At 33.3% G+C, this 210,365-nt stretch overlaps 9 protein-coding genes and 1 pseudogene across 18 annotated transcripts; 7 read left to right on the top strand and 3 right to left on the bottom strand.

Annotated features, from left to right (window-relative positions):
* Positions 1-656: 656 nt before the first annotated feature.
* On the top strand, positions 657-14,504 carry LOC125055402 (integrator complex subunit 13). The gene is made up of 13 exons (XM_047657859.1): positions 657-1,150; positions 1,224-1,298; positions 1,459-1,604; positions 2,243-2,389; positions 2,996-3,086; positions 3,487-3,615; positions 4,832-4,942; positions 6,315-6,475; positions 9,632-9,775; positions 10,543-10,693; positions 11,485-11,627; positions 12,944-13,092; positions 13,955-14,504. The coding sequence occupies exons 1-13, from the start codon at positions 935-937 to the stop codon at positions 14,182-14,184; spliced, it is 1,893 nt and encodes a 630-aa protein (XP_047513815.1). The 5' UTR covers positions 657-934; the 3' UTR covers positions 14,185-14,504.
* Positions 14,505-15,045: 541 nt separating this feature from the next.
* Positions 15,046-24,237, bottom strand: LOC125055231. The gene is made up of 6 exons (XM_047657601.1): positions 23,805-24,237; positions 22,301-22,397; positions 19,968-20,279; positions 18,820-19,003; positions 17,858-18,005; positions 15,046-15,760 (listed from the first exon to the last, which is right to left on the bottom strand). The coding sequence occupies exons 1-6, from the start codon at positions 23,951-23,953 to the stop codon at positions 15,667-15,669; spliced, it is 984 nt and encodes a 327-aa protein (XP_047513557.1). The 5' UTR covers positions 23,954-24,237; the 3' UTR covers positions 15,046-15,666.
* A 5,201-nt stretch (positions 24,238-29,438) lies between these two features.
* On the top strand, positions 29,439-60,242 carry LOC125055227 (mitochondrial uncoupling protein 4). 8 transcript variants are annotated; one of them, XM_047657590.1, is made up of 8 exons: positions 29,439-29,530; positions 38,221-38,354; positions 39,061-39,137; positions 53,738-53,933; positions 55,161-55,337; positions 56,055-56,277; positions 59,346-59,582; positions 59,814-60,242. In XM_047657590.1, the coding sequence occupies exons 2-7, from the start codon at positions 38,252-38,254 to the stop codon at positions 59,518-59,520; spliced, it is 951 nt and encodes a 316-aa protein (XP_047513546.1). In that variant the 5' UTR covers positions 29,439-29,530; positions 38,221-38,251; the 3' UTR covers positions 59,521-59,582; positions 59,814-60,242. The 8 variants fall into 8 exon arrangements, with proteins under 8 accessions (XP_047513546.1, XP_047513545.1, XP_047513551.1 ...); XM_047657589.1 differs by having other exon boundaries at positions 29,455-29,624; XM_047657595.1 differs by having other exon boundaries at positions 29,458-29,530; positions 38,225-38,354.
* LOC125055226 lies at positions 39,843-48,199 on the top strand. 3 transcript variants are annotated; one of them, XM_047657587.1, is made up of 3 exons: positions 39,843-41,910; positions 42,000-42,743; positions 42,831-48,199. In XM_047657587.1, exon 3 carries the CDS (start codon positions 45,268-45,270, stop codon positions 46,528-46,530), a length of 1,263 nt encoding a protein of 420 aa, XP_047513543.1. In that variant the 5' UTR covers positions 39,843-41,910; positions 42,000-42,743; positions 42,831-45,267; the 3' UTR covers positions 46,531-48,199. The 3 variants fall into 3 exon arrangements, with proteins under 3 accessions (XP_047513543.1, XP_047513541.1, XP_047513540.1); XM_047657585.1 differs by having other exon boundaries at positions 42,835-46,638; XM_047657584.1 differs by having other exon boundaries at positions 42,831-46,638.
* A 3,276-nt stretch (positions 60,243-63,518) lies between the features above and the next one.
* Positions 63,519-77,119, bottom strand: LOC125055064 (growth factor receptor-bound protein 2). Its single transcript, XM_047657276.1, has 6 exons — positions 76,808-77,119; positions 76,625-76,722; positions 76,367-76,486; positions 69,930-70,095; positions 65,355-65,465; positions 63,519-64,640 (listed from the first exon to the last, which is right to left on the bottom strand). Exons 1-6 carry the CDS (start codon positions 76,883-76,885, stop codon positions 64,578-64,580), a joined length of 636 nt encoding a protein of 211 aa, XP_047513232.1. The 5' UTR covers positions 76,886-77,119; the 3' UTR covers positions 63,519-64,577.
* A 1,288-nt stretch (positions 77,120-78,407) lies between these two features.
* LOC125055211 (40S ribosomal protein SA) lies at positions 78,408-82,118 on the top strand. Its single transcript, XM_047657553.1, has 7 exons — positions 78,408-78,519; positions 78,708-78,835; positions 79,017-79,250; positions 80,507-80,671; positions 80,969-81,130; positions 81,540-81,689; positions 81,989-82,118. The coding sequence occupies exons 2-7, from the start codon at positions 78,737-78,739 to the stop codon at positions 82,079-82,081; spliced, it is 903 nt and encodes a 300-aa protein (XP_047513509.1). The 5' UTR covers positions 78,408-78,519; positions 78,708-78,736; the 3' UTR covers positions 82,082-82,118.
* Positions 82,119-82,821: 703 nt separating this feature from the next.
* Positions 82,822-91,635, bottom strand: LOC125055046 (sperm-associated antigen 4 protein-like). The gene is made up of 7 exons (XM_047657251.1): positions 91,617-91,635; positions 89,783-89,857; positions 89,470-89,557; positions 88,042-88,091; positions 84,522-84,696; positions 83,448-83,565; positions 82,822-83,072 (listed from the first exon to the last, which is right to left on the bottom strand). The coding sequence occupies exons 3-7, from the start codon at positions 89,514-89,516 to the stop codon at positions 82,878-82,880; spliced, it is 585 nt and encodes a 194-aa protein (XP_047513207.1). The 5' UTR covers positions 89,517-89,557; positions 89,783-89,857; positions 91,617-91,635; the 3' UTR covers positions 82,822-82,877.
* A 2,215-nt stretch (positions 91,636-93,850) lies between these two features.
* On the top strand, positions 93,851-94,531 carry LOC125055045. The gene has a single exon (XM_047657250.1). The coding sequence runs from the start codon at positions 93,851-93,853 to the stop codon at positions 94,478-94,480; it is 630 nt and encodes a 209-aa protein (XP_047513206.1). The 3' UTR covers positions 94,481-94,531.
* Positions 94,532-99,036: 4,505 nt separating this feature from the next.
* Positions 99,037-203,916, top strand: LOC125055030 (inactive rhomboid protein 2). Its single transcript, XM_047657230.1, has 12 exons — positions 99,037-100,076; positions 176,205-176,579; positions 180,073-180,244; positions 184,154-184,326; positions 188,843-189,007; positions 194,580-194,793; positions 198,767-198,973; positions 200,347-200,367; positions 200,856-200,944; positions 201,757-202,012; positions 202,840-203,094; positions 203,460-203,916. Exons 1-12 carry the CDS (start codon positions 99,580-99,582, stop codon positions 203,889-203,891), a joined length of 2,856 nt encoding a protein of 951 aa, XP_047513186.1. The 5' UTR covers positions 99,037-99,579; the 3' UTR covers positions 203,892-203,916.
* On the top strand, positions 121,250-121,367 carry LOC125055651 (annotated as a pseudogene).
* Positions 203,917-210,365: the final 6,449 nt, after the last annotated feature.

Here is a 210,365-nt window from a genome sequence, read left to right as displayed (position 1 = left end):
AGTTAGTATACATGTTCCTCACATATTTACAAATATCGAAACCGTTGCGATTGGGGTTTCTAAGAGGAGTATTGAAAGAATAGTTAGTGAAGTAAAAGTGAAGTGTGTTGTGCTAGCTGGAGCTTATGTCGAAAAATGAAAAATAATTTATACAAACTACTCTTTTACGTTCTTAGTCGGGCTTAGAACTTTTGGATCCACCCTCGTATGCACATAATATTTATATGTATTTGACACATTTTTATTTATTTACAACCCACCCAACATTACTAAAACCAGAGTAGACTAAAATATATAGCTTGGCAAAACAGTCATATTTTTAAACATACTGTATAGTGAAATTGCATTAGTGTGCGTACTGTGAACGCGCCAGCTTTCTATAACCGACCTATACGTGTGAGTTTTGACGATATTGAACAGAAAACACTGAATATTACAACACTACAATCAAATCAAATCAATCAAAGACATAATCATTTTTGAACGGGCGTGATTCACTAACGCCAAATCAATTTTCGTATGAAAATGGTCATGTCATGTGACAAAGCATATTGAGCTAATATCATTCTCATACAATTTTGGCATTAGAGGGTCACGTCTGTCAAAAAGTGACTTTGTCTCAAGCCTGCCGTGGGCTTCATCTTTTGGGTCTCTTCTTTCAAAATAATACATGGGTCATGGATTTTTAATAAAGTGGCTAAACTATAGAGACGTGTTTATGGCTGATACACAAACCGTGCAGGCCAAGAAATGGAAAAAAAAAACCTGACAATTAAAGATACGTCAACTAAATTACTAAATGTTCTTGCCGCTTTGTTTACAAAATTATAAAATTTTCTATAACACTGCACAAAATTAATTTTATAAAACATCATATTGTATTTAAACCTAGCAGACTTGTACTATGTAGAGCATTTCACAAGTAAAATTTAAAATGTTACCTACAAATCATAAAACAATATTTGTGCTAGATCATACTCCATATTTTGGGATTTCATCTGATTTCCCTATAGACTTCGATGTTTCTAAAAGCCGGGGCGCTGGATATGTACCCTTACCGCCAATTTGCAAATCTTTGTGGACTTGCAGCGTTGAAGCTTCCGTGGAATACTGTCGAATCGTGTGGGATTTATTTCCCGAAGGAAAATTGGTTTGTCGCCTGTATATTAGTTTTATATACATTAATCTTTAGGCCTTTTAATAATAATATTTATTACTTCCAGGTGAGATTCATTGTAAGCGATGCAGCCGCTCACATCCTTAATACTTGGGCACTAGCTCAGCAAAATTTAACTCATGTAAGTAGTATATTTCAACTATATTGTTAAACAAATAATGTGAGAAAGTATTACTCTCTTTTGCATAGAGATTTATGCGATTATTTCAATAAATTGAGTTTATTTGGTTCTATAGTAAAATTCCAATAATTGTGACTTCCATTATTAACTTTTTTTGTAGATTTTAAATGGTCTATGCTTAGTGGGACCAGTGAGAAGAGGTGCTGGTGGCGATGTGGTGGGATTATGTGCAGCTATTGAGTCACTGGCCGAGGCCTCACCTATACAATCCTCACGACCATCCACTGAAAGACTCTTTCAGAATCGGTAACTATATTTTAAAAGATAAAAAATGTGTTAAAGGAACATTTGTCACACCAAACTAAGTCGCTTGATTGTGAATTTATCTGCAAAGTACTCTAAAGTAATATCATTTATATGATTTTGTGGGATTTTCACTTATTCATAAAAATTACTAAGTCGCTTGATTGTGGATTTATCTGCAAAGTACTCTAAAGTAATATCATTTATATCATTTTGTGGGATTTTCACTTATTCATAAAAATTACTAAGTCGCTTGATTGTGGATTTATCTGCAAAGTACTCTAAAGTAATATCATTTATATGATTTTGTGGGATTTTCACTTATTCATAAAAATTACTCAGTCTTTATATGATAAGTTTAAAATATAACACTTAATGTTTATTTTTGTTAAATTGTGTTTATATTGAGCTCCATATAAAATTTGAAGAGACAGAACTGTGCTTGGAAAATGGATACTTGCTTGTCTTATTTAGATAGACTTTCTCTACAATTAATCCCACAACCTAGTGGAAAACTTTGGGGTAAAAATGATTGCTACTGCTTGCTACTTATAAGTAATAAGGTTTATAATAACTCTTATATTTCTTAGCCTATATGACTTGTGATTTTAATCTATTAATTAATTGTATAATAATTATAGTGGTCGCATAATATGCATAACAAGTGCAAGGGATGATGATTCTATAAGAAGTTTAGCAGAAATTGCCATGAATACCCTTGTACAACAAAATAAGAAGGCATCGGCTGCTCAACCACCTACCACTACTGATGCATCTACAAGCACACAGTAAGTTAACAAATAAATTGGTAAATTATCTAACTTTAAATACGTTATCCTTTATAAAATAGTATGTAATGTTTTTTTATAAGGTAGCATTTAAATATGACAGTTATTATTATTTTTTATCTAAAATTATTAAAATGTCCTGACATACATCATACAATAAAACAATCAAGATCATTGCTTTTCTAAAATTAAATTGAAATAAAAAACCGTCCCGACAGTCGCTAAGCAGCTGGTAGATACCTCAGGAGCTGGCCGTTTATAATGGTTTCCATTATTTTGTAGAACAAGGAGTTTATAGGTCTATTGGATTATAGATGAACGGATCATAGTGATTGGGAATCGGATGTCTGATCAAAATCCAGCTTTGGAGGCAGAGTCAGAGTCAGAATTGAACCGAATAAGAAAGTAGAACCGCGCAGAGCGGGTGTCATAAGGATAAAAGTTATTTGCCATAGACTACAGAAAAAAATAATAGAAACTCCTTGGCGATCTAAACTTCGTCGACGTTTAATCTATACCGTGAAGAACATTATAACATTGTTTCCTTTAAGTAAATATGTGTTTTTTATTCTCCATAAATATATATAATAATGTTTCTATTTACAGGTCTTTGGTAGTACATTATTGCCACTTAGTTATAATTAATGTTACGCCTGAAAAAGCTGAGACAAGAGTCAATAATCAGCCGCTTACAGAGGTACCTCAATTTTTTTTTAAATCTTGGTTGTATCGAGAATTTACTTTTTTTAATTTATCTTCTTAATATATATAAATTACGTGTCACGTTGTTTGTCCGCTATGGACTCCTAAACTAACGAACCGTTATCAATCAAATTTGCACACCGTGTGTAGTTTGATCCAACTTAAAAGATAGGATAGCTTTCATCTTAATTTATACCCGCAATATTATTTTATTGCAAATATTTGTTTATTATTTGATATAATTCTAACAGATGGCGCTGTGTTAAAGTACCGACGTTGCACATAAGTTCTACCGTTTCCCTTGAATAGTTTACTACTATGTCATATAACAAAAACCTTAGCCACAGCAACGCTTGGCCGGTCTGCTAGTATAAGATATGTTTTAATAATTCCAGATGGGTGGCGGTATAATGGGCGTTGAAGTAATTGTGTGTAGAGCGAGCACGTTGGCCAATTTATTAGGAAAACTGGTACTTCCACACTATAGACTCGCAATAACCACGGTCACTGGTATTCCTATGAAAGTGAGTTTGATTTTCACACTAAAACGATTTGATATTATACAAATATAATCAAATCAAATTAATTAATTAATACTAATTATAAAATGAAAAAGCCTGAGGTCGTAGATTCGATCCCCGGCTGTGCACCAATGGACTTTCTATTTATGTGCGCATTTAACATTTGCTCGAACGGTGAAGGAAAACATCGTGAGGAAACCGACATGTCTTAGACCCAAAAAGTCGAAGGCGTGTGTCAGGCACAGGAGACTGATCACTTACTCGCCTATTAGATTAATAAATGATCATGAAACATACAGAAATCTAAGGCCTAAAAGAGGTTGTAACGCCACTGATTTATTTTTATTGATTATAAAATGAAAAAGTGAGTAACGATTATTATGAGCTATATTTAAAAAAACATTGGTACTACCACCATTCAGGTCTGGGTCTTATGTTTTTCGTTATAATTTATGTAATAGGCAAGTATGTGATCAGCCTTCTGTGCCTGACACACCATCACCTCTTTGGGTCTATACAAATACGCACTTAGGAAGTCTAATGGTGCCGGTCAACAGCCGGGAATTGAACCTATGACCTCAGAGATAAAGATGAGAGAGAAGTGTGCGAAAGCCACCACTGCTGAGTTATATGTAGAGAAGAATAAATTGAATTATGGTCCTGTTTCCTTAATATTTTATTTTATATTGTCTAATATATGAAATTTTCGTATCACAATGTTCGTTCCTATACTCCTCCGAAACGGCTCGACCGATTCTTATGAATTTTTTTTATGCTTATTCAGTAAGTCTGAGAATCGGCTACTATCTATCTTTCAAACCCCTAAGTGATAAGGGGTGTCCACCCTAATCATTCTTTTTTATTATTTTTATTATGTGGCATTAAAAAATACACACAACGCTAAATGTTCACCCCTCTACCAACCCCTATTTTTTAGTATAGTAGATAGTTATTTTTATTGAACTAAAGAAATGTTTCCTAGAAATAATATACATGGCAAAACAACATAATATGTGTAATATATGAATAAAATTAATATCTATTTACAAATAACCACTAGTTAAATTTAGTACAAGGCACCGCCCCTCTGATTGCCTTCCAGTATAACCTTCACAAGTTTCTCTTGCTTTCCTTCAATTCAAGATCTACCTCTAGTATTTTTAAATAAGAGTTTGTTCATGCTTCTGATGAAATTGATAGTCTAAATGCTAAATTACAGGAAGAGCAAAATGCTAGTTCTAGTGCAAATTACGATGTGGAGATAGTACATTCAGCGGAGGCCCATGCAGGGCTTCGGGCTTCACAAACAGCTGCCGAAGCGACTGAGTCGGTAAGACATTAAACGTGTATGGTTTAAAAAAACTAATGTTACTGTTATAAGCTAGTCACAACAACACAAAGCTTGGAGGGGGGGGGGGAGGTCCTTTTGTAAAACGCGGTTTTGTTAATATTATTTTCGACTTTTCAGTATATTGCACCACATTACACACATTACACAGTATATTTTAGGTATAAAGAGTCACTAGATGGTCACGAAACGTTTTACTATACTTGGTTACAGTACTGTACTTGGGTACAGAAAAACGTTACGGCGCGTTACACGGGGGTGAGGGGGTCAATAGTCTCCAAAAGTTTTTTTCCAGTTGCGTGACGTAATACTTGAACGCTCCCTGATCAGCCTTATGTTTGACACGTGACGTCGACTTTTGAAGTTTCCTTCATACGAACGAGTGTTAGATGCGCACATAGAGAGAAAATTCCTTGGTGCTTAGCTTGGAATCGAACCTCGACCTCAGGGATGTGGAGCCCCTAGGCCAACACTGATCTCTGCTTTTTAAACGATCATAAATTTCTTTTTTTATCATGATTTTAAAAAACTAACAATTCCATTTTTTTAACATGTTATTTTAATTTTAGATAATTTCAATTTTATGAAAGAAAATTTTAGATCTCTTTATTGACATAGACATAACATTTACTACGAACGAAACACACAAAATAATAATAATCAAAAAAAGAAAGAAAAATAGGTCAATTTTAAGTATGTAATGTCAAATGTGTGTGTGTTGTGGTTGTAACTGACCCTTACTCAGCATTATATCACGCGTAATATCTTCCGGTATATTTGAATATCACTGAATTTTTGTAAACTTAATTCGATTAGAATTTAAAAGGAAAATATTTCCTTTAAATTAGAATTAGCTTATGAAATAGAACGCGCTTCATATCTATACATTTTCAGATTAAAGGGTGCGTGTACTTATATTCGCGCGTAAGAAGTTATACTTTATTAGTAAAATAGGTTTTTGATTGCATGCAAATAATTAATTACAATCAAATAATCAAAGACTGGAAAGGAGTCATTATAGTCAATAAAGTTCAGTTTACATTTGAAAAATTAAATAAATAAATATTTCTTATTATTCTCTTACATAAATTCTATTATTATTCGAATGTTGTTTTTAAATTATGTCCAATGCCGTAGCATCTTCCGTGGGCAAATTAATTCGGTGCGCGCGCATCGTAAAATTTTACTCTCATAAATTTTTCATAACGCGCCTAAAGAAGTATAACTTCAAAAAACCATGTGAGACGGAAGCAAACTGAGGCCAAGAACCATTTAGGGTTGTAGCGCCACTGGAATATTCTTGAAATTAAAAAAAAAAACAGCAAAATTAATATTTTGGAATATTGCAATATAGGTGGTGCTACGTTGGTGGACGCCTCGGGGTGCGGAAGGGGGGGCCGGGGGCTGCAATGGGCCTTTATGGAGGGTGACTCCAGCAGACGTCGCCTCGCGTCCTTCCGCCTGTCTCGTTAACTTCTTGCTTAATGGCCGATCGGTCACTTTGGAGGTGCCCACGTAAGATATACAAGTATTTTTTTGCAGCACACAACCATTGGTACATATCGTGTAGAGTTTGGCTAATGAAAGAAGATAAAATGAGAAAAAAAAATTAATTAAATAATTATTTGAAAACTTTCGGATGGCAACACAGAATGTCATTGAATTTCTTAGATTAGTATGATTTATTGTCTTGATACTTCTCATTTCTATTTCTATTATATATTTTTTCCGAATAGTTAACAAGTATAATAGGCTAAACTTTTTTTTATTTGATAGAATATTTCGTTTCTTTCGCATTTTCCAAGCAATTTTAGTCATTTTAAGTATCAATGGTAAAAACTAATAAAATAAAATCAAGTATCAAGTAAATTTAATCCACAAAATATATCAAACTTTTAGTGTACCATACTATAATTTTTTGAACTTGCCCCACTTTTTCGTTATCTTCTTTCATTAGCCAGACTCTATGTGATTTGAAGACTGTGCGTACTCTGTAACTCTTAATAATTAAACTACTAATGAAGTTAATTGTATTTTGTATTGTTTATATGTAGCGATATAGAGTAGACGCAATTTGCTTAAGAAATTAATTATTTTGTCATAAAATAACGTTTATCATACTCATCATTTCGTAGCATTTGTAAAAGTTATTTGTTTTTTATTACATAGTACGCCTACTGGCAGTAAAATTAAATTAATAATAATTTCCACATTTACATTAGTAAAATTAAATTAATAAAAATGAAAAACGGCTTAATGTAGAAAGTTGCCAATACTTTTAAGCTATTTCATAGATTTTATCGCGGGCTTTGAGCGCGGCGACCGAATCAAGAAATTCCGTAACGAAAAAACCTAACACACGATGACGTAATATAGGTGCGGCCAATACGCTTTAGAGCCGGACAGAACGCATACTGCGTATTCACATCTCTCTGACGAGATCGGTGCAGCCGGTGCGCGTTAAGGCCGATTTACATTATCTTAGTGTTTAGCAGAGTGCTTTAGGATAGTACTTTAGTTGAAACATGTAATAATTTGGATACACATTGTAGTGCAGGCCTGGACGGTATTAGCACAAAATCTATAAAATGTATAAAAGATCATATTGCTAAAAACCTATCTAAATGTTTTAACAAATTATTAGAAATTGGAGAATTCCCAGACTCTCTAAAAATAGCTAAAGTTACTCCCATTTTTAAATCTGGATCTAAAACTAACACTGGAAACTATAGACCAATCTCGGTGCTACCCATAATAAGTAAAATACTTGAAAAGATACTATATAACCGTCTTACAAAGTATCTAACGTCTATAAATTTTTTATTTGAACGACAGTATGGTTTTAGACCAAAAAGTAATACATTAACTGCAACTATTGACTTAATTACTAAAATTAGGACCAACATAGATAATAAAAACATTACGTTAGGTGTATTTAATGATTTAAAAAAAGCATTTGATACTGTAAGCCATAAACTATTACTACAAAAGCTTGAATGCATTGGGATCAAAGGCACAGCTCTCAAAATTTTTCAATCATATTTAAAAAATCGATTTCAGGTAGTTAAAATAGATAATACTCAGAGTAAACCGTTGCCTATCGAATACGGCGTTCCACAGGGTTCTATTTTGGGTCCATTACTCTTTCTTATTTATATAAATAACTTGCATGAAATTGGATTAAACGGTCACCTTACTTTATATGCAGATGATACGTGTTTATTTTACTTTGGCAGTTCAATCAAAGATATCTTCAGCAGAGCCCAAGAAGACCTTAATCTACTCTTCACTTGGTTTCAATATAATTTACTCACTGTCAACGCGTCGAAATCATGCTACATTATATTTAAATCTAAAAATAAAAAAGTTTTACCTCATGATCCATTACAAATAAATAACACGGTCATAGAAGAAAAAAGTACAGAAAAATATCTCGGTCTTAGAATGGATAGCGGTTTGACGTGGAATACACAAATTGAGCACATCAGATCTAAGCTCTGTTCACTTATGGGATCACTTCGACACATTGCTCGGTGTATCCCACGTCAGGTACGTTACACCATCTACAACTCGTTGGTCAAGCCACATCTACTTTATTTAATTGAAGTATGGGGCAGCGCCGCTAAAACTAAATTAATAAATATTCAAGTATTACAAAATAAAATTATAAAAATACTGTTCCACTATAATTATCTTGCACCTACCATAAATATATATCGAGACACAAACATAATGAATCTAAAACAACTTTATATTTATCACACATGTATTCTTGTAAAAAAATTTATAACAAGTTCTCTCCATACTAGTTTAGCTTTCTCCAAACCACCACGTGTACGAAGTATGCGTCGAACGAGTTATCTTGCATTACCTAAAGTACGTACGAACTACGGCAAAAAAATGTTTACCTACGAAGGCGCACAGCTGTATAATAAACTACCCACATATATAAAAAATATTACTTCTATCAATTCATTCAAATCGAAGCTAAGTGAATATGTTAAACAAAATTACTTTTAAATTCATTTCTTATTACTTACTTTTAATTCATATTTCTTTGTTTACTTTTATTTTTTAAATTTATTGCATGTACGGCTATATTTTATTGTGATTATTTTAAGAACGACTACAATGTTATGTTATCTAGAGTATTATTCTCATGTAAGTGACATTTGTTGTCTTTTTTGAGAAATAAAGTCTTTAAACCTAAACGCTACTTGCTTTAGTAAACGCTACGCTAAAGAACTTACCTTTCAAGTTGTACTAAAGCACTCTACTAAACACTAAGATAATGTAAATCGGCCTTTAGAGTCACTATATAGGCGAGTTAGTCCGAGTCTGGTAGAGTGGTAGATTGAATTAATTTATCAAAGAAAAAAACTTGAATTAATATCAAAGAAAAAAAAATACTGCATAAATAAATAATTATAATTGCATAAGTTAAAAAAAAATATACAATAACTTTTCCGCGGCTGTCCCCAAGTGCCACACGTTTTTTTATTGTTTTTCGAAGTAATCTCCGTTCCTCTCTACACATCGTCGCATTCGATGGAACTACTGAGAAAAGAAGTGGGCCCATTCTTTCTTAGGGGTCTCTTGATGAATCAAAAATCAAGGCGCTACGCCACTGATTTTATTATTTAAAACTGAATATCAAAATATGTTTTTCAGAAGAAAAGCAGGCTGCAGATCAGCATCCCATGTATTAGCAGCGCAGGGTGGGGAACTATGGATTGGGGCATTGGGTGGAAGGACTCCATATGAAGATCCACCCGCTTTGTCAGAGGGGGCTGGTGGGAGAGTCACGGATTATAGGTATATTGATTAATTTATAAATTAAATGATTACGAACGGCCTTACTAACAAGCGATATCATCCAGGCGACATTAGTAAAGAAAAATCTATTCAAGAGTGCACACAATAGTATAAAATAAGATATAAAGGGACTAAAAAGTAGTGTCTTCTTAGTACTTCCACAACTGAGAGTTATGGTTATGGTTTGAGCACTTAGACGCTCAATAGGTCCGTTGTACGTAAAGTCCTGGCGAACTAAGCCAGCCTAACACCTTCCAAAAGCACATTGTATGGGAAACAATTAATATGAAATATAATTGATAATAAAATATGTATAGTAAAGAGGTGTTGATATTAAAAAAACGAGGGCCGTTAGACAAACATTAATATATAAACATTTAAATTAATAAATCTTTCGCGTCGTGTCATGCTATAAAACCATTAAATTATTGGATTATGTACTTATAAAAAAAAATTCGGAGCTCTAAGGGAGCGTTCAAGTATTACGTAACGAATTTTGGGGGCTGTCCTTTTGAAAACGTTACGATACGGGCCGGTGATTGAATTACGCGTTATTGTTAATATTATTTTCGACTTTCCAGTACTTTACACCACATAATGGTAACTTTTAGGTGTAAAGAGTCACTTACTGACTCTTGTTTTACTATACTTAGGTACAGAAATACGTTACGGCGCGTTACATGTGGGGGGGGGGTCCAATATTCTCCAAATATTGCGTGACGTAATACTTGAACGCTCCCTAAAACAAATTTTGACATATTTTTCAGAATAAAGGAATTCGGAGCCCTAATGCAACAGAACAAAATTCACCCGTTAAGAGGGAACGGTTCGAATACGCGTGCACGTACGAAGCTCCAACGGCACACGACGTATTGGCCGCTCACTATTTCTTCCACGCTTATATTTAACTTGGGATCTGTGAGTATTTTGTTTAAAATAATCATTATTTTACATTAATCTTTGCATAGTATTTTTTTTTATTAATTCAAACAAAAATCTAGGCATGTCTCTGCGTTTCCTACAAAATGTACTATGGTGAGTGTTCTGAAGAGTTGTTTGGGTTGATCCCGCATTTCATCAACATCACTTTGATGGCTGGATGTCTTCCACAGTTTCACAGGGCACTTTCTTTTGCGAACTGTGGAATCGACTCCCGGTGGGGGTTTTCACAGAGAGATACGACCTTCAACTATTCAAAGTTAGAGTGTACTCCTCCCTCAAAGGCCGGCAACGTACCCACTAAAATGGGAGTTAATGGGCTGCGATGACTGCCCTTAATAGGCTTCCCGTAGGCTCTTTGATAGTTATATAAACTTGAATCAATGATGATTAAATATATTTTTTAACCCTTTAAACTCAAAATATCTTTATTCATGTAGGTCAACAAGTACACTTATGAATTGTCAAGTTAAATTAATTGTAAATTTACATTTTCTACCATTTCGCAAGTCAAGTGCGTAGAGCGGGTAAGAAGAACTTGCAAGAAACTTTCCGCCACTCTTTTTAATCGCCAAGTATTGTCTTACAAATTGTTTGAACTGGAGTAATAGTAACTGTTGGCACAATGTTTATAGTACAATATCTTATTCGCCAAATTTTCTATTAATTTGTTAAAGAAATATTTGCTGGAAACAGATTTATTAATTGCAATTATTTTATTGAAATGTAAAATATTAGGCTTTATAGTGATTTTAAATGATTTTTTTCAGGTAATGGAACCCCTAACACGACTAGTCGTTCAAGAATCGTTAACGGATGACGAAGTGGAATCGTGTCGTGGGGTCCTTCTCTCATTATTGGGAATGGAGACTAGGCATGAGTTCCCGTCCGCGCAATTACCAACTAATTTAAGGTCAGATACAGTAACATATAATTAGATTTATAATAGATACACTTAAATACGTTGGCATATGGAAGTCGCCACTTAGAGCTAAGTATGTGTTGTTAAAAACGTTAAGTCACATAGATCATAAGTGCTAGGTTTAGAAGACAGTTTTGTTGAAAACACTTTAAATTATTATTTTATAAATAACTGTTTATTACTCGAAACAGATTAGATTATAGTATACTTAATAAAACGTATTCAATTTGACATACGAGAGTAGTTAGCACCTAACCATAATTATTCAAAGGTTTATAAATATTTATTTTGTTAATAATCTAGCAATGTACTTCATACATCTTTTTTTTTTAATTCTCCAGTATTTCATTTTTCACTATATCTGTATTAAAATGTAGATCTTGAATTAAGGAGTCTATTATTTTCAATGCAAATTGGTAGACGGAGCAATTTTATCTGATAATACTTTTATAAAGTGTAGTGTTTTGTATCTACAACAAGAAATAAAGTCTTCTGATCATCGTAGTATGTTCCCATTTAATATTATTTAGGAGACTGTCTACAATTTTATTTAAAGATGTAAAATTCTGTTTAGTGGTGTTGATAATTTATAACTATTTGCTGCTATTCTTATACAAGTTTTGCATATAGACCATATGGCGATAGTTTATGAAAAAACTGAAAAAGATAGCATTTAGAAAGTTTTTGAGTTCAAGGTTTTGAGTTACAGTTTTACATATAAATAAAAGAAGAATATATATTTCTGCTTTATTAACCTTGTATTATTCTCACAAATCGTAACTTCTTCATGTAATTCTGACTTTTATGATAATTTTGAAACATAGAGCGCAATACTCATTTCCATTTAATAATGTCGCAAGTATGTTTGCCAATGCCATATTGTAGGTGCAATTTTATTGATTTAACAATAAAATTGCGATTACACTACTCCTAATAAATAATTATTTATAGGTAATTATTAAAAAAGGTTTTATATTTTGTTAATATTGTAGGTGATGCGCATTTTGAGCGTGAGGCAAGAGATTTAGCCTAGACTCCTCCTATGTCTAAAATAATAATCAAATTATCGTGATTCATGTGCACTTTTTATAAATCCTTTTTTTGTTCCCGTTTAATTTTGTCTTATCAACTATATGTATTATTTATTTTTGCACTTCTTGCTTACCTATCTAATTTAATAAATTTCTTTCACATTGGTTGTCTGGAAGACATCGCTCGATCTTCTATTTTTATTATGTTAATGTAACGAAGTGTTAATAAATAATAATTTGATTTGAAAGTCAACCTTAAAATTATTCAAATTTTAGAGGTAAATCAAGCGGGCGTCGCGAGGAACAATGGCGACAAGTATGGGGCGAACTAGAGGCACTAGTACGGGCACATTCCAACTCTAGCCCACATCGAGCTCTTTTGCGGACCTTACTTGAGTGTAAATCGCACAACCATAGTAATGAAGGTAAAAATGTTTTTGTTCATTATGGGTTATTTTTGAAACCATTTCAGATTTGTTGGTGATTATAGAACCTACTTATACAAATATATTTATGGGGTAAATAACTTAACCACCATTATAAAGTGAATTAATTTAATTTCATGTTTGGTTACAATATTCACTTAATATAATATAAAGAAATAAACATATGTGCGTCAAATACCAAGCCACCAAGCGCACTGGCCACGTACCACCGGTTACCTGCGTACACGCACACATTCGCGCGAATCCCGCAAGACCAGTTTTATGTAGTTCTGTGCGAGTGACGATATTAAGATATCGATGTACCTAAAATGTCGATAAAAATATGATACATGTGTATGCTACATATTTTATTATTTCGATTAAAAGGTTTAAACTATAATAAATTCAAGCACCCGTCAAAACGCTTGTCGAGGCAAGATGGCATCTCTATACTATGCTTGCAATCACGTTAACAAACGTTTTTTTAATTACACAAATACACATATTTCAATCATAAATAGTCTCCGACGAAATTAAACTCGTAAGACATGATTTGCAAGCATGCTACGTCATTTCGACTAATCTGTGACTGTTTTGTGTCACGTGACTGACGTGTAAAAATATTTATTTTTAATAATGAAATTCTATAGAAATTATTTTATTCCATAATCCATGTTTTATACAGATGAGTGTCATTAAAAGTTTATTTTTCATACTGTCAAATAGCCTATTGTTAGATTTGGGGACCCTTTTAAGGAATTAAAAATACCTGTCAGGGTTCCTTCTATTACAAACTCTTTTTTAAGGCTAAATATATATTAGTTATTAAGTTTTTGGACTTCTAACACCATAAATATTACAGGTGATTCGTCGAGAGCGACGGTAATACGCGCTACCACAGATTCGCCATTATCTCCCGTCGGGGCTGGTAATGGTAATGGCGACGTCTGGGCACCAAGAAATGCTCTGGACGCTCTTCTGGGTGCACCCAGACCGCCACGGAGACCAGACTTCGCTGGTCGTCTTACCGCTGGAAACAGAATAGCGACACTCTACCCACAAATGCAGCAGGATGTTGAAACTCAGAATTAGAAAGCATATTATAACTATTTTTGCACAGATCCCTTCATATACCTCTTTTTGACTAGGGTTGCCTGGAAGGGATCACTGGTTAGCGTTGGGGCCGCAGATTATCTTCTTATGCATATAAATTACCGGATTTTTGAATTTTTAAAACAACAAATGGTTAATAAATAAAAAAGTAACCTGTCATAATGTTCACGAAGTGGGTAGTCCTAAAAATGCACAAAAGGAGCAACACGGAGTCGTGTTATCGCTATAGTGCGCAACGCATGGGGAGTGCCTTATAGTATATTTAAGATGTATTTTATTAAATATAAGATAAAATTTGATTAGTATTGTTTGATTTTGTCCTTTTCAAAATATTTTATTTGAGACATACCAAAAAATTCGAAATAGTGTTCATTATTTAGTGCTTCTGGAATTATTTAGCAACTGGCTGATAATGGAAATAACAGGAAAATACATTGAACCAAGACCAAAACATATAAAAATTACATTGCATAAGTTTTTAATAAATTCCAGATCAATCACATAATAGATGCAGAAAAATTTAATCACTTTGAAGCAAAACTGCATCTCTATGCGTCAAACAATCCTTTTAAATGATTATGATGCTAATAGCATGCAGCAAATGTTCATATAATATGTAAAAATAAATAATTTATGTAAATCTATTGTATAGATGCTGAAAAGTTTTCAAATGCTGACGTAAATTCTGTGTCAAATATTTGTATGAAAGTATTCGCTTTTACGTAATTGTTTAATATTTTATGAATTCATGACTGCATGGAAAGCTTTCAACTTCGTGATTTAGAGATATATTGTTCTTTGATTTTCTGAGTAGGGTTTAGGAGAAATAAAAATGCGACATTATAAAATTAATATCTTATATTTGTTCAATAAAACTACATCATGGGCCCGTGTGCCCGGTGCCCGGGTAACACGTCCTTTGTATTATCTTGTTGCATATAAACTCTGCGGGCAGACTGTATTATAAGGCAATGTAGTGAGTGTCGTCAAGGCATCTGGTCCTGTTGCGGCTAACCCCTCCCCCCACTAACCCTCGCCGCCTATCGTTACACTTATTGGAATGTCAGCGATGCGAACGTAAAATTATAAACGAAACCTTAAACTAGGCCCCACGAGTCGCTCGTACACTCACAATATTGTACCCATAGTATGAGATGACACGGTACCACTGCTGTCACGATGTTGGTTAGCTTCAAACATCGTTGCTATAAAAGATCTAAAAATTTAGGTTCCAATAAACAACAGTGATATTGTCACCTCATACCAGGGCTGAAGAGCGCCCGTCCATAACGCATCCGTAAACGATTAATCCGATTGGTACCCTATAAAACTTACAAAAATTCATCGGTAATCTTAAACTTAATCTAAGTTAAAATTAAACGGAATTTCAAAATAAATTACCTAGGTACAATATTAAGTCTAAGCTATTTATATAGGCGCGCGGGTTCGGTGGGGGCGCTGTCAGTGCGTGGCTTCTCGGAGCTTCTTGACGGGCGGCGCGACGTCACACGCGTCACCCAGCGAGTTCTCTTCTGAACTCGCTTCTTCTATTTGCCTGTAAAATAATAGGTCCATTAGTGGTTTAAATACCTCATGGAGACAAGATCTAGATTGAACGACTTAATGTTTAATTATACAAATTAGTTATAAATATATTTATATTATACGACCGTTGACATATATAAATAATAAATATATTTCAAGATTCAGCACATCTAAAATACATATTATTTACGTAAGTACGTTTTAAAATCATTAAATTATTTGAGCCATAATACCGTGCCTTACTTTCTAGTATACATGTAAGATACAAAAAAGTCCAATATTTTAATTTACACAGACTTATTGGTAATACCCATAAAAAGTTAAGTAGGGTTGAGTTATTGTTTAATTGTTCCCCAACTTCGGGTATTCCAAGAAAACCTTTTCGCGGCAAACATTGTCTCAAATTAAAAAAAAATTAAGACCACGTGTTTCCCAGATATTTTTGTCCCGATTGAAACAACTTACGTTCGTTTCTATAACAAATTTATTTGAGCCCAGTAACTTTACGCTTGATTTAAACTGTATTATAAATTATAGGATAAAAGTGACACAGCATAATTAGTAAATTATTTAGTGAATTTGTCATGGGTTCTCTTTATAACAAATCCAGACAACAAACTATACGCGACTATGAAAAGAGTATGTTATAGATTATTCAAGTGCACAATTACAAGGAACCCGAGGGTTTCATTTAGCACGGTTTAAAACCATTGAACTTATGATTTTTTTTGTGTTATATAGTGATAATAGTATTTGATGGTTTGGGGCGTTTTTTAAAGAGTTAATAATCCTAAATAAAAGAAGGTTGAAGGCTTCAGTGAACGGCTCCGGCTGTGCACCAATGAACTTTCAATGCATATTTTATAACACTCGCTTCGTACGGTGAAGGAAAATATCGCGAGGAAACCGGGCATGCCTTTGACTCAAAAAGTCGACGACGTGTGTCAGTTTCAACACAGAAGACTTGCCTATTAGAAAAAACAAATGATCACGAAACAAATATCTGGAGACCAGACCTAATAGATTATTGCGCCACCGGTTTTTCTAGCGTTCTAAATTGGTTACACACCTGTGTACAAATGCTACTAAATATTCATTGGCTACACTCTTCAACTTTCACCTAGCGAAACAATGGTGAACATTTAAAGTATGGCCTTGTTTCGATAATAACTAAGAGAAGTAGTTATATGAATAGAATTTCTATCAGTAACTTCTAGGTATCATCTTCTGAAATACTATGGTGCTTAGGGAGCGTTCACGTATTACGTCACGCAATTTTTGGAGATTATTGAGTTACCAGTTAAAAGTTACCATTATGTGCTGTAAAGTACTGGAAAATCGAAAATAATATTAACAATAACGCGTAATTTAATCCCCGCCCCGCATCGTTTTACAAGAGGATCTCCCCCCCCCCCTCCCAAAATTCGTTACGTAATACTTGAACGCTCCCTTATTAACTTTCTTGCTATGGTGTCCGTGTATGGTGACCGTATAGTATAAATTTTTTTGTTAACATGTCAACGTATGTACAAGAATATAAAATTCTAATACAGATTTTAAATATAAATTAATATGGCAATCACTCGCTTATCACAAAGCACTCATCCACTTATGTAATGAATTCGTGTACATAAAAAAGTTTTAATCAAAATAATATTTAATTAAATTAATCGGTTCCTGTTAGAGCATAGATAGAGCAGTGTTGGCCTAGTGGCTTCAGCGTGCGACTCTCATACCTGAGGTCGTAGGTTCGATCCCCGGCAGTGCACCAATGGACTTTCTTTCTATGTTCTACGTTCTATTTAACAATTGCTCGAACAGTGAAGGAAAACATAGTGAGGAAACCGACATGTCTTAGACCCAAACCTACTTGCCTATTAGATTTAAAAATGATCATGAAACTGATTCAAAAAACTGAGGCCAAGACCTAAAGAGGTAGTGCCACTGATTTATTTAATCGGTTCCTGTTATGACGACAGCGAAGTCTTCAGAATACAATAAAAATTTAGGTGTTAATTATGTAACCAATTCCACCACATCAAAATTTAAAGGGTTTCCTACAATCAAGTTTATACAAAACCCATTTAACCCAAATAAGGTTACATACCGTTTAGCTCGGGGCGTGCTCAACGCTGAGTCAGAGTTGTCGGAGGGGGATGCTGGCGTCGCTGGATTCGATGGTGACGCGCCTTTTGCGTCCATGGAGTCTTCTGTGCAAGATGTTGTGTCTTCTGCGCACTCTGATGATAATTTACCTGGATAATGGGAAAAAAAATTGAAAACGTGTCCAAGTATGAGTTATAAGGGGCAGTTCTGGTAGTAATAATGTTTCTGCAATATATCGATTATATATGGAAACGGGTCGAATCGCGCTGCACTTTTCTCTTAGGTATAGTTTGCAACATTTTCATAGTGTGATTATTATTACCGTGGAATAATTAATTTACGAACCGCAAGTATAAAGCATGCTGCGATTATTGAATTGTATAAAACCTCTTTTTACTACTTCTTTTCTAAAAACTACAGAATAATGACGATATTAGTGGCAACTAGGTGAGGGGTACCGGGTTCGATTCCCGGTTCGAGGGCAAGTTTAAATTTAATTTAAATTTGTTCTCGGCCTTTGGGAGGGTTGTGCGGTACCGGGCGAGTGCTTAAACCGTACATGGAGGACACGGTCGAATTTCTAAAGACAAGCACGAATTAAAAAAAAATCCTATACTTGACGCTGGCTAATGCACAAATCGTGCCAGAGCCATTAAAAAAAATAAAAAAATGACGACATTTTTTATTTATTTATAAGTTCTTAAACAACGTGTATGCATAAAATTATACAAGAAAATATGTCATCACAAAGTTTAAACACATACACATCAATGATATTAGAACATAAGCAAGCTAGCAAGCAACCACAAAATAAAATAATCATCCTCATTAAAAATTGTAAACATGTGTATAAATTATCGAAACCTATTAAAACAAATATGCGAGTTCTGTGCATCTATTGTATCTCCCATAATTTTTGTATGTACCTTAATTATTTGTATATATTTGGGAATGAATACTAACCGTTACCATTTGTCGGCGGTTCTAGATTGCTCTCGTCGCTGGGCAAAGGTGAACCCCCATTCGTGGGTGCGATCTTTGGGGGCTTGCCGAGTAGTTCTGGTTGTAAGTCTGATACTATGTGGTGTATCCATAACGTGAGTTCTACCATGTGCGGTGACCATTTCTTGCCACAACCGTTTTGATCCTGTATAAAATATTTTTTTAGGATTGTATTACATGTTATATGTCTATTTGGAATAACGGATATTGGAAAGCTTTATCTCTGCTTTTTCAACCTAATTAGCTAAGAAACCTATTGATCGAATTCCCTTTACTTTCTTTATTAGCAATTATATTTTTATATCAATAACGCCCTACTTCCACGGCTGGAATAATTTTCTGGAAGGGGTAAGATTCTCAGTCGAGAATAAAGAAGTATATCCCGTATAACAAAAGCGTAATGGTTTTGACGGACAGGAGTGCTTAGTCTCGACTAATCTCAATCTAATCTAATTCTCAAACGCCCGAACCCAATAATCAATCCACAATCTCAGATTGAAACAATCTGAGACCAGACCGTGACAGTCGATCGATCTCCTATCTGCATCCCAATAACCAGACCCTACGAAGACAATCCATTTTCGGCGACGGATAAAATGCTCTTTGTCGTCCATTTTACCGAGTTTACACTTATATTTGATGATCAATGTAAACCAAATAAAGTAAATAAAACCGTACAAATAACATTAAAATATACATGTGTATGTTTAAAACATAACAAACAGTTTTTTAATTATTTAAAAAACTAGTGTAAGTAAAAATCTGTTAAAATAATTAACTGTTGAAATCGAGCTTTCGTCAACTGTCATTTTCATACAAAGGTCTATCCACAGACACCGATACGACCTCTCATGGATAGCTTGTATCGACAGATGGCTATTACAATCCGTCGATTGGTTATTGGCACATTTTTGCAACATTTGGATTAAGATTATTATCTCAGATGCTGGATCATGGATTGAGATAGGTTATTTATTGAGTTTGGGCGTAAGTGCACACGACTAAAGACGATCAAACATATCTTCTTTCCTTGACCCGACATCAGTACTGAAGTACATTAAAAGAACAATAAGCTGAAGACAGTAAGTAATATGTAAAAATATACTGACCTTATTTAACCTATCACAGACGTTTCTAATATGTTTAACAAAATTGAGGTATTCCTTGGCAGTGTAATCACTTCCTTCCATTTCAGGAATGGCTTGTACGCATTCGTCGGCCATGAATGGCGCTATCTCGGGGCTGGCAGCAGCCAAGAGTGCGGAGGCTGTGGCCGTACCGACCCCTTTAAGATTACTTAAAGCCGTCATCGCAGATTCTATGTTCGGCAACTTCTTGAAGGCTTTCTTCGTCTCCGCCATCACGGCTCGTGGCGTGTTCACTTTTATGAGGTATGATAGTTGTGGGTAGAACCTTCCCCGCTGTAAAGAGATGTATAACACTTAATAACGTTAAATTACATAAATATATAAAACTCTCGGGTCACAATGTTCGTTCCATTACTCCTCCGAAACGGCTCGACCGATTCTTATGAAATTTTTAAGCATATACAGTAAGTCTGAGAATCGGCTACTATTTATCTTACAAACCCAATTTTTTATTTTTTTTTATTTTGGATAAAAAATTTATTTTTTACGATACAACATCTAAAAATACATACAACCCCTAATTTTCAACCCTCTCTGATCAAAGCCTATTTTTATTTGTTAATTTAAAACTTATGACTTGAACTCAGAGGTTTATATAGAGAAAAATTCACAGAAAACCCTAAAAAGTTGGCATTCCGGAAAATCTAATAGTCTCCGGGGTAGCATGGCAAAATGTTCCATGTTGGTTCCATACCTATATAATGCTTTAGATGTAAGTTTTCCTTCACCTAGATAATTCTTGATAGTCAGTTAGTTTCCTATAATTTAGAATTGCCCCCGTAAAATTACACTATCATTAAAATTGTAATCGCTCGATTGTACGCAAAGATTGAAGACTTGATTTAAGTGGTATCAATAGCCTGCCCACTATGGCATACGTTATATATATATCCTACTTGCTACGAGTCGTTAATTTTATATTAAAAAAACGGCTGCTAATGACGATCTTAAAGAAATCTTATAGAAACATTTATGAACGTTTAGAAACAGAGCGGCAGTGAAACATAATACGCAATTTGATTTCGGTAGAACAAATAGTTTTGGGTTAGGCAAAAGGCTAGGTATGAACATTGAACAGCTTGTTTCAGAACTAACTAAATATACGCAGAATTGTTTCTGTCCCATTAAACAAATATATAATAAATTAGCGGAACTGACTGCCGTTGTCTTGTACAAGACATAAAAACAAAAAAAAATGATCTAACTGTAAATCTAAACTATTCTCGAGAAGAACACACAAAAAATTTCATCAAAATCAGTCCAGCCGTTTGAGCCTTCAAACATCTAATTAATAAAAACACACTGACAACTATAGCTGAACTAATGGGATAAGTTTTGTCATAGTAATTGACAAAATATACAAGATTTCAATTTTAATTGTAGGAATATCTCGTAAATAACGTTTTTAAATAGGTACTTTATAGATTTTTTTCAACTGCATCTAATTTATTTTAAACGTTAGTTGAAAGTGGGTCCTCTACTCATAAACATAAAATCCAAATTTGTCTAAACATTTCTGAACAATGAATTTTTATGGGGATTTTTATCGGAAAACGTTTTGCATAATGTTTATGACCAAACATTACATTCAAATTATTAGATAACACGTTTTGTCTCATCCAATGTTTTAATATACTTCATTCAAGCCGGAATGGCTCAATTATGCTGAAATACACTTTAATGTGTTAACAAACTGTATTTTGTAGTAAAATATTGTTTTATTTTAATTAAGAGACTAATGGAAAGTGACCAGACATTTTTCAGTTTTTTTATTTTTAACAGATTTTGTACAATATTATGATTTGGTTCAAAATGTCAAATGAAGCATGCAAGCATGGTTGCAGTTTACAGTTTCCTTTTAAATGTAAAACTACGCGATAAAAGTAGACTCTTGCCAGATCTTATGGAATCTTAATTTTTAACAACCGACTTTCATAAATGTACGTGTATAGTTTCTACCTTTAATATTAAGAATTACCTATTGTAAGCTGAAGGCATACTTTGACAACCAAAAGGACAGAGTCCGACGGAGAACGCTGATGATCGATTTGCATAAAGAGAAATTATCAATGAAGAAATTGCATTGTAACTTACTGAAGCCACGACCTGCCTTAATGAATTAAATACAGTGAGTTCGTCACTAAGCTTCGAATGCGGTAAAATATTATTAACACGCGTATGCACCAAAGATTAACGTCGAGCCTGGATGTGCTTGGTTTGATAAAAAATAGTCTTAGGGCCGTGTCGACCGTGTTATAAATCTATGCATTTCAAAAACAGCAAACGATACTCACGGCTTGTTTCCATTTCATCAGCTGTACCAATTCCTCATGTACCATGTGCGCGTCTTTGCCCCTGGATTTGATCTTCTTGGGCAATTCATTTTGGTACCTGAAAACAAAATAACATTCACACACATTAAACACAACTCCAATTCAAGTTTTGTCAGCGAATCTTTCGAAATTTTAATTCAAATGAATGTAAATAGTATTTTAAATGAGCAGATATCAAAATATCTTTATTTAAATCATTACATAATAAAGTTTGGCAATACGAAACTCCTATCGTAAAGACTTGATAATGAGTCTCTATGATTATTTAAGACAATTATTGTCTTTGTAATAACGACATGAATATTAAATAAAGTATGCATTATCCGATGATGTCAATATTAAACGGGTTTATTTTGTTGTAACTATTGCATTTTCATTTTACTCTATATTTTTTTGAATTTACTTTAGCCTGGCCGTAAAGCGATATTTAAAAAAAATAAACCGCATTTAATAAAATAAAAATATTTGACAAAAGAAATTTTAATCAAGAATTATTTAATGTATTTTAAAAAAGTTACTATAAAGTTTTTCTTTATTAAGGAAAAACCTGTTCTTCAGTTTGAATAAAAAAAATTGTTACTAAAAAATAAGTTTCTGTTTTATTATTGGCAATTAAATACCTAAATTAAACTAAGAGAAAATAAATATTATTTCTACACAACTATTATTGTTTCCCTGTATATTCTTGATTTTAATACATTATTATATGTTCTTGTTAATTAAATCATAAAACAGATTCATAAAGGTAATAAAACCACTATGCCAAATTATATTAATATTCAAAATTATAATTTATACAAATAAAGGAACCTAATTCTTCATTTTAATTAAATGAATTTATTTATTGTGTTTCATTGTAAGGATAATGTATTCCTATATTAATACTAATGTAATTATGAATTACCGTATTAAAATAGGCAATTGTTTAAAAGGTGAGTTTTATATTTGTTCTTAGATCAATAGATGACTAATCTAATAATTAAGTTATAAAGAAAATATATTGAACAAAATTCAAGCTAAATGGCAAGTCACCATTTTGAACGGATGTACGCGCTCTTCAACAAAGCATCTGCTTTAAAACTTGATCCATGTGTATAAAATAATGTTATACAAATACTAGAGTTACAGTATGTTATTTAATCAAGGATCAAGCGAGTTATCGGTTGAACGCTACAGTATGAACAAAATAACTGCAATTAACGAGCGACGATACATAAAGGACAGCCACCATTTTATAACGCCTAAGCGCCGTGATATTTTCCCACACACTGGCTTCAGGAAAAACGATAGTGTCAATTTGACATCGATCCCACGTGACGCAGTGATTTTAATGAGCCGTCCGCGGACTAGAGATGCAGTCCGCGAGGGAGGTAGCTATCAAATCAGTTTGCACGGATACACACACAATACAAGTTCATTGACACGCCACGGCCGCATTTTCTCCTTAGAAAGACGTCGTACTTACCAGTTGTCCAATTTTATCAGCTCCTCGGGCCTCTTTGTTTTCTGGTCGGCCTTTAGTTTAATCGCTTGTGGATATAACTTTAAAACACTATCAAAATCTTTAGCATCTGCTTCACGCAAGAAAGCAGACGTGTCTTTCGCGGTAGCCATTGTGAACGTTCTAAAATGTACAACACTCTGCGTACCTATTTAGTTAGCTATAGCGCCGAACTCGACGCGGCGGCAGCACCTGGCATACTGGGCGCCCTCTCCCCACTCGCCGCCATCTTGTTGAGTCTCGCTATGACGTTCGATAATATTACCTAAAATTATTTCACTAAATCCTGCCCTATTTCTACAAACTTCTGCAGAAAACCGTCAATCTTAAGTTTATGTCCTTCTATTAGAGTAAATAAAATATGCGTAACACCAAAAATACTCTTGAATGTTTAAGCGATTGAAACAAAAAACATACTTACTCAACATAACAAGGTTATATCGGACACGCTTCGAGTCGTGGCACCGCGCAATCGCGTGGCCTCCATAGGGAATATCGGATAAATCTGGGATTAGGTACATTACAATCACAAAATATCACTGTTTTACAAAACACTATTGTTATTTGATATATAAAAATGCTCGTAAAATTGCAATTATGTTAGTCACGTCGACCTCGCCGCACTATCAATTTCCTTAAACGTGACGCAACGATACCGTTCTACCGAAACGACTTTGGTAAACACGCATATTTTCCGTTGCATTGCAGTACACACTGAGCTCGGAGTAGTCATGAAGTAGTTACTAGCGGTGTACATAAGGCATTTAGGTAATACGGCGTACATATCACCGGGGTGGAACGTAACACCAATCGGCTTTGTTGTTTTGATAGATCGCCATGTGCTATATACTCCCTCTTTTTAATTTGAGATTTTAGTTTTATTGAAACCAAAGCCACAAAGCCGGACGTATTAACTCCGATATTTCTATTTTGATTTGCGGTTTTGTCCCAATAGCTTTGTTCATATTGAAACAATACGAATATACAATAATTATAAGTGGATTAATTATTTATAAACAATGACACTCATATGATAAATTGATGACTGTTATAGTACGACTGTTAAATCGGAACAACATTGGAAATATTGTCCCGATTTATAAATCTATTAATCCAATATTGCAATCAAGGAATCGAAATGCATGTCACTTACCAATAAGCATAATTGTAAGATATTAAATATATACATATAGATTATTAATTAATTGGTAGGTATCTCTAATTTACAAGAAACCATTAGATCATAGATGATTAAACTAAACATTACAATGTTTATTTCTACTAGATACGATTTATAATATTATGGTTTATTAAATGAATAAATCTACGAACGAAAAAAATTCACAACAAAGAACAAAGAACTTTATTTATTTAATAATATAGGAATAACGGAAAATGGTGACACAAAAATTTCTCAGTAAAAAAATAGCTATGCATTCCATGTCCGTTTCAAATTTGATGCAAATTCGTTTAGCTTTTGCGTCGTCATGGTAACAAACATCATATATTCTAATTTAAAACTAAACCATACGATTCATGCAGCGTTGGAATTATCAATAATTAAATTAATTTATTCTTTATACCACAGTGGGTTAACAACATCCGTGGGTGGTATTTATTAAATTATTCATTTATTTAACAGAATATTTCTAAATTGTATTTCTTATTCTTAATGGGTGTCCAAAGATCGCTTCTGGGCATAGACTAACTAGCATATGTACAATATACATAATTAGGTAAGTATAGACTATAGATTATACCGTGTGACCAGTAGGTACTGAATTGTAATGGTTTTATAATTAATTGAGGTATATTTAAAGGTATATGTTTTAACACCCTTAGTTCTCGTTAGATGGATAAACATAATTCTACGTCAATTTTATTGATGCCAACCCACGAAGCCTGGCATTATTATGACCATTTTTTTTATTTATCGGTTCCATTTTTGAGCAAGTATTTCCAACTTTATAGACTAAGGGAAGATCCCGAGGCAAGGGATGGTCCCTTTTTTATAACGTTAGGGGCGCGGAACAAAAACTGAAATGCACAATACGATAGGGATGTTAGCAAAAAATAATTACAGTTTTTGTAAATTTACGCTTGTATTGTATTGTTTTATGATGCACAGATAAATTGTTACTAAAAATATTGTTTATAAATATTATCGCGCATATGTATAATTATTATGCGGATTTTCGTATCAAAATTAATAAATATTGCTTATGTCGTGAAATGTTTATGTTGAACTAACTAAAAATGTTATTAATGCATTCACAAAATTCATAGAAATGGAATAAGCCATTGAATTTGTAAACCTTCATTAGTATTTCAAAACATTTGATTCAAATAAGTAGTGTACTTATTTTCTATAATATATTATTGTATCAAAATTCATTCATGTTCAGCGGTTAAACTGTGATTTTTATATTAAGAAAGTAAAAAAACATTGAATTACTATGATATTATAACCATACAAATACAAGAAAAAACCTTGCAGTGGGATTGTTTCTCCTTTTTGCCTCAAGGTTAGTGAGTTGACTCTTGATAATCATAACGTGTTCACAGATATCGTCATTATAGTATACTGAACTAACAGTAATAATCCTTTTTGTTATGCTTAAGGCATGTGAAGTGAATTACTTTCTTTATCAGAGTCGTATATCAACAAACCGTTAAGTTATTTGGGTAAAGTATGTAAAAGGTCATTCAGATGAATTAGGGATGTAAAGAATTATAACACTTTTTAAGCTTTAGCTTGGATCTAAGGTAGGCTAAGGTAGGCTGTACTAAAGGGCTTAATAGCTTTACTAGTTAAGTTTTAATGTAAATATCTAATTACGGAGGTCTTATAATATTTTTTTTAAAATAAATAGGTATCAATTTATTTAAAAAATAATATTAAAAAATCGCAATATTGCCGTATTTAATAAGTTTAAAAGAGCCTCAAAGATATACATTCTGAGTCCAGAACACTAAAGTTATAAAATTGGAACTTTCGTATACTAATAAGTTCTCGTACTAGTAAGTAACATTGAATTATGGAAATTTTGGCTTTTATTTGAACATATTTCTTATTTCAACATAATTTTTATGTTGTTTTTAGGACGTATTTATCAGTCCACCTCAAACAACATACAAATACTTGCAAATGGCTTATTAGAATTTTTGTTCGTACATGATAGGTTGTTTAAACACAAATAGGAAATTACAAAAAGTAACTAGATGTTAGTAGACTATGGCTCACATTCTAAGAAGTGACGCGCCATCGTTCGTGGCAATCGGCAGATATTTTTATCGTTCTAGCGCTGTATGTAAAGCAGCGCCATCTTGTTGCCCCTTGTGTAAACTTCTAATATTCTTGATAGTGCAAAATAAACGATTTTTTATACGTCTTATTTTTATTACGTATGTATTTAATTCTTAGAACATTCCACTCAAGCATATTTTTATCTGTAATGCTTGTTGGCAGACCATTTCTAAATAAATAAATGAATAATAGTTCCACTAAGTACTATTTACTTACAAACTATAATATATTCTAAGGATAACTACATCGATTTACTTCTTTTTCGTAAATACTTGTTACTACCCAAATACAATAATTTATATGGGAAAAGAACATTGAACTCATTCCAAATTCATTAGTATAACTCTTCTTCTGTGTTGTTAAATTAGTTATCAATATACGCCTATTTCGCGATAAGAGTTGTTTTATTGTGTTTCTACAAATAATAATTATTCATTTACAGCTATAATATAAACACCGATTATGTATTTTATTACATAACATGTTAACTATGTACGAAATAAAAATCGACAATTTTATTTAATACATGTGTTGATAATTGCACTCGCGCTGTTTCTCACGCTATACATCTTCTCACTCTGTCTAGCCCTTTATGAGTAAGGAAGACAATGAATTGTCAGAATTTAATTGTTGAATGAGTGAAACATTGTACCAGCGTCGTTTAGAATCACCTAAATAAGAATTATACATTGACAACCCGTTTGATTATAAGATGAAATAAAAAAATGTTTATTTTTTTATATTATGGCAATAGTTTTGACTTTATGTAAAAAAATGTTTCGATTAATTACGACTTTTACATTTGCGAGTGTTTTATTCGGGGATTCACATATTCTAGTGTCTTTCAAAATAAAATATCGTAGTTTATAATTAAAATATAAAATATTTTATTATTGAATTTACTCAGGTTCATCAGGATTGTTTCTGAGAGCTGTTGAGACTGACCGTAACGTTAAACCTTTTGTTAATTTAATATAATATTTAAATCTGTAAGACAGTTTAAAAACGAAGTTTTCGAAGACCATCTGTACGAGTAATTATTTTTGGCACCCAAAGTCAAACGCTATTTATAAGTTTGAATAAATAATTCTTTATGAATGATGCATTCCACGCCCCCAAACGTTGACCTTGAAGAATATGGTAGTGTTTTTATAAATACAGCTTCGTACAATAAATCTTTTATAGCGTAGTTGGATATGGTGTTTGTTGGGTAGTAGCTTATTTCTAGGCGGTATAAATATTCTTATTGTATAATCCAATTGCAATTAGTATATTGTACTATTTATAATCATTTATTAGCTGATATAAAAAAAGGAATATTAATCTATTTGTACACACATACGGTTGCAGCTTGGACTAGGTACCTATATTTTTAAAGAAATGTAATGGAATTTACATTTCCTATAACTAAAATTTAACATACATGAATGAGTATATTTTTATATATTTCCTTCTCTTAGTTATACATATTTATTACATTGAAGTTTTTTTATTTTGACTATAAGTTTTTATGTATGAGTAGGTATTTAAAATGTGATTATTACACTCTCACTCCGCTGGCACTGAGACCCCAAAAATGTCTCCGACCACTAGGTCGGACCAGGTACCAGGTGCCGTTTGCTCGACAGAGTGGGGGAGGACCTGCTGCAACTAAAGGCCTGCAATTGGCGTCAACTGGCACAGGACAAGGAGTGCTGGAAGTCTCGGAGACCAAGAAACTTTTACAATTTGCTTATAGCTTCATACGTAATCCCTTCTGTCTTACAATATACATATATGTTTACAGAATTTATATGAACAGTGTAGTTATGAGATATTAAATTATTCGAATTTAATCTAATTTAATAATTCTATTTTAGAAGTTATAGGTACTTCTTTTGGCGCGTTAGGGAAAAATGATGAGAGTAAATTTTTTACGATGCGCGCGCCCACCGTCACAAAAAACCGACACCCTGAAGTTAGCATAGTGAACATTTTAAAATAAAAAATCCATTTCTTTAATTATGTAGAAATATTTTTTTTGTGATATTTAAATAAATTTAGTTAACTGCGTTGTAATAAAACATTCAATGTATTAAATACCTTTTATCTATTGTTATTTTATTTTTCCAATGTCATACAAAATAGTGACTCCCACGCTTCTCGACGCAACATTAATCCATTGATCGATCAATGGTACTCTGGTGAGGATGAATGAATGACGTCACCGCATAGTATACGCCCGTGTACTATACTATATACTACGTTATAGATAATTGGGCTTTCTTTCGTCAGATATTTGCTTGAATAGAATAGTCACAAGTTGGTAGCGATGTGAAACGGACGCCGCCTTTCGCTCGCGCGGTAACCGCGAATTTGGGTCATTCCCTCCCTTTCTTACGAGGCAGGTTTAACAGTGACATAATATGCATGTTATTGATGTAATCAGCTGTGTTTACAGTCACGTGAGTTGAAGATCGCGTTAGACAGTTGTTTTGGTAAATACTAAATATGTATTGTACTATTTTGCTACGAGTCGCGGAAGCACTGAAATAGTACTAGTACTAGTCGTACCGTTAATTATTTGGCATTTCATTTACCCTACAAGATAACACATGTACTACCGTAATTTGCATTGTATTTTGTTAACTTAAATGTTGTTAATAATAAAAATAAGATTTACTTCACGTAACGGCCGATTTACATTATCTTAGTGTTTAGGAGAGTGCTTTAGTACAACTTGAAAGGCAAGTTCTTTAGCGTAGCATTTACTAAAGCAAGTAGCGTTTACATGTTTCAACTAAAGTACTATCCTAAAGCACTCTCCTAAACACTAAGATAATGTAAATCGGCTCTAAACCGGGCTACTGGGTTTCTTAGCCACCTGTTTTAGTAATGAATTATACATAATGCAATGTGACCAGGCTCCACCTTTGGCCTACTTTATACGCAGACAGAAGGGTCACCCTCATAAATAACAGGCAAATGAACCCATTCATAAAACCTCTGAGGGTTGGTCACGCTAGATTTATTAAAACCAAGACCTGTTTCGTAATCATCGCAATGTATTGAGCTCTTCTAAGTAAACGTATCTTTTTCATTCAAATTATTTTCAAGAACACGTTCTTCAACCGTACTTGAGGTCTTTATTTTTATCTGATCTGATCTTACTGTATTACGAAATTGTACGTTGGAACACAAACACGTGTAAAAGGCTTCTTAATTTTATGTATGTATGTATGTAACCGACTCCTTCGGACTCGATTTCGACCCACTTTAAACGGACAGATTTTATTCAAATTTTGCGCACCTGTCAAAGATCGATGACAATGCAATAATCCGAAAAAAAATAAAAAATTTAACTAAAAAATAAATAAAAAACACGCTTTTCACTTTTTAGTTTGATGTGCTTTAAAAGCGTGTTTTTTAGTTTTTTTAAACTATTATTTTAACTTTTAACCTAAATACTGAATTCCCGAATTCTGGATTCTTCTTTGCCATACCCTTGCGTTCAACCACCCCCGGTCTAACACATGATAAAGGTTACAGTTATGGCCTATTCGTCTTTATAAATAGCTAAGAGACCCAAGCGAGGGCCACGTAATGAGTTGTTGCGCCGTTACAACCAAGAAGAGAAGTCGAACCCGACTAATTGAAGGCATATTAGGGCGATAAAATGCCTTTTAGCTTCCGAATCAATCTGTGCTTAGAGGAGTTGTTCGGTCTAACACCTGCAGCTGAGTTTTATTACCGGGCGTCAAGGCAGAATACAAAATACCATCCGTATCACCTCGACGTCTGTCGATCCACAAAGGAGCGTTTTCTAAGGCAGTTTTTGCCGCGCACTACCGCTATGTGGAACCAGCTGCCCACTGAAGTATTTCCGAACCAATTTGACTTAGGGTCCTTCAAGAAAAGAGCTTGCGAGACTTCTGGCAATGTGTCCATGGGTGGCAGTATCACTTAACATCAGATGAGCCTCCTGCCCGTTGGTCTCCTATAACATATATTTATTATATACATAAAAAAAACATTTTTTGTATACAGTAAGAAACTTATTAATACAAAATTTAAACTAAGAACATGATATTACATACATATAAAGAAAACATGAAAACATAAAACCTAAACCTTTTTATAACGAATTATAAATAATGCAATCCTTGTGAATTCAGCCAGCAACTAAATATATCAGTCTTGCAATTGCGACCGCTTACCACGCCGAGTGTGATTATTTGGCACTCGCAAACCCAGTCTCTCCAACATTTCCGCATTACATACCCCAACCTCTAAGGACCTTAAAAAAATATATTTTTGGTGGTGCTGTCCTTACCTCTAACCTATTGTATCCATATCCAAGACAAAGTAGGATACATAACCGGGGGAGCTGGGTACACTCCATACAACCATGTACATACATATTTCAATCTAAGCTTAAATAATCATTAATAGGTTTGTTGTTCATATATGCGATAAAACCGTCTCCAAAACAGCCTAATAGACATCAAATTCATTATAAATCTTTCGTATAACCAAGTATTTTTAAAATTACTTTAGCCTTGTCGTTTAATTACGTTGAATGAATGTGTCTATTGATTTTATTGTTATTCGTTCGATTCATGCTTCGTAGTCTTTTATATCAAATATCATTCGCATATAACCAAGAGTTATGAATAGCGTTATCAGTCGTTTGCAAGGCATCACCTGTGATGCTTGAAAATTTAGGTAAGTTTTATAATTCATTTGTGGTGTGTAATCTAAGATCTTTATCCTTATAATGTGTTTAATTTAGTTTTATTAAAAAATATTTTAAACTATTTTTAGCAGTTGCTTCTACATTTTCTACACTAACAACTAAACTTAATGAGTATCGTTATTTACTATAGCCAATAGAACGCTAACGTCTATTTTTGGCACATTAATTTTTAAAGGCAATTTAAAGTACGATTCGTAATAAAAAGAGAGAATTTGGTTCCAGTTTAATATAGAATTACATAATACTTAATTAATATTTAATAAGCTATGTTACAATATTATCGATACAAAATTTACATTATTATAAATTGTGGACTAATTTGACTAAAGATAGTCCTAATTTACTATGGTTACCATGGTAACCATTGCCCGTTCTATAAAAAAATATATGGTAAATCAAAATTAATCATGGAAACAACAAATAAGGCGCTTCTTGTCTTTCCCCAAAGTTAGTGTAAACAAACCTTAAAAAAATTAAAACGTTGCAAAAACACGGGGGTATATGTTTTAATAACTGCAATTTGTTACTAATTCAATAGGTACATTGTACAACTAATGTCAAAATACCTTGATGTCGCCCCAGACCATTAAAAAAAAATCACGGAAGCAAATCTGACGTCTTTTTAATCTCAGCATACGACTATCACACAATAATTTTTTCAGTCGCCGGACTTCGTACCAATGTATTTCATAACAATTTCTTGCAATTAATGAGTAATTTATACATGAGTAAAGTCCACGCTTATAAAATTCCGTAGATTTAGATGTACATATAATAGAAAATATAATAATATTATATATATGGGCCTAGAGACTGATATTTATATTTCAGTGGGTAACACATTTAGAACATTAATCATTATGTAAGTTGTTAGCTACCTAAAAATAATATTTAATAACATCATATTTTAAAAATAATTTTTCTTATCGTCGATAAATTAGAACAAAAATGTGTTTCCTTATCTAACTAGGTCACAAATCCTTATTAGCACACGTTTTACTCTGTCTTTAATGCAAGAAATCTAGTTCTAACTTCACAACAGACTTTTCATTGCTTTTTTTACTGCCAGTAGTAATGATAATAAAAAAAATAATGCAGAACGTATAATTTTAATCAATGAATTGAAATGCCGTGTGATGCTGTCCATAACTACAAAAATGGAATTTACATTTGAAAAAGGAACTTATTATACTTTACTGTGATTGGTTAATTGTTGTTCAAAGTATTTTGTATTATTGCTGTGTATACTTATCCCTTAAATAATATGAATATTTCTATCGAAAATATCTCTCATCACGTATATGTATTTGTGCCTTCCAACGAAACTAAGCGTACACATAGGCAAATCCCCTGGGGGTGAGCAGGGTATTATGATATCATAATTTTATTTTTACAAAATAACTTTTTTAAAGATGCAGATGTCGTTTTAGTGGGACATAAGCACCAACTTGTGTAGATCCGCCCATGCCCTTGGTTCAACACGTGATAAACCAAGTGTGATAATTGAAAAATTAAAAGCCGTAGTCGATGTGATAAGATAAAAGATTTAAAAACCTCAAGTCCTGTGAACTAGTTCTGTCCATGACACAAACGACTGGCCGGCATCCAAAATTTCACATCATCTAGTACCCGAGCCAAGTGTGGAAATAAAGTGATTGTCAATTCTTATTCTTATTCATGTATATTTTATTGTATTTAAATGATTTATTATTCAAGAGATTCTTTTAATATTTGGTAGCTGATTTATTAAGAGCAGTGTTGGCCTACTCATCAGAAAAATACAAATATGTATTACGTGTATGTGTTTTAGTCACACACACAGTTTGACAGATTTAGCACTAAGGCTTTGTTAATAAATAAATTTCGTCCAAGCTAAATAAATAGGCTTTTAAATTCTACAATTTTTTTTCGCTTGATTGTGTAGACTATTTTTTTTTAATTATTGAACCGCAAGTATCTATCGAGAAATGTCAAAGATTACGTCAATTACAAGGTATTCACTAACAATAAGCCATAACTAACCAAAACACTTTTGTCTTTTTTAAATAGCCTTACCATTTAACTCGCGTTGTTAGTTTCGTCATAAGAAAGTTATTAGTTTCTTAATCCTACAGAAAACAAAAATAATATATAATAAACAATTACACTAAAAATATTTAAGAACAGTAATTTATATTATTTTTGCTATTTTTTTTTAGCAAAGATGGAATACATAATACCTACAGAAAGGTTCAAACATTTACAAAAAGGAAAAAAAAAACAATAAAAATTATTCAATACATTACCAAGTAATAACTAATTTGGTTGTATTGTGTGATGGTGAAAAGTATGGGTACGTGAAGGTGTGTATGTGGGGAGTGCTCATGATGCAGGTGATTTTGCAAATATGAATATGTATATTAAATAATAGATAAAGTCTCATTTACCATCCAATTGAGTGATTGAATATGTATATTGAATAACTACTATCTGCAATTTTACGTATGAGTATAAAATATTTAAGGTCCATTTACATGATGCCATTTTCTTGTACATACCAGAGCAATAATTGAATGCAATAAATGAAGCGCAATAATTGCCGTTCAAGAATTGTATGCAACTGTTTACACTTGAAAACTTGAATGCAATTATTGTATTCAAGTTTTGACAAGGAAATAATTGCACATGCCTTTTGTTTACACCAATGCAACTATTTTAAGGAGATTATTGCTTTCAAGTTTTGACTTGTCTAAACACAGGCTTGTACGTGCGTATACCATTTAATGGCGCTTTCGTGCAAGTATTGCACGTATTTGCGTTGACAAATTTTTCATTCAAGTCTTAAATATTTTAGAAGAGTGTTGGAGTTTGATTATACATTAATATGTAATTAATAAATAAATATATTACATTAATATGTAAATATTAATGTAATAAAGGCAGGCAACACTTGTCACATGTAAAGAAAAAGTTTTAGTTTAGAATATAAAGAATACCTGTTTGAATTTTATATAAAAAGATAGTTTCTGTTTTTTGTTTTCAGTACTTCTATTCTAGACGCAGATAGTGTAACATCTTTGGCTCTTTATAAACATAAATTATTGTTTTTTTTTAAATAGACCCTCACCACCAGAGCTCAGTCTTCTTAAAAGATTAGAACCATCCAACAGAGAGGTATGAATATGAGTAAAAATGTGTTTAAATTCAGTTCTGCTGATATAATAAAGTTCATTGAGATTTATCGCAGTCATGAGTGTTTATGGGATACCGAAAATGTAAATTAAAAGAACCGATGCACGTAATGCTGCGCGCATCGGACCGAAGGAAATAACAAAAAAAATAAAAAAAATATATAAATTAATTTTTAATTTAATTTCAATTTATTTAACTTTAATTTAATTTAATTCAACACACCCTCACTCACTGCACTCATGTTTGCAAATGAAGAGATAATTGCGTACAAGAATTGCGTAATAAATTATTGTACGTGCTGTTTACATCAATAATAGTTTTGAAAGGAAACTTTTCCCATTGATCAAGAATGTTACGTTTTGTTTAGACCATGCAAATCATTTATTGCGTCGATATAATTGTATGCTACAGGCAAGAAAATGGCATCGTGTAAATGGGCCTTTACTTAGTGTTATAGTTACATCACAAACTTACAGAGTTTGCTAATATTAAAGCAATTAATGAAGGAATCATTTTCTCACTATTTAAATATAACAGCAGTGTGGGCCTTTATCGTGCGAAGCTCATTCCCTGATGTGGGAAAACATTGTGAGGAAAACGATGTCTCAAATCCAAAAATCGACATGTGTCAGACAGAAGGCTGATCACCTACTTGTATTATGAAATACAAATGTTCAAAGGAACGGATGAATGAAAAGAACGAATCTGACTCCAAGACCCATTTAGGGTTGTAGCGTCACTAGAATATTGTTATTTATATCTACAAATTATTATTATCTACCAATATATTTAATGTTGGCATGCACTATATTTTAATTATTTTATTTTGACAATTATTACTTCCAAAATCTATTAATTATTTAAAATGGTACTTACTAATTAACGCCACCGCGGCAAAATTTTCTGGTAACTATTTAGTAATCCGTCGCCCAAATTTGATGATACTGATTTAGGTGTATTCGGGGACCTTGATTGTTTGGTTAGGTTAGGTTAGTATATTAATATTCTATTTAAATAACTGTTTCCGGTGCGTTAACGTTACTAGAATTTTTGCCGTCGTGGCGTTAATACGTAAGTACCTTTAAAATATTAAAATATTACAGTATAATTCTGTTATTAATAATTTTGTTATATGTAGTTACATTACATATGATAACCAATACATCAGTCAATCTCTCATACTGTGTTTACGATGAGATGAGTATTTTAAGACATGAATATAGCTTAGATCTAAATGACCATTCTGTTGGCACGTAGATAGTAAAATAAACTAAATAAATGTGGAGGCATTGAATTTGTGTGAAGGTTGTATAAATTATCATCTTCCAAGCTGAAAACGTTTCATGAAAATTTACATAACATATTTTAAAACTATATAAGTCTAGGTACAAACGAATTATTTTACTCTGTTACGCGAAAATCCTTTTGGGTCCAACTTGCTTTACACACAACTGCGACGTGCTTTTGTTTTATTGGACTTAAGTTTTACTTTAAATTTGATTTTGAATTCTTCCTAATTTAAAAATGTAGGAACAGATAAGCTGAAATGTGTAAAATAACATTGTTTGATAAAAGGTGTATAATAATGTTAAGCATTTATCCGCTATATGATAAAGTGTAGCTCCAATGACCTACACTTATCGCTTGACGTCATATCAATGCTCTTTTCAACGGATAATTTTTTCAACCGTATATGTGATATTAAAAATAGTACGGGCTATCATTTTACTATCAATTTTAATACACGGATGAGTCCTAATCAAATGTCCATAAAAAATGTGTTTTTCTAAATATAAATTATTAGTAGTACGATCCGTTTCACAATTTGACGATTTCACTTCGATAGATGACAATCTACCGAATACATAATAATATGTTAAATTGTAAGCAGTTCGTTGAGGTTCACAATCTTTCGACAGTTTACAATCTCGCGAGATAGATTACAATCTAACGGTTTTTACAATTTTAAGCTGACATATACATCAGGTACACCTTTCTAAATCATACAACTGAATAAAAGAGAATCTGATTTTTTTTAGGGTTCTCATTTTTTTTTTTTTTTTTTTTATAATACAGGGGGCAAACGGGCAGGAGGCTCACCTGATGTTAAGTGATACCGCCGCCCATGGACACTCTCATATTGATATTAGTTTTTATTACAATTCGTACTTTGTATATTCGAAGGATGTTCTATTTAATACTTTATATGACAATGATATATGATATCGACGGATGAACTTAATTGACACGAACATGTTTTAGCCTTTAAATACTCTGAATATTCATTCCAGCTTTTCAGTCGAATAGATCATTCTTGCTTTAGCGTTCCCGAGGAATTTTAGCGGTAGTGTATAAACAAAACTGTGTAATGGTGTAATATTGTGCTAATTGCCTTAGTGCTATACTCAGCTTATAACAGAAGTTAAAACCTTTTACCGTGGGGTTCTAATGACTTTTGTTTCGGCCATCAATGCCCACGATTGAAGAATTTTTTTCATTATTTTTTGTTTTATGTAAAGATGTACAATAGTACACTAGTTTACTTTTAGTTATACTTTATGTTTAGTGTACAATAGTTTTCATAATAATGCATAACAGTTTTTAAGTGTCACACATCTTTTCCCATTCTATATTGACCTAGGCCTTTCTCCACCAATCTCGTACTGTGATATGTTATTAAGACATCTTTCATTATTATAAAGTCCCTCTTAAGACCTCTGTCTTCTGCTAAAGTGTTGTATAGAATAATAATCGTCAAGTTTAAGAACTAGTAATTGACACTGTTGGCTAAGGGAGCGTTCAAGTATTACGTAACGTATTTTGGAGGGGGGGGGGGGGCCTTTTGTAAAACTATTGTTAATATTTTTTTCGACTTACACCACATAATAGTAACTAAAGAGTCACTAGTTGGTCACGAAACGTTTTACTATACTTGGGTATAGTACTGTACTTGAGTACTGAAAACCGTTACGGCGAGTTACATGGGGGGGGGGGGTCAATAAGCTCCAAAAATTGCGTTACGTAATACTTGAACGCTCCCTTATGGTTTCTATAACTCATAATTAGTCTACCTGACACTTAAAGATCGTATAAATCGCCCTTTGTACCTTTCCAAACGAATCTTACACGCTCGCGATGTTTGACATTAAAACCTTGATTGTTTTTAGATAGTATGGCCATAGAGTGTAAAAGATAATAATGCCGGTCCTTCGTAATGCTGATCACCCCGCCTCAAAGACCACGGATTCCATTGCTGCTCGCTACTTTGTTGCGGTTTTAGGAGCATGGGCGGCTGAAGCAGGTGAGCGATAACATCTGCAATAAAATGCTTATAGCCACTTAATTTTTTTTGGGAAAAGGGATACTTTTCTTTAATAAAATCCGAGAGGCTCTTTAATCTCCGTTATTCATTAATTTAAGAAATGTATTAAAGAAAAGCTGTGTAAAAAGGCTTACTATAAAGTTAACGATTATTATCTAGTTGATAAAAGGGCCTGGGACTATTGCTAACAGGCTACTTCTAATTAATTTGTGATAGTTGTTTTAAAATAAGGGTTGTTTGCCATAGTCATTTTGTATGATGATTTGCTATTTTAAAAGAGTACCGAGAGATTTTTACGCCGGCTTTTTCTCTCGGCCTACACCCTCTGTCTTCTTTGCCGATTAGTAAGGGTGGCAACCGATTCAAATTTAATGACGTGGAATAAGTGATACCTGTATCTTATATTCCATAATAAACATATTTTATTTATTTTACTAAGCAGCGTTAACATTGTCTTGCTCTTTTGATTTTACCGTTTAAATTGTGAGTCAGTAAGGGGTTGCCTATTTTGTTCTAACGTCTCGTATCACGTGACCTGTTTATCTTCAGTATGGTAATGAACTTTTACCCCGTATAGTGTATTTTGATTGTGTATTTTAATGTTTGATAGTCGCGTTGGTATTCATAAATAATGTCGTTTTAATATTTTTTTAAATAATAATATAATATTTTTTCTTTTCTTCAGCAACTTATCCATTTGATTTAACCAAAACAAGGCTGCAAATACAATCTGAAGTGGCCGCAACGAAACACGGTTATCAGGTAATTTACCATTACTAAACGTTTTTTTAACTTTAAAAATAAGTATCGATATACAAGTAATGAGAAAAAAGTTTTTTTAATAAAACAGAGTTTGTAACTCTGTTTTATTAAAAAAACATTATCATATAAAAATATGTATAAAAATAGAAGTAGAAGCAAAACTAACTATAGAAAATAGTATTGGTGTATTATAAAAGTGGGATAATATGTGGCTCAAAGTCAAATAGGTAACATAATGTACACTTATAAACGTCAAAAAAAATATATGAAATGCTTCTAATTTTACATTTACTGCCAATTCTCAAATCAAGGGCGTAGAACGGAAGAGAAGAACTGGCAATAAACTCTACGCCACTCTTTACTACACCTAGAAGCTCATTTATCTGGCTTATCTGTTTGCGCTTAGTCGGTGTCAGTCAAAGAAGGATTTTTACTTTGACACACCATCGTATCCAAGGATACGTAGTTAGATTTTTTAATCGCTGACGCGTGCGCACGGATATCGAACCGCACACCGAACTACCGCTTTTTTTACCATTATTAAGGATCCAGTGCTAGTAGGACACACCGCCGTTGATGGTGATTCCTTTTTTATTATACTGACACGCGACAGCTTGTCGACACTGGAAAAAAGCATCCGCATAACCCACACAGTATCTTTAATGTTGCATCTGTTAACTACATATTTATAAACAAGTAGCGACAGTAGTAGTAGGGATTTCCGGGGACTGGCTCACCCACTGCTTCGGTAAAAAAGCTGTTTCGGAGGCAGCGCCCGCCTAAAAAAAAAAAAAAAAAAAGTTTGTACTCTAACCCCACTAAACAGGCCGTGTGGAGTCGAATGCACTCACTCCTGAAGTGATAGCTCTAACCGTTCCAGAGATAGCTTTCCCAAAACCCTTGCTAATTACTTACTAATCACCACCTTATCAGCTACTATTTCCTGCACGAAATTCCCACTCATTATCTAATTACTTAATGACTCAGTACGAATGCATCGTTATCTACTTTCCTACATTCACTAACCCGATCTATGGCTCTAAAAGAAAAATAGAATAAACTATATCTAACCTAACCTAACCTACGGGTCTAAGCAAACAACAATAAATATACCTAACCTACATTAACACCATTATCTATAATAAAATTAGATGTAAGGGTTACATATTTAAATAAAACATTTTTATATCAGGTATTATTCTTTTATTTATATGTCCATTATGTTTCTATACAAATTTACTAGCACCGTATCATTGTTCTCTGAGTCACACGTAAAATTTCTAAGGAAGTCTTTTAATCTCATCCCCCTGAACTTGTAATATATGTATACCAAACAGTACTCTCCGCACACCGCCGATAGGTAATCCTGAACCGTAAGGCTATTGTACCTCCACATGCAACAATTCCTCCTTAAAAATCCTTCTATTGCTTCAATAGGTTTACGTCCAAACGAATCAAAGTATTCGCCAACTCTTTCGATGTTTATATGAATAGCCACCCAATGAGACCCCGGCTGTGAATCAGGGTCAAGATTGCATATGATAAGTGCTGGCACCTGAGCATACATCGGCAATCGATTTGAAGGATATACGTTGCTCTGGAGGCTGGGATGTATTCTGCAAAGACTCATTTGCACTTCTAGTGTGTTCATACTTTAATACGCGTTTACTCCCCTACTCTTTCACTCTTTTACTGACTACATTTATTACTATCAATTCATATTTGTACCAATGTATTTAAACACACACATAATATGATCTCAACATAAGTAATGAGTCTCTTTGTAAAAAAAGTAATGAAGGTAAATAAAAACCATGTCATATTCGATTACATTATATTTTATTATTCTTAATATCATAATAATTACATAAGCGATTGCTTAACTACTATAATCCACACATACATTTCTGTTCTTATCTATTTCTATAATATTTGAAAACTCTGCGTAAACTACACAGTTAATTGTTTCAGTCAATGCGCTCTCGAATCTTACTTCCATTCTTACACTACCATGACGTACAAGATTCCAATGCACATTAGAGTTAGCCGACAAGTCAGGTGTTAAATCAAAAGCTAGTAAACAGTATCCATTTGAATATTGCTCCCTCGATATTCCATTACCTTCGTTAAGAAAATGTATACCGGTGCCTGAGTACAGGGTGTGGTATGCGCTAGTAAATACATCGTTTGGAAATGATGGTTGTAACGATTTTGAAGGTATCTGTTGACCATCTATATACTGGCTAAATGAGCAAATACCAAAATTTTCAAAGTTGAAAGGATTTTTAACATAACTACCGTTGAATGCTGTATTATTCACAAAACCTATAATACATCTCTTAGGAACCTGTCCTAAAATATACTTCAAAAGTAATGAAGGTTAATAAAAACCTGATAAGGTTATTCGTTTATATTTTCATATTCGTAAATATATTTTATTGTTCTTAATATTATAATAATTATACGTATATGTGGTTGCTAAACTACTAGATACACACATTTCTGTTATTATCTATTTCAAAAATATTTTAAAAATGCAATGACTATTAAGATTGCAAAGGGTATTTAGAGTGCCCTTTGTATTTCTTATCCACATTTTACTGATAGGTATGGATACTTGTTCAAACATGCAGTCGAGTTGAATATCGTAACTAGATAATGATATCCATTACCAGTCTATATAACCCGATACTTGTAGAAAGATTTAGTATTGTGCTCTAAGTTCGACAAAAGTGAAGTGGTTGAAAGTTTGAAATAATAAACAACAATGGAGGTAAGTTATTATATTTAAACTATTTAAGGTTAAAATTCTTAAGCGTGTGTTTAAATTTGTTTGAATATTTATTGAATAGTATGTTTCAGGGAACATACAATCTGAAAGATGTTGAGAATTGCTTTAAACCCTATAACTACTATACTTCATTATCTGAAGAAGACGAGACGTCTCCATCTATTATAAAGCACAAAAGAACTTTAGATGATTTGTTTATACAAGAACCAAAACAGAAAAAGAAAAAACTGATATTATCTTCAACTGCTGGTCGATCTATAAATGAAGGCACTATTAATTATATATCAACTAATAAAAATGACGGTGAAGAGTCTGATCTCATGATAAAAATTGAAGTATATGACCTTAACAAATTAAGAGAAATTCCGACATCGCAACATTGGAAAAATGCTGATATTCGAATTAAATACTATACAAAATGTAATTCAAATATGAATAATCAAATAGAAAGTATAGTTTATAACATCACTAAAGAAATATCAGAAGTTGATACTGTAAAGCATTACAGTTTTAAAAACTAAATAATAAAATATTACTTAAATAATAATATACTATATAAAATAAATACTTAAGTTTTTGTATTGTAATAATTTGGTCGTAATGACGCTCTTGATCTATTAATAGCATTACATTCCTTGGACTTTAAATCATTGATGAGTTAACCTGAATTCATTGAACATTATGGAGGGAGTAATGTGCGAATGTGAACTGCAAAATGAAGAATCTGTAAATGAAGAACTGAAGAAAAATAATCTTCAAAATGCTTTTTATGACAGTGCAATGGTTGAGTTATGTGGTGAAGTGGAAAAGCAATTGTAAGTTTCAATTGTAATATTTTGTAATTACGTGCTTTATCTTTATAAAATTTTATTTTATTTAATAATAAAAATGTTTTTTCTTAGGCAGGAACAAACTGGACGAGGTAATAAACGAAAACCACAATATGATTCTCATATGGGTAATAAGAAACGATTTAAATCTGAAACACCATTAACTTCTACACCGGAGGCATCTACTTCAAATAATAGAGGTAAACCATTAAACTCAGTCATATGTAGTGTATGTAATATGTGTGTATCCAAGAAGTATTTTGCCAACCACCTAAGGAGTAACATGCATAAAAATAATTTAGTTAAAATACAACATTCTCTTAAACCAAATGTAACGATATATGAGAATGCTTTTGGAAACAGGATATTAACATATAGAGTTACTTCAGAACATGAGGATAATTCCGATTTTGAAACACCCGATTTATTTCTCACTTCTGTAAAAGAAACAATATTTACTCTAATTAAAAATTTTACCGAGATTCATACAATTTTAAAAATAAATTTTATTTTGTATGCTGACTTCGTGCAGGAGACTAAAAATATGACTAATACCTTTGATTTCCAATCTATGAATTTTATTGTTTGTGTTGAGGATGATTTAAATATATTTTATACATCGTTGTCTAAATCTCTCGTGAATTATGTTAATTCATTTGAAAAGAAAGATAGTGGTTGGAGTTTAAAAAATATTCTGTACTTAGATATAAATGTAAACAAATTTAACCCATTACGGGGTGGGTCTTATATCGATTTACCTCATGATATTAAAATTAAAAAAGCTGTTGTGAATGTAAAAAATACTGATGATGCATGTTTTAAATGGGCTTTATTGTCTGCATTATTCCCAGTACTTAAGAATTCAGATCGTGTATCTTCTTATTTTAAACATAGTAATAAATTAAAGTTCGATAATATTAAATTCCCTGTTAAATTTCGTGATATACCTAAAATTGAAAATCTGAATAAAATTAGTATAAATGTTTTTGGTTTAGAATATAATGAGCAAACAAGAAAACATATTGTTGTAGGCCCCCTATATTTTACAAAAAATAGAATGTCGACTCATATAAATTTGCTATCTTTAACACAAGGTAAAATAGGGCATTATTGTTTCATAAAAAATATATCAAGATTAATAAGTAGTCAAATTTCAAAGTCAAAAGAAGCTATTTACTTATGTGATTTTTGTTTGTTATACTTTCGATCGCTTGAACGTTTAAAAAACCACCAGAAAAATGATTGTCGACACATTTATACACAATTACCCAGTACCGCTAATAATAAAAGAAATTGGTGTGGTGAAATTGTTTCAGACTGCAAATTAAACTTTGATAAATTCCAACGAAAAAATAAATTACCCTTTGTTATATATGCAGACTTTGAGGCATTATTAAGTCCCATAGCATCGTGTTCAAATAATCCAACAAAGCCATCCACAATTAATATACAAAGACATGATGTTTATAGTTTTGGATATTACATTAAATGTTCTTATGATGATAAACTTTCAAAATATTTAACATATACTGGGGAAAATTGTGCATTAAAATTTATGCAATTCTTACAAGAAGATTTAAAAAATATAACAAAAAACATTTTATTTCAAAAGCCACCTTGCCCTCTTTCATTTGAAGAACAACATTTAATTAAAACATATCAAACTTGCTACGTGTGTAACAAAAATTTAAATGGTGAATCAATGGTATACCACGATTGGTATACTGGTAAATTCAAGGGTGTTGTCCATAATATATGTTTCGAAAAATTTAGAGCCCCATTAATGATTCCAGTTTTCTTACATAACTTAAGTCACTACGATGCTCACTTTATCGTTCATGCTTTGAACTTTGAGGAAGGCCAAGTTGATGTTCTTCCTCAAAATAAGGAGAAATACATTTCTTTTTCAAAAATATTAAACATTAATAATAATACTTTAACTTTGCGATTTGTTGATTCAATTAAATTTTTACCCAGTAGCCTTGATAAGTTAGCTAAAAATTTAAAAACTAGTGATTTTATAGAACTATCAAAAAATTACCCGAACTCAGAAGATTTTAAACGTTTAACAAAAAAAGGTATATTTCCATATGAATTCATCAAAGATTTCGATGCATTAAATCACCAACATCTCCCAAATAAATCAGATTTTTATAGTACTCTCACAGCGTCAAATATTTCTGACGATGACTACAATCATGCTATCGATGTTTGGAATCATTTTAAATGTAATAATATGTTAGATTATTCAAATCTTTATTTAAAAACCGATGTTTTATTATTAGTTGACATTTTTGAAAATTTTAGACGTGTTTGCATAAACACTTATGATTTAGATCCCGCACATTATTTTACTACTCCAGGATTAAGCTGGGACGCTATGCTTAAATATACTTAAATAGAATTGGAATTGTTTACAGATATAGACAAAATTGTTTTCATTAAGTCAGGAATAAGAGGTGGAGTTTCACAATGTAGTACACGTCATGCAAAGGCGAATAATGTGTACATGTCTGATTACAATGAAAAAGAGCTAGATTCTTTTCTTATATATCTTGATGCAAATAATTTATATGGTTGGGCCATGTCTCAATATCTGCCTACAGGGCAATTCGAATGGACTAATCCGGATACTGATTTTAATGTTTCTGATGAATCAGAAGTAGGGTTTATCCTAGAGGTAGATCTTGAATATCCAGTTCACTTACACGATAAACACTCAGATTTACCTCTTTGTCCTGAAAATATATCAGTAGGTGATATTAATGATATAAGGCTGATTCTTAATTTACGAAAGAAAACTAATTATGTTATACATTACCGAAATTTAGTTCAATGTTTAAAAATGGGGTTAACATTAATTAAAGTTCATAGGATATTAAAATTCAAACAATCTCCATGGTTAAAGACTTATATAGATTTAAATACTCAATTAAGAACTAAAGCCAATTCGGAGTTTGAAAAAGATTTCTATAAACTCATGAATAATGCTGTTTTTGGAAAAACCATGGAGAACATAGAAAAACGCGTGAATGTCAAACTATTAACACATTGGGAAAATAATGGCAAAGTTTTAGGAGCTCGAGATTTGGTTGCCCAACCACATTTTCACAGTTTATCAGTATTTTCTGAAAACCTTGTTGCGGTCCAATTAAATAAAACTAAACTGGTTTATAATAAACCTATATATTTAGGGTTTTGTGTTCTAGATATTTCCAAAACATTGATGTATAATTTTCATTACAACTATATGCAAACTAAATTTGATTCCAACCTAAAATTACTTTACACAGACACCGATAGTCTTATTTATCAAATATTCACAAATAACTTTTATGATGATATAAAACCCGATATTAACACATATTTTGATACATCTGATTATGATGAAAATAACATTTTTAATTTCCCAAAATTAAACAAAAAAAAATTAGGGTATTTTAAAGATGAGAATATCGGCAGAATTTTTACAGAGTTCGTAGGGTTAAGATCTAAAATGTATGCAATACAAGTTGATGACAAGGTGGTGACAAAAGCCAAGGGTGTAAATAAATGTATTACAAAAAAATTAACATTAAATAATTATAAGTCCTGTTTGTTTAATAAAGACGTACAGTATTGTAAAATGTTTCGGTTTAGATCATTAAAACATACCATTTTTACACAGGAAATAAATAAGATATGTTTATCTTTTAATGACGCTAAGCGGTACATTTTACCCAACAAAATTGATACGTTACCTATAGGTCATTACAAAATCATTAGTATGTAATTAAGTTAATCATTAATGTATATAACGCACTGTATATTTTTATGTAAAATAGATTTGTTTTTTTCATATATAAATTAATATTGTAATATTATACTAAAATTTTTCTGTATATTTCATATAAATAAATTGTTTTTAAAATACCAACTTAGTTTTATTCCTTTCCTTGATGAAGACAGAAGTAAAAAATAATGATTCATTTTATTCATCCCTTTGCTGCCATTGTAGCAGGACCTAGTGGGTGTGGAAAATCTAACTTTGTTACAAATTTCATTAAGCATAAAAATAGTATATGTAATGAGATTTTTTTAGAAATTACATGGTGTTATGATGAAATGCAGCCGCTTTATAATATACCCGGAGTAAATTACCACCAAGGACTACCGGAATTGCATATGTTTGATGGTAAAAATCCACATTTGATTATAATAGATGACTTAATGAGGGAATCTGATGGTCGAGTTGTTGATATATTTACAAAAGGCAGTCACCATAGAAATTTGAGTGTTTTTTACATAACTCAAAACTTATTTCATCAAGGAAGAGGACAGCGCGACATTTCACTTAATTCAAGTTATATTATTTATTTTAAAAATCCCCGTGACAAAACACAAATACGATTTCTAGCGAGACAAGTTTCACCGGAAGACACGAAGTTTATTGAAGATTCATATACCGATGCTACTAAAGAAGCTCATGGTTATTTAATGATTGATTTGAAACAAAACACTGATGATGCTCGCCGCATAAAATCTAAAATATTTGAATCTAGTAATTTTTGTACAATATATGTTCCTATGAAAAGGTATAAGTATCTTTGTAATCAGCCACTCTAAGTCAGTAATGAACCATGTATCAACGAATAACAACGCATAAGGAATTGTTATCAGCTTTACATAAATTAAAACCCAAACATCGTAGGATATTATTGAAGTCTTGTAATAATCAAGAAATTAACTGTCTATGTGAATGTATTCACAATGTTTTACAAGGAAAAGTACCTTTAAAAGAGAATACAAAAACAAAATTAAAAAAAATTAAAAATCTCTTACGTAATCTGATCAGTAAAGGAAAAAGTTTTGAATACAGGAAAAATATATTAATACAAAAAGGAGGGTCCTTTCTTCCAATAATTTTGGGTACAATTCTAAGCACCCTTGTAAGTTGTTTTAATAAATCACAATGAACACAAAAAAAATGCTTCTTGTTGAGCAAGACTTTATTGATAAACTGAAACATCAGAATGAAAATAAAGCAACACCGCAAAGTAGATTGGATTTAGAAATGGAAAAAATTATATCAAGTAAATTGGATGATCGCGAAAAATGGGCGCTTTATCTACAAATTTTACAAAGATACTTACATTACTCCATGGAAGAACGGCAACCTCAAGAAATAACAATAACTGAAAAGGTAATAAATGATAATACTAACGAAAACCGTAACATCAATAATATAACTACTAGTGAAAATGAAAAAATGCTAAATGTTAAACAACCCCCAACGGGTGAAGACATCACATATGGGTTATCACCAAAAGAAATATTAAAATTAATTCCTAAAACTTATATGAGGAGGGGTGAATTATTGATGGATACAATATTAAATAAAACAGATCAATTGCAATGGAATAAAAATGGAACAGTTGTCATTAGTGGACAAGAGATACCAGGGAGTAATATTATAGATTTAGTGAATGACATCTTAAGACCCTCGAAGAGATCCGATCCAATCGGTTGGGAAATATTCGCCAAGTTTTTAAATGATATAAATACACCGCTAACATATATTGGTAATCTGAAAAGAATCAAATATATATCTGAGCTTAATAGTAAAGATAAAACATTGATTCAAGAATCACAAACTGAGGTTTCTTCAACCCCAACACAATCTAAACACATCAATAAATTGAGAAACAAAAGTGATTGGGAGAAATGGACCCCGTATTAGAGTTACATCGCATCTATTATGATATTTCACATCCAGCTGGTTACAGCAGTGTCAATAAGTTAACAAAGGCAATGAATGGAAAAGTCTCAAAAAGTGACGTTTCGAAATGGTTGCAGTCTCAAGAAACATATACATTACATAAACCGGTTATAAAAAAATTCCCGCGTAATAAATATATTTTATCAAATATTAATGAATTGTGGCAAGCTGATTTAAGTGATTTAAGAACTTACATGCAATATAATGATGGATATAAATATATTTTGTGTGTTATTGACGCCTTTAGTAAGTATGCTTATGTTAGGGCAATGAAAAAGAAGGATTCATGCACAATAAAAACGTGTTTTACTAGCATCTTTGATGAAGCTAAAACTGTTCCTAGACATATTCAATCAGATAAGGGTACGGAATTTGTATCTAAGGATGTCCAAACATATTTAAAACGTAAAAATATAAATTATTACACTACAAATAATCCAGATATAAAGGCAAGTATAGTAGAACGATTTCAGAGAACATTGAAAATGAAAATGTGGCGTTATTTTACACATAAGAATACTTATCGCTATACAGATATTTTACAAGATTTGGTTAGTTCTTATAATCACAGTGTGCACTCTAGTATCAAGATGAGACCATGTGATGTTAAAATGGAAAACATTATGGAAGTTTGGAGGAATTTATATTATGATGAAAAGACTTATATTTCAAGTTTAAACAAAGTACCTAAATTTAACGTTGGTGACTATGTAAGAATTACAAAATACAAACATGTTTTTCAAAAAGGTTATGAAAGTAATTGGAGTAACGAAATTTTTATCATTACTTCGATTATAGATCGTTCCCCGTGGGTTGTATACACTTTAAACGATTTAGAAAATGAATCAATAACAGGAACTTTTTATGAGAAAGAACTACAAAAAATAACTTTTTCCCCCACTTCCGAATATAAAATTGATAAAATCATCAGATCACGTAAAAGCGGTATTAGAAAGGAAGTATTAGTTAAATGGAAAGGATATCCTAACAAATTTAATTCTTGGGTCTTACTATTGAATATTAAAAATCTACAATGAAGGAAAGTTTCTATTTAACTTTACTCAGCAATAGTTCCACACTTTTTACTACAAAACTACCTAAAGCCATTACATTAGAAGGAGAATGGATGGTAGGTATAGTTGAGTTTCAATATCCCTCTACTATGTTCTCCGTGCAAGAACATGAAAATATTATATACATAAGTAAAAAAACTACCATCAATAACGAAGAGACCACACTAATGTATAAGAACCATATACCAGCCACGAACTATGATAATATACAAAATATTCTTATAGCTTTAAATTCGAAAGAGAAAGTTAGCTTTCGCCAGGACACCGTGTCAAAGTTTGTCTCTGTTGCAGTAAAGGATCCATCAATAATTTCATTATCACTATCACCTAATTTGAGCTTTCAACTTGGATTTGAGCCAGATACCAATTTAGTAAATCATAATATCGGTAAACGCCCTGCTAATCTACATTTGGGGTTACCATCACAATTATTTGTGTATTGTGATATTATAGAACCACAAATTGTTGGTGATGTCATGACACCTCTATTGAGAATTATACCCTTAGATCCTGCTAAATACATATATGGTTCAAATAAAATGCATATATTTTCACCACCACATTATTTACCAGTAATGAGAAGAGAATTTGATGTTATTGAGATAGATATAAGAACAACCACGGGAAATGCGGTACCATTTCAATACGGTACATCGTGTGTGAAACTTCATTTTAAAAAAATATAATCTATATTTCCTTTTTAAAATGTATACACCTCAAGAAACTTTTATATGTCCTTATGAACATTATTATTCGCAACAAGCTGGGTCTGGTATAAATGTAATCTACAAAGGAGCCTTACATCAACGAGGTCATGGTATCGGCAGTTTTCTTGGGGGGTTATTTCGAAGTGTGCTACCTTTACTCACTAGTGGTGCTAAGGTGATTGGAAAAGAAGCACTTAACAGCGGTATTGGGCTTTTGTCAGATGTTGTAGCTAGTCGTCCTATTAAAGAATCCATTAAAAATCGATTGAAAGAGGCTAGTTCTAACCTTAAACGCAAAGTTGATACCAAAATTGATAAACTTATGACTGGATCAGGTGTTAATAAGAGACGAAAATATTGTAATGAGCTCATTCGAGTTTCACCCCTCAAAGTGAAAGGCGCTTCAAAGAAAACAAGGAACAAAAATATTAATATTTCCAAGGATATATTTTCAAACTAATCATAATGTCATTTATTCATAATCATTCATGTGAGTGCGTTAAATCTGAATTGGATCTGTTTGCTCTTCCTTCCACACAAACAAGTATCGAATATGGACACTGGATACATTACAAACCAATTTCTTCATTAAGTGATGATGGACCTATCGAATTCCAAGTACCTGGTACAGGAGATGACTACATAGACCTTTCGCATACACTACTCCATCTCAAGGCTCAAATTAAAAATCAAGACGGTTCTGCAGTTAATGCAGCTAATGTAGTGGCACCAGTCAATAATTGGTTACATTCTTTATTTAACCAATTGGATGTTTACCTAAACCAAAAACTTGTGTCACCCCCAAATAATACTTATGCATATCGCGCTTTCATAGAAACTCTATTAAATTATTCATCATCCGCCAAACAATCACATTTGACATGTGGTTTGTGGTACGAGGATACAGCTGGTAAAATGAATGAAACTAATGAGGCAAACAAGGGCTTTTACAAAAGACAACAACTTTCAAAGGATGGAAAGGATGTTGAAATGATTGGGCATTTACATGGGGATATATTCAATCAAGATAAATTCCTCATTAACGGGGTCGAATTATCTATAAAATTAGTTAGATCGAGAGAAACATTTAACCTCATGTCACAGAATGCAGATAATAAGTACAAAGTCTGTATAACAGATGCAACTTTAATAATACGCAGAGCAAAAATTAATCCATCAATACTAATAGCTCATCAAAAGGTTCTTGCCACTACTACGGCTAAATATCCTATTACAAGAGGTGAAGTGAAAGTCCTGACCATACCAGCTGGTGTGCAGGGTAAAACACTGGACAATATATTTTTAGGACAGGTTCCTAAGAGATGTATTATAGGTTTTGTGAATAATACAGCATTCAACGGTAGTTATGTTAAAAATCCTTTCAACTTTGAAAATTTTGGTATTTGCTCATTTAGCCTGTATATAGATGGTCAACAGATACCTTCAAAATCGTTACAACCATCATTTCCAAACGATGTATTTACTAGCGCATACCACACCCTGTACTCAGGCACCGGTATACATTTTCTTAACGAAGGTAATGGAATATCGAGGGAGCAATATTCAAATGGATACTGTTTACTAGCTTTTGATTTAACACCTGACTTGTCGGCTAACTCTAATGTGCATTGGAATCTTGTACGTCATGGTAGTGTAAGAATGGAAGTAAGATTCGAGAGCGCATTGACTGAAACAATTAACTGTGTAGTTTACGCAGAGTTTTCAAATATTATAGAAATAGATAAGAACAGAAATGTATGTGTGGATTATAGTAGTTAAGCAATCGCTTATGTAATTATTATGATATTAAGAATAATAAAATATAATGTAATCGAATATGACATGGTTTTTATTTACCTTCATTACTTTTTTTACAAAGAGACTCATTACTTATGTTGAGATCATATTATGTGTGTGTTTAAATACATTGGTACAAATATGAATTGATAGTAATAAATGTAGTCAGTAAAAGAGTGAAAGAGTAGGGGAGTAAACGCGTATTAAAGTATGAAAACACTAGAAGTGCAAATGAGTCTTTGCAGAATACATCCCAGCCTCCAGAGCAACGTATATCCTTCAAATCGATTGCCGATGTATGCTCAGGTGCCAGCACTTATCATATGCAATCTTGACCCTGATTCACAGCCGGGGTCTCATTGGGTGGCTATTCATATAAACATCGAAAGAGTTGGCGAATACTTTGATTCGTTTGGACGTAAACCTATTGAAGCAATAGAAGGATTTTTAAGGAGGAATTGTTGCATGTGGAGGTACAATAGCCTTACGGTTCAGGATTACCTATCGGCGGTGTGCGGAGAGTACTGTTTGGTATACATATATTACAAGTTCAGGGGGATGAGATTAAAAGACTTCCTTAGAAATTTTACGTGTGACTCAGAGAACAATGATACGGTGCTAGTAAATTTGTATAGAAACATAATGGACATATAAATAAAAGAATAATACCTGATATAAAAATGTTTTATTTAAATATGTAACCCTTACATCTAATTTTATTATAGATAATGGTGTTAATGTAGGTTAGGTATATTTATTGTTGTTTGCTTAGACCCGTAGGTTAGGTTAGGTTAGATATAGTTTATTCTATTTTTCTTTTAGAGCCATAGATCGGGTTAGTGAATGTAGGAAAGTAGATAACGATGCATTCGTACTGAGTCATTAAGTAATTAGATAATGAGTGGGAATTTCGTGCAGGAAATAGTAGCTGATAAGGTGGTGATTAGTAAGTAATTAGCAAGGGTTTTGGGAAAGCTATCTCTGGAACGGTTAGAGCTATCACTTCAGGAGTGAGTGCATTCGACTCCACACGGCCTGTTTAGTGGGGTTAGAGTACAAACTTTTTTTTTTTTTTTTTTTTTTTTTTTGGGGGGCGCTGCCTCCGAAACAGCTTTTTTACCGAAGCAGTGGGTGAGCCAGTCCCCGGAAATCCCTACTACTGACAGTGCATATCCGTTGGGTGACGCTATTACCCAGTATAATTCTGGTCTTTAATTGTTCTTCTGTGCGTAATACACGCCGATTTTGTTTAGTTTAAGAATAAACTTATAGAAGGAAGAAGTGGCGCATAGTCAGAGATCGGATGCACTACCTACTTCACGGCTGGTATAAATTTAATATTTAAATGAAAATATATATATTAGTTTGGTAATTTTCTAAGCTTTCTTAGTAACAGAATTCGCATATTATGTTAGTATTCGCTTGTCATAGGATTTTGTATCTCTTTATTGTCTGTAAAATGTGTCAGTGAGGATTAATCGGTGCATTTTACTGCCTAAATTTTAATTCTACGAAATTCGTGTTTTTTCAGAAATTATTTTTGGCTTGTTTATTACAAAATTTTTTGCGTTCTTGAAAGAGTCTGTAAAATATGTAAGTGACGAGTTAACGTGGGACAAATGCATTTGAAATAATTTTTTGCAGTTAGAAAATCATGGCATGATAAAAACAGCAGTTGGGATAGCAAAGCAAGAGGGAGTGCTGAAGTTATGGACCGGTCTGATGCCGATGTTTCAGCGACACGCGATATATTCCGGGAGTAGACTGATATTCTATGAATACTTCAGAAGCTATTTCAAGGATGAAAAGGGAAAAGTATCGCTTGGGGCAGCGTCTGTGGGTGAGACTTTTTTTAGTGAAAAAATTGATAGTAAAAAAGCTATTCAAAAACAACGAATCTCCTCTTAATCGGCTTTAAAAAAGGGAAATAAGGATTTCAGTTTCAAATCGTAAAATAAACTTAAATAAAAATAATAATAATATTAAGTGTAGTTAAGGAATGAGGTTAAAGTATATAAAGGTTGTTGTTGTCGGTAAAAATGTGTACACAAGCTGTTTTACGAGATTTGAATTTTTTCCTGATTTTGACCATTATCTTGTTGAAATTAACACATAGGTCATAGAAAAACGATACAAAAAAGTAATATAAGCAGTTTCAAAGGGATATCGTCAGTATATTTTATCAATATCAGATAACATGTAGTCGTCGAGGTCGTTGGCCCCACTTGCGAAGGTTGAAGTGATTGCTGTGTGAGAGCGATTCCCCTCTTGATTGCTTCTTTTCTATGGCTTCAAATGCAAATTGTAGTTTAATGACATTTCGTCCAAGTAATAAACTAAGGTAATTGGATCTTAGATAAATTTCGACAGTAAAATTTAAATTTCAGAATTTATTTCGGGCTATTTAATAATGATATTTAAATTACGTTATCCATGCCCAGACCTTTTCCTTATCGCTTTATCATTTGTAGCTTTCTATTTGTGTATTGATTTCGTAAATGTATTCAGTGATTCCATAGATAACACACAATCTTTATTAATGCAGTCAAAACCGTTTACGACATCGTTTAGAACAACATACCGGTTATATTGACCAAAATCAAAGGTTCCGGCTGAATTCTGTATTAGGTTCTTAATCACAACGTCATCGGCTGGTACGACTATTGGTTTTTATGACCAAGTAGTACCTGCGATGTCGTTATAACAGATTTTGAATGTATTAATAAAAAAAAAATTCATTATGAAATATATAATTTCAAAGTTGAATCAATAAATCTAATACAGCAAAAAGGTTACGTTACTTTACCAAAGGACCAAACTTATGAATTTTTTAACGTGTTTTTTCTACTACCAATAATAAAATAATTTTATGAGTTAATGTTATTAACACTGCCGACCATTAATATCTGGTTGGAATTAGCCTTATCTGTCGTATCACTAAAAATTCAATAAACAGTAAAAAGCTGAACTTTCCTTTGATACCTCAATCATTAAAGAACTTGAATCCACAGAAAAATAAGATTTATAGGTCCAATGTAACTAAAATATTTATTGGCTCGAAGTTCAGGCGGGCTGGCGGCTGGGTCCCTGGCGCAACTCATCGCATCTCCAACCGATTTGGTGAAAGTTCAGATGCAGGCGGAAGGTAGAAGACTGCTGCAAGGGAAGCCGGCACGGTTCTCCAACTGTCGCCAGGTTTACGTGATGCTGTATGCTCAAGGGGGTCTTAAGGGGTTTTGGAGAGGTATGTTAGTTGTGGTTGCGATTCCTTTATTATAGCACAATTTGCTTGTTCAGACAGTACTATGTATATTGGTACTTTAAAAAAAAAATCCAGCATGGAAATATTATTTCCGAACCAATACTTAAAAGGCCGGCAACACACTTGTGAGCCCTCTGGCAATATGTGTATCTATGGTCGGCGGTATCACTTAACGTAGGAACGCAGGAAAAATAAATAAACCATTGGTTTTTGTTAAATAAATAATACCTATTATATACCTCCCCTGCCATTGTGTCCAGGGACTTTTTCTATCACTAAACTTCACGTCACACGTCTCGCGAAATACGCCCCCGGCTAAATGTGTAATATTATTATTTACAATATTCATGGGCGAGCCGGGGCGCAATTCCTCGCGAGACCCGCTCTTTCAGTTTTGTTAGCTGTCTTTATATATTTAACTATTTTTTCGCAGAACCGTTCCAGGCACGGTCTGTGCTTTATTAACATGTCCTGTAGGCCGTTACGGTCTTCAGTCATCTGCATTTGTTGCTCCAGGTCGTGCCTGAATAATTTCAATTATCAAACCCACGACTTAGCGTTTATACGATACCCAATTCTGAAGCTAAACTTCAATAAAAATGCTTCTTCATATTTTATGCATTTAATCAAAGATAAATTATACGTCATTATTCAATGAAACATTACGAGAGCTTACGAAAATGTGTATAATGTTTTCAGGTGCTGTACCAAACGTCCAGAGAGCAGCTTTAGTAAACATGGGTGATTTGGCTGCTTATGACTTCACAAAACAGTACCTCATTCGGGAGTTCGGACTAGCTGATACACCGTTGGTTCATGGCGCAGCTGCATTCACCGCTGGCTTTGTTGCTGCAGTCATGGGTACACCGGCTGATGTGATGAAAACACGACTTATGAACCAGCCAGTGGGTCCAGATGGAAGGTATATAATCGTTTACGGGACTCAAAAATTATACTAGATAATTATATTTTGGTCTAAAACAGCTAAAACTCCTCTTATTATTAAAAACTAACAGCCATACTCAGAGTCGTCCGTTAAATTGCGTTGAGTTGCAGCGCTCTCTAGGTAGATACTGTATAGGAAATATAACTTTTGTCGCAACGCAGCTAGGTGAATTTGTTTAAATATATATATACATATATATATATTTCCTTATCACTAAGCGCTTAAACAGTGTACGTTTAACATACAATAACGTACATATCGATCGACCTTTACCTAGAAAGTAAATAATTCAAGAGGGCAAAGTTGCTATGCGATTGAAAGCGATGGACTTTGTAGGTATGACAAATAAATAAACCTAGATCATTAAAGTAACGTTAATCATTATTTATCATTTCATTTCATTCCATACCAAAATTCTAATTTATCTGTTTACCAACACAAAGTACAGTAAAAACCAAGGACTTTTCAAGTAAAAAGATTTAAATATGACAGGAACAGTGGTATTATTCCATTCCCGATACTTTTAGTGCAGCCTATGTATAAAGTTGACTACATATAAATGGTTAAACTGTATAATTAAAATGAAAAAGTGACCAAAAACATTAATTAATCTATTTTATTGATATACTTGCTATTCCATGTTGATATAATTATAATATGTATTAAGGAATATAATTACAATTTTTACAAATATTCCACAACAACTGTAAACTATACCTAAATATAAAAACAGAAAGTTAAGTAAAATAATTGATTGAAAAAAACTAATTAAATATTCAATATGATGTTACTGTAATGAGGGCTGTCGGCAAACCTATTGTTATCAGGAATATTGGTACTAAAGAGTTTGGTGTGACGTAAGTAATCGAAATTATACGTCAATATTCAATGAAACTTTCTATAATTCGTGGGATATATTAATATCTTATATAAAATAAGGACAACCGAGAAATGCTCACGGAAATGCGTCATTAATCGACGTTATTAAAAAATATCGTTTTTTTATCTCAAAGTCGCACTGTATTTATATGTATAGAACAGTTTATCTACCTTACTCTCCATCCGTCTTACGAATTTTCGACCAGGTCACGTGTCCTGACGCGAGTTTAACATTTTTTTCCCATTCCAAAAAAACAATTATTATGGTAAGTTTCAGAAACGAGTCTTAGCGAGACTTAGATTGAATTGTCTAAATCTAATAACTTTAGAATTAGGACAACTGCGCTAGTATTAGCTTAAAAAAAATAACGTCTTCGACGAATTAAGAACGCTCATTTACGTATTTATCTAAGAATTTATTTATTTATGTACAGTAATATTTTATGAAATATTGTAGGTTTTAAAATATGCAGTGTTCTTTTTAAATATAAATTTGTACACAAACGTTATAGTTCGGATAATAATGGCACTAACATCAAGGAATGCGTCAGACACGGAATCAATGCAAGTCTAAGTAGGTAAGTAGCAAACGAGGTCAAATATCGGGGTCAAAGTCGACACGCGCATTCAATGTAACACCTTTCCCTTTCGTTTCAAATACTCCAGAGCTTATGAAATAATTAGGCGAATAGTGAAATCTACATTCATTTAAAAATTCGTCGCTATTTTTTTGGAAATATTGTAAAAAAAGCATCTTATTTTACGCCTTAAATTTTTTGCAAATAAAAACTAGACTTTGAAACTCGATTTCGCGTTCCCTCTGTAATTATACCGTTCCTAAAATTTTATGTACTGATACTGTGTTTTAGACGCATTCCAACTGGTTCGTTTAGAGTTTAGACTTTAGACCTAACGGTTACTTAAGTGCGTGGCGCGGGCTATAACAAAAATTACTCATCGTAGATTTGATTTGATCGAAGTATGTTATGTTTGAATTGAAGACAATAAATATGTATTGATCCTATAATTTAATTGGTTGACTCTAATTGAAAAACACAATTCATAGATACAAACAATCATAAAGTCACCTCCAACATTTGTCTAATTTCGTTTTTATTCAATCATGGCGAGTGTTATGGAGTCAAAAATTAATTGAATTGCAGCACATTAGTTTGGCCGAGAGCTGTTACTAGCGATTTTATGAAATATTGTATATTCTACGAATTATTTAAATAAAAAGGCATTTGGATCTTTATAAATTTCTTTTTCAGTGTTCCACAAACACTCGTAACTTCTATAAAGTTCAATTAACTTAATATAAAACTCCCAAAATTAAAATGATTTTTGTGAAATTTTTAGAACACAACCCTACTAAACTCGAATGAAACATCTCGCACTCAAAACGGTTCAAACCGATTTGTACGATACTCGCATGAACATAAAAAAATGTTATACGAGATCGTGTTTATACTAGTCGAGTTTCTAGTATTGTAAGAATTTTCTTACTAAAATGTCGATGTGTAAATAGACGCAGGAAATTATCGCCTAGCGATAAATCACTGGCGATTCTCGTATGACATAATCGTAGATGAGAATATAGTTCTTGCCTGTATGTAAACATTTTGATACGAAAATGCTATGGCGGTTATTGCTGATGATAGTCGCCTACGATTTCTCGCATCAAAACGTGCGAGAAACTCTCCTCATCTAAATGGGCCTTAAAACGGGCGGAGGGAGACGCGCGGGTGAAATCATTTAACTAGCGTTAGGCCTGCTCTTAAGCCATAAGTTATAATAAGTCACCAGGAAAGTTTAGATAAGAGTTTGACTAGATGAATTTAAAGTTTTTATCTACCAATAGAAAAAAAATTATGGATGTGTCTGAGTATGTCTGTTTACATCGAATGTAATGTATCCTATTATTTAATTGAATTTTATATATATCCCGTAATTTAGTCTAAGGTTCAATTATATTATGCATTGGAAAAATTAAACAAAACAAATTGTTTTTCTATTCATTGTCAAATCCAAATAATTATGGAAATATTTTACTTTCCTGTTTTGATTTGCAATGTCTACGGGTAGATATATCTTTGTATAAACGATTCGTAGCAAATGCAATTGGGATTTCAAATATGGAACGTAAGTAAACGTTTTTGTTCCAGGGGGACCCTTTACCGCGGCATGATCGATTGTTTGCAGCAGTCGGTCCGGAACGAGGGCATATTGTCGCTATACAAAGGGTTCTTGCCTCTATGGATGCGACTGGGCCCTTGGGCGCTTATCAACTGGATCGCTTTTGAAAACATCATGCTTGCTATAGGGGGACATACTTTTTAACACTTTTAAATCGATTTTATTCTTGTGTTCAGTTTCTTGTGTGAATACTGGTTTTATTTATACAGCCCTGCGATTCTGTAACTCACTTTTCGAACTCACACAGCGGTTTTCGCATCGGCGGTCGCTCTCAAATCAGTCGTGAAGCAGTCATTTTATGATTTGGCATTCTGATAAACAATAAACTACAAGCTACCACCTTTTCAGAATGCCAAATCATAAAATGACTGCTTCACGACTGATTTGAGAGCGACCGCCGATGCGAAAACCGCTGTGTGAGTTACAGAATCGCAGGGCTGGTCTTTGCTATATTTTATCGGGGTTTAAGTGGGAGCTTTTTAAGTATTAAATTACGGTGATGCTTCTGAGCAAGAGTTTTGGTATGATATAAACGAATTTTGGCATGAATTTAGATATTTAAGAACTATTAGAGACTTAGAAAATGTATGAATTGACGTCATAGATTTTTCTCGTTGATCTTTGTTTTATTTTACTTGTAATCAAAATATAGAATCGGGGATATCTTCTTTATAGTCTCAATTTTTAAACTCTAGTATTTCCTATTTGTAAGTTAAATGTTCAAAGAATTAAGTGCAATATTACGCAGAAAATCGCTTTAAATAAATATGTATACAAAGGTTATTTATATTAGGTATAGGTTTTTAGCCGAATTGTTTGTAGATTTTATGGAATGTGATATATTAATAAAATATTTATTGTTAAAAGACTATTATTACTTAGAGCAGTTGGCCTAGTAGCTTTAACGTGCGACTCTCATCCCTGAGGTCGTAGGTTCGATCCTCGGCTTTGCTAATGAACTTTCTGTCTATTTGCGCATTTAAAATTAGCTTGAACTCAACAACGGTCGACGGAGTGTGTCAGGCACTGAAGGCTGATCACAATATGCTTATTAGTTTGACAAATGATCATGAAACAGATCCAGAAATCTGAGACCTAAAAAGGTTGTAGTGTCAATGGTATTGTAACTTACAGGACAGGCTAATAAAATGTTTAATCTGCGGTTCAAGTGAAATTAAAAAATATTACTACTTCAACGAGATATGAAACGCGTTCATGGTTATTGTTCTTACTGTTAAGCGGCAATATTAAAAAGTTAAAAGGCATACAAAACGCGCACATTATAAAGATAATTTAAATAAATCTTGATCAGCGAAAGGTCTGTACTCTGTAACTAGCCAATAGTCATCCAATCTTAATTTTTTGTACTACCAGATCATCGGGCGACATATTCAGCTCTACGGATTTGAAGAGAACTACATAGAATATTCACACAAAAACAGAGTTTAAAAACTCGGTCATCAACCCTCTGTAGGTGTTTCTTTTTTATTGTTCTATATTAGGTTGCCTGGAAGAAATCGCTTGTTAGCGGTAAGGCCGCCCGTTGCCTTTTTTATATGTATGTTTTTGTATAAGTGTAAATAAATAAATGCTAATGGAATGTACGGGCGTCGATGTTGTAAATGAAACTCAAAGTACAATATTAAATTTATTAGTAAAAAATATTATACATCTTCCACAATATTGGAGAATTATAACTTAATTATTTAAATATTTGATTATCATAGATTAGAGCACTTCCGATTTATTAAAACATGTCATCTTACGTCTACAGCGAGAAGCACAATATTATATAATATTGTTTAGCGTTTTACGATGTTTCACACCCCTTTCATAGAGTATGTTACAAATAGTTAAATGCCTTAGAACATTTAGGATTACATCAATTTATTTAGAAGAAATTCTAACATTTACGCCGTGGTTATCCGTTACTATAATTCTATCAATCTCGATAAATATTAATTTCGGGTACATTACGATAACAAAAATAAAATATCTACATTGAATTAACGAGCTCTCAAAGTTATTAATTTTCAAAGTCTTGACTACATACGCTAACTAAGTACAGTAGCACGAGTGCCACGTCACACACGCCGTATTCAGGCGGAAACATACTACTAAAACGCGACGCGACGTGTCGTGTCGACACCCGATGTCCATCGTGCACATTACCAACACGCGACACCACGACACGCTTGCAAATTCAAAAGTCATTTAGCTGATTTATTCCCCGCGCAATGTGCCAGCAAGTTTTTACCAATTTGAGGTTCAGATTCGAGGAATGTTTGCAGCGCAATGGTGCACACCTGGATGATGTTATTTTTAAGAAATAAATTTCCCAGATGTCTATTTTAATTGAAATAAAAAATTTTGTGTATTGTATTTAGTTTTTTTATTATATTTTTTTCAAATTCGCAAATCTTTCTGGCCCACCCTATATTTTTCTAATAAACTGAATTGATTAGCAGGTTATTTGTATTAAACTAACAACATCCTAACTCCCTGTTTTTGTCCTTGTATTGAGGTAATCTCATGTCATATAAAACAGAATATTGTTTCACCAACTCAATTAATTGTTCGTCGTTCATTTCGCCAAATAAATCCAAAAATATCTAAGTATATAAATTGACATTCGTGTCAAAAACTCGAAAGCATTGACGCATGACGTCATCATCACAACATCCACAACACGCCAATCCAAATCGATTGGATGTTACCGCGTGTAATCACATGGCGTGTTGTCTATGTGCATCTGACCATATTAAATATATGGGATTGATAAGTACTGACATGCGTCGGATGGCGTGGTGTGGCGTCGCGTTTTGGTAGTATGTTTCCGCCTTAAATTGCTGTAGTCTCTACGACTACGTCTTAGTTAAAATTTATATTTAGGTTAAAATTTGAAATATTAATTGATATTACTTATAGATAACACTTACGGGTAACGAAATCGTCATACATCGAAAGCTATAAGCGCGATGCAATATAAAAACTTGTCTAAAACGCTCGCTGTACATCAAAAAGTTCACTCGTATAAAACCGGGCACACGAATAATATGGACAAATTTGTGCGAAACAAACCCGCCGCGGCCTAAACTAAGGGAAGCTTCAGACAGAAAACCGTTTCCTAATACTAAACTGGATTATTATTTGTATATCTTTATCAAAGTAAAAACCGCGAACATACCTAACTAATGTAGAGTGGTAAATATTCCATGAGCATTACGCTATAAGGGGATAATGGTCATACTCAACATTTAGAAACATACTCTTATAGAGTACTGTCCCTCTCCCACATACTGAGGAACCACATGTGCGACAGAGACAGCGCTCTACAAATATACCGATACCTTCTTTCCAAAGGCCCATATCGCCAAGGGGATAATCACAATGAATTCAGCGGAACAATTCAAAACTTTGATCCCACGCACTATTACTAAGCATATATATTTCAAAAACTAAAATAATATTCTGGCACGTAAGCGGACGCATTATTACTAATGACTGTCGAATCTAACCGATAGTTCGGTCGGTCCTAGATGTGACGAGATAAATTCGTAAAAAAATTTTGTACTACCAGAAAATTTTGATATTAACGCCGATAAATTGCGAAACTATGAGATGAAGCACCATAAAACATCAAATAGGACAACTTGATAATATAAACCGCAGCTATTTACAAGCTCTGATAATAAAATCCAATTATCTCGCTCCTACCATATGACAGAACTTATAATTGAAAATTTTCTTATATTTCCTTCCATAGCCAAAAACTCAATATTCATCAAAATAGAAATCAATTTAACCTTTACCATGTCTTTCATCATCCTCGCTAATTATTCTTATTTATTAATTTCTACTAACCGTCTCTTTCTCTCAAATTGAGTTAACGCTCTGTTGAAAAGAGCCAAAGTCAAAAGTTCGTGTAAATATTTTAATTAATATTGAAGAATTTGGCTCAACGTCCAATTAAAACGCTTCAATCTTTATAGGAGCGAGTTACTTTCCCATAACATTAATCTTACACACATGCCATAGCACTAGAAATACACACAAATTATGAGGCCTTATTGTATCTTGTTTAATATACATTTTTAATACAAATAAGCTAATAGCAATTTAGCAATATTAAAATTTACGTGCGTGTGTATTTCTAGTGTCCACGTTGTCATTCGCCAATCACACAGCCCCAGAATTGGGTTTCAACGCCATTTTTATATATTTCAACAACGTCCTCCGCCTCGAAGACTCGCTTGGTGATTTAGATGATAAGAATGTTGATGATAATGTATTGACACAAGCATGGGTAATCAATCTTTTTATTTTCACTTGGCTTATCGATTTTTCTCATATTGTGCAATCCGGCTCGAAGGACCATTGTGTAAATATAAAGATTGATTTAATGGGGTTTATATTAGCAAGATGTGATGAGTACAAGCAACTGATCGAACGTATCTGCCTGTGTTTGATAGTAAAAACTTGTTAAAATGTAAATCAAAAATATACACTTAACCAAATAGATTTTGAGCTTTTAATTTAAATGCAATATACTGTGGTAAGTGCTTTAAATAAAACTAAACAAAATATACTTTAGGTAACATTAAGTATTATTTAACCTTGCTAGTTCTTCATTTGTATATTTATACAAATCGTTTAATTTTAGAGTGAAACTATGCACGCCAGAACTATCAATTTCCGGTTAATAAATTACAATCAGTTGCTTGTCTATGGATAAAGAATTATGAAAGGACATACAAGCTAACTTGTACTATCGAAGCGTCACAATTGGAACTACCAAAATTATTTCCTTCGATAATTGTTTAAAATATCAATAATAAACTTCGTAATTACATATAGAAATTACATTTAAAATCCGTTAAAATATAAAAGCTGCTGTGACGCTTCGTTGGTGGATATTTCCGTAATAGGATAATAGTATAGACGTCTCTTTCTAGCAGGTAATGCTAGAAAAAGACAGCATGCACTTTTAGTGTGAACGATGATGCAATTTTCCCGCAAGCGATAAAATTTAAAACCGCACAGTCACATAGCCAATCAACTGCGATTGTATTAGTTTGTATGGACCATGTATGTCGTGCGATTTTACTATCGTTTGCGGGATATGCAATTTCAAATGTTTAGAGCGAAGGTGGCGCGAGCATAATGGGTATTGGGAGGCGGAGCGTGTGTTGCTCCGTAAGCTATGAGTGATATGCCGTCACGTACGACGCTGGGAAAAGGCCGCGCCGGTGAGCTATCTCGCCCTGAAATTAAAAAAAATCAAATAACATGCTTTTGCTGAGACAAATGTATTATGTGCCAGGTTGGTACAATTTTCAATATTTTATTTGTTATCAAATAGTGTTATTGCACGCCTCGCAGTGCTCTACTCTCGACATGTCAAAAAACTCAGTCTTTCGAAACTTGAATGACTTTTTTCTCACTAATATAACACTTACAGGATAATATGAGTACACTAAAATCGAGTTAAATAATCTATCAAGCACATATGGTATTTTTTATGAACAATTATTTTGTTTAACATAGTAAATAATAACATTAAAATCAATCATTCTTGGACGTCCCTCAGTCTGTGTTTATGGATCCATGTATGTGGCAGAGAACTTGGTCGAAAAATTTATCGTACCAGAATACTTTTTTTTCTTATTATATAAAGTTATACCCTGGGCTGATTCCTAGTTAATATTAGCGTGCTAAGTACTGTCGTTTAGTTGTAAAAAACTAAAATACGAATTTTAGTATATTTTTTCCTCACCTTAAGAGTTGTAAGAAGTAAAAATAAAAAAATTTAATAAATGTAAACGAATGATGTTTTTTTTTTAAATGTGAATGACCGCTATGAGGCGTGCACTTTTGGATTTTCCAAACTATAATTTACTATATCGGGTTTATTTGGGAAAACTTTAAATACCCTTGCATAGTTTATTATTAAAGGGTTAAGGGGCATAAGTTCTTACCTGCCACCAGTGCTGGTCTGAGCGGTCAAGTACAGTAATGACATCGCCCCGTCTGAACTCCAGCTCGCCAGCCTCTTGCGGTGTGAAGTCGTACAGCGCCTGTACCAGCATCTGAAACATTTATTATTGTTTGAAGAATCTGCATTTTTATGTTAATTTTTTTTAGATCTTTAGTTTAAAGTAACTGATTGAGTGGCTCTTCAGGAGTTAGGAGTTTCTGTATCTAATTCGTGATCACTAGTTTTTTTTGTATTAGACAAGTATGTAAACGCCTTCTGTGCCTGACACGCCGTCGACGTTTTTGGGTAGCGATTTCCTCACAATGTTTTCCTTCACCGTACAAGCCAGTGCTAGTTACACACGTAGACCCTTGGTCTATGCATCATTGTGCACAGCCGGGGTTCGAACTTACGACCTCACTGCTTAAACAATAAATTCAAAAGACATAATTATGTTACATATTTTAGTATTAATAAGTTTTTTATACGTCAAAATTAACGGAGAAGCCGCGGCTTTTTAAAGCATTTTATACCTAAAAAAATGATTAATATGTATTGTTATGTTGAATAACGCATTTCGGCAATTTAAATTAATCTTACTTTACAAAATTCGTACGATAAAAAACAAAATTAGTGAGAGCACTAAGAAATTTTGTATAACGTAATAAATGTACTTCTCGATAGATCACAGATTTCGAACGTTGCTAACAATAGCTTACAGGCAGGTGTTATCATACTAGAACCAAAACAAATTAAATAGTTACATTAAATTTCAATGTAACACGAGATTTTAAATTTATTCTATATTAACAATTGATTTAACTTAAACGAATATAAACACTTTACTTAGCGATTTAATTATACTCGTTTGGAGGTATTTCAAAGACTTCCTTAATGAAAACAAAAATGGAGACAATACTATGTTTTGTTTGTAATAATTATAGCATCCGACGGCAATTCAAAGCCCCCTGTGGGGTGGGGTGCCCTTGGTTCGACGACATAAGTAGGTGAGCGTTATCGTGTTCGCCCACTCGTCCGCTAGTAAATACATATTTATGTTTGTATACATACTTTCTTTTCTCGTTATTCCAAATATGTATTATTATTATACAACATTAGAAGTCCTTTGTCCTTTTGAATAACCTTTCCCTCGCAATTTATTTACGAAAATATTATGTATGTATACAAAATAGTGATAAGTTTACTAGAATAGAACATACGCACAATGTTAATACTCGGAACTAACGCAGGCTGCAATTTCCCCGTACTAGACTATCTAAAGTTAGTAATTCTTTTTTGGGAAAAGGGATACTCTTCTTTAATAAAATCCCAGAGGCTCTTTTAGCTCTATAAAAAGGCTTACTATAAAGTTAACGATTATCTAGTTGATAAAAGGGCCTGGGACTAGTGCTAGACAGGCTACTTCTAATTAATTTGCGTTATTTGTTTTAAAATAAGTGTTGTTTGATGATTTGCTATTTTAAAAGAGTACCGAGAGTTTTTTTACGTCGGCTTTTTCTCTCGGCCTACACCCTCTGTCTTCTTTGCCGATGAATAGGGATGCCTACAAATTTAAATTTAATGACGTGGAATAAGTGATACGTTCCATAATATGTTCCATAATAAACATTTTTTATTGTTTTTAACTCAAAATGTTTCTTCTATAATGCAGTCGCCCTACAACCCTAAACGGGTCTTGCGCTCAGATTGCATATGTTTCTTCGGTAATATAGGTTTAAAGACATTTATTCTCATAACAGACAATAGTCACTACATGAGAACTTATATACTAAAGATACAATTTATCACGTCGTGGGTCATTGAAGAGCTTCAAGGATGAATTAGCGAAGTAGAACTTGGATGGAATTTCATTTACGAAGAGAACTGGGATCACTCAAGACATGGTCTTTTAGTCTTAATTTAAACATTGCCAGGCTGTCTACACTTTTTATATTTTGTGGTAGTTTATTTTTATTTTATGTTATTGATTTTTGGGTTTGAGTCATGCAGATTTCCTTACAATGTTTGCCTTTACCGTAGGAACAAATGCTTATTGCGCACATAGAAAGCAAAATTCCATTAGTACAGCATGTGATACGATCCTTCCCAAGAATGAAGGTGCCACGCTGAAGAAACAGAAGGTACAACTACTTGCCTATTAAAAATAAATTACGAAACAGATACAGAAATATGAGGACCAGACCTAAACGGTTGTAGCGCCATTGGATTTTGTTACTTGACGAAATAAGATAGCAATTATTTTAATATATAATCAACTGTGTTACATAATAATAAATGCTGGGGCCTCTGGTGGTAATTCGATATATGCATACAATACGATCTATTTCTGTGACGTTATCAGGGTCACGCACGCCGCACTATTTACACACCCGTTGCTACGGATAAACAGTTTCAAATAGTCGTCCATATGTCATGTAGGGCTGTCACATGGACCAAAATATTCATATTTCGTACCTATCCACAATTTAATGTTAACTATTGATAGTTACGTAACCTATGCACAGTTAACATTAACACGAAATGATAAATAAGGTAGGTCTTTGTACTCTGTACTTGGAACTAGTCTTTGATGAATGATTTATTACGCGATACGCTTTGTACGTGCAAATAACACGAATTATCTAATATATGGACATTCAAATTTATAAATAAATTAAAATGATGAATTTGCTTAACAGTTGAATTGAAAAACTATCTGTTGGGAAGTCAAGGTATCGAGAAAGGCCATATGCTTTAAAATTACGACCTAGTTTACGTAAGTAAAACCGCAGAACACTGCTTATTAAATAAATTTAAACTTTAATTGGAAAAACTTCTCTCGCAATATCTCTTGTCTTCACTTTAAAGCAATTTGAAACAGTTTAAATATGCCATTATCCTCAAATCGAGAGTTAAGTAATTTGTAATATTTAATGTTGGCAACCCTATTACTAATGAAAACAGTACGCTTGATGGGACTTTCCCCTGTTTGTTGAAATTAATTGAGAGTTTACTTTGTCGATAGCCTTCGGGACTAATTTGATTTATTTATAACGATTCCTTTTAATTATCGAGTCGAATAAGGTTCTAGGTCATTCCTTCGAACTTGTAGTATACATTGGCATTTTTCTTTTTATTTTAAAAAACATGTTGGAAATTAAAAAAAATCTGTTTGAATTTTACATCTGTCTTAATGATGTCTTTAATCGTAATCTGTGATGGCTATAAAGAAATTCTGACATTTGATTTCGCGGGAAAACAATGTTTTTTAAATATTCATTAGACTAAAAACTAAAAATATATTTTTTTAGATCTATATTATTAGAGCTAATGATACTTGTAATTTTTAAAAATAAAACTTAAGTAGCTATTTAATAACGTTAAAATATATCAAAAGCCATAACTGAAAAAAATATTTTATTATATGGCTTTTATCATATTATTTACAATATTTCGCTGCGTGTAAAATGGTTTAGTAGAACGTGTATACAATTTAAAAGGTCATTCACCTGCAAAGGTTATGAACTTGTCACATCTCATCTTTGTTCCTTGGCGATATATTGTAATTGGTTAATTACAAAACATGAAAAAGCTTACTTTAACACGTATATTTTAGTTAATAATTCATTAAATTTCAACAATTTTCTAATGACTTTAGTAAAGCGATATATTCGCGTCATATTACGTTAATTAGTATTTTTAATACTTTATTATTATTTAGGTAGCATTAAAACAATGTAACACTGCGTTGCTAGTACTATAATATAATATTTATTCTATAGATAAACAGCGACAGTTTTTATAAAAATGTCAATTTGTGTTTGAAGATAATCATTACGGAGAAACAATCATAAACTATGCTGAACATTAGTTATTATGACGACCTTTGTTAAGAGTTATTCACCTTATATTTTTATGTATTTTTTTATATGTATTTTTTATATTTAATTCTTTAATTAATATTGTTGCTCAAAATAATAAAGGCCTTTTTTACTTATCTTTACCGTAAACTATCTCTCTTTTCATTATGTCACTTATACTATATTACAGTATATGTAGATACAATTTTATACAGACGTCTAGTATAGATATATCTATACTAATATTATAAATAGGTAAATTTAATGAGGGGTAATTTCTGGATCTACTGAGCCGAGTTATATGTAAATAGTGAATATACATCCTGGACGGGTTATTACAAAGTCTACAATTCAAACACGAAAATTTGTCTAGTCTAAACAATACCAGTTATGAGAGTTTAACCATACAACTTTTAACACAACGAAAGATTACGTTTTTGGCTTCGTGTTGAACAATGAGTATTAAGCTGGGTCATAGTTCAACTTTTGTTCTCGGTAGGCCCGAGATAAAATTATCTCCATTATTTCAATTAGCTCGTTGATAGTACGACTTTAAATAGATTTAATTACTTTATATAAACTATTAAGAGAGATTTATCCCTTTTATGTGTAATAAAAAAATTACGAGATAAAATAATGTAAATACAATTATAGAAACTTTGGACGTTCGCTTGTTCTTAGTACCAAATATTTAATATAAATTATTTTAAAAATACCTCTTCAGGCACAACATCTCTAAGTTTAACGTCTTGCAGGCGGCTGACAGAGGCGGTGCGATGGTAGTCGACTAATTCATTGAGCGAGTTGAACTTCACAACCCATAGGAAGAATTTGCTTGACGCGTCCCTTAGTACTTTGAAATGTTGGACACCATCCGGACATCTGTAAAAAAATATTACCGGTCATAGATTGCAGTTATTTAATCAGGATTTTCATACGTTTCGCCTCTAGCGTTCGTGGCACGTATTGTTTATTGTACGTTAAAATATACAGTAAAAAATTATAAAGTATGTCCAGCAGTAATACAATCCAATTTACTTATACTAAATTACATTCTTATTGTTTTAGTGAAACGAAATAAAAAAAGACACATATACATTATACATGGCCTATTCCTCACTGTGAATTCACACAAATAAAAATATGTCATACAGAAATGTCTCTGTATTGATTTATTATGGAATTACAACACTTTTGAAGAAGTCAGGTTATTTATTATATTTTACTTTTATGGTAATATAAATACAGCATTTCGCACTTATAAATGTCTAAATATCGTAATAATATGTAATACGTTCTAAAGCTTTCCTCCTTCTTTCCTTTGCAGTCCATTGTCATTTCCTATAAAGTATGTGATTACGTACTGTACATGACGTCACGTTGTCAATATTTGGGTCAACACGCCAGATAAGCAACTAATTGCACAAATAAATAAAAACCGTATACTACATTTTCAATACTATTTGCACGCAATACTTTCATACCAAACTAAATAATTCCGTGAAGAGTTAAGGAATATCATCTATCTAGCAAATATTTTAAGGCGAGAGTGGCGCGACGTACCAGGAATGCAGAAAACAATGGTAGTTGAATGAAATGCTAATGTTACTGATTCCATGTACTATTTCATACTTTATTATTCAAAAACGTACATCGCTTAGATCCAAGTACTGATCTCATGAAAATTAATGATAAATTCCTTCTTGAACTGATTGATAAACACAGAATAAATTTTTAATTTACGAGAAATTTAGCCCCCGACTTCCTTCAATCTATCATTTTCATAGAAACCGAATAAGTTTTTTTACGTCGTAATTCCGTATGTAAATTCGTAGAACTACTAGGATTATTACGTCAACTTGCCTGTTTACTGGCTACTAGAAAGTTCTAATACGAAACAAAATAAAATGCAAAATATTACATTACAATTTTCATATGGAGAAATCGATTTAGTTTTATTACCACGTAATTCCTCATGTATATTCGTAAAACTACTAGACAGCACACTAACTACCAAATACTTATAATACGAAGCAAAATGAAATGCAAAACATTACATTACAATTTTCATATGGAATATTTGTCCTAATTTGGGTTTTGAATACGAACATAATTTCTAGAGGTTTTAATGCGTCTTAATAGCTTTAGTACGATTGATAATAAAAACATAGAACTTCCGTTAACTATATTAGATTAAGATCAATAAATAGCCCGCTGCGTTGCCTTGTACAACGTAATTAATGGACGGGATAACGTTTTATTAATATAACTATAAATTAAGTCTAAACCTAACAAGAGAAGTGTTAGTCAAGTGGCAAATCGTGAGGTCAAACCCCAGTTCTTCATCAATGCATTTCTGAGCCTGAAGACCAACGATCGAGGAACAGTCAAAATGAACTGAGGCCAAAACCAAAGGTTCTTCACTTCTTTTAAAATTACAATGGATTTCATCTAAGAAAGACTTTTCAGATACAATAGTATACTTAGTATGTCAATGGTTCATATAAAAAAAATCTCAGCCAGGTATCTTTTTCGGGCCCCGGTAGAATATAAGAACTACCTCTAATGAGGCCTAGGAACTACCAGAGGTCTGGCTAAGACTCTTGTCTGGTCTCACATACCCTGCTACTTGCGGGCACAGGCATTTCCATCTCGGATATCCAAAATAAAAGTACCTGCCATAAATATTAGAATAAAATACGAGTACTACACTATTTTATACAATACGATATAATCTTCTTAAGGGGATAAAAGCGCGATTAAATTGGATTATTTATGAAAAAATACGATTTTTCGAGAGACTCTCGCGGACGACTACTGAAAAGCACTCAAAATGTTGAGTGTTATAAAAAATGCGTTAATTAGCTAATGAAGTTTTAATTAAATAATAAACTACTATTGTACTGCTGTAGACGATTATATAATAAGTAATATTTTTGCTAGTTTATTTATTAACATTATTTTCGTGACACAAGAGTATAGACAAATATTTAATAACAATTTGATGTTTATGGAGACTAGAATACAGGCAAACAATGATAAGCAAATTAAGGTATGGCAGTCTCCTACGCAATTCGTAAGTACCTAATTTTTCAGACGTTCTAGATATAGCTCCGGGAAACTAACAATATTTTATTTTTTATAGAAATTACACCACAGTGCGAGAAGGCAAGTGTTTCCCGTCTTTATGATTTATTATGATCTTGATGGACTCAAGTAAAGTTGGTTCAGTTCTTCGATGGACAGTTGGTACCACATTGATTATGTTAATAATAAACACTTGTACATCACCAAGTAGGAAAATAAAAGTAGTAAATGAACGTAAAAGGACGGTCTTACTTGAGTAGGTTCTTTAAGACAATCAAGATGTTTGTTCAGCGGTCATACAAGCTAAGCTAATCGGTTACTCTGCGCCAACATAAAAAACCAGCTTGTTTAGTATTTTTTAATTACTGGTATTAAAATAATCTAGTAAATATTTTTTATCTCACTACTCTATAAAATTTAATATCAACGATCAGGCTATTTGTTGCGGTTAGTTCCTCATTATTTACATTATTACACTATATTTATATACCGTTGATACAGGCCGTCATAGTACCATAACTAATACATAGATTTTCGTGCATTGCAATAATCGCATTTTAGTTTTACATAGTTCGTTTATTGAACTTGGAAAACCCGTGCAGTTTATTATTTAACATAATTGAGAGACAATATGGACGAACACTTTTACCCTAAAAGGGACCATACAAATACTAGAACCTTATTTTAACATCTTATACTAACATAACTACTAAAATACTAATATTAAGAAATGTAACCTAAACGATTATTGTAAGGATTCATCAATAAAGCTTTAACAGTAATGAAACCAAAAAAAAATGTTTAAACGTACAGTCACAACAGACGTACAGTCAAAATCAAAAAATATTAACTGTTTCTATATTTCCTTCATATACAATACATATATTAATCTCAATTAAAAACAAAGAATAAATACGCTACATATCGTCTTTATTAAAAATTACAGTGTCACGCATGAATAGTAGTATCTGGTTTAAACTATAATTAATGAATTCTCAGTGCATATATACATATATAAAAAATTAAAACTATAAACCATATTATATAGGGTGATATGGGTTTACCAAAGAATCGTTACTAATTTAAAAATCTCAATTCAAACCTTGCTCCTTTATAGTTTGTGACAGTTGAGCAAATTTTAATTAAATACATTAATCACGAAGGCCCCAAAATATAAGAAATATGAATCACCGATAGATGAGAACTGGTTTCAGGTTGAGCTGATTCATACTTTACGATACCGAACAAGTTTCAAAGCTAGGAAATCGTACGAAAAACCTATCTAACTATATAAGTACGAGAAAATGTTGTAAACTCTTGTAAATTGCGACGATAACCGAGTGTTTCTATCAAATTGATTAATTTACTATAGCAGCCTATTCAGATTTCGTACGCCAGGACTATTTTTTAAATTTAGAAATAAATATTTATATATAATAGTACTTAGGGAAAATGTAGCATTACAATAGTCAAATAAATTTAAAAATCTGTCCAGTAGTTTATAAATTTATGCGTTCGAAACATACAAAAATACAAATCTTCCCTCTTTATAATATTAGTACAGATTTAATTTTTTTATACAGAATTAATAATGATTAAAACAAAAATTTTCGTGCTATGCTGCAGATAGAGAGATAAAGGTAATATTTTTAGACTGAGAGGTTAACGCCAAACAATGGGTATTTATCATAGAAGTCTCGCTTATTCAGATTTAAACGGAAAATAAAACATAGAATCATTTTCAACATAATTTCTTGAAGAGCAACAAAAAGTGATACAACATGAGAACTTTCTCCAATTTAAGGTTTTCTTAATATTAATGAGAGTCATGTGTGGTTAAAGTATGATTACGACTACAGCTTATGTTATAATCACATTTCCGAGTTGAATGTGTTCGAAATTTAAATTTATTGCTATTAATATACATTTGTCCTGATTACACGAAACGAAAATATATTTTAATTGATAATAATTTATTTGAACTTTGTTATATTATCTTTGATTCACGCACTAACATAGTTACATACGTAAATCTTTTTAAACGGATATATACGCTAATTCTTTACATTATTTATTCTACTCGACAGTCGTGGTCAGCGAGGCTGCCATATCATTGACGATTGCTTCAAACCAATTTTTAACCTAACGCTTTCTTCCAAAGACACCAAGAAAAATAATATATAATAACAGATTTACGTATACATTCGAATTCCCAGAAATATGCCTAAATATATAGTATTCATTATCTACTGGAATGTGGTTCAAATAGTTTGTTTATGCGACGTTTTGAAGTCGAGAGTATGACTCACGTCGAGGCGCTAGTCATTTTTTTATTTACCAATTTAACTCCGAACGGAATTGATTGCAGACTTGACGCACGTATGGGTAAAAAGAAGGTTGATTACACAGCACACGTCATATACACTAGGTATGAAATCAATTTTATACACATTAACGATCGTCACACGTACGTTCCGTCTACAATGACCTACGACGGTACATTTAACTAAATTACAGTAATATTAACTCTTAAATAGTTAGTTAGTAGAGATAGATAGTTAGATAGGGATAGTTTAATAGTATACATTAATTATATTTACTTCATATAATAGTTTGGTGCATTCTTTCCGAATTCTCATGACTGGAACATCAATAGACATTGCAATCTAACCTATTTTAAACCTAATAAGTATTTGAAGTCTGACCTAAATTACTCAGTACCATATCTAAGAAATAAAATAAACATAAGAAAGAGTCCAACAACACTACTTACAGTCACTATTAAGGGTGTTGGTGTTTCTATAAATTTATGTACTTACGAAGTATATTTTATCTCATAGAACATGTTATGCATTTATCAATTATTGTCAATTGTCAAGTGCTTGATTTATTTGCATTTAACATTAAGAACTGGATACAATAATAGTTTCCCTTTAGAAGGCCTAAAAGTCTATTCTTATGTGGATACATTGAACAAGTCCTTTGGAAACTTTCTGACAAGGAAAGAAATAGTAAAACAGGTCCCCATGCTCCAGTCATAGTTATATAATGGTAAGATAAAGATATCCATAAACTAGGTTATTGCCATATTAGACACTTTGAAGGTATGACAAAATAACTAACTATTTAACTGCTTGAAAAATATTAATTATTTTAAGAAGCTCTCTATATAACATTAGAACAAAAATTTAGATTTGATGTGTTTAATCTCTTTGATACTGAAAATTTATCACAAATACTATATTCTGAGCTAATTAATATCTTGAGCTTAAATATCTAAGTTTAAAACACCGGCCTACGATGAACCAGTCATTGTTTGAACAGGAATAACTTGAATATTGGGTACTAATTTCTTAACATCTATGAATAAATCAAAATAATATAAATGACTAGAACATTATAGATATTAAGAGATCATTTTTTTTTTAATAAGAAGACAAAAATTGTATTACCTTTAGAACTAAAATTAATTTTATTATATTCATATGACAAGTGAAAACATCAGTTTTGGGTATCAACCCAAATACTCAATGTTAGTAACAGTGTTAGAATCTATTGATGAAGCTTACTTTACCACTAAACAGTATAAATTTATAAATAAGTACACTATTTATAAAGCAACAGAAAAGAAGTCAATATCTATCATATGTATTATTCACAAAGCATGTTTTGTCTCCTAAATATTCATAATAAATGTAAGTTTATCCTCCAGTTGTTAATTGTTTAACAACTCAAATATGAACGGTGGTATTTTTTTCTCTAGACAAGCTGAAGTATCTTAATACAATAAAGTCTATAATCTATCTTTGTTTATAGATATAAAAAGCTTAAAATTGTTTATAAAAAGTTTAAAACATTCTAAACGAAAAGGTTACTATTTATTATGCACTTTTTTTGAGCAAACTACTCATATTTAAATTTTATTTAGACTTTTATTATGGTTCTTTAAAGGCTTTATTTTGACTAGTTTTAAATATTTTTTGGTTAAGAGTTTTACTTGGGATATAATAGTAATACATCCCTATATAAATTATACATAACATTAATATAGAATAATACCACTTACTTCACTGATAATGAAAAATCTCCAGGACTTGATTGGCTAATCCTTATAAGGAATCCTCCTTCTGGTTTATTTGCTAAAAGCTTTTCAGCGTCTGCTCTTGTTATCCTACCATAGTACCAACTAAAAACAAATTGTGTCATGTTAAATGTTATTCAAGAAACAATTGTTATATCTAACAAAATCTTTACAGAACAATTTTCGAGAACTATAAAAGCAAATTTATTATTTGCAATGTGTAATAGGTAACCTTGTGCTTACCTGTGATTTTTCATTTGAATGTAATTACTAGGAATGAGACCCTCCTTTCCATCTAATTCTGCTCTATACCAATTCATATCATCCTCCATATTAAGTATCTGCAAAAGCAATATTTATGAAAGAGTATCGTTACTCTACACATTCGAACTGCAATTACCAGAATTTGTTCATTAGGAAACTTACTTTAAGAACCTGGTTTTTCCTGAAACTGAGTTCATCATCCGCAGTAGCAGTGAAATCGTGTTTTGCTATAGCCTCCATGTTCAAATTAGGCACTTCACTCTAATGTCACTGAATACTAAAATAACTCACAAAGTACACAAATTTACGACTGTATCTGGAGCAAAAACGAAAGAATAATAGTTATGCATATATTGATTACTTAAAACAATCAGTCATTATCCACAAAAAGTTCCAATTTTGCAAATATTAATTTATTCTGATCTTACAGAACAGAATACAGACATTAGTTTTCTAACACTGATGTTGCCACATGCTAAAATATTTAATTGTAATTTTCTATCTTTACTCTTTTTCTTACCATTTGCCAAAAGAATAACAGTTCTAAAGAGCCACAGTTACAAAATATAATTTCAGAAGTATTACTTTTAACTAATTATTTTATTAAATCCAATTAATATATTGGCTTTCTTCTTCTTCAATCCAATTCAAAAATCTATACGGAAAGTATTAAATTATATTTAATCCAAAATAAAAATAAATATAATAAAGTCAAACTCATAGTTTTAGAGTAAATAAAAGTATAGGTCTACCAGAATCTGATGGCAATTTTTTTTTTTTTAAATTACCGATTTTCATATGGCAATAAAAGAAAAATTTCATCTGTCAACTGAAATTTCGAGGAATTATTTTTGATTTGGCTTCATATTTCCCTTAAAAAGTGATGAAAATGTCGAAGAAACCTCTTCGATCGCAAGCAAGACATATTGTTTTCAATGTTTATCAAAGAATACTTGATCAACAAGATGCAGAACATACACAATCATCGATATTGAGCCATGTGCAAGCGTTGACTGGTTAGTAGGAGTGACACGTCTTGATACTTTGGTTTATGGGATTCTTCGTGTGTAATATATTATGTACTTATACTAAACTTTGGTTTATTTCAGAGGTTTCTTATACTACAAATAAACTTGGATAGTTTTGATTTAAAATTGATCAGAAACAAGATAAATGAGTTTTACACTGTTTCTTTCTCTCAAATAGGGATCGATGAATAGCGAAAATCTTGTGAACATGTAATAAAAATTGAAAATCAGTTCATAGAACAAGATCGGTTAATTGAGATGCAGGAGGAAAGGTATAAATACTGCGTTGAAGACTTTTTTATGGATGTGCAGTATTTGGAACTATTTTAAAGTTCTTAATTAATTAATAAACTCATGAACAGAGTAATTGGAGTTTTCATCTAAATTTCAAACCCCACATTCGCCACATTTTCAAAAAATATCATTGGATAAATTTTTATACATTTTGCATATATCACACACAGAATCAGCCGCTATAAGGAAAAAAAAAGTATCAAAACGTTTTACTCCTATTTCCCCAGTATTGCTAGCGTCAATTTCTTTTTTCCCTTTTTGCCATCAGATCCTGGTAGACCTATAACTGGCCTTAGAAAGTGTCGTCAATATATGAATATATTATTATTTGTTAACAATTGTTTCTTAAGTTTTGCTAACTAAAATTGATCGTAAATAATAAAAACGCATCTTTTTACAGTCTTCGGTTAGATAAATCTTTCTGATATCCTGTAGATAGTATCATTATTTTATGTCTTTGTCATTGTCATATTTGAACAGTCAACAGGTGATCTTTCAACTGAACTTTGACAACTCTTTTAAATCCAATCGTCTCCCAGTGGCATTATACGCGTGAGTATTTTTCGAAATCTATAGTTATTTTGTAAATCTTTAACGATTTTGTGCTTAAAATGCCAAATACAATAAAGGACGAGTTGTTAGTATTTAATTCATGCCGTAGTTTTTTAGATTTTCGACATTTGTATCTGTGTGTGGCCGGTTAATAACAGTCAGTCTAACACTTGTTTTTATTTTTACAGGTTTAGTCGTTACTCAAATAAACGCAACGATGTCGGGAGGATTAGATAACTTAGCCCTCAACGAGGAAGATGTAACCAAAATGCTTGCAGCGACAACCCACCTTGGGTCTGAAAATGTTCACTTCCAGGTACTTAACCTCAACTTTATATCGAAACTTATTAACTAAAAGTTCCATATGATGATAAGTGAATCCGTTCCATTTTAAATCTGAATATCTATGTAGATCGATTCTCCCAACTGACGACCAAATTACAGCCTAATAACTGAACTTTAGCCTCGCAATCTGTTGATGTAAATTTTTATTGTAGATGGAAACATACGTGTACAAGCGTCGTGCGGATGGCACTCACGTAATTAACTTACGTCGCACGTGGGAGAAGTTGGTTTTGGCGGCCAGAGCAGTTGTTGCGATTGAAAACCCAGCTGATGTATTCGTCATCTCATCACGTCCATTTGGACAGAGAGCAGTACTGAAGTTTGCTGCACACACTGGAGCTACACCTATTGCTGGACGTTTCACACCTGGTGCTTTTACTAACCAGGTAAGAAAATAGCCATTTTAAGTATCTTTATTGTGCCATTAAGTTGGGCTCTATATAATTTATCAATACAATAAACTAACTTCATAATTTCTTGTATTTTTTAGCATGCAAATTGTTTTAGAACATTTTAAATATAAGATAAATTTAATGAAAGCTATTTAGTAAGTCCTTATTATGCCAAAACCACTGTAACAAATATTTCTTATATAGGTGTCACAATAATTGAGGTTGGTAATATGACTACAGTCAAAACCGGTTATAACGACATTGAAGGGACCATATAGTTGCCGACGTTATATCCGATAGTCGTTATAAGCAATGTCATATACACAAGTACAGTACATATGTATGTACATAGTTATCTATCTAGAATAGGTAGGTAATTGGGTTATAATATGGTATGTTAATATTATAATATGTAAACGAGTCATAAAAGAAACAAAAATATTTATTACAAAATAATTAGGTATAAAAGTAATCAGTCATTTTGGTACGTTTTTTTTTAGCCCAGTCTCAAATATTTTTTGCATTTTATCCATATGACATGAGATTTTCCTTCAATAGAAAACGCTTTTCTCTTTTTTTGCGACATAATAACACATAAATGCACAATTGCACAGTGTAAACAACACCAACACTTTTAAATCAAACTGTTACTCACGCAGTCAATTAGCGAACTAAACATGTGTAAAGTATGCAAGGTCAAATGGCCGGGAAGAGGTTCGGATGAGGCAGGAGAAAGTGCTTAGGTAATAATATTCCTAAATATTCATTCAATGCTTATAAAAAGGTTTAAAATCGTTTGTATTTTTTTGTTTTGTTGAGACAAGAAGCGGTTGGTCGTTATAGCCGATGAATATCGTTAAAATTTCGTCGTTGTAAGCGATATGTCGCTGTATCCGATGTTGTTATAAGCAGTTTGTTTACTGAATAGTTAACTAGGGATTTGGACGGGACCATACAATCTGGTTGTAATAACCGATAGGTCGTTGTAAACGATGTCGTTATAAACGGTTTTGACTGTAATTTTTAAATATTATTGTTTAAAATTTAGAGTAGGTAGTGTTAACATAGATAGGAGATTTATTTAAAATTTGAAGGAATTAGTTTAAGCCACTTTTTCCATGATGATAATTTTAACTAAGGAACCACTGACTGCACTTGCAGGAATGATTATACTGTTATCTGATTTTTATAAAATAAACTAAATCCAGGCTAAATAAAGTGTGTTATTAATAGCTTATTTATTATTATAGATTCAAGCTGCCTTCAGGGAGCCCCGCCTTCTTATTGTGCTTGATCCAGCACAGGACCACCAACCCATTACTGAGGCTTCATATGTCAACATTCCTGTTATTGCTCTGTGCAACACAGACTCACCTCTGAGATTTGTCGATATTGCTATCCCATGCAACACCAAGGTATTTTTATTAACTTTACTTAATTATGCCATAATGAAGGATAACTAATAAAATAATTAAAAAATTGTGATTACACTATGATGCTAATTTTATTGACTAACTGAATTAATTTAGCACTTGTATAATACTTGTTATATCTTAATTGCCTTTACATGTATTCTTATTTATATATTAAACAAATTATAAGTTTAATTCTTATTACAGAATTTTTATTTTTATGGGAATAAATATTTTAGTAAAATAGATCCGAATTTGACCAATTTAATCTACCTTCTAAGATGTATTTATATATTTCAGTCATCCCACTCTATTGGTCTGATGTGGTGGCTGCTCGCCCGAGAGGTCCTGCGCCTTCGTGGAGTTCTCGCCCGTGACCAACGCTGGGATGTAGTGGTAGACCTCTTCTTCTACCGTGACCCAGAAGAGAGCGAGAAGGAAGAACAACAGGCAAAGGAACAGGTATCTGAATCTTTTGTAACTTATAGTCAATTTTAACTGCGTAGTGGTCTGGAATGTTAAAAGCCAGCGGAGTGAGTGTGAACCTTCCAAGAAAAATTTGGATGGATGTCCTAAGTTTATAAATTGGTTTCATACCTGTGCTAACATTCATCCCACTTGAGAATTCTGAAGCATAAAGCGTGTGTGTCTTTGTGTCACTGCTCCAGACTTATGCACTACACAAAATGAACATACATTGCCAGTGGTCTCGGTGACTAAATTGGCATAGGGACCTCTATTATAGTCAATTTTCTAAATGTGAAACAACATGAAAAGTTAAATACATTCTTTGCACGTAAAACTTAATATTAACATTTTCTTTATTTTATAATTTTTTGAGTTTGTTCCTAATAAAACATTTCCATTTCAGGCTGTCGTTGCTGTCAAGCCAGAGGTCCCGCCCCCGGTGCATGAAGACTGGATCGAGCCTGAACCAGTCACTTCATGGGCTGAGGAGTCTGCTCCAGTTGCTGCACCAGCTTTTGGCACACCGGCTGCTCAAGACGATTGGGCTGCTCAGGTATTTATTGCATAGCTATACTATAAGACATGCCTTATCGCTAGGCACGTTCACATTTAATCTGATTAAAATTTGGTATTTATTTCAACTTAGGGAAGAGTAAAAGTTTCATCAAAAGTGGTTCAGTAGTTTTTGTGATGCACGCATTTATGTAAATATTTGTATCTGGGTAAATAATGTTGATAGTTTTATTTAAAGTTGGTTTATATTTTTATAAAGAAAACTTGTAGGAAGATGTTATCACTTACACATTTTATTCATTTAGCAACAACTATATTTAAAATAAAATTATTTTACAGGTACAAGAAGAGTTGGGTACCACCGCCGCGCCTGTGGTCGCTGCGCCTGCTCCATCATGGGGAGGCTCTGCCCAAGGATGGGCCGCGTCGTAAACATTGTGTTTACAAAATTAAAATTTGAAAAACTAAATCTTTGTTATTTGCTTCATACCTATTAAACTTTTTTAGAATGTAAGTTTTAAACTGTAAGGATAATACTGAAGAATGTTGGTCACATTCTAGTTTTATTACGATGAAGATCCAGTACTTGTGTACATTTCGTGCTACTTCCTTAATTTCCACCCCAGGTTATTTACACGTTTTTTTTAAACTTATTTCCAATGACCAGTACTACGCGGATGACTGCTTCTATTGAGCCCTCTATACCTACGTTGGTAACCCATTTTGCTGAACTATGAACAAAACTTATGCATGATTACACATTTGTTATTAAATATAAGCACTACAGACGATAGACTCGTATAAATTTGTATAGTACAAATCCGTAACAAAAAAAAAAGGGTGCGTGTACTTACATGTACGCGCGTAAGTAGTTATACTTTGGCATAATTAAAAATAGTTTTTGATTGCATGCAAATAATAAATTACAATTAAATAATCTGGAAGACTAGAAAAAGAGTCATTATAGGCAATAATGCCGTAGCATCTTCCGTAGGCAACTTCATTCTGTTAATTTTGTGTCACGGTGCGCGCGCATCGTAAAATTTCACTCTCATCAATTTTTCATAACGTAGGCGCGTTAGTAGAAGTAAGACTAAGTAAGAAGTATAACTTCATAAAATACGTATTAAATTAATAGGTGTGGGACATAATATAAAATTTCATATATATATATTAATAATAGAAATGACAATTTTTATTAATGTAGAACACTTTATTTTATTAAAAATCAAGTGTTTGAATCGCTATAGAGATGAACTCTGTAAACACAAGTATATTGTTGATTGCCATGGTTGGACAAAACTCTGAAAACAATGCGTTTTAAGGGAGCGCTATTGTCTAATGAATAGTATTGTTTCGCGGGCTTATTGTACCGGTATGTTCCGTCTGTCGCTTTTGTCCAGGTACCGTTTTCTAGGATTCCCTGAAAAGAATCATCAGTGAAGGAAAAACTACTTTTTATTCATGGCATTGTTAATTACCTACTTACCTCTTATTCATAAAAGGCATTTAATGTATCCTTATCATTAAAGCTACTGATTAAAAAAACGAGACAACATTCTATATTGGAAGACTGAAGTATAACTTTAAAAAAGTAGGGTACATTTTCTGACACAGATCTAAATGTTATATGAAACAGCTTATTCTTGAAGTATTATGTAGATTCTTACGCAATTCTTGATCGTTGCGATCAAGAATCATATACTTATATAAAAAATATTTTTAATCGTACTGAGTACATAACAGAAAGTTATAATTTTTACATTAACTCTGAGAATGTTCAGCAAATAAAACTTACGTAAACTATAAAGTCCTTCGGTGCACTTTGCGCTGTGTCTGGTCTTATGTGTTCGACACTTATACTGTGCACTTGAGCGTATTGAGGAACCTCTATTATAACTTCGCCAGTCGATCCACTGTAATAATAAATAATAAGATACTTTATTTCTACTTTGCTTTAGCGTATTATTATATTATTATGCTGATGGTAATAAATTATAAAGTTTATGCTTTTTTACGAGAAAAAAAGTGTTTTTATAGGCTTTTTAAAATTATCTTTACATAATCGTAAATTAACTCTATGTTACATACATCTAAAGATTCTGTGTGTAACAATAATTGAGTGTCTAAATTATATTGCGCTTCTATCATCTAAAGCGGCTCATAATTGCAAAAAAATCGCCGACTTGCATTTCATCACTGATATAGAAAACCGGCGTAAAACAAACCCTGTTCTAATATAACGTTTTGCGGAATTGTTAATAGGAACAAACGCTCAGACGAAATGTTAATTCGATGACATCAATTTCACGTCTCATTTACGGTCTTAATGGAGACACTTTTGTAAGATCTCATTTTCCACTCAACTAAATACAGATCCGTCAAGTGCACGAGGAAATTGCAAGATTTGGATTTGGTATGTCAAGGATCTAAATTGTGTAATTGTGCCGTGAAGAAAAATTGTCTAGTCGATCAGATGGTGGAATTTTCTTTTTATATTTTACGTATATACTAACAAATTCATTATTTTTTTATTAGCCTGATGTTAGCGCTATGTTTGAGTATACATTAGTAAGATTACCTATGCTATTATTAAAATAATCAAGCAATTAAATTGCGTGGATATAAGTTTTTACAGTTTATCGTTATTTCATATATATTTTACCAAAACATTTTGAATTTTACGAGACTTCAGCAGATAAATCGAGCACATTATTGGAATCGTAGATAATAATTATAAACAGCAACAAGCAGAATTCTATGTTAAAACTGAGGTATAAGAAAGGGATTCTTGTCTTGAATGGGTAGAAATAATGTTTTAGAATTATTTCAATTACTGAATATAATCTAAAAGCATTCGTATAAAGCGTACCTAAAAGGCCAACAATCAGATGGCGTTGGTTTCCTCAAAGCCAGTATAGTGTCGGGCGGCGGTGCGGCGCGCCACAGCGGTATGACACCCCAGAGAGCAACTCTCCCACCCCACTCTATAGTGCTGCTGCCCTTTACAGCCTGTGCACCGACTATGTATTCCAATGCGTTGTTTTCTGTTCAACGATATAAGTGAAATAAATAAAAAATAAACAAATCAGTGGCGCTACAACCCTTTTAGGTCTGGGCCTCATATTTCTGTTTCATGATCATTTGTCAATGTAATAGGCAAGTAGGTGATTAGACTCCTGTGCCTGACACAAGCCTTCCACTTTTTGAGTCGAAGACAAGCCGGTTTCCTCACGATGTTTTCCTTCACCGCTCGAGCGAATGTTAAATGCGCACATAAAAGGAAAGTCCATTGGTGCACAGCCGGGAATCGAACCTACGACCTCAAGGAAGAGACTCTTGTCACTCTTGAGACTCCAAGTCACTAGGCCAACACTGGTCAAAATAAATAAAACAGACTCGTATATTACGAAAGCATTTTGTATAGAAAACTAGCGGTCCGTGGGCGTATGGAAGGAAACGGAAGCGCAAACATACATGTTTCGAAATAAATTCGTGTAGTAAACTCGACCAGAGTGCTTATGCTTTCCGAACAAAAATTTATTTACGCTGTGTTGAATATATCCACTTTTATAATATCCACGCTAATGACACGTAAAATGTTAGATTTATGGCCGCGGGGTGGCAATATGTACTCATAAGCAAGTACACGAAACGAACATTAAATTTATTTTTTATTATTTATACTACACAAGCAAGCAGAATACATAGAATAAATATTAATTTTAATCACATACCCCTAGTTTTTTAGTTATTTTTATAACTAAGGCATCTTTTTTGTTATAAAGGTATTTGAATATGACTTAAAGACTTTACATCACCCATTATTTTGGGTATTTTAATTATTACTACATTCTAGGATCATGGAGCGCATAAGCGTTATATAACCTAAGGGGCGAAAGTTCCAGAGATAGTAGAGATGGTACATATCTAGGATAAATTAAGTATTCTCAGTTTTATTAATATTAGATGAAATGCAATTTTTACAAGGTTGACGACTTAAAACACTACAACCTATTAGGTCTGGGTCTCAGTAGCTGTTTCGTGATCAGTTTTTTTTCTAATAGACAAGTAGGCAATCAGCCTTGTGTGCCTAACGCACGCCATAATAATAATAATTAAAAATGTATAAATAGAAACCTTTTTTTACAATAAGGTTCTCAAAAGAGAGTGCTTTAAGTACATGAATTACAACCAAGCCTATACAATAATTATTTCTAGTCTAGTAATATTATGTTTACTTAATTTTATAGCTTACACTAAGGTAATGTTCATTAACAGTCTTAGTGTTCTATAATAGACACTAATTTCGTGTGTCCGAGACACCGCACTTGCACTTATTAACTACACTAGTTAAGTAACTCAAAAGGTTTGGTTCACTTTTTTCCTGTAGTATCAAAAAGTTAGATTGCCACACCATACGATAATTTTTTGTTGCTGTGTTAGTGCACCGTGTGTTTAATACCTGCAGTATTATAATTATATTTAATGTTGAAATAGATATATATGTGTGTACTTTGAAAATGACCCGGCATTAATGTATTTTAGCTCAACAAGCCGCGGTTCCAACTTTCGTCGACAGTTATTTTTAGCTTTCACCATTTTTTCGGTGAAATGTCGCTGTGATTTATGGTGGTTAAAATAAGCTGAGTTAAAAGTTTTTAGGTGTTTGTACTACTTTGATGCGAATACTTTTTTATACGTTAAAAAGTTGGCAAGATAAGAGCAAACAATTCTTCGAAGACTTACTTAGATTTTTTAATATGGCTTAGGAATTTCGTAACATAATTTAAAGGTAAATACTGCATATAAAATTACACAAAACAAAAAGAATAAATAATAGTTTAAAAAAACACGCTTTTAAAGCACATCAAACTAAAAAGTGAAAAATAATTCCTAATTTAGGCTGAAAATGGTAATGAACAAAAAATACTGGTATTATTGTGAAAAAGCGTGGGGCGCTCTGTGCCATATTTTTCGTCTATCGAGCAACCCACGCTTTTTCACAATTATACCAGTATTTTTTGTTCATTACCATTTTTTTTCGGATTATTGCATTGTCATCGTACTTTGACAGGTGCGCAAAGTTTGAATTAAATCTGTCCGTTAAAAGTGGGTCAAAATCGAGTCCGAAGGAGTCGGTTACATACATACATACATACATACAGGTGAACCTAATATAAAGCGTGTAAAAATGACGTAGTGCTTCGGACAGCCTATGTACTACGTAAAAACATGACATATTTTTTATGGGTTAGAACACCTCGTATAAAAGCTAATTATAATATTTAAGTACATATAACTCGAGAGGAAGCATTTATAAAATTAAACGAAAATGCCTAACACTGAAGTGTTCATTAAATTCGTAGTCTTAAAGGACTAATAGAAATAAACAAAGCGGTCTTGGATTTGAGCCAGCTCGGAATGCGGCCAGATATCAAACATTCAAACTCAGTTCACCCCTAACTAGTGAGCGACCCTTCAAGTGAGCTAGGCACAGGAATCTTTGCATAATTAATCAGTATGTGTGCCTAGATGCTCGCCTACAATCTTCTCACACGACTAAATATGTAACCATATGTTTCTTTGGGTTTTGTATAGGTTCGTCGCTGGGGAAATTTTCTTTGGTAACTGTAAAGTATGTATGTGTAGGTATTTATAAATAATTTGTTTGTCGTAAGTTAGTAATACTATTTTTCCTTTTGGTACAGAATATGATGCGGAGTAGCATATAATCATTTATCATATTTGTGGTCACCTTCATTGGTTACATTTTTGTTTTTTTTTGTTTTTTAAATGTAATAGGAGGCAAACTGGCAGGAGGCTCACCTGATGTTAAGTGATACCGCCGCCCATGGACACTCACACTGCCAGAAGGCTCGCAAGTGCGTTGCCGGCCTTTCAAGAATTTGTACGGAAATACTTCAGTGGGCAGCTGGTTCCACATAGTGGTGCGCGGCAAAAACTGCCATAGAAAACGCTCATTTGTGGAACGACGGACGTCGAGGTGATACCGATGGTATTTTGTATTTTTCCTTGAAATCCGATGATGACACTCAGCTGCAGCTATATAAATATATAACATAAATACTTTGACTTTCAGTAATACTTTACGCATAAAAAAATAATTTAGTGGAATAACATGCAAGAAGGATTTATATTTCAATCATTACTTCTTTTAACCTGTAGACTTTACTTCTTTTAAACTTTAGACTCATCAAAGGGCCTAATATCACTGATTTTGCCGAAAATAGAATCCAGGAACATGAACGCAAAGAACATATAAAATAAAAACTTACGGTCTTAAAACACCTCACTTGTTAAAAATGTCATAATAACAAAATGATAAACGAAAGTTAAACTACAGTTAGTTAATATTAAAGTAGTTGTACCTGTTCCGTAGTTTTGTGATATCATTGTCCTTCGCATTCGTTGTGTGGTCCTGTTAATGTTGATAAATATTATATCAGCGAGTACTCTTTTTTTTTAACTTTTAGCCCATGGCGCAGGCTATAGTCTTTCGACAATACGTACTCGTTTGCTATGCATACTCTATTATGAATACTAGGGTAGATTCTAGCAATAGACAACTACAGACCGACAAATAATAATATGAATTAAGAGTCTATCTGTTGTCTATGAATGTTTGAAGTCTCCTAAAGGTGGGAACTGACCAATGTTACGAAGTGTAATGTAACATGTAATGTAATGTTGTACAGCGAGCATTCGTGCAGTCAGTACGTCGTGTTACGTTGTTTTTCCCCGTAACACGACGTACTGACTGCACGGAATACTCGCTGTGTAACATTACATTACATGTTACATTACACCTCGTAACGTTGGTCAGTTCCCACCTTAACAGTTGTCCATTCACATTTTAGCGTCCTTTTATTGATAATTTGGAAGCAAGTAGGCGATCAGCCTGGTCTACGATTCGTCGAGTTTTACTTATATTTATTCCATTTTTGACATTGATTATGGGCTAAACGTTCAATGAAATTAATCTGTCCGATTGGGTTATACATATGAAAGTCATTCCTTGCCTTGCGTTAACAATAGAGAAACAAATCCAATATTCTAGTTATTCTTATCTCAACCAAATTATTTGAACAAAAATTTACTTTATTAACATCAAGACTCGGCAATGATTAGTAACAGTGGCCCTTTTTGGGAATTCTGTAATTTTAACCATGATAATTGAAATGTGAAAGCGGTACAAATCTTTGACTTAAAATAAAATAAACAGTCATCGTTTTACAATTCGATGTTCAATAAGATTTCTATTATCATTAGATCGATAACTTTTGGGGAATAACTGTAGATATATATTTTAAAACACCGGTCTTCGTTTTAGAGTAGTTTATAAACGCTTTCGTTAATCACTCTTAAACAAATTAGATTTTCAAATCGATTGTTTATACAGTACTTCGTTATTTCGGAACTAATTTTTTCTGACGTTTAAAACAAGAATATTACTAGTAATATTTATCGTGTATATCAAAGCTTTTTGTACTATTTAGGTTCAGATATGTTTTTATTACTCTCTCTATTATAATAGATATATCAGTAGTCTAGTTGCTTCAGCGTACGACTCCGGCTGAGCACTAATAGACTTTCTGTCTATTTAACACTCCCTCCCTCCCTCGTACGGTGAAGTTAAACATCGCGAGGAAACCGGCATTGCTTTTAGACCCATAAAAATTCAACGGCATGTGTCAGTCAGGGAAGGCTGATCACCTGCATGCCTAATAGAAAAAGTATCACGAAGCAGATACATCAATCACAGGCCTGAAAGGTTAAATTCCAAGTTAATAATATACCTTAGTAAATTTTCCATATGTATTAATTTCATCGTCAAACGTTGCATTCTGTAACAGCATTCTTCATTTACTGACACGTGTTGGGAAACTGAAAAATTGAGGGTAATGACTTGTCATGCTCAAGATCCATAACATATAATATAATTAATATCAAGCAAAAACAGCCCTTCGCCGGTAGACTAGCAAAACCTTATTGCATTATCCTAATGGAGATTTGCCCTTTGTGTAGCCGAAGATTTAGGTACATATAATATTCATTTGCCTTTATCCGAGAGACGTCAGCGTTTTAACGAAATAACCTAATGTTACTTACATGATAGTAGCTGGGCTTGTGTCAGTATATTTTCTACCTTTTCTATAGTAAAACTGCCTCGGTAGTAATATAACACTAAAACACACAAATATATGTTTTTTGTTCATTCTATGGCTGCAGTCGCTTTATTAAACTAACTTTTACTTTGTAATAATGATTGATGAATGTAGAATAAAATAAAAGAATGTTTGTTACAATTATATTTCAGATTAATATAGTATCTGACATAGGGAGCGTTCAAGTATTACGTCACGAAATGTTTGGAGATTACTGACCCCCCCGCATGTATAGCGTCGTAACGTTTTTCTGTACCCAAGAGTAGTCAAAATATGTTTCGTGACCACTTAGTGACCCTTTATAACTAAAAGTTACCATTATGTGGTGTAAAGTACTGGAAAGTCGAAATAATATTAACAATAACGCGTAATTCAATCCCCGCCCCGCATCGTAACGTTTTACAAAAAGACCCCCCCCCCCAAAATTCGTTACGTAATACTTGAACGGTCCCATACATAACGCTGTCTTGATTCTGAATCTAACTAAGATTCAATAATAACTTTTCAAACACATGGTAGAGGTTAGATTTATTAAGCCAGCAGACTGTTCCCTACTTTTTGGATTTTTTGGCCTCATGCGTTATTCATATCATTAAAAACGTCCCCGCAGTCATTATATTCGAGAGCAATAGACATTTTGTATTCTCAATATGAAAATGACTTCGTAATCAATTTTAATAAAAGTGATAAGCGTTAATTCATCGTTAATGAGGCAAATTCAGTTACGCAATTGGTCGAATGTGAAACTAAATTATAGGCATTCGTGGATTTACGTGAAATTCGTAATGGCTCGATTATTTAGTTATTACAATAAACTTAATTTGGGATTAGGACAAAGAACTGAATTTCGGGTGTCCGTGTAAATACAAAATTGTTGTTAGAGTCAATCAATGAGATCAGTCCACAAACAAAAGAACATTGAGATTATCTGTGCTTTCTATAAAAAATGGGTACGTGTGTGTTAGCTGTAAAAGGTAAATATATAGCCAATGAAATTGTGTATATACATAATAAAGATAATATTTGGCTTAGCACAGAAACACTAAAGTAACAAGATTCAAGAATACATATTCTGGCTTCGGCATACATCTTAATCAAATTAGGACGTGCTCCATAAAACAGTGAATATATCTTTGTTAGTTCCAGCGCTAGTTACTGAAGTTTGCTTTTAGTCAAACGGCTGGTTTGAGAGATCTAAAAGAAAGTCTATTTCAATACTAAAACTAGTCGTTTAATTCAGTGGTTTATTTAGCGATTATATACTGGCTTTTGTAGGTTAGTTATATTTCTCAGTTGCTTTCCTGTAGGAAAATGGAAGTCTCAAACACACAAACACACAAAGTCAATCTGTTTTTGTGTCTGCAGAGATACAGATGGAATACGAGTCTAACTATTTACTAAGTAATTAAAGGATTATTTAAATAAGTCGCTTCTTCAGTAATGTGAGATAGGTATAGAATTTGATTTTTGTTATTTCTTTAAGTAACAGTTATTGGCTCAAATATTTGATATGCCAATAAACACAGTTTATGTTGAAAATAAAATAACATTTTGCTCTAATTTGATTAAAATTTATGTATGTAAAACTTACAGCTTAATCCAATAACGAAAGCCACAAATATTGGTATCACTTTTCCCCGCTTAGGATATTTCGTCTTCGTTATTTCCTTATAATGATAGTCGCAATTATTCTCGCGCGACGGATAAAATGATTCTCTATAGGAAAGTTTTCGTGGTTTCCTTCCGTGAACTGAAATATGGAGCAAATGGACGCTTACCTGAGCTTTGTAATTTACTTAGCGCGTGTGAGGTTGCGCTTAATTAATGCCCGAAAGTTTTAGCCTCTGAGTATTCACTACATTTTCTCGGCTGCCTACTGTTTAAAAGGCTTTGATTTCAAAGAGTTCGGGCTTATAAATGACCAGAGTGTTGCGCGGTAATTGGAAGGTGTATGGTATATTACTAGTAGAAACTTCCGAAGTTTAATGTAGCCCCAAGTTTAATTTTAGAATATAAGTGTTTTAAACGTCAGCATATAAAAAAGTACATTGCAATATCGTTTATTTATGAAAGTATTACATTCAAAATCGTACAAGTTTTGGAATTAAATCACGTTTAAATGTAAGCGACAATTGACGACTTTAGACCTACTAAAAATATTAATTATTCATATAGACTATTCGCTATTTACCCCGGCCGATCAAATATAGCCAATACGAAAATCTGGGGTCGAATACAAATTAAATTAACATTATTTTATGCAGGGCAGTTTCACGATTGCCGACGTAATGAAGCTCATTTAATATTTTGTGCAAACGCTCGTCATTCATTTCATAGCAGGTGGCAGAATGTTGCAATTGCATTATGCTTTTCGGCATCGGTTTTTGGGTCGCAAGAATTAGGGACGGACATGATTTCGTGTCCGTAATAATTTTAGTTTACCGCCTCCATCTTACACCCAATTCTAATCGTAGATTGTTGTAACCCTCCGATTGGGCATGGGACATTTCTGCGTTTGTTCCAATGATTATTTTTCAAGTCTCAGCCTTCGAGGACGTACCTATGTGATTTGGGTATAAGGGTGAAACTCAGAGTCGAGACTTCGCGGCAACTATGTCTCATGTCATTTAATGGGCTCATACTAGGGCTAAGTGAAGAATCTGAATCTTAGATGCAAGTAAGTTGAAATATACAATTGTATAAATCAATATGGGATATATTGATCGTCTCGACTTCTCAGTGAAAGTTTATTTGAACTTCCTTATTAAAATAGTATGAGAAAATACACGAAAATCTTATGTTAAATAAAAACTAATTCTAATTCACTTAGATGATATTAAACTTTTGCTACAAAGATATATAAATAAATACTCACTCATTGAAAGACCGCTTTTGTTCTTATAATAAAACTATGGTACGACATTTTATTTAACATTCTAGTTATTAAGTTCTATATAATTAGTAACAATGCAGCCAAAAAGTAAAGATTTATCAATTATCCCTAAAATACCCGTTGCCACACCGAGAACTAATTAAACGGCGAAAAAATGTAAAATGGCGCCTCATTTTATATTATATTATGTGTACAATGGAGCATGTAAATTGAGAGCCACTTATGTAATAAACGCTTGAAGGTGAAAATGTAAATCCTTCTTATGGTGAACCTGAGAAAGAATTTTAAAGAATCCAGAGGCCTTACGTACTGCTTAAAGATTTGAGAGCTCTTATTGCGTCCTACTTGCCATTCTGTCCTATTTTACCTTTGAAGATTAATCATAGCACTGTTACATATAGAAGTGGTATCAACTACCGTTAAAGAGATTTATTTAAGGTCTCTTTCTATTCTCTATTATGAAAATAAATAGTTTATTAATATAATACAAAATATTCAATAACTATGTCTATAAGAGGACCGTCAGTATTTACCTGATGAACACCATGGCAAACTGTAATTTTGTGACATTCTTTAATTTCGGAATAGTTTAATCTCAATAAAAGTAATTTTAGACCCGTAGACTTCGAATACAAGCATTTGTGTACAAATTTGACATATGCTATATTTCCCGCCATTTCGTTACTAAAGATTTTTTTGTTCTAATTTTAAGTCTTGTTTCTTGTCAATGGTTAAACTTTTTTTTTTGGAGTTTATGGCCTGGTATGGTCTAGATACCATACCAGGCCAAATGGTCAAACGTATAATTATACTGACATACATTCTACAATGTTCCTTTTTTGAATTCGAATATTGTAAATAGTCTGTTGTTAATAATAATATTATAATCGATGGAATTATGAATTATATTTCCACGGTTTTTGACGAAATAAACTTCTCAACTAAAAATTGTGTCACGAGTAAACAAATAACCGTGCACTAAAAATCTATTAACCTTGTTTTCCAAAGATTTCTTACCCCAGTAATTATTTTGTTTCGCATTTTAAAATAGAAATATTGATTTCACGGCGAAGGTTTTAAATGAAATACACCGATAGAAGTGGAACAGTTTTTTTAGTCATGTTCGTAGCTGCAGTTGTTTTTTACGTTTTATCGCGGGCTGTAGCTCAGGAGCAGGCCCTTAGCACTGACAGCCCCCATACTGCCTCGATGCCATTCCTCGACTTATTTACGGGCGCTTCCAACTATTATCCCGATATAAGAAAAACATATTCTGATTCCGGTTATAACCATGGCTCGTGCCAAAAGACAGATACCCTATCGTCGTTTGCCAGTCTTTTAGGAAGTGCTGCCAAAATAATGCTCTCGGCGACAGTCATTGTGTTATTAAAGCTTCTTGGTGGGAAACTTTTGCTTTTACCGCTAAGTGTTATGGTGTTCGCGAAGTTGGGGCTGAAAGCGGTGTTGTTGTGGCCAGTAATTTCGAAAATGATGAAATATTTTAAGAAGAAAAGGAAGAAAAGCAAGTCAAGGTTAATCATGGATTGCACGGAGAGGGTGGCGTGTGTAATACAGCGGTCTTATAAGAGTGGTTTCGGTAGTAATTTCGGGACGGCGGTAACATTTTCAATTATAGACGACGTTGATGAAGATAGTCCGATTGCGAAAATATTGCTCAGCATTCTCGCTGGGGACAAGGTCGCGGAATGTATGTCAATGGACTGCAACTCAGGAATCGATATAAGCTGACACGTAAATAAACATTGACTGCGCTTGTATTTCGACTCGGTTCGTGTTTCCATGAAAATTATGTATTATAATGAGTGATATTATTGAATTTAAAATTAATATCAGTCAAAACTATTATCTGGGTTAATTAAATGTGGCCGGGTTATATAGTTATTGGAAATGCTTGATATGTAATTTTAATTATTATATCAGTTATAGGAATAAATAATAATTTTTAATTTACTTTTATACTTATGAATATAATCAAATGCAATATTTATTTGAGAGTAGTATTTATTTAAACAAACATACAGCTAGAAAATCTTATTAGTGTGTTAAAATTGTCTACATTACAGAATTATTTTCTCATTTAAGCGAGTGTTAGAAACTAAATGTTTTATTTTAAGCGATTGTAAGGGTGTTGTAACACAAAATGGGTCTCGTGAGTAATTTGAAAGTATTTTTTATATTGGCTAATATCTTAACAATCTGTGCTAATGGAGATACGGGGAACATACCATTGGATATGGAGACATTATCACGAGATAATGAAAGGCAAGCATCTATGTATCCAAACACCATTTACTACCCAAATATGTACACAAATTATCCGCAAGAATGGACTCAAGCAAGGGCGGCACCAGAAACAGAAAGTAAGTGGAACTTTCAAGAATCTTTAAGTGATGAGGAAAAATCACGGAGCGCATCTAAGTTCGCACCACTTACATACTCAAAACCTTTATATAAACCGAACTTGCCGTGGTCTGCCAACATTTACCACGGGCCTAACTTAGAGGCGGATTTAATAAAACCAAAGTTCGGATTGCTGGAGCCAAGTTTAAAACTGAATAAGTTGGGTAGCTTGTTGAATTTTGGCCTCGCGTTGCTTGGCGGCTCCGGTTTTAAAGATACCCTGATTAACAATATCCTCAGACCGCTGCTGGCATCGAAGGGGGCCTTGAAGACTTTTATTGGGAAGCTCTCGATTCCGGTTGTGGCCTTGATTCTTGTTAATGTAGAGGTTCTGTTCGTCGTTTGGTGGTTATGGGAGGATTGTACTGAACAAACACTCGACACTCTGACTCCATTTTCCTCTCAAGCAACAGTCAGTAATTTCAGTACATCCAAGCAAGTTCAATAACCCAGTTTAGAAGTACGAAAGAATCAGTTATTTGTTTTCAAGTAGCGATGATTCAATGTTGTTAGGGCAAAATGTTTGTACAAAAGTTTTGAATTGGTTGTGTAAATATATTTAGGCATAGAATATAATGTTTGTAGATTATAAAATATATTTCCAATATTGTTGTTTTATTATACATAATCTAATATATAAAATTCTCGTGTCGCTGTGTTTATGGTTAAACTTCTCCGAAACGGCTCGACCGATTCTCATGAAATTTTGTGTGCATATTGGGTATGTGTGGGAATCGGACAACATCTATTTTTCATCCCCCTAAATGTTAAGGGTAGTCCACCCCAATTTTTTTTAAAATTTTAGATAAAAAAAATATTCTTTATTTTCTTATGATACAGCATTAAAAAATACATACAATCCCCAATTTTCACCCCTCTACGATCAACCCCTATTTTTTTATTATAAATGATATACATGGCAAAACGACGTTTGCCCGGTCAGCTAGTACCTATACTTATAAATGTGCCAATTTTTCATCTAAATAAGCTCTAGCTAAGTTAAACATTTCCTTTTACATTTAACACTATGTAATTATCGGTTATTCTTTCAATGTAAAAAAAAAAATATGTATGCGCTGGCATACTAATTAAGACACCCTGATAATGCTAAAATACTAAGTACACTACAACTTACTTCTTAACTGAAATTGAAGTTTTACAATTTTAAAGGCACTACTAAACTTATTCACATATTACATTTCAAATAAATAATAATAATAACGATTCTGAATATACAGTTTAGATTCGTTAGATAATTTTTTTCCTTGTTATCCTAATATCCTAACTTCTTTCAGTACCACTAATCGATACCCCTTTATGGCTTTATTTCTCCATTCACTTCCTGATAACGCTTCTATATTTCCACTTTTTTTAGGGCGCATATATTGTATGGTAATTTAACTTTGTAATATAGTATCTATTCTAATTTAGAGAACGTAATTAGGTATCTAACTAACTAAAGATACACCCTTGTATAACTAATAGAGCATAACAGTTTTCCTCGACCTTACATGAAGCAATATAGAGAGCAAATAATGGAATTAGGCGACAGGTGTCTGCATTCGTTATCCACGATGCCCTATTACCCCTAATGGACTTGAATATTACCTTATTCAATAAATTGACGACCTAACTCCTACTGGGGCGGGAAATTCGATAATGCGTGGGCTAAACTGCTTGTTGGGAAAAATAAAATTAAGTTTCAGTCCTCAATTAGTAATTACCAACTCATAACGTTCTATTGCGCTTGATAAATTTGACGTAGTAATCAGATATTCCAGACAATGTATGTAACATATTATGTATTATGTACATAACATGTACGTATGTCAGTAAAATAATTTCTAGCAAACTAGCAAACTATGGAATCGTCTGCCTGTGGTCTTTGGGTGAAAAAAATAAATCAGTGGCGCTACAACCTCTTTAGGTCTGGGCCTCAGATTTCTGAATCTTTTTCATGAACATTTTTCAATCTACTAGGCAAGTAGGTGATCAGTCTCCTGTGCCTGTCACACGCTGTCGATTTTTGGGTCTAAGACATGTCGGTTTCCTCACGATGTTTTCCCTCACCGTTTGAGCGAATGTTAAATGCGCACATATAAATAGAGTCCGTTGGTACACAGCCGGGGATCGAACCTACGACTTCAGGGATGAGAGTCGCACTGAAGCCACTAAAAAACAAAAAGGCCAACTGCTCATTGGTCTTTGGGAGATATACCCTCCAATTTAAAAAAGGGTATAATCCTACGCCCACCTAAACGGGACCATGGGCGTAGGCACGTGAAATGTGCTGATACAATTATTAAACAGTGACTTTACTCAGTAGCACAGGGATGTGAGGTATTACATTGAAAGGCGAGGTGTTAGCTTCCTCTAGTCTGCGTGCCTTTAAACCTAAATGTGAAAAAAAATTGTCCGTTCCATAGTTGCAAAAATACGTGCAATTGCGAGTATTTTGTTAGAGGAAAGGATTTGTGGAGTTAACTTTTTAAAAAGACGTGCAATAGAAATGCGAGTATATTTTTTTGAAGAATTTCTGAAAGTTAATTATTATTTATTTATATTCATGGTACATTTCTATATCTATTTCAATAGTGTTTCAATTGAAAACCTAGATTAAAAAGCAAAGAGTAATTTCTGTATTCAAGAATAGCAATGCTTCGTCTATTCGTGGACTAATTGAGTTGTTGGAGGCCGATTTATAATTTCAAAAATGGAATAGCGTTCGTTAAGTCGTGTAAACCTCATTATTTCCAGGCTGTTAAACGAAGCGACCTCCCAGGGAGGTAGCGTTAGGTTTTGTACCGAATTTGTGTATTAGGTAGATGACTTCGGTTGAATGAATTTAAGAGAAAAGTATTAAAACACACCATATTCGTATAAATAGACGACTCATTGGTCTAGTGGTTAGTACCCCTGACTGCGAATCCATAGGTAACGGGTTCGATCCCCGGCTGAGGCGAACATCGATGTGATGAGCATTTGGTGTTGTTCTTAGGTCTTGGGTGTTTAAATATGTACTTATATGTATATCTATCTATAATATGTATGTATATCCGTTGCCTAGTACCCATAACACAAGCTTCACCAGCTTAGCATGGGACTAGGTCAATTGGTGTAAATTGTCTTTAAAAAAAAAAACAAAAATATCTATACATAATATATAATGCAGGAATTTCAGCGACTTATGCATAGCGCAATATACAATTTACAATATAAAAATGATGGCTAAACAATAAAAAAATTGTTACGCCATCAAACAACTCAGGTTGAAACTATATAAACTAAGCTACGCTAATACATACGTGGATTTAGTTGAAATATTATTAATTCGATGTTCGTGTCACTTTACAATACAATGTGTAAATTGCTGACACATTGAACACAACACTAAACGTACATAAGTGTGTTAGGGATTATGAAGCTAACATAACATAATATTATATAATGGATTGACTGTTTCGAAGTAAACAGTCTAAGACTGCTTAAGCTATTACTTCAAAACAATTAAAAATATATACTTGCCTAACCTAACCTAATAATTATCTAAAAATTCCAGTGTATTATGAAAAGCTGTTGACCCGGAGTGTGTCAATATTAAAACTTAATGTTGCAAACATTTTATATGGAAAGATAGCGAGCATTCGTGTATTTGATGTTTGACCTGGTTACAGCTGTTGTCAAGCATGATTATTAAGCCTTGTTAGACGCAGGTAGTTGGGACAACTGTAATGATGTGGACGTTTGCGGGATCTAATGGGCAATAATGTTTTGAAGAGGCACTCCGTGAACATAGCGCCGGAGAGCGCCGCAGAGAACTGCGCGCGGCTGCGACGTCGATACGCGCACTGACGTGACGTCGCCGCGGATGTCCCGCAGGCGCACTGCACCCGTCTCCCTTGTCCTCCACCGCGGACGGCTGGGACGCACGTCACCTCGTCCTCTCGCTGTGTATCGAGGCCCATTACGCGATACTATATTTCATACGATGCGATTCCGTTTCTACATATAATAAGTGGATTCTAACTCGACTTAATTACTTTGTGTTTATCGTTGTAAATATTAGTTTTTGGTGAAAACAAACATCGCAAAGTGAAATTAGCGCAGGCGCGAAGACATGAATAAAGCGGCCATCTTGCTCGAGGACGCACTTTCGCCTCGCCCTAGAAGATTTTAAACAGCCAAAACATAACAGCGAAGGGATGGCATGCGGCCCAGAGTGGAGAATGTGGACCCTCTGAGAGCGCAGCGCGTCGCGCTATCGATCGGACGGAGCGCGATGGCGCTCGCGAAGTGAATGCGGATTTCGGGATCGCGTTCATCTCGCGTAGGAACAGAGTATCGGTCTCGTGAGAGTGTCCAAGAGTGCGGGCGGTATGTGAGGCGGCCCGGGGCGATAGGGCGGCGGGCCCGGGCGGCCGCGCGCCATGGGCGACGAGTACGCGCGTTCCCCGTGCGAACGGTTCCCGGCGGGCGGCGCGTTCAGCGTGGCTCCACCGGAGAGGCTCAGCCCGCCGCCGCCCGCGCCGTTGCCGGACCGGTTTTCGGCGTCGCCGCGGCGGGTGCGCCGGAGTGCGGAAGCGGAGCGGGCACGGAGGCCCCGGTATGTGCCTCCGGCGGCCCACGTGCCCGTCGAGCGCTACGTGCCCCGGCCGCCAGCCCCAGTGCGGGCACCGCCGCCGGTGTATTGTGGGTTAGCGTGTCGGGCACCGCCGCCTGCCAGCCGCAAGTGCTGTGGGCCGGCGTGTCGCGAAGATTTGGGAAACTCGCCGCCGCCGCGATATGTGGAGTACGTAGGAGCAGCGGCGGCGCGGCGGTTGGCCTGTACGCCGCCGCCGCCACCACCGCCCGCGCTACAGCTCTGTGATACACAGGAGCCTCCTTGTTGTGCACAAGCGAGGAGAAGAAATCAAGCACACGACTGGTGAGTAGTCTATTTACCATTGGATAAAATATTATACCAAAACAGGGTAAAATCGAGCATATAAAAGAATACCCCTTCGTAGAGATCGAGTGTATTACCTATTGCCTGTCTATTATTTTAAACCAAGAAATCTAAAAAAAACAAAAGAAGAATGACTGTAAACAATTAATCGAACCTTGTTACTTAAATTATTCCGAAACAAATATTGTATGACAAAACCCAATCACAGTGAACATGATTTCGATTTTTGCAAGCCCCGATCGCTATAAAACAAATTAAACGTAGAGATGAAAGGGTCATAACGACACATGCCGACGGCGAATTGTTCTAATTGGCCAATATTTTATGGTTGGAAATGATAACGTATGATTGATGAGTTGGCTTTTCCTAACGAGCTCCGGAATTTGGTTAATTCATTCGATGATGCTTGCAAATATGATATTGTTACATATTTTTATATTGCATGTAGAACTTGTACAGGTTTACAGTTAACTGTAAAGAACACAAAACAAACGAATGTCAACAACATAAATTTAGAATCTATTGACAATTGTCAACTTTCGAATGTTGTCGATTCTCAGTGATCGCTTGTAGAAGTATTATTTTGACGATGTTTTTAATAACCATGTTTTCGTGTACGTAATAACTTCTTTAAAAAATTCAATCGTTGCGTATTCTATTTCGTATTTTAGTTTCAAAGCTTCTGTATTTTGAAAGAAAAAAGTAAAGAAAGGCTTACTGGATTGGAGACTTATGCTTTAGTCTTTAAAAGTTGGATGTTTACCAAATCGCTGAAAACCATCAATATAATAACAATAGATTTCTTTTCCAGTAACGTAAAACTTAAAGAACGAATATGTATAGTTTTAGTAAGATTTGCGTGATTGTATGTTTGTGATGAGTAAACTCAAAAACTACTGAACCAATTACAAAAATTCTACTACCATTATAATGCTACATTAACCCATTATGGTATACCTATATTAAAATAAATGATATTCAAAGTATTTTAAAATAAATCTACATGTGAGGCAGTTAATAAACAACATATTGATTCGTAAGTTTTTTTACCGACTTCAAATGAAAGAAATATCTGTTTACTGTATCTATGTAATATTCTTTGAATTTGCTAATATTTGCGTAGGATAAGCTATTTCGGCTAAAATTCCTTTTTGTCAATAAATTTCTCCGATCCTAAAACTCTATATAAAGACAAAGAGATGTTCTTGTTTGACTAAAATCAGGTCAAATTTAAGAAACAGTTTATAAAAATCGGATAGCTTTCAAGACGAAAATACATTTTTAGAAATATATAATAAAATACCTTTAATAATGTTTATAGGTATTTGAACTACTTTTATTTTTCTATATTACTTCTATGAACTAAACTTTCTGTTTTAAGAACTTTTGCTTTTAAATCTCTTTTATAAACCATTCGATACAAAAGTTGTTTTTCCATTTAAAATTATTTCAGAACTAATACCGCTTTTTAAAATGGCGATTGGTGGTTGAAGAGGGAAAGCTAAGGTTTCTATAGTTTAAAACCAAATTATAAAAAATTATATAAAAAAATTGCCCAAAAACTACCTCCTTGGGGTGGACCACTCCTATCCCTTAGGGCTTAGGGGTACTTACATACGCAAGAACTCATCAGTACCAATCTAGTGGATATTATGAAAAAGATACAGGATGTACATTTTTCGAATTTTAATAAGAATTAGTAAAAAAAGTCAAATTTCTTATAAAACGCAAAATATAAATATAGTATAATAAAAAAACTCTTCAGGGGTTGAGCTTAGAGACCTCCCGTAGAACAATTTTTTGCAGCTGATGACCTCACCTATTCCCTATTTGCGTTTGATCCACGACTTTTTGACCTCCCTGTATATAAGATTTGTAGCAATTGCAAATGATACTTTGAAAACCCATACGTAAATCTCCTGAATTAATTTTACAAATGTATTAAACATACGTCTGTATTCCAAAGGGCTTACCCAAATACAACAGACCCTTTGCTTTCACCCTGTCATACCTAGACCTTACGTTGTTAAATCCCATATAATTTATCAAACACGCTATTAAATTCAACACTTTTGGTCGAATTATAAGTAGGAATGTATATTCAAATTCGTATCTTTCTATGGTTTTTTTTGGACTACAAAATTAGGATAACCTCATGATAGAAATAGATGTACATAATATAATAATAAAAAAGCGGTGCCGTCCCTATACGAGCAATTAAGTAATAGTATAAAATAAGGTTTAACAACAAAAATGAAGAAATTGAAACCTACTTTGAAAAACAAATTATAAAATAATTGTATTATTTGAATTAAGAATGAAATTTGTCAGTACAGTTTTTTGCCTAAATAATTGTAGCAGAGATACTTCTATATATCCTAACTCCCTCTCTCTCTCTCTCCCCTTTTAATCTCGTCTTAAGATATGAAAAAGCCTGTAAAATGTTCTACTGTACGCGTATAGACTTTTTACAAGAACTTGACGCTTTTGGGTTTCGTTAGCTGAGTAAAATTATCAAACAGTTCAGTAAATGTTAATCTACTATCCTTATCTGATATGTCATAGTGATAAGGCTACATTGCAACTAAATTTCAGTTTATTTCTTAAAGAACGATATTCAGCTTGTGTAATTTGTTAGTGTTGTGAATTAAGTTTATTATGGATACGAACAAATCAAGGTAAGCAATTTAAATAAACTTAGAACAAACACCTGTTTGAAAAGGAAATTTATCTTCATGTCCAAACATGCGTGGGATTTCCCAACTGACAAATACTAAAACGATTTTGAAACCTGATATATATCTGGTTTATATAAAGAGATCATTGCGATACGACTTTTAGTTTTCGAGAAATTTGCGTACAAACATACACGCTAAATAGATTATCACCTCCTTTTTTAGTGTCAGATTAAAAGGAGTGTCTCTTCCTTAAAGTCTATATTCAGACAAATATTATTTTATGTAGTTTTTACATTGAAATTAATGTCTCAAACAGATCAATCTTTTTCCGAAAAACCCCAGCGTTTTTGTTATGTTTCCGTGTATTTTGACTTAACTTGCTCCCGGCTGCTTCCTTGATAATTAAATCTTTTGTATATCACATTCTTTTTATCCATGTGAGATAGCCCATAACATTTTTACAATACTTTTAAAAATCGTGTGAACTATTCGTTTTGCGTTGCGATATCGTAATAATTCCTTCTATCATCGGATAAGATGCATTCAATCTCCTTTGAGATAGGACTCAGTGGATTTTTATGTTTTAGAACTGGAAATGCGGTTTTACAGCTATTTCCGGTTTAATACCATTTGGATATTAAGAATAGTAGTTGATAATAATAATTGGCTAATTATAATAAATATGATATTGAAATTGAATAACTTGATATTTTAATAAATATTCAAATAATTGGGAATTTTTGAGAGAACCAAAAATGTTTTTTAACTATATACAATATACATGTTTTAATACTTTTTTGTCTTGTTACCAAAATCATAATATAAAACATTGTATCGCAGAGAGGTAACATATTCTTCTTACTGAACTCTATAAAGAAGGTTGTTACTTTGGAGTAGGTATTCAACCTGATAATTATCATAACAACTCATAAATATTTTTTTTTTAATAAAATACATACAGTCTGTAGTCTATTGACCCCGCTTAAGCATTACCTGTGCCAGGACATTCCACTATATCAAAACGAGTAATTTATACTTGTTCCCTAAAAATGGTTCAAGTTTAGACATAAGGTTTCAAGAATATCTCTCACGTTCGTATGTCTTTCAGTATCTCGGTCATTCTGGGCCTCAGTAATATATACTTATAATATATACATTTTTGAATTATGAACTAGCTCCGAGTAGTCACAGAATATAAATTATTATTATGTCACGTAAACAAAGCGAAACCGTAATTAAAATCTAACATTTATTCGTAGGATTATGTGAATCGATCATTGTTCGGATCATTAATCATGGATGTTTGTGTTCAAACCAAAACAAAATAAGTTATAGGCCTGTATTTTATAAATATTTGAACCGCGAGAATGTTGATTAATTATAAAATTGGTTATTCGAAATAAAACGAATTGTTTTATAAATAGTAGCGAGTTATTTTTACAACTATTACAATAAAAATAGCTACTGTATAATGCAATTTTTGTTTAATAAAGTCACAAGTTAAAATCATTTAATCATATAGGTACAATCAATGTACACTTATGAACGTCAAAAAAAAGAAATGTACATGAAATGCTTCTAACTTTACATTTAGTGCCAGTTCTCAAATCAAGAGTGTAGAACGGAAGAGAAGAACTGGCAATAAACTCTCCGCCACTCTTTTTTAATCGCCATGTTTTTTTTACACTACGTTTGTATGGAGCTGCAACTATTACACGTTGTTCCATATGACATCTTAAGTAAAATTAAAAAATAATTATATTTCTTAGATTACATACTTTAGATTGTTAATTATATATTATGTGTTACCTGGAGTTTTATTAAAATTTTTGTTAGTTTGTGGAAAAGACATTAGTTTTGGTTTGACATCTAAATTTTATTAGAAGATTTTTTTTGTTGGAACATTTTGATCTTAAATGAATTAGAGTAAAGTAATTGTTGTCAAGTAAAATAACAAACTCTAAATCTTTAATTAATTCAGCAACACAGTTGAGTTTAATTCATCATATAGATTTATGTATAATACCTGTCAAGTCATATAGAAGGTATTTATAAGTAGCCTTTCTGTGATTTTTTTTGTATCACTGAAGATGGTTTTCTTATATTTATATACATTACGATTTACGGTAGAAAATTAAATTACTTAAAGTATATACACGTTATTAAACTTACTTGATCTCTATGTTATATATTTTGATATAGTTAAACAAGAATTACAGCGCACGTAAATTATATACTATTCTTAAATTCAGAGACTAATTATTATTTATACTATAAATACTTAATACCATATAAACAATTTATTAACCGTAGTAATATATACCAATAGACAAATAACACTAATGATGAAAAACGTATATTTTACATACATTTTTACTTAATTTAGATAAGCAAGATGTAATGGCTCTAAGCACAAGGAAGCTTGGTGGGTGATTTATTGATGGTGTTAGTGAAAACGTAATGTGAACCAAAACAAGCGAATAAAGAAGATAAATGAATTACATTCAGAACGCCGCCATTTGTAGCAAACTCTCTTAAGTACCTGAAGCGCCTTTTAGTCTCGGTCAATAAAATTAGGCTTTTACTGTACAGAAGGTGACTTTTATGTGGGATCAACGTCCAGAGTTACTTATAGGTCAAAAGGTCAATGCACAATATATGAAAAAAGTGTTGGTTAAAAAAACATTTGCGTAATGTAAAATTCAAGATTTGTTTGAATTATTTAATAAGCGTTCCCCACTGTTAATATTTTTATGGTAATGTAAGGGTTGCTGACCTATTTTACCTCAATGAAATGAAAATAAAACGAGAATAAAAACTAAAGCATATTAAATGTATATAAATCAGAAGTAGATAGTAGTTTTTTTTATATAATAGTGGGGCAAACGATCCTACGGCACACTCAAAAAGGGCAGTCATCGCAGCCCATGGACATCTATTTTTAGTGGGCCCGTTGCCGGCCTTTTAGAGAGGAGTACACTCTTACTTTGAATAGTTAGAGGTCGTATCTCTCAGGGAAGAACCCCACCGGGAGTCGATTCCACAGCTCGGTAGTTCGCAAAAATGCCTTGTAAAACGGACTGTGCAAGACTTGACCAGACCAGCCATCAAGTTTGAGTTAAAAGGGCTTAAGTTAGGCGTTAAGGTAGCCTATAAGGTTTTTAATGCCAGAGGATGTGCGTAAATAAAAACAACCGACAACGAAATTTAAAGTCATATCAATCACAGTATGACCGAATAGACAACACAACAAGACAAGACAATTAATTATGATCCACACGATTTCGCAGATATATTGTTATTTTAATTAATTTATAATCCAATACTAATTATTTTAAAGTTTCAGAAAATATTGTTCAGTAACACTATAAATTTAATACTTGCAAAATTACTTATAGTAACTTGATTTTTATATAGATGCCGAACGAAGTATTTTGTTGAGAACTTTTGGTTTTATAGAGACGAATTTCTTTTTTTACGATGTCCATTGAACAGTAATACATTATAATATTTATATAATTCGTAGTAATTGAAAGTTGAGACAAGATAACATGACTTGAATGATGTCTACGAAATGTGATTGAAATGAATAAATTTTATTAGAAATATCATATTCACGATATATGAAAATGTTTTCTATCAATAATCAATTTGGCGCAGGATTTATATTAATGGTTCTTGCTTTATTATTAAAATATTAACTTATAATGAAAAAAAACGTAGTTAAAATTTAATAAATATCGTTTTCGTGGAATGCCCTGTTTATAATCTGTGCTTAAGTCCGTTTTAATTCGAAAAGGGCATTCCCCTCTACAGAGATATTTATTTTTTACTTTTAGAGTGAAAACAAGAATCTCATTAATTCTAAACTTTTTATAAGCTCGGATTAAAAAGGTATTCGTTCGTAGAAGCTTTGAAACTGTTTAAAATGAAGCATTTGTTGTTGGTTAATAATTATGCATAAACAGCTAAACTTTATTTGGAGTTTTTGTTTGTGAAGTTTGGATAAATATAATTTAAATGAAATGTGCATTAGTTTAAAACAAAATTAGTTAATGGTATATTTGCTAATTAGAATATTAATGTTATGATAAAGCCTTATATGTGGCACAATAATCTAAATCTGTGCCATAGATTTTTATTAGCTTTAGGTGTCTGACAAGTAAGAAGTATGATCCCTCCATTTAGCTGGAGTTGTTAAGGGTAACACTGTTGTTTGACGGAAGAATGGACAACCTAGATTTAATAACTATACGATAACCTACTCTGTGTTTTTTTATATAAGGCAATTCAATTAGAGAAATTGAAAACTGTTTAATAGAAAATTCCAATTAATTAAACGCCATCGTCAGACGTCTTGTCACGTGTCAACTTTTAACATACAGACAATAAGAAATACAATTACTTTGAATTTTAATCGTTTCGTTAATCTATGAATAGCTAATGATTAATTTTATTTATCAAACCCATTAATCATTTTGATATTTACTGTGTTTGATAGGCTTTACAAGATTTTTCGTGATGAGAAAAGTACGCTGCGCGCGTTGGAAAAAGCATAAAATGACTTCTGTGCATGAAACGACTTTTATTTATTTGTCTGGCTTTCATGATTTATATTTAGATGATTAAAGTGAAATGTTTTTACGAAAGACATAAATTAACTTAATACATAATTAGAGAAAAACATCTACGAAAGACTAGGCGGTATGGTCGAAAGACTGTCTGCGCCTGCGATATGGGTGACTAGAAAAACAATGAAATGCATTTTAAAGATGGATCATATAAATGCAATGAAATATCTTTATCGAATAATGGCACAATTCTAAAACTACTCGTAAGTCACGTTGTCAATTAAACTTGAACATCACTTAAATCGTCAGGTCATACCTATTCTCAATTAGTATGACCTAATATGATATGTCGTTTACTAGATTTTAATCTGCATTATGAACTGTTCCAACACAGTTTATTTAACGCATTTAATCAATTTATTCTTGATTCATAGAGATATACACTCGTTTGTGTGTTTATATAATATATATAGTGGTTGCGCCGGATTCTTATTTTATAATAATTTTTGTTTTTTAAATAATGGTTGCTCAATATACCCATCCTAATAGTTCTTAGACGCATATCTCATCACAGGTACTATAGTGAAGTGGATGAATTTGGATTATTTTTATACATGATCAGCAAATATCTTCTAATAAAATACGAATTAATATTTGTAATAAAGCCAGACTTGGTCCAGGCCCGAAATAGATAACCTCCTTGCTACGTTCGTTATCTTTCAAAGGTGCTGCTGAGATGACACAAAATTGTTATACTTAAGAAATTTAACGCTAAGCGAACAAATATACATTATCACTGTATTATATTTGAATAAGGCAGTTAATATATTAACAAATCCTAATTTTTATTTCAACATAACGTTTATGTAACTGTTCGCAAACCAACAGAGCATGGACAGTTCATTTTTGTTGTATTTTTTCTTATGTATTCACGCCTATAAACCAAAAGTATCGACGCATTGAACCCAGAGATCCAATCTTAAATGGAACGATAACCAATTGAACTATGTATGCGGTAAATAACAGTAAATCCCGAATAGTTCCAGCATACGTAACAGTGACTGTACAACGGAGAAACACAAAGAAAAAGTAGGTTAAGCATTGCCTCCTACAGTGGGTCTGAAGGCTTTGGCTTGAGCAATGCTCTTCCGTTGGTTTCAACACTGAAGCACTAGATAACAATAAAACTAAAGATCTATTCAACGTGTATAATTGTAGACTATACACTTTTATTGTGTCCTGATTATACATTAATAATGTGTGTAAAACCGATTTTTTTTTCTTAGTTAAACCGATTAGTTTACTCTCTTTTACACTAGTATTCTCCATATCCTTCCATTCAAACATTATCATAGTGATTCACTTCTGGTGTATACAAACGTTTCAACCTTGTAAACCTGTATCTTTATTTTATTATACGTCTCAGTTGTGTATTATTATTTATAGAATGTTTTAGTAACGTTTGTAAAGTTACAATTTCATTCAACCGTTGGATGAGCAGAGTACCCTGACGTACAGGTCCCCCTAGACTTAGTTCAGGGGCTCCAATACCTAATAAATGTAACTTGTTATTGAATAAACAGCAGTGTTGGCCTAGTGGCTTCAGCGTGCGACTCTCACACCTGAGGTCGTAGGTTCGATCCCCGGCTGTGCACCAATGGACTTTATTTCTATGCGCGCATTTAACTCTTTCAAAAATTTACTCGAACGGTAAAGGAAAACATCGTAAGGAAACCGACATGTCTTAGACCCAAAAAGTCGACGGCGTGTGTCAGGCTCTGGAGGCTGATCACCTACTTGCCTATTAGATTTAAAAATGATTATGAAACAGATTCAGAAATCTGAGGGTTAAGGTTGTAGCGCCACTGATTTATTTATTTGTTTTTGAATAAATAAATTTAATGAAACACTTAAACAGCGGAACTAAATCGCGAACATTGTATGAATTCGTGAATATATATAGTTCAAATACAAATTGTATAGTAAATGCGTTAAAAAATTAAAATCAGTATCGTATTGATTGAAATATTTGTCACAAGTGGTCCATAGTAGTAGTCCATAATATAGTGGTGAATACTTGACGAAACTATCGTTTATTCATAAAAGAAATAGCTTTTCCTTTAACCCGCGAAACAAGTGTAGAAACATCTCCCCTATACTCGTATACTGGGCTATGAGCCCCACTAACAAAATAATCGGTACTATGCACAACACGCCGTGCAGGTTTTCAGTAGATTGCTAAATGCATTTTTCACGATTCATTCGGGCAGTTGTCGCGAGAATATAAATCAAACTCGCAATATTTTTTGATACGATATCAATCTTTGAACAGATGTATATGAATTTTATGTTTTTCATACCTCATTTCGTTATGTAAATATTATGCATTTGATCCACGCTTTTATTACGCTTCAAAAGAATAAATCAACATTATTTCTATTTGAAGATAGAAACAGTTCTATATAATACATAGAGGTTATATTGCTACGATACAAGCTATTGAATATTTACGGCTCGCGGGCAGAACAATTAGGGTAATTAGTAATTGTTATAGTTAAAAAAGTCGACTAAAACGAAATTTTGCTTGAACCAATTTTCAATTCAATTTTCCTTCATTGTCAGTACCCGCTGAAGCGTTTACAATTATGTTAGAACATTGAAATATTTTTCTTTTTTCTTGAATGACATAAGCCAACGATAAACATAGACCACAGATGTACCTACAGAATAATAATCTGTAAATGGACTTTACTCTCGTGGAACAGTTAAATTCATGCAAGCACTGTACTTATGTTTTGTACTCTCCTACAATCGAGTTGAGGCTCTACGATATTATTCAAATGACTCTGTGTATATTGTTCTACAAATGCTAAAGGTGCGTGGTGATATAAATTTATAGCAATGCCCAGCTAACACTGTTTTTGCTTTTATTGCATCACAACGAAGAATTTGTGCCGACCCTATCAACGACAAGCGAACAAATGAAAGCTGAATTTGTTCTAGAAATAAAATAACGAAAAAAGAATTAATATAAAACAATTACATTCAAAGGGAACACATCTTAACTAAATTGCTATATGGTGTGGTGTACATGTACATAGATTTTTTATTTGTGTGTTAATTAAGGAATAGTCTTAATTAAACCACATTTTAATGTTCGCCGTTTACAATGTAATACAATTATTTTCTTTTCGTGAGGTTAAAAAGTAAAGTTGTTCCTAGCAAATTCTTAAACATCCTTAAGCGGCGTGAAAAATACCTCGCTGTCGGGAAGTTTGTGCATAATTTTCCGCCGTTGTAGTGTTGAATATTGAAATGAATTGCGGAACTTTGAAACGTGTATTGTAAGAATCTCCAGTTGGGAAACTAGAGTCATTGTATGAAGCAAATACCACGAAATATTCGAACATGGGATGCCCTCAGCTTAATTTTATTGTTAAACTTCTTTATTACTGTTCTTGCTTTTGATGGTTATGTACTGTATTGTAATGTGGCTGTTACGTGGTGGTATACGTATTATATTTTTTAAGTTAATTAATTTCTGAGCTAAAATATCAATAATATGAATTTTAAGACAATGTGATAATAAATTGTTTATCGAGAAATAATATTGGTCTCTGTTATAATGAAACTTCTGACGCATTACCACGCACATTCTAAATTCAATTAAATTTAAAAAAAAACACTTTATATTCGGTTTACTTTTACTGACAATGATTTTTGAAGTTATACTTCTTGAGGCGCGTTATGAAAAATTTATGAGAGTGAAATTTTACGATGCGCGCGCACCGTGACACAAAATTATCAGAATGAAGTTGCCCACGGAAGATGCTACGGCATTGGACATAATTTAAAAACAACATTCGAATAATAATATAATTTATGTTACACTTAATGTAAGAGAATAATAATAAATATTTATTTATTTAATTTTTCAAATGTAAACTGAACTTTATTGACTATAATGACTCCTTTTCCAGTCTTTGATTATTTAATTGTAATTAATTATTTGCATGCAATCAAAAACTATTCTTAATAATGCCAAAGAAGTATAACTTCTTACGCGCGTACATAAGTACACGCACCTTTTTTTTAAATATGTGTTTACCTCTGTTGGAACTGATAGTTTATTGATTTTTAACAATATACTATAGACGTCAAAGACGTTCATTTACATAATTCGTATGGAAATTATAGGTTAAAGAAAAAGTAAATTGTTAGATAAAATATATATTAGAACTACAAAATTATTAATATAGTAAAATCTAAGTACAGGCAAGTGACATATTTGCATTTATGGTGTTAAAACTGGAGGATGTATTGAAAACAGTGAAATTCCTTTGACACTCTTCGTCTTTTCGCCAAGAACCTTTGCTTCGAACGATGTCGGGGGCAGGTCGAGTGCGAGTGACCTAAATGTTGTGTTAGACCAATTTCCTGGAATGGAATTTTTACGACATTTGGTGTTCATTATTACACGTTTGTTGTACAGTTAATAGTCAATTATTTATACAATTATGGGCAGTGTTTGCTTAGCGGTTAGGCGTGACTGTCGACTCTAAGGTCCGTTTGAGGATATAGATCACATACTTGTCTATGAAGGAAAAATTATCAAATAAACCATATCATCAAAAAAAATAAGCGGTTTCGATTGCGGTGGGGTACGTATGTGGTGTTAGGCTGAATTTAGTCTCACGCTCACCGTCAGCGCTCATAGATCAGCGCGTAGTTCGTCAGCGCTGACGCTCAGCGTGGTTCGTTTTAGTATCGTACTGACCGCCTTACTCGACCTGTATCCACTTCGCGATTTGCCATGACTGTACACGCTGACGTCCGTTCGACACTACAACGCTCACTGAAAGCAGAGGCGCTCTAGCGATCGTCAGCGCTGACAGCTACGCGGCGCCGATGCGCGACGCGTACGGCCGCGCAGCCATCGGCGCTGACCACCGTGCGCGCTGATAGCTACGCGTCATTCAAAAACGCTTCCTAGAAGTTCATATATCTCGACCATCAGCGCCGACGGTGCGCGTGCGGTCGGCGTGACACTAAATTCAGCCTTACATTTTAAATAGTATAAATAATATTTACCGAAGATATTTATCTTAAAACTATTTATAATAATACTAATAAATAAACTTCGCACAAAGTCCATAATAATAGATAGATTATATTTCTTATTTAAAATTAGTTTTTTACCGTTATTTACTTTTAACAACCTTTTGGAAGTTTTTTTTAAATTTAACTAGTAAATTTGACTTTCAAAAGTGCCCTTTTAATAGGGCTAATTGAAATAAATGATTTGACTTTTTGGCTTTTTTAACTTAATATTTTGTTTTCTTATGTAAGTGACATGTGTGTTTTTAATAAGAATTAACTACTTTAAACCTAATTAAGCCTTATACAGTGCTGAAAAAGCTGAGAATTTGGTCTACCAACAATTCCCTTTACAATGCTGCTGTCGCTATTTAATTTTCGTTTAGTAGTACGGACACAGCCTGTTCGTGTCTAAATTATGCCTTACCGCATGAACAAATATTCCTGCTGCTGCTGGGACTCGCATGGTTCTGTCAGCATTGTTATACGTGATAAAAACGAGAGGAAAGACGATATAAAACAGAAAAAGAAATATCTTATAATTATTTTGTGTACAAGGATATTAAAATAGTATCCATTGTTATTGCTTATTGCTAAACTGACGTTATTGCTAGCGACATCTGTTGCCTCGAAATTATATTCACTGTTCTTGATGAACGCAAGGAACGGCCGCCGTTTCCTACTTAAGCAATAAGCACATTTATGCACCGCGTAACCAAATTTATTATAGGTTTCTAGTTGTGGTTAGCAAACGACTGCTTCGAAACGTTGATAGACAATTTGTAATTATGCTTTTATGCCCATTTATTTTAGTAAACCTATCGCTATACTATTGTTGCAAAGTTATGGCGGAATATTGCAAATACTAGAGTTAGTTTGAAGTGGGAGAAATCTGTAAATGGTTTGAACTGAAATAAAAATGATTATACAGAAATATTTATTATTATTTTACTTTTTTTTTATTAAACTATTTTAATAGTTACCTAATCCGCTCACAGATTGGTAAACGCATATTCAAGTAATACAACCTTTCAAAAACATATATACTTTAAACGATAATAATGCTTGTTTTATGTATTGTTTAGTCTATAAATAAAACAGCAAATAAAATCAATAAAAATAATAAACGCGAATTATTATTTAGTATAACTCGCAAAAGGAGCAGTGTTGGCCTAGTGGTTTCGTACCCGGCTGTGCACCAATGTTTGACCTTTCTGTCTATGTGGGTATTTTAACACTAGCGTGTACGGTAAAGGAAAACATCGTTAGGAAACTGTCTTAGACCGGAAAAGTCGACGGCGTATGTCAGGTCATCATCATCCGGTGATCATCTACTTGCATATTAATAAAAATCAAATACTCACGAAACGGATACAGAAATCTGAGGCTCATCTAAAAGGTTGTGATGCCAGTTTATTTTACTTGCGTAAATCATCATATGTTTTGCGTAGAAAATTTAATTATTAGCACCATTGTTTGTTTTATTAATACCGCTTGGCATTTAAAGGTCTCTATAACAAAGAAACATGTCAATTGTTGCCGTTAACTGTTTACAGGTCGCTTGTTTTCCGATCTAAATAACAAGTCGGTCGATAAAATATTTGCTCTATAAAAGATAATTCCAAAGTTTTTTATTAGTTATATGTCGATACTAAGATTTACAGTCTAGTTAGTTTTTCATTTAAGTTGAAATCTTAAATGACGAATATTAGATAGAAATATTTCATATTTTCTCATTACGAAATTTTAATTTTAAAAATAGAATTTCGTATATTGCTACGTTCGCCCTTTCTCACTCTCTCAATCGGTCTCAATCGCTCTCTCCCTTTTCGACAAAAACGCTGCACATCTTCGTGATGCTAATATTATTATTATTGCGTTTCATCCGTAAAAAAATTACCCTCATGCGCTTAAAGAAGTTTCACTTCATAATAAATAGATTATAACTAGTTTTTATGTCTACACTACGAATAATTGTCAAGATTGGTTGTCTCTTCTCCTGAAAAAAATGATTTTTCTTTCTTTTAAATACGAAAACTGAGTATTAAATACTCATTCCAGGCATATTTTATTGTTTTACTTTTCAGAAGGCGAAGCCAGGTAAATATACTAGCAAAAGTTATAAAACCTCAAAAGTTTAATAGCAAAAAGTTTGAAGCTCAAAAAGTATTAAAGGCAGACTAATTTAAAATCACTCAAGAGTGTCTAAAGGTTATCTGTTTGAGATCGCGATAGGACGCGTTTAGCTTGGGCGGGCGGCGCCCAGCCAGTTGGCAGCGAAATGTGCCGCGCCCAAAGATACCGTATCCGATTGGCCAAATTTTATCAGATAAGAAGTAAGAGAATTGAAATGTCCGCTGGCGATTTAAGATTTTTATAAACTACGAATTGTTTCTTTATATTTTTTTGCTATACAATGTTCTATCATATTCTTAACATTTATATTTTATTAAATCTGTTTTTATTAATGTATAAAAAGGACGAATTTTTATTTTATGATACTTATATTGAAAAGTTAAGCCGATAGTACGATCCTTACTGCGTTTCGTATACTAAAAAGTAAAACTAAATTCATGTGAGATTATTACAATAACCCTTACTAATAAATGTCCGTTATATTGCTGTTTTAAGTAAGGTATTTTGTTAAATTATTCAAGCTGAGATGACAAAATATCAACGCTTTAAGCTAAAACAGTGTGTAAGAATGTTTTCTCGTATAATTAAAATGTAATAAACGTATCAAGGAATTCCGCGAGTCACATTTTTTCCGCTTGTATTTTTTTTTAGAGCAGTGGTGTGTTCTATGTGCGCATTTAACATTCGCTGGAACGGTGAAGGAAAACATCGTGTGGAAACGGAATGTCTTAGACCCAAAAAGTCAACGTGTGTCAGGCACTGGAGGCTGATGACCTACTTGCCTATAAGATTGAAAAATGATCATGAAACAGATTCAGACATCTGAGGCCCAGACTTAAAGAGGTTGTAGCACCACTGATTTTTTATTTTTACTATTGTGTTGTACTGTAATTGAGATTACTATACGATACATCATTTACGTTTTATTCTCCTAAGTATAAATCCATTATCATATATCATTTAATTCCACTGTCTTTTTGTAGAAGTTTATAAAGAGCGAAAGATTGTGAACGAGTTCGTTGTAACTTGAGAGTTTAATAGTGTTGTTTGTCTCGTAAATTTTCGTATAATAATATTAATCTCTTTAGCTTCAGTACTTTTATACTAAGCGCTTTATATTGCAATTGTTTTAGAGAACATATTTTGTGACGTCACAAGTAGTTCGTTAATTCTATATTTTTTAATTTTCATTTAATTCTAGGTTTAGTTATACCATTATTGTAAAAAATATTTGTTAAAATCATAATACGGGTTTAAATGCATAAATGTGTTAAACAAGTTTATTTTTTAAATATATATTTTGAAAGTACTGATACGCTTATTTAGCTGTAACATTTACACGTACATTTTAATAATATTATCCTTATATTTGTAACATCTCATTCTTTTTAGATATATGTGACCTTTTTTGACAAAGGCCCACTCCAAACTAATAACATAACATGTTTCCTTAACCTTCTCAATTGTCTTCCTCTTTTATGATAGACAAGACTTTGTCTTTAATTTATTTTATTATTATTACTTACTTAAGATGTGATGTGGGACATGGTCTAATGGTTGCAGCTCCTTACAAACCTTGTGTAATAAAACATGGCGGTAAAAAGAGTGGCGGAGAGTTTATTGCCAGTTCTTCTCTTCCGTTCTACGCCCTCCCTAGATTTGAGAACTGGCACTAAATGTAAATCTAGTAAATTTCTTATTTGACGTTCATAAGTGTACATTGTGTTACCTATATGATTAAATGATTGATTTTTGCGTTTATTGTAGCCCTAGTAGGGCCCTAGTCTAGTACTTTCTTGTTCCACTTTTCTGTTGCCATGTGATCCGCCTATTTCCACTTAGATTTTTATTACACGTACATTAATCATGATTAAAAAACTGTAAGTAAGCAATGATATATTTCACGAGTTTCATTGACTTGCCCACGTATAGGACTTTAACGATATGTCTAATGTCGCATTTAAAGTTTATTTTAAGCACTCTCGACATTAGTGTTAATGTCAAAAGTAGGTCAAATAAGAAGCGACCCAACTAGAAGTAATACGTACTCAGTCATATACTTCAATCAAAAAACGTGCAATATAGTAATAGGATCTTTATTTCTGCAAAAGTTTTAATTTATTTTACACAATTTAAAGATTTTGTTTTATTTATTTTTATTTTGGACGATGGTTGCTGTTCAGATTTTGGACTGAATTTATGTATCGGAGTGACTTTGAATCTGAAAATACACCAGTTCAAGTATTACTTAATCAGATTTACTGCAATTTATCCCCTCCCCCTACTCTTATCAGCAAAAGTAAGCAAAGCTCTCAAAAATAATAGTACATAAACGTATTATTTATTTGTGGGAATCCTCGAAAATGCATTTCGTTTTCAAGCATAGACAATTTGTGGGTAATATGTGTAAAAAAGGAAAATAATTACTTTTGACGTAATCACCAAATAAGAAAATTAAAGACCCCCTCCCCCTATAGTATTTACGTAATACTTGAACGGCACCCCATCTGTAAGAAACTAAAGTAACTGCGTCTAATATGTGTCATTCAATTAATCAGATTTTTTCATTCATTATCATTAGGTAAGTAGGTTATCAGCCTTTTATACTGGACCCACCCAAGTTTTGCGTCTTATCTTAAATTTATTAGTAGGTACACAAAAGTGGATCATACCAGTGTTCACAACCTGAAATCAGGCATGTACCAGGCCCGTTAAAATGATCGTATATTGTTGATTTTACGTCTGAATTATCGTTTACTATTTATAATACACTAGCGACCCGCCCCGGCTTCGCACGGGTGCAATGCTGATACTAAATACACTACAGAAAAACTGCGGCCGGCCGCAAACGCTACGTCCCGCAATTTTTAAATCTGTAATATCTTCGAAAATATTCACTTAAATCATACGGTGTAAAGGGCCATATAGATCTATATTAAATTAACAATTTATTTAAGGTATTTAATTGGATAAGGATTTATGCTGTATTGGTTAAAATCGCATCGAAAATTAGCCATTATTTGTCGTAAAAAGTAAATGACAAAAAAAAGTTATTGTGGGTTATCCATAAGAGATAGACATATACCATCACGGACTTTTCTGTAGACCTTTTCAATGTGTACAATACTTAGTACATTATTTTGATAAAACTCGTAGGGTTCAGCCTGCGTTTGCAATGTAAGCGGAAAAAATTTAATTATTTACGACATCACATTAGAAACCTCAAAAATAACAGTATTTCTCCACTAAATAATGGATGTTATTATACATATAAACCTTCCTTTTGAATCACTTTATCTATTAAAAAAAACCACATCAAAATCCGTTGTGTAGTTTCAAAGATTTAAGCATACAAAGGGAAATAGGGACAGAGAAAGCGACTTTGTTTTATACTATGTAGTGATTAATTAAAAAAATATCGTACAATCTGTATAGGAAAGTAATTTATCAATATCATTTTCTAATACACGATATGGGTGGAGAGACGTGAGCCTTGCTAATAAAATAAAAAAATAATTAATAATAATAATAATAATTTTCGAATCGATTCTTTTTTTAAAGGAATTTATGACAAAAAATTTATCGCAAAGTTTTCGAGTGTTGTGACAATCACTAGGACTAGGGTCTCAACCCCTTGTCTGCTTCAAGTTTCCCCTTTCCAGATACTTCGAACTTGCTGCATACTTCACGTCTCAGTTTTATCCCTAACGTCTAATTAAAAATAACCTCGCGGCTTTTAATTTAACTTTTCGCTTAAATAACTTCTGCTCTTAATCATTGTTAACTGGTGAGAAGGACATAAATCAAGATTAGGATTTAGACTATTTAGATGAAGTATATATTTATTTCCAACACAAAGTTTTTACAATTTTCTTAACTGATAAATAGAGAATTAAAACAAATGTTGGTCCCTGTGGCAGTGTACCTTTAACGCTGGCAGCATTTCCTTGCTGTATTGCGATATTTATGAGTTGAGCGAGGAAAGCACCAGCTGTGGGGTCACCGGTACTATCTACCAGGCACCAACTTAATCACGTAAGAGTCTCTACTCCATAGGGAACGAAAAACAAAGTTGGAGGAAATACTTATATTTGAGCCGTTTATTGCTTGCTGTGCGGCCGCGCCAGCTTTTGTGCTTGTCCGAGAGAGGTGAGGCTAACGTGTCCACACAAGTAGCATAGCAAAGCCCGTCCCATCCTCCAAGGGATCGAAGACATCACTATCTCAGAAGTCTATCATAGTATATACATATTTTAATTGTTTAAGAGCAATGTTAGACAATTTGTTAGAATTAGTTTGAAGAAGTCTATTAAGTATGAGGGTGTGCAATTATTTAATCAATTACCGTGCGTGTTTAACCAATTCAAAAGGGCATTAAAGATACATATCAGAATGAGCCTAGTAGACTGTAATTGGGACGGCTGATGGCGACGTGTATCTCGTTCGTATATATTAAGTTTCTCATGTAAACAAAATACATTATTTTTTGTAAGTAGAAATAAAGTTCTTTAAACATTTTTTTTTAAGTTGAAACTTTTTGTAGAAATGTGACAATGTCAAAAAGTTTTTACTTTTTGTATACAACGACAATATAGAATCATAGCTAAGAACAAAAGCATGCCAGCACTTATCAGCTACCAATACTGGAAGCGTTTAAGAATTATCCCTGAGGTCGTGACTTTAGAAGCCGGCGTAGCCCCAATCGATCTTTCTTTAGGTGTGCCATACTTTCTCTATCTTCTTTTCATCTTCGAGGAAACTGGAATGTTTCCAAACAACAATGTGCCGAACAGCTAATCTCATTCTTGCATAACAGCAGTGAAATTGTTCGATTGTTACACCGCTTCTTACCGATTTGAATTGTAACAATTGTAACTTGTTTAGTTGAGAAATAACAGACCTAAACCTGCAGGAGATTCACCTGATGTTAAGTGATACATGGACTCACTTTACCAGAAGGCAAGTGCGTTGCCGGCCTTTTATGAACATATATAACAGAAAGGTCAATAGATATTTTTGCTGTTCGTTTCATTGTACGCACATAGAATCTATACAAGTATGTTTGTGCAGTCTATAGCTGTATCGTGGATTTTACAGTTGTGATTTTTTGAAGTGAGGCGAATGAGGGTAAAATTTTTACGGATGAATCACAATAATAATAATATTAGCGTCACGAAGATTTGCAGCGTTTTTCTCGAAGAAAAGGGAGAGAGCGATTGAGACCGACTGAGAGAGAGCGTGAGAAGGGCGAATTACCTTATAGAAATTATATTTTTTAAATTAAAATTTTGTAAAGAGAATTCATGAAAATATATTAGTATTTTATATTTTATGCAAAATAATTTATTGAAATCTTAAATGACGAATTGTAAATTAAAATGCCACGTGTTTTTATTACCGAAAAAATAAATTAAACAAATTAAATTTATAATTTGTATTAATTTTGGACACTTTTAATATTTTAATGGCAATTAAAATCATTAAATTCTTGACTAATACAGGAAGGCATGCTGCCTAAACATCTCCGTCTTAATATAAAACTTATGTAAATAGTAATAAAATTATAAAAAATATTACTTTATTTTTTATAATTAATTCAAAACAATTTTCAAGTAATCGAAACTCGATATTTAGATACTTACGAAAATTATCTAAGACGTGAACTGACCCAACGTCGCTCCGGGACATCAATCACCTCCCGATAACCGCATTACATCGTTATTAATTGTGAGTCCCAAAGAGAATTTCTTCCCAATCGATATCGCCCGCCTTGCCAATCGCTTTCTTCTAATACATTGAAGAGCTAAGTCTCCCGTTGTTGGCTTTCAGCGCCATAAACGCGGTAATGGTAATGTTTCAACGCGGTAGGGTTGAGAACCTAGAAAGTAGGTCGAGGCACTCCCTCGGCTTTCATTGAACCACCACTCGGGATAAAGCCTAATTTTATTGCTCTGCTTTCGATCGTGTCATTCCCCTTGATAAATTGAAATAAAATAATTCACAGTACAACTTGGATCGTAATAAAAGTCTTAGCCTGCAGTAATGAATCATACGCGACAAGGGCATTTTAAAAAGTAGCGTGTTACGAAATTGTAGTACTTTTAATCATAAATGCTATGTTGAAAAATTAAAAGTATTTTATTAGGATTGAAAGTTAGTATTGGTGACTTTCTAAGGATTTAAGCGTTCGCAAGTTCGCAGTTACTCGATATATGTCGTTTTTGTTGATTTGGTTATGCATTCCTTGCACTTTGCCATTAGTATTTCTTTTTTTATTATTTTCCTTACTAGGGTTGTTGCATCTCTAATAATTTGTTGATGACTCATTGGTCTAGTGGTTAGTACTGACTGCGAATCCATGGGTCCCGGGTTCGATCCCCGGCTGAGACGAACATCGATGTGATGAGCATTTGGTGTTGTGCTTAGGTCTTGGGTGTTCAAATATGTATTTATATGTCTATCTATCTATAATATGTATGTATATCCGTTGCCTACCCATAACACAAGCTTCACCAGCTTAGCATGGGACTAGGTCAATTGGTGTGAATTGTCTTAAAAAAAAAATATGTTACTTGTTTTTTTGGAACGAAGTTCCTTATCGCGCCTTGTGAAAGGGGGCTAGACGGAAAAAATTCTTACGAAAAGTTGTCACGACACTTTTTTGCTATTTGCTATTGTCACCTATTTGCTATTACACCGGTCCTCGTCCGATCACCGAAGTTAAGCAACGTCGGGCGAGGTCAGTACTTTGATGGGTGACCGCCTGGGAACACCTCGTGATGTTGGCTTTTTTTCGTCGTAAGATTGGTGTCGAGAAAATCTATCATACTATTATGATACTAATTAACATATAAATTAATCGAAAAGAATTTCGTTCCATCCGGGTGTCCCTTGACACTTCTAAAGTTTTTTTATTGTAACTAAGTCAGGTTACTAAAATAAATCTCTATGTTCTATTTTGTACTAAAAAATAGAAGTCTTCAGCAAATGGTGCGTCTCATTATACCTACCGAATTGGTGTCGTCGTTCCAAACAGGCTCATTAGGCGTCGAGATCTCTAAGTCTCAGCTCTCAGGAACAGCAAGTACTTTGTACACAGTACTCGCATTTTTACGTACCTTCGTAAATTGGCGTTTTATATTACACTTCCAAGTGAATTCCGGTTTCTTTTATGTACATTTTAAATTAAAATAGCGAATTCACTTAACGCGTTGCTGTAGTTCGCGACCTATTTTTCACGAACGGCGCTGCAAGTGGCAATATTTTGCCCTTGGTTATTAGGTTACGGGTATAACTCGAATGTATTCTAAGTAATATTGTGAGTGAGAGTTATTAGCAATATTCATTGATCTCGAACATATTATTATACTCGGAACAAACGCAGGCTGTAATTTCCCCGCAATAGACTATATAAAGTTAGTCATTCTTTTTTGGGAAAAGGCATACTCTTCTTTAATAAAGTCCCTGAGGCTCTTTTATCTCTGCCTTTTAATAAATTTAAGAAATGTATTAAAGAAAAGCTGTGTAGCGCCAGTGTTTTTTTTAAATATATATGTATAAATAAAATAAAATAAATAAGTGGCGCGAGTGTACATGAGCGTGAATACGCAATATTTTAGTGCCCGTCAATATTAAACTTAAGTCCATGTAAGCTTAATCTTCATCAGAGCCCTTACAGAATATTGTTTGGCGTATCATTAATATTGTCTTTTGATTTACGATATAGAACTTAATATAAACTAGTACATATTACATTCTATATAACTGGACGTTTAGAGTGGTTTTCGGCAATTAGTTAGCGACCGACTGCTACATCAAGTTAACAGAAAACTATTTGTTTAGAGTCTATTAAAATGTTTTCTTAACGTGTTATTGTCGCAATCTTCGCAATTAAAACAAGAAATTGCCCAACTGAACAATTCATTTGCTTGATGCATTATTGGTCACCTAACTAGACGATTTGCATGTGTTTAGAAGCTTTGTTGCATTTAATGTAGTGAACGCGTAATCACCTAATTGATTGGATGATTAAAGCGACCAGTGGCTTAGAAATGTAATATGAACTATTATAGGAATAACTAAGTATAGATATCCAACAGAAATATAAATCAGTCTAACTATACAACATTTCTTTTTTATGTAACAGAAGGCATCTGATTTATTTATTTATTACATTTTAGGAAGATTTAAAGAAAAAGTCTTTGTTAAATACGGTAAGCGGTAGGAGCTGGTACCGGGGAGCTCCTGCCCAGAGATGAGAACAGTACTCCACGTGGGGCCGATTTTACTCTTTATAAAGTTGTGGGCCGGAGTGAAGTAACGCCTCGCCTTGCTGAACACACCAAGCTTCTTAGAAACTTAGCCTTTACTTCCAAATGACCGCGAAACTGAACGTCATCCACCCAGTATTCCGATGCTACGTACCTGAGGCATAAGACAAGCGTTGAGAGTGGAGTAGCGAGAAAGGGTGTTTTTTAAGGGGAAATAACTATAATATTTATCTCTTTTTATCATAGTGTAACCACGCTTAAACGAAAGAGACGAATGATTTTTGTGACAAAGAGTAATAAACCGTTACTATTTCCAAAGTCAATTAAATCGTTTAAGCCAAAAAGAAATATATTCGTTTTACGATAAAGCTATGCTTTACGATTGCAATATTTATGACTATAACGACATTGAAGTATTGACATGTTGTGATACTTATTTATAAGAGTACTTTACTTTTTTCTTTTTTCTAGGCGCTAATTAAAGTTTTAATTAGGCGCCTGATAGATAGTACCGGTTACCACAGAGGTGGTGCTTTCCTAGCTTATGCGTTAAAGGTACAAAACAGGTACAGGAACCAAAGTTTTTAAATTTGTTTTATTTTTCTATTTATTAATTTTTAATTATTATTATTATTACTATGTATGTTAAGAAAACTGTAAATACTGTATATTTGTGTGTTAGAATTAAAGATTTTCATACTTCACTATTAAAGGAATACATACATAAATATACACGTAGCACGCACGTGAAGGTTTACATAAACAAACCTTCGTAGAAAACGTCGAAATGTCGGAACAAAATATTCATTGTGTTAAAGAATATTAATCACCATTTACTATTATTTACACAAACAAAAACAACACAAATACGACTATGCGTAATAATTTATAGCAGACAGCTGTGCCTTATGGACAAACGACTATTTACTTAAAATAATTAATAAGTGTTACCTTATAGAAGTAAAGTTCTAACATAACTATTAATGTAAAACAAATAACTAATACTAATATTTATGTACAGCTAAAAAACAAACAATAATATTTAGACTAAATTACATACTACCTAACAAATGATATTACTGAAAAGAAAATAAAGTAAAAACATCTCAAATTTATTTCCCAGTCTTCCCGGGTCTGTCGCAAATATATCAAGAACTGCCCTGCGATTGCTAATAAACAATAAACTACAAGCTCCCACCTTTTCAGAATGCCAAATCAGAAAATGACTGCTTCACGACTGATTTCAGAGCGACCGCCGATGCGAAAACCGCTGTGTGAGTTCGAAAAGTGAGTTACAGAATCGCAGGCTGGTGCGTTTAGGATACGGATAGGTAGCGAATTCATACGCGAAATTGGCAACTGTTGGCGAATGACAGTTTCTGTAGTCCATTCCAAACAGCAGAGAACGAGTTCTCAAATGAATTAGAGTTCATCATTAATTTCAATTCATTCCTTAACTAATCGGGTATAAAGTTTTGTGTTTAAGTTTAACTACCGCTATTGCATTTACTAAAATTTTCATAAATGAATTAGAATTTCTTCTCGAAACTAAGTATTGGTGTATAGCTAATTATAACCTTTATTTAAAACATCTAAGTAAATCTAAATCATTAAATATTAACTACACAGTAAGTAAAGCCCCGAAGTATACGAAGTAAATCATTATGGTTTACCGTTTCTGTACATTAATTGGTTTTGAAAGTTTTGAAAACTGTGGTTAGTGAACTCCTTTTTACTTCTCAATATGAATTCCCTGAAGCTTAGGATAAGGATTTTCGTGTCACTTATTATCTTCAGTTCTAGGACTTACTTTTTTATCATGAATAATTACTCGACCCGCTGACTCAGCGACCCAAAGTGATCCTACGAAACTAAAGAACGCCAGTATTGCTTGCCAATCAGCACATGGAGCTTGGGCAAGATGGGCTATTTATTTATTTCTTTACAAAACCTTACCATCGCTCGGCTGATACATTGTTACTTAAGAAAAACAAAATACAAGATTTAATGTGACAACGAAATAGGCAAGCATAAAAACACGAAGAAAAAAATAATACAACTATTCATTTAAACTAAAGGAAAATTTATTTCAAAGTGTGAGGGTAGCAACTATGGATATCCAGACCTAGCTTGTTTGTTAGAAAGCTTAATCTGGATATCGGTGAGTTTTTACCAAAACGCGCTCTTCTGAGGGATGCCTGGGAATATCTAGAGGGTACACGGTTTAAATTTAGTTCAAAGGTTGAGGTAATCAACCTGATTCTTAATAATTGAAAGTATCATTCATATTTCGTTTGGTGCCATGTCTCGGACATTTAAGCAATAAAATTGGTTGTTGATGTTGTTGGGAAGTTCATAAAGTTTTTTCAAGTGAATACGCAAACTTAATTGCGGTACTATAAATATTATTTTATTGAAAACTGGTCCCGGTATCGGTGAACCCTTCGCGACATCCTTGTCCCAGAACTACTGAATATTTTACTATGAATATTGCCTTTATTTTGTTACTTCTATTTATTTTTAGGGCCTGGAGGGCCTGTAGGGCAGGACAGAAGCTCAATGGAGTGAGCGAAGTACGAAGTAAAGGCCTTCCTTGGTGAAGGCGGTTTTTACCCTAATCTGATTTAGACTTTTATTTATTGTACGAATGTATGTATTATATACGCAATGTTAATATTACTTGTATTTAAATAATTATGTTAATAACATTATAATTTTTGACCAAATTGCGACGGTACACGCCTACAGGAGCTGTTTTTAATTAATTCAACAGACCTAGTTCAGTCTGAAATTATCATAATTATAATTTCAAATATTGCGAGCTCGAACAAATCAAATTAGGAACAATTTAATCCATTGTTACTTGCTAATTAGCGTTTGACATTCTCTATGCCTATAGATAAACAACGTTCGAATCCTTTAGTAGAATATTATATTCGAATAAGAATTGCTACTTACGCAATGACATGAAATAGGATTAAGTTACATTTACTCTACCATTGAATTTAGCGCGCCTATTTATGTTCAAATTTTGGTAATAGTTCGTCGATAGATAAGCGTTGTCTCTTAGGCAAGCTTTCATGGCATAAAATTAAGTAAGAGAAGTATACAAACCAATGTGAATGTATTAAATGTAGGAATTTGTAAAAAAAAATTATGATGCCCGGTAGAAAACCGCTCCTAATGATTTAAGTGATGCTCAGCTCCATTCAGCTTAATTAGAAGACTGTTGGCCTAGTGGCCTCAGCGTGCGACTTTCATCACTGAGGTCGTAGGTTCGATCCCCGGCTGTGCACCAATGGACTTTCTTTCAATGTGCGCATTTGACATTCGCTCGAACGATGAAGGAAAACATCGTGAGGAAACCGGCCTGCCTTAGACCGAAAACATCGTTGGCGTGTCAGGCACAGGAGGCTGATCACCTACTTGTCTATAAGATTAACAAATGATCATGAAAAAGATACAGAAATCTGAGACCCAGACCTAAAAAAGTTGTAGCGACACTGCTTTATTTTATTTTCATTAGCGGATACCCTGAACATCTTTGTCTCACATTCCTAACACATAAGGATTTTTCAGTTCAGTGACATAAAAGCACTGTACAAAAAACAATTAGTAGACGCAAATGTATTTGCATTTCATTGGTTGAATAAAATCGTTTCGCACCAATTTACATAACATCCCACCGTTTTCGTATTCGTAGTACAAGGCGATCGTCAATGTTAACGTATCATTGCGTTCTTTCAAAGGCTGTGCCACTTTGGTGCTGACAAAAAATTCAATGAACAATGCGCAAATATAAAGCGTATGCATGAGGCGGTTATGTAGTATGGCGGTACGTTCCAAATCTCTTTATTTTGTGCCAAAGGATGTCTATGGCTGGCTGGTTTTTGTCTTTTTCTATGCAGTAAATACTTTTGTTAACTAGAACAGAACATTGTATGAAGAATGAAATCTCTTATTGTTTCGTAGTTATTGCGTAGTTTTACTGTAATCGTGTATTACTAATTCACTATTTTCCAACTAACTGGATTAAACTGCGCAAAGTATTTTTAATTTTAAACGAATAAAGTTTTAAACAAAATAATTTAATGTTATAAAAGTGATTTTGTGTGTGCTTTTAATGTGTGATGCAATATTTGCGCAAGTACCTACTTGTAGTAGGAAAATACTTACAAAACTTTCATGAATGCCATTGATAAATTTACATTAAACTAGCAGACCGGCCAAGCGTTGCTGTGGCTAAGGTTTTTGTTATATTACATAGTAGTAAACTATTCAAGTCAACAGTCATGGGGACCACCATGCTTTATTGGTGTTAATCCCATTAAATTGTAGCTTATTTGAAACGTTAGTACTTTCAACACAGCGCCATCTGTTAGAATTGTGACTATCAAATAAACAAATAATTTGCAATAAAATAATATTGCGGGTATAAATTGAGATGTAAGCTATCCTATCTTTTAAGTTAGATCAAAGTGCACACGGTGTGCACTTTGATCGATTTGATTGAAATCGGTTTGGTAGTTAAGGAGTCCATAGCGGACAAACAACGTGACACGTAATTTATATATATTAAGATATAATTCGAATGAGCACGTAATAATCTTATTACTAATTGTAGTTACTAAATACTAATCTGATAAATCATTTCTAGCATATTTTGGTAGAAGATGCCATCCTATAGATTCCGTCTTTAAATCAACTTTCAGTGCAAAGTTACACTATTGCATCTTCACAAACAGAATATATCAGAAGACTCAATTTGCGTGGAAAACTATTTCAAACGCTAGAGAAAATACGACTCTAATAAAAGTGACGTGTTACTTGGAGACACTGAGATGTAGTCTCCAATAACATTTCATTTCATATACTATTTTATATGACGAAATGTATGGCAAGTGGAATATGCTGGAAATTCCTGTAGAATCTTTGCTATAAAACTGCGGAATACACTTCTCAATTCCATTCGTTCATCACTCTCTATCATCTCTCTAAGAATATAAAAGACTTCTCAATATTAAACTCATACATATATATTATATATAAAAGATAAACATATTTATTAGACAAAATACGCTTTCGGTCGTACATTTATAAATGGAAAGTTTGTCAGCATAACCTGAAACTTTTCAGAAAACCAAATTTTTTTGTAGTGGCGTTTTCAACATTCCTATTCGAGATGCTACGTAATGTGATCTTCATTTATTCTTTATAAATTTTACGACATATTAACATTACATACAACATAAAGACATATTACATTTATAGGCTAAAGTACGCATGGCAAAGGGTCGGTAAAGAAGGGTCGTAGTTTGATCTTACCGTCAATCGGGAAATGGCAGAAGCAAAACATAATTTGTCTATTGACCAAAAAGCAATGATTAGATCAAAGAAAAGGGTCTGCGAAAATGAGTTTATGGTTAAGGAAACGTTTTATTGTAATATTATTATAATATAATTATATCAAAGAACTATTTCTCGTTGTTACTTTTAAAAGAGCGGATCTAGAATTCGAGTCGGAGGTCTCACGATCCCAATACCAATCTGATTTCTCTTGTACATTATAAACACACTTGTATATTCAGATTTATAAAAAATACATCAGTCTAATTGCACAGGTATAACTAAATAACTCATACGATATATATAGGTACTATTTTCCTCTTAGCGCAAACACAATTCGATAGAAAGAGACATAACACATCGGTTTCTATGTTTATTATGTGTAAAATCGAAATAGTATTGGTCGTTTTTAAACAGATTTAGTAAATATACAGTAATAAAAGCGTAAAATGCAAGACTTAGTCGGGGACTTATGCAGGACAACGGATTAACTACTGTATAACTACTACATCATATTTTTACTATTATTAATATTAATGTCTTCCTCTTTATTAATGAGTATCAGATCTTAGGTCATGCCAAGTAATACAAAGTAGCTTTTTTCTATTCAACAATACAAAAGCAAGAAATAGTCCGACTTCGTGCAGTTTTATGAAGCAAGAATTTTGTAGGAAAGTTTTATCTTGTAATTACTCAAGCCACTGTCAATGATGGATCTCTTCCTTGGTCTATCATGATTTATGGAGCAACTTACTAACTTAAAAAGTAAAACTACGACGGACGTCTTATAAAATAATTTATTATCTTTATTTACGCAAATATCACCCAAAAGAAAATAAATTTTATATTTGTTTGTTTTTAACTTATGAAACTCTACCCTCCATTTGTACTGTTGATTATGAAGATATAGTACCTATTGATCAAAATTCCCTATGACATCATTTTATTTCAATTAATATTTAAGAGTAAGATAGTTTTAAAATACACAGCAACATAATAATGCATACAAAATCATTCAAAATCAGGCATTAATTAAATTTTGGTTGGAAATAAACAGTATTACACCCAAGTATATATTATTTAGAGTAGTAGGCTTAGTGGCTTGTGCTCTTAACTCTGAGGTATTGCGACCCACAATGTTAACCCTCGTTCGATTATCTAGATGATAAAAGGGCCTGGGACTAGTGCTAGACAGGCTACTTCTAATTAATTTGCGATATTTGTTTTAAAATAAGTGTTGTTTGATGATTTGCTATTTTAAAAGAGTAGCGAGAGTTTTTTACGCCGGCTTTTTCTCTCGGCCTACACCCTCTGTCTTCTTTGCCGATGAGTAGGGATGTCTACCGATTCAAATTTAATGACGTGGAATAAGTGATGCCTGTATCCTATATTCTATAATAAACATATTTTTTTTATTTTTACGCCGAAGGAAAATATGTTGACGAAACCAGTACTTCTTGGAACCAAAAATCAACTGTCTGAGTTAAGCAAAGAAGGCTGACTTACTTGCCAATAAAAATAACGTTGTAGCGTCACTCCTTTATTTACTGGACATGTTAAATAAATGCTTATGAAAACAACCAGTTACACGAAGCTATAGTTTTAAAAATATTGAAAGCAATTATTGTTTGACGTAGTTTCCAGGATGGTAAGTGCACTACAGTGAAGACCGAGGTCCTAGAAGTTGAATTATTTAATAGCTCTAGAAAAGTAGTATGGTGCTTGTGGGTTCGTTGACATTATTGAAATTAAAACTGAAGCAGATGGTTGCCGACCGAAAGTTAGGGGTTAAAGACTTTTCTAGGACCTAGGCTTTGCGATCGATAGAACGTGTTCTACCTGAGACCTTTATCATAGTTTTTTTCATATACATCAGATAATTTTAGTTTTCGGCAGTTTAGAATTCTATACAATACTTCTTTACATGTATTCTACTCGAACGATGCATGTTCGTGATTTGGTTTAGTTCCAAATACACACGAAGCGCTTCTTAAGTTTTCCATATAAACATATATCGTTATTTTTTATTACGGTTTTATTCAATTTTAAGTATTATTTGTGCTAAAGCCTCGAATGTTTGTGTAACATGTGATAGCGTTTCTACTGCTTTGTTTAGTTACGAAAGTTTGTTTCACAATTTGTGGCGTCAAATCGTAATGACTTGTCAAGATCAAGATTGTCGACCTTTTATTTAATATTATAAGTACATATTTGAGAGCTATGAGTTCGAAGTATTAAAAGCTTACGTACATATATATTACAAAGTCCCGGTTACTGTTTTCTGTAAACATATTTTGCATTGGGTCTTAGGTTTTTTTTGTTCTAGACAAACGGGCAGGAGGCTTATCTGATGTTAAGTGATACCTCCCCGCCACCCACAGACACTCACAATGCCAGAGGGCTCGCGAGTGCGTTGCCGTCTTTTAAGAATTGGTACGCTCTTTTCTTGAAGGACCCTTATTTGAATTGATTCCGAAATACTTCAGTGGGCAGCTGGTTAAAAATAGTGGAGTGCGCGGCAAAAACCGCCTTAAAAACGTTTATTTGTGGAACGACGGACGTCGAGGTGAAACGGGTGGAATTTCGTATTCTGCCTCGACGTATGATGATTAAACTCAACTGCAGGTATTAATCCGAACAAGTAACTGTTACACTGATGGTAACGGTACAGAATATGTAACCACAGAATTAATAGTTAAACCTAAAACTAAAAAAAAATACACTTTTTTAGAGGCACCCATCAAAATGTTTGTACGCGCGCAAACGTTAACCGTAGAGCGATGTTTGACATACTAGTCATATGATGCAAATTTTATGGCGGTTCGGTTAGTGAATGTCTATAAGCTATGGCGTACCCCGAATCCCGACAATATGAGCAGCCTAGTTAAGCGTGTGATCCTCAGTGTCATTTCTAGCCGCAGCTCAATAGATTATTTATGTGCGCAATTAACACTTGCTCGAAGAAAAACATCATAAGAAGTCCAAGGAGTACCCGACGTGCGAGGCTAATTGTTTCAGATAATGAGGCGAATGTAATTTTAATTTTTAAGTTTAGTATCAATTATTAATTTTGCTTAAAACTACAATGATTAAAAAAAGTTTTTGTAATTAATAATATGTAAATAAGACTTTTTCTCTATCTAAATGTACTAATTTAAATTTTATACACTATATAATACTTCCTATCTCATTTTCTCCGACGTTAAATCGCATAAAGTCCCCGGTTTTACTCCGTCACTTTTGGATCTTATTTTTGTTTCCTCTCCTCACCTTGTCACTAAGCATGGGCAACTTCCTGCTGTCGCCTTCTCTCACCATGACCTTCTCTATCTCTCCTTTAAAGCGAAGCCACCCAAACAGAAGCCCACGGTAGTTATGCGTCGCAGCTTTGGTGGAATCGACCATGATAGCCTGCTCAGTGATGCATCCAAAATTGACTGGAGTGGTCTGTACGACTTAGCTTACCTCGACGACAAAGTTGAGTTGTCACTTCTTCCATCACAAACCTCTATGATAAGCACGCCCCATTGAGACGTGTTAAACTTAAACATTTACCTGCTCCCTGGCTCTCTGATGAGATAAAAAGATTGATTCACCAAAAAAACAGAGCCATAGCTAAAATGAGAACTGCCAAATCTGACGCGGAGCGCGAAAAATATAAAGTAGTTCGCAATCGTTGTAATACTCGCTGTCGTGATGCTCAAAGGCAACATATCCACGACTCAGTATCCAATGGCGACACCTCAAAAATCTGGAAGTTCCTCAAAACCCTGGGGATTGGCAGATCGGCACAGAATATTATTTCTCCAGCAATAGATATAAACAACCTTAACTCTCACTTCACCTGTTCTCCTGCCCACGATAAGTCTTCTCTTAGGAAGACAATCAATAATCTAGCTTCTCTTCCAACTCCAAACTTCATGCCTTTTAATTTCACTGAATTCACCGAGCGCGAAGTGGAGGGTTGCATACTGTCTATCTCGTCGGATGCTGTCGGATGCGATCAAGTTAGTCGTGCTATGATCTTACCTATCTTGCCAGCTATTCTTCATGTTATTACTCATATTTTTAATTATTCAGTTACTTGTGGTAAATTCCCTACTTCTTGGAAGGATAGTCTAGTTATTCCTATTCCCAAACGGCCCGATCCAATTAACTTTTCTGACTTCCGGCCCATTTCTATTCTACCATTCCTATCTAAAGCTTTAGAGCGCCTTATACACTCGCAGCTTAGCGGATTTCTGAATAAAAACTCAATTCTAGACCCTCTCCAATCGGGTTTCCGCCCGGGGCATAGCACGACTACTGCATTGGTTAAAGTTTGTGACGACATTCGCCGAGGGATGGATGGTGGGCAGCTCACTGTTCTCACTCTGCTTGACTTTAGCAATGCTTTCAATACTATGAACTTTGAAATTCTGCTTGGGTTGCTTCGCTCTATGAATATCTGTCCATCCGCTATTGACTGGTTTCATAGCTATCTTAACGGTCGTCGGCAGCGTATTAAAATGAATGATGCTTACTCTCAGTGGAATAGTATAAGTGCTGGTGTTCCGCAGGGTGGCGTTCTTTCACCTCTTCTTTTTTCTATCTTTATCAATACCCTGACTGCACATCTATCCGCTAGTTATCACCTTTACGCTGATGACCTCCAAATCTACGTTCAGTCTACACTGGATGAGCTTCCTCTTGCAATACAGGCGATGAATGATGAACTTGAAAACATAGCCAACTGGAGTAAAGACTTTGGTCTTCAAATTAATCCTGCCAAGAGTCAAGTCATCATCATCGGAAGCCCTTTCTTTATTTCAAGAGTCAAATGGGCTCAGCTCCCTGGTGTTTACCTTGACGGTGTGGCCTTGGCCCTCAATAAGACTGTTAAAAACCTTGGGGTCTTCTTCGACCAAACGTTTTCCTGGGGTCATCACGTAAAGGAGATCAGCCGTAAACTTTACCGTAGCCGTAGTCTTTCTAATTTCCTTCCTATCCGCACTAAAACTATGTTAGCGCAGTCTCTTCTGCTTCCTATTCTTGATTATGCGGACTCATGCTCCTCTGATTTGAACGAAGAGCTTCTTGACAAGATCGAACGCCTGCAGAATTTCTGCATACGTTTCATATTTGGTCTTAGAAAATATGACCATGTGTCTAAATTCCGCAGGCAGCTGGGGTGGCTACCTATTCGATTCAGACGTCACGCTCATCTTCTTCAACTTCTATACTCAATTCTTTTCAATCCGAAAACCCCTTCTTATCTCAAAAATCACTTCAAATTCTTAGGTCCTTCTAACTATATGTTACGCTCTTCTAATAGATGTTTATTGGAAATTCCATCCCACACTTCATCCTTCTTAGGCAATTCTTTTACGATCTCCGCCATTAAGTTGTGGAATACGCTGCCTGACTCCGTACGATTGGCTACCTCTCTGTCATCTTTTAAAACTCTTCTGTATAATCATTTCTTAACCTTATCCTATCCTCATCAATCGTGACTTGTATAATTCTTATGTAAATCCTTTTACATCACTATTCGCTGTCCATGTATTTGTAAGATTAGCTTTTAAGTTTTTAGTTTGTATTACTTTAGATTAAGGATTCTGCACTTCTCGCACGCATGTTTCTTTTTTATTTTTTTAAAGTTTTTCTCTTAACTAGGGTTGCCTGGAAGAGATCGCTTATTAGCGATAAGGCCGCCCGTTGCATCCCATAGAATTTTTATGTATTGTGTTTCTTTCATTTGCAACGAAGGGTAAATAAATAATAAAATAAAATAAATAAATAATATGATGTATGTGTCTGTCTCTTTTAACTTTCGCTGTTTCGTTTATTATAGATTAATTAAGGAAACAGATAATTTATGCAGTAGAAATTTCAATTGCTACTTACAATATCTGTATAAGTATTAAGTATGTATCTTTTATCTGCCAAGGCTCGGAATAAAAAATTTACGCAATGTTATATATTTATTATTTTATGTGAAATGCAAACTCATACTGTTATAAACTTGTTTTATTAAACCTTGTATGTTATTTCAGGTATGTATGCAGAGTTAATCTAAACAAGAAAGTTGTGGTAAGCGAAATGAATAATTAAGTTTAAATGATATTACTTTATAAAATTTGAAATCTTTTGGAGATTTATACAATATATTTGGAGAAATTCGGAGAATCACTCCTCATTAAGATTAACAATAGTTCGAAAAAGTAATTTAAAATAGTGAAAAACAGATGGTTGCATTTCTAAGTAGTATGAATATTTAATGTATCATTTTCCGGCACCGTGAATTCATCCAACTTGAAAGATTTATGCCGAGCGAAATCTCGAATTTACGGCTGTGCACTTGGAATATCCAGATATTCTTCGATACTTCGGTACGTAATTTAAATCGCATATACGACATACATAGACAAAAAAGCTTTTAATTGCAATAGAAAAATAAAAGAGGAAGTAGCAGAATCGGATAATAAATGTTACAAACAAAGGATACAAGTCTTTTGGCTTAATATACAAGATATCTATATATTATTATGTTATAAATAGTTTGCATTTAAGATATTTAAGAATCAGGTGGATTGCCCCAACCAAAACTAAATTTAAATTTTGTGTACCCTCTAGTTCCCCCTGACATCCAGATCAGAGCATTCTGACAAACGAGCTGAACAGTTACTCCCCTCAAACTTTGAAATCAATTTTCCTTTAGTTTTAATATTTTGCTTGTCATATTAAATCTTGTATTTTATTTATCTTCAATACCAATATATCAGTGAGCCGAGAGTTGGCAAGCTATTGTAAATAAATAAAAATAAATCAATCAAATGGCGCTACAACCTCTTTAGGTCTTGGCCTCAGATCTCTGAATCTGTTTCATGATCATTTTTTAAATCTAATAGGAAAGTAGACATGTCGGTTTTCCTTCACCGTTCGAGCAAATGTTAAATGCGCACATAGAAAGAAAATAATCGGAATTAGGAAAACAATTTATCTTTTTAAATACCTATAATTTTTGTTTCTAAACCTAATTACGTACAATGAATGTTTATGTTAATAATAACCACTAATAAAGAACCACAGACTAAAAACTTTAATCTCTTAATAGAGAAAACTGATTAATAACTTAGCAAGTAGGTATCAACCTTCTGTGCTTGACACACGCCGTCTTTTTAGGGTCTAAGGCATGTAGGTTTCCTCGCCATTCACAGGTTCCAAGTCCATTCGGGCACGGCCGGGGTTCAACCGGGTTCACTGTTTTGCATAAATAACGAGTTAAATAATATAAGATTATTTTTCAGCTCTCATCTAACGTTTACAACCAAATATAGAATGTTTTATGTGTACGTTATTTGTTTATGTACATTCGTACGCCAAGTTGTATGGTTTCTTTCAATGAAAAGCAATATAAACCAATCAAACAGCGCCAGGGGGTATAACAAAGGCAAAGTCAAAGTTCAGGCCAAATTAGAAGGTCAATCGTGAAGAGACGTAAAGTTTTAGCTAGGTTTCTTATTCAAATATATTGTAAAAATTCAGTACTAAAGAAATTCCATGGCCCAGCAAAGAGTCTTGACCATGCCATTAGATCGCCCATATAAACAGACTAACTAAAAAAGATCTTAAAACTATCCACTGATACTGAACCGGAATATGAATTATACCTAATACTAATCACTGTAGTTATCTGATCATACGCGTCCATTAAAATTACAGTACGGAAATTCTCGTTGGCTTTACCGTGCTTGTTAGTCGGTCATTATAATTCTATTGCTACTAACGACACTGGCAAAATCGTCCATCTCACATTGTTCAAATTGCTTTAGAACTTTACGATAGTACAGTTATAGGAGCGTTGGAAATTGTTGCGTTTAGTTACCAATGTGCTGAAGTTTGTTCGTTTACATTGAAACTTAAAAATACATTGTAATGGCAGTTGCAAATAAGTTAGTATTTATCTTTTGGTCTAGATGAAATGATTGATTAATGTTTATTCAACCTACCTACTTTTTGTATGGTTTAGATTTTCGCACCAGAGGCGCTTGATGATTGTCAGAAGTGTATATTTGATACAAACACATTAGCGTTTATAGGTTTCAAGTGATAATAGATTGCGTATATATAATACTAGCTGACCCGGCAAACGCTGTTTTGCCATGTATATTATTTCTAGGAAACATTTTTTTAGTTCAATAAAAGTCTATCTACTATAATAAGAAATAGGGGTTGATTGTAGAGGGGTGAAAATTAAGGGTTGTATGAATTTTATATTCTGTATCATGCAAAAATGAAAACAAAATATGTTGTCTAAAAAATGAAATGAGGGTGGACCACCCTTAACATTTACGGGGATGAAAAATCGATGTTGTCCATTTCGGAGACCTAACCGATATGCACACAAAATTTCACGAAAATCGGTCGAGCCATTTCGGAGGAGTTTAATTACAAACACCGTGACACGAGAATTTTATATATAAGTTCAAATTATTCTATTTGACGTATTTTTTCTAACATACTGATGTAGAGTATTTTTATTTAATATCAAAAAGTGATATGTGTTAAGTATGGGTATGGGTAATGGGTTTCTTATTGACTTTTATTAAACTTAACTTATAATTTACAAAACTATAGAAAAACTGCGGACGTCAAATATTTCCTCCAAACAGTAAAACGATCATCAGTACTGCGTAAGTTTTTATGGCAGAAAGCCAAACGGATAGAAGGCTTGCATATGTCAAGAAATACTACGCATTTTACATCATTGCGTATGGTATACGGAATCGAGACAGCACTATTCCATCCACACCTTATATAAAATTAAACTTGATTAGTTTTGATGACTGACCATGCATCGTGTTCGAGAGCAGTTGCTTTTGGTGGCAGGTCGTACTTGAAGTCGTGTAGGTAATTTCAAATTCATTTATTCATTAAGGTAACACAATGTACACTTATGAACATCAGTAAAGAATACTCATTAAATGCTTCTAATTTAACATTGACTGCCAGTTCTCAAATCAAGGGCGTAGAACGTTCGAGAAGAACTGGAAATATAATAAATTTGGTTTATTAATAATTTCAAAATATGTAAATGTAAAATTAGAACCTTTCAACTTTTATGTGTACATTTTTATCATTTTGAATACATTAATTTAGATTTGAATTATAGAATAAGGGTGTTATTTACCATAACTATTACAAACTACGCGCCGACATAAAGTAGTCTGTAAAGCTACGGTTTCCTAGAAAAGCGGTTCCGTTAACTAACGGCCGTCATTTTACGGTTGCTAATAACGGCCGTCTTTACGGTGGCCAAGCTGTGGTTTCCTAGAAAGTAGTGCGACCGTATTTTTGAAGTGTTATACAAATTTTGCTTCATCTGACCTTGTCTGTCTCTTTGGATTTGATATTGTACAAAGCTTCATGATTTTTAACAAAATCAATTAATTGTTCATCAATTTCGCATTAATTAAATATGCGCACCGCTACACGCGAAAAACGTTGAACTACTGTTTATCACCGCTACGACGGCCGTCATGCAAATGTCAGCACCGCTATTTGACGTTACGGTGACACTCAACGTTCTCTAGAAAACCTACTCCGATGTTATTTATAGACAACGTATGACGTCACCCTACGTTACATTACGACCGTTAGATAAAGGCACCGCTTTTCTAGGAAACTGTAGCTTTAATTAAAATTTAGCTAAAGCTTATCCCTAAATGTCACTTCCGTCTGTCATAACTTTACGATTTCGGCTTCTTGTCGTATCTTCACAGGTTCAGGGTTAGACAAAGTGCTGCCTGTCCTTGTGACGATGCAGCTGAAGAGACAGTGTTGCATGTTCTGACCGACTGTCCCATGTATGGATACGACAGGTATAACGCTGAGCAAGCTATAGGCATGAGGGTAACGGAGACGAGTTTGAAGGGAATAATGCTCAATGTTAGGTTGAGGGGCATCTTTTTGGGATTTGCTGTGAGGGTCATGCAGGGGGTTGTCAAAAGAAATAGGTAGTAGTAGAGTAGTAATATAGTAATAGAAAGTAAACATTCGGGTTACCAATACATTTATGTAAGCTTTTTAACACCTCCGACGACTATATAGTCGGGGAATAATCTGGAAACGTTTAAAAAAAACTTTACGATTTCGTTTAATAGCTATTTAAACGTGAATCGCCATACTAGTCTCTCACTCATTCCACTCAGGCAATATTGTTTCACCCTTACATACTTAAAAATACAACTATTCGTTATATTTGTACAAAGGCGTACATTGTTCTAAAAGAATTTCAACTTTCAAAGAAATGTTTACGAAGGGGTTTTGGAAAAATAGATCGTCAAAAAGAAAATGAATTCTTGGCAAGACTTTCATTTACATTTTCTTAGCTTTGTAGTATGTATTTGTTATTAGTACTTGCAACTTTATTTTTATTAAAGAATAACCTAATAATATATTAATATGACAGGCACAGAAGCTTGCTATGAAAGAAGGAAATAGAAATGTGTCTGCCCCTTGACTCCATGGTGGTAAACTTTATACGAGGAATTTTGAAAAATAACTTAAATGTTTTGCGTAATCAAAGACAGATATTTGACGATATAGCGTTTGATATTCGTAGCTTTGATACATGATCAGACCTATGGATTTGCTTTAGTATGCGAACAACACATGCCAAAGAATTTATTTCATAGCCGAAATAAGAAATACAATTTTTAATTGGATTGAATAATAAATTCTAAAACTCAAATCTAATTCAGATTTAATAAATTGTAGATTTTAATTATGGTTTGTCAATGACAGGTACTTATAAGAAGGCAGAAAAATTATAACAATAATAAATTTATCGCATTGGTATTCATAAAATAAGCTACTAATAAATTATCGCCAATTTGATTTAAAATTATTTTACGATTACAATTATTTGATTTTATTTTAAAATAACAGAACAATTATGCAACATTTGGTATGTTGTATTATTGTTCTGTTATTTCTTCTTTATCCTCTATGTCAAAGAAAACATCACACAAGCTATAGCTGGAAAATCAAAGCCCTTAGGAAGCACGTACGTAACTCAAAGAAATTTCTACATATACATATGCGGGCGTGTCTTATTGGCTGTATTATGAAAGGGTTTCGCTGTATCCAAAGATACGTCAATTCAACTAAGCATTTGCACAGAATTCTGCGGCGCTTCCAACAGTATCGATTTTCCGCAGAGCAGTGGGGCAGGGGGGTCTCAGCTGAGCGTCCCTCCCCCTGTAAACATAAACACAGGTTCTCACAGGATCAGCGCCAGTCGAGGTGAAATAACGCTGAATATTTATGACACCGTATCAAAGATTTTGACTCCACTAGATTGTTGGAGAATTTGTTAGTGATGAGATTTTAAACGAAAAGCTTTGAACTTCTAATGATGCTAATATCTATCATTATTTGTTTTTTAAACTAATACACAATTAAATGGAAAGCACATATGGTCTTGTCATTTTGAATAAAATAGTAAAATAACCCTGATGTTCTAAGTAAATTTTATGTACCAGTAATATTTGTTTAATTGGTATGTTTGCCTACCGGCTTCAGGGTGCGATTCTCATCCCTGAGGTCGTAGGTTCGATCCCCGGCTGTGCACCAATGGATTTTCTTTCTATGTGCGCATTTAGCATTTACTTGAACGGTGAAAAAACACATCGTGAGGAAACCGGCTTGCACTAGACCAAAGAAGTCTACGGGGTGTGTACTTGCCTATTAGATTAACAAATGATCATAAAGCACACACAGAAATGAGAACCAGAGCTAAAAAGTTTGTAGCGCAACTGATTTAGATTTTTATATTTGTTTAATTGTATTTTTTAGCATGCGATTCACAATTGAATGAACTGAAAAAATTAACGCTTCTAAATATATACTATCAGTTACCTGTAGTATAAGTTCAATAGGTATGGTGAATGGGGAATATCCATAATATAGCTAGTTAAATGTTTATAATAATTTTATTTAAACCAGCGGTTGCCTAAAATAAGTCTATTTAGCAACAATTTATGTTCATGTTTCGGAGTTATAATTGACTTTTAAAAGGCCAGATTTTAATCTTGTAACTTCAGACTTAAATGTTAAAGTAGGCATTACCCGCTAGTGACTGATTAAAATAATAAAACGAATGAAACTCGTGAAAAGGGTATGTTTAAAGGAATCTATTAACCTAGTTTCTGAGGTGCTTGCTGTTTCTCATAATTAAATACGAAAGTATTGCAGAATGTCCAACATTAAAATGTTTTTTGCGTGTTCTTCATTAATTTAAGATACACTTAAGATTCATTTTCCTAAAGACATCTCGAAAATCGGGAGAAAAAAAATATTTTAATGACATTTTCGAGAAAGTTCCATCGTTCTTTATTCATTCACTGGCGCTTGAATTTTGAATCTTAAGATGGATTATATATAGAAACCTTCTGTCCGTGTGGTTGTAATTAAACTTATATGCGGCTAGACCAATTACATATAATAATGCTAATAAATTTATAATTATTAAAGTGTATTGTAGTGAATATGGCATAAGATTAGGCTATATTGTAAGCGAGAAAAAATAATAACACCACAATCATGTTAAAATAGCATGCAAAATTTACAAATATTAAATTTCATTCAAGTCACAAATCTTTATTAGAGATAGTTAAATCTCACATGTACATGGGATATATGAAATCTATTATAATTTGTAGATACAAAATTATACAGGAACTGAATATTTAGTACGTCCCAATACTCGGAACCTAATAGTTCTCAATCAAACATCAAATCAAAGACGGTCAGGTATGCACGAGTCAATGGAGCGCTAACATGCCAGATTATGTGACAATCTGTATACAGATGATATTAAACCACAGTCAACATAGAGACTATCCAATCCAAACTATAGACCATAGACTGAGCAATGCGCTTATATAATAGAAAAACCTCAAATGTATTCCGTTGTAGATTTCTCTTCTTGTTCAACTAGTGTTGCCGCTAACTATAGCTTAATTAACAGATGGTGGTATATATATTTATAGTGTTAAGTTTGTTATGAAAGAGCTGGAAACATTGACACAGGTATTTTTAAGTAAAGTCGACAATTTGATTTTTTTTTATCAATTGCATCAAAATAATTACAAAGTTGTGATAAAACTGTTTTGTCACAACTTTGTGCTCTGTATAGCATACATATATGATAACTAGATTAATAATTATTTTATATTTAATAATGTGGCCGTGTATAGAGAAGGGCTTATCCCGACGTGAATGTTGGGTGTGGCAGAGAAAGAATGACAACAATGAGTGTGATACGTGGGCAGTGTGGGTTTAAAGAGGACGTAGTTACAAAGATCGGGAAGGGAATGCTTAGGTGGTTGGCCATGTAGAACGGATAAGTTAGAAGCGGTTAAGAAGCAGGGCAAAGGTAGATGGTGAAGTCAGGTTGTGTACGCCGACGAGCATAAATGGTGAATATTAGGTTTATGGTAATAGCAAGTGAAGAACCGTGGTCTCCTACCTGCGTGGTGCCTTGCTGTTAAAAGTTATTAAACACGCGAAATGTAGGGGGATTTATAATTTAAAAGAATTGTGATAAAGAAATACGATTCCTTATAAAACGTTTCAAAAACTAATCACAAACTCTTCTCAAAACAAAGGCTTAAGGCCGACATTTTTAAAGGCTCCAGTATCGGTTTATCTTAACCAATTTTTCTAGAGTATTTGTTTTGAAACGGGGCTAGTACGGGATATAGTGATTAAGCTGCGAAAATATACCAAGCATTTTTGTTCGACGAGTTTAAAAGATATTGCTCAGTTTTGGAAATTTTCAAATCCAACTTCTGCGAGATTTGTTCTGCTTGTGTAAACATTGATTTAACACGTAATACTTTAAAATTAATATACAGTTATTTATGTTAATAGGTATAAATGCTTTAACATTATGAAATAGCTTTTACGGTTGTATCTACATAGCTTTGAATACAGAAAACATACTTACATATATATAATTTGCAACGCAAAATAAAGAGTATTATTTTTGCTTACAATAAAGAGCACAAATGAGAGTGCCTCTTTACATGAATTACAATTATGGCTAATAGGTATTATGTTGACGTAATATGTTACTTTATAACTACAACAAAAAGGACCGTAAGCAGAACGTTTTAGTTTGGTTCTTGTCAAAATTCAATAAAAGCAGTAACATTAATATAATATGACACAGGCCTAAAACAAATAGGTCTCAAGACTTGTCGTGAAGCACCACATTTGTTTTCTTTTAATATTATTTTCTTTGGCTAATTCCCCGACAAAATTTTCGTCGTAGGTATTAAGTAACTTATGTGCGTATATTATCATTAGCGAAACATCAGTATTTGTATGATTAAGTAACTACTTATCTGTTAACAACTTTTTGTATCATATTTGCAGCAAATTTTTGAAATGTCTCATAATCTTTTGTTCAAAATTATTTCTTTGAAGTCTGTCTATGTTATGTTCATTCTTACAATTTGTTCAGTGATGTACCTTTCGTAGCCATATATTGGACAGTCAGTCATGTGATACCGTCTCTTGAGCTGTATTGTAAAAGCACCAATGCAACGTGTTACCTGATTTATATGAAATATCATTGATATGAATCAAATACTTATAACTCGTGCACTAAATCCAAATGAATGAGCAACTTTTGGAGTAGAGGCTCTAGCCGTCAAGGCACCAAATGCTCCTAAACAGCATTATTATCATCATATATATCGTCATAGTCGTAGAATACTGATGGATCTGGCAAGTAGTAAACTTTACAGGGCAGCCATTTCAAAATAATATATATCATATTCTATTATTATAAAAATTGGCATATAAGCAAATAAAAGGGTTTGTTTTGAAATAGAATAAAAATTATAAAATTAAATTACACAGTTTTCTAGAAAAATCACATGCTTCTATCAAATCCGTCACTTTACCGATTGATTAATTTGAAATTTAAAACACATAACATTTTGTTTTTAATGTAGCCATAATATTTAGTCAATGTAGTATCCTAATGCGAAAACTAATGATGATAGATCAAAGAAAATGTTCCATCATATTAAAGAACATATCAATGTCGCTATTGCTTGTCATTAATATCCTAAAACACTATTACATGAATCTAAAATCTTCGAAATTTCTACACATCGTCTGCTTCGAAACCTACTTCATTTAGAAATTGAACGCGAGCTTGCTTCTTCCATTGCCGTTAATTAATTGAAGTAATTAAGAAATTGATTTGTAATTAAGGCAAGAAACACTCATTGTTACTGAAAATTAAGGCTTGCAAGACGGAACCAAGAGCAAGATAAATCTGTTTCCAATAGAAGCAATTACTGAAATGGTTGTAATACATTTTTAGTACTAGCTGATTCGATCGCGTGATTTTCGCTTTACCATTATTTATACTAAAGATGTAAGATGTTAGCTAGAAGTTTTTGGGTGAAACTCTTACACAATCTTTATCGTATCATCAGCATATGTAAAGCAAATAGTCTATAAAATTTTACTTGATTTAAAGTATGACCAAACGGAAAATCTGCTAGATGTATTAAAATAATTTCCACATATCATGGTAAGCGTGTGCCTGATACCAACCCACACACACCCTCCCAAATACTCACTCACATACACGCACTCACTCACACATACACACACACACACATACACACACACACACACACACACACACACACACACACACATACCCATACAACTCTCTATTTCTGTAGGAATCTAGTTGACTGTGTTGATTAGTTTTTTTCAGAAACTATAAATTTTTATTTTTAAATTTGTTGTTGCCTACTCATTTATGTACTTTATTGTTTGTTATGACTCAGTATGACTTTGTGGTGGAAACACAGGTTCTTACCTGGCTTGATAACCAGTATCCCAATACCTTCTTAATTGTAATCGTACTGTTTGTTTCAAATGTTATATGGGAGTATATAAATAATAATTATTATTATCACTGGGTAGAGACTTTAGTTTTATTACGCAAATTAAGGCAAGTAGGTGAAAGAAACTACGGCAATTTGACATTTATCAAATCTTGGTGTGTGCTTTTTAATTTCTCCCCCAGAATTGAACACTTGAAATAATAAAGAATCCTATTCGTATTATATATAATGTATTTACGAAGGCTGTGAGTTTAATATATTTATTGGGGCGATCGGGGAGTGTTATTTTGTTAGATTTGTTATTTCTGCACGTTTCAGCTGTTTCAACACGGACGTTTGCACTTTCTTTGTTTGATCTAAACGTGCTTTTCAATTCTGTAACGGGTTATTACATTTTATTTTCAAATATTTTCTACAACAAATAAATAAATGTATTGTAAAGAAGCTAAAAAAAACGTGTATTAATTACGTGTCTAGAAACTAAAAAGAAACAAGATTGAAAATAAAATTTATAAAAATCAATTGAAACAAAACAAATGTTTTACCAATATTAGAAAAACATGTGTTTGACAGCTAAAATATACATATCTAATATACATATACTCCATGTATATATAACATACATGGAGGATTATATCTCAAAGAGTTCCAACACGACTGCTTCAGAGATCTTCGGAGTCGCATTCTACGGACGCACGGCAGAGGCCCTTAAAATACAGTAAAGGGGAAAGTAAGGGCTATCAAATAATCTTGTTTGCTATATTGAAAATAAATAATTACGTTGTTTTAATTTAAACATGCTTTGACAAGCTAAATGTGTTTTCTTGAGAAAATTAATTATACTTCCAAACTGACTTCCTATAATAAACTACGAGGTGTATACATGAAACTTGCCAATGCAAAGTTTCGAAGTGTACACAACATCTTATTAACAGCATACAGTGTTCGCGTTCAATTTTATGATTATGGCTTAAATTGGTTAGCTTGTCTAGCTAATTTCTTGGTACAGCAGAACCGTCAATATAGAATTAATTTAACAAAGTTATTCAAGTTTGCAAAGGCTATTTACAAGTTGTTATTGATTGGCTACAGTATATATGCAATATACTCGTACACAGCGATCAATTTTGCGGTGATTAAGAGGTACCTAATCGCCAACACAAATCGTACCTACTATAAAAATAGTATCCAAAGATATTTGAATTTGATCATTCGAAATTTAATAATCAAATTAAATTCTATAAAAAAAAAAAAAAATTCTATGTTAGCCTACGAACTTTTCAGCCCACCTAATAATATAATATTTTGTCTGAGGGGGTGAGAATGTCAAAAAAAAATAGTGCGTTCCCTTCAATTGTGATTGGGCAACAGAATCTCTAGTCTAACACGCGTTGAGACGCGACATGATGCGTCCTATCATTCAGTCCTTTTGACCAATCACAATCGAACGCAACGTAATACGTCTTTTATCTTTGGTTTTATACCAATAAGTATATCCTTAGGGGCCTTATAGCCTAGCGGTCTTATTAAGTGGCAGCTAGGTGAGGGGTACCGGGTTCGATTCCCGGTTCGAGGGCAAGTTTTAATTTAATTTAAATTTGTTCTCGGCCTTTGGGAGGGTTGTGCGGTACCGGGCGAGTGCCTAGACCGTACATGGAGGACACGGTCGAATTTCTAAACACAAGCACGAATTATAAAAAATCCTATACTTGACGCTGGCTAATGCACAAATCGTGCCAGAGCCATAAAAAAAAGTATATCCTTATTGGTAGGTACTTTATTCATTTTTATTGTAAGTTATCTGTATTTTTAATGTAAGCTATTTAACAAATATTAAAAATCTGGTCTCAAATATAAACAGATATAAATGAGTTTTATCGAAAATAGGCGAGTCTGTTTCCGAATGAGACCATTAATTTTTGTTTACATTGACAGTTGTTGTCGTGAGGCTTCCTTTGACCACGGTACCTTCATGTCATTCCATATGTCCAAAATAAATAAACACAAATATTGACCATGACCCATTATTAATTGAGTTGCACCTCAACTCTTTATAATTCGTGTTTATAGAAAGGAAAGTAGCTCAGTTTTCTAAGCCTTTGGGTATAGCCTGTTTACTCACGCTGTATTCTTGTACCTTAAGTCTAGTAGACATCTAAGTACAAATACAAGGTCCACTTACAATGAAATGTTCTTTGCTCACAAAACTTTAGCAAAGTAGTCTATCAGGCTCAAATTCAATAATTGCAGTGCCCGAAGTTTCTTCAACATTCAATTATAAGTTGTGATGTACATCTATCTTGGGAATGGCCGCCTATGCACCTGCTCAGATAAGTGTCATTACAGACTTGCGAGATTGCATAATTTGTAGAGCTTTGCATCTTTGAGCCATTATATTTTATACTCCATTACAGATGAGATTTATGCGCGAGTTAACTTATAAAAATTGCTCAATGTTCAGTAAAAATACTTGGATAGCACTTAGGATCGGACAGGCAAGATAACTCAGATATACTGGATATTTATTTGACAAACCGAGTATTTTTATGATGTAATTCTAGTCCTGTGTTATAAGAGCAGTGTTGGCCTGGCTTCTGCGTGCAACTCTCATGTCTGAGGTCAGGTCGGGTCAAATGATCAAGAAACAGATACAACAGGAAACAGAAATCTATGGACCTAGACCTAAAATAGGTTATACACTGATTTTTTTAAGTCATGTGGTATAGACATATTTCTGCAAGCCTTGTGTTTTTGGCGGAGACAAAAAGATGAACTACTGGTAACTTAATACATATTATTCCACCGGACCAGAACCTCCGAAATTTTATAAACAGTAGAGATGAAATTAAATATTGCAGTCCAATAACCATCATGCCATAACTTAAATTTCAAAGTAGTATTTTAATAGATTTCATTTTTGATATGAAGGAATCACACTAAAACGTTGTGATACATAGAATAATGTCTAAATGTACACGTAGCTTCACTGAGCACTAGACATTGCACTAAGTAGTGTATTACTTCTCAGAATCTCTAGGACATATAGGTAGAAGCTATTTGGGAGATTAATTTCCAACCCAAGTACTCGGAGTAACCAAAACACAATACTGTCACAAACAAGAACTGAATTTATGCTTTGAACTCATATACAAATGTATATTTGTTTCTGCATACGATCTTATGCTTGAAGAGAAGTAGATATTTCCAAATTTAATTTCTGTGCTACGTTGATATAATTGTCTTGGTAGGATTACCAATGCATCCTATCAGATGACTTCATTTTTGAATCCACATTTCTTCAAATAGCGAATATTTACCAACTGCTGATATACACTTGCAGCAACCGAATTTTATAGAAGGTGTGCGAATTACTTCATGACATTAGAAATTGATTTAATTATTTCTAAAGTAGTATGACGATGACGAAAGAAGGCTGGTCAAAGACACGACAGAGCGTATGGTGATTGCTTTAGGAGTCCAGGTTGCGGGAGAGGTACATCAAGCTAATTGCCTTTTCAGAAAAAAAGCGTGATTTTTTAAATGACAAAGGTATTACAAAAGGAATTAGTATTATTATTAATTGTAGGAACATGGTGTAATGGTCGCAGCTCCTTACAAACATTTTGTAAAACAAAAACTTGGTGATTGAGAAGAGTGGCGGAGAGTTTATTGCCAGTTCTTCTCGTCCGTTCTACGGCCTTGATTTGAGAACTGGCAGTAAATGTAAAATTAAAAGCATTTAATATGTATTTCTTTATTGACGTTTGTAAGTGTACGTTGTGTTAGCTAAATGAATAAATGATTTTGGAATTTGAATTTGTAAAATGCTCACTTTCCCAATTATATTATTTGTTAGGTGTTGAACGATGTTGGTGCAACAATAACATTGTTTATTACCTGCCATATGAATATTGCTTGCACAAGTAAATTATTATAATTAGAACAAAATTTGTTAGTTTACGCGTAGTATTATGATAATGGCTGGATAAAACTGATTGCTTAATATTTAGCACAGCTTATATGTAACATTATTGAGCAGTGTTGGCCTAGTTAGTGACTTCAGCGTGCGACTCCATCATCCTGAGGTCGTAGGTTCGATCCCCGGCTGTGCACCAATGGACTTTCTTTCTATGTGCGCATTTAACATTTGCTCGAACGGTGAAGGAAAACATCGTGAGGAAACCGACATATCTTAGACACAAAAAGTCGATGGCGTGTGTCAGGCACTGGAGGCTAATCACCTACTTGCCTATTAGATATAAAATGATCATGAAACAGATTAAGAAATCTGAGGCCCCGGCCTAAAGAGGTTGAAGCGCCACTGATTATTATTATTATTTATAACATTGGTAAACCTTCTTTTTATAAATCCGAACTTAAAACTGTCTATTAAGTAATCTTTAATACTTAATTGGACAAAGGACGGTGAATTTAATAGCCGATTAATTTTAAATTCTTCCGATTACAACTGTGCTATGTTAAATGGCTCAAGTTTTCTCTGAGTACGGCAAGTTAAATACAGCTTTTTGTCAAAATATACGTATATTAGTATTTTCTTTGATTAACATAACTTATGTTCATTTGAGTAAAACACTATTTTGACCGGATTGAAGTTATGTATTATTATAAATTTACAACTATTTAACATAATTTTAAATTTATCCGACGTTTCGCGTGCTTTACAGCGTGCGTGGTCACGGTGACTGAAGACAAAAGATGTTGAATGTCAAAAAGTATCACAGCTGCATAGAAAGTTGGATTATCTGTATTTATTTCCCCGGAGTTGGTATCGACTAAAAGATGGAGGGTTTTGGCAAAAATGGCTCACGGTGTCCTCTATTTTCGCGGATTGTGTTTCTTTTTGAGATTTTAATTTGGATATTATTGGATCCCAGGTGATTGACAATTTTAGGCCGTCTTCTCTATTGAAATTGGGGTGTTTTTTGATTTCAATGGCTTCGCGTACCAATCTTGGGAAGAATCTTTTCTCTTTCGCAAGTACTTTCGGTTGGTCAAAGCGTATGTAGTGATTAGGCCTATCTAGTATGTGTTCACAGACTGCTGATTTTGTGTGTCGTCTATGTCGGATAAATTTAAAATTATGTTAAATAGTTGTAAATTTATAATAATACATAACTTCAATCCGGTCAAAATAGTGTTTTACTCATACGTATATTACTTATGTAAAATAATATGTTTAATATTGTTGATCAAAGACAACAATCTTCCCGTGTTATGCTATTCTTGCTATGTCTGCGTATATGTAAATATATTTCTTATATAGTCTGACCTTTAAGGGTAATCAAATCTCTTTAAAGTGAAGGGGTTTGTACAAACTTAAAACAAGGGTGAAAAATATAAACAAAAGCGTTCCGGTTGTTTGAGAAGTTCTCATTGTTGCACACAACAATGACGAAACGTCGAGTTGCTGAAATAGCTTTATAAATAAATACGATTTTAATAAAGATAACTGAAATAAGGCCAAATTGAAAAGTCATTCAAGCAAAGGTACACCTACAAAAGCCCGGGAATTTTCAATTACTAAAGAACGTTCTTAATTCTTTGGTATTGAAAAGTTAGAAACAGAAACATGATTTTTTTTATGGAATTACAAAATTATCTCAAATTATATTAAGATATAAATTTTAATTAATTGAGAAACAAACTGAACATGAGACTGTTAAACATATGCTTTAGGGTAAAAATATACAACCATTTTCGGTTCTTTCATAATGTTTTCCTTTTAAATCTTATTTTATTATCTTAATTTAACTCTAGTTTACTTATTCAATAAAAGTTTGTTTTCATATTTTAAGTTTTGCGCCATGTAATATTACTATCCATTCCAGCTTGTCCCCCCCAAACTTGGTTTTACTTATAACAAAACACGCGAGAATGATTTCTTTATGCTATATCATAATCAATTTTTCTATATCATAATGGGATGATTAAATAATGATAGATCTGGAAAATGTAACAGAAAAAGCCTTTATTTACCAAGTTCATTTACCTTAAATATATTTTCAATGAAACTATGCTAACATATTAAAATAACGTCAAATAAAAGTTGTAATAACATTCCTTTTATACGTGTACTTTAATACTATTTAGGTGAATGGTTGGGTCGCCTAATAAAGTTTCTTGTCCTACAAGGTAAATATCGGTGGAATTCTGAGTGTGGTACAAATACTTGTGTTCATTAAAACTTTTCACGTGTAAACAGCGAAGACAAGCGACAATCACGGCAGGGCAGTAATGAGGACATGCTCATCAACTCTTCACGAGGTCTTATTGAAAAACTTGGCACAGGCTTGCAATGTTTCTAGGTCACTACCTCGGCCTAACTTTAGGAATTACTCTTTGTAAGACTTCCAGAAATTATACGTATGATCGTATGTCAAGGTTGGGAGATAATTTTATATCTATTCTATATGTAACGTTGACATATTTAATTATAATACACCTTCTATCAATAATATCATTCAATATTTAACGCAATTAAATTCGTGCGAAAGTCTGTGTAACGTATGGTATATAAATTATAACAGTGTAAACATTCGTTTCGTCTCTTTTCGTCAAATGGGGTTTACACTGTGTAGAAGAGAGATAAAATAACCGTTCGTATCATCTTAAACGTGTGGAATCTTAGTATACTCGTAGAATTTCTTAGAATTGTTCTATTTCGAATTTCGATATATCTCTGTACAGTTCCAGGGTCAACGATCTCTTTAATTAATATAGGATATAATTCTATAAATACCATTTACGTACAATTAATGCTATTAATAAATTATTATATGAAATTCAATGCTTAAGAAAACAATTCAACATTAGCTATTAATCTGTTCTGATCTGTTCAAAGCAGATCGTTACTTATCGTGAAACATTCGTGTGTTTGATTGCGATCATAAATCAAGTAGTGTTTTATAGTATTTCGATTATATTTTTGCTGGCGCGGCTGACTGAATAAATCGACTATACAAAATATTATTAAATTAATATAAAGCTTGTATATAATGAAGATACTGTTAAATTATTTTAATTAGTTATTGTATTGGATATTTGTTTTATAGGAATATTACTAATATTCATTTTAATATTACTGAACGTAATAAATAAGGAAATCGGCTTTGTTACACGCTTTATATTAGCTTCACCTGTATGTATGTATGTATGTAACCGACTCCTTCGGACTCGATTTTGACCCACTTTAAACGGACAGATTTTATTCAAATTTTGCGCACCTGTCAAAGATGACAATGCAATAATCCAAAAGAAAAATTAAACTAAAAAATAAAAAATAAATAATACCTAGTTAAAAAAAACTGAAAAACACGCTTTTAAAGCACATCAAACTAAAAAGTGAAAAATAATTCCTAATTTAAGCTGAAAATGGTAATGAACAAAAAATACTGGTATTATTGTGAAAAAGCGTGGGGCGCTCTGTGCCTTCGTCTATAGAATAAAGAAAAATGAATACTTATTAAAAACATTTAAAGATATCCATACTGGATCCTTTAGGAATCGTCTAAATCTTTTATCATTATGTGATGTAGGGACATAATTTTGTAAATTGAACATTAATATTTGAATGTGTAGCGACCGAAGATGCCAGTAAATGGTTAACCACGGGATGGTAGCGGTCGCGAATATAACTGATATATTTTCTACTATTATAAAAGGTCGTTGACTTTGTCCGGTGCTTTTTCCCCGAGTCCAGTACTCAACAATGTAATAACACTTCAATTATCTAAAACAAATTTGCCATTGTGACTGACAGAATATGCGAACAAAATCATATTACATTACAATCATATACACTAAATTCGTAAATTAGGATTATTATAACGTTAATTTACATTGCATGAATTAAGAATTGTTATCTTAGACCAATAGTTTAAATAATATCATTAATAAAAATAATTTATTTAGGATAGCAAATACAATACAAAAAGATACTAAAAAGACAAAAAAAGGATATATTATGGTAAATGAAAAACAATTTAAACGAATACAGTACTAATACTCCTTTTTGATAGAACAGGGGGCAAACGGGCAGGAGGCTCATCTGATGGTAAGTGATACCGCCGCCCATGGAAACTCAATGCCAGAGGGCTCGCGAATGCGTTGTCGGCCTTATAAGAATTGGTACGCTCTTTTCTTGAAGGACCCTAAGTCGAATTGGTTCGGAAATACTTCAGTGGGCAGGTTCCACAAAGTGGTGGTGCGCGGCAAAAACTGCCTTGAAAAACGCAAGATTCCTAAAATCAATACTATTGTTAAATAATATATGCAAATTAAAATGGCAAAATAAAAATTAACTATACGTTACGGACAACTTATCCTTAACCCAGTTTATAGATATTTCCGTAAAGTATAAACGAGTAGTTGTAGCTAGTAAGTTATATAATTAAACAAATTTGTAAAGCAAATTAAGTTGTGTCAATCTCAATTCTGAATTGTAATTGCCAGACCTACCCACGTGACCCCAGGGCTTCAGGGTTGAGTGTATGTAAAATATAAATGTGAACTTTTCAAATTTAATTTCGCATGTCAACCTTTTAGGTTACACGTCAAGGGATTGTGAAGAGAGTCATTTGTCATGTCATATTATTATTATTAAGCGTAGACGGACTATGGTTCCAGACCAGGCATCAGCGTACAGCGTGTGAGATAGCGAATGATTGACATATGTCGTATTTACAGTTTTAATTCATTGAAGATTGCTTATTATTGACCAAAATACACATTCGAATTAATAATTCTTGAACAAAATTACTGAGTCGTGACAAAATGAGCTACTTACCGATGAAAGGTTATGTTTGGTTCTTTACGTTCACTATAGCTTTTACAGCTAATTATGCAACAATTCATATGACTGACACTTTAAATACACCTCTTATATATAGTCTTAAAATATGGGTTTGACTTGGGTTTCACAGATTTATCAGTAAGCGGTGAAAACTTGTTTACCACCAAGGGCTGGGTGGTAAACAAATTAAACCCGATACGCAAATAGAGACAGAAAAACTGATACTCTGTTTCGCTCGCACTTAAGCATTTCACGTTAATGCCTTCTCTCTTTAGTTATTATTGTTATTTTAGAAGCTCATCTAGTTCTATACTCTATCTACGTTATTAAGCCTTTATTGCTGACACCCAGTGCCATATAATAACACTTATTTAAAAAAGACATTTAATTCTAATACATAAATAAAACTTAATCTAATACGTAACTTGACCCGTTTTAGGTAGTCAGCGTGTCCTGTGACACATAGGCCTCTTCCAGCTGTTTTCATTATTTTCTGATATTAGCTCTTCTTGTCCAAGTTGTGCCTCCTATTCTCTTTATATCGTCTGCCTATCTCTTGCTCTGTCTTCCTCTTTTCCTTTTTGCATCGCGTGGTTGCCATTCTGTAATTATTTTTGTCCATTTCAAAAAAAAAACTGTAATATTAGCTTCTCTCAAATGGTATACCGATAAAAAGATGTATGTGAATTGTAACATATACTTCTGGCGTTTTATTTTTAGCTTTATTTTTTTCAAGTTTGGTTTAAAACGTTTAGCTATGAACTAGTCCCTTCACTATTAACTGTTAAACTTGTTTAATTTATTATGAAGCTGTCTTTATTCGTATGAAGATGTCAATACCAAACATATTCTCAAAATAATATATCTTAAAGCTTAAGATATATTATTATCTTAGGCTTTTTAAAGAAATTTCAAAAAAGTTAGTCGACATCACAGGAGACCGAAGATCTGGCAGCTACCTCGGACAAAGAATTAGTCTAGCAATTCAAAGGGGGAACGCTGCCAGAATCTTCGGAACCTTGCCTAAAGGGACTCCTTTTAATGATATATTTTAGTTTATGTTAAGTTTAGTTATTTATTTCAATGTATATTATTTTATTATAAGTATTTAGTTATATCTGTCTTTATAGTATTAATATAATAAACAATTTTCTTAAAGCTATAGTTAATAATTACATTTAACAGTTTATGGTACAAAGAGAATAATTACAATTAGATTAAATAATTACTCGCACACAAATCGGACAGAACTTAATTCACACTTGACCTATATTTTGTTTCCTTATAATGATTTAAGTTCTGCTGAATTTGAAATGCAAGTGGGTCATTCAGCCCTCACATTAATATTGATGGCGTTGTTGACGTATTTTATTAAATGGAAAAACTCCCATGAAAATTTCCTTGAGAGCTGTTTGATGTTTGAAGATTTCTTGATTTTATATTACAATTAGAAAGTACTTAAATTCAATGTTCAATCCCTATTAGTCCCTTCAATCAACTGTAATGGTTGGTAAATAAACAGTCGGTGCACCATAAGTTTATATCCTTGAAGATATAAAGGGAAAGCAGCCTTTATTAAGATGACTTTTTTTCGTTGTCAAAAATTTCAAAACGAAACAAAAGGCTCTTTAGATATTTTGAATATTTACACGGCTTCAGTACCCGACAACTTTTAATAAACAAAGGCTGTTTTCTTAAATAAGTTGTTAACTAATCGGACTCGGATCGGATATTACATAGTAGAATTACCCCGTTCTACGTAATCAGTTCCGCATAATTTTGCGTATTTCAAGGAACAATTTCGTCTTAAGCATTCATTTTAATCGTTATATTAAAAAAAAAGCTTTTGCTAGTAGAATTAAGTTGATGGATGCAAAATACGGTCCTAAGTACGGTTGTGAGAGGTTAGTCGTTCTAAAATTTCAATGGATTTTTATCTCCACAATAGCAGTGAATATGTTTCACGAAAAAATTGCACGTAAAATATAAAAGGAATGTGGAAAGTAAATTAGACGAGGAAGATAAGGTTGTGTGGGTTTTGTAAGCATGAATATCGCTTCACTCACAATGAGGAAATTTAGTTTATACAATACAATGGATGAAGATTAATAGTACTGTTTGGATAGATTTATTACGTAGATATTGTTAGTGACGTTGCTTTAATGTTGATAGTTAATTCTAGTTGACCTAGCAAGTTAACTCCGGGATTTTAAGGACGTGTTAAGTGTTGAGGTGCTTTTAGTGGGTAGGGTCTTGCAACCCCTTTGATTAGTCTGTAAATGTTGTAACAGCGCCAGGGTCTGACATTCATAGCACATAGTTTCAGTCTGAGTGCATTAAGATTTTTAATCAGTTAAAGCTACTTCTACCTACTAACTAAAATTACTTCTTAAAAAGTTCTTCTTAATTTTTTTTAATGAAATCTTGCTGTTGGCTTTAAGTGCCTTTATGTGCCTGCCTAATGGGCGATTTTCCCGTGACTAGCGCAAGGGCGTCTCCTGTGAGACTCGAACCTAGGCTTGGGCCGTCGCAGTGTGGTCAATCGCCTGAAGGCCAGGACGGAAGCTCACTAGAGTGAGCGAAGTACGCAGTAAAGGTCCTCGAATTACCCTAATCTAATTTTGGCTATATTATTATTGGCCGCGCGGGCGGCTTTTAATTTATTGTTAGCTATGGTGATTGGATCATCCGGATCCGTTTGTGTGTATCGGGGCCTCCTTCGAGCCTTTTTTGTCGGGAAGGGGTAATAGTTGATGCTTTTACGCACCAATAGGTTGGGATGGTGTTTAGCCATGTCGAAGTGTGTACGCCAACTTCATCCATTGGGCATTGGCATAGTTCTTCTCCAATTCAGGTTAGGGTACTTTAGACAAGAGGGACCTTACACGTTTTAATATATATATTCAGAACATATTCTAACCATTAGGATTATTAGCAAATATAATTATTAGCATGCGCCATCTGTCGGTCACTATCCCAAGGCTTACATTTGTAGATTCTCCAGAGACGCCACTGTAGATAAGCCACTCAGCTAATTGCTATTAATTTACTGGGAAAGATCCGGTTTATAATGTATGGCTTGGCGTTAGTTTAGTATTAAAAGCACTTAGTAATTAGTTTAAAACAAATGACAGATTATAGAAGTGAATTTGAGACGAAAATTTATTCTTTTAAATACGTAGTTTCTCTAATAAATCCAAATCTAAAAATAGTCTATGCTTGTTAAACAATTGTTAAACAAATGATGACCAAGGTTATTTTTGTTAGCGCCCCATCTTGAACTTCGTGACTGATTTAAAATTTTCAATTAAAATTAAACAATTATAATAATTATATTAATTATTATAATTGTTTTATTGTTTAATGTATTATAAAGCGTAGACATTTTCTGGGAAGCTGCTGGCTGGAAGACACGATCCTCTGACGCTGGATCCTATTATATTTTAGTGACTTCAAATAATATGTTAATGATTTTTTGTAATATAGAGCTTAAGCCGCGCTTGGTAAAAAGCCAAACAGCGGTATTTTACAGTAATCAAGTGTACGTTCCATTGTTAATTAATTTATTCACAAAGCAAGTAAATTTGCAATGCTTAACCTATAGTCGACTACTTTAGTCCTTATTGTTCAATACTAGATACGTATATGTAATGTTACAACACTTTGAAAAAAAAACATTCAACATGAAAAATCCATTAGTAAATATGTTTATGATTTATATGATTTTGTCTCATTCCTTTAACCTTTCTTTATTACTTCATTAGACGAACGCGGATACAAGTCTTTCGGACATAATAATAGAGTACAAAGACTTAAAACAAGTCTCGTATTTAAAATAATAATGTTGCTATTATTGAAAAGCAAGAATATATTTTATCAAATTATGAATAGGCAAAGCGTTTGACATTTAATTGCTTCTAGGTTATAGGTATTTCGTGATTGCATATAACAATGGAAATAATTAACATTATAGTGAATTCACGTACATTTTTGACGTCGGCACGGGCATCATAGGCTTAGTATGTAGTTACCGTACAATGTATTGGTTTTGGTTCCGTGATCGGTCTGCGTATATTACTTATACCGTCAAAGGGAATTAGATAAATTATATCATGTGCATAATGGGAACATTGTAAATGAAATTAGTTTTACTTATCGATTATTTTTTATTTTTTATGTATTCTAAATCATAACTTTCATGTTAATTTCCTTAGCATGTATTATGACCTATACAAAGTTAGACAATAAAGTACATAACATATCAAAACTGAGAAGCAATTATGGTAACTGTTCTTGTAAACACATCAAAAACAGTCATTTAGGTACCTCATGACGGAACTGTCATTAGCAACCCGACAGCCCGTCGTTGTATCTCGGCCACTTCGGCTAATGGACGTCCTCTGACCCAATAAAGCTCATAATCCCTTTATTTACAAACGGATAAAATGCATTTTGGACTGACCTGTGCAAAACAACGAGATCGTATTGATATTTTTTTTAGATATATAACAGTGCTAATGAGATACATATTACAAAACAAATAAGATGACTTAACTCTTTTCTAAGCATTGTCAATATTAATTCATAATTATTATTATCTACCAATTGTATTGGACGTTTTCGTACTCTTTGTTGAAAGATATTAATAGAGCATTTATCAAATCGTGTTTAATATAAAAACAAAAGAGTGCAATGATAATAAAATAATGACATAAAAATCAATATTTTTCCAAAAAAATATTAAGACTTTCTTAGAATTTCTGAGATTTTCTAAAAGGCGTGAAAATTCTAGCTTATTTACCTTAACTAAAATAGTAAATAGCGTTTTTAAACCGCCTCTAAGTACCTAAAATATTAAGAAATTATTCATACTCGGCGCATGTATCGATCGAGCTTAGCACTCATAGCTCGACTGCCTCGATATACAAACTGTATAAGTGCCGGAACATTTGCATATTGAAGCCGACACTCATTCTCAGTTCCATATACAACATATTTGGTTATCCGTGCAAATACCAAAATATATTTTATGAGAACAAATATTCCGTGTTTCCCATCTGAATTTAAGAGTTTTCTGAATTATTTGTTCAGAAAACTCTTAAATTCAGAATTATAACATGTAAATAATTCATTATTTTCACAAAAAAGGGTAGGGTTATGACTTTTCAATGGGGCAAACATATTTCTGTGCTTTCTATTGTCCCTTACATTGATATCTAAACAATCTATAACTTTTATACCCTACGTAACATATTTTATAAAAAAAACTATGGTAAAATCGGTTAAAAACTGCTATCTTTCCTGCTTACAATAAATTACTTTAAAGTATTAAAAAAAAACCAGATGCGCTACAAACTTTTTTAGGTCAGGGTCACAGATCTATGAATCTGTTTCATGATTATATGTTATTCTAATAGGCAAGTAGATGATAAGCTTGCTGTGCCTCAAAATAATAAATTTTATGATTGTATTATTGTATTTTATATTATACTTTAAGAATGTTACTTCAAAAAAACGGACTCAGAAATTCGTTATTATATAAAAGTTGCGCTTTATTAGCAAATATTATTATCTATAAAAATGATCTCTACAATTGTTGTCGTACGATGCGCGGTTCGCAAGATATTCGACAAAACGCGTTTATCAAGATGGCGGCTGAAGCGAACCTTAAGTCATGACGTCCACTTGGATTTACATTCAGGGGACACCCCTGTATGTATTAAAAAAAAAAAAACCGTTCTCTAGAACGTTGTGTTACGATAGGTTCGTAACACAACGTTCTAGAGAACGGTTTTTGGTTGGGGCGCTTGGACTATTACGTATAATACGGAAATAATTTAAGGTTACAAATGAGGTAACATGAACTTAATATTGCGTTTTAGAATTAATGAACTTGTGTTTCACATCTTTGTTTTAATTATTTGGGTCCGAATTAAACCTTCCTGTATTTATTTGCTTCTTTTTAGTACTTTCGATTTAAAGTGCTTTTTAAAGGGTCTGTTTTTTATTTGCTTCTATATTTATAAAACTCAGTATTATTAACTTTGTTCTGTTATATGCGATGGAAAGACTGCGATATAATCTACGTGGCCGATTAATGATCAGTTCTTGCAGTGCAGATGTACGGGGCAATGCTGGATTTTGCTCACTCATGTTTTATAAGCGTGGTGATTACCTAAACACACAGTTACACCCTGTGAGTATAGGCAGACGCAGGCACTCTCAAGCATTTCAATTCATACCATTTTCAATTTATAAGCATTTTCATTACATAGTATTCAATTAGAATTAAATTATTTTTTATTCTTTGTTAAACGCGGGTGTCTAATAAATATTGTACATAATATTTTTAGATTATAATATTTAAAACGTCCCCCACTGACTCAGGAACCGTACAGCAGAAAATACATCTGTTTCGGTTTCCGGTTCGATCCCTTAGTATTGACGATATTAATCGGAAACTTAAATGAATCGAATAACAAAACATTTTTGTTTTGACGTGACAACGTCTTATAATTTGATGGAGCCGGCTGCACGCACGAAAAAACATGACTCATGCGGCGTTACCTCGCTCTGAGGCGTTACCTCGCTCTGCGGCGTTACCTCGCTCTGAGGCGTTCCATTTAAAATTGACGTAATTGTATTTATGCGTACAAATAAATGTAACTTGATCGATACGATAGGTTCGTAACACAACGTTCTAGAGAACGGTTTTTGGTTGGGGCGCTTGGACTATTACGTATAATACGGAAATAATTTAAGGTTACAAATGAGGTAACATGAACTTAATATTGCGTTTTAGAATTAATGAACTTGTGTTTCACATCTTTGTTTTAATTATTTGGGTCCGAATTAAACCTTCCTGTATTTATTTGCTTCTTTTTAGTACTTTCGATTTAAAGTGCTTTTTAAAGGGTCTGTTTTTTATTTGCTTCTATATTTATAAAACTCAGTATTATTAACTTTGTTCTGTTATATGCGATGGAAAGACTGCGATATAATCTACGTGGCCGATTAATGATCAGTTCTTGCAGTGCAGATGTACGGGGCAATGCTGGATTTTGCTCACTCATGTTTTATAAGCGTGGTGATTACCTAAACACACAGTTACACCCTGTGAGTATAGGCAGACGCAGGCACTCTCAAGCATTTCAATTCATACCATTTTCAATTTATAAGCATTTTCATTACATAGTATTCAATTAGAATTAAATTATTTTTTATTCTTTGTTAAACGCGGGTGTCTAATAAATATTGTACATAATATTTTTAGATTATAATATTTAAAACGTCCCCCACTGACTCAGGAACCGTACAGCAGAAAATACATCTGTTTCGGTTTCCGGTTCGATCCCTTAGTATTGACGATATTAATCGGAAACTTAAATGAATCGAATAACAAAACATTTTTGTTTTGACGTGACAACGTCTTATAATTTGATGGAGCCGGCTGCACGCACGAAAAAACATGACTCATGCGGCGTTACCTCGCTCTGAGGCGTTACCTCGCTCTGCGGCGTTACCTCGCTCTGAGGCGTTCCATTTAAAATTGACGTAATTGTATTTATGCGTACAAATAAATGTAACTTGATCAATTCAATTGTGATTTCCATTTACTTTCTTCTCTATATCCATACAAAATACCTATCAAACAAATAAAATTTAATTTTTTTTTTGAAAAATGCAACCATCCCATCAATATTTTTTTATGACGTTGTCACGTTCAACTATCGTCAGTAAACCGACTTTACAGACAACCGATTTTTTTGTTGAATATTATAAGTGCTCTATTCCAAATGCATAGAGAATCTTTGCTTTTACGTAGTCAGAAAGTGACATATTATTGTGATGTCGTGTCGACGTATACAAATACTTGATATCAAAAAGTTTGTGTTATAAGTATTAGGTTGACCTTATACTATTGGCTGAAATGAGCGATGTTCATACGTAGACGTGTAGATGCTTCGAAAACTCATAAAGCAATCGACGGGGTAAAAATATTCTGTCAACATTAGTATTATCAATACGTTAAGACAATATTCTGGATAAGCAACTTTTGTGACTTTTCCAAGTCTTGATGCTTATTTGCCGCAATATTAAAGTGAACTCTGTTTTGTTGCCGTTCTGGGCGCAATATTACGGCTGGAAAGTTTCAACTGTCCAACTTTGCACAGAATAGTGTCGAATGTACTTGATGGCAAATGTACGTGGAAACTTCGCATTATTTGTCCAAGATTTATTCCCTGAATGCCTACTTTGCGAAGCGAACTTCGACTTATGCATTCGCCTTCGGTCGTGAAATTTTTTCATGAACATTGTGCAGTTTAAATTCTTTCGATTTCGGTTATAACATTTGGCGTCAGCTCAGTAATCTTCACATTTTACGTACTAGTCAAATTTAATACATTTATTTGAAGTTTCTTCTACATTTCCGGTGAATTTATCATTGGAATATTAGTAGCTGGCGTTTGATCAAACTCAAGTATGTTAACGTAAATTGTATAATTTTGTATGTTTTTAAAGGTAACGATCTTAAAATCAGTCGCCTGAATCTGATGATACTGATTATGCAGAAGTCTCGGGGCACCTTAATTGGAACACCTTCAAGTGATTTTTGCTGCCGGAAATGCGTCGAAGTATTAAAAAAAATTTAAAGTTGTAATGTATTGAAATTTGTACACAATCCGCCATTTTCTGCTTTTCTATTGGTTATAAGAGATGTGACATTCTCGGTAAATTAATCGATTGTTTTTTAGCATGAAAAATCGATGAATAAAAATAATCGTTTTAAATCCTGAATAATTTTGCTTTATTCTTTGTCGTGACTGATTCCTAAACGCAGAACCGATGGTGTTCAAGGGTTAAAATGTTGTGTAATGATGAAAAACATCCTCTATGATTTTCAGTAACACCTACAAGGACTAAAATCATTGATATACAAAAAACCCAAGATGCACAATCAACGTCTAAAAAACGTCCTCAAAAAATGAGCGCAACATTCTAAATTGTGCGCTAATTTGAAATAGTCTCGCGTCTAATAAGTGGAGTCGATGTGATTTATTTGTGTTTTTTTTATAAATAAATTTATGTACGTTTGAACTTTTTTGTGTGTAGTTTTCGACAAATATATTTACGCTATATAAAGTGTAGGTCAGGAGGTAGCCAATTTAACATTTTTTTTTAATTTAAAGAAAAAACTTTTTAACCGGATTAAAGTTATGTATTATTATAAATTTACAACTATTTAACATCCAACACCTTTTGTCTTCAGTCACCGTGACCACGCACTCTGTAAAGTACCCGAAAAGTCGGATAAATTTAAAATTATGTTAAATAGTTGTAAATAAAAAAGTCATGTTCGACTCCACTCAATACCTTGTCCTACCGACCACGGTCGGTCGTAAAATTTTGATTGCTTTATGTACGTATACATTGCGTTGTAATAACAACTTTAAGCAATTCGCGTAAGGTTGATTTTGCAATAATATATGCTTGTAACATATACTGTTATAGACATACTGTTATAGAAAGGGACAGAAATAGTGTTTCGGGAGACTTTCGAGCGTTACTTTTATTCGAGACTGTGCAATGTGCATCTTGGGTTTTTTGTATATAAATGACTAAAATAGATGAACGGCTGCAAAACCCGTTATATGGTACGTCGAACACGTAGGACACGAAGTCAATACCATATAAAAACAAGTCTATCTGTCTCGTTACTTGACACTGAAATACGTCTACACAATATCTCCTAATACCTAGTGTAAGTTACACGCACAAGTATAATTTAGCCGTATACGCGAGAATTTATCTAGAATACTACGTGTGTCTCGACGCCTTCCCTCGTTCGTTGCTTCATCTACTGAATTATTTATGAACGCTACAGAGATACTGTCATATAGAGGTATAACGCCAGGAAAAGCTAAGGTAATATTAGACTGCAGTTTTGGACTTAAAATAAGGTTTTGCAATAGATATGAGATAAAAGAGACGTTAAATTGTGGTTTAGATTTTAGTTGGAATATACCTTCAAATATCGGCTGTTTATTTCATTCCTTCTAATACATAGTTTTGATCGAAATGTGAAATAAGTTTATGATAAGATAAGAATTACATGCGTCAAATATTTTATTAAAAATCTAACAAACACTCTTTTTGTCTTTTTAATCTCTCGATAGAGCTTTAAAATACCAGTTGGTGTCAGAATATGAAAGCACGTATTCGTAAACATATACATAACAAGTATAGATAGATTTTTTTATTAGTAAAACAGATTCTCTTTCGCCTAAATTCTATTAGAAATATGTTGATTTCACTTTTTTTTAAAATAAGGTTTTTCTTAAAGAAACTAAGTCTTTAATTTAAGCATAAATATTTATTTATATATTGGTTTAACTACGTTTAAAAAAGAAGTCGAAACGTGCAATTAAAACTTCACTCTTGAGAAATACTTAGATAAGTTTCAATTGTATAAAACTTAAGGTTTTCTGTTAGTTAACGCAAACGATAGCTACCTCGTTTTCCGTCTCGGAAGAGATTATATTATCGATAAGCACGCCTTCTATTATACGGCGAGTTCTCACGCCACACTCCAAACAAAATTTGAACAAGTTGCGATAAATTGAGCTTATTTGATCAAATAACTAATATTTTCAGTACAAATTTATTATCAATACCAGTTTTGCTCTGCGTTTTACCCAGAAGTAAGAAGTAAATACGATACGTATTCAGTATAACAACACGTTTAGGTTGCTATTGGGCTTGCTTCTGCAGTGCGTCAAGTATGTTTGTGAGACCCGAACTGACGGTTTTAGTGCCATCATTCCGAATAAGGCATAGCACCAATGGTATGCTGAATTTGTTAAAATCTTGTTGTTAAAATGTTGGTATGCTGTCCATGATCCACTATAGAAGCTTTAAGTTTTTTTATTTTCTTTACTCACCAATACTAACATAGCAACTAAGACCGATTGTTACTAACTCTAACTAAAAAATTACATATGTTTATTATCTGAAATAAATAAGTTATTAAGTTATTAAAAACGTTAAATGACAATTTCAGTCTGTGAAAATTCCAGATATATAGAAATCGATTGTTAGTAAGGCAGGAAGCTGTTCAATATTAATTAACTATACCTTCTTAACCAAACGGTATTCCAGGAATGAAAAGTGCGTAGCTTAAGAAAGCAGTTACTTTTTAACGCGTAAAATGATTGTATGTAGATATATTTTACTGTGTATATTCAGCTTTATAAGTCTTAATCTTCGAAGTTTCATCTGATTCATCGATTTTCTTGTAGTAGGTTTTTGGGTCCGTTTGCTATATTCCTCTTTACCGCACAAGTGTTATTTGCACAAAGAATAAAACAATTGGGTCCACAAAAAAAATCTGTAAAAAGTCTACATTAATTTGATATTATATTCATTTAATTTTTTCTAGTAAGAGAAATCTGTCCTTTATTTGAAAACTTCTCTAAGTTATACAGGAAGAGGCAACGACTGCTAATCATTTCGCGTAGTTTTAATAAAAGTGTGTACCCTTCGCTTGTACGTCGAACCTAAGTTATTGGATGCGTGACATGAATTCTGAACGACGCTATTTTCATACCGACGCAGAAACTATCCTGGAAGATGGTAGAAACATTAATTTAAAAGTTAAATGGAATTTCAAGATAAATGAATGTAATAATTTGGACACTTTAAAAATAAATTATTCCCATCTCGAATTTCCCTAGAATTTCGTTACTTTTTGGAATTATAGTTTAAGTTGATTTTGTTTAAGCAGTTACAGTGTTTTCTTTGAATAGTTTTTTTAATCTTAAATTTCAGTTTTCTTTAATTTTTTGGAGTTTATTGGAGTTTACTCCTTAAGAAACGATTTGAGTTATAAGGCCCGGTACGGAAATTGTATGAGGAGTAAAATCAAGTGTAACACGAAAAGTTGAGGCGTTATGTAGAAAGAGACAAACATATATATCTGTAGGATTGAACGTGTAAAAGAATGAGATGGAATACATTACACAGACTTTTCTATTTTGTCAGTGTTACAACATTGTCAGTGTTGACAGGTGTTTTAGTAGGTTTTATTTTGGAAAAACAGTTGACAGTTTATAAATTAGATTATATAACTCAATTTTTTACAAATAATTAAGATGTAAGGTACATACTTTTGTTGCCTAAGTTCGATGTAGTTCTCTCAATATCCGTAGCTATGCTGTGGCAACTTTGGGATCGCGCGAAACAAATACTCAATACATAATTTTATATTGTACGTATATATCGGGATCGCTGTCGGTATAGATATTGAAACTTACAGAGCTAGAGGTCGATTAATTAATATTAATAAGAGTACCTTATGAAGATTCAACGTTTAATTTCTATTTATATACCTATATGTATATAGATTTAATATATTTTTATTACTATATTATTATATACTCCAGAGTGTGACCACACTTGTGGTAGACCACGTTGAGGTCAGTGGTTTGAAAGCAAATAGTTCTGTGGGTAAATAGTTACTTTATCACAATTTTATAATTATTTATGTTGAATTTAATCAAAATTTTTTAAATGTGTTTTAATCGTTGGAAGTGTATTTTGTTGACATCGAATAGCATATTGTTTCAACTAGGCAAACTATTGCCTGCGGTATTGTAAAAACTTTTTAAACTACTGTAATATGTGCTTTGAAAAGCGCAAAAGTTTTCTGTTTAATATTTAAAGTTGTTCTAGAACTGACCTCGGTTATACTACAAGTTATACTCTATCTCGTCGCAAAATTGTGCAAGTAATGTGATTTCACTTGACAATCAATCACTTGACATAACCGTAGTATCAACGTGTATCATTTAAGTCAAGTAGGCTTTGAAACCACGATCGATTCAGTAGTGGTACTCTGTAAACCGACACCAATTTCCAAATCTAATAGTTGGCTGAATCGGCTCTTATAAAACTTCCTTTTATAGTGACGTCCAACGATGACGAAAGTCGATGTATGTTTTAATGCTGATGGTGAAATTGGAATTAAGTTGTGCAAAAATACAATATTGAATTGAAAGCAGTATTTTATTAGTATTAAACTACGATCGGCACAGCAGTGGTACTCTGTATATCGACTTCAGTGGGCAGCTGATTCCACATAGCGGTGGTGTGAGGCAAAAACTGCCTTAAAAAATGCTCAGTGGAAGTCGAGGTGAAACGGATTGTTTTCTGTGTGACGTCCGATAATGAAACTCAGCTGCAGGTATTAAATCGCACAACTCCTCTGAACGCTCTCCATGGTAAATGCGGTAGAACATGCAGCGAGACCCATCAATAGATCTGTTGATATACAATTGTAAAATGAATTATGGAAATTCTACAAAAACGATAATTATAATGTACACAATCCATGATAGTTAAAAAAAAAAATCTAATAGTAACAACATGAAACCTAACCGTTAGTTTCAATGAATGTATAGTCTAACAAATTCCATAAAATAGCCTCATAGCGTCTTCATACCTCTTTTATTTAGCTTAGTCTGATGCAATTTCCTATCGTTTGTGTTTGGAAATCCTCATACGTAAGACTTAGATATCTCGATTAACTTTTCACAGACAAAGTTCCAGGAATCAGCTCCTTGTGAGCTGGTTCAGTCATTCTATTGGTCGATATTGACATTGCGGTTAGAATAATAACAAGCTTACCTCTTGCTATTCACGCCCGAGAAGTTTTTCTTTGAACGACCGTGCGCCTAGTTGCTTTGTGTTGAATGAAAATTACCATTGTAATGGAATTTGAAATTCTTTATTATTCAATTTTGTACGGAAACTATAAATAAACTCTTGTTTTTGCTTTTGTAAAATTCCATCAGTATTTTAAGTGCTATAATAATTTTTGTAATTTGTTTATTCAGTCTCTTTGAACTTTAAATACCTGAAATAAAACAGATTTTATTTATTAGCGGCCCTAACCGTATTTGGATGGCTGGATATTTAATTTTTAAATATAATTGTAGTCTTTGTTACTCAAGAATAATTTCTAATTCCAATGGTCAATTAATTTTTGATATCGGTTCAGATATTTTTGAGTTAATTCGTTATAAACATATATATATCCATTTACTAACGTTCCCAGTGTATATAGCAGCCGTGTTCAACAAAAGACTTTTACAAAAAATCCGATAATTAGAACATGCCTTTTATTCGCATAATTACAGTTAATGTCCAAAGGAAATCCTTATATATGATGGTATGAAGCTATGAAGTGATGTCGTTTGCTGGAATTCATTCTATTAATTAACACTGAATGTACCTGACCTTACATTTAGCATGAAGGTATTATTGTTGTAACTTCCATGAACCAAGAAATAATTCACAGTTAAAAATCTACAGCATAATTAAAAAAATACTTAGACTCTGCCTGGATGAATCTAATTTATTTGTCAGATATATCGACCTGAAAAACGTCATTCCGTTTTCTCAAACGGAGCAAATTATGTACTAACACTTCAACAAAAGGGAAAGACGTAATGTTTATACGTAATATTAGACGTGCCATCAATTGATCTGTTGATAATTCAATATAGCTTCCTCGACAGTGGGGACGGAATATCAACATTGTTTCACATGCTACAATGTTGACGATGTAGCTTCAAATATTGTTTGTACATTTCTGACTACGCCCAGTCTCAATTATGGTTATCGTATTCGATGTTGTTATATCTATTTTTAGTTTAGTATTTTTTCGTATTACTCATTTAATAAAGTAAAGCCACTTAAAAGTGACGCTACAATGCTTTATGACATGTATTTATTATTTATATTTTATTTGAACTTACGGGTTGAGATCCGAGATAATTGGTTTTTTTAACTTTAGAGCATTGAAAGGTTACCACATTGATGTTGGTATTTGTATATTCTTAAGGAGTATTTTAAGATTTTTCCCCTAGTTTTTCATACGAAACGTCGACTCTACAATAAAATAATAAAATTTGCATTTAATTTTTATACATTTTCAATTTAATACTAATAATAATCTTGATTTATTTCTCACAAAACTTCGTATGCATGGTCTCTCCATGTCATGGTCTCTACTTTTACTGATTGAATTATTATATATTAATTAATTATACCATAAAAATGTAAGACAAAATTTCTAATACGTAATTGAAAAGGACAAAATAACTCATATTAATTAATTTTATGCTAAAAGTATGTTTACGGGTTCCCTTCTCCTTCAAAGCCTTAGTAGTGTCTGCGAAAAAGAACATACTTTTAGAAATACGAATTTTAGTGAGGCGAAATTACAAACTTAGAAAATTCTAGAACAAAACCTTGGTAAAGGCACCAATTATTATAAAAGGGAGAAGATTGACTAAACTTTAACTTTAACTAAAACTATCACATGAATTCTGTCGTGATGTTATGACGTAATTTATTAAAAGTTTGGAGCCGTACATCTCTGAGTTTCAAAGGTCGTCGCTATAGAATTATAGCAAGACTTATCCCATATATCTCACATTCTTAAAGTGTTATTTTTAATACTTTTCTTGAAATGAATATATGTTTTATTTCCTGTCAAAACTGAAATACTTCAATAATTCTAAAAGCGCTTTAAGCGGTCCAACTTCCGTAACACTTGAGTTTTATTTAAATGTAATATTCTTTTCGGCATTCCCAATATTTTATATGCCGAGTATTAGAAGAAATCAAATGTTTTATCCAGTCCAGTGGAAATTATGCTAAAGATGTTCCTATAAAATAAGATAATGAAACGCGGTACTTATATAATGTAATGTAGTCATTATTTCAATACTCTAAATATATAAATAGCTAAAACTACTCAATAGGATTTTAGTAAGAATAATTGGGAACACAGTTAAAAAAATAATATTACTGTAAACCAACCTGTCGAAGGAATTCACAATACCATTTGTATTTCATATAATCTATTATTCCTTGAGTAAACCGACTCGATCTCCGAAGCTATTCTTAATCAGGTTAAAGAAAAGGGATCGTGGCTGTCTAGATAAAAAGATTTTGCATTTGTTTGCTCTTTATAATTTGTAACTTGGTCCTTCAATCCTTGTTAGAGAAGATACTGTATTTTCCAGATAGGGAGCGTTCAAGTATTACGTAACGAATTTTGAAAGGGGGGGTTTCCTTTTGTAAAACGTTACGATGCGGGGCGGGGATTGCGTTACGTAATACTTGAACGCTCCCATAGACAGTCGCACACGAACAAATTAAATGAAATTAAGGAAATTTTGTTTATGTAAGTTAAATTGTGCTAAACATCAACCAACTATAACAAACATACTAAAAAGCGTCGATAAAGGTATTTCAAGAATTATTTTCCAAATAATGGTCCAGTTCTGCTGCGATATTTTAAGAAACGACTGATTTTAGGGTGTAAGAAGCAGACAGTGTACAGAGTGTCTCTTATAAAATTATCAAATTTACTGGAGTTTACTTCCGATAAAGTATGGCATTCGGCTTTTACTGGCAGTATAGAGAGTAGTTATGGAAAGAAGGTTACAATGTATGGACAACCCAACCCAATATTTTGATTTTAATGTTATAAGGAATTTGAAGTTGACGAATATTTAAATGATCCTAATCCTTGGGATTGATTCAAACAATTTGTATGACTCAAAACTTAACGATTAAAAAGAGTGACGGAGAGTTTCTTGCTAGTTCTTCAGGCCCGTTCTACGCCCTTGACTTGCGAACTGGTAGTAAATGTAAATTTAGAATTAATTTTACTTCTTTTCTGACGTTTATAAGTGTACTTGTTTGCCTATATGAATAAAGTTATTTTGACTTTGATTGTAACATGTAAATCAAACTAAAACCATTCTAATGAATTAAATAAATGGGTGATCGTTTGGTAATTTGAGAACATACGGAAGGAAACCTTCATTGTATATTATGAATATGCGAGGTAATATAACTTGATTTATATGTCATACTTAGTATGGTTATTATTACTTGATTATCTTGAAACACCTGCGTTCTATTAGCTTAATGCGGTAGAGCTGTATCAAGTTAAGTAGATAATTCATCTATTGTTACAAGAAATTGTTCTCAATAAGTAGAAACTTTATGGATTCTACTGCCTTGTCCAGGTATTTATATAAGTAGTCTTTTTCTTTTATAAAAAGATATCAGATACTTTTTATTGTCTCATTAAGGCCTGTTTTATTAAGCTCCGAAGTCCATAGCATTTAAATGGCCGTCCGTTATTGACATTTATTCTACGTATACATTTCGTTTAATACTTTTAGATATGTGAAAATTACATGAGAACTTACGAAGCGGGTCACTGCACTAAGCAGATCTATGCAAATTCCTCGCAATCGTGTATGCAATATCGCAGCACACCAATCTCGAGCCGATTTTTAGTATGGAATACCCATTCTTCACCTCCGCCAAAAATTCAGTTATATACAAAAAATATGCAAGTAATGAACAACGAATGCCTAAACCTTCTTTTGCCACCTATATTCTTGATGCTGATGGCAAATATAGTTAGCACAATCACACATACAATTTTTGGCACGGCCTTTGGTCGAATGTTATTGTTGGACTACTGTCACCACTTCAACTACACTACAAAAAAAAGTAAGGAAAAGTGCTTATTTCGTTGTGGTGAGCAGTGTTGACATAGTAGCATACCTCTCTATGCTGAGTTCTTGCGTTCGATTCACGTTTGTGCACCAATGGATTTTTCTTTCTAGTACGCATTTCGAAGAACGAAGAAACTCGCACGGTGAAGGAACGGAATTATATAATACTAGAATATTGTGAGGAAACCGGCATGCCTTAACCTTAAAAACCTACTGTGACAAAATTACCCAAAAGACTTGTCTATTAAAATAAATCAATGATCACAAAATAGATAAAGAAATAAAACAATTTTTTATCGGATTTAAGTTGTGTATTTACAATTATTATTCATAATTTTTTAAGTTTTGTTTCCCCGATATTGGAGTCGATACCAACTCCGGGGAAACAAATACAGATAATGCAACTTTTTCTACAGCTGTGACACTTTTTGACATTCAACACCTGTCTTCAGTCACCGTGACCACGCACGCTGTAAAGCACGCGAAAGGTCGGTTAAATTTAAAATTATGAAAAATAATTGTAAATACATAACTTAATTCCGGTAAAAAATTGTTTTATTATCAAATGTGTAAAAGTTATGTCAATAAAAGACAATACTAGATAAAGAAAACTAAGACCAAAACCTAGAGGTTGTAGCCGCGATTTTATTTCGTAAATTGCAGATTAGATTATACTAGTCTAACACGCTCTTTGATTTAACATGAATTCATCTATTAAAGGCGGAGTCAAAATATTAATATTTAAATACCTAAGGTTATACGAGGCGTGATTTCGCAAAATAACTAATTTATAATGCTTTTATGAGAAATTCTCTACTGAAGATTTAATCAAATATTCCGTAATTTTGAACGTCTAGCCATGCTTACATTATGTGTAGAAACGCTGATTAATATTGTGAATAATATATTAAGTAACTAAACTTAAAATACCCAATGAACATACATTGTGGTAGTATAGAATGGATTTGTTACCAAAAATGTAATTTTTGTGCATTTATTAATAAAAGTCATAATATATCGAAGAATTTTTGGAAGCCGTTGGTCAATTCGTATTTCGTTTGAACAATATCATACTATAATCAATATAATAACACTAATTTAATACAATAAATAAATCAATTGCTTTTATTATTAAAAAATATGTCTTCGTAAATTTGCCCATATTTCGGAGTTCCGAAGAAAGCTCAATTGGCTACCATTTCTCTATAATGTTCGTTTTAATCCTAAAACTCCTAGTTACTTGAACCAAATTTTATGTCCGTCCTATCTGGCGGTAGTATCGATTTGCGTTTCCTTGACAATTTTATTCTTGAAACCCCTTCTTATAAAACTGAATTTTATTCCTCTTCTTTACTGTGCAAAGTATTCTTCCTACCTGAAACTCCTTACCTCTTGATATCAGACGAGCTCAGTTTTTAAATTAATTTAAAAAGCTTCTTTTTGAGCATTTATCTTCCGCCTCTTAATTAGACAAACAGACTTAAAGAAAACACTTTTTTACCGGATTGAAGTTATGTATAAGTTTTTAAGTTATTTTACATAATTTTTCCGACGTTTCGCGTGCTTTACAACGTGCGTGGTCAAGGTGACTGAATACAAAAGGTGTTGAATGTCAAAAAGTGACACAGTTAAAGTTATTTTTGTTTATAATATTATTATTTTTTATTAGATTTTACTTTATTTTAGCTATAGTGTTACAGTGTATTTTTTGTTCTTTATTTATGCACTTCTTGTACTTTACCTTCTGTAGGTGTTTCTCCTTGTATTTTTCCATACTAGGGTTGCCTGGAAGAAATCGCTTGTTAGCGATAAGGCCGCCCGTTGCCTAATAACTTATGTGACCTGTTTTTTATATAAGGTAACTAATTAACTATATGTAACAAGTCCCGTATCCGGCAAATACATTCCTTAGATAATTTACATTTTTCAATAGGCAAATCCAATCCAATTTAAAGATTCTTTCAACAGAATTCCTTGACTTATATCGTATGCAAAGAGCAGTCTACCTAGTGGTTAAGTGAATGATTCCTAACCCTGAATAACCCGTTCGAGCCTCTGTCATGCAGCAATGGATATTTTTATGTGCACAATAACGTCGTGTCGTTAGAGGAGAAATCGTGAGGGACACAGAAGACTAATTACCGATTATTGTGATACTCAAAATCAATAAAATTGATGCATAAATGTGACCCATAAAGAAATGTATTAACGTCATACATTCGTTCTCGTGAAGGCAGTACATCAAATAACTTAGCAATAACAGTGAAAGGACAAAAAAATATGAATAGTTATAGTTGTAAAAAACTAGAAGAGAAATAAGAGTATTAATTCCGCTGTAGGTACTATTTGCTCTAGCGTTAAACTTCCAATCATTGATTTAGTGCTGAATTGCAGACGGAAATACCGAATCAATCTGGATAGTTGACGATGACGGCACAGTAATGAACAAGGTACTAGGAATTATACGGTTATAGAGTAGTGCTCTTGTCGACATCTATTATTGTAGAACAATGGAGTATGCGATTTTATTCATTGATTTGAACAATAACGTACTCACATTTTTTGTCTTGAATTCTTTTCTAATTGAATTGAACTAAACTTTATTTATTGAAGTGTATCTTCTTTAGGCCCATGTGGGTAAAATTGTGGAATGTCACGAAGATGTGTAGCGTTTTTGTCGAAGAAAAGGGAGAGAGAGCGATTGAGACCGATTGAGAGAGAGTGAGGGAAGGGAATTTATGAAATATGTATTTTATATTTTATGCAAAATAATTTATTGAAATCTCAAATGACGAATTGTAAATTAAAATGCCACGTGTTTTTATTATCAATTAAATTCCTAACATACCTTCCTATTCCCCTCCCTCTAAGTCTCGGAAATCTAAAGTTTTAGATTCAAGTATAAATATGAACAAGAGTTAAAAATTAGTTTGCCAAAGAAATTTCACTTCTGACATGTGTACATTGTACGCACGCACTTTATTTTTCTTTATTTATAAAACACTCCTGTCCTAACAGGTGACCCTAAATTGACAAGAGTGCACGTGAATAACAAATGAAACAAAAGACATACATATTACATAATAAAACATACAAAAAATAACTAACTCACAGGCACTAACAAATAATAGAACCTTTGTCAGTTCACTCAACGGACAATGAAAAAGGTACCGGACCTTTTGTATTTATTTGTTTAAATTTATGTAATTAGTTTCTTAATTTATATACCGAATCATATGAGGCCTTTTCAGAAGGGTAGTCCTAGCTGTGGTGGGACAGCCGCGGCGGGTGATGTCGCCTTCTGACGTACCTATCAGGCACATTGAAGCTCAGGCGCTGTAGTACTGCCTTGCGAATCTGTAACTCACTCAGAATCGCAAGGCTGTCCTTGCCATGAAGTACATCAGAAGCGCGAATTCTCCGCGTACTCTAAGCTCGTTGTAGCCCATAGAACTACAACAATAAATAAGGTCGGATACATGAGTGGGTAAAATCTTATTGGCATATTCATAAATGTATCTACATCCTTATCTATGGACCCAACCTATGTTACATAGACAGGGACTTTCAGAAACCATAGACTCCATAGAATTGGTGTCAGAGTATCTCTGGTAATATATTTGGTATAATCTGTGATGTTTGAATACATATTAACTCTCTCGGCTTACACATTTGCTTGTGCCGTGTACAAGTTAGCGTAATGGCTCTATTTATGGCACTGATATCTATTCATTACTTAATTACATTAACAATACTGATTATGAAGTCCAATTTCAATAATTTAGAAATTCAGTCTCACCAATAAAATTCTGATCTTATATATTTATAATGAAGAGTAATTTTGTAAGCAGCCCTGCGATTCTGTAACTCACTTTTCGAACTCACACAGCGGTTTTCGTCTCAGTGGTCGCTCTCAAATCAGCCGTGAAGCAGTCATTTTATAATTTGGCATTCTGAGAAGGTGGGAGCTTGTAGTTTATTGTTTATCAGAGTGCCAAATCATAAAATGACTGCTTCACGACTGATTTGAGAGCGACCGCCGATGCGAAAACCGCTGTGTGAGTTCGAAAAGTGAGTTACAGAATCGCAGGGCAGAACGAGATGAAACGTGCGGTTAGCAGGCGGGTTGTTGAAATAACATTGTTATTAATTAAACTCGCCTTTGTTAGTGTACAAACGAATTGTTTCATACGGACGAATAATTTGAATAAATTAAAGTAATGATAACTGACTATGTTCAACTGACCATGACTCAGATTAAAACATATACTAATTCTTACTTGGACCTTTGTCCATTGTCTTAGAAAGGATATGGTTATACTGAGTTTTAGTCTTTCTGTTCGTGATAAACTCCAAAAGAATGTATTGTGATTTTCACCAATACCTAGAAGGCGTGAGGAACATTTAATTAAATATCAAGGTTTATGGATAACAGTTGCCTGTGCGAATGAGAGGTGGGTTGAGGTGGGTCTATTTGTATTCAGAGGCACTCAAACTAAAACTTGGCTACAACGTAGATGTTTTAGCGTTAACGTTTATTTCATGTTTAGTGATGAAAATCGGTGATTAAGTAAGACTATGCCAATCTAGGGCCATCAATGTACAATATTATTACAATATATTTCATACAATATTATACAAAGTTTTCTTTGCTAGATTCTTCAATTAATTTAAACTTAAATTTTATCTGGATATATAGAGTAGTAAGAAATCTCCGATATCATAACAAAAACAATAGAAGACAGATTTAGCGAAATATGAAGTAATTAATTTATACTCGATTACATTTTATCTGGCTACACAGACTAGTAAAAAATTCTCCGAAATCATAGATAGATGAGATAAGTTTCTGAATACGATATAAATTTGGCTCCCCCGCTATTCAGTTTAGTTCGTAGACCGTTTTACAAAACGACTTTAATCATTCGTTCTATATATACTTAAGAAAACATTGGTACAGACTCAAAATCGACGCCATATGTGAAGCCTTCAGATACTTGGCTATAAAAAGAATCAATGAAATACATGTCAGTCACACAGGAGTTCTTAGAGTCAGTCCATCACCAGCGGTGGTCCAAGGAGGTGGTGCCTTGGACACCATAAGTCTTAATGAAACCGGAATCGCCTAACTCGTTCAGCTATATTTTGGGACCAAACTCGTCACATTCGTTTTTCACCCTACATATTATTGCAAATATGAATAGAATTAAGTAAATATTTTTAATCAATACACAAATTTAATTTGTCAATATTCACGCCTATGAACGTCGGCTTAATTTGTTCGTTAGTTGTTTGGTGACATCCTCTATTAGTTTTATTTGTATATTCAAACCATATTTCATATTCGCAGTTCATTTGTAACGTTAAAGTTAACAAATGTCAAAGTCAAAGACAGTTTTTTATTCATAATTGCTTAAAGTCATTGAAAGTTAAGTTAATATTTAGAAACGGATCGGTCTGAGAACAAGCTAAGATACTCGGATAAGCTTTATCTGTAAACAATAAGTTTAAGTGTCAAGCCTAAACATCTTTATATAAATTAAACTACAATACAGCTGTATAATTATGATCTTGAATGATACAATTGAATGATCTAAATGTAAAATTACTTTGCTACTTACAATAAAATGATAAATTCTCACACACAATTATCTTGTTACAGGCGGTCGAGTGCAAGCCTACTCGCCCCTCAGTTGGCGTGCCAAAACTCCCCTGGACCGGCAGCGTCAGCGCCGCCTCTCCCTGCCCCCGCATCACCCCCTCGAATAGTTTCAGTGCCCCCCGTACCCCAACTGCCATCCGAACAAAATCCCCAACCGACGCAAGAAGACGGCGTAAGATTACGGCGGGCTCATACAGTCGCCGTCAGAGATTACCTAAAAAGAGAAACGCAGACGTTTTTCGGAGTACAAAAGGATAATGAAAGGGAACAAAGAAGACTGTGGCATGAGAGGCGGAGGCGGCATGCGGCACGGACCTTGGGCGATCTTCGAATTGACCTACCACCGGATTATCATCCCGATGATGATGATATTAGGTAAGATTTATCTTTACTTTTCTTACGACAGTGTCCATCTGTCAATTATTGACAATTGTCTGTGAAAGACAGGTGTCAAGTGTCATAGTAAAAATTAAGGACATATAAACAGTCGGTATTTATATTCTCAAGGAATTAAAAGAAAGAAATCTCTAATTCTAGCGAGGAAATTCAACGTAAAACGAGTCATTAATAAAAGCTGTATTAACGACTCGTTACTCGTAAGCTGTACATGTTTATTTGAAGCTAAGTTTCAAACATAACTTATCCCGACTCTCCCGGAATAAGCTTATAAATATCTTTGTTAATTCCTAACACAGCCAACTTTGAAGTTTACGTTAACTTTGTCGTTGTATAACTAGTATATTTTTGCAAGTTTCGAACATCACATATTTTATAAGTAGTATATCTTTTTAAGTACATTTCCAATGTATATTTAGCGGTTTATATATAGTGGATAATTTTTTTTTAATAAAAATTTGGCACAATTTTGAATCCCTTACAATGTAGCGTATACCTCTGTGACATACAAGCAGGTAAATGAACCTTCTCCGCCCATTAATTAAATTTTAATATTGTTGGATACTGAACCTTACACTTCGCTTTATCCACTAAGCTGTAGGGGCCGAGCGGCGAGGATTTTCTTTGTCTATACTAAAGTAATACGTAAAAAATAGAAAGCCTGTAAATAAAACTCTCTGATTAAGTCGAAACAAATCATAACTTACTATGTAATAAAGTCACTCACGACAACTTTTATTATGTTTAATTTTACTCCAATAGTATTTCTTTTCCAAGTATTTTTCTACTTTAATATTCGAAACTTAATTTATAAAGTTTCTTGGCACTGTTAAATTTTTTATAAATGAAAACATAAATTCAAATCTCAGTTTCCAGTTTTTGAAACTCCAACGAATTGTGTTAAACTTAATTTCTTGCACATCATCATCGACGTCGAAGTTTGTAATTAAAACTAAGTTCTATCCACAATTAGTGATACCTAGAGTTGTTCATTAAGACCTAACGGCAACTAAGTTAAACGAGCGGGATCTGGATATCCATAGTTGCTCCCCTCACACTTTAACAGCGATTTTCGTCGAATGTTTATTTAAATTATATTATTGTTTTGCTTAATTTCTTTTTATTATTTCTTATATGCTATGTTTGCCTGTAAGTGCTTGACACATTAAAAATTGTATTTTAATTTTCTTTTATCAGTGTGCCGAGGGTTGGCAAGCTTTTATAAATAAATAAATAAATAAGTTATTTTAATTATTCATAAAAACTAAGCCATGTTAATATCTAACAATGTAGTCAAACTTTGTGTATATAGTAAAAAATGTTTGATAGCTCGAACAAGATTTAAATTCTATTGTCGTTCTCGTATACGGTTCCATAGATTTTAATACTAATATCTTCTGTGAATATTTTTTTATTTAAAATAAATGTATATGTCAAAACTTAAAAGTCTCAAATTGATCTAAATTATTATGCGATAATACATAATAATTAAAAGCATTCAATCAAATATCTTTGGCTACGTGTATGTGAGTGTTAATAGCCAGTGTTAACCAGAGTTAACTAGTTCTAGACTTTGAATGAGGGTATATAATACCTTACGTTACCTACCCTATACCATCTTAGATACTGACATCACTAAACTATCAAAGAAACTCTCGTTCATTGTTCAAGTTTCAACTACTATGGTAACGACATTCTGTATTTGACTGTATAAAATACCACACTATCCTATGTCTCACAGAATACAATACAATTAATTGATAAAGAATATTATTTAAAAATTTTCTCAAATTGTGTTCTTTTTTCAAATACACACTATGTGTTTGAAAAACAAATCTATAAACTATTCAGTTTGTATTCGGATAATATTAAAAATGTTCTATCTAGTGTCGATTGGATAAAAGTAAAAGCTATATTTAAATAGTGTCTGCATGGTTTATTTTGGAATAAAATCGGAAGAGGAAAGCGCGAAAAACTTTTTGAATTCGGTATTCCATCATGGACGCGTAACTGGCCACAAACATTTCAAATCGGGTTCTAAATTCAAACTGCGACGAGAGCGAAAATTCTAAAACATCTACTTTCTTTCCATTTGAATGACGTTATCGGAATGTTCGAGAATTTCTGTCCTGAAACGTTGGTCGAGGTGCTAGAAAATTCAAGTGTTCATCGAAATTTTGCAAAGGATTGCAAAATGAGAATGAGTTATGCATATTTTTATAGGATATGTGAGAACATTTAATTTGTTTTTAAAATCGCTAGATATTTATTGGAAAATAATGCTGGCTGTGCCCTAAATCTATGCTTTAAAAAAAAATAGGCATTCTAATTTTAAACATGTTACAAAACCGACTCGATGAAAGAAATTTAATTGTAATTAGTCTAGTCATAAAGCGATTAATAACTGACGCCTTTCGTTAAACGATGATAAAAAAAATACTTATAAAATTACTGTACTTTTTTAAAAATAAATCAAAGGATTTCTCTAAAACAGAAATCCAGTAATTTCGTTCAGTACCTTGTCACATTTAACTCGACTATATGATAGTCTTTATCTAAAAGAAGGCAAGTAGTACGAGGAATATATTGTTGAAACGTGCAAGGTAATAAAATGTGTATTAACAGAATTTATGTGTGTTTAAGCTTTTGTTCGCACGCAATTTGTAACTTCATATTATTTCATAAGGACTACTAGAGATGTTTTGACCTGTCTTATATGTATGAATTTATAGACCATGAACCTAATAATATTTTACGTAACACAGACGAAATATATGTTCTTATACATCGGGATTTTTGTATTACAAAACTAATATGAATTAGATATTATTGTGCGAGCTTATTATTCTTTATTATATACATTTGGGTACTACGCAACGCGCCCGTTGCGTAAGCGCACTATATATACAACTCGAGCCCTAATTTTGACTATCAAGAAAATAAAAAATGTGAGCCGTCACGGGACGCCTGGCAGATGTGAAACATCGACATTATTTTGTAAAATTAATATGCAGAAAAGAACAAATTGTGATAGGAACTAAATACAATGTCGTAATGATAAAATAAAATATTACGATTTTTTTCCAGATAACGATGATTATTTATTGAATAAACATTTATTTTCATCAAATACAAAAATTTACGAATTTATTTCAAATCGTGACTACTTAATTCGTTTAATCAGCGACTTCGAAATACACACACCGTACACACTACTGCATATAGACTGTATATATATATACCATCATATAGCGTGGCGACTCGTCGCCACGGCATGCGTCGCCACGCCAGAAATCGGTTTTACGTGCGGCTATAGATGTTTCACATCAAAATTGTTCGTGACTGGACTGGCCTAAAACTTAATATATAATATACTTGCCTTCATGGTCATTGAAACACATATACATACGTTTTTATCATTTCGTGATTTTCGATATTATGTTAATCTAAACTAATAAACACTCTCTTTTAGTATGTACGGAGCATCAGGCGCAGCACCGAGAGAGGCCCGGGGGCGAAGTCGAGAGCGGCCCGACGTGCTGCCAGCGCCGGCGCCGCTCGAGCCAGCCGCCCCACCGCCCGCCCCACCAGGGAAAGACAGCGTGGCGCGGCTTACGCTCACCGGACTCTCTTACGTTGTCACTGTAAGCATAATCATAATTTTGTTTTATATAATAGGGGGCAAACGGTGAGGATGCTCATCTGACATTAAGTGATATCGCAAGTGCGTTGCCGGCCTTGTAAGAATTGGTTCGCTCTTCTCTTGAAGGACCTCAAGTCGAATTGGTTCGAAAATACAGTTTCATTAAACTCATTGGAATTATAATAACTATCCAAAAGTCATCAATGTAACTGGGATGGACTATCTGGACTCTGGGATGTATATGCTTGTCTGAAAAAGAAAATTAACGATTAAATTGACTAATATCAAATTTTCGTCGCAGTTATAAAGAGCATTTAGTTACTCAACAAAAATCCCACGTAATCTAGTTTTCAACCCACCCAAAAATATTTATTTATCTACTTCTTAATAATCACACAGAGAGAAATCTATCATCCCCATATATCTATGAACCCTGTCAGGTGTAAAGAATCTTAGAAAGTCTTAATTTAACTGCTGTTCTATTGATAAATCAGGACAAATATATAAAAGAAAATCTCAATTCAACTCCTTAGACAATGCATTATTAAAAAGTTATAACTCATTAGACAGCAACAATTCTTCATTTCCAACAAAGAACTATTATCTACAGTCTACACATGATAGAACTCGCCTTGTTTAGTTAACTTTTAAATGGTTAACCTACGAAACTAGGTTAAGAGCTAACTAAGCCACCTGTGGCCATAATAGCTTCCCGGTTGAATAGATTAACTTGTTCTAGTTACTCTAGAAATAATCTTCATGCAACATTAGTTCTATGAAGAGTTGATTGACTTTAACAATCAGAAGGCATCTTTAATCCTTTAAGAATATCCTATTTCGAAGCTTTACCACATATGTTGAATCACAAACTGTGTTTAAGATTGCTTTAGTAGAGTGTGAAGCACTTGGCTTATAAGAAAAACGTATAGTGTTCAAAATATCGGTAACCCTCTTGCGACCTTATGAAAGTGTGTGTGTCCATGGGCGGCGGTATCACTTAAGTTAAATTGAACTTGCTGTCTAATTTTGGAATTCCATTATTCAACTCTTCCTTTCTTGATGAATCTTATTTGGTTTCCGCAGTTGGGCTATGTTCACTTCCTGTCTCTAGATGCTTCGCTCCTTCTCTAGTATTCTTTATATCTGTATAGATATACTATATCTTTATACACATATACACATATATACTGTATCCCTAACAGTTTTGTTTTGCGCTTTTCTTTAGGTTAAATTTATTGCATATCTTAAGTAGTTTTGCACTTGCGCTCACCTCTTTAATTTTATGTTTCCTGACAATGGTTGTCTGGAAGATCAATCGAAAGCCATAAGGTCTGTTACAGTAACGCCTGTTGCCTTCCTTATTGTATAATTATTCTAATAGTACTGAAAATAAAATAATCCTAATTCTGATCCACAAGCAAATATCTAAGAGTATCTTGATCCAAACTCTGTAAAAACCCCAAGCAAATTAAGGAAAACAGAAGCAAAGATCGTTCCGTCATTCCGCGATGTATTTTTCAGGTCAGTGAACACTGAATGTTTTGAATCGACATTTCAACCCGAGTGTTTTAAAAGGAATAGATACTCGGGTTCGTTGCTACCAATTCACATAAAATAGCTTTCTATATTTTCAGCTATAAAAATATGACGTTTAGGACTTCGTAATATATGACGCGTGAAGGTGACCTTTGATAAATTAAATTATAACGCTAATGTATTATGTTTATATTTAACTCGGGTAAATATTAAGTATCAGAAGCAAAATATTAAATATTAAGCAGTAGAATGCGCACTTTTTAATTTTTTAGAATCTCTGAACCTTCATACAAACAATTCATATTTCAACTACTTTCACAAAAAGCCCTTTCACAATGTAAATTTCTTTACAATTACTACAATCGATTTAGTGGTTCAGGCTTAGAAGCATAGAGACTGTTGGTCTAGTATTTATATTGTTAGTTTGTTAAGGTAATAATTAAAAAATCCTATTAAGTAATCATAATCCCCGGCTGTGCACCAATGGACTTTCTATGTACGCATTTAAAATTTGCTCGAACGGTGAAGGAAAACATCGTGAGGAAACCGACATGTCTTAGACCCAAAAAGTTGACGGCGTGGGTCAGGCACTGGAGGCTGATCACCTTCTTGCCTATTAGATTTAAAAATGATCATGAAACAGTTTCAGAAATCTGAGGCCAAGACCTAAGGAGGTTGTAGCGCCACTGATTTATTATTTAATAAGAGTAGTTAACTGTAAATAAATGTCTAGAAAAACTTCGAAGCATTCTGAGCGATATTATCATAAAACAATTGTTAAATAAACATGGAGCGTGGTTTAATGGTTGCAGCTTACGAATATTTTGTAAAACAAAAACTTTGAGTGGCGGAGGGTTTATTGCTAGTCTATAAATTGAGTACTACATGTAGAAGCATTTTTTTTCACTGAAATATTTAGGGCAAATAATTAAAATGTGGCTTATTAAGCGTTAACTGTGTCAGCGCGTGTGCAAAGTACGTTTAGATATCTAAGTTAAGGTGAAAATCGGCTGACCTATGTAAAATAAATAAATATTGATTTGATTTCAATATGCCTTTTTTCGAACGAGATATTTGAGTAAATTTTTTTAAAATTAATTAACCAACAAATACCATTAAAAAACATCAGAAATTTTAACGAATATGAACGCATCTAACATGACGATTTGAATATTAAATAATTTTCACTTACGTTTATGTCTTATAAAGAAAGATTATTTAAATGTCGAATTCAAACTATACTTACAATATATAAAATGATTCAGCAGCGTCTATCATAGGAAATGCAAGAGCGACAGTCGACTGCAATGCCTTTATTCCAGTGCAAAAGCCATAATTTCTCATTTTAGTGCCCTCGAAATATGTGGGAGATGAATTAGTAAGCATATTTTCATGCTATAAATTATAAAAGCGATGTCTTTGGGGATCGACTCGGCTCGACCGTTATGACATCATAAATAACCTCGCTCACGGCTACGCTAATATCCCAAAAAGGAACCGAATGTTATAGTGCCACTCGTGGAACTATGTTATAATAGGCTTTTTGTGAACTTGAGTGGTAATATTCCGTTGGATGTTAGGTTTAAAATGCTTAAATCTTGACCATACTTTATAATAAATAGATTTGTCTACAACTAAATATTTCTTTAATAAAATGACTTAAGAGTTAGGGTAGGCTGTACAGTCAAGGCTGAGAAACCTTATACAGTACAATCTAGGGTACCATTAAAGACAAGTAATGAATTATTAATTTAATTGTACTAGAGAAAAGACTGTGTTCTTATGTTCTACTTGTTCCGCTATTTAGCACTTTTACCCTAATATAAAAGAAGGAATTCCGATTGAAACGTTGTAACTGAGTACGCTTCTATCTCTTTTCAGTACACTGTAAAACATATATGATAGGAAGACAAAACAGTACTCTAGTTAAAAAAGGGGTACTGATTTTTTTCTTATAAGTTTGTAGTCTTATGTAGAGTAAACAAAACCACTGACCGTACGATATAGTTCATAAGAACTACAAACGATGGAAAACCACAAATAATGTAAATCAGCAGCTATATAATAATAAAGTTCAAAATAATTAAACAAATTAAGCCGACTTAAGAACCTGTCGACGTATTACGTAAGGAATTATTTTATTCATGTCCCCACTAGAAATGCGTGTTCTCTCAATCAATCTCAGAAAACTACTAAAACAGCCTTCTTGAAACCTGGACCCTAAATATACCTGATTTCCACAAAAGAATTGTCTGACTTCCGATACATTTGTGGACACTTACAAAATTTTGCACACATCCTTGAAAGTCTAAATAGATAAATAAGTATCTCATCGTCAATAATAGTGTAATTTTTTTTTAAATGTTTTTCACAGGCGGTGACGAGACGATCACGTCAGTCGACGTCAGCGCAGTGGTCGCGATCATTTCGGGGCAGTGCGAGCAGTCCTCACGAGGAAGTCGATTTTGACGACGTTTTCTTCGCCCCCACCTCATCAGCACTTAGTCAGCACCATGATGATGTTGATGCATCTGAAGGACCGAAAAGGTATTTATTTTTTCAGAAAAGCTTGGTACACATCGGTAGGTAAGACCAAAATAGTAGTTTTAACGTGATAAGGAATTCAAGGCATACACGAAGAAGAAAAAATACATTAAAACATACAAATTTAGAAATAAAGTAAATGTGATTTCTTGCTGTGAGTGTTTTGGGTAGGGCTAAGGAGCATTTTGCGAAAGTACAACTTATCCAACTCTACAAGGACCAATGACAACCTCATACTGAAATAGTGTTCACATCTCTGGGCCGGTGCTCCCACCACCAGCACCTTCTTCACCAGCTTCTTCCTCTTGACCGAATTCTTTGAGGAGTTGAGGCCTAGTCGGATTGTCAATTTTCAATCTATTCCTGACCGGCTTGATTATCTCTCTCTACGCAGGTTCAATGCGTCATTATGCATACTAGGGAGAGTGATTTGAAGAACTGCTGGGCTGTTCCCTGCTGCCTCGTTTCTATATCGCACGAGCTGTTATGATTCTAAGTTTCAGCCGCATTGCCTCGATTGCTGGAAGTCATCAACTATCCGCTTCTTAAGGCTTTTCGCGAAGTCGCGAGCTGTGGAATTGACTTCCAGTGGATGTCTTTTCTGGGAGAAAAGAACTCCAATCTTTAAAAAAGAGCATACACCTCGGTTAATTGCCGGCAACGCACCCGCTAACATGGATGTTAATGGGCTGAGGCATATGCCTTTTATGGCCTCTCTGTAGGTTCGTTTGCCCCCCTTTTATATAAAAGAAGGAACAACATGATCCTCTGACCGATTTAAGTGAGTGACAACGCGGCGAACCTAGAAAATGTTTTGTGTTCAAGGTATTTAAAAAAGGATTTTTTTTCATATATAATTAAATTAATGATTGCTTTGCTTGAACTGGGCAAGGCAGTCTAAACATTAAAATAATTTTGATAAAGTAGTAAGTAAAGTAAAGGCTTATATAACAGAAAGTAAATTTTCTAAATACGAATAAAAGGAAAGTTCAATTATTAAAGCCCTCAAATATCAAAATCAGCACAAAGAGCTGCGAAGTAGGTTAAATGGGGTCACTATGCTTTATAGTTTTGACCTAAAAACCTAGACGTTATTTACAGCCCCTAAATCCCTTATCTAGTTGGGACTTATTGAGAACTGATATTGGAGAAATTATTAACCTTAGGTCCTTAAAGCTAAATGTTATCCTGATTAAACCTTTTCGATCACAAAGGCTTTTTGTTATAATAACCATGAAATGGTGTTTAATATGTTTTTATTTAGACTTTATTTCCGTACAATTTGTGTGATATAATAATTTTCACTATAATCGATTCTTATAGGTGTTCTTGAAGACATAAATCTCAGAATATATAATCATCAGGATAATATGAATAAATCTGAAAGTATAGTATTGTCTTTTATTGACATAACTTTCACACATTTGATAATAAAACAATTTTTTTACCGGATTGAAGTTATGTATTTACAATTATTTTTCATAATTTTAAATTTAACCGACGTTTCGCGTGCTTTACAGCGTGCGTGGTCACGGTAACTGAAGACAAAAGGTGTCAAAAAGTATCACAGCTGTAGAAAAAGTTGTGTTATCTGTATTTGTTTCCCCGGAGTTGGTATCGACTAAAAGATGGAGGGTTTTGGCAGAAATGGCTCACGGTGTCCTCTATTTTTGCGGATTATTTATCTGGAGATTTTAATTTGGATATTATTGGATCCCAGCTGTTTGACGGCCTTTTATTGTCAACTTTACTTTTAAATTACAACTTTTATTATCAAATCTGTAAGTATATGTTTAAAATGTATGGTGAATGATTATAGTCCGAACTGTATATAGGTTAGCAGTTAGTAAAATGCTTATATTTAGAAGAGAAAACTAAGTTGATATAGAAGTATTAACATTTAGGTGACCCAGAAATAAAAACAGGTCACACAATATTTATTCAAAAAAGATGTTGACTTCAAACTGCACATTCTATTTAATTACCTATTTGTTAGACTCCGACTTTATAAAATAATAATTAGGTAGGTTAAACTAATATTTATTAATAGTGTTAATATTAATAAACTACCCGAGGGAGATCGTTGACATGTATGTGTAAATTGTTTGCCCTGTTGATCTCAAGAGACGAATGAGCTATATTAAGGCCTTTTTTATGGAATAGGAGGCAAACGGGCAGGAGGCTCATCTGATGTTAAGTGATACCGCCGCCCATGGACACTCACACTGCCAGAAAGCTCGCCAGTGCGTTGCCGGCAGTATTTAGTAAATTTTGGGATATTTAATAAGCAACATTAAACATCGCGAGCGAACAATGAAAGTATTTATTCAAGCAATAATAAATCGCTCATTTAGTTTAAAACTTCATTGTTAAATGTTATGAATATTATTGTTTAGAAGTTGTTAATTGAAAACAAATTTGTATTTCACAATAAGAAGTGCTCTTGATCTATTAGCTTTTTTCATTTAAGTTTAATTTAAGTAAAGTATTCTTTAGTACATTTGGTTAGTTTAAAATTACTTATTAGTCTTAAGTTAGGCTAGATCGTAATGTATAATTCTTTATCATCGTAGAACAATGTAGGATTTGAAAAAAATCCAAACCTCTTATCATATTTGGATACTACATTGACTAAATATTACGGCTACATTACAAAAAAAATCCATGTGTTTTAAATTTCCAATTAATCAGTCGGTAAAGTGACAGATTTTATAGAAACATGTGTTTTTCCTAGAAAACTGTGTAATTTAATGTTATTATTTTTATTTTGTTTCAAAACAAACCCTTGCTTAAACCGCTTGTATGCCAATTTTCATAATAACGGAATATGAATTAAAATAGTTATGACAAAAACTAACATGATTAGTATATTATTTTGAAATGGCTACCTGTAAAGTTACGACTATAGCGAATTGCATCTTTTTGCACCGACAATTTATAAAAAATAAAACAAAAATTGAATTAACATAATAACTTCATACATATCATTTATATACGCAGTTTTAAGGTTAAGTTTTGCATGCTTCGAACCGTGGAATTTTGCTATTTGGAGACTATAAAAGACAATGTCTACTAAGCTGTTTTTTTTCTTAGAAAAGCGATCAAGCAAGCATGTTCGTCAAATACAATTTTTTGCATTTAATATTTTGTTATGCCTACGTAAATTCAGATCCTTAGAATTTCTTACAGCCGATAAAAAAGATCTTTCACCCGTGTTAAGTCTACATAATGTCCAGCAACTGACAGATATATCACTCGGTCCGAATCTCTGTGACATGGGTCCAAGAATTGGAGATTTAATCTCCTACCAACTATATGCGCAACGAGTAATCTTGCCAAAAACTGTTTCGGTATAAATCTCGCTAATACCTCCCTTTGTGGTTTAAATGGCCCCAAAGGCATAACTTTTTGTATTAATTCTGCCGACATGGAACCTCTTTACAATAAACATTGTACTTTGTACTGCAATTGTTTAGAATATATTCAAATAGTTTTGATTATCTATGCTGTTAGCGAAAACATAATGAAGCAATGGAGTTCATACAGACTTTCAGTCTCTTTTATAATTAAATCGTGTTTCGTCACGTTTGTTTGCGTCGAGAATGACAAGGACAAAACATCCAATAGCTATTTGAGGAAGATTCTCAATGTACGGTTATGAATGAGAGGTATTGAATTGTATTCCTTATTTCCATTGTTATGTTTTCAAATACGAAAGACGACGGAAAAATTTGCGTTCTATTGTTATTCATCTGTTTTTAAATGATTGTAAAGTAAAGTAAATATAAGATATAAAATATTAGATTGTTTGACTTGAAACTATGGATATTAAGATTATGTTTCACCATGTTAGGTATGTAATCATAACGGCTGGATAGGTATCTATTTAACAGCAACGATTTTAACCCCCTAATTTGAAGTTAGTCGCATATTTTACCGAACTACAAATAGACTTTCTTAAAAATAATGTTGCAGCTTCACGAATTTTGCTGAAAATTGTGTAATGAAAACTTTCGTGAGTATATGTTTATACCTATCCTATGACTGATCCAAGGGTTTTTAATATTTGCGGAGTTACCACAAACACCAGCGGTACTACAACATTAGTTCCGAGCCTCAGATTTCTATTTCGTGATCATTTGTTTTTTGCTAATAGACAAGCAGATGATCAGTCTTCTGTGCCTGACACACGCCGTCGACTTTTTGGGTAATGTGGTTTCCTTCACGGTACGAGCTGGTCTTAAATGCGTACATAGACAGACCATTCACACCATCCAAATAATAGTGAACTTTTGAATCATTACAAAGGATTTTATGTAATAGGAGGCAAACGGGCAGGAGGCTGGTGTTAAGTGATACCGCCCATGGACACTCACACTGCCAGAAGGCTCGCAAGTGCGTTGCCGGCCTTTCAAGAATTGGTACGCTCTTTTCTTGAATGACCCTAAGTCGAATTGGTTCGGAAATACTTCAGTGGCATCAATGTTTAATTTTCTTATATCGAAATTCCTTATTACAGTGCGCGGTCACCTCTTGGATCTTCTGGCGTGGAGTACAGAAGGCCCGAGAGGAGTGTGTCGTGGGGGGCGGGGGGTGTTCGCATCCACACTCCCATGTTGGAACCACTTGCAGATAACTCGAATAGGAGGCAGTTCGGAATGGGTGTCGTTGGAAGATTTTTCCGGTAAGACGTTTTATGTTTTAATATTGTTGATTTATGGTAATATTTTACTATGACTCTGACTATCATTAAAGAAAATTAATTTAAATCAATTGAGTGGTTTAATGATACAGTTATGAAACAAGTGAAAAACCTATAAAATTTTAAGGTAAAATTTTAATTTAATTCTAATACTACGTACTAAGCTAGTACGAGTATAGTGTTTAATTTATAACTGTACTGTATGTAATTTGTTAGCATTACCTTCGCATTATTTAATGAAAATACTAAAAATCTAAACAAATATTTCATAGTTTTTTAGAAGTAACGTTTTATTTTTGATAATGCACAAGGCAATTTGGTTATTTAAAATCATAAAATAAAGAACATAAATACACCAATAAATGCATTTTTTATAATATTTTTATGTGGAATCGCGATAAGGGTAATGATTGGTAATATACTGCTGTAGAATCTATACTTAACTTCGTGTGTGCTTCATTCGTGACACAATCCTGCAATTAGACCGTAAAAAGTTCAAAAATTGATCGGCGTTGTAAATTATGGTGAAACAATTTAATTCTTGCAACTGTGTTCATACATCCTTTAATGAGACCACTATAGCCTGAATTTGGCCGTGTAGAATTTTGAGTTAGCGAAGCATTTTTATTTCAGTTAATATTTACTTGGTTTGTCTAATGCTTTAAAAGTTTATATTTTGTCGCATATGCATTGTTATGTTTTGCAAACAGCATATTGCTCCGCTCTGTTCTTCGTTTTATTAATAAAAAAAATAAGTAGCTTAAATTAATTCTTCTTCTTCTTGAAGTGCCTCTTCACTACTGGAGGTTAGCGGTCAGCTCGTCATACTCCTTATATATTCTATTTTCGCCAAGCGCATCAGCTGTTCTACGCTGGCCACTCCCGTCTATTCTCTAATATTGCGGAGCCACGACTTCCTCCTTCTGCCAGCGCGTCTTTTCCCCTCGACCTTGCCCATCATGATTACTTGAAGAAGTCGGTACCGTTCGTGTCGAAACACATGGTAAATTAATTCAGTTGAATTAATATGCCATGTGATATGTGATATATCCTTTATAATCAGCCCATACGTGTAGGTAGATTTCCGTCGTTTCACAATCGACTGTTTTAAAGTTTTTTTGCCGCCCAATTTGGAAGAGGTGTTTTCGAATTCATAGGAATGAAAGATTAATAAAATATATTTTAATGCAAATTAATAAAACCTTTATTTAAAGTGCCATATCAAACTAGCATGAAAATGTCAAATTATAATTAATAATTGATAACGCAGCTTCTATCCAGAGTAGAAAATCAGCCTGATTGGGCAGCTCTTTTAACGCCAGCTTTACCAGCCTCATTCGCCTTTCCTTCGTTGCCTTGATTTTGGGCAGCCACGTTCTCTTTTGCCTCGGGGATTCCAGACGAGAGCTTGCTTGGCAATGTTACTTAGATTACTTCGACGTTTTCGTGGCCCACCGACCTTCATTTTTGGCGTTTACATGTTGTGGGTGCTATACCTAATATATTTATGAGCCTGTTTTTTTATGAAAAATTAATATGCGCAGAGAGGATACATAACTATTCAGTATGGCATTAGCAGTAGAGATACATAAACAATAGTTAGACCATGCGTAGTCATATCGTATTGCATATAATTGCCACAGGATTCTGAATTGCTACGTGCCAACTCCAAAATAATTGAGCTGTGGATCATATTAAGCTATGACGTAGCAATGGCTTAGCGCTACGGAATTGAGGTCTACGGCGTAGTAACTATGATAGTGTGTCTTACAAACTCAACGTACAAATCAAACATTATCAATGAAAGTTGTTTGCCATACATAAATATAATATTACATGTTTCTCGGTTAAAAGTATAAATAAAGTGTCATTAAAACATACAGTGATAATAATCCTGTGTAGTAAAGTGATAGGTACGTATATAGGTATAGGTAGGGTCTAAGTAAAACCATAGTGCAAACACCAATCCATTAGATAGGGGATTGAATTAATTACCGCGATCATACCTTTGGAAATGGGTCGTTCCTGTGGCTTTTTGATTGACATATTCTTAACCACATCCATTTTCATAATTAGAATAATGGAATTATTTTAGTACAAAATAGTTATACATTTGTGAATCGATAATTTTAATGTAATATGCACAGTGCACACATACATAACATTCGTGTCGCTGCAATAATTTTTATTTTTATTATGGACCATATAAAAAAAAATCAATACATTTTAATATTGCGTTTTTCAAGTCAGTTTTTTCCGCGCACAACCACTTTGTGGAACCAGCTGCCCACTGAAGTATTTCCGAACCAATTCGACTTAGGGTCCTTCAAGAAAAGAGCGTACCAATTCTTAAAAGGCCGGCAACGCACTCGTGAGCCCTCTGGCATTGAGAGTGTCCATGGGCGGCGGTATCACTTAACATCAGGTGAGCCTCCTGCCCGTTTGCCCCCTGTTCTATAAAAAAAAAATTACATCTCAAATATTTTTGACATCAGCTATAATTAATCAAAATCTGTTCCATAGATACATAAAAATACCATTTTGTAGCTTAATTAGTGGCTAAATAAATATAAACAAAACTCAGACAAATTATAGGTTTTAGAGTTAAGTATCAAGACTATAAAAATAAAACAATGTTAAAGTAATTGAACCGACGTAAATTAGAAATTGTAAGAGAGGTCGTAAATCGAAAATGGATGATGATTATTATCAGACTGAGAACGAGGCATCGATCGTGGAAGCCTATAATTATTATTACCGAGCCGCAAAGCCTACCACGCCTGTACCTGCGCTACAATTTAATCTCTTTTTATTCTCATTTTAATTAACAAATATTTAACATTATGGTAACTTGTAATTTATATTTTTAAACGTACGCAGTATTTATTATTATATGAATATTTGTTGTTCAGGTCATGTTGTACTTAGTACTCTCGTACTTTAAATGCTACTCAGAGTATTCAAAGTTAAATTTCGTCGTCTTGGTAGCAAAGTGACGGAAAAAACGCTCGGCCTAATAAGCAAAAACAAAAACGCGGTTTAATTACTTTGTAATGCATTCCCAAGTCTCATACTCTGTGGCTATTACCAATTTTTTTTTTAACTAGAGGTGTTATCTCAACTAGAGGTTGTCTCTTATATATATTATTATTGCGGAGAGAATTTGACACCCGAGATGATTTAATTAGTTTATTGTAAAATGAATTGAGTCCATACATGTAAGAGAGCCGTGAATTTATGATATGAACAATTGTTCCCCTTAAAAGTCACAAATGTTCTGCTTTACTATACGTACAGTATTTATGAAAACGTTATTTATCGCCACTTTCAGGAATTGAAAATTTTATTACACTGCAATAAAGTGCCTCCGATACAGCCTCGATGAATGCTTACCGAAATTTGTTTAAAAACAAAATAATTCATCAAAGGGTTTGGCTTCTTTTCAAATTAGGTACAGTCTAGCGAGTTTAAATCATTGCCCAACTAATGTTATTAAAGGTATAGTGTTAGTCAATCGTGCGTTAAAGGATAATCCGCCTTAATGCCGATGACAACATTGATCCTTTTAAGTAGATCATTTAGTTTGCTTCTTAGATTACAAGGTTTATTTTCCTTACAAAGCATCCCATCAGCGTAATGCATTGTAAATTAGATTAAAAGCTAATTGTACGTAGAGTTGGAATTAAACACGTTATGTTTTAAGGGAAGTAACTTCTCAGTGTCAGATGTGCTTAATGCATTGTTATTATAACAAAAGCCTATGTTAAATTAACTTTAGATATACGTACGTAAATCTATATGAATAAAAATGAATCGCAAAATATGTTTCTAAGCGAAAAAGTAGCTAGACCAATTCGAGTAATTTTGTATTTATTCCTTGAAATTTAGTTTTATTTAGTACCAAAATTTTTATTCCGGAAAAACGAATAGTTTCTGTGGCGTAGCATAGCGAATTGTTGTATATGTTGGTATTTAATTACTAAAAAGGTAGGCTAAGTTAAATAAACGTTAAATTTATTAATCAGCGCAGCTACTTTCAAATAAACGTTTTACAAATATTTATTTTAATATGTATTGATTTAGTATTCTCAACAGTATATTAAGACCGATTTTATGAATAGACAGCCAAGGCATCCTATGTTAGTTTGAACTGAATGTTATTCATAAATTTTGAATTAATTATGGCGCAAATTTAAATCTTCATACACATTCATATTTTAAAAGCAATTCCAGATTTGTACATTTCAACTTTAACACACAAGTTTATTTTTGGAGTCTCACTTTCTGTCGAGCCCCTTTGAAAGACTTAAAGAGTAGGTCATGGCTAAAATATTACAAGGTCACGTTGGCGCATGGACATAACATTTACCCTTCATATCAGATTGCACGTGTTCATAAACCGCCCAAGTTAAGATTTATTCATACAATGTTGTTAGCCCATGATTATAATAATAATGTGGTGCGTTCATATTTGGTCAATTATTTTTCTATGGTCAAGTAACTTACTGAAGGCTATGCTGTGCCATCACGAAATAGATACGCCAGGAATCGAACCCTTACATACGCCATTATTTTACTATATTACAAATTAATTATTGTCCGTAATAAATCTATAAACTATTTAAAAAAAAAAGAGAAGTAAAACTATACACACAATCACAATAATTACTTAGGAACTAATACATTCAATTAAAGATTTAAGAAAAATAACTAAAAAGAGCTTTTTTGTAATAGATTATTTATTTACACTTCATTGCACCAATGTAAGATAGAGATAAATAAATAAAACCAATGATGCTACATTCTTGTAGGCCTCAGATTTATGTTTCGTGATCACTTATTGTTCTTAATTGACAATTCTCAAGCCTCCTGAGCCATCGACTTTTTATGTCTAAGGCATGCGGTTTCGGTCACGCGGTTTTCCTTCATTGTACGAGCGAGTGGAATGTACAGTCGTTGAAACTACTGCTAAGATAAATATAGGTACCTACTTGAATTTGTGTATGCGATGATGTTGGTTATTTCGACTATGTGTTTGCGTGTTGTTCCCACGAGAATGTAAGTACGTGCTCCTATTTCACTATGTCTCCTGCTGATAGAGGACAAATCTTTGTTTTTTAATTTATGTTATTATTATTAATTAGTTAAAATGTCACATGGGACATGGTGTGATGGTTGCAGCTCCTTACAACATATTGCAAAACAAAAAAATGGCGATTAAAAACAGTGGCGGAGAGTTTATTGCCAGTTATTCTCTCCCGTTCTATGCCCTTGATTTGGGAACTGGCAGTAAATGTAAAATAAGAAGCATTAATATGTAATTCTTTACTGACATGTCATAAGTGTACATTATGTTACCTATGTGATTAAATGATTTTTTACTTTTACTTTTAGGCTGCTTGAATGGCGCATTTCGCTAATAAGCGCTCTTGTCTACGCATTCAGTGCTATGAGAGTAACGCATAAAAGTGAAATAAAAAACAATTAATGAACTAGCTTTTATAGATTAAATTAATAAATAATTTCTCTTTATATTTAATGTATTCATTTGCAGACGATCCCTTCGCAAATCAGTGACACAACAAGGGGAAATCGCGCAACAGTTAGACGAGCTGACGGACTACCGGCCTTACTTCACGTGGTGGGTCAGCACAGTTCAGACCCTGGTGCTTCTTTTGGCCTTGCTTTGTTATGGCTTCGGACCAGTTGGCTTTGGTCGACACACGCACACGGGACAAGTTATGTTGAAGAGTCTTAGCTTACAACAGGTATTTGAATGTTTGTAATATTTAACAAATATATTTTTTGTATTGCGTCTCATACTTTTTAATAACGAAATAAGGGAGAGTAATGGCTTGTATAGATACTCACCCCGCATGGTCGTTGATTATAGAGCTAACACACGATAACGATATTTAATAGATTTTGTGTTTGTGGGAAATTTTGTTATCAATGTGAAACTGGTAGTACGAAATTTGCATACTCTTGCTATTTATAAGTTTTTGTGTTAGTAGTTTTCTATGAACCTAGGTCCTTTAAATTTTGCTCTTAGATAATCAAGTCTTGTATGAGCCATACTTTGGCCGGCAACGCACTCGCGAGCCCTCTGGCATTGGGTGTCCATGGGCGGCGGTATCACTTAACATCAGGTGAGCCTCCTGCCCGTTTGCCCCCCGTTCTATAAAAAAAAAATTGTCTATTAATAAAATGATCAAGGGATACTTTCAATCTTTATGAATGTCCATACAAAGACCACTTGGAATTTATGTATAACGCAAACCTACTATATTGCATAAAGCATTGTTTGTGTGTCGTGAACAATACATAAATCATGGTATATTCTGATAATAACTTTGATGACAATTTTAAGTCAAATTAGATTAGTTGTGCCATTACATATTCTCGAAATGAATACTATATTAATATCGCTTTAAGATAGGCTTAGATATTCTTATAATACGAATTCTGGAGCCTCTAAAATTCGTAATATTAGCGTGTTTAATCAATTCAAAAGGGCATTAAAGATACATATTAGAATGAGCCTAGTAGACTAAAATTGGGATAGCTGATGGCGACGCGTATCGCGTTCGTATATATTTTTTATAAAGAAATATTCTAAATAAAATTCTTATGTTTTTGTTAAGAAACATTTAAAATAACCAGACATTTTGTAAGTCGGCCTAACTCCTCCGCTAACTCGCCAAAATATCTAATCTGTGCGCTCTGAGAGTAATGAAGCGAGTTTCAGTATCGTCTGTGGATTTTATTATAGCGGGGCTAAATGACGCAAAGCTTTTAGACACAACGCATTAACCCACATTTATTTGCGAGCGCACAGTTATGAGACAATATTAGGTTTTTGGGCTTGTTACTTGCATGGCCTTTATGTTAACAAAATAAATAACCTACAATATTCTAGAAAGTTTTACGAAGTATTTAATTTGATTTGTGTGGTTGGGATTATAATATTTTAAGTAACGGATCTACAGTCAGTATTATATGACACAGAAATTCATAAGTCTTATCTTGTTCGCGCAGTGCGTAGAGCAGTGTTGGCCTAGTGGCTTCAGCGTGCGACTTTCATACCTGAGGTCGTAGGTTCGATCCCCGGCTGTGCACCAATGGACTTTATTTCTATGTGCGTATTTAACATTTGCTCGAACGGTGAAGGAAAACATCGTAAGGAAACCGACATGTCTTAGACCCTTAAAGTCGAGGGCGTGTGTCAAGCACTGGAGGCTACCAATACATACTATTCATTTTCATTTATGTACCTATCTACTGCGGGTGTAACAGGGTGCTTTTTTCATGTTGCCATTGACATATGGATATGATTGTTGTTTACCCAAAGATAAATAATAGAGTAAAAATAGCCGAATTCCGTAATTCGCAACGTATTCTAATTTATTCATTTGTCTTAAATTTTGTGGTGAGCCTTCTGTTACTGTCAACACAAAAAATGTTTCTCCGGAAATTGGAACTCACAACCGCTGAGTGTTGCGTTAGTTAAGCTATCTAGTAGATAGCCCCGTAGACAAATCTAGTATTATCTAAGTGATAATACAAAATATTTTTATACGGTTAATACGTAAACTTACTGAATTCATAATATCTAAAGTTATCCTTGCCTTATATTTTGTACACTAAAGTATATCTTATTATAAGCACGTTACAAACTTTTGTAATTAACAAGCTCTCTGTAAAGTCGACATTATTAAAGAGTGCTCAAAGTAGGTCGCATATGCTTAAAACTCTTTGTCTTTGCCGGTCACAAACGCCGACATCTTTTCCCAACTGACCGCAGACCTTGGTATGTCAAGATTTTTGTATGTTTACGTTTAATATTTCATTCGTACAATTGAAGAGAATAATATATATTGACCTATTTTAAATTTAAAAAATAAATTAATTTTTTAATTTTAATATTTTCTATAAACTCATTTTTCTGTTTATGAAATATTCTAATTTGAAATTAATATATTTTAAAGAGTCTCCATATCATACGACAAAAAATATAGAATGACGGATTTTATTATTGAATAATAAGCTGCTAAGATCTGGGGCTTGTACCAATGCGGGCTACTTTTCCTTGTTACTAAGAAAACGTTCAAGTAAACACTTGAACTCAACTACTTCGTACCAAGAAATCCTTATCATCTGTCAATCAATATGCATTGATTGATGTGGACGATATTTCAATCATAAATTATCAATTCTTCGATCCGGCCACGACACACATTATTGCTCTTTAATGAATTAAATCAATTAGCTTTCGGCTACGGCAACGCTCGACTATTAAAATATGACCAGTGTTGACCAAAGCGTGCGGCTCTCAACTCTAGGGTCGCGTTCAAATCGCGGCTGTGGATTTTTCTTCCTATGACGCAATTAACACTTGCTCCGACGGTGAAGGCACAGATTGTGAGGAAATATGTCTTAAAATTCACGACAAAATTCTACGGCTCATCTGCTCTTCTATAAAAATAAAAAAGATAAAACAAACGGATTAAATCTGAGGCCTATACCCATATAGGGTTGTATGACGCTGCTGTATTATTATTCTAAATAAATAAATAAAATAAATCAGTGGCGCTACAACCTTTTTAGGTCTAGGCCTCAGATTAGGCAAGTAGGTGATCAGCCCCTGTGCACGTATATATACACGCCGTCGACTTTTTGGGTGTAAGGCAAGCCGGTTTCCTCACGATGTTTTCCTTCACTGTTCGAACGAATGTTAAATGCGCATATAGAAAGAAAGTCCATTGGTGCACAGCCGGGGATCGAACCTACGACCTCAGGGATGAGAGTCGCACGCTGAAGCCACTAGGCCAACTCTGCTCTATTATTATTATCTATGATATTTTCGTTCTACATAATAATTAATAAGCTTTTAAAGTATAATCATCATATATTATATTAATGGACATAATCACTAATAAATGTAGAAATAAACGAAATAATTGTCAAATTATATTATAAAGGAAAACAGGCGAAGGCATTTGTGCGATGTCTACGCAAGTCAGTCACGCCTACGCCGTTATAAATCCTGACAATAAGATTACCAGTTATGAAATACAAACAGTTGGTCTTAAAATTGGAAATCCCCGCTATTTTGAGACGAAATTATTGTAGAAATTTGAACATTTATTCATAATTTAGGGACCTATTAAAATCACAGAATTATTACGAATCAACGGCCAATCCCGGTTTCAGAAGGATATTTATTGAAGTGAAACTTTAGGCGCATGAGGGTAAAATTTCGAGATCGAGAAACAATACACGCTATTGGTTGATTAATTCGTTTAGTAGTTACATATAAGAACTTTAGATGGCAATTCTGACGCATAACGTCTTGTGCAGTATACGCAGATTTGTTATTTATTTATATTATCATTATCACGTATACAGTGTGTAAACAGTGTGAATATAGACATAAAAATACATGGAGTGATCGTATACTAGTAAATGATCACCTTAGTGATAATTAATTTACAAAGAAGTTTCACTTCTGACGTGTACTTTCTACGCACACACTTTTTTTTTAAATGTTTTGATAGCCTATGTTATTCAGGGATAATGTAGCATTTTAATGGTTAAATAATTTAGATGAAATACAAACAATTCCACTTTTTTAATATATTTAGTTAGTAATAAAATATATACGAAGTATTATATGACAATAATAACAATAGAGTTTGTAATATTTATTGTCTTGTTAAATATTATGGATATTATTTCTAGGTTGAATGGGAAGAACCAGCTTCATTTTGGTTGGGACCACGGGCGGCGGATCTCATACATTTAGGAGCTAAGTTTGCACCATGCATGCGAAGGGACGCTAGAATAGCTAGAGCGATAGCTGCATCTGCGAGGAGAGAGAGAGATACAGCCTGCTGTATACGGAATGACGATTCGGGATGTGTACAGTCTTCTAAAGCGGATTGTTCGGTTAGTATTTATTCCTTTTACTATCGTATATATTTATTTCTCTTTCTCTATTCTATTATTTTCTTCGTCAATTACATATTACTAGTGATGCAATGAATATTACTTTAGCGAATACAAATACGAATACGTACGTATAATTCAAGAAGGCAATAATAATATACACTGTTCTTTTTTAAGATAATTAATAATTGAAATTAAATACTGACAATTTTTTGTTAAAAAAGCGCACCATTTGTAACTTGTCAAGCATTAGGGTCAGAAATAATCTTTCTGAGGCGACAGGCTTTAATTAAAAATACTTTTGGGCCAGTTTTTCCAGCTTTGGGAATATATGAATATTCGTATTCGTTGCGTCACAATAAATTACTATTTTGTGCCGAAATAATTATCGAGTAGAGTAATGTCGGTAGAGGGCTACTTGTACAGCGCCCAGTCTCATGGTTGTAATACGTTTAAAGCACTGCCGTGCACGAATTGATTTTTTTTGTGCGCAACGAACACATTCTCGTACTGTGAAGGTAAAAGGATAAAGGAGAAACATGATTTACCAAGCTGCTGATCACCTGATAGTCTATAAATAGAAACTAATCAAAGAAACTGATGAAATCTGCGATCAAGATCGATGTAGGGTTGTAGGGCCTCTGAGTTATTATTATCGTATAATCACGCTATGATAAGGTTTTGCACCTACAGACCTACCTCGTATTATTTCGTAATTTCCGAGTTTCTGGAAGGAGCAACAATGTTATGTTCCACCTATTACGTAACATCAAATAATTATAAACATTATTGACCAATAACAAGTACAAACGCAAAAAGCCGTTTACGGTAATAAAGCTTTTAGCAACTCAAGTTTAGAAACTGGGTAAGGTTGTAGTTAAAATTACACTTGAAATAAATTTGTCACCGTTTAAAATTGTTTTTTAGGTCACTCGCTGGTCACGTGATAATTTTCATACAAAATGATTGGCGGTTAAGTGTCTACAGTTTCAGTAGGTTTTCGTCTATGGACCGTGGTCGTTTCATTGCTACAGTATGTTCACTTTTGTCATCCTATATCTGGGAGAGAGAATGCACAAAGAAAAACGCAGGCAAAACGTTCCATTGTGATAGTCAAAAGGACGTTATATCGTGGCGTAGGTTTGAGGGATGCCGTTGACCAATCAGTATCAAACAACTTCTCTTTGAATTTTTGAACTCTTAAAAATAGGTTGGATAGTTTCTCCAAATCTCAAATTACGCGCGCATCAACTTATTAAGCCGCTAGTGTGTTTATATACATAATAATAATCGTTAAAAGTTTTTCGTTTCTCATTTTAAAATGAGTTTTAAATCCAATACTAATATTTAAATTTTTCGCACGCAATCTAAAGATAAGAGGATTAATACCAAAGGTAAGTCGTCATTTTCCTTTATTACTATGACTGAATTTACAGTTTTAATTCTAAATTAAATTTAAAAGTAATTTGCTCTGATATAACGTTTTTACGCAAATAATATACACTGAAAACGGCTTTAATCGGATTTTCACGCCTCTTAGGTAGCTTTTATTTAATTGTACGCAATAATTTAACGTGTTTCATTTAAATGGTTAATGTAGTCATTTACTGGGAATGTAAGTCATTATTTATTTTGTTTTAAAATTGTAAATATAACATTTCGTATGTTGTACGTATAATATCTCTAGACATGTCATACACTTTGAAATTATAGTGAAACACTTGACTTAGCAGTTAACGGTCCTGGGTTCAATTTTCAATGTAATAATAGTCGTTTCGGCTGTGTAGTTGGCTAATAAATGGTGTATGGACCCTTTTGGATTACGGGAGTTAAAACAAAACTGCGTTTACAGTTGTTATAAAAATTATAATTTATATTTCAGAACACAATATCAACGTGGAAAAAATGGTCTTCTGGCGATTCGGGACCTGGGGGTCGGATATCAGGCTCAGTTTGTGGATTAGATCCAAAGTACGTATAAAACGTCATATAATATTGAAAGATAGAAGAAATGTAGGCAAGGGATTATTCACAAACAAATGACACGCGCTATTGTGACGATTTACTTTTTCATTCATGACTGACGAGACTTTTTTATATATAACTTAAATAAAATTGGCTACATTATTAAAAGGTTATAACATTATATAAAGGTTATAGGTTAAGGTCATTATTCCATATCGCGGCACCAGCGATTTTGAGGCTGTTTTTTTTTACAGTCGCGTTATGATCTGTAAACATCATAACTAGTATTGTTATGATGGCGCATGAAAAAAAAAAATATTTAAAAAATGTATTAATATACTAACCTAAACTAACCTATAAAAAATTTGCATATAAGTAAATCCAAAACAGACTTGATGACTAAATTTTTGGAATATATATTATTGAAAAAATACTTTACGTCTTGATCGCACCAAAGTATAGAAATTTGCGCAGCAATAAGAATGACCGTAGAATTGATCAACCCATGGTGTGTCCAAAAACAAGGAATAGCCAGTCCAAATCAGTGAATAATGAGTGTTCCACGATATTTAAATTATTAAATCTACTTATTTCATTTAACGGGTTTTAACGGGAAAATTTTCCTTAACTATTTCTTTACTAAACATATTTTAGTATAGTATTTATTTCCCATAGTAAGAAAGAAGTTCCCGAAGCGATTTGGTAGTAGAATAAACTGAGTGCGACAGAGTAGTTAAGTAACTGTGTGATATGTGATGTGTATCATAGAATGTGTGTATTAAAATCTGTATCTGTACAATTTCTTATAAAATTTCCAGATTCTGTGAAGCACCACGTTCAATAGCACCTCACGAATGGCCAGATGACATAACAAAATGGCCGATCTGCCGCAAGTCAGTATTAGATGGGTCCGCAGCGGCTGGCAGAGCAGGGCATGCAGCTGAGCATATGGCATGCGAGGTTATAGCGCATCCATGCTGCATAGGCGTTCATGGCCAGTGTGTTATCACCACCAGCGAACATTGCTCGTTCGTCAAAGGGTACTTCCATGAGGAGGCATCGTTGTGTTCACAGGTACTATTCAGTTTTCCTGACTTTTAAGTTAACATTTTCTTACGTAGGTAATAAACCTGTGCTTGACATATAGGGCCGATTTTTGAGTTTTAGACGTGCTGGTATCGTCACAATGTTTTCCTATACTGATGCGCCCTTAGGAATGTCCATTGGTGCACAGCCGTGGTTGGAAATGCACGCCTAGGCTAGGCTAGTAACATTATTCTTGGGACAAAAACTGGGGACAATTAAATTAATTTTAGTTATTATGAAATAGTCTTAGTATGATGAGCAGTATGAGTCTAGAGGCTTCAGCGTACGACTCTCATCCCTGAGGTCGTAGGTTCGATCTGGCTGTGCACCAATGGACTTTCTTTCTATGTGCGCATTTAACATTCGCTCGAACGGTGAAGGAAAACATCGTGAGGAAACCGGCTTGCCTTAGACCCAAAAAGTCAACGGCGTGCGTGAGGCACAGAAGGCTGATCACCTACTTGCCTATTAGATTACCAAAATGATCATGAAACAGATACAGAAATCTGAGGCCCAGACCTAAAAAAGGTTGTAGCGCCATTGATTTTATTTAAGTTTTATGAAAACCTAAGTTGTTTATTGTTGTTTGTACAATGTAATTAAATCCAAACAAATAATAAATCTCTTATCAATATCAGTTTTTACTTCCTTTCACCAATTTTAATGCTTTGTTCTAAGCGCCTAAAAAGTTTGTTTACCTCTGTTCCAAATAAGTGCTGACACACTACACAAAAAATAATTACCGCACTTGAACTACTTTCGCACTTTGCATTTCAAAGTTTTGCCTTTATTTATGAAGTACCATACATTTCCAGGTATCTTGTCTGGATGATGTCTGCGGAATGTTACCGTTTATGCGGAGACGGCGTCCCGACCAGTTGTACCGGGCATGGACATCTCTGTTCGTACACGCTGGCCTCTTGCATTTAGCAGCATCTCTTGCTCTGCAGTGGCTCTTCATGAGGGACCTGGAGAAAATGGCGGGTCCAGTTAGAATAGCTGTTGTGTATTTGGGAAGTGGAGTCGCGGGTAACATGGCGTCGGCGATCTTCGAACCGTATAGAGCCGAGGTAAGCTAAAGAACAAATCTTAACACCGTATTTTTATATTTATTTGGATCACTATATTTGTTATGAGATGATTTCCGCTGACTGCTGCGAAACTTATATATCGAGAGACCCTTTAGTCTGAAAGATTCCATCGGTTTTTATTAGAATTTTTTTTTATCTACGAGTGTAGATTTAATCATGAATTTTCTGACTATAATTTAAACATATAACATTTTGACAGAACTTTTAAATTCCTTAGAGCCAATTCTTAATAGGGCTAGTCTATTCCGACGATTGGTTGGTGCAGACCAAGGTACCAACATGACAACCTACTAAATAACAAAGTATATTATATTTTCTATATGGAAGTTAACTCTAAATTTCAGGTGGGTCCAGCGGGGGCGCACTTCGGCCTTTTAGCGTGTTTAATAGTGGAAGTGATAGGTGCGTGGCCTATACTAAGGCATCCGAAGCGCGCGCTAATGAAACTTATCGGACTGGCGTTAGCCTTATTTTTCGTGGGACTCCTGCCGTGGATTGACAATTTCGCCCACGTGTTCGGTTTTGTGTTTGGGTTTCTTCTGTCATACGCTCTGTTGCCGTTCGTGACATTTGGGCCATACGAGCGGCGGAGGAAGATCGTTCTGGTGTGGGTGTGTTTGGTATCCGCCGGAGGGATGCTGTGTGCGCTGATAGCGTTGTTCTACGCAGCACCAGCGTACGAGTGTGCGGCGTGCGCGTACTTCACGTGCCTGCCGTTCGCGCCTGACATGTGTGCGTCGCAAGACGTGCGCGTGCGGCAGATGGACGGCGTATGACGGCGCGCGGCCCGGGCGCCCCCGCCGCCGCCGCCCCCCCGCCCCTGCCGCGCCAAGCGAACGTCTCTATGCGTATATTTTTGTATATCTTCTAGTGTGTGATTCGGTTTGTAGTCCAAGTGGTTAGCTTTTGGTGAATATTATGGTGACACATCGGTCATTGGTGATTTGAATTTTTGATTATGTATCGGGTTTAGCTCTCGACAGATTCGGATCGGAAGTTTTGATGAAGTTTATTAAGGTTGAAGCTGATAAATGGAGTCATTGTTAAAAAAAGGGATTTTATTTTCTTTCGAAAGGATGAGGACTATATACAGCAGTCCGTATGTGTCGAGAGCATAAGCCAACGGCCGTTGTGAACAAATGTTGGTGAATGATAGCGTTCCTCTAAAATATACTACAGTATATTCATAATGGCCATACGACTTACATCCTAAACTCCTGTATGAAACATTATCCGTATATAGCGTAAGATACCAACGCAACACAGTTACTAGAAAACGTTTTAAAAAATTGCAACCGTAATATACGTAAACGTATACGCTGTGTAAACGTAAACGTTCATTGCAAGTAAAACCGTCAAGTGTCATTATTATTTTATGTTTTTTTTCTCAACATAATCGTTGTTCAAGGAGTCCCAAACGTACAAGTATAGTCGGACCACTGTATATTGGTCTGTTTAATTTTAAGTTAGTACTTTAGTGACCTTATTAATCACTGCCAGCACAACCATCCCAGTATCGTTAATATTAGGATATTCATAGCTAAGATATAACAGGCTTTATTTCTAAACCAGGGTCATTTTGTCGCTTGATATAGATGCAGGAAGTGATGACGGATTCTAGCCATAGTTTTTAACTCTCTTATTCATTTTTAAGAATACTATTTATTCTGTGTCTCTCTCCATCATAGTGAACCATAACTGGACAGAAAGAGACGCACCAAATCGGTTGAAATATAGTTAGACTTATTTTGTTTCAATAACTAACCCGTTAAGTTTATATCGAATAGAGTCAATAAACATTTTAAAGCACAATCAATAGAGTAATAGATAAAAGTATTTCTTGGTTGACGTGACCCTCTATCGCAATATAAAACTGACATTGACAATTGACATGTCGTAATCACGTTACCATAGAAATTTGTTTGCTAAAGCAAAAATACCTGTGTCTATTTTAACATTGAAAAGGTATTTTTTTAAAATTCAAAATACGTAGAATTGACCAATTCATATAACTAATACTGTAAAATGGAAAATACCTTTAAAGACATATTTGCGCGCCATTGTGTGTGGCAGAATATGCGAATATTGCAATATATAAATTATTATTATAACTTTTTACATATTATGTATCTAAAATTATTTCCAATTTCATATCGGTTAAAATATCACATACAAATATTTAATCGTAATCCCAAAGATGGTTTAGAAAATCTTTTCGACTTTTGCGTGACGAAATGTATGTATAAGAATTATACTGAAAAACTGATCACTAGTGCAAAACAAGAATTGGGTTTGAGTATTAGAAGCAGTCGTTACTGAATCACCGACAGAAATCCCTCCGACAGTTTTGTATGCAATTTCGACATAGCTCCCTACTGGTAGGCCGTAGCACCGATCGTAACCTGGGGATCGCGTAGTGAAAACTTATATTGGGATTTACAGAGTAATGCCTGGCATAATGACGCCGAATTCGTCAACATTTTTTCAAACTATAGTTCCGCAATCACTAGAAAACAAATGCCTTGCTATTCACATTATATATACTTCAAATACTTAGTATGACGTTTATAACTCTTCAAAATTTATTTATAGCTAATCATTGATGCCCTCAAACATCACCGAAAGTCGATATGTGATAATTTTAAGCCAAGTGTTTATCATATTACTGAAGTGGCTCGAACAAGAATTCAATATGGGTGGTATTACGGATGTATTTTGGGATTCCTTTTATTCACCGAACTCGTTAATTTAGGTTAAAGTTAAACGATAGACTTCCAAATTTTGAAAAATGTTTCTCTTAACATTTATTAGTTTTTTTAGTTTCCGCATGATTAATGAAACTTATAGTTTATGCTCATAATTACTATTATTCGTTACTTTTTCTGAATTGATATGAAAATCATTTCCCATTTTTTTATAATATAGCCGCAATTAATAATTTAAACTTGGACTGGCGCCTTTTAATGTGATAAATAAGCAGTTAATGCTTTGTGTATTGCGGATGCGACAGTGAATGTAATTATGTAAAATATATCATAATAATAGATAAGCTGTAATATATTATCGTATAACTTTGTAATTCTATAATTTGACAACTGATACGTTGGAGGAGTAAGTTTATTATTGTCTATGACTGTTCTTCGTGTTATCTGTACGCCAATTTATCTATGGATACATAAGTGAGAAATAGCGTTTTAAGAAAATTTGATTAATACGGGTTCTTTTAACTTACTGGTCATAGATTATAATTCAATAATTGTTTTCGCTGTCTTTAAGTTGACATTGTATACATAACAAATTCTTTCTCCGCGTTATGACCCGTGGTATCATAACAATATGATCACTAACTCCTTTAACGAAGTTCGAAAAAAATTTAGTACATTACTAAAATACTGTAAATACTCGTGTTATATTGATATAATAAAAGGATCGATTTCGCAAACGATACCAAATGACGGCAATTACTGTAGTCCACAGCACTTTGTAGTATCTATGACTTTCATATGTAAAAATTAAATACGATTTTGACATAAGGTTAAAGTCTGAACTGTTAATTTTAACAATATATGAATGTTCTTAAAATTTATAGTTAACGTACTATAATAGAAAGGAATGTTTCTTGAAAATGTTTACGGCTTTGTATCTTACGAAACACGAACAGATATACTTGGGTTATGATTTAAGTTCTTTACAAAATATTGAAAAATATTAGTGTCCGTTGTCAGAGCCATTATAACGTATACGAAAAGTTGTTCGATAATTGTCAAGTACCGGTAAAAATTTAATGATTCTATATAGTGGGGATAAGTTTCAATTAAAACAATTGTTTAAATGTTTCATAATTCTCCACTATATGGCGTCGGACAATGATCTTTTGTTCTTTGGTATTACGTACATTAATTCTTAGATTAAATGGTCAGTCGGTGTCATCCATCCGTTGGTTAAAACGTTTGGATTATACGTCAATTAGACTGGGTTCACACGGCATTGTCCTGCACGTTTTCTTTGTATTCGTTTTTTTAACGTACTTTCACCCGGGTGTTTACATGGTAGATTTTCATTCGTGTAGAATACGAATAGCCGCAGTCTTTATACAGTTGTCACAGTGAGCGAGAACGAGACATAGCTATATTATGTGCCCCTTTAAACCGAATTAACGTTAAAGTTCATTCGATTTGCTTGACAAGTCTATTGAGTATTAGTTTGAACGTATAAACGGTGTACGATATTTTGCAGTACAAACGCCGTGTGAATGGGTCTATGTACAATACATGTGCCACTATTTATTCGATAAGAAGATTCGTGTGAACCTGGCCTTAGTTTATTGGTATTTGAAAAACGAATGTAAAGCAACGAACGCTTTTCACGTACAAATAGACGAGACGTTAGATGGATGACGTAATAGGTCGAAGAGTTATAAAGGTCTTGATTATTGTATGGAATACCATTGAGCCTATGAAATAGTTTCAAGAGATGATTTTTTTTAGATATGAAGTTTGATAATACAAGAATGCGAGCGAACCGCAACTATAGTAATTACTAACGATAATTAAATTAGCCGACTGGGCGAATCGGTTAGAATCGTGTAGTTGCATTCATTTGTCATTTGCGGAATCGAACCTATTCTGACGGATTCTGTAAGCAATTTTAGTTTTGTCAATTTATACTAACGAAGTCTGCGTAGACTTATAATGCTAGTAATAATTTAACTATCATTAGGATAATTTTATTTAAAACGAAATAAATTTAACACAAATTTTCACACATATAAGTCTATTATTTGATAAATCTAACGAATTTATTGTTAAGCTAGTCATTATGCACTGATAATTATTATAGTATTTATAGTTTTTAATTTGGTGACGAAATAATTTTATACGCTGTCCTGATTATTAATTTTATTATAGTTACATTAATTTGTTCCTTTAGAAAGTCATGTAACAATCTTTAGATTCCGTGACAAGTCTGAGCATGACCATCCCAGACGTATGTAGTGAGAGTATGTTGATGTGTGAAGAATGGCACTCGTATAAATCTAATATGATTTTGACATATGGTCATTCTTAGCGCTACGTCTTGACTCTGAATTTAATCATTAGGTCGGGCTTAAACTTGTCTATGAATCCTATTCGTCTCGCATTTTCAAGTATCAGTCCGATTAGGATATGCATATATGGAAGTTCTTAAAAATCTTATGAAATTTTGCAAGCTCTCTCGTGCGATAGTTACTATTCAGGATTTATACTTGATATAAAAATCGTCTTGTAGATATTGAGTTTGCTCATATTGTACACTTCATATACGTACTATTTCTTGCTTTGAATTTAAAATTATTTAATTATTGCAAATTTCGCCATGGAAAACCAAATTTTGTAAGCACAATTTCCGATATAAATTGTGTTCTGAGCGTTGTACTGATTTAACGATCGTCGCCAAATGCGTTTTTTCATAAGACTTATCTCCAATTAGAGATTGTACTATACTCATATAACCTAGGTGGTAGTGTACATATTTCTTTTATACAATACGCTACAATTTGTACCGCATAATTTTAAATTAAAGTGCCACATATAATAACCTATTTTGTTCTAAGTCTTTTCACGTTATGCACAAAGCCTTGTTATTTCGATGTATCATGTAAATAAGGTTTTATGATAACACTTATCGAATGACGGGATTGCACATAATACAAGGTATGTGCGTATTTTTTATACTATGTCGGGGTCGAATTTGTACAGTTTAAGCCGATAAGCGATCGTTTACAGCGGACTGTATTGGAATTTAAGCTAAGAATCATTCTGTAAATTGTGAACATACTTAATGATAATGTAAGGTTATGGTTAATAATATTGTAACTAGTATTAAACGAACAAGAACCTTATTATCATAATATATTCTTGTGTTTTATTTCTTTAAGGTTAATCTCTTGATATGAAAAGTGGTTTTACAATATTTTTAGTATCAAAAAACAAGTAATTGGTATTAATTTTTAAAGACAATTCAACAACATTCATTTCGCCAGGAATCAAACTTCTATTTTTTTATATAGAATCGGGCACGTTTGGCCACAATCCCACCTGATGTTAAGTGGGAAGCGGCCTATCGGAGGGCATGCTTATCTAGGTCAAACTTATTTAGCCGTCACTTGAATGAACCTATGTTATATATACTCTTAGGAAAATATTGAAAGGGGCAAGGAGTTCCACTCCTCTATATTCACAAGAAAGGATGATCCAAATCGTGTAGTGCGGCACTTGGGGATGTCAACAACGAAGGGGAGTTACTCCCCTTCGTTGTATAGTTCCAAGGAGCATTCTGCGGAGTGCAATCTAAAGAAGAATAAAAGTCAATTGGAGTTGGAATCACTTTAAATCAATCAGTAATAGATAATAAAATCTATTGTCCGATATATTCTATAATTTTATAGTAAATGAATTAGAATGTCAATGATTTCTTTATAAAAATCTTTTAGTAAAAAATTACAAACATCTTCACGATCCATCTCAAGAAAGTATTTAATCAATGTTACATAATACAAGGTACTACGTATAAGTAGCATTTAAAAGTAAACTATAAAGATGTTGGACAGCAATCCCACGTGCGCCCTTACAACCTCGCCTCGCAACCTTGGGAGGCGAGAAAAAATACTACTTATTGAGATCAGCATCGTTGTCGAAAGTTCCATTAGCAATACCGACAGCAGAGTAAGGGCTCAGGTGATGAGGGACATGCAGTGTATTCACCATAACTGTCTAATTCGCCGTCGCTTTGGAGTGAGCCCAAGTATGGGAATGATTTTTCGTTTAGCTCGCCTCACGAGTGCATCCAGGTGCCTCTTGGCGGTTCCGGTCCAAAGGCGAAGGCAGTCATTAACGAATCTGTTGGTAATTTTTTTTACATTTGAATTAAGTACAAATATGACGCGAAAGTACTTACAGCAAACTGAGCCTCGCTGTTAATTCGGTCGTTGCGTTTTTATATATGCTAGACTATTTTAACATATTTTTTTTTAACTGTTACTTTTCACTTTACTGTTCTCACCTCTGGGCGGGAGCTCCCCAGTACCAGCTCATTCCACTTGAGCGTATTCAACGAATAGCGATTCGAACCACAGTCACTTTCCGTTCGGCTTGATCCCTTGGCGTTGCGTAGAGATGTGGGGTCTCTCTGCATCTTCTACCGCATTTACCATGGAGAGTGTTCAGAGGAGTTGTTCGGTCTAATACCTGCGGCTGAGTTTCATTATCGGA

This window comes from Pieris napi, chromosome 13, assembly GCF_905475465.1.
Source record: "Pieris napi chromosome 13, ilPieNapi1.2, whole genome shotgun sequence".
NCBI classification, from domain to species: domain Eukaryota; kingdom Metazoa; phylum Arthropoda; class Insecta; order Lepidoptera; family Pieridae; genus Pieris; species Pieris napi.
Note: the sequence above shows the minus strand (reverse complement) of the source record. Positions and strands in the feature narration are given on the sequence as shown.

Excerpts from the sequence above, each read along its gene's own strand:
- LOC125055402 (XM_047657859.1), top strand. The coding sequence starts at position 935 with ATGTTACCTACAAATCATAAAACAATATTTGTGCTAGATCATACTCCA. Across the intron at positions 4,943-6,314 it reads CTGCCGAAGCGACTGAGTCG|GTGGTGCTACGTTGGTGGAC; the intron begins GTAAGACATTAA and ends ATTGCAATATAG. Across the intron at positions 10,694-11,484 it reads TTATATTTAACTTGGGATCT|GTAATGGAACCCCTAACACG; the intron begins GTGAGTATTTTG and ends GATTTTTTTCAG.
- LOC125055231 (XM_047657601.1), bottom strand. The coding sequence starts at position 23,953 with ATGGCTACCGCGAAAGACACGTCTGCTTTCTTGCGTGAAGCAGATGCT. Across the intron at positions 20,280-22,300 it reads TGATGAAATGGAAACAAGCC|CGGGGAAGGTTCTACCCACA; the intron begins GTGAGTATCGTT and ends ATCTCTTTACAG. Across the intron at positions 18,006-18,819 it reads ACCGCCGACAAATGGTAACG|GTAAATTATCATCAGAGTGC; the intron begins GTTAGTATTCAT and ends CCCATTATCCAG.
- LOC125055227 (XM_047657590.1), top strand. The coding sequence starts at position 38,252 with ATGCCGGTCCTTCGTAATGCTGATCACCCCGCCTCAAAGACCACGGAT. Across the intron at positions 39,138-53,737 it reads CAACGAAACACGGTTATCAG|TTAGAAAATCATGGCATGAT; the intron begins GTAATTTACCAT and ends AATTTTTTGCAG. Across the intron at positions 56,278-59,345 it reads CCAGTGGGTCCAGATGGAAG|GGGGACCCTTTACCGCGGCA; the intron begins GTATATAATCGT and ends TTTTTGTTCCAG.
- LOC125055226 (XM_047657584.1), top strand. The coding sequence starts at position 42,610 with ATGGAGGGAGTAATGTGCGAATGTGAACTGCAAAATGAAGAATCTGTA. Across the intron at positions 42,744-42,830 it reads GGTGAAGTGGAAAAGCAATT|GCAGGAACAAACTGGACGAG; the intron begins GTAAGTTTCAAT and ends GTTTTTTCTTAG.
- LOC125055064 (XM_047657276.1), bottom strand. The coding sequence starts at position 76,885 with ATGGAGGCTATAGCAAAACACGATTTCACTGCTACTGCGGATGATGAA. Across the intron at positions 76,487-76,624 it reads ATTCAAATGAAAAATCACAG|TTGGTACTATGGTAGGATAA; the intron begins GTAAGCACAAGG and ends ATTTGTTTTTAG. Across the intron at positions 64,641-65,354 it reads CAGACCAGCACTGGTGGCAG|GGCGAGATAGCTCACCGGCG; the intron begins GTAAGAACTTAT and ends TTTTAATTTCAG.
- LOC125055211 (XM_047657553.1), top strand. The coding sequence starts at position 78,737 with ATGTCGGGAGGATTAGATAACTTAGCCCTCAACGAGGAAGATGTAACC. Across the intron at positions 81,131-81,539 it reads AACAACAGGCAAAGGAACAG|GCTGTCGTTGCTGTCAAGCC; the intron begins GTATCTGAATCT and ends TTTCCATTTCAG. Across the intron at positions 81,690-81,988 it reads AAGACGATTGGGCTGCTCAG|GTACAAGAAGAGTTGGGTAC; the intron begins GTATTTATTGCA and ends ATTATTTTACAG.
- LOC125055046 (XM_047657251.1), bottom strand. The coding sequence starts at position 89,516 with ATGCAACGTTTGACGATGAAATTAATACATATGGAAAATTTACTAAG. Across the intron at positions 88,092-89,469 it reads CATATGGAAAATTTACTAAG|GACCACACAACGAATGCGAA; the intron begins GTATATTATTAA and ends CAACATTAACAG. Across the intron at positions 84,697-88,041 it reads ATCACAAAACTACGGAACAG|AAAACAACGCATTGGAATAC; the intron begins GTACAACTACTT and ends ATCGTTGAACAG.
- LOC125055045 (XM_047657250.1), top strand. The coding sequence starts at position 93,851 with ATGTTCGTAGCTGCAGTTGTTTTTTACGTTTTATCGCGGGCTGTAGCT.
- LOC125055030 (XM_047657230.1), top strand. The coding sequence starts at position 99,580 with ATGGGCGACGAGTACGCGCGTTCCCCGTGCGAACGGTTCCCGGCGGGC. Across the intron at positions 198,974-200,346 it reads CTTCTAAAGCGGATTGTTCG|ATAAGAGGATTAATACCAAA; the intron begins GTTAGTATTTAT and ends CGCAATCTAAAG. Across the intron at positions 200,945-201,756 it reads GTTTGTGGATTAGATCCAAA|ATTCTGTGAAGCACCACGTT; the intron begins GTACGTATAAAA and ends TAAAATTTCCAG.